At 43.7% G+C, this 267,645-nt stretch overlaps 3 protein-coding genes, 1 long non-coding RNA gene and 1 other non-coding gene across 14 annotated transcripts; 3 read left to right on the plus strand and 2 right to left on the minus strand.

Moving 5' to 3' along the window:
* The first annotated feature begins 969 nt into the window (after positions 1 to 969).
* On the plus strand, positions 970 to 174,139 carry Ptpn13 (protein tyrosine phosphatase, non-receptor type 13). Its single transcript, NM_011204.2, has 48 exons — positions 970 to 1,314; positions 37,912 to 38,031; positions 52,725 to 52,903; positions 62,483 to 62,548; positions 65,386 to 65,571; positions 68,001 to 68,088; positions 77,145 to 77,690; positions 92,106 to 92,201; positions 93,266 to 93,347; positions 99,345 to 99,567; positions 101,532 to 101,606; positions 101,712 to 101,892; positions 102,774 to 102,927; positions 104,542 to 104,680; positions 105,426 to 105,578; positions 108,997 to 109,179; positions 112,492 to 112,654; positions 116,750 to 117,164; positions 117,300 to 117,394; positions 119,186 to 119,242; positions 126,003 to 126,092; positions 126,527 to 126,634; positions 126,825 to 126,956; positions 130,474 to 130,931; positions 131,866 to 131,997; positions 133,657 to 133,750; positions 134,915 to 135,000; positions 135,649 to 135,811; positions 137,710 to 137,924; positions 138,053 to 138,151; positions 139,789 to 140,117; positions 140,893 to 141,067; positions 143,804 to 143,962; positions 145,208 to 145,379; positions 145,476 to 145,686; positions 148,868 to 148,935; positions 150,857 to 150,918; positions 154,651 to 154,744; positions 155,476 to 155,613; positions 156,448 to 156,530; positions 158,517 to 158,554; positions 162,484 to 162,587; positions 163,821 to 163,969; positions 165,636 to 165,726; positions 166,794 to 167,131; positions 169,285 to 169,500; positions 170,395 to 170,457; positions 173,471 to 174,139. Exons 2-48 carry the CDS (start codon positions 37,917 to 37,919, stop codon positions 173,561 to 173,563), a joined length of 7,356 nt encoding a protein of 2,451 aa, NP_035334.2. The 5' UTR covers positions 970 to 1,314; positions 37,912 to 37,916; the 3' UTR covers positions 173,564 to 174,139.
* Positions 174,140 to 181,488: 7,349 nt separating this feature from the next.
* On the minus strand, positions 181,489 to 205,181 carry Slc10a6 (solute carrier family 10 (sodium/bile acid cotransporter family), member 6). Of its 2 annotated transcripts, none has more exons than NM_029415.2 (6): positions 204,634 to 205,181; positions 194,134 to 194,252; positions 193,409 to 193,497; positions 188,148 to 188,320; positions 184,759 to 184,916; positions 181,489 to 182,525 (listed from the first exon to the last, which is right to left on the minus strand). In NM_029415.2, exons 1-6 carry the CDS (start codon positions 205,008 to 205,010, stop codon positions 182,320 to 182,322), a joined length of 1,122 nt encoding a protein of 373 aa, NP_083691.1. In that variant the 5' UTR covers positions 205,011 to 205,181; the 3' UTR covers positions 181,489 to 182,319. The 2 variants fall into 2 exon arrangements, with proteins under 2 accessions (NP_083691.1, XP_006535341.1); XM_006535278.3 differs by having other exon boundaries at positions 181,566 to 182,525; positions 204,888 to 204,946.
* Positions 205,182 to 224,360: 19,179 nt separating this feature from the next.
* On the minus strand, positions 224,361 to 231,810 carry 1700016H13Rik (RIKEN cDNA 1700016H13 gene). 9 transcript variants are annotated; one of them, XM_017321121.1, is made up of 5 exons: positions 231,122 to 231,216; positions 230,970 to 231,020; positions 230,700 to 230,834; positions 225,200 to 225,354; positions 224,361 to 224,732 (listed from the first exon to the last, which is right to left on the minus strand). In XM_017321121.1, the coding sequence occupies exons 3-5, from the start codon at positions 230,762 to 230,764 to the stop codon at positions 224,599 to 224,601; spliced, it is 354 nt and encodes a 117-aa protein (XP_017176610.1). In that variant the 5' UTR covers positions 230,765 to 230,834; positions 230,970 to 231,020; positions 231,122 to 231,216; the 3' UTR covers positions 224,361 to 224,598. The 9 variants fall into 9 exon arrangements, with proteins under 9 accessions (XP_017176610.1, XP_011247883.1, XP_006535324.1 ...); XM_011249581.1 differs by having other exon boundaries at positions 230,953 to 231,020; XM_006535261.4 differs by lacking the exons at positions 230,970 to 231,020; positions 231,122 to 231,216 and adding an exon at positions 231,548 to 231,810.
* Positions 231,475 to 242,350, plus strand: Gm42138. The gene is made up of 3 exons (XR_880498.2): positions 231,475 to 231,900; positions 240,128 to 240,272; positions 241,913 to 242,350. It is a non-coding gene; the product is annotated as a predicted gene, 42138 (long non-coding RNA).
* Positions 234,015 to 234,185, plus strand: Gm25721. Its single transcript, XR_003956121.1, has one exon. It is a non-coding gene; the product is annotated as a U1 spliceosomal RNA (small nuclear RNA).
* Positions 242,351 to 267,645: the final 25,295 nt, after the last annotated feature.

A 267,645-nucleotide genomic window follows, 5' to 3' on the forward strand; every position in this document is an offset into this window, starting at 1 on the left:
AGATCCTTAAAGTAAATAAAGGTCCATATAGGATCTCAGACAAAATTAACCCTGTATGTGTTACTGAATGTATTAGTAACCTTATATAGCACCAAAGAGAACGATAGCAAAAAACCCTTTAAAACCCACATTACAAGATGCTATTCTGCTCGTGAATTCTGCAAGGTTTCCTTGCAAATAATTGAACTTAGAATGTTTTAGTTTGCAGGAAAGAAATCGCTACGAGGATACACCTTCGCCAAGCTGTTGTGTGTTTAAAGAAATGGTTTATCAATTAGGTGGTTTTACCGTAAAACTTTTAACGCTGGGGTTGCCAAGTTCACAAAATATCAGGGCAAAAATCTTGTTTCTCACGAAAACGCGAGTATTTGAGTTTTCCGGGGGGATCTTTGAGGCTGTGCTGTCGCAGCACACCTTTGAAAGTCTCTTCACAGCTGTGGGAACCCGGCGGAGCCGATTCACTGCCCACACCATTTCTCGGTTGCTGTGTAGCTGGGGGAGCTGGCAGGGCGACGTTCCCTCTCTCTCCACCTTCTTTCATTGCCTGGGTCGCCCGGAGAGAATCTGGGAGCAAGGCTGCGAGGAGGGGGAGGGGCCGGCAGCTTCGCGTCTGTCACTCTTCCTCGCGCGTTTCGGAAAGTTCTGGGTCTGAAGTTGGGGGAGCCCAAGAGGCTTCATCCCCAAGTCTGCACAGTGGAGAGTGCACACAGCAGAACCCTGCCCTGGCGCCCTCGACCCCAGCGCGGGGCCAAAAGAAGAGTGAGGAGCCCGACCCAAGGCACCGGTTGTCATGGCAACCGGGGCGCAGGTCTCCCCAGAGACTCGGTCCCAAGGGAGGAGGCGGGGTGGGGCTCCTGGCGGACCAATGGGGAGAAGCGGAGTGCAGGGTCCCGGACCTGCGGTCCTGTCCGCGCGCGGGCGGGGTTGACTGACAGGGCAAGGGGCGGGGCCGATGCGTCGGGCCGAGGAGGAGCTGCGCGCCGTGAGGAGCTGGGCCGGGCGCGCCGCGGCGAGGGTGACACACCATGGTCACAGTTCTCCGAGGTCTCCGCGCCGCTGCCGAGCAGCGCTCCCCGGCTCTCCCGTCCGCCTCAGCCTCCTGGACAGCGCCGCGCGCGGGCGGCCGTCGTTGAGGCGCTGCGAAGTCGCGGCGGGCGGGCGGGAGCTCGGCGGGGGTCGCCGCCCGGCGATGCTGCTTCTGTCGCCGCCGACCCTCTCTGCGCACGCCCGAAGCAGCTCGGGGAAGAAGAGGCGGCGGCTCTCGGTGCCCGCGCGCTGCGCTCCGGTCGCCGCACCGGGGCTCCCCACGCGCCGGTAAGAAGCACGCGTGGCCGGACCCGGGGGGTGGGATGTGCGGGCCTCTGGGACGTCTCTTCGGCTCCCCTCGGTTCGGATGGTGGCATCCCTGGTGCGCCGAGGGCGGGGAGCGCGAGCTGCTTGCAGTTTAATCCTGGCTGAGACCCCCGAGTGGGAGGGAGCGACGGGCTGTGGGCCACAGCGAGTGACGCTGCCCCGTGGAGCTGGTGCGGACAGCCTTGCGCCGAGCGCGCGGTGGGAAGGGCTCCCGGAGTCTGTTTCTAATTTCTGTAAATGATTGTGGACATGGTGTGGTTAGAAGCCGCCCAGAAGAATGTGTCTGTGTAAGGGCTCCGAGAAGGGGGTAGGGACGGGGACAGGCTCTAGTAAAGTTTGCTTCTCTCTGCTGCAGGCCAGCCTTTCTTTTCTCCACTTTGCTCGATAACGTGAGCGCCGAGAGCTGCAAAGTTAAAAGTTAAGCCAAAGTCAAGGAACTTTGGAAATTTAATTTCCTTCTGTTGTGTATTGGAGAAGCGAGGATGGGGAGACATGGGAGCGAGTCACAGAGTGCAGGTTTCTTTCCCTGTGTAAGATCGACACCTCCCCGTATTTGCGACTAATCTTTTAGACAACCTTCTGTCATTTTCGCTTAATTGCATCTTTGAAATAACAAACGCGGTGACTTCATAGGTAGCTGCCTGGAGCTGAGTTTACCTTTCCGAAAATGGGGCAATCGGGTTTGTTTTCTAGGCGGGACATACAGAAAATGTGGGACACCTGATATGTGGGTTGAAGGACGCTGCTAACTAATTAGGAAGATTTAAAAAGGTCTGTCTAGAGAGCTTATTAAAGGACGGGAAGAAAAAAAGTACCTGTATTATGAAACAGGCGTTGGTATTTTCCCAAGTTCTTGAACCGGGTTGGCAGGGTCGGGGTCAAAACCTGCTTCATTTTCATTGGCTGCCAGTAGTGGTGATGAGGTACAAGTTATTTTTCACTTGCATTTTTTTTTTTTACTAAGTTCATAAAGATAGTGGCTCAGTAAATTAATATATTAATAGATAAGTACCGTATCGTATCATCCAGTCCCACATGTGTTTTGCAGTGTTTTTGGAACATCATGTTCTAAATTTGATGGTCTCCAGGTTTCCAGGGAGTACCTGTGGGGAGAAGGGAGGCAGCTATTAGAATTTAAAGGTAGAAACTATTAAGGCTTCATTAAGAAAGGTACATTTTATGGTGTCTTTCACTTTCAACGTTAGAGAACCGTGACCCTTTTCTACCATTGGATTTATCTTTGGATTTACACTGTCCCACCAACACTTTTCTAGTGGCATCCAAGCCCCCTCCCCCGCCTTTTGAGGCTGATTATCAACATCCAAAAATAAACAGTTTTCATGATGCCTGTAAACACACACACACACACACACACACACACACAAACCAGGGTCAGTTTGAAGGGCAGATTTGAATACCACAATAGGGTGTCAAAAGTTGTAAAACTTGTTTTATCTTCTTTTTTGTTTGCTTTTAGAGATGACTCTTAAGTGCAGGATTTCACCAGGAGAATTGGCTAGCCATTTATTTTGGAGTGTTTAATAGGTGTACTTGGGGGAGGGAAAGCATGGGTGGGGCAGGCCCTTATGCAGGCTAGGTGAGTGCTCCCACCTCAGAGCTGCAAGGAGCTGCATACTCTGCCCCTATGTCTTTATCTCATTGAGCTTATCTTTTATTTAAGAGAAATGAGTCTAGCCATGTTTCACCTTTAACAGATAAAGAATGGGGCAGGTGAGCAGTGTTTCGGACTTCAATAGCTGACTGCTTTTACATCTTATCTTCTTGTATCTGGGGGAAACTTCAACATAGTTATCCTTTTTCCTTCCCCCATTTCTTTCTGCCGTTTAAAAAAAAAATTAAGATGTGAACCACTTTCATAGTGTATTCAAATATTTAATCATCTTTAAAATCGAAGTGAAACCCAACCATACAGCAAGCCAGTCCATTTGTCAGCTCTTATTTTGGAGAGTGTTTTGGGAAGTCAGTACCTCTCCTCAGAACAGTGAGCTGTTATCAGGCCTCTGATGGAACCCATGACTGCACTTGGGTTCCTGTCACTTTAAAAGGCCCGGGAAATGAGGAAAACTGCTGCAGCTTAGGGTAGAGAGCTCTTCAGTACTGGGAAAGGTGGAAAGGTGGAATATTTGCAACTCAGCTCCTGGTTCTCCCCACCCCATCCCTCCTCCCCTGCACGTTTTTCTCCATTTAAAACTTAAAGTGGCTTTTGCACACAGGAACTGTATTTCTAAAAGATAGTTTTCGCCGGGCGTGGTGGTGCACGCCTTTAATCCCATCACTCGGGAGGCAGAGGCAGGCGGATTTCTGAGTTCGAGGCCAGCCTGGTCGACAGAGTGAGTTCCAGGACAGCCAGGGCTATACAGAGAAACCCTGTCTCGAAAAACCAAACCAAAACAAAAAAGATAGTTTTCATCAGTAAGTGGATATCTGATTTTTTTTTAAAGATTTATTTATTTTTATGCATATGAGTACACAGTAGCTGTCTTCAGACACACTAGAAGAGTGTATCGGAAACCATTATAGATGGTTGTGAGCCACCATGTGGTTGCTGGGATTTGAACTCAGGACCTTCTGAAGAGCAGTCAGTGCTCTTAACTGCTGAGCCATCTCTCCAGCCCAGATAGCTGATTTTTAATGAGCTAAATTAAAGTTGTAAGTTTTGTGTATTATAACAGAACTGAGGGCAGCCTACTTTGGGAGAGGGGGGGCCTTAAAATAATTATTGACTCTAGGGGAAAGTATATGTTTTTTAAAGTTCGTCCGCTTGTTTTGTTTGAGACAGGCTCTCTGCAGAGCCCCTGCTGTTCTGAGACTCATTGTGTAGATCAGGCCAGCCTGGAATTGACAGCTTTTGGCAGCCTCTGTCTCCTGAGTGCTGGGATTAAAGGTGTGTACCACCACGCCCTGTTTTAGAGCTTTCTATTCTGGTGTCATGAGCAACTGCTCTTTTCTGCCCACCCCCATTCCTGAATACTTGGCCATCACCAATAGCTTGTGAAGCTATGTAGGAAAGCAATCATTTAGTTATTTACAAAATCCAAAACAAAACAAGACAGTAACTCCTAAGCCATTTGCAAAATCCAACAAAACAAAATAGTAACTCCTAAGCCATATTATATAAGCCACATCTTGTAGATGTAGTCTTAGACTTAGCATGTTTCCCTCTTCATTTGCTGTCTGACGAACAGGAACTTTCCCACGAGGAGCTGGTTAGTTACTTGTTTAAATGCTTGACCAAAGAACCTGCTTTTCTATTGTTTGTGTGAAGTGTTTTCAAGCAACTGGAGCAGAGCTTGCTGAGGACTCCACAGCAGCGCCCAACTGTCTGGCAGAGGTATCCAAACGCCAGAGACCTTCTGAAGTTTACATCTGTCAGCTGTCAATAATTTAAGTGTCTACCCTTAGCTTGAAGATGAAATTAAGTTTATGTGCAGACGGGATCAAGTGCAAGTGGACATAGTCTTGTTTAGCCTGTTTGCCTCCATGTTACCCTCTTACAGAATGAAATAGCATGAAGCTGATGACTGTCTCCTCGGGTCACCTCTGAGCGTCTAGAGCAGAGGTTCTCAGCCTTCCTAAGGCCATGACCCTTTAAGACAGTTGTGGTGACTCTAAACCCTAAAATCATTTCATTGTTACCTCGTAACTAATTTTGCTACTGTTATGAATTACAATGTAAATATAAGCAGGATATCATATATGTGACCCCCCCCCCCAAAAGGGGGGCTGAGACCCACAGATTGAGAACTGCTGGTCTAGACTGCAAATCATTAAACATCAGAACATCGTTTGTTTTTGTTTTTTACTTGAATCTGGGTTGTCAAAGGCCACAATGTCTACCTCATGACATAACATGTCTACCTATGTTTCATTTCTAGCTTAGAGGTACCCAGCTGTGCTATACCTTAGAGTCACTTAGATTTTAATACTTCATATGCTCAGACATTAGCCCATATTAAATAAAACAGTCCTTAGGATAAGATCCAGGAAACGGATTACACCTTACCAATACTTGGGAACCAGTGCTCTGGCCTCATCTACACAGTATAGAAAATCTGATTCTCGCAAAGGCCGCAGGATTTTGTTGCCATGGTCTTCTCTGTGTATAAGTATGCTATGCTTGTTCATGAAAGTGCCTGCATGCGCGCGTGCGTGCGTGTATCGCCTCAGAGTCAATTTTCCTCCGATTTATCATTTAAGCTGTATGCAGTCCTATTTACTGTCTTCTCCAGTCTGGGGGTACGCCTGGAGGCCTGCTCATGTCAGGAAGTATACGCTCTCCATTTGGTGTTTGGGGTAGGTATCGGAAGTGTGACCTTGCTGGAGGAAGCATGTGGGGGGTGGGGGCAGCCTTGAGGTTTCAAAGCCTTGTGCCACTCCCAGGGCTTCCCCTCTGCTTCCGCTTATGATTCAAGCCTTGACCCCTCCGAGAGAGCACTGCTCCAGCCCGCTCCTGTAGCTCCTGCCTTTGGCGTGATGGACTGACTCTCCCTCTTTCTGCAGTTGTAAGCCAAAATAAACTCTTTCTTAAGCTGCTGTGGCCTCCACAGTGTCTTGTCATAGCAATAGAAAAGTTACTGATACAGAACCTTTCTCTGATTAAGGCTAAATGGCCTTTGTTTGTAGGTATAAACATTAATGTTTAGAATGTGATTTGAAGGTATTCAACCAAGCAGCAGTCCAAGGTTTCCTCCCAGGCCTTAAGGCCTCCATCATCATTGGTTTTTTGCACTGGGTATATATACATATATACATACACACACACACACACACATATATATGTTATGTATATATATGTATATATGTGTGTGTATGTATATATGTATGTATACATATATATATTTTCCACTGGGTATATATACGTGTGTATATATATGTATGTATGTATACATATATACGTGTGTGTGTGTATATATATGTGTGTGTATATATATATATATATATATATATATATATATATATATATACCCAGTGCAAAAAATATAAATAAATAAGTATATAAATATATAGACTAGGGCATGGATTCCCTCTTGTGGAACAGGCCTCAAGTGCAGTCATTAAGCAGTAGTCTACCCCGTAACAACTGCACCACTATTCTTTCAGTGGGTACATCTTGCCTGATACCTACAGGCCAGTATTGTACTGCCTAAGGTACCTACTGGATAAGACCACCGATGCTCTTACTCCCCAGTAGCCTGTGCACACACAACACCATGCAGCTCTATGAAAACCAGCTGCAGGGAGAAAGCTGCTAGCTCAGTTCCAGCTTGATGTCTCTGTAGCTTACATCCAAGGTGTGTGCTCACCTCATCCATAGGTCATTAGGAACTAGTTCTGGTGAGTACTTTCCTAGTGAGCTCTTTCTTGCTAACCTCCAAACCATGTTGGAGGAAAGGGTTTATTTGACTTAGATTTTCATAGTTCATCATTGAGGGAAGTCGAGGCAGGACTGAAGCAGAGGCTACAAAGGAATGCTGCTTATTTGCTTGTTCAGCAGCTTTTTAATACAGCTCAGGGCCACCTACCCAGGACTGTACCACCCACAGTGGGCCCTCCTACAGGATTATTAATGAAGACATGCCCACAGGTCAGATCCTCGGTAGAGATACACTCTTCCCAGGTGACTCCAACTTGGGTTAAGTTGACAAAAATTAACCAGCGCAGTAACCAAGAGGAATGACAAGAATCTGTATTGCTTCTGGGAGCTTTTGGGACCCACTGAGGTATCTGGGTAGTTTTAGTGACTTTTTACCTAGAACTAGCATTGACTTGGTTCTTTCTGTTGCTTTCAAACTGTTTTTAAATTGGGTTTCCAGACAGCAGGTTACTGAATGCTTTTCCATGCCCCTTTGTTTTGGTTCACCCTCCCAATCCTTTAGTTTCTCTTCTTGACTCTTGCCCCAGCATTTTCTCTCTCCCCTCACCTCACCTAGTACTACAGTGACTCTCACTGAAGGCAACTCTCCACAGCACACATGCTGGACACCAGCGTTACCACTGTGCCTAGTTCTAACATGGTTTCCTGAGTGCTCTAAATCCAACTGAATAGCTTAATTTCTCTCAGATGCTAAGCTTCACATGTGGAAATGCAATGTCCCAAACCCCCAAAATAGAAACAGTCCTCGTTCTGCCTCCAGCGTTGGGAACAGAGAACAGTTTAGAGAGTTTCCTTTTGAAGGAACCTCTCTCTTTTTTTTCTCTCTCTCTCTCTTTTTTTCTAATTATGCCAAGGAAAACTCTAAGTTATCCAATGACATGATCAGATTTTCAAAAAGAAACTCTTAATTGGTATTAACATGAGCACACAGATTCACAGATTTAAGAGTGACTTTGTGCCTCATCCCCAAACCCTTCCCTTTAGAGAAAAAAGATTCCCAAAGGATTTTAGGAAATTGGAAGCTGACACCAAATCTTTGAGTTTAATGGTGACTGCCACGTGTCCCCTGCCGATGCCCAGCTTGAAAGAAGTTGTTTCATTCACCCTCCTGCACATATACTTGGGACTCCTAGAAGGATGGCCTTTGTCAAGGTTTCATTGTTTTAATGTGATCTTAGTATAAATGAAAATATACTAAAACTCTGCTGTCTTGGTAGGCTATTCTTTTTTTCATATACTCTTTTCTGCTCCACAGGTGATACAGTGTTGCACACAGAATATTGGGTCCCACAGATAACTGTAGTTTTGTTTACAGTGCAGCCCACGATGGCTACAGATTCAGTATATATCCTTGATTGACCTTCAACTCGTGATCCACCTGCCTCAGTGATGGGGCTACAGTGTACATACACAGCCACAAGTTCTATGGTCATTGAATAAAAAAGAATCACTCTTACTAAACTAGTTTAGAACAGTTATGCACATGACATTAGAGCAAAGGCACTTGAAGTTGCATTTTGCTTTGTGTTTTGTTGAAAAAATGATATGGGACTTATTTAAAATAAGAGAACTTTTTAAAGAAGGGTAGTTCCCCTGGTTACTATATTGTTTTCCCTTCTAGAGAAGTAGAACTTGGAGATACTTCAGCTGTCCACTGAAGTAAATGGTGTTTAAAACATTTACCTGAACAATCCCATGCAATCCAGCTTTTAAAGGAAGAAAATAATTAGTAACTTGCAAGAAGCATTTCGGCTTGGGGTAACCCATGATCCTGTCTATATCTTCCACATTCCTGACGTGGGAGCTGATTGTAATCAAGGACTCATTTGAACACAGTATTGATTAAACTCAGGTCTCACACAGGCTGTTTTATTTTTATGCTGCTTTTTATGTCTAGCACAAGAAATGAGTTTATGGCAAGGATTCATGTGTAATATATCTGTTTTATCAGATTATAAAAATTTGTCAAAACCTTAAAAATTCCCCCTTTTCTGTAATTCATCTAATAAGTTGGAAATAGCAGCCTTTTTAAATCTTAAAAAAAAAAAATTAAGAAAGCAATTCAGTAACTGTAAAGGAAACCTTAGCTCAGGGATTCAGATCTAAATGGAACAAAGCACACTGTGACCTGGAGTTCAGCCTGGCTAAGTGAGTGTCCTGTGTAAAAATGAGTGACAAGTGTTACCATATAGTTCCCAGTAATACCGGTTATATCTCAGTCTGGTGTATTCTCCTGTGTTTATGTTTATAGTAGAGAATTTCTAGAGTCACAGTAAATAAATGTCCATCCAGGGATTTTGAATAGATCCTCAATATTAAGGTACAAGTGGGAATTTACTTGAACTTTTTTTTTAATTTGAGGCTGTGTCTCTGTAGGCCTGGTTGTCCTGGAACAAAATATGTAAGGTCCAAGTTGGCCTTGAACTCACTGAGCTCATCCTAGCTCTGCCTTCAGAGTGCTTAGATTAAAGGCGTGTGTGTGCTACCACGCCTAGCTACCTAAACTTTTAAACAAAGTATTTTAATGTTGTTTCCTAATGTGTCACACTCAGTATACAACAACTACGAAGTAAATGCAGCAATTTTAAAGATTTATTTATTTTATTTATGAGTACACTGCAGCTGTCTTCAGACACAGCAGAACTGGGCATCAGACCCCATTACAGAGCCAACATGTGGTTGCTGGGAATTGAACTCAGGACTTCTGGAAGAGCAGTCAGTGCTCTTAACCGCTGAGCCATCTCTCTAACCCAGTGCAGCAATTTGAAATAACATTTTCTGTAAATCTTTCTTGAAATTTATAGAGCACACCAAACCCCTTACTTCAAAGGGATGCTAAGCTCTAAGTAAGACACAGTTCAGATGTAATTCATAAAGACTACATTGGGATAAGGGTATTGTCCTTCTGCCCAAGTGGGTGCTTGACAACACTGCTGTGGATGGGTGACTCAGAGTTCTCTAGAGCAGTCGTTGTGCTGTGTAAGGAGGGCTAGCTATATAGTATTCTCATAGTGCTCCGCTGTTCCTGTTAGGTACCCCCCAGTCTGCTGAGGCACAGGGATGCTCTTAATGCTCCAGGTACTCCCTGTGCTCACTCAAGATCCTTTTCAGTGAACTACTTGTGCTATTTCATACGGCAGTGAGAAACTGCAGTACGTAGCTAGCTAATGCAAGAAACCCAGTGTGATAATGAGCTGGGTTGATTGGGAGTTTTCTTTATTAATCACAGAATCTGGGCATAATCCTTTGGAGCTGGTTTGGCAGCTTCTGAAGATGTCTTCGACTCTCTAGACATCTGCTTTCCTTCTCCGTTTCTGTACTGCAAAGGTTTCATCTTCAAAATGGCTTCATGGTTGTTTGCAAAATGGCTGCCAGCATGCTACTAGAAATGTCAACCTTGCAGGCAGATATCGTTAGGATGAAGTGGGAAATCTTACATAGTATGCCTTTCCTCATCCAATGACTTTCATTCTTTTGGAGACTCCAACTTGTTAGGGAAACTGAAAGTTGTAGGTTTTTTTGGGTAAACATTTGGTTGTCCTAAAACAAATTAGAGTAGATATTGGGAATCCAATTGCTGTTCTCTCTGGACTCTGCATTCTGTGTGTCTGTGGTGTTTTGTTTTTGAGAGATCATCTTGTAGCCCAGGCTCGCCTTGAAGTCTTTGATCTTTGTTATCTCACCAGTGCTAGGATTACATTTGTGGGACCACACAGGACTTATGGGGGGACCTTGAACACTGCACATGTTCCTTGGGGAGTCTAGCTTATGACTGTAAGGCCACTTGGTACCTTTGTCTTTTGCATTATTTGTATCTCATTCTTGGAAATGTATCATTCATGCATGTAGCTGATTGATCAGTCAGCACTTGGCTTACTACTGACCCACTAAGATGAGTTAGTGCTAACGTTTTAAGGTCAGTGTCTATTTGTAGCCATTCATAAATGTTTAGTTCTCGTGGAAATGGAATCTGGAGTGTCATGCTTTGCTTATTCACAATTGGAGGGAAGTTAGGAAGCAGAGCAGACAGAGTTTACATTTCTGAGTTTAGGTAGTCCTCAGTTTGAGTTTTAGCTCTTAGCCTAGTGATTTTGGTTAATTGTTTCTGAATTTGTTTTGTAAAGTGGAAAAACATAGTATCTATTTGATAAAGTTCTGTAAGCTTTTCCCCCCCCCCCCCCTTTGGTTTTTTCGAGACAGTGTTTCTCTGTGTAGCCCTGGCTGTCCTGGAACTCACTCTGTAGACCAGGCTGGCCTTGAATTCAGAAATCTGCCTGCCTCTGCCTCCTGAGTGCTGGGATTAAAGGCGTGCCCCACCACCCTCGGCGTAAGCTTTATTTTTGAATGACAAATTTATAAATGGTTAGCCAAGCCTACCAGTTGAGTTTGTAAGAGATCTTTGCTGTCATTTCATTCTTCTGTATGCCTGAGGAAATCGAAGCCGAAGGAACACGGCCACAGAGCTGAGCCAGAGCCTGGGTTATCTCTCCATCACTCAGGGTTTAGATCTGGTTTACCGAGTTCTGAGGAGGCCTGCCTGTGCTTTTGCTATCAGATTGGTTTTTTCCTGTGAGTTTCTTTACTGCTTGTGCCTAAGCTACTTTAGGATTAAAAAGGAGACAAGATGTGTGACCCTTTGAAGATGGGACTTGAGGCCTTCAGGCATGAGAAAACCAGCTCTCGGTATCTGTTGATTGTAGCTAAGACAGCAACAGTTGTAAATGGTTCTGTAAATCATTGTTCCTTATGTAATCAGTTTACAAGACTGAAGACTTTGATTGGCTACTTTGTGTTTAAACTACTTTATTTTGAGAAATACTGGAAAAAGAAAGAGAGTGGATAAAGAGAGAGAGAGTGGAGGGAGGGAGGAGAATGAGAGAGAAGAAAAGGATGGCTTTTACCCCAGAACTCAAAAGTCTAGTTTTTTTGGTTTTTTGGTTTTTTTGCAAAGAAAAAATAGGAAACCATTGTTTATTGTGCAAAAGTAAGCACAATAAAAGTTCTCACAAATAAAGCGTGGGCTGACTAGAAGAGAGGACTCACGTGGGATGTGGAGCTTGTGGCCCTTGAGAACTCCACTTGGGAAAGAGCTTGTTGTGTCCTAGAGCAAAGCGAGAGAATGTGGGAGAAAGGAAGTGTCAGGCCGGAAGTGCTGTGGGGCGTGGCGTGGGGTGGGGTAGGGGCGCTGGAGAAAGTGGAGAGCCGGAAAAGGCCAAACCCTGGTTAAAGACCAGGGAAGTCTAATACCTGTGCCTTGGGGACTCAGTGATTCCCGGTGCGGGCTGCCCGTGAGGTCAGAGTGGAGACAAAGGACTGCAGGGAGAGTCTCATCCCTGAGCCGAGGGGCTGAGGAAGAGGGAGGAAGCTGTGAAAGAGGTTGCCCTGCGGAGAGTTGAATGATTTGGGAGGGTGCAGAAGATAAGAACACTCACTATTCTTCTTCCCAAGGAAGTGCTAGAAGAACTGATTCTGAGAGATTGCCAGGAGCGCCTGTCCTGCCCCCTCTCCCCCGCCCCCCAGGCTCTGTCTGGAAAGAAAGGAGTGAGGTTTAGGTGAAGGTAGTCCTGTAATCAGGACAGCTTTCCCCTGCGAAATGAAGGGAAGGTGCAAAGTGGAAAGCGCTTTATCCAGCACTTTGTAAACTTACACAGTAAGCCAGCAATTGACTGGATTAAATTTATTTAACCCTGTTCTTCTGTCTGCCAGTTGTCAGAACAGATCAAATGTGTGAGGTATTTGGTTCCTTGAAAATGCTTGGTGATAAATTGCCGCTTAATTCACTTAACCTAGGCCCGGAGCTTGTGTTTCACATGAGCCAGACAAGCTGTAAATTCAGAAACAGTTTAAATGAAGACAAATCCCGGCCTGTTGTCCAGCGTTCTGCTATCATAGCTGGGTTTAATTTGCCATTAGAGCAGTTGTGCTGTCAGCCTGTGTGCTTATTTATTGACAATGATAATCACTAGGATTCAAGTCTCAAAAACAATTGGTAATGCTTTCTGAAAATTGTTTTGACTACAAAAGAGTTTTCCGCCCTCTTGGAGATTAACATTGGCCTTGGTGTGTGTTTTCTAAAAGTTTTGAAGTGAATCCTTAACTTTCAGTTTAAATCCAGCTAAATGTTGTATCTGGTACATCATTACATGTGAGCCAATAAACACTTGATGTTTACTTGTTGGTTTTTTTTTTTTTTTTTTTTTTTTTGAGACAGGGTTTCTCTGTGTAGCCCTGGCTGTTCTGTAGACCTGGCTGGCCTCGCACTCAGAAATCCACCTGCCTCTCTCTGCCTTCCAAGTGCTGGGATTAAAGTCATGCGCCATCACTGCCTGGCGCTGTTTACTTAAAAAAAAAAAAACTTTTTAATTTATTGTGTGTGTATGAGTGTGAGTTTTGTATGCTCATGAATGTAACATAGCACATGTGGAAGTCGGAGGACAACTCTGTGGAATTGTTCTGGGGATTGAACCCAGGTCGTGAGGCTTAGCAGCAAGCGCCTTTACATTGAGCCCCCTCGCAGGCCCCTGAGCTACATATTTCATTTCAGAGACACACGGGATCCCTTCACTGTCTACCAATACTCAATTGATTGCTTCTGGCGACCTTGTTGATGCACTTCATCTGGTGACTGCAGATGTGATATAAGGCTCAACAATGCCAGCCCCACTAGGCAAGTCATGAGGGGTCTACGTACTTGCCTCGGTTAGTAAGGTGTATCTAATAGTCTTCTAGTGCACTGCCTTTGCTCTGAGTTTTTAAAAGAAGCTATTTTTTTAAGGTTTTGAAAAATTACATTTAATGTGTGTGTGTGTATACATACATATGAATGACACAAGCTATTAGCTGTCTTTGTACCTGTCTTGTGAGGTGGCTGCTTGGCTTGGTTAGTTAAAGTCATCTCAGAAGAGGAACCTCAATTGAGAAAGTGTCTTCAGCGGATTGCCTGTAAGGAAGCCTGCAGGGTATTTTCTTGACTAATGATTGGCATGGGAGGGCTCAGCCTGTGGGCGGTGCTACCTCTGAGCAGGTCGTCATTGGTGGTGTAAGAAAGCAAGCTGAGCAGTGGTCACTGTTTCAGTTCTTGCCTCCAGGTTTCTTCCTTGAGTTCCTGACTTGGCTTCTCCTGGATGATTGACCCATCTGTAAACCCCCTATCGCTACCCCACCCAAGTTGCTTTTGGTCCTGGCATTTTATCAGAGCAATAGAAACCAAACTAAGATACTGCCATTAATCCTATTTTATAGATGAGAACATGAGCTCAGAAATACTTAATTAGCCCCCACAGGTCACACTGCACATTGATAGGGATCTGAACCCAGGTCTCTCTGATTCCCCAGTCAAGTATCTTTTTCTATAATTTCTCATGTAATTAGTGTCTTGAATTGAGCCGTGTGATGGAATAGGGTCAGAAAGTGATCTCAAAATTTGCAGCGATGGGCAGGATCTGGGCACTCTGACTTAGAACCTACCTTTATGCAACATTCCACCAGAGTGTCTGTTGTGTGCTTTTCAAGGTCTTGACCCACTCACACGTCATGTGTGGTCGCAGCATTGTTTGCCTACAGAGCTAGGAAAGAAAGAAGCTCATAAAGAGGTTGTGAGAATGGTAGATCTCCAGGTGCTCCTTACAGTGCTTGTCAACAGGGATATAAAATTAGGACCAACATAGTGTGCTTACAGGAAAGGAACGGAGGGAGAGTCTTTAAATTCTTATGTGTATTCTTGTGGTCAGCAAGAATTTGTAATAAGGAACTTTGCTTACATGAAAAGTTTCACGCAAAGGTTAGAAACTGGGGAGGTATCCAAAACGGTGATTGTGTAAGAGACCATTAGCTTGTGAAGAATCTGTTGAATTGAGAAATGGATTATTATAATATTTGACTTGAAGATTCCTTTTAATGATGAAGTAGGCTAATTGATTCCCGTGTATTGTGTGATTCAGGCAAAATCTTTTACTATGTAAACAAGAAGTACCTGAGGCTGGCTGACTGCAGTACAAAGAAGTTTAGGTTAGGTTTATCAACAGCTTCTGAAATACTCTGCTTAATATAAAAGTTTCATCCCTGAGGGCAATGTATGGCACATGGTTCTGTTGTTTTCCTTCTTACAGATAACCGAAGTTGAGGTGTCACTATTAATTTATGCAAAGCAGTGCAGAAAGTAAGTGGGAAAGCCCATGCTATGTCTACACAGTGTGGTTCCAAGCCCGGACACATGAATACTGCACACTAAGTATTTCAAGGGAAAACCATGTCTAGCTGGGTTGGGGGCTGGAAACAGTGAACTTAGTGAGGCACACCTATAGCTTTGGCCACCCCACCCTGGGCACCCCATGCGTCTCTGCTCTGTTTGGCAGCTGCTACTGACAAGCTTCCTTTCCTTTTGAGTCAGCTCTTTCAGGAAGCGCGGGTTCTTTGCTCTTCGTTGGATGGAGAGGTGGGGTTTGCACGTAGAGTTCCGCCCCCTTCAGTCTTTTTCTACCTTTCATTTTTGTTCTTAGGAATCATGTACACAGGCAGCAAGTTCACACGATCACACGACTCTCTCCTAAAACAACCTGGTTGCTGTCCGCAGGGAGACAGGGGCCGTGTAGACTTAAGTAAGTGCAGTGGATGTTTACTCTGCAGCACTGACCTGTAGGCATCTCTAGAGTAAGAAACCTGTGCACTGTACGCCCGAGTGACAGAATCTGTCTGTCACCTTCCTCCTTTACACCTAGGTCCCTCCCCAAGGTGACATTGTGCATCCATCCCTCCTTCCATTGGTTGTCCATCACCTGACAGTAAATATGTGGCTGCTGGAAAGAATTTCTGCATGGAAGCAAGCCTTCCATCCTTTTTGTTTTTCATGGAATAGCATATACTTCTTTCTTTCCCCCTCACATTACCTAATTTGTCAATTTCTGACACTTTTGAACTATTACCACTACTCTCCCTACCCCCTACCCCCACACCTACTGCAGCATTTAGGTTGGAAAATTTCCTTATAATGGTGTTGCTAAATACTGTATAAAACTGAAGCTGGATAATTTTATCTGAATTTTCTTATAGAGGATTAGGGAGCAAACCCCAGCAATTCTCATTTATTTATTTATTTATTTACTTACTTACTTACATACATACGTATTCTCACTGTAGTCTCACCTGACTGGCCTGGAACTTGCTATATAGACCAGACCCAGGTTTTACAGAGATCTGCCTGCCTCTGCTGGTGTGCTGGGACTAAAGGCATACATTTCATACCCTGGCTTTATATTTTTGAATTTAAAAACTAAAATTGTATTATTATTGGTGTGTGTATGGTACGTGTGTGCATGCATGTATGTGCGTGTGTGCTTGCCACCATGCGCATGTTGAAATCGGACGGCAACTTCGGGCAGTTGACTCTCTCCTTCCACAGGGGATTCTGGGGACCATACTCACAGGGCCTGCACAGTAGCACCTTTACACACAGAGTCATCTCACCAGCACTGCAATTTCTAAAACCATGTTTGTTTTCCTGTTTTTGTTAGTTTAAGCGCGAGGACCAATACTAGAGACTTAGTATGCACATCTCTTACTGTGTACCTCAGGTTCAGAGTCTTTCCCCTGCCTAAATAGCAGTGCACTGAGAAGGACACATCTCAACGTAATTCTCTGATAACATGATGGCAGTTCCCCATTGCGAACCTCCCAAACAGCCCCGATGTTTCCAACTGTAAGCCGCATCTAACTTGCCTTTTCTGTTTAAACACTTGAGAATACTTCCTGTAGTCAGAAAGCATTTCTGTCACTTATAACTGTGTTCCAGATGTGGCTTCCCAAGGTTGCTCGGCCTGTGGCTCAGCAGGTAGAACCCGCTAGCCATATCCAAGGCCCTGGGTTCCATCCCCAGCTCTGGGTTAAAAAACAAAACCCATTTTAAAGCCAAATGTGGCTTCCTCTTTCCATGTAGAACTGCAGTACATGCAGCACGTCTTTCTGGGGCTTCCCCCTCTCAGGGATTGGCTACTTTGATTATGTCTGTATGCATTTCTCTAAGTTAGCAACATATACTTTAATGTGTTGGGACATTACCATTCAGTTTTTTTTTTTCTCATAAATATCCAGAGGAGAGGAAAAAAAAAAAAAAAAAAAAAAAGGCCTGGCACCTGAGCAGTATGATGGTAACAAGAGATTTGACAGTGAACGTGGGCGCCCTGGCCTATTGCTGCTTATCTTGAGGTCTACCATAACTCTTAACTCTTCTCCAGGATTTTTTGAATGAAATCTCTTTTAACTTGTGGAATCTTCTAACTATTGGCTTTAAAAAAAAAAATATATATATATATATATATATATATATATATATATACATATATATATATGTATGTATGTATGTATCTGTTAACGATTCTGTGGCCATTCGCCCTGCATGCCTACCAAGGCAAGCCTGTAGGCCAAACCAAGGCCCTGGCTTGGCAGCGTGTGTTCTAGCCCGAGTCCTGGCTTCTCTCATGTGAATTCACTATGTATATATACTTGACATTTATTGGAGGATAATAGTGATAGGAATGATTCAAGATGGCTGGTCACTATCCCTCCCTTCTATATCACTGAAGTAAACACTGGGTTTTGTATAAAGATCAGGATAGTCCTCACACACAAGATCTCTCAAGTGTCCATGTATCAGGGACTTGGATTCTAGGATTTCTCTATTGTCGGTCTTCCTCAAGGCCAGCCATTCTTCTCATGCCTGTGCATTCAGTGTCTCTGTGCTGTCTCTGTGAATGTTCTTTTCATTGGCAAGAATTGTAAAAAAAAAAAAAAAGAAAAAGAAAAAAGAAAAAATCCTTCTTAGAGAAACTGTGAGGAAGGAAAATCACGTTGTAATTGACTTTGGCGGCACAAACTTCCAGACATTCTTCTTCATAGCATTAACATTCCTTAGCCTTAATACTATTCCTTTCAAATGTGCCTTTTAAACAGAAGAATGGCCGGCTTTAAGACCGTTAATGAAAAGACTCACAGAAATAATCTAAAGGGCCAACCTCTTAACTGTGTAAGATCTGACCCCAATCCATCAGGGGAAATTGGGCTGAGATGCCATTTACTGTGACTTAGTTTAGAGAAATAAATACAATAATCTTGTGAGAGTTCTGCTTCCAGCAAAGATGGAATAACAGGAATGAATTTTACCCGACTTCCTGCAAAAGCTGGAATACAGATAAACTCTCCCAAAGAATTTTTCGTACAGTGAACATCAGGTAATACAAGGCAGCAATCCCCAAGGCGAGGGCACAGCTTGCGCTGTGTGATTTTGCTGCTTACTACATTGAGAGAGTTTCCAGGATGTGGCAGCAGAGAGGAGAAACCTGGTAGAGAAATGACTGTCTGGGTTCAGAAAGCTGGTGTCAAGGCGCTGAGTAGTGGGGGTGAGGAGGATGCTGGAGCCCCACAGAAGAAGGAGTCTTTGAGTTTCTAGATGAGTAACCAGATTCTCATGTGTGCAGGGAACCTACCCAAGCTTGAAAAAGGAACCAAACAAAAGAACGAGAAGAAAAGCATTTGCCTCATGTTAGGCCAGTGATAACGTGCCCCCCAAAAGCAGCCTGGAGGACCTCAAGACACCCAGGTATTGGGGTGTGCAGGGGGCAAGTTCCCTGGTAGGAAACAGTTGTTTGCCCCCACTGCGCATTGACCTGGATAAGCTTAACTTATCTTTAATACCTAAAAAATATCAAACTTCTAGTTCCTCAGATAATTTCACAGTCAACTGAACATTTTACCGACATAAAATTCATTAAAAAATGCCCTGGGAGTCAAATAAGCAGAAAAAAAAAATGAGAAGATAACTCAGTAATCAAGACTGACTTATAAATAACAAAAATGTTAAAATTGTTGGATAAATTAAAATAAATTTTATGCTGTATACCAACTGTGTTTCTGTATAAACAAACGTTCAGAGATGCAACGGTTAGGGAAATTTGGGGTTTGGTATAAAATGTCCCCAACCAACTGATTTTTACTATTGAGATGACTTACATTTGACCATGTTCAGTGGTGGGCTAATCCACGGAAAAATTCTTAGCAGAGTTATCTATTAGAGGGCGTGGCCTAGTTGGGGCTTCGGCTTCTGGGAGCATAGGTCCCTAAGTTCTCCCTCTCCGCGCTCTCTCCTCTTCCCTCGCCTTTTCCTTCTCCTTCCTGCCCATTGTGAGGTGAGTCCCTTTGCTCCAGCGTGGGCTCCTTATCTGTGCTGTGCCTCACCACAGCTCTCACTCAGTGGAACCAGATGAACATGGGCTGAAACCATGAGCCAAAGTTAACCATTTCCTCCTTTATATTGTTAAGTTGTTTGTTGTTGGTGGTGGTTGTTGTGTTTGTATTTTTGCCATAGCAACAAAAAATTAACAGAACAATAAATTTACTAAGATTGAAAATGAACAGGATATCAATGAATATGAAAGCTGCAAGTGACCTAATAATTCATGTGAAATTTGAATCCTTGAGGAAGAGGGCAAAGAGGCATGAAATAAAAACTTGAGAAAATATGGGCTAAAATTTTCTAAATATTGTTAAAAATTAGGAATCGTCATGTATTAGTCAGAATTCTCTAGAGGAACACAATTTATAGAATGAATGCCTATATATATACATACATGTGTGTATGCATGCACATGGGGCATTTATTAGAATGGCTTACAGGCTGGGGTCCAGCTAGTTCAGCAATGGCTGTATACCATCAAAAAGTCCAAATGTCTAGCAGTTGCTTGTTCTAGGAGGGTGGATGTCACTGATAGTCCTCTGTGTATCCCGGAATCCCAGAGAAGTAGGCTGTAGCACCAGTGAAGGAAGGCACGCTCCTGCAGGGTGAGAGCAAGCAGGCACAGAGTTAAGGCTTCCTTCCTCTGTGGCCTTCACTTGGCTGCCTGCAGAGGTGTGGCGCAGATCAAAAGTGGGTCTTCCCACCTCAAAAGGTGTGGATAAAAAGTGGATCTCTCCACTTCCCATGATTTAATTAAGAAAAAGAATTCCTCACAGGTAAACCAGTCACTTCAGTTTTAGTCCCAAATGTTGTCAGATTGACAGCCAAGAGTAGCTGCCATCCTTCATGATCCTCAAACATATGAAAAAGAAAGGATCACTGAGGGTGGTACATCCATAAATAAATTTTCTAAATCTGTGATTAAAAAAAAAAGTCACCAAAGAGAAGAGACACACTGATTTACAGAGGAGCAATGGTAAGAAAGACAGGATACTTTTTGCTGGGAAAAAAAGTCCAAGAAGACAGTGAGGGGCTGGAGAGATGGCTCAGTGATTACGAGCACTGGCTGCTCTTCCAGAGGTCTTGAGTTCAATTCTCAGCAACCACATGGTGGCTCACAACCATCTGTAATGAGATCTGGTGCCTTCTTCTGACCTGAAGGTATACAAGCAAGCAGAATGCTGTATACATAATACATAAATCTTAAAGGAAAAACAAAACAAAACAGAACAATGCAGCCAAACCTTTGAATACTGAAGATTTTCTATCCATAGCAAATGGCTTCCATAAACAAAGCTACAAGAAACTGTTTTGGAAGCACAATAGCTTAAAAGAATTTACCTTAAGCATGTTGTTCATGCAGAAGGGAGACATTGGTCCCAAATAGATACACGCAACAAAATGAAGCACTGGAAATGATTACATTGACATGAACACACACATGCACGGCCCATAATCAATAAAAAGAGAAGAAAAGGAGAGAAACTTGTGAGAATTGAATTAAAAATTAGAGTCTAATTTGCTTGCCTCTCTTCCCCTGCCCCATTGTTGCTGTGAAATATTACTGAGAATTTGTTATGTTCTGTCCCTGGTAGTTGCAGTGAGTATAACTGCCACTTTTCAGGCATTGCCTATAGATATTATTCTAGCTAGCATTGAAGGTCCCTGAGGCTAACCTTGTGTTCCAGGGTTTACTAAGAGAACTCAGCACAAGAATTTGTTGTTGTTGTTTTGTTTATTTATTTATTTATTATTATTATTATTATTATTTTTTTTTTTGGTTTTTCAAGACAGGGTTTCTCTGTATAGCCCTGGCTGTCCTGGAACTCACTCTGTAGATCAGGCTGGCCTCGAACTCAGAAATCCACCTGCCTCTCCCTCCCAAGTGCTGGGATGAAAGGTGTGTGCCACCACACCTGGCTAGCACAAGATTTTAAATGACAAAGAACACAAAGTGAGCCGGGCTGTGGTGGCGCACGCCTTCATTCCAGCACTTGGGAGGAAGAGGCAGGCGGATTTCTGAGTTCGAGGCCAGCCTGGTCTACAGAGTGAGTTCCAGGACAGCCAGAGCTATACAGAGAAACCCTGTCTCAAAACAAAACAAAACAAAACAAAACAAAACAAAACAAAACAAAAAACAAAACAGAACAGAAAGTGATTGCAAAGATAAAAAGCAGTTGGGCAAAGTCTCTCACTAGAGTCCCACCGAGTATGCTTAATTCCCAGTGGTGAGTTGACAATGTGTGTAAATGTTGTCTTCCTGGGAGTCTCACTGAGAATCAAACCCCAGGTTTTTACCCATAGTTGACTAAGTGGGCGCACGTGGTCTGACACCAGCGTAAACCACCTTGTTTGCACAAACCCTCTCGACACAGCCAACCACTCAAGAGCTCCAGTATTGGGTTCTGGAAGCGCTGAGGACCCTTCTGAACCCTTACGTTCCCAGAAGCCACCATTGTGACCAGGCTTGCTGTTGTAGCTCTTTTTTGTGTGTTGCTGTTTGAATAATAACTACTTTTCCTCTCATGTGTCTTATTAGCAGGAAGGCTTTGCATATCTTTTCCTTTACTAGATTCTGTCTCACTACCATTAGCTAGAGGTAATGACTGTGGAATGGTTATTTGTTTATGTTTTCGTTTTTTTGAGAGACGATTTTTATGTGTACCTTTAGCTGTCCTGGAACTCACTCTGTAGACCAGACTGGCCTCAAACTCAGAGATCTGCCTACGTCTGCCCTGAGGATCATACGTGTGCGCCAGGCTTATTTTTATGTGTATGTGTGAAAAAAACTGTCTCTGTGTGGTTGATGTGTGTGTGTGTGTGTGTGTGTGTGTGTGCAGATACCAGATGAAGCCAGACCTACAGTACCTGGAGTTACAGAGGATTCTGGGAACTAAACTTGGGTACTATGGAAGAGCAGTAAGTGCTTTCATCTGCTGAGACATATGTCCAGCCACTTCCTCTGGAGACTCTCTGAAGATAAATGTGGCCAGCAAGAGAAAGACACAGTGTGTGTGTGTGTGTGCATGTGTGTGTGTGTGTGTGTGTGAATATCTGTTAGGAAGTGTGTGTGTATGTGTTTAGATCTACAAGACATATTTGTAGACAATACTTTTTTCTTTTTCTTTTTTTTAACCTTTCTTGTATCCTGGGCTTTGCTTGAACTTCCTTTGTAGCTTAGAATGACCTTGAACTGCTGATCTGTGAGGCTGCACTATACTGACATGGTAGTGGGATCATGAGCGACCGTACCTGTTTAATGTGGTGCTGGGGATTGAACCCAGGGTCTTGTGCAAGCCCGCTTCCCTGTCGCCCCCTCCCACCACCTTTCATCCTCCCTCCCCTCCTCCTCCTCCTCCTCCTCCTCTCTTGGTATCCCCCCACTCTGGCAAGTCAAGTCTCTGTGAGGCTAGGTGCCTCCTCTCCCACCGAGGCCCGCCAAGACAGCCCAGCTAGAAGAGCATATGCCGCGGGTCTGTGCTACTATTAAATGCTCATCTTTTATAACATAGGGACATTCGTCATTGCTAAGTTACTATTTCTTGATTTCACTTTTAGGAATGATCTGTTCTGGAACAGAGCACTTTTGTTGTAGTCAGTTTAACAAGCAGCCAGATGAAATTAAGCTGAAAGCCAGTGTGCTTGTCAGGTGTGTCTGAAGTGGGCACTGACATGAAACCTAAGGGATCAGAACCCATTCCTCATAGGAAAGCCGAGTGACATCGTGCAGGGTTAGAACCGTTCTGTAAGGAGTGTAGAATTTGCTTATCTAAAAACCTTAGTGCTGAAGGGAGGCTACCAGGTCTAGGAAGGCATAATAATGTTTGCAAGCACTTGCAATGTCAGGCTTTGATAAAGGGGTAGACTTAGGTTTAAGAAAGATGAAATGTTCTTTATTAATAGCACATAGGAATTTTGTGCTCCCCATCAGCCCTGGGATCAGGGGTAGACTTGTGCTCAAGATAAACAGCTAGGTCTTGAAATACCTGTTAGGGATCCCGCAAGCCAGGCTCCCAGGAAGGCAGGAGAACCTCTGAGGGTTCCTGCCCATGGCTTTCTGCCTTCTCTACTTCTCTAGGACAACAGCTCTAGTTTCTCTGTGGTGTAAGAAACTGTACCGAACTGACCACACCTGCGCAGCTCCGTTCTGCGGCCCGTCAGGAGTACATGGGACACACTGCTGTTTCCAAATGGAAGAAGCTTTACCACTAAAAGACACATCTCAGCCAGGCATGGTACCACATGCTCATGACCATAATACTCAGAGGCTGAGGCAAGAAGCCCAGGAGTTTAAGCCAGCCTGGGCTTACACACCAGCATGCCAGTCTCAAGGCTGCTTTTCTGTTTTAACTGAATGAATTCATGGTCTGAGGAACTTTCCGGGCAGTTCAGTGTTGATCGGCTTTATAAGATCTAAGCTGTTTCCAGCCTCATTTCCACGTGTGGTCTAACGTGGGCCCTCCAGAGAGTTAGCACTGCCTGAGTATGTGTTATATGAATGCAAGAGTAAAAATTAAACATTAAAAATCTCTACAAAGAACTGTCCCAGGCACATGGGGTCACCATTTAATGAAGCAAACTGTACACTCGATGCACTTTACATTTTGGTGTGAAAAACATTCAGTGAAGGTCCTTGTAACATACTGTCAGGTATTGAAGATGCTGTGAAGCCCCATGTAATTGGATAATGATGTGAGAGAGATTGGGGTTGGGAGGATCGGATAGTGCGACTGCTTTAGACTGAAAAGCCTCTTTGTGAGGAACAGCGGATCTCACATTACTGAATGGAGAGGAGCCCAGCCGATCTCTACAGCTAGAGTTGAGCATGCCATGACCAAAATGGAGAAAGCCAGTGAGTGCTTGCAGCGGAGAGAAGCCTGACAAGGAATCGAATAGAGACCCGTAAACTAAAGCAGGGATGAGACGTCACGAAGCAGAGAGATGCTGTGATAAGCCAAAACCAATAAAGACTCCCATATCGAGACAGGCGTAAGGTGGATGAGAGGAGCAGAGTCCTGCAGTAGTCTGTTTCCATAATGTCTGCACCTGCACTGTGTGGCGCGGTACTCAGAAGTCAGACATGGTCACTGAAATGTACGTCAGTCAAATTAAATTAAATTCCAACCTACATTTTCTCAGTGGCTGCAGTCACATTTCAAAGATTTGTGAGCCTTATGTATCCTGTGCCTGTTTGAGCCGCACAGATGCTCGTCAGGCAGCCGTTCTAGTTAGGTAAAAGGCGATGACTTGGTAGTGGAGTTATATTTAAGATATAATTTGGATGTAGAGCCAAAAGAAAATTCTAACATATTGCTCCTGGAATACAAGGGAAAATAGCAATTGAATGATGCTAACTAAATCTACTCAGAGCAGAGGGAAGATTGGTTGTTGGCATCAGAGATTTGCTTTTGTCTTGTTTTGTTTTGTATGGTGCCAGAGAATGTCCCTTTTGTGTCTGAGACGGATGCTTTGCCTCAGGGCTAAATCTCCAGCTCTAATGCTGTGTTGGTTTGCTGTCCCTAGGAGGCCTGCTCTTTTCTGAAGAGAGGAGGGATCTGGTGGGGCAGGGCTGGGAGCAGTGGAGGGGGGAAGTGTCATTGAGGTGTAATGTATGAGAGAAGAATAAACTTTAAAAAAACCTCTAATTTTGGGTTTGATAAATGACATTTGTTAGATTGATTATCAGATGAGTGTCATTAGATTTAGCCACATGGAACTTAGTGCTGTAAAACTTTCAGTTAATGGGTTTTACATTAACTATCGTCACTATAACATGCCAGGTCTGTGCATTGTGGACTTCCCCTGTCACTGAGGGTACAACCATATGGTCTGTAAATACATCAGAAAAGTCCCCAGATGTCCAACCACTTAAGAAGGTTGGGCAGATTTATAAGCGATAATATAGAAACTCATAATTAAGAAGTGAAGTAACTATATCTAGATATTTCAAAAGCTTCCTAGTGGCATTGAGGAACAGGGGACATAAAGCAGAGGAAGTCGAGTATAGAAAATGCAGAGTGAGATTCTTGATGCGTACAGAATGAGAGACAAGCAAAACGGAACACAGAACCACACCCACTTCGTTCACAATCTCGGAGTGATTGTGATGGGCATGCTAGGCACGAGGGATATCATGAGTGGCGAGTGTTATTGGAAAGCCTGGCATGGCAGCCAATGCCTGTCATCCCAGTTCTCAGGAGATGCAGGCTGGAGGATAACTGTTAACATTGAGGCCAGCCTGGTGCATGTAAGGCATTCTAGACCAGTCAGAGCTACACAGTGAGACCCAGTCTGCTGGTTAGCTTTTGTCAACCTGAAACCATCTGAAGAGGACATGTAAACTAAAGAATTGCTTTAGTAAGGTTGTTCTATGGTCATTTTGTGGGGTGTTTCTTGATTAACGGTTGATGTGGGGGTGGCGCCACTCTGGGCAGGTGGTTTTGGGAGCTCTAAGAGAGCAGACTGAAAGCCATGAAGAGTGAACCAGTAAGCAGCATTCCTCCGTGGACTCTGCCTGAGTTCCTGCCCTGACTTCTATCAGTGATGGGCTACGATGGGGCTGTGTAAGCCACACAAACCCTCTCCTCCCCAGGCACTTTTGGTCATAGCCTTTATCACGGCAACAGGAACCAAACCGAAACACACCACAACTAAAACATCTCCCATAATTGGGAAAATTATGGTAGAGGGAATTACCATGAAATATTAAAAATCAAAGTTGTTTCCAAGATTTTCCTCTACTACCTCTCAAGGAATTGCCCTTTGTACCACATAGAAAATCCATTATAATCCATCATCTCTTCTTTCCTTTATTCTTTCTTTAATTCCCAGTGGTAGAACTAGGTAGTACAAAATTCAGCTGTTTAGGGCCACCAGAAAGCAGCGAGACTTAGTGAAAAATACATCTTAATATACTAGTTCATTTGTTAAGTAAGAAGTAGAAAATTACATAAATAAAGCAGACTTTGTGAAGAAACTTGAAATTTAACTGGTTGAGGTATGGAGTGTATGTCCATGCTGTCAGCAACATGGCTGTTTGGATGTGAGGTATTGATGTAGTTCTGGGTCATGACCCTTGGAGACAGGATTTCCTGTACTCCTCTACATCAGTGCATGCACTGCACCAATGAGCCATCCTACCATCTTTATCTTGTCTTAAGAATGGGGTTTTCTTAAGCTGTATTTCATGTACAAATAACATGTATTTGGTATTTTTTTTAAAAGATTTATCTATTTATTATATGTAAGTACACTGTAGCTGTCTTCAGACACTCCAGAAGAGGGCGTCAGATCTTGTTACAGATGGTTGTGAGCCACCATGTGGTTGCTGGGATTTGAACTCCAGACCTTCAGAAGAGCAGTCGGGTGCTCTTACCCACTGAGCCATCTCACCAGCCCGTATTTGGTATTTTTTGAAATGACTCATGTATATACTTGAAATTATTTTAATAAATGGATATCATAGATATTAATTATTACTCTGAATGGAAAAGAAGTAAAATGTTCTGTAAGTAGATGGTAAATATAAAGTCACTACCACTGTGATCCATGAAGTACAGTTCTATAGTTAGATGTGAGTTACGGGAAGAAAGCCTGCCTGTGCAACAACACTCTGACCTAAGACATGTCTGTATTTGTTCAAAGAGGAGATTAGCAACAGCAACCACAAACTGGGAGTTCCTCTATTACCCAATCAGAAGAACCAGGAGGGAATTAAGAGAGTAGCTTGCTTATTGTTGGCAAGCTTGTCTAGAATTTAGTAAGAAATGATCTCTTATCATTAGTATCACTCTTAAGAAAAACTGTAGTTTAAGCCAAAGGTGATAATCATACATGTTAGAAAAATGTAGTGTGGTGATAAGAATTCACATTTAGATTTTCCCCTTTCCTCTGCTACTTTTCAGTCTGTTGCATAATAGTCTTCTCCAGGGAAGCTCCTTAAGCAGAAAGGTAAACAACTCAAAATAGCTACAGGAAGTCCCTGAAACTGAGCAGATTCATCATATCCCTCCCCGCCAGAGCAAGCAGTAAATGCTGAAAGTTTCTCTCAGACAAGCCAGGATGCAAAAACTCTGAGACTAGACCACTGCCTGGGAGAAGCAGAAACCAGCTGAGCTGTCTGGAAGAGGTGTAGACCAACTAAGGCACCTGGAAAGGACACTCACTCTCCAACTTGTTGAGCTGCCTGCAGGCTGTACAGTTCTAGGCTCCCAGCTTTGTGAGTTGTCACCCATGCTGTGGTGATTCAGTTGTCTTTGAGTAATTTCTACCAATGTGAGTAACCTTTCACCCATATTCCTGTAAATAATGTCCCCTTCTCAAAGAAATCTCCCATAGTTCATCAAGTTGGACTTTGATGGCGTTTTATCAAGAGATGCCATGACCAAGACAACTATTATAAGATAAAGCATTTGATTGAGACCTTGATTACAATTTGGCATTAGAGAAACAAACCAACCAACATATTAAGTTCTTATAACAGGGCAGAGGAACTATAACTACTTCCTTTCCCTGTTCATAGCAGTAGTAGAAAAAATTCCACATGAGCCTTTTGAGTAGTTGGTTTTCTCTGTCTCCCTGTCTCTGTCTCTCTCCCTCCCTCCCCCTCCTTGTCTCTTCCCACCCCCCACCCCACAAACACACACATATGAGTAAAGATACCTAAAGCTTGGTGATGTTTATCTTACGAGTTTATAATAGTAACACCAGTATATATTTTTAAAAACCAATGTCAGTAATTCTGTACATGATCCTGGATAAGCCAACTAACAAAACTACGACTAACCAAAAAGTCACTTCTTTCTTCTTCTTTTTAATGTGTGTGTATGTGTGTATATGATGTACGAATGCATTCATGTGTGGAGACACATTGTTGGAGAATGGCGTGTGTATGGAACAATTATGGGCGTCAGGCCTCACCTCCTTCAAGCTTGGTCTTCAGTGAAATGTTTGAATCATAATATGGAGAGATCCTTGTATGGACACCCTTTTGCTTTTGCATGGTTCCTCAAACTGCAAGTTAATACTTGACCCAACCTTTCATACATCTAGGTATAAAGTCCTTTGTTGGTGTGAACAGAGGTGTTTCTTGGGCTACTTCCTTCACATAGGCTCTGTCTCTTGTGTTGCATAGACTATGATGTGATTACTGGGAAGTTCACTTTACTGGGCCACATTTCTTCATGCTCATTCATCAAATTCTGATGGTTAAGTTTATTTTCACAATCTAGAACCTTCAAATACCCCAGGTGATCCCAGATAAAATCACGGCAATAGAGGTGATCTTGGAAATAAATGCCAAGTAAGGATAACGGTCACCATTGTAAGCTTCAGCTCTGGTTCTTTCTGAGTACCCAGTGTTTATAGCTAATCGATCCTGGGTAATTACAGCTAGTCGATCCTGGGGAAAGGTTCTTTTCTTGTCTCTTAAAGAATTGGGCGTTTCTTGTGAAACTTTTCTATTTCTCCAGAACACATATAACCAACCTGTTGTGTTGTATTGATACTCTCACTGGATGTGTCCATCTAATTTCTCTCTTACTGAATTCTGGGCACCGAGCAAGAAGGCTGGGTTGCATGGCTGGAAGGTTGTGGGAGAAAAAAGTCCCTCGTGGGAAAGTAATGGTGGTAACAATTCTGGGATCAAAAACTCTTGTGTTCAGTGTAGGGAATCGGGTGCTTAGTTAAAAGTTGTATTTTCTGTCTCAAAAACAACCACTGAGTATCATCTGCTTTGCTATATAAACATTCATTGGTTTCAGTTCTGGCCTCTTCATTGTTTTGTATCTTTAAATACAATAGAATTTCCTGTCATGGCAGCATGCCGCCTTACCAAATATGTGTTCCTGATCATTGTTAGAAGTAAGAGCATCTGGGGGCTGGAGAGATGGCTCAGTGGTTAAGATTGCTGACTGTTCTTCCAGAGGTCCTGAGTTCAATTGCCAGCAACCACATGGTGGCTCCCAACCATCTGAAATGGAATCTTGATGCCCTCTTCAGGTGTGTCTGAAGACAGCTACAGTGTACTCATATAAATAAAATAAATCTTTTTAAAAAAAAGAAGAAGAAGAAGTAAGAGCAGCTAGTGATTCGCTCGAGCCCCGTTTAAAACACTTATTTATTTACTGGTAGTAAGGCCTGACTAAGCTGATTGATAGGGAGGAATTATCTGCCCCGCTGGGTGTGCACAGCGTTTCCTTCAGAATTGTTGCTGGGGTGGATTATGGCATGCTGCCCCGAACTCTGACAGGCTTGTGCTCAGTTTATAATCCGAGAAACTGTTACTACTGAAGCGCAGACAGCCCAGAGAGTGTCTCTAGTCGTGCCGTCTTGTCTGGGAAGAAGGCTGCTTACAGTTCCCTTTCCTTTCTCATTCTTTTATCAAGCAGGCGTTTAATTGTACGGGACGGCGGGTTTTGTGAGGGCATCCTCGTGTGTGTGAATTGCTGCTGACGGGATTCATCTGTTCCCTCCTCATCACCTTCTCTGCCCAAGCTGCCTCTTCTACTTTCATTATTGAGCTTCCACAATAAAACACGAGATCCTTGTTCTTTCTTTGTTTTGTTTTTGTTTTTTGAGAGTCTGGTTTATTTCCTTAACATGATGGCCTCTAGTTCTTTTTTCTTGAAAACAACATACTGTTGTTTTTTAAACAAATTGAAATTATTTTTCTTATATGTGTATGAATGTCTGGCCTGCACAGTATCAGTGCACCATGAGCATGCAGTGCCTGGAGCAGCCTGAAGAGGGTGTCAGACCCTCTGGAACTAGAGACTCAGAGTTGTGAGCCCTTGTGGGCACTAAATATTGAACCCAGGTCCTCTGGAAGAGCAGCCAGTGCTCTTAGCCACTGAGCTATCTGTCCAGCCCCAGTTTTGTTTTTTTATGAGTAGAAAATATTTGTGAAACTTACATTTTCTTTCCCATTCATTCTTGATAGATGAGATGGAACCTCAGTGTAGTTTTGCATTGTATTACTCTCATTTGTAGTATGTTGACATTATTTAGTGTATGTGCACGTGTACATGTATGTAGCCATATACATGGTTCAGCACCTTGCATACGAAGGTCAGAGGACAACCCTCAAGGTTCCTTACTCTGAGGTTCTGGGGATCAAACTCAGATTGTCAGCCTTGACAGCAAGCCCCCATACCCATCTTGCTGGTTTTCCTGTGAGAAATTTTTGTTTCTTTTTTTCCCTTTTGTTGGTAGCCTGATTCCTGATGTGTTTGATGTTTAGGTTTTCATTTGTTTGTTTGTTTTAAATAGGATCTAGATACTAACCTTTTTTTTTTAAACTTTTTTTTTTTTGCTTATTTTACTTTTTGAAATGTGTATGAATATTGTGCCTGCCTGCATGCATGTATGTGTACCACGTGTGTGCCTGTTGAATACACTGATACTGGGATTGCAGGTCATTGTGAGCTACCATGTGGGTCCTTTGCAAGAGCAACATATATTGTCTACTGCTGAGCCACCTCTCCAGCCCCCAGTCTTTTCTCATCAGTGTTGGCAAACCTTTCCTCTCATTTTGCCATGGTGTCTGCACTCACTGTTGTGGTCTCCCTTGCTGTTCAGGAGCTGCTGAAGTTCATGCAATGCCATTTGTTGATCCTTGTGGCTGTTCTCCATGTTCCTGGGTCCTTTTCAGGGAGACTTAGAGCAGGTGCTCCTAACTGTTGAGCTGTCTCTCTAGCTCTAGTTCACAAACATTTTGCTGAGGAATTAAATGCCTATATTCATGAAGAAAATTGACGTATTTTTTTTCCCTTATTGTATTCTCATACAGGTCGGAATGGAAGTAATGTAGACTTGAGAATGATTCAGACATGTTCCCCCCGCCCCACCCCCCCTGCCCTTTTTTCTCAGGGTAGTTTGAGAAGTGTTGAGGGTAGTTCTTTTCAGGTCTGGTAGAATTCAGCAGTGACGAGAACCAGTTGTTGAAGTTGCTGGTTACCAGTGTATTTGGACCTCTCTGTATGGTAGTGTTTATCACATAGAATATAGTGCATCAATATTTGAAGCTTAGATAGTCAATTATTTTATTAGCTTGTTGCCTTCGTCATAATGCAGTAAGCTTTATCAATTTTAATTATGATTTGAGGTTTGGTTTGCCAATATATTTGCTCTTCCTTGCTTTAAGATTTCACTTATTTAGATATAATTTCCTATCCTTTCCGCCTCAGTCTATACATAATAGTTGGCTCTTGCGTTTGAATCTGTTTAAATAATGTGTCTTTTAACTAGAGAGTTAAAGATTACTTACACTTAGTTACCGGAAGGTCTATAATAATTTCTCTCTTCTTCATTTTGGAGGCTTGTTGCTTTACTGAGTTAATAATGTCTAGCTCTTTCTTAGTTCTTATTCATTTATTTCAACAAGTGAGATTTGCTCCTCGACAAACTTTTGACATCATTTGTCTGTCCTCAGCTTCTCTGTAGTCTTCCCTTATGTGTCATTTGCTCTGCTCAGCTAATGACCATGAATTGCTTTGGTTATGTTCATCATCATCAAGTTTTCATTCCTCTTTTAACTTTTTTTCTTTCCTCCCCCCCCCCCTTCCCTTTCTCCCTCTTGCTCCCTGCTTGTTCTGGGCCCTGCTTGCTCCAACCCATAGGTTCTTTATTTGATTCTCATTACAGATGGTTCTAAGTTACCATGTGGTTGCTGGAATTTGAACTCATGACTTCCAGAAGAGCAGTTGGTGCTCTTAACCACTGAGCCGTCTCACCAGCCCCTCTTTTAACTTTTAAGGGATATTTCTGTTGGGTATAATTTCATTGAGGGTGGGATATTTTTGTTGGGTATAATAATTTTAGTTGGCAGTTACTTCATTTCAGGGCATGAAATATGTTGGTGTGGGTTCTTCTGGGCTTCATGCTTCTGTTATTGCTTTACCTTGATAGTTTTTGTGAGTAACTTAACAACTCTCTACTGTCTCATAATTTTTATTTATTCCTTGCTCTTGGTGGCATTTCATCTATAGTATGTCCATACTAAATGCTTACTATACTTAAATGTCCATTTCTTTTCCTAGATTTGGGGAATTTTATGCTAGTTTCTATGACTAGGGTTTTTTTTTTTTTTTTTTAATGCCATTAGTTTATATCGTATTCCCTCTCTTATAACACAAAGTTGTAAATTAAGCTTCTTAATTTTTGGTTTGGGAGCTGAAGAGCATCAGTTAAGAACACTGACTGCTTCTCCAGAGTTCAATTTCCAGCAACCACTTGGTGGTTCACCATCTGTAATGGGATATGATGCCCTCTTCTGGTGTGTCTGAGGACAGCTGTAGTGTACTCACATGCATAAAATAAATATATAACTCTTTTAAAAATATTTTTTGGTTTTCTTTTTTGTTTGTTTGTTTTTTATACAGGGTCTCTGTTATCTCAATTTTTTTTGTTTGTTTTGTTTATTGGTTTTTTGAGACAGGTTCTCTGTGTAGCCCTCACTGTCCTGGAACTCATTTTGTAAACCAGGCTGGCCTTAGAGCTCACAGAGATCTGCCTGCCTCTGGAGGTGTGTGCTATCACCGACCAGCGATTAAGTCAGTTTTTGCCTCAGCTTGTTACCTAACTAAGGATGAGCTTAAGTTCTGATGTTTCAGCCTCTGTCCCACATGCAGAATTGCAGGCATACTAGGTCTGGTTTTTATGTGGATCAAATTCAGGTCTTGACATATACAAACAAGCACCTGAGCCACACTCCCAGTGCCCTCCAGAGGGCTTGGACACCTAGAATGGGTGTGCTTGCTTTGGTGGGTGTTATCTTAATGTTGTTGCTCTACTTCTTCATTTCCTGGGACTCTGCTGCCACCTAGATCTATCTTGTTGGTGACTGCTTTCCACTGTTGATTTGATTCATTGAACTTTTTGTTTACAGATTTTTATAGATGTTTTGTTATTGTTGAACCTTTTTAGTTCATTTTTCTTCACTTAAAAATCTTCAATTGACAAAAATCAATCGAGATTACCTCATTGTTTTGAATTACCTTTTTCTTTTTTTAATGAATGACCTCACATCTGTGGGATCAATGTGAATTATAAAAACTAGATAGTTTTGGATTCTTTGGAATTTTCACCATTTCTTTGTTTTGGACTTGAATTTTAGAGAATTACAAACTTTTGGAGAAGTCCTGTCACCTCGATTACTCATTTATTTTGTGCTTCTGTGTTGGTATTTGTGTTGTTGAGTTAGAGTAGACTTCTGAGGTTTCTTAAGGTTGTTCTTAGTTAGTAGCCTTTCTTGAGAGCTCATTCTCCTGCACTGCCTGGAGAAATTTTAAGCAAACAAATAAAGCAAACACTAACTTTGTAGCTGTTATATAGCATATACCAAGAACATAAATGAAATGAAATTGTTTTGCTTATGGAAAAAGCATACCATAAGCAAATAGCGGCAGTCACCTACATGTTCCCACAGTCTCTCACCTACATACATGTCCCAGCACAGTCACACACCGACATGTCCCTCAGCAGTCACCTACATGTCCCCTGTACAGTGTCTAACACCATCTCTAAAGGCGATACTTGAAACTTTGAACTTTACACTTTTTCTAACCAATTCTTCCCTTCATTTGTTGGCTGCCTTAAAAGTTTCCACCACACTTTATCCTCAGATTGGATAACCAGGTGAGGTAGTTATTAAAAATCTTAAATCTTTTTTTTTTCTAGTAAAGATGTAAACTAAATAAAATCCATTGTGTTATCTTAATGGTACTATTTTGAAAATCAAATATTTTTGTGGTTTTAAACTTTAGCCACAAGAATGCCTAGAAACTTTATACTGAAAACAAACAAACAAACAAACATATTACTTCAAATAAAATTTAACAGATGGTTAATAAAATATAGCTCAGAACCCAGTGGGTCAGCATCAAACCAAGCATGGGAAAAGTTTCATTGCATGAAAAGATATCTTTTGTTTTAAAATTTCTTTTTCTTCTACATAAGGAGTAAGTTAGTAAAGTTTTAAAAACGAGTTTTGTTAAAAGTATAAACAAAAACTTGAAGATTTTAATTTTAGTGAATATATGTGTGTGCATACATACACTCCACAAATACATTGCATTTGTAATGGTGTGCCTAAGGTCTGATCATAGGTAACTTTGTATAACCTTACTTCTCTTTGTGTTTGTTACTCAAAGGGAGTTTCTGTGCCCCTCTATATGAAACCCCAGTCCATCTTCTTCTCGTTACTCTTTGATAGCAGAAATAATTACAGTTACTTAAGTTAGAAGACACAGTGGAGTCCCTAATTAAAAGTACCTCCGCAGCATATCATGGGTCAACATTGTTTCAAGCTCGCACCACAAGCTTGAGCTTCTCCCTCGATAGTTAGGTGCCTGCTGGCAGGCAGTGCTGACGGCAGCTGCTGTCCCCACTGGTCGGCAGCTGCTGTCCCCACTGGTCGGTTGCTGTGACTGTCCACATCACACTGAGAACTGGAAACGAGAGGGAGAGGGAGAAAGGCAGGCAGTCTCCCCGGACTCCTTGGTTCTGAACTGGGTATGTGGTTAGGGATGACCTGTGCTGTTTCAAATGGCTTTTAAGAGTCCTTCACTGGAACTACACTGCTGTGACAGTCCAGAAAGGACAGCTGTCCCTGCAGCTAGCCAGTGTCCTGACCCTGGCGGGCTTCAGCCTGCCTCTCTCTCAGGCCGCTAGCTAGAAGTGACTGTGATCCTTGTTCTTCCTTCCCTTTTCTCCTCTTCTCCCTTTATTCCTCTCCTTGTTCTTTCCCAGTTTGGCCTCTTCTCTGCATGCTTATCCTAGTACTTTGGGTAAGTACTTGACCCTTGACCCAGTGCCAGGGGAGGAACCTGTTTCATAAACAACATTTTGACATGAACTTCACAGACCATGCAAGTCACCATGTAGCATATCCCCTCAGTGGCGTTAGTAGTTCCTTTAGGGGCTGCGCAGTACCACTCGGTGTCCATTGTGTCCACTGTGCAGACTTGCTCCCCGAGTTCTACTGCCCTGCCTTTCACCTTCCCCATAGAACTGGGGCCCTGCTTTGATACCCCATGCCCCCTCCCTCTTGGGGTACCTCAGGGTGATAACCACTATCTTTACCAGATACTGATCTAGCTGTAGAGGATGCACCAAGCACTTCAAGTGGTCCAAATGAAACCTCTTTCATCCCTTTAGGTTGAAAGGAAGGCCTCTTCCCACACCCCTTCCTCTATGGCAGACATGAAAACCAGCACAACTCTCTTCAAAGAATCCCTGCTTGTGCAATGTCTTTCTGCAGGGTGTGTAGGCCCAGGAGTCATCCGACCGGTTCTCAGACACTGGAAACTCGCTGCAGGGCATTCTCTCTCACAAGCCATGCTAGTATCTGATTGCTAATAGGATCTCCATGCCTCTGTTGAAACATCAGTTTATTAAAACATCTCACGAGGATGATAATAACTCACATATCTCTTAGCTGTGCATCTCCTCTTCTAATGATAGGCTGCTGTAATAATGAAGCACATGGAAACCTAGAAACAGTGTCTGAGAAAACAACCTCATTCCTTACACAAGCCACATAGAAACTCTAGCTTTCTCAGCAGACTCTTCTGTCTTCCCTGTTAATGTCCATATTATACATATAGATAGACTGGTGAAAAGATGAGGCTGGCCTCACTTGTAGCTAGAGTTGCTTTTCTTCAGACTAGATTGTAAGTCTAAATTTTTAGGTGTCCACCTTCCATGTTAGCACATCTGTTGGTGTGCTTGTTTGGCTCATTTAAGCATCAATGTTGTTGAGACTTTCTGGGTGTAATTTTTTTTTTTTTTTGACATTTATAAGAGACACAATCTCACACAGACTCCCTGTTCTTCTCTGTCTCTTTGACCCTTCGTCACCTCTTTCACAGTGATCCCGAGCCCTACTCTTGTGCAGGCATTGTGTTGTAGATGTATTAGTTGGTACTGACTCCACAACCTTGCATTTTGCTCAGTTGTGCTTGTATGTAACAATCTCTGTTTGTTGCAAAGACAAGATTCCTTGATGAGGGGTGAAGACTACACTTAGCTGTGGGTACAAGGACAGGTCTTTATCGATTGTTGTTAGGATTATGCTAGTTTAGTAAATTAAGAGGTAAATTCTCTAGCATCCATGAATTCACTAGTGCTTGGTTGGCTAGGATTTCAGTACCAGGTATGTTTCTCCTCTTGTTGATTGTTCAGTAAGAGAGCTGCTGGCTACCTTTAAGGTATGAGCTACTACAGCACCCTCAGGGTATCATGCCACGCTGGCTGCTGCTGTGGATCATGGGCATAGTAGCCTGGTAGGACTGTTGGTGGCTTCCCTCCTTTGGACGCTTGCATGGCACCTTCTGGTATCATGAAAGTTAGTTCTCAGGGAGGAGGCATCCATATCAGACACCTCAGGGTCTCTGGGCCTTGTGTCCAAGTGCACAGTATCTTCAGCAATAGGGACTTGCCTTCCATCTCTGGGAGAAAGCCAATGTCAGTTGCAGTAAGCTGTGTTTCAGGAGCCTCTTGGGCAACTGTGACCAACAACTCAGACTAGGACTTCTCATGCCCAGTGTTAGGTTTTTGCTGGTCGATGTGTGACTCTTGTGGGGAGCATTATCAGACTGGATGGAAAAGTTTTATTTAAACTATGTATGTATATTTGTGTACCAACTTATATGCATGGTAGATAGTATTAGGTAGATTAGTGACAGTATGATTGCTTACGGCTTCTTCAGGCACCCTTACTGTTATTTTACCCTTTCCCTCCCTCCTGTATTTAACTTCCCTTCCCCAGTTAGAGGCACCCCGTTTTTCCCATTGGCTCCTTCAGATTCCTTGAGTGTTTTCTCAGCGGTTGGGTAAGTGCAAGTTGACTGTCTAAACCAGATGTCTTTGTGGGCTAATTTTTAAACCTGTAACGACTGTGGTTAAGATAACGGCAATGCTTATTAACACATGCAGCTTCCTTCAGTCTGTTTCCAGCCCCCTGGCTTCTGTCTACCAACAGAGACTCTCCTACAGTGGTGTCCCCGTTTATCGGATTTGGGGGAAGCACAGTCTTAGCCATCACTGTAAAGGATCCTGGGATATATCAGCTCAGGAATATGCATATGGGAAGATTTTAAGAAGTGGTATTTTCTCCTTCCCAAATTAAAGTAGAATTATTGAGCCCAATAGAAAATCTTAAATTTTATGAATATACCACCTATAGAAACACTAGGAAAATTGTGATAAAAGGATAGCCTCAGAGAAACTTTTCTGGTTTTTTGTTAATATAATTTAATTTCTGTAGAATGTTAAATTACAAAACACAGCCTCAGGCATACACTCTTTTCTTGTCATAGATTCCCAAAGGGGAACCACCACCACCACCACCACCACCACCACCATCATTCCCAGGCCACAGATGGGAAACAGGGGCTGAGGGGCAATGACTTTCCTAGAAGCAGGAGGGGAATTCGCAGCAAGGCTAAGTGTAGGGAGAGCTGACTCTCTTCAGTGTAAAATTGTGGTAAATGAGCATGAGCAATGGGTGTTTTCTTATTCCCATCTTCCTCTTGAGTGGCTGTGGGGGTCTTCTCTCTGCTCCTCTCTGAGTTTGAGATGGAAAGGAGAAAGCTTGCCCTGAGCACTGGAAAGCCTTGGGGGACCTGGTTCATCATCTGCAGGTGGGGACTCCTCCGTGTCCCCCGAGATTTCTTTCTTCCCTCACGAAGTACTCGTCAGTACTTTTCCCAAGAGTCTCTGCGGTTAACACTGTTAGGCAAACCGAGATGTTGTTCTAAGGGGCTTTTGTCCAGTTCCTTCACTTTTTCAAATTTAAAACTGTAGGATTGTGGTTAGATTGAAGGGCACACTAAAGAAATAGGTAGGTGAGAGTACATAGCTCGCCCCATATAGCGCTTTTACTGATAAACGCACAGTTAAGATGCTTGTGAATTAATCTTCTCCTACTTTTATTTCCTAGATAATATGCATGTGTCACTGGCAGAAGCCCTGGAGGTTCGGGGTGGACCTCTGCAGGAGGAGGAAATATGGGCTGTATTAAATCAGAGTGCTGAAAGCCTGCAAGAAGTATTTAGAAGAGGTAAGTCATTTCTTGTATTGCATGCTGAGTAGCTGAAAAACAGGGAACCGTAGTAAAGTAGATTTCTGTTTCAGTGTTCCTGCTTTTGATAGAGTTTAGAAAAAAATGCCTTACCATGTTTCTCAGACCTTCAAAATTCAACTTGCTCGTATTTATCTGAACACACTGCATATGCCTGTTTCTATACCTGCGGTTCTCGAAAGAAAAGCACTTGCTATTCACTGGGAACTTATGTTTCAGTGTACAGAGTACTATTAATAAAGTACTGATAGAAGCAAATATAACTGTGGCAAGGGCTGTGAAGGCAAGGCCTTCAGTGACTCTGAGATCACAGGGCAGGAGGATTTGACTTGGTATAGGGAGGAGAAGAAAGGCTTCCATGCAGTAAGTTTCCCCAGAGCTCATGCTTGACAGAACAGTAGGAGACGACCCTGTGAGAGGGAGTAACGAACAGGTTCCTGCCTGGAGAGGAGCAGGTGCAGTCCTGTTGCTGGTCACTGGGCGACGCTGACGGAACAAGTAGTTCTGTGCTTCCCTCATGAGTGGTCGCTTGGCCCAGAAAGTCACCTTGCGTTTGGGAGCTTGAAGTCAGCCTTCAGTTGTCTAAACTATTTGCTGAGCTGTTGTTCATGCCACGTGGTTGCCACCTGTGTGGACAGGGAGCTTTGTCTAATGGAAGAATGAGTAGATAAACCAGACACAATAAACATGACAGAAATAGGTGACATTGAGGGGAATAATAGTCTTCAAAGTGTGGGATCTGGATAGGCAGTAGAGTCTCAGTGGAGCCTTGTTAGTATGCAAATGCCCAGGCCCACGCAACGCCACAGACTCACTAAAGTAAGAGACTCTCAGGGCAGCCCAGGAGTTTGTGCATCGGTGAGCCCTTGAGGACACCGATGCACGCTGCAGTTTGAGTACTGTCTTAGGGTAAAATTGCTAACTGGGGATTGCTATGTCTCGGGACGACGTAGGGATGAGCACCGGTGGAAGGAGGGTCCAGAGCAGATGAGCAGAGTGTTTGGAGACAAGGGCTGACTTTGCTGATACTGTTGATGACTTTCAGTCCAGGGAAGAACTTGAATGAAAAGTACCTGGGCCCAGCTATCGCTGCTTGTCATTCAGGGGCTTGCAGTACTGTCCTGAGATGCTTGAAGATCTTTGCTTACAACCAGGGTTAGTCTAAATAACAAAACTCTTTTTACCTGAAATCAGTTACAAAACCTGTTTTAGAGAAACACCGTTGTTTGTCTTGTTTACTTTTTAAAAAAATTTAGAATTATAGGCAGTCCAGAGTACAGAACATACAGCCATGCTTCAAAGGTATCTTACTCAATTAGCAGTTAACAATAGTCAATTAACGTTAAGAAACCTCTCCCTGTGAGGTACTGTGGGAGGGGACAAAGAATGGAAGGTGTCATTGTTGCCCCTCGGGCATTGATTCGGATCAGACAGATGCATGTGAGAAACTTATGGCTTCCAAACAGGGTGCCAGAGGGATGACAAGCAGTGCTCACTACAGATGTTCAGGGAGGGACAGATAGCAGCTCTTTCTTACACCAACTGGTCATGACTCACAGTGTATGAAGCATCTTGCCCACTCTAAGTACCCTGGGGGGTTTTTCCTTCTTTCAAATTTCATAATGCATAATGTCAGAGATTGAAAGCTTGTATTCACAGCCTTCGTTGCTGAGTGGTGATTGCTGCATAATATGTTGGCACTTTACAATAAAAGACATGTTAGATGTGTTGTAAAATTCACTGCGAGGCAGCTGTGCCTCACATACCAATGGGAGTCGCTAGTTGGACGACCCTCAGCGTAAGCAGCAGAGTAATAGCGGCAATGGGAACAAATTAAGTTTGGCTTTGTTGACTGTTGGGAAATCACCAGCGATCGTGGTTCCCAGTTGGGAATTTCCACTTGTTAGGAGGAGCCCAGTGTTTGTTTGAGCTATACTGTCTTCATGCTTGATAACGCAGCGCCATTTTCTCACAAGCTTTCCTCCTGACCCCATACAAGAAGCTAAAGGAAAATGATTCCTGTCTGGTTAGCTCAGGATGGACTGTGTTTGACGCTTTAGATATGTGTATGAGTGACCCTGGGAGTGAGCAGGAGGAGCAGATGGAACGAATGAATATCTGCCCCTCTTGGCCATCTTCATCTCTCTGTGTCCTTGTATGAACCTTTCTCTGGTTCTTGGTGGTGGCTTTCCCCCTGTCACCTTGAGCCTGTTGCTCTGTGTCCTTCCAGGACACACGTGCAGTGTGCTGCTGAAGTCCCATGACGGGAGTGGAAGCAGCACTTGCCTGGGGATTGTTGAGCAAAGGGCCAGAATATAACCTAGCTCTCCTTCCTCGTCATCCTTCTGGCAGCTTAAAGCCAAGATACTTGTTGCTGTTACTCAGAGGATAATGATGCTGAAGCAAAACCTTGCTGACAGATAGCATCTTCAAAGGGGTTTCTCCTTGGAGAAGGCAAGATAGGGAATTGTTAGCATTCACTTCTGACGCATGGCCGTGGTGGTGGTAGTCTGTTCTCCCTTTGTCCTGGTTTCCCTCCTCATGTCATGAGTGTATGCTCTCTGCGATTACCGACAAAGTTTAGAGGATTTCTTGCCGTTGCTATACAATCCAGCTTTGTAATTATTCTTTGGCAATTTGAAAAGAGCAAGTTCTTTCAGCCTCCAAGCTATAAGCCAGCGTTGTTAATGATTGATTCACAAGGTCTGTAGCCTTCTTACTTTGGGTGTGTGAACTGTAGTAATACTTGGGGATAGTGAATGACGGCAACAGCTTAGAGCTTCCCTTTAACCACTCTACAGCTCAGGGCTCGTCCCGAGCTGTTCTGACGGTTGCCACCCGTGACCTTCTTCTTTGCCATTTGTGACAGTGCGTCTCTTCTTCCTCCATCTTTATGTGAGCTGTACTGTATTTTTTTTTTTTTGAATACGTAGCAGGGAACATAGTTTGACATTTTTGTCTAGGTGAGTGGTTGTTATTCTTTAATGTGAATGTGATAATTGAGATGGATTTTCTGGAGGAATTTCATTTAGGGTCACAATACATTGTATCTTCCTAATTGGGAAACAGAATTCTATGTGCAGGGGAACATATAAATATATATTTTTAAAAACCCTCAATTTCTTCTGCACACTGACTGTTATTAAAAAAGTATCCATATGTAGCAGCGATGAAAACGTAGAAATTGAAATTTTTAGTTACCATTTTATAGATATGTAACAATTAAAATAAGAAAATTTAAAATATGAAAAACTGAGAAATAAACCGGAGGATAAATAAGTGAAGCCCTTCGTAATGAAGCTAGAGGCCAGAGTGCATGGAGCTGTGCCGGTCCCTTGGCGAGAAGGCACTTTACTAAAGGCCGGTGGATTTCTCTAAATTGACGGTGACTGCACTTCCAACAGGCTATGGTTTTGTACAAAGTGAGAGTGGCCTAAAATCCATACAGAAATTCTCCCTGCTTAAAAGTAGCCAAAGCATCCTTGCAAAGATAGAAACAAGTGTTGAAGATCACAAGTCGATCAATCAACATAATAGTCCAAAAATAAGTCCTCATTGATAGTGAACTTGAACCTGGCTTTTGGGACTTTTTCAAAGCCTTTATAGTAATATATAAGAAGGTTTCATGGACTGAAAAATTTCAAGTAAATTTTTATATAGTAGTTCAGCTTTCAAAAGACCTGGCCCTACCTGATCACTCTTTATTGTATCCCTGTTTATCTGCCATCATAGTTTAGTAGATTGAGAGGACTCATCAGTTGTCTCTGGCATGCTACATCTTGTCTTGTATTTGTAAGACCAGAATTAACAGGTCCTTCAAGTTAAATGTGTTTGAACTAGATGAAATTGCCCGATTTGTTCCTTGGAAACAAACCATAAAACATGAAATTAAATTTAATATTTGACATTCTGAAAATAAGTAGTGTAGGCTGTCTGACAAGTGTGTGAAGCCTTGTAGAGAACAGGCGGCACCCTGCGCGCGCGCACACGCGCGCACGCACACACACACACACACACACACACACACACGCGTGCACACCTTGGCAGGAGGCAGTGGATCCTCACATTATTTTGACTTTATGCCATCTAATCAGTTTAAAAGTGTAGAGAGCTTACAGGGGAAGGATGCTGCCCTCAAGTCCCATCCCTGGTGAGAAATGCAACATCACCTACTGAGCTTGTTTCTGTTTTGACACTTAGGGGAGTTTTTTAAAGGTTGCATAATTTGTATAGTAAACAGTATTATTTTTAATTGTAACAACTGAAAAGGAACAATTTAGATCTCATCTCTCACCTGAATTTATTTCTTATATTATGATTTAATTATAATTTGGGTAAAGTAGTTACTAGTTTACACTTTCTGACTTGTCACAACTCCTCTTTTTGTCTTACTTGTAGTTTTATAAGCTGCAACAAAAGCACATAAGCATCATTAAGGAACATAAAGCCACATATACTCTGTCCTAGGAACATACAGCCACATATACTCTGTCCTAGGAACATACAGCCACATATACTCTGTCCTAGGAACATACAGCCACATATACTCTGTCCTAGGAACAGGAAGCCATATATACTCTGTCCTAGGAACATACAGCCACATATACTCTGTCCTAGGAACATACAGCCACATATACTCTGTCCTAGGAACATAAAGCCATATATACTCTATCCTGTGATGAATTTGTCAATTGGCATACAAATATGGATACAAACAAGAAGCAAGTCAGTTGAGCTGTGGTACCATCTTTCCATAACAATGATATCCTGCATGTAGTTACAGTGATTCTCTCTTGCGTTGGGGGATAGGCTGGTGTGAACAGGTGAAATCCTGTTGGATGACCTGTACCTCTTCTCCTGAATTTGCAAGAAAGGTCTCTATGCTCAGAAACACAGGCCTGTGCTGTTTCTTAATGATGTGAAGCTCTTAGAATCAGACATTTTATAAGTATGTTTGAGTCACAGTTGAAAATCAAGCCTACCAAATGGAAGCATCCGACATGGATACAGTGTTCTCTCTCTACTTGATTCCTTTAGTGTTTTGGTGTTGAAATTCAAAGCAGCCAAAGTATTCTTTACGGTGAAATTAAAAAACATTTCCCCCACCTTGTGACCTGAAAATTCCAAACTGAGGAAGTTACCATCACCACAGAGCAGGGATGCAGGACTCACAGAGCAGAGATGCAGGCCTCACAGAATAGAGATGCAGGACTCACAGAATAGAGATGCAGGACTCACAGAGCAGGGATGCAGGGCATCTCAGAGCAGGGATGCAGGGCATCACAGAGCAGGGATGCAGGGCTTCACAACGCAGGGATGCGGGGCTTCACAGAGCAGGGATGCGGGGCTTCACAGAGCAGGGATGCAGGGCTTCACAGAGCAGGGATGCAGGGCATCTCAGAGCAGGGATGCAGGAAGTCTTTAAAAGCTTGAAGGTCTATGGAATAGAACTGAAACTGAAGACAGATCGGTTTCTGTCAAGTGCTACCTGTTCTCCATATGTGTGAGTTCCACCCCATGAATTCAGACAATCTTGGAGTGAAAGAATGACTTTCACTCCACACTGGTGGCTGTGTCTACACTGAACAGAGGGTTTATCTTGTCATGATTCCTTGAACAATGCAGTACAGCAACTGTTCATAGAGCATTCAGTATTATAGAGATGTGCATAGCTTATATGTAAATAGCATGGATTTTTTTTTTTTTTAGATATTTATTTCATTTACATTTCCAATGCTATCCCAAAAGTCTCCCACACGCTCCCCCACCCACTCCCACTTCTTGGCTCTGGAGTTCCCCTGTACTGAGGCATATATTTGCACGAACAATGGGCCTCTCCACTGATGGCCAACTAGGCCATCTTCTGATACATATGCAGCTAGAGAGACACGAGCTCCGGGGGATACTGGTTAGTTCATACTGTTGTTCTACCTATAGGGTTGCAGATCCCTTTAGCTCCTTGGGTACTTTCTCTAGCTCCTCCATTGGGGGCCCTGTGATCCATCCAATAGCTGACTGTGAGCATCCACTTCTGTGTTTGCTAGGCCCCGGCATAGTCTCACAAGAGACAGCTATGAGACTAAAGGACGGACCATCTAGAAACTGCCATATCCGGGGACCCATCCTATAATCAGCTTCCAAACGCTGACACCATTGCATACACTAGCAAGATTTTGCTGAAAGGACTCAGATATAGCATAGATTTTTTTATGTACAGGATTTGAGTAGTCCCAGATTTTGGTATCCATGGAGGGTTCTCTAACCTCTAGGGACACTGACAGACATTTTTAGTATATAATAATGTTGTACCTGATGGTTAGAGAATTCAGTTTTTATTTTTATTTTATTTTTTATTTTTTATTTTTTATTTTTGGTTTCTGAGACCGGGTTTCTCTGTGTGGTCCTGGCTGTCCTGGAACTCACTCTGTAGACCAGATTGGCCTCAAACTCAGAAATCCGCCTGCCTCTGCCTCCCAAGTGCTAGGATTAAAGTCGTGCACCACCAATGCCCAGCTCAGTTTCTATCCTTAACCACTTAATACTGTAGAAGAAATGTGTGGACTAGAGTTGCAAAGTGTTTTATTTATAACTTGTCATAACTTTTGGCGGTATAATTTTATTGATAATGAAGATTGTTGGTGTCATAGTTTGATTTCTGTGGTCGATAAAACACCATGGCCAGGAGTAACCTGAGGGTGAACGTGACTTATTCCGTCCTGCACTTTCAGTTAACTGCCTGTCACTGAGGGTGTCAGGGCAGGACCCTGAGACAGGAGCCCAAGCAGACAGCAGACGGAGGACCACTGCTTACAGGCTTCTTGCTGAGGTTTTACTCAGTCTGCTTTCTTATATAACCCAGGATTACCTGCCCAGGGGTGGGCCCATATCAGGCAAGAAGTGCTCCACAGGCTTGCCTAGAATATAATCTTTTAGAGACACCTTTTTTTTTAAAGATTTATTTATTATTTTATGTATATGAGTACACTGTAGCTGTCTTCAGACGCACCAGAAGAGGCCATCAGATCCCATTACAGATGGTGGTGAGCCAGCATTAGGTTGCTGGGAATTGAACTCAGGACCTCTGGGAGAGCAGTCAGTGCTCTCAACCACTGAGCCATCTCTCCAGCCCAGAGGCTCCCCCCACCCCCGCCCCGCCCTCCCAGTTGCAGTTCCCTCTTTCCAGATGATCCCAACTAATGTCAAGTTGAAAAACAAAACAAAGCAAAAAAAATCAACCAGGACAACTGGGAAGCCAAGGGAAAATTAGAGAGGAATGTCTTATTATGTCGAAAGCTAGAACGTTCCTGGGAATGTGATGGGGATGGAGAGGGAGAGGGAACTCCCCCCTCCCTAGGCTGTTTTAGTTGGGCAGCCAACGAAGAAAGTAAACCCTGCTTCCCTCTGCCTGTGGCCAGGCATTAGGCCCTATTATTGTAGAACAATAATAACTCAGATGTCACTCCTTCTTCATTACCCAGTTGCATGATTGTGGCTCCCCTGAAGAATCTTGTAAGTACTTGAACACAAACTACCAAATGCCTAGTTGATCAGAAGCCATACCAGGGCCGCAGTGGCTGTGGCTTAGGCTGAAACTGCTTGTTTGATGGAGACAAAGAGACAGGGAGGAGGAAGGGAAAGGAAATGGATGGTTTGACTGCCATAGTTAGGAAATAAAGTATTTTAACTGGCCAGCGATAGCACATGTCATTCATCCCAGCACTCGGGAGACAGAGGCCAGTGGATCTCTCAGTTCAAGACCAGCCTGGTCTACAGAGAGAGTGAGTTCTAGGACAACCAGGGCTACAGGAGAGACCCTGTTTAGAAAAAACAAAGAATAAGATAAACAAACAAACAAAAACAAAATAAAATATTTTATCCTATTTTAGTGGGGGGGGGGAGAGGGGAAGATCTATCATATTGGAGTGACAGTTTTCTGCAATTTTTGTTACCAGACTTCTACAACTTCAGCTATAAGTAAAACAAATTCCAAAGCTGATACCATGGTGATCTATACTCACATAAATATTTTCACCAACTAAATCATGTTATAGTTTAAGCTAATTGCTAGGTACAGTAAAACATCAATTTGGCAAAGCAGTATAATTAGCTGCTCATGTACTAATTGGCTTGATTGTCAAACCTTAAATCAAGTGCTCTAACTTGAGGACTTTGCTAACTAGGAATGCTGTGCCTTAAGTAGACTACCGAGAGAAGAGACACTCTCAAAGGAGTTTAGTTCTAATTAAAGAATAAATTCATGGGGCTGTACTGAGTTCAATTTCCAGCAAGCACATGGTGGCTCACAACCATCTATAATGGGATCTCATGACCTCTTCTGGTGTATCTGAAGACAGCAACAGCTCACTCGTATACATAAAATAAATAATTCTTTTAAAAAATATTTCATATATCACAAAACTTCATTCTTCTAATTGTATTTTTAATATGACTTGTAGGTAAGAGATGCAAAAATAAAAGAGCAAACTCAGAGCTACCAGACACTGAGAGCACAGCAGTGTGATCTGGTGCTGGAACTTCAGGGACTTGTCTGTGGGGTGCTTGCTTGTCTGTGGGGTGCTTGCTTGTCTGTGGGGTGCTTGCTTGTCTGTGGGGTGCTTGCTTGTCTGTGGGGTGCTTGCTTGTCTGTGGGGTGCTTGCTTGTCTGTGGGGTGCTTGCTTGTCTGTGGGGTGCTTGCTTGTCTGTGGGGTGCTTGCTGCTTCTCCTGGGGGAGACCACAAGTCAGCAGCCGACGGGGAGGGAAGCCGAGGTGTGCCGCGCACACTGACTGCCTCTGAGGAGAGGTTCTGTGGTAATGAGGGAACTGTCCCATCCCCAGTAATCCTCACAGCAGCTTCGTGGGCTCAGGACTGCTTTACGGATGTGGAAGGAAGGTCATGGATCTATTTGCTCTTGAGACCACAGCGGTGAGGTCTGAACATCACGCTGAGGACTTGGAGGTGACTTCTGCTTCGGTCTGACTCTTGACTAGGTCATACTGTGAGGGAAATATGCACTACACTAATGAAGGTGGCATTTTAGAAGAATGAGAAGAAGCAGGCGGTTTCTCTGGTGTTTTGTACCCTCATGGCTAAGCTTGTGGATTTGGGTGATGTCTTTGATCTGCAACCAAGCACAGGACGGTGTAAGTGCTGGAGACTCACAGGTTTATGGGAGCTTATATGAAATGCTTTTCAGTGACTGGCTATCTCAGCTAACGTCAGATGTCGTGTACAAGGTCATCATAATGAGTTTGCCTTGTCACAGGTACACTGAGAGCATTTGTGAAGCATTTGTGTTATTGTAGGTACACTGAGAGCATGAGTGTCACAGGTACACTGAAAGCATGAGTGTCACAGGTATGCTGAGAGCATGAGTGTCACAGGTACACTGAGAGCATGAGTGTCACAGGTACGCTGAGAGCATGAGTGTCACAGGTACACTGAGAGCATGAGTGTCACAGGTACGCTGAGAGCATGAGTGTCACAGGTATGCTGAGAGCATGAGTGTCACAGGTACACTGAGAGTATGAGTGTCACAGGTACACTGAGAGCATGAGTGTCACAGGTATGCTGAGAGCATGAGTGTCACAGGTACACTGAGAGCATGAGTGTCACAGGTACACTGAAAGCATGAGTGTCACAGGTATGCTGAGAGCATGAGTGTCACAGGTACACTGAGAGCATGAGTGTCACAGGTATGCTGAGAGCATGAGTGTCACAGGTACACTGAGAGCATGAGTGTCACAGGTACACTGAGAGCATGAGTGTCACAGGTATGCTGAGAGCATGAGTGTCACAGGTATGCTGAGAGCATGAGTGTCACAGGTACACTGAGAGCATGAGTGTCACAGGTATGCTGAGAGCATGAGTGTCACAGGTACACTGAGAGCATGAGTGTCACAGGTACACTGAGAGCATGAGTGTCACAGGTATGCTGAGAGCATGAGTGTCACAGGTATGCTGAGAGCATGAGTTTCACAGGTACACTGAGAGCATGAGTGTCACAGGTATGCTGAGAGCATGAGTGTCACAGGTACACTGAGAGCATGAGTGTCACAGGTACTCTGATAGTGTTAGTGTCACAGGTACACTGAGAGCATGAGTGTCACAGGTATGCTGAGAGCATGAGTGTCACAGGTATGCTGAGAGCATGAGTGTCACAGGTACACTGAGAGCATGAGTGTCACAGGTATGCTGAGAGCATGAGTGTCACAGGTATGCTGAGAGCATGAGTGTCACAGGTACACTGAGAGCATGAGTGTCACAGGTATGCTGAGAGCATGAGTGTCACAGGTACACTGAGAGCATGAGTGTCACAGGTACTCTGATAGTGTTAGTGTCACAGGTACACTGAGAGCATTTGTCCAGTTTCATTTTCAGAATGGGAATGTTTATTCCATCCTGTTTCACGTTAGAGAAAGTGACATTTAGAAAGTAGGAACAAAATTTAGGAACAAATAAGTTCTAGATTTATAATTAATCACCCTGTAGTATATACTATAATTTCAGAAGATCATAATTTATCACAAAATGCTACTATGAGGAAAGAGGAAGGGAGATAAGGCGACGGAGGGAGAAAGGAAGAGGCCTAGATGGTGGCGGAGGATGACAGGAAATGGAGAATAGCTGTCCCAAGCAGTTTTTGTTTCAGTATGAAGCTGAATCAGGAGATTGATTTATACGTATATGGGTTCTAATGCACATATGAAAAGGACTGAGTATTTAGAGAATTCTGTATTATAAGTAGCTTTATCAAATTCTTCAGTTTTGGACAGTAAGTTCTACATAGATTTTTGTCAGCTACCCTAATAGAACATAGAACCAAGAGGTCTGTAAATTCTCTCCATGAACTGCTTGAACTAGAGCAGGAATGTGCACATGAGATGATTTTATTCTGAATTTCTTAATTAGTCCCTGTTGCCTTTGCTGACTGTTCCCTTATACCATGTTTTTAGCCCGATTACAATCATTTACCTTTTTATTTTATTTATTTTTGGAGACAAGAGTCTTGCTATGTAACCCAAGATGTCCTTAAACTACTAAATAGCCCAGGTTGTCCTCAGGCTCATAACGTGCCTGCCCTCCAGCCTCAGCATCCTGAGTGCGGGATTACAGTCGCACAGTCCAAGGTGGAATTCTAAAGGAAATGGCAGGGCCCAGGAAGAAAGAAGGGCTGTTAAATTGTGATAGGTTTTTAGTTTGAGAGAACACTGAAATGTGCTTGAAGTTGTTTCTTTCCATACCAAGTTTCTAACTGCACCCCTGGCTGGTTGAGCTTGAACAGCAACTCCTCCCGCGGAATGTTAGTAGTCTCCAGAAAGAACCACGTTGACTGCTGGAGTTGGTTCATATCAGGTTTACTTTTTCATAATAATAGTGTTCTTGGAGTGTGGTCAGCGCACAGCCGAGGCACAGGCCTTAGCGCTCACTCTAAGCTTCTGGAACCTACTTTTTGAATATTCTTTGGCCAACATTCTTTGAAGGATTTTGAAAACATTTGCTTTGAGTTCCTTCCGTTTGGTTGTCAGGAAGTGGGAATTAAAGACTGATTCCAGCCGCAACTCTAAAATCCCCTCACTTGTAGGTTTGCATAAGCCTTTATAATTATTTAAAAATATATTCTGTGGTTTGACTACATTACCTCAAGAATCCAGTACTTAAATGTCATGTATATGTTTTGGAAATTGAAAGCAATGCGTTTTGTGGTCAAAATTGCTCCAGATTTATTACATGGCACTTTAAAACCACTTCGAAAACATTTGTGGCATTTCTGTGTATTTTTAAAAGAGAAAAGTCATGCTGCGCCCCCTGCCCCCCACACTTTATAATTCGATTTTTCCGTATTCGGTACCATTTCTCTGCCAAAATTCTTGCTATTCCCTCTCCAGACTTAATTTCCTGATTGCCTTTGAGTTGGCTCTTTCTCTCTGGAAGCCAACCATCCGCCATATTCAAGTGGTCATGTTCCTTTTTAAAGGCTACATGTAGTTAAACGTTTTTGTCTGAACTATGGTTGAATTTTCTTTTCTTTATCTACAGAGCTATCTTTTGTATTATCTGTTTCTCAGATGCTTTATGCGTTCTGTCTTCTGTCTGTTTATGTATCTATTCTGTCTCCCTGGTAGTGCTTTGGAGTCAAGTGGTTAATACGCATTAGTTATTTTATAAACGCATGGAAACAGCAATTGTGTAAGGCAGAAGTTAAAATACTTCCCTTTTTCCCATGGTAATAGTTGTAGTGACCTTGGCTGTACTGACATTTCATTTCAGAGTGATAAACCTTAAACAATGTTTTAAAATTATTATATTATGTATTTATTTAGTGCTTATTTAATATGTATGGACAGGTGCATGCAGAGACACAGGTGTGGATCAGAGGGCAACATTCAAGAGTCTGATCTCTCTCTCTCTCCACCATGAAACTGAGATGGAGCCCAACTCCTCAGGCTTGGTAACAAGTGCCTTTACCTGCTGAGCTATCTCACCTGCTCAGTGATGGATTTTTAAAATGTAGTTTTCCTGCCTCGGCCCCCTCCCACCTCCCCCTGGCCCTACGATAGCAGTGGCCTGCTTTATCTTCAGTCCTTTTGAGTTTAGTCTAGTACTGAAGACAGAGTAGAGCTGGTCTCTGGTCGTGGCCTGTGGTCAGAGATGCAGAGAATGAGGAGAGCAAGCCCTCTTCTGCTGTGTGTGGAACCCAGCATCAGGATAGCAAGACAGCATGTAGAATTTTGGGTAGCATTCATGTGTCTGTGTTAGTTAAGCTAGTTAGTTAAGCTAATTAGTTAGTTAGTTGAAGAGGCTTAGGCAAGATCACAACGCATTGTTTTCAAGTATGAAGATTTCAGAGAATAAATAACAATATTATTTTAAAATAGAATTGGCCCTGAGGATTAGACTCCCAGGCTCCCGGTTCATGTTCAAGTCCAGGTACTGTGGAGCTGGACAGAAAGGCCGCTGTGAAGGACGTTTTAATGAACTGTGTTAGGAGTGTGACAACACCTGTCCAGAACTGCTGGAGAAAGGCGGAGAAGGAATAGAGTCTGTGGTAGGAAGACCCCAAGACTCAGACCTAGATCTTCAATTTCTGTCTTAATGTATAGGATCACCTATCAAATCTCAGGACTTTCAGTTCCACCCTTTATCCCAAGAAACGTCTATCCAGCCCTGACTCTGCCTCCCGCTTCAAATCCAACTGCCTACTGAATGTATGTAGCCTTGAAGTTAGTAAGTCCACAGGAAAGGTGGGCCATTTTCCCAGGCCCCACTGCACAGCCTCTCACCTGTCTCTCCTCTATTAAGGTTGAGCAACGCCATTTCTCAGTCACTCGAATCCAAACCGAAGCATCACCCATACTCTGCTCCTTCTCTTTAATCTTGCAGGAATGTCTGTTATCACAACCTCTGAAATACATGCCATGCTTGTGCCCTGCTGCTGCCAGCCTGGCTTCAGGGCTCCTTGCACACATTGGTGCATTGACTCCAGCCACTGGCGGTCTGTTCCCCAAGTGGGTAATCTGAAGAGAATTACTTACACTGCTTTAATCGTGTCTCCAACACCTCAAGGTTCTGAGTAACATCCTAGCCTTGTTTAAATCATCTTCTAACTGGACTACATACTGATTGTTCACACCAGAGAGAAAGCTTTTAACAACAACAACAATAAAATGTGTACAGTGGCTTGTATTTATTTTTTATTTTTAAACTACATTTTACTTATTTTTGTGTTTATATGTATATGTAGAGCTTGCCTGTGCCACAGCCCGTGTTAGGAGGTCAGAGGATAACTTGTAGAAGTTAATTCTCCCCCTGTCCCAGGTGGAACCCAGGGAGTCAGCTCACTTTGTCAGGCTTGGCAGTGAGCGTCTTTACTCAGTGAGCCTTCTCACTGGCCTTAATTTTTGTTTATTTAGATGTAAATATTTGTGAAAGGCAACAATATATGCAGATTGACCTGTTGTTTGGGTCCTGAGACCCCGAGTTTAGATTCCCAGCAGCCATGTGAGAGAACAAGCATGCAGCATGCACCTGTAATGCCAGCACGTCAGGAGAGCCCTGAGTGGACTAGCCAGCCCTCCCAGCCAGTCTGTGAGCTCAAAGCTCACAGAGAAACACCGTTCACAAGTTAAGGTGGAGAGAGGCACAAAGGAAGACATCCGTTTCTGCTCCAGTCCCCATGTAACCTAACCACATCCCCAAAACAAATGCTCTTAGTCCTCTGGTGTGTCATCCACAAATAAGCGATGGGAATGTCAGGGAACTAGGACTTTATACTTAAGAGCTGTACATGTACAGACAGTGTCTGGAAACGGTAGTTTCCGCTGAGTGCTCAAAAGAATCCTTGATGAGAAAGTCCTGGGCCTTCTCCATTTCCATGTATCAGTATAAAATCAGGGTTAGCGTGTGTGAGCAGTTTCTAAGATCTGCCTTCCAGATGTGTAGTGATGATGCCAAATAAGGCCATGACTGTGAACAGTGACCGTGGCTGTGTGTGGGTGACATCTATGCACAGGTGACTTCCATTCGCATGCCATATTGGCTCTGTGTATGAAACTGTATACTGATGCCTGCACAGTTAGGCTGGGATATCTTTTGAGGTGATTATAGATTCTTTGACTCCTAATCTTAAGAGATTATCATTTCTTCTTTTGGCTTGGTGCACATACAACCAGTGAGCATTGCTGACCCTGCTGCGCTGGGCTTCATCATCTCTCCATGGTCGCTGCTGTTGCTGCCATCGGGCAGTGTGTCCTTTACGGATGAAAATGTCTCCAATCAGGACCTTAGAGCATTCACCGCACCGGAGGTTCTTCAGAGCCATTCTCTGACTTCTCTCGCAGATGTAGAGAAGGTAAGGCTCAAGGCTTCTGTTTATTTTCATTCTGTTTCTGATGTTTTATAGAAGTCAGGCAGGTCAAAACAATGGGCTGCCCTTACACAGTTCATGGAAAAATTTCTTTGAATAACCATGTTTTAAGATTTTATATATATATATATATTATATAATTCAGAATTTTTAAGATGTTTTTAAGATTTTAAACCATGTTTGAAGATTTTATCGGAATTCAGCATTTGTATATGTATAAAATTCAGAGTAATTCCAGGAAAACATATTGACCTAGGAAAAAGTACTTTAAAAGGTGGATCATTATTAATTTGTATTTACAAGTAGTTATTAATTGCCTGCTATCTATAAAACAGCGCTTGGGGGAAAACTACATAAATAACTTCAAAGTGGACGTTGAGTAATAGGCATGGAACAATCTGAGTTATATACCAGGAAAAACAAATGCAGTGCAAGAGAGTGAAGTATGTGTGAGTTATATACCAGGAAAAACAAATGCTATGCAAGAGAGTGAAGTATATGTGAATTATATACCAGGATAAACAAATACTGTGCAAGAGAGTGAAGTATGTGTGAGTTACATACCAGGAAAAACAAATGTTGTGCAAGAGAGTGAAGTATATGTGAGTCTGTAACAGGACCGTTAAGTTTTACTCTCAAAAACTATTGCATTTGCTATGAAGAGTAAACTTAATTTATATAAATCAGAATGTCTTAAAAGAGTGTGTCATTCAAGGTTAGGGGGTGTGGATTGTGGCAAGAGCAAAGAAGTTGTCCATTGCACTTGGAAATGGCAAATCAGAACAGGCAGGCATGTGCGTTGGAAGGGTTCTGTAGGTCAACAGGAGTAAACCAGTGGACACCAGGGCCAAGGAATTCTTAGGCAGCAGGAGCCTGTGGGATTTATGGGGGTCTACACCAATGCGATGTGAAACTTTACAGTTAAACCTGACAGATGTTGATACTCCTGTGAACTACAGCATTTTATGTGAATGTTTTGGGGAACTTCATAATCTGAAGGAAGAAGAGGGAAAAGAAATTGGCTCTATGAAGAAGGGGAGAGGGACACAGTGGAGCAAACTCATGGACTGATACCTCACTTAATGGAACACTGAAAACGGAGTTTATGATAGACACAAATGGTGATGTCGTTGAGCAGATCAAATCTAATTTCATTGACATACACATTGTATTATATGGCAAACTTGTTAATTCAGATCTGAGATGCCGGGGAGTCTAAATTAGCTATGAACATATCTTCTTATACATCATTCATATAAGTGTAAAAATAACCTAATAATTCTCTCATGATCTCACATCTTGATACACATTTGTAATGGAAAATAACTGTGCAATAACTGTTCTGCTGATTCCCGAGAGAGGAAAGGGGAGTTTTCAGTAGGAGAAAGCAAGAACTGAGCCCTCTTGATAAGGCTGGTGGGTGAAGTGTGTGTGACTTTAATGTCCTAGGAGTTATTTAAGAAATCGGTGGGAGTCAAGCGTCCAGAGACAAGAGACTGCAGCGCTGAAGTAGAGCTTGTGCTCGAGGTGTAGCTCTTGAGAGACAGCCCGAACTGCGTGAGGTCAGGCCACACTCAGTGTCCACAACAGCAGACATATACGCAAGCATACTGTAATGTTTCTTTTTTTTTTTTTTTTTTTTTTTCCATTTTTTATTAGGTATTTAACTCATTTACATTTCCAATGCTATACCAAAAGTCCCCCATATCCACCCACCCCCACTCCCCTGCCCACCCACTCCCCCTTTTTGGCCCTGGTATTCCCCTGTACTGGGGCATATAAAGTTTGCAAGTCCAATGGGCCTCTCTTTCCAGTGATGGCCGACTAGGCCATCTTTTGATATATATGCAGCTAGAGTCAAGAGCTCCGGGGTACTGGTTAGCTCATAATGTTGTTCCACCTATAGGGTTGCAGATCCCTTTAGCTCCTTGGCTACTTTCTCTAGCTCCTCCATTGGGAGCCCTATGATCCATCCATTAGCTGACTGTGAGCATCCACTTCTGTGTTTGCTGGGCCCCGGCATAGTCTCACAAGAGACAGCTACATCTGCGTCCTTTCAATAAAATCTTGCTAGTGTATGCAATGGTGTCAGCGTTTGGATGCTGATTATGGGGTGGATCCCTGGCTATGGCAGTCTCTACATGGTCCATCCTTTCATCTCAGCTCCAAACTCCGTCTCTGTAACTCCTTCCATGGGTGTTTTGTTCCCAAATCTAAGGAGGGGCATAGTGTCCACACTTCAGTCTTCATTCTCCTTGAGTTTCATGTGTTTAGCAAATTATATCTTATATCTTGGGTATCCTAGGTTTGGGGCTTGTAATGTTTCTTAAGATGACTAATATATACATCTTTACCTTATTTTCACAGTGTGCATCCATTAAGTACCTTATACAGTTCACTCGTGCATGTAGTTTTAAAAGATGTGGTACAGTAAATGCAAGCTACTTAACTCTGAGGTTTCTGGTTTAAATTGATCCTGAGAGCCTACAGACCAATGAAGTGGCATGCTGAGGTGTGAGTGAGCACTTGAGGGGGAGGGTGTGCCTAAGCATTCGCCCTCTTAAATGGGTGCAGCGACTTCAGGGAGAGATAAGAACCACATTACCGTGAATATCTCTTCAAAACTGTAAGAGAATCTCGCCCTTTAGTTTTCAATAATTTTTGTAGCTATCTATAAATTTGCTCAATAAAAGTTTCAGGTACATGTTGGGGATACAGTTCCATCAATGGGGGCCTGCTTAGCACTTCTGAGGTTTTGGTTTAATTCTCAGCTTGACATAAAGCAGGTATAATTGCACACCTGTAACCCCAGTACACGGAGGTAGAGGCAGGAGGCTCAGAAACTCAGTGTCATCTTCAGGTACATTATAAGTCTAGCCTAAAGCTAGCCTGAGCTACACGAGACCCTTCCTTCTAAACAACAGCAACAAACCCCCAAATTAGTTAGTTAATAAAAAAGAGGCCAAGAAATTGAATGAGAACAAATAAGATATATTAGACCATAAGAAGGGGGACATGATGTTATATTATAATCTCAAAAATAAAAAAGTATTAGTAATAACAACAATAAAAACAAAACCAAATAAAAATTTCCAAGTAGGTAAAAAAACTGCCGTGTATTAGGGATCACACCCCAAACCCTGGCTGCTGTGTGCTCTGTGCTGAGTGGCTAGTGCTGGGGATAAGGGGTGTGGGAAGGAGAAGCTTGTGAGACTAACTCAAACATCTCCCTTGGTTTTTACTTCAGTTTTAATACAAAACAGAGGCAGATGTCGTAGGGTTTTATTGCTGTGAAGAGATACCATGACCAAGGCAACTCTCTTAACAAACGAAAACATTTCATTGGGGCTGCCATACACTTTCAGAGGTTCAGTCCATTATCATCATGGTGGGAAGCATGGCAGCATGCAGTTAGACATGGTGTTGGAGAAGGAGTTGAGAGTTTTATATCTTGATCCGCAGGCAGCAGAAGGAGACTTTATGTTATAATGGGCATAGCTTGAGCAAAGTCCCCACCCCCACAGTGACTCATTTCCTCCAATAAGGCCACACATCCTAATAGTACCCTCCCTGTGGGCCAAGACTCAAACACCTGAGTGTATAGGGGCCATCCCTACTCAAACCACCTCATTCTACTCCCTAGCCCCCATAGGCTTGTGGCTATAACATAATTAAAAATACATTTAATCCAACTTCAGAAGTTCCCATGGTCTAGTCTCAAACTTGTTTTAAAATCCAAAGTTCAAAGTCTCAAATTTTGAGATTGATGCATACTCTTAATTGTAATCCTCTGTAAAGTCAAATAAAAAAGCAGACCATATATTTACAACATAAAATGGCACAGGATATATATATATATATATATATATTCTCATTCCAAATGGATTAAAGGAAGATTTTGTAGAAATACTAGACAAAAAAAAAAAGACCCAAACCAGCTGGGATTCTCCAGACTCTGCATCTCCATGTTTCATGTCAAATGCTCTTCAGATCTCCAACTCCTTTCATCTTTGTTGACTACAACACACTTCTCTTGGGCTGTTCCCACTTTCTGTTAGCAGCTTTCCTGAGCAGGCATCCCATGACTGTGGCATTCCAACATCCTGGGGTCTCCAGGACAATCCCGGCTTCACCTTCAGAGCCTCACACAGTGCTCTCTCTGGGCCTCCATGCAGGAACACATCTACAACATGCCTGGTCTCAGCAGCTCTCCTTAGTCATGGAGAACCCCCTTAGTCTAGAAAACCCCTTTCTTCTTTCCTTATCTCTAAGGCCAGAATCCTGTGGCTGAAGCTGCTAGGTTCTGTGGCTTGCTGGGGCTGGAGTATTGCCCCTCGTTCAGTTATGTCTTCACCAGCTTTCTATTTTTAGTGGTTCCCTTCACTGCCTGAGCTTGGATGTCCTGAAACTTGCTCTGCATGCCTGTCTCCTGAGTGCTAGGATTAAAGGTGTATAGCACCACACCTGGACCTAAATTGTTCTTTAATTCCTTTTCACAAGATGGAAGCTTAGCTGGGTGGGGTCTTGCCTGAGGTCACCACTCCCCATCTTTAGTCTGTTTATCTCTTTGAATGCTGGATTCAGTTTCATTCCACTTCCTGATGCCCCTTTTCTCCTTGAATCATAAATTTTGTATTCTTTCTTGTTTCCCTTGCTCTGTTTCACAAAAACATGCTTCATAAGAGTGAACCACAGGACAGAGTCTATGCTAGGTTGTTTTGAGATTTTTGCCAATGTAATTAATCTAAATCTCTCCACTTTAGTCTTAGGTGGACTCTTTGGACAAGGGCATAAAGCAGCCACATTCTTCACCAAAATCTCACAAGAATGATCTCTAGGCAACATATTAAAATTCTCCTCTGAAACCTCTTGAGCCAGGCCCCCACAGTTCAAATCACCCTCAGGACCACTGTTTTTGATGTTTCTACTAGTACAGTCTATTAAGCAGTGCTTAAAGCAATCTACTGCTTTCCTAACCCCAAATCCACATACCTCCAAATAAAAGCATGGGTAGGCCTATCATGGCAATACCCTAGTCCCAGTACCAACTCTGTTGTCGTAGAGTTTTATTGCTGTGAAGAGACACCTTAACCAAGGGAACTCTTACAAAGTAAAAGACTTGAGACTGGCTTACAGTTTCAGAGGTTTAGTCTGTTACCATCATGGCACGGAGGGAAGCATGGCAGCACACAGGCAGATATGGTGCTGGAGAAGGAGCATCTTGATCAGCAGGCAGCAGAAGGACACTGTGTGCCATAGTAGGCATAGCTTCAGCATGTAAGACCTCAAAGTCCCTGTCCCCACAGTGACATAACTTCCTCCAACAAGGCCACACCTCCCAATAGTGCCGGTCCTTATGGGCCAAACATTCAAACACATCAGTCTGTGGTGGTCATACCTGTTCAAACTACCGCAACAGGGCCTGTTGCTTGGTTTGATTGTTTGTTTGCTTGTTTGTTTAAGCCTCATCTGCTTCAGTATACATGCTGATCAAGGGAATACTGTTTTTGCTTTTTTTTTTTTTTTTTTTTTTACCATCACTTTCCTGAACTCTTTATAAAAATCTCTCTATGCTTTGTGATGTGTGAATCTCCATAGCTACAGATTCAGAGATCTTGGATTGAAAATATTCAGGTGAACGGCACATGTAGGTTCTTCCTTCTTGTTTTTTAAACAGTACAGTGTATCATCCACCTATTTCACCTTTATGACTTTTTCCCTTTTACTGGGTAACCTTCTACTCCTTAATATAGTTACTACGAAAAAACCAGAAGGAAGGAAGGATGTAGAAGGCCTAATTACCATGTGATCTTTCAGAATTTCAAAGATATATGCATACACCCATACCTACTGTACATGGTGTGTACTCTATCAATCATGTGAACATTATGTACCCAGTAGAAGCAATATGAAAATTGGCTCATGCTACAGCATGAACCTTGATAACTTTTTTTTAAAAGGATTTGTTTACGAGTATATGATCTCGTGAAGTGTAAACTTAAGGGTTCTTTGGAAAGTCAGTTGTATGAAGGAACATTTTGCTGAAGCAGACACAGGTAAAAGGATGTTTTGCTAAAGCAAGCACATTGTCTTAGTCAGGGTTTCTATTTCTGTACAAACATCATGGCCAAGAAGCAGTTGGGGAAGAAAGGGTTTATTCAGCTTACACTTTCCACGTTGCTGTTCATCACCAAGGAAGTCAGGACTGAAATTCAAGCAGGTCAGAAAGCAGGAGCTGATGCAGAAGCCATGGAAGGATGTTCTTTACTGGCTTGCTTCCCCTGGCTTGCTCAGCCTGCTGTCTTACAGGACCCAAGACTACCAGTCCAGAGATGGTACCACCCACAAGGGGCCTCTCCCCCTTGATCACTAATTGAGAAAATGCCCCACAGCTGGATCTCATGGAGGCATTTCCCCAACTGAAGCTCCTTATTCTGTAATAATTCCAGCTTGTATCAAGTTGACACAAAACTAGCCAGTACACACGTGAAATGCATGACGAAGGATTCTTTGCTAATGACACACATGTATTGGTTCACCTTCCATTTGTTATTGTGCTCCATTTGTCATGACTCCACAGAGAGAAATGCACTCAAAAGACTTCTGGTGGTGTTCTGGCCCAGTTGACAGAGTGATGTCAGCTGGTATAGACTCACATGCTGAGGCAAGACACGTGGTGAGGCAAGACCCATGTAGGACACACGATGTTTGGAAGGAGCAGAAATAGAACTCAACAGATTGTGACAGACGTGTGCTTATAGAGATAGCTTTGCAACACTGCTTGGTCTCTTGTCTTTGCTAATCTTTGCTTTGTTCAGAGAGGCACAGCCAAGAACTTCTCATGGCATCCCTGGTGGTCCTAATTCCTCCCACTGACTCATACCTATTTGGCTGAGGCCTGACTATTCCTCCTAGGTCATGCTATTGCTGCTGCTGTCATGACACTACTAAACTGGACTGCTGGTATACTCGTGACGTGTTTGCACGTGGATTGAGCTGCCCCTGCTGACTTGTGAACTAAACTGCTAAATTTCTGACAGCACAAATGGGATTTGCTCCAAAGAACCATTTCTAAACAGGTCACTTCCCCTATATCCTAATAACCTTTCTTTTCCACTACCTATGGAGGGTAGTAGACTCAGGGAACTTTGCTGAGGAGAAGTTGTAGAGATCGTAAGAGCTAGAGAAGATCAGAGGTTTGTTGAGAAATCATGTCTTCTAGTAATGTTAGAATCTACACCCGTAAAATCCCACCAGCACAACTCCCTAAACATGAGCTGAACAAGGAGGGCACCAATGGTCATGTTAATGTGGGCGAGAAAAAGTCCTGGAGGCCTCAGCCCTACACACAGAGCTACAGCTGACAGGAAGGTCAGAAGCGGGAGAGTTGGTCTTCGTGAATGGACCATACAGTGCTGCCCTGAATCTCCCACTCATTTCATTGAGCTCAGCAGAGTTATAATGTAATTGACTGCATACTTGATGTCCTCTGCTGGTAGCTGAGCTTGTGCTCCTCCAGTAGCTGTGTAGGACAGGCTGATTGTGGACGAGCATCAGCTAACCACCTTACTTAAGATGCAGGTGAAATTCATTGTTGTCCAAGGGAGAGCGTGTCATCCTGTATAAAATGATTTACACGCTGAAAACATCATCTCTGGCCTATCACCAGTGGGCAGAACTTTAATTGACAAACACACACCATTTTTGGTAAGATGAACAGTGCTTAAGAAAAGTTTGGTCAACAAGCACAAGATAGAACGGAAAAGGAAAAGAGAAAAGCAGAGGCTAGACCAGGCGCTGCAGTGTTAGGTTCCAGTGCACACAGGCACGGCAGGAGGGAAGGGAGCCTAGACTTGCCTGTAGAGTCGAGGTGGGGTCAGTCAGAGTGAGCTGAACAGGTATTAGAAATAATTTAGAGTTAAGAAAAGTGGAAGTATTGGAAAATTGAAAAAAATTGAAATATTAAAAATTGAAACTTTTTTCTTATAAGCTGAGAACAACTTTAGGTGGCAATGTAAAAAGTCAGATGGAAGTGCTGTGACCTAGTAAAGTAAAAACATTGTATTTGTACATAGATTTTTCCCCCCACCTATTTCTAAAAACTAAAGACATCTTACAGAATTTAAAAACAAAGATTAAAAACAGGAACTAAATAAAATACAGGCAATAAAATAAGAAAAAGCTGAAGTACTCGTCCCCCTCCCCCAAGAAAAAAACAACCCATCAGAAAACCCTCACATGATGTTAGGTAAGACTCTCTGAACAACAGAAATAATAAAAATAAATGTGTATTTCTAATAAATGTGTATTTATTAGAAAGCAGACTTACTAGATCTCTAAGAAGGGGCATCTGTGCACTGGGATGCAGAGATACTTTGTAACTGCTCAGGACACAGATCTGTTGGCTTCAGCAGCCACTGTTTAGGTTAAAGCCCAGAAATTCTCAGGACAGTCATTGGTATGTACTGTGTATTGGAAGCTCCCTAGGCAGTTGGTGATTTGTACTGTATTGGAAAGCTAAGGGCAGCAACAGCAGCAGCAGAACACACAGGCGGGCGGGCAGGCAGGTAGGCGGGTGGGCAGGCCGGCCTTTCTTAAGGTTCCTTCACCATTGCATCTATGTAAGCTCCTATAGTCTCTGCCTCCTGCAGACACTCCACAGGCCACCTCCTGCCCGCAGGATCAGGAGGATCCCAGTGCCCCCTCTTCTCCAGCCTTTCTAGTGTTCCCCATGGGGCACCTGCCAACATCACACTAGATTTTTTTTTAAACCAGTGACCTCCTCCTCTCTTCTCTCCCAAACCCACAAATAAGCTAATCAATCCTCCAATTAGATTTTCCCTTAGTTTTCACACTGGCAAAAATCTAAATCCTATGTGGAGACTTCTGTGTCACTAGTTGAAGTAAAAATGATAATTTATAGGAAAATGCCATTCACTCATTTGGTCAGGGTGTGCACATTGTGTGTGTGTGTGTGTGTGTGTGTGTGTGTGTGTGGTGTGTATGTGTGTGTGTGTGTGTGTGTGTGTGTGGTGTGTATTGAAAGTTGTCTACAGGTGTAGCTTCTACATAATTTTGGAATCAACTCAAGAGAAATGTCTGCATATAAAAAATGTTTGCTGAAACACATATCAAAAGTTTGGAAAAACCTTATATTAAAACTGCAGTAGACAATAAAGGATAAGCTCTCCAACAGTTAGCATAGACATAATCTCTGCTGGTAAATTAAGGAAGCAAGGCCTGACTGCATTGTAAATGTCATGGAGAAGAAGGATTAGGAACATACGTTCACATTTTTTTAAGTTTGCATAAAAACCTAAGGAAAAGCAAGCAGCATGATTACTCATTGCAAAGGAGACTGGACTGCTGATGCAGATGGTGCATCTAGTCTAATCAGGGCCACTCTGATTTCTTATTTTAATCTCTCCAGTGCTTTCATGTAAGATATGTAAGATGATTTTTCTCAAATTACATGTTATACTTTCTTTGGAGCAAAAAAAAGTATACTTGTTAATTTTTTTTTATTTTGCTATAAAGTGACTTTTATAAAAATTCTCTTCCCAGATCCATATTTATTCTCTTGGAATGACATTGTATTGGGGGGCTGACCATGAAGTACCTCAAAGCCAGGTAGGTCATTTCACATGTGTGATGTTTTTATACTGATACATATCTATACCCTTAAAAAAGCTCTTCAGTGTGATTATGTGTATTCTACTGCATGCTGCCAGGCGAACGGGCGTTTCATAATGATTGCTTATTTATGCACTGGCAGGGTCAGAGTGAACTAACAGTGAGTGCTCGTGAACTCACTTTAAAGCTGTCCTAAGGACTGGGGCAGTCACTGCCCAGGACACTGTCCATCCCTGAGCCTGTGAGATGGAGACAGGCTCTGCCAGAAGGATGACATGCTAATGTTAGAATACTTAATTTCTCACCACCTAGTGATGTAGGATCTAAATGTCCGATGAGTCAGTCTTGCACTGACAGTAGTGAAGTAGCAATTCTGTACCAGTGTGTTCGGGGAGATGCCACCTCTATCCCAGTCAGCCTGCCACAGCGGAGATATCACCCCCATCGGCTCGACCTATTATGGCAGAGATGGCACCTCTGTGCCACTTAGCCTGTGGTAGGGAAAGCAGGGGCTCTATTCCTGTTTCAGCCCGTTAAGGCTGTGGGAACTTGGATAATTTTGTGCGCTTGGAATGTCAGAATCCTACTTCAGTGCCCCCACAATAGCAGGCACACACCTGAGGTTAGCTCTCAGACCCTACACTCTGGGGACGTCATTAGGCCAGTTTTAGCATTTCTGTTCTAAAATAATTCTGCTTCCTGGAGTCTCAATATAAGCATAATAGAAATCAGGAATGAAAGCATTCAAAACAACTCTTTTTAACATTTAGCATGTCATTTAGGCCTGAGAGGCAGCTCAGATGTAACTTGCCTGCCCCATGAACATGCATGGCAGCCTATCTTGGGATCTCTGTCACACACAAAAGCGGAGCATGACCAAGCATATTTGTAACACTGGTGCCTGGGGGATGCAGAGGCATAGTCCTAGGGTTCACTGGTCCGCCAGATGACTAGTGGGTGTGCTGCAGTTTTGGTGAGAGACCCTGACTCAAACGGCCGTGTGGAAAAGGATAGTGGAAGAACTCAGTGTCAGCCTCTGGCCTCCACATGTGCACTTATATGTATGCATATCTGTACATATACCTATGTGCCTCTGAGCACGCGAGTGCGCCCATGCATGCACACACACACACACACACACACACACACACACACACACAGATGAAGAAGAGGAGGAATGAAAAGATGGGTTTATTTTAGTGATTTAGAAATAAAAAACAGGGGCTGGGGATATAGCTCAGTTAATAGAGTACTTGCCTCCTGTGTGTAAGGTCCCGGGTTCTAGCCTCAGTACTAGAAATAAAAAACAAAAGCAGCTGCATTTATTGAATATCAGATGAGTTAAATACTTTTAATTAATTTAAATACTTTTAGTATTTGAATAGCTTTTGATCCATAATTTATACATCTTAAAATTCATGAGATGAATGATATTATTCAGCATAGCTCAATCTAATTTACCTCTTGGAAATTTTTGTATATTTTCTTTCTTTCCTTAGTTTTAATTCTGTAAATATAAATGAGAAAATCACTTGTTACTGGAGAAAATGATGTTATTTGTCATGCAACATAACTATCATGTAAAATGGAGCAGTCTACAAGTACATTTTATATTCTTTTTTAATAACTAGAAATAAATTCAATATAAAAAATTAGAGGAGTAATATAAAGTTATACTTTATGATCATAAAGCCTTACCATTTTAGAAATACTTTGACATTAATGTAAAAGTATTTAATAAGTATATTTTATATCAGACAAAACACTAGACTTTAGACCTACTGATAGGCCATACCTGTGAAATCTACTGGAAGATACAGATAGCTAAATAGATAATGACAATATAATGTAATGAATGCTCTGTTAGAGGAAATGGAAAATCCAAGGTTGGATGTCTGATTAGAGCCCAAGAGTAGGTTTTTAAAGGAAATTGAATTCACTGCGACACAAGCGGAAAGTGATACCTCAGTGAATGTGGTGTCACGTGAAGCCATTGGTTAGACCAAATGCATCCACAGTGGCTGGCCAATATGTAATGTTATTATATTTTAATTTGTTAAATACATTCTCGGGGTATTGGAGAATTGAGCCTAGGACTTCACACATACTGAGCAAGCAGACAGCCAGTGCGCTGCACCCCAGCCCAGAAGTCCCTTCCTGTGTCTGTTTTGTGTTTCTTCATGAACGGTGGTGCTGACTGTCCTTCTTTATGCTTATGGGCCACTTAGCTGTCGTAACTTAAAAATCATTTTAACTAACAAATGATGTCACAGTCTGACTTGTTTCATTAGATTACTGAGCATCGCAATTAACTGCTCTCGAGTTACCTCAGCATCTGGAATCTTCCATTATTCAAATCCCAAATTATAGACAGAAGATTTATTGGACAGTGAATATTGAAATGCTGTCCTTATTTCTTAACAAGGATTCCACTTTTGCCAGACATGGCGGCACACACTTTTTAACCCTAGCATGTGGGAGGTGAGGCAGTAATCTCTGTGAGTTCAAGACCAGCCTGGTCTATATAGAGAGATCCAGGTCAGCCAGGGCTATTCAGTGAGACACTGTCAGACAAACAAATGAACTAACAAAATAGAAAAAACTCACACTTCTTCATTATAAAATCAACAGCATTTTTTTGTTGTTGCTGTTACATTTTATGTCTAGGAAAACATGTTGACTTCCTTCTCTTATAGCTTTTGAATTAAATACATCAGCGAGACATAACTGCCAATAGAAAGGAATTCATCTCCTGTGAACATTCGCTGTGTTCCTGAGATCCCATTAAGGCCTTTTATCTACGTTTATTAACACGGCCGTTGCTTTCCTTTCAGCCCATCAAGCTGGGAGACCATCTTAATAGCATCCTGCTGGGCATGTGTGAGGATGTCATCTATGCTCGGGTGTCGGTTCGGACCGTCCTGGATGCTTGCAGTGCCCACATCAGGAACAGCAACTGCGCGCCTTCGTTTTCCTATGTGAAACAGTTGGTAAAGCTGGTTCTGGGCAATATTTCTGGGGTAAGTAAGCTACAGTGCTAACGTGTAAGCATAGTCATACTTGAAAATCAGTCATATCACAACTTCTCTTGACATGTACAGTACAGTTTTTCAAGATAGAGAATGAAAAATTGGGACTTACTGTTTTAATGTTGATTGTTTACTACAAACAATACTTTAAAATTTAGAATTCTATGCAGTTAATGAGACCTCCGTGTTTTACGAAAACCTCTTTTTAAAGATCTTTATTCTAGAAAAGATTGTAGAAGGGTAACAGCTCTGTCCACCCCTACTTTCCTCCTCTGAGCCTCCCCAGAGATCTCTGAGCAGAGCACTGTAAGCACCCTCAGGGGGATGCATTCACCCAGAGTGATTTCAGAAACACTTACCGGACCTACTGTTCCCAGACTTCTTTCTCGCCCTCATGTGTCAGGGTCCCCCGTGAACTTCTCAACCTTCTTCTCCTCTGGTGTGAAAAAGAATCCATGGTCTGCTGCTTCCTGACACTTGAACGTCGCCACTCTCTCTCATCCAGAATGAAAAGAACTTGAGAATAAAACCTGTATCTAATAACCCGACCTCTGCTCTTCTTCCCTCCAGGTGTGCTGCCCCGTTCTCTCTGGCTGGGCCTGCCACTTTCTGTGGCTTTCTGATTGGTACACACACACACACACACACACACACACACACACTCTCTCACACTTACCCACTCTTGCTGCATGATGGCCTTCATCCAATGCTTGTCCCTTCTCCATGTGAGATACAATCTTGTTCTGTCACGTGGTGTTCTTCCTGGTTTCCTCTTAATTCTAAGTATATACGTATTCCACATGCTTTGCCATATGGTAAGAAATAGGCTCAGAGGTCTCCTAGTAACATTGTGAACTAAACTTTAGTGATGCTCTGTTGGGGCTGGGGGATTGTAATGGGGCTGATGGATGGAGTTTTCTTGCTCCGGCTGCTCCCATTTTATGCCCCGATGTCCCTTTTGGAAGGAAAACTACTAAAACTGTGCTGTGATATGTAGTAAAGACACAGTCAGAAGCTGCACATCTCTGACCACAGGGCCTTGCTGTTCCTGCCTCCAGTGGCCACTGTGATGGTCAACGCACTTACTTAAGATTAGTCAGCCGTGAGCCAGTCAGCAAGCCAGCTCAAGTGCCTTGGATCCTCTAGTCTTCAGGGCTTTGACCCTAATTTTGACTAACTGTAAGAGCTATGGTTATTACTAAACAGCATCCATCCATGTCACCAGGCCTTGTGAAGGTGACAGAGCTGCTTTCAGGCACTCACACGGTGCTGCCACTTCAACGAGTCTATAACAGCTATGGCAGTAAGAGTGGTGTGTACTACACCGGGTACGCCGTTGATAACACACCGGGTTGCTTTGAGAATTAGGTATGGTGTTGATAATGCACTGTTCAGGGCCTGGCATAACTGTTCGCTAAATGGCAGTTGTTACTGATAGTGGCCTCAAAGCAGGGATTCACATTATCTATAATATTCACTGTATTCCTGTTTCCATCGGTGCAGTATGACTGACTAGTTATGTCATTCAAGGACAGCATCATTTCAGAAATACTTCCTTTTAAATCTTCTTTCAAATATGAAATAAATTTCTTTGAGCTGTGAATATGCTAATAGAATTTTGATCTATACGCAAACTTCAGTAATAAATGTTAAAATGTGTGTGCACAGATGCAGGCGAGGGCACATGCCTTTGAACTACACTTTTAGCATCATTGTTCTCATCAACTTTAATCTGTATTTATCCTGTTTTTCTCATCTAAGTAAGCCAGTGTTCTAACTTTCATCCTATGTAATATGGAGTTTGACCTAATTTGACATGGCTTACTTTTTATAAGTATGGTTTCAGGCATTGAAATTTCAGACCACTGACACATGTTGTTACAGAGAGGATTTCGTAATGCATCAGTTTAAATTGTCACTTGCCAACATACCCGGTTTAAAGATTTTAGCAGACTATCTCATTCTGCAAGCAGTATCTACGAAATTACTTCTGAAATAATTTAAATTAGTATTCTCAACGTATAGCTGCAACCAGAGAAAGTTTTATTATACAAATTATTGTAGCCTTAAAATTATGTAAGTCTCATTTGAGAGATGAAAGTAGTTATCAGAATGAGGAAAACAGAAGGCCGCAGTTACTGCCTTCAAATGGAGCCACTTTTAATCTCGAGTCCCCAGGTACAGCTCGCTCTGTGTTTTGTTGCCTTGTAACTTTCTAAAGATAGACTGGCCAGTCCTGGTGCATATAAGCCTTACCCAAGCCATAGAGATTACAGTCAGATGTGGGGGTCTCCTTACTTGCTACTAAACCCTGAAGGTTGGGTAATGTGCTATTCTGTGGACAGTCACTGACCCCCCCATCCCCGCTCCCCCCCAAAGGATTAATTTATCAAACTTGATTTTTGATTACCTGTGTACAGACGGATCCACTTTCCCGTAGCAGTGAACAAAAACCTGACCGGAGCCAGGCCATTCGAGACCGACTGAGAGGAAAAGGATTGCCCACAGGTAAGAGAGTGTGGTAGAGCAGTGCTAGGCCTTAATGCTCTTCTCTTGTCCTTGGACGTGTGCTTGCCTGCCTTAGAAACCTGATCAATTAATTGTGACTGGTTCATGAGGATCCGAGGATGCAGAGAGGAAGCCCGGGATGGAGAAACACATCAGGCACAGCCATAAAGAAACACTGCAGTTACGTAAAACGTTCACTGCCTCAACTCCCACTTGTGCTTCTGCCCTTCCCAAGGCCCTTTGATCAGGACCACTGTCTACTTCATCAGGGCCGTTTATATTAAGGTTAGATTTTACAGAATGACCAGATGAGCACATACACGTATTTATAAGCATAAAGACCCACGCAGGGAAAGCTCCAAAAAGCAGCATCATTCTTCCTGTCCTCTGTGTCCTCTGTTTTAGCTCCCTTCTAATAGGCAGGGGCCACTGAATTGATTCCATGAGGAAGTATTCCAGACCTTGCGCTTGTCAAATACTGCCATAGTTTATTTTGTAAATTACATCATCAGGAGTTATTGAAAGTAATGATAACATAAACGTTAGCAAGAATATTTTGTACAAAGAAAAAAATAAAAACAAATATATCCAAATATGTTCTAATGTATGTAATTGTATAAAATAGATTGGAAAATTAGCATTTCTAATTTTTAACAGACAACCAACATATATCTATCTTATTTAAACAAAACAAAACAAAAAACAACAGCAAAAAAAGAAACCTGTGAGAAACCTTTCTTGTAAAATTGATAGATAGACCCTAGTTTATCTGTACTGTTTGCAGAGTTCTGAAACTTCTTCAGCAAAAAGTATGTACTCCAAACCAGGGTCCTGTTTCTCCTGAAGTCAATAAGAGCAGTACATATGCTTTATGGGAATTCTGTGCTGTGCTCTGGTTGGTTACATGTCCATGTGTTTTGTGGGGACTCTGTGCTGTGCTCTGGTTGGTCAGATGTCTGTTTTGTGGGGATTGTCTGCCATGCTCTAGTTGGTTAAATGGACATTTTGGTATTTTGCTTTCCTTGCTATAAATAAAGATGGTTATTGTTTCTGAAAAAGTATCTTAGCTTTCATTTCAAGATACTAGAGGATTCTTTCTCAATATATATTATTTATATGTGAATAAAAATACAAAGTGAGGTTTGTCTAAGTTAGATATTAGAATGTTTTGATAGCGGTTATTTTTAATCCCTTCTTTCAAGTCCTCATGTCCCGTGGATATGTGACACACTGTGGCTAAAAGTCTGCTTGCTTCTCTTTGTACTGTATCAGGATTTAAACTATGATAATGTATGTTCATTGGTGCAAAGGATCCATCAGTTTCAGCCACTCTCCTTTTTTGGACAGAACAGTTACGGGAAATTATTTATGACTGTCAGTAGCAGTCTATGGTCACTCGTTTTCCCGGGGCTCACTCTGACTGAGCATTGAAATAACGAGACGTGAGATTGGCAACCTTGGTTTTTGTCTTCCCACTCTGCTTCCCTCTCTCCCCCACTCTCCCCCTTGCATGTTCTCCCCCTCTGGTCCCCTCCCTCATGCCTTCTACACCTCTTCCCTTCTGTCCCCAGCCCTCCTGGAGTGTCCCACTATTCACCACTCCTGCTGGTTACATGGTCATGCTGTATAGTTAATGTCTCTGTGTTACTAATAAATATAATTTTATATATTAATGATTAATTCTTTTAGATGTTCTGGGTTCTTGCAAGAATGATGTGATATTTTTGTTCTAGTTCATACCAATCAAGGATCTACTGGGGGTAAAAAAAAAAAAATCACCCTGCTATTGCCACGTTTAGTGTGTGAAGTCTTTTTTTTTGTTTGTTTGTTTTTGTTTTTCGAGACAGGGTTTCTCTGTGTAGCCCTGGCTGTTCTGGAACTCACTTTGTAGACCAGGCTGGCCTCGAACTCAGAAATCCGTCTTCCTCTGCCTCCCAAGTGTTGGGATTAAAGGCGTGTACTGCCACGCCTGGCTTGTGTGTGAAGTCTTAACGACCGTGTCTTGTGTGCACAAATGTGTGTATGGTGGCATCAGATGCCCTGGAACTAGAGTTACAGATGGTTGTGAGCTGCCGTGTGGATGCTGGGAATTGAACCAGGCTCCTCTGGAAGAGCAGTCAGTGCTCTTAACCATTGAGCCATCTCTCCATACTCTGACCCTTTTCTTACTGTAACAGTAAAAGCATTGTAAATTGTTTGAGAATAAGTTTTAATCCCTTTTAATTTATGGCTTTAATTTTATTCTAAAACGAGGCAATGGCAATTCTAATATTCTTTAGGATTGGAGTCATGGACTGTTACAATACAGGTGATGAAGGAGTGCTCATGATTTACAAACTAATAGAAGTCATTTATAGTTGGTTCACAATCTCTCCTCTCTCTAAACTGAAGAGATTTTGTAAAGAATTAACAATGTGTCTCTCAGGTGATACTGAATTTTTTCTTTTTGTTTTTTTGTTTTTTTTGGAGTAGTAAAAGAATCAAGTATTTCCTCCAATTACACCCTTTTTGGTTAAGTATAATGGAGGAGGAATCCTGTGTTCCTAGCCAGTGCTTGCATGATAGTAATAATATTGTAAGGAGTCCTTTTGATTTTTTTTTTTCCATTAAGGCCTCTATGAAGAGAAGCAATTAGCAGCCAGTTGTCAGTAGCATGTACTAATTCAGAAGCTTAAGACTAGAAAAAAAGTTAGCTGTTAAAGAATAGAATTCTGGGGCTGGATAGATGGCTCAGTGATTAAGAACATACCAGATGTTCTTTCAGAGGTCCTGAGTTCAATTCCCAGCACCTACATGGTGGCTTATGACCATCTGTAACATGATCTCCTCTTCTGACATGCAGGTGTACATGCAGATAGAGCATTCATATACATTAAATAAGTAATCACCATAGATATTCTTCTAGGATGCTGATGTTCCATTGCGGCAGGCTAGCTCACACCCCGGTTACTAGGAGCCAAGTAGCCTGAGCCCCGCATTGCCAGTGAAGCATTCTCCTCATTGTTCACCCATTGGCAGTGTCCATGGGTAGGTAGTGTCAGAGTACTAGGATCCAGATCACAGTGTTCAATAAGGAATGCAGTGAGACATACGGGCAGAGAGAAACAGAGGCAGGTTGAAAGAAGCCAGCTAGTTCAGGGATAATGCCAGGATCTGTTGTGTGATTGCTAAATTACTACCATTTGCTGTGTCAAGTATGAGTGGATGACTTGGAGGGTGGCTTATGCATCTTCTGAGATAAGCCACAAAAGTAAAGGTCTAAATTGGTGGGCTGTCATCCCCTATGGTTCTTAATGCTGTCATTCCTGATTGCATGGTTTCCCTCTACACCCATACACACACACACACACACACACACACACACACACACACACACACACACACGATTCTTGCCAAGCTTTATTTTAGGGGACACCTATCCCACCATCAGGTAGGTAGGTCAGCATCATGGCTTCAGAAACCCGGGAGTGTGGATAACCCTGCTTCTTCTTTCTGTGGACTTGAGCACATTTTTAAGAAGCGCCAAAGAACTGAGGAGCCTCGTTAGTGCTGAGATGCCATTTCAAACTTTCCTTCCCAGAGATGCTGGGTGTGAATGGGAAAAGAGAATGGTGCTACCCATCACATATTAATTCACATGTAGTAAAAATAGCTAGAACATATGCTTTACAAGGAATTTTTTTCCAGTTTAATTGAAATAAATGTGGTACACTCCGTGAAGGCTTTTTAAATTCAAATTCATAAAATCTTTTTTTGTTTGTTTGTTTCTTTCTTTTTCAAGACAAGGTTTCTCTGTGTAGCCCTGTCTGTCATGGATCTTGCTCTGTGGAAGGCTGGCTTCTAATTCAAGCCATCCACCTGCCTCTGCCTCTTGTGTTCTGGATTAAAGGGCCAGCCACTTCTGCCCTGATGTTCTTAAGTCTTTTATTTGTAGCTCTTCACTCGATGCTCATTCCTCCCTGTTTATTTGTAGCTCTTCACTCGATGCTCATTCCTCCCTGTTTATTTGTAGCTCTTCACTCGATGTTCCTTCCTCCCTGTTTGGATTTGAGCAAACTGTGCCGTCTCCAGAAGGAAAGCATTTGTGTCTTCATGGTAAAACTGGATGCTTGTGACTGGTGATGATCCATGTCCATGAACGGAGATCAGAGCCTCCTGAGAGACCGGGAAATCTAACAGTCGCCTTTTATCCTACTGGGAATAGTGTGGTACTCTATTAAAGAAAAGGTCTAAGACTTTTATGGGAACCTTCTGATCTCTGGTTTCATTATTTCTCTCAAAAGAAGTTATAAATCCCCTCTTGGTAGGTAATCATGCACCCAGGGAAACAAGGCAGAAACAGAAAGGAGAAAGAAAATCTAATTAATTCTGCAGTTGTTGAGAAGAGCTCAGAAAAGTTCAGGTGGGTTAGCTCACTGATCCTGTCATCTGTAAAACAGAATGTTAAATCATACCCACGTGTGGTAGAGGGAAGAAAGGAGCAACATGGAAATTGACTGGCTGGCACAAGCTTTAAAATCAAAGCCTCTCAATAGTAGTCTGTCTTTCTGCTAAACGATGCCGCCGAAGCTGGATTTTAAGTTTTAAAATCAATTCACTTGACCACCACTCTCTCCAGAGCTATTTTATAAGGAATTGTAAACATGAAACCAATAAGGCAGTCGAGTATTGTTCTACCCGGGAGTACACATATGTACAGATATATAGTATAAGGGGTCATCTTTATAGTGAGACAGTGTGCTCATTAATACAGGCAGGTCTGCTGTGTTCTGCTGCAACAGTCAGGCCGAGGAACTGCCCCAGTGGCAGGGCTGTCATGCTTCCTTGGAGACTGCAATGGTATTTATTGCTAACTGTGTAAAATAAGTAGCATGCGCGCATGTTAGCAATATTGGGAAAGCAGTCACCTGGTGTACATTTTGTTTTGTCTCAAGTACAGATGAGCAGGTGCTTCTGCTGTTACCCGCACATGCGCTTTGGCCAGCAGACTTGAGCATCTAAGAAGCCTGGCATGCCATGTTTCTTCTCACCCATAAGGTGAGAACTCACATTTTAAGTTACTAGATTAGTCAATTTCTCCCTAGTGCCTCCTTAACAAGGTAAAGCAGTTATGCTGCTATACTATATCCTTACTTTATTTAGTGAGATTTGCAGGTTTTCAGAATTATTATTTTATACCATATCTTGTTTTTACATAAAGAACCATCTTTTATGAAAAATAACTTTTCATCCTGTAATGGGTAAATTAGGCACTTCTGTGTCCGATTGTGCAGTTGAAGACAGCAAGAACATCATTAGCATGACAGAGTGTGACTCAGAGTGACAGACTATGACAGAGTGTGATGATAATCTGGCCAGATAGGAGCAGTTGGTTTAAAAATATTGGTTTAAATTTTTAGTTTGAAAGATAATGTGTTTGGGCCAACCGCCATCTGCTTTTACCATGTGTTGTTTCCATCCCTATCCAAGGACATGTCTCCTCTTTATTCCAAAATGTAAATAAAACCAGTCACAGGCCAAGCATTGCAGCAACAACAACCACTTAGCTTTGTTGTTGTTGTTGTTGTTGTTCTTCTTCTTCTTCTTCTTCTTCTTCTTCTTCTTCTCCTCCTCCTCCTCCTCCTCCTTCTCCTTCTTCTCCTTCTTCTCCTTCTCCTTCTTTTCCCCCTTCTCCTCTTCCTCCTCCTTCTTCTTCTTTCCACAATGGTTTCTTCCTGCTTTAACATTTCTGTAACATAACTTTATAACTCTTAGACTTTTGCATTAGATGATTTATTACAAAGATCTCCCCACTTTAACATTTTTGTAACTTTATAACTCAGTCTTTTGAATTTAGTCATTTGTGACATGGATCTCATGCTGGCTTCCCACCTTGTTAGCCCAGCTTCCTCAGGTCTGTCTCCTCTCCTCATCTTTCTTCCTTCTTAGACTGTCTTTTTCTGTGGTCCCATTGGTCTCCAGCTAGACTTCAATTATGAATTGAGATCATCTTTTATAAGTAATTGCTGTGCGAAACTTTAAGTCCGTGATTATCAGCAGATAGGACTTGCAAACTTGAAGAATGAATTGCATTATCTGTAGAAACAGAACAAAATTGTGATAATCTTTTAAGTAGGTTGTTTTATTTTTCCTCTGTATTTTCTTGTTTTTTTAAAATATATGTTTATTTGTATTTTATTTGTATGAATGTGTGTCTAGTTTTATTTGAGAAATTCACACGTGACCGTTTGGCCTGTGTCACTCCTGCCTTTCCACCCCAAATTCCTGGCCTCTTCTACTGTAGTGACAGTGGCGTGTATCCAGCTACGTGTGTATGCGCTCGCACATCTTTATGTGTGTCCAGGACTGACCACAGTTTATTGGGATCCTGTCACTGGAGGAAGCTGATCCTTCCCTCCTTCATCAGCCATTGACAACCTAGAGTTCTTTATCTTGGGACAGGATTTGTGAAATTTCCTTCTGTCCATGTTGGCATGTCAACCAGTATTGTCAGGAGGCCAATATTGGTCAGGCAGCTGCATAAGTTGGGAGTTCATGGGAGTATTTTTATAATGTCTGGGGATACTGCCTAGCCCAGCACGAGCACCCTAGTTCTACAGTGCCTCTGCCCCCATTTCTATGATGTTCCCTGATCCTCACATTTAAGGGTTGCTCTGTGGATGTGTCAGTTGGGGCTGGGCACAGGCACACCCTCACCTTACACCTTAAGAAATTAAGTTTGGGAGTTTTAAAATCCCACTTATCAAAAAGATGTTATTTAAAGGATCATTAATAAAAATCTCTAAGGAAAACCCACAACTAAGTGGGGTGTGGGTGTAGTTCTGAAGCTGATACTCGAGGAAACCCAACCTTTGGAAACCCATTAAAGGATTAGAAAAAATCAAGAGCAGGTTAAGCAGCCTAAGCAGGTAGGGAAGCCACTAGTGATGTACAAGTAGGGCTGCCGAGGCACAGGGTGGCTGGATGCTGACCCAAGCAGTGGGAAATAGTGAACAGAAAATAAGGCATTGGAAGAGAGTGGTCAGGGGAAGTGTGGTGATGGGAGGAGTCTGTCTTGGTTTGGTTTGCCATCTGAGAAAAATTAGATGGTATTTCTGTCTTAATGGGAGCAGCTCAATAAAAGGGGAGAGATCCTGGCACCGTGTGTGCACAGCAGACAAGTTAAGCAAGAACAAACACATTTGGTAAAGTAAACAATGAGGGAAACTCAGATTACGTGCTGGGGCCTGGCCTCCACTGCTTGGAAGCACCATGCTTTGAGGCAAGGAAAATATCTGTACGTGGGTGGGTGGGTAGCCAGAGCCACGGGAAGGGGAGGAGGCTCGGAGTCACAGGAAGGGGCCACGGGAAGGTGCTGTTGCCTTGGTGGGAAGTGAGGGGGGTCATCAGCTCAGTGACAGTGAAAGTGGGAATTTGAAGAAGAGGAAAAGTGGACTCACTGTAGAAAGTGAGTTTACTGTTAGCACATGTTATCAAGGGAACACAGTGGCTGAGCATGAATTTGTGGTGTCTGTATCCTGCTCGAATTTTCCAAAGTTTGTTTGCTTGCCTAGAGTCAGGGTGACCAGAAAGAACGAGGACTGCTGCATTCATGTGTGGCTTGGGATCCCCGATCCTCTCAGTTCTTTTTTTTTTTTTTTAAATAGATACATATTTTGTCAGCTTCCAAGAGTATGTCTATTTTTCAGTCCATACAATTATTTTAAATTCATTAGTTTCAGGATGTGGTGTGTGTAAGAATTTCACTTACCCCTAAAGGACTGTGACATGGCCACACTTAGAGCGTTCCAGCTTAGATTAGAAGCTAGATGACCTGTCTGGGTGAGTTGTAGTGTGTTTCCTAATGTCCTGTAGTTCCAGTACCTCAGATATGGAAGCTGACCACAGCTGCAATTTACCAGCTCCATTCACAGAGATAAGAACAAACAGCTGGGGGTTTGTGTTAATTATTGATCGCATCAGCTGATAGGAATGCACTTGTCACTGTATTGTTAGGGTAAATTTGTTTTCAAATAATTAAAGCATACAGTCATTACTGAGAAGAGACAACTGATTGCTTCAAATGAATTTGTAAGTAACTTCTTGTTACTCAGAAAGATCTAGTCATATTACATAGCATATTTGCTTTCAAAGAGAAACCACAGAATATACCAGAGACAATTGTCAGAGTTTTAGGATTATTGAGGTTGTAGCTTCAAAATATTTTCTACATTTTTTTTTCTGGTACTGACTGGACAAATACCACTTTGGGTACTGAATATGTGGGTTTATATAATTGATATAGCTGGATGGACATTTTTGTTATGTCTCAAACAGAATAAATACCTAGTTTTAACTATCAAACTATAAAGATGAACCTAAATTTAGTATTGCAGCTAAGCTAGTTTTTAGTCTAAATAACAATGTAATGAAAAATTGAATTTCTTTGACAGTTTCAATGGAAATGATCTGGGTTTTAGATATACTAAAGATTTCTAAAAATATATCTGTATATAATCTTGAACTTAATAATTACATGCATTACAATTTTCTTTCTATACAGAATAGAAACAGTTTTGTTTTTCAGCTAAACATATCTATTTATAAGATCAGAATATACCAGGGCTTTTTACTTAGAAACACACATATTTAGAGGTTAAGAGCATATTTTAGGCATTATATTATCCTAAATCATTCCGTAGGTAATTGTTGTTCTACAAACGTTGCTACCATTAGCGACTTGACTTCATTTTAAAACCACATCATTTCCCTTTGACGACAGAAATACTACTCCGTAAATGTAATATATGTAAGCATCACTTGTGTCTTAGGTATTGTGATGCAGTATAGCTCAGCGGCTGAGTTATTGCATGGAGTGTCTCTGGCTTGGGTTCCACCTCAGTATGTGTTCAGCGGCCATGTTTCCACCCTTGGCATCCCTGAGGTCACCTGTCTCCCATCCTCCACTGCGTCCGTCACTTGGGGAGCTGGCAGCACTTCCGTTCTCAGCAGTGGGTTACATGCTAGCTGATTCTCTAAAGATTCTGCGCCTACATGATAGATTCTTATCATTCCAGGAAGAAGCTCCACTTCAGACGCACTAGACACACACGAGGCTCCACTCTCTCAGCAGACCTTTCTTAACAAAGGGCTTAGTAAGTCTATGGGATTTCTGTCCATCAGAGACACACGAGATGAGGAAGACTATCTCAAGGATACTCCATCTGATAATAATTCCAGGCATGAAGATTCTGAGACTTTCTCTTCCCCTTACCAGTTCAAAACTAGTACTCCACAGATGGATGCACTCTCCAAGAAGAAGACATGGGCTTCCTCCATGGACTTGCTCTGTGCAGCTAACAGAGACATTTCTGGAGAGACGGGCAGGTACCAACGCTGTGACCCTGAGACAGTGACAGGACGGACGTCCATCACTCCTAGAAAAAAAGAAGGAAGGTACTCTGATGGAAGCATTGCCTTGGATATCTTTGGCCCTCAGAAGGTGGAGCCGGTGATCCACACCCGAGAACTGCCGACCTCCACCGCGGTATCAAGCGCTTTGGACCGAATTCGAGAGAGACAAAAGAAACTTCAGGTTCTGAGAGAAGCCATGAATGTAGAAGGTTAGTGATTCTCTGTTTGTCTGAGAGATAAATGAATTAAAATATTAAACCATTTCAGCAGTCTAATTTCCATGGCCATCTGGGTCGCATTGACTCCTGCCCACTTCTGTTCACTCTCTGATTAAAACTCTTATCAGAGTGCTACAGAACCCTGCGGCAGGATGCTCCCAGGCACCTCTCTGCACTTTTAAATCTGAGCTCTTCAAGGATCTGGCAGCTTTGAGTATGTTCTGCCTCTTTGGAGACTCCTGGTGCTGAGAAGCTGTGGGTGAGATCTAACCCATGGATTGAGCAAGCTATGCACCAGCTGGCCTCTAGACCGCTAGCTAGAAGGACCAGGCGCACGGGTGTGAGGATAGGCATAGCTGGTGTGAAATAACCTTTGGGATATACATTTCCAAAAGCGTGGTATCTATGTGTGTAGATTTAAATAAAGTCAGTTTAGACTTTTCACAACTATGAGTTGAGTGCTCATCCCTAGTCTGAGTTATGCCACCTTTAAAATGGACCTTTAAAATAGATTAATTAAATAATGAATGTAACGAGATTAAATAAGTCATTCGTGACATTTTTAATTTGAAGAGTGTAAGCTCAACTTTATAAGTTAGATAGCAATGTCTCACTGTGTTCCTTTGGCTAGCCTGGAACTCGGAGATAACTCATGGTGTGCACCAGTGCTGGTACTCAAGGTGTGCACCACCACGCCCAGCACATGTTAAGTTCTTATCATTCCATGTTAAAGCTGTTTCCAAAATATCCAAGTCACATACAAAAAGAAAATCAGTACATTGAATTGAATAAAGTTATGTGTGAAACATATGGATAGTGGCTATTTTGCCATAAATGTATGTAAGAGAAAAGTGGATTTTCAATTAAACTTATATACAGACACACACACAGACACACACACACACACACACAGACACACCTGCCCTGGAACCCATATATAGATCAAGCTGGCCAGATCTTGAATGTATTTGATGATGAAAGCTTTGTAACTTCCTTGTTTCTTAGTCATAACTATATTGTCCTGTGTCATAGCCATTGGGAAACCACTTTATAATAACATTTTCTACTTAGAGTAAGGAGTACCGTACTTAAGGACATAACTGTCTTCTCTATGTGCAGAGGGATGCTTCTTCATGTGTGTGTAGATGCACGTGTATTTGTGTGTTTCTGGAGGCCAGAGATCAACCTTGGGTGGTGTTCTTCAGGAGCTAGCCACAGTTTCTCAAAAACAGAGCTTAATTTTTACCATTGTGCATATTTGGGGAGTGTGGCTGTTGTAAATTTGAGTGCAGTACTCTGGAGGCCAAAGACATCAGATCCCCTAGAGCTGGAAGACAAGACATAGGGGATTGGAGCCCAGCTTGGTTCCTTGGAAGAAAGCATGTGCCCATAGCTGCTGAGCCATCTCTCCAGCCACCACCTTGTTTTCTGAGTCAGGGCTTCTCTCTGGATTCAAGGCTTTCTATCTAAATAGCAAGACCTAGAGGTCTGCTTGTCCTCCATCATTCCCCATGCCAAGGCCCTCCTGCCCACACACAGTGTTAGGATTATTATAAGCCTTGTCCCCAAGCCTGGCTTTTACGTGGTGCTGGAGACCAGACTCAGGTCCTCATGTGTGCATAGCAGACCCTTGACGAAAGAGTTGCCCATGTCCCCCACACCCATAGCCATCTCAGGCAGTTGGTTCAGTACAGTCATTCCATAGACTGCCTTCATTCTGCTGAAGGCTTGCTCTTCTGCTGCTTAAGTTGAAGGTATGTGCTCTTTCAGTAAAAGACATATTGCAGAATTTTCTTTAACTCAGAAAGTACTAATTAATAAATCTAGAATTATGGAGGAAATAGTGGATATTTAATTGATATTGTGAGCTTGTGTGTAATATGCATTGTATAAAGTATCAGCCCACCTTATGAGGAAATAAAACATATTCTTTACATGTTTGTTTGAGTGCTTCATGTGTGTCTGCACACTGTGAGTGTGCTTGGTGTCTGTGAAGACCAGGAGAGAGCATCAAATCCCCTAGAACCAGAGGTACAGATAGTTGTGAGCTTCCATGTGGGTGCTGAAAACCAAACCCAGGTCTTCTACAGGAGCAGCAAGTACTCCTACCTGGCAAACCATCTCTCCAGCCCTGGTGCTATGTGTTCTTGATCTAAAATGGTTTCAAATCTTTCAGAGATGGGAAATAAAATGATATGTTTGTTCACTCTATCAGTTTTAGCTTTTAGAATTGTGACAGCACAGAGCAGGCACCTTCTGTAGAAAGAAAGAAAAGTCCTTTCTGTTAAAAGAAAGGACTGTGCCTTGGAAACCATGTTAGCCCCTTCAGAGTGCCTGAGATGCGGCTTGCACGCTGATAGAACTGGCTGTGCACTCACGAAGACACGACAAAGAAATAAGACAGCTGTCAGTCAAACAGATGAAACTTACATGTAACCTACAGATAGTGAAAGATGCACACAGTCAAAATGAACAACCTACAGATGATACTGAAGATGCACACGGTCGAGATGAATATTTCTGACATTTAGAATGAGCAATCACTTCTTAATGTGAACATTCAAATAAAACCACGCAGCTGGACATATCTCAGGCTTTTAATCTCAGCATTTAGGAGGGAGAGGATGGCAGATCTGTGAGTTTGAGGCCAGCCCTGTCTATATAGTAAGTTCCAGGCCAGCTAGGGCTACCTAGTGAGCCTCAATATCAATAATAATAGATAATAAATAATAATGATAGAACCATGGATCTGAGATGGCTAAGGGGTAAGAACATTTGCTCTGTACAAAGTAACAGAATCCACAGAAACAAACATTGTGTAAGGAGCTAGGTGTGAACATGCACACTTGTGACCTCATAGTTTGGGGGCAAAATCCTACAGATCCCGAAACATGCAGCCAGCTTAGCCAAAACAGCAAGCTTCCAGTGTTCAGAGACTCTGCCTTAAGAAAATCCAGTGAAAAGCAGCAGTGCGGGTACCTGTTGTCTTCTTCTGACCTGCACATGTGCAGATAAACACACTTGGTACCTGCCTATATGCACTGCACACCACACACACACACACACACACACACACACACACACACACACACATGGAAAAGAAATAAAGTAGTCTCTATATATTGGCTTTCAAGGATTATTTGCCTTAATATTTTGAAAGTTAATATTAGTATGGATTAGTAAAATTATTTATATTTGAACCTTGGTTTGAGAGCTAAAAGAGATCAAATGTGAATGGAATGGGAAATTATAAATTGAACTATGGTTGTCAGCATAATATATTTTGTTTGCATAAGTAACTTTTAATTTGACAACCTATAACAAAATACATAGAGCATGTGATCTATTTGTCTCATGAAGTAGCATCATGCTTTAGTAGAACTCAGATATGCAACTTGAGTTCAATCAGGTATTTCTTGAAGATAATATGTAGTATTTTTAAACCTCATTTATTCATATAACTATCTATACAAACATAAAACTAGCTTATACATCCTACCCAGATCTTGAAATTTTATGTTTGTTAGAGGATATAAACAAAAAGTAAAAGCTTTCTTTTTTAAAATTACAACATCTTTGAATTGTTTAATAACTAGACATTTTCCATTCTTTCTACTGTAAATATTCCGAAACCATTTGCTGTCACTAAAAACCTGCCTGTGTTTTTCCAGAAGATATTTAAAAACCCAGTAAACAAAGCCTGAGACTATGGGTTTGTTGTGCAAATACTTAGATCATCCTGAATCATCCTCTATCATTATTATATTTAGAAGTAGCAGTAATTCACGCTTGCATTACCAGCACATTATTTGTGGGAACATTTGAGGTATAGAATTCAAAAGCAAGAATTCTTACTAGTCTTTAGTTTGGGGCTGACGGGTTTTCAACTGTGCTGTTTCTCTACAGATGAGGTAATGGACATTAGCTAAGCAAACAGCAGAAGAATCCTATGTTTTAACTAGTGCACAAAGAAAGAGGAGAACAGAAATGAATCCTGTTTGTCTCACTGAATCCTCACGAAAATAAGGGCTTTATGTGTGATAAGCCAGGCAGAACAGTCTGTGTCACTAATGTACACACTATGTATATTTGTGTATTTCTTCTGTAAATATTCATATTTTAGGTAATTTTAAAATACTCTATTCAGTCTTTTGTGATCTTGAAACTGACAGCTGCTAATGTATTTCAGTAATTTTAGGATTAGATGACATCTTTAAGTGCATCTTTATTCAAACACTGTTTTGGGCTTTAATAGCATACTCAGTATCCCAGATCTGACTGATGACTGAGTTTCTGTCAATTGGAGGGCGGTTATTTCCTCTCATGGATTTTCACAGTTCCGGAATTGGCGTATGGTTATTTCCATGGATTTCCACAGTTCTGGCTAGAGATTTTCTACTGTTTGTTCACTTAAAAGAGAAAAAAAAATTCTTGGGGCTGAGGATAGTGGTCAACCTTAAGTTTGATCCCTGGCACCCCCAAAGAAAAGTGATTTAAATGACTGAAACATAAAAATGATTTTAAACAACCTAACAGAAATGAAGTTGCCACATTTAGTTTGTTCTGTTGCTGTTGCAAGGAAGATTGCTGAACTGACAATCCACACAGGAATCTTCAACTGCAGCGCTTCTCTGGTGCAGAGCTGTCTTCCTGAAAGGGGTCTTTACCTCAGTCAGCTCCTGAAAAGCACCTTAGCTGATGTTGGCCATTCAGCTCGCCTGTGGAGTTTGCAACTACAAAGAGTCTGGGCATATTCGACTCTCAGCTCATTGCCCAAGGCTTACACAAATAAATAAATAAAAGTGATTTGCCAAAAGAGATACCTGATGCACTTTTTACAGCCAAGCTGTTTTGAATCTGGGCTTCTTGAACCTAAACATAGGATTCTTCCATTGCTCACCCAGATTTCAGGAAGAGAGACCAGATACATTGTTAAGAGTTGTTACTGGGGCTGGTGAGATGGCTCAGTGGGTAAGAGCACCTGACTGCTCTTCCGAAGGTCCGAAGTTCAAATCCCAGCAACCACATGGTGGCTCACAACCATCCGTAACGAGATCTGACTCCCTCTTCTGGAGTGTCTGAAGACAGCTACAGTGTACTTACATATAATAAAAATAAATAAATAGGTATATAATGTCATTTTCAAAAAAAAAAAAAAAAAGAGTTGTTACTGCCTGGGACACAGGACTGTCTCTCCAAAGGTATATACATTTTAATATAATGGCCCAGGATAGCATTGGAAAAGGAATGGTGGGAAGGAGATTGGGTTTTGTCTGCAAGTTGCCCTCCTGTGCCAGAGTTGAGACCCTTACTCTCCTGTCATGGGTATTTGGTGAGGTGCTACCATGGAGGAGTATCAGGGCTAGACCTGCACTGAAGCAACAAGGAAAGGACCTGTCAGATGCTGTGGCTGACACTGTGTACTCCGGCTTCTCTGGGAAGAGTGAGAACGTTAGACTCAACGAAGATCCGATGAAATTATAGTCAAAGCTTAAGGACTATAAGTTATCGCTGTTAGGACAACACTTAAGCTTTCAGATAGCTCTACAGGAAGCCAGACAGGAGGGAAAGGGATCTGTGATTAAAAAACAGTTTTAAATTTGATGGTACATTCTTCACTGCTAATTCATTTTTTAAAAGAGTGAGCGGGAGAGATGGCTCAGTGCTTGCTGCTCCTCCAGAGGACCCACGTTCATTTCCAAAGGCCCACATGATGACATACAAATGTAGCTCCAGGTACAGGGGACCTAACACCATCTTTTACTTGGTGGACATGCATGCGCATGATGCACAGATTCACACACACATAAAACACAAATCACCGGGTTTTAAGCTTTATTCACCTTTATGTCTGAGTGTTTTGTCAGCATGTGTGTATATGTAGCACATGTGTGCAGTGCCTGCTGAGGCGAGAAGAGTCCATCGGATCTCCTGAAACAGGTTCCAGGTAGTTGTGAGCTGCCACATGGGCGCTGGGAGCCCAGCTTCAGTCCTCTGCTGGGGCGTCTGCTGGAGCTCCAGCCCCAGGCTTATGTCTTCACTTCAGCAGAAGGCTGCTTCTTTGGTCTTTCTTCCTTAGTGCCAGAATGTTTTCATTTCTACTTTCTGAACTTGGTCTTCATAGCTGTGAAGTTCTCTGGTTGTCACTAGGACTCTCTGACAAATGTCTCGTGTGTTGTAATTACCATTCATAATGGATTTTTCACAATGAGACTGATAAAGAAACTGGAGTGTGAGGTTCCGCCAATGGTCAGGGTTCCACTGCAGTTGTCATAAAACATAACAAGGGTAGACAAGACAATTTTCTTCTAAAATGGCACTTAGATATTATTTAGTTAGTGAGCTGTGCCACCAGTCTACCTCAAAATTAGATATTGTGTCTTTTCAGCATTAAGACCTTTGGTCTTTTGAAAGAAGGAAGGAAGGAGGGAGAGAGAGAGAGAGAGAGAGAGAGAGAGAGAGAGAGAAAGAAAGAAAGAAAGAAGGGGGAGGGAAAGGAGAGACAGAGAGATTGTTATCTCAAACCATTTGTAAGCCTCTATTGCACTGGTAACTGTTCCACGGAAGTAATCGCCAGTAAGCAGGAAAGTTACACTATTAGTAACTAGCTCTTGGATTCTAGTTACCAGTGACATTATTAGCAAGTGGCCCATGGATTCTAGATACCAATGACCTTATTAGTAAGTGGCCCATGGATCTTAGATACCAGTGGCATTATTATTAGAGCCCTCCAGGTACAAATGGATGCTGCACATTTGAAGCACACTATTGAGGATGAATCAACATGTTGGTTGGAAAGAACAAAGGGGTGTGAAGTGCTTCACGGGACTGGCATCATGGAGGACCATTAAGTGCAGGAGATACTGTGTCTGCACTCTTTCTGCCTTTATAGCTGAGAGCCACATGAGGCTAGTCTGCATCAGCTGTGTGCCTGATGCAGCTGAGAAGCTGGTTTATATTTTTGATACAGACACATGGGCCAGGGGCCGCCATAGTCCAGTGTACCTATATAATTTTGTGGGAGACTGCTATTAGAAGCATTTGTTGGGGAGGGAGGAGAGCAACAATTACTCTTCGGTATAAGTCACAGTAAATTGACCATAGATATTTCTATGAATTTATAAAATGGAAAAAATATTTTCAAACAATAAGGATCAGTATAAATGCAAACTTTCTTGACTCTATATGGCTAGTAACAAAATGTTAGATTTGGATCTACCAAAACAGTGACAAAACAAAACAAACTCTTTTTGTTAGAAGGCAAATCTAGCCATAGAGCCCTTCACATAGAGACTCCATTTGGCTTGGGCACACACGCAGAGGCTGACAGACAGGTAGATCTTAAATATATATGTTACAGATGAGTCTTGCCAGCAACAGTTCATCACAATATATAAGATCCAGCAGTGTATTTGTTTCTTTGTTTGCTTTGTTCTGTTTGGGGTTTTTCTTTGTTTTGTTTTGTTTTGTTTTGTTTTGTTTGAGCCAGAGCCAGCCACTAACTTGCTGTACAGTTGAGGTGATCTCAGTACTAAACCAGCTGAGATCCAGCAGTTTTAATCTGTAAGCAGTTGTGTTTCTTCCAAGTACCTCTGTCCCTTTATAGTGTTCTGTCATAGGCAGAGGCTAAGGTCGCCCCTGCCTCTCTCCCCACCTTATCCTTTAGGCTTTGTCTCCAGTCTCAAACTGTCTGCCTCCTCTTCTTTTCTTTCCCATCCCCTCTCTATAACTGCCTTCCCTTCTGTGTGTGCAGAGAAGGACATAAAGGAATGTGTTCTTACACACTTATATATAAGATGCATAAGGAACCTCCCATGCATTCTGCATATGTATAATACGAGAAAGTCCCATCCATCTACCTAACAACTAAGCCTTATGGGGCTGTTTTGCATTTTTCATGCCTCCATCCGTGTAGCCACCCATCCTTCAGACTGTCAAATGTTTTAGGCATTGCCTAGTTCTGGGATATTTCTCTTATACCTCAGTTCAGGACAGTGACCTGTATTCATTTAATTGAACTTACTTATTTTTAAGGGTTTGTTTCTCATCTTGTAAGCCTCAAAAAATTCCAGTTCCCAGCTGTATGCCTGGCATATATCATTGCTCTGGACAGACACTGGGTACTACACACGTGTTTGTTAATGTAACCCATATATTGCAGTGACTGTTAAAAAAAGTTTAGTGTACTCAATGATGCTACTTTGGAAATGGGATTCAGTGGTTTTCTCTGGTCAATTATGGAGGGAATGAGAATCTTCTCCTTGTTCACTCTGAGACTGAAGTAAAACACTCTGGCCAGTGAGAATCCTGGATGGCCCTGGATCAGGACCTGGAGTCACCACATAAGGCATGGCCCAGATATGGCCCCTGGGGGAGCCAGACACAGGCTCATCCAGTTCAGAGTACCCAGCAGGGCAACTTGTGTATCTCTGCTGTTTGCTAATTGAAATATATAATTTATTAGGGCCATTTTCTTTTAAAAAAGAGAGGGGGGCTAGAAAAGCAGCCACTGTTGTCATTGTCTCTAAAACTGACATTGTGATGTGAGTTCTATATTAATCCCAGCACTCGGGAGGCAGAGGCAGGCGGATTTCTGAGATCGAGGCCAGCCTGGTCTACAAAGTGAGTTCCAGGATAGCCAGAGCTATACAGAGAAACCCTGTCTCAAAAAAAAAAAAAAAAAAAAAAAAAAGGCAAGCTGAACGTGGGTTCCCGTTGCTGGAGTTGGCTGAACGGCAGGCACCTTCTGTGTATCAGTAGTTGGAGGTTGACTATGTACCACATATAATGCTGCCTTTAGGTTATAGTTTGTGCTGCCTTGGATTAGTTTAACGTGAAAATGATCGACCAAAAGAGCTTCCTGTAAGCCCAGAATCGTATGCAAGTCTTCATACTTGGAGTCTGATGCCTAAACTTTGAAGCCACAGTGTTGATGAGTTCATGCCATGATTTAAGCCTCTAAGTGTGCTGTTGCACTAGCAGAGATTGTGAATCTTGGTTGTAAGGAGTGAGGTGCTGCTTGTTAATTGCTGTCAGTGAAGTCAGTATGACCATAGAGTTGGTGCCAGTTGTGTTCACAGGATGAAGCTGTAAGTCAAGGGTAAAAGATGTTCTTATCGTGCTGAAGTAGTATGAGGAATTCAGGACGCTCTTCTTTTTGAAAAAGTACCGTATGTAGTGTAACAAAATGTAACCAAAATTCTCAAAGTCATTCTTCTTTAATGCCTATTGGTTCCAGTGTTTCCTACTGCACAGATGATTTTGGAGCGTGTGTGTGTGTGTGTGTGTGTGTGTGTGTGTGTGTGTGGGAGGGCTAGGGGAGCACGCTGGGTGACTTTGATCTTGCCATGTGCCTTTCAGTGTCCTTGACACTGTGATGACTTGTAGAACTTCATCTACTGTGTCTGAAAACCACACACCCATAGCCATAGATACAGTTCTCTGAAGAATGAGATAATCCGGAGTAAATAGACCCTTCTATACCAGTTTCTTCACTGAAGGTTTTTTGTGCACATTTATTAGGAGATTAAAAATATATATAAACCAACAAATGAGGTATAGAGAGTAGTTTAACCCACCGAAGGTGAATACATTCTTCAGTCATAATGGCAAGAGCACAGAGTTCCCTACTACACCAGGAAAACTGTGATAAACGTGTTGGCCACGTGGGAATCTTATAGAATGTATTTTTAGATGTGTATATTGTGGGTCCATCGCATATGATCACTGTTTTTATTATTCAGAAGACCTTGTAATATTCTGTAAATATGTTTTTAAAGGGATCTTTTGGGGCTTTAGAAGTGGGTTAAGGTTTAGGAATGTAGCTCAGTTGCTAAATTAAATGTTTGGGGGGCACACATGACAATTTCAGTTCAGTCTTTAGAACCCAAACAGAAGCAGGACATGGTATTGCACACCAACAATCCTAGTACCAGGGAAGTGAGGACAGGCAGATCTATAGGCGTACTGACACCAGCCTGCCCAAATCCCTAAGCTCTGGCCTCTGTAGGCATATGTGCAGGTGAGCACATATATGTGTCTATGAGCAAATACATGCATATGTACACATACATAGGCATGTGCACATAGTACACAAGCACAAAATGGTCTGATACCAGTTAAATTCTGGTTGGTATTGAGAAATGTGTATATGACATTTATCTTGTTTATTTTTCTATATATTTGGGAAATGTCATCATAATTGGGCTTTTTTTTTCTTAATTACCCAATTAATGCTACAGTCCTAGGACCTGAACCAAATCCCGAGTGCAAGAATTACACACTGAGCTATGGACAGAAAACACCTCCATTTGCAGTGGTGCATGCCTTTAATCCCACCACTTCTGAGACAGGCATACTTCTGTATGTCTGAGGACATCCAGGGCTATAGAGAGAGACCCTGTCTCAAATATCCCAAAAAGAAACAAAGATAAATATTAGTAGCATTGTGTCTTTTGAAAACAAAATGTCCACTGATGCTAAGAAGCTTTACCAAACAATATGTCCTACCTGCCCGTTACTGACCAGAGCAGAGAATGAGACCTGCATCTTTCTGGTCAGCACCAACCGAAACTTCTATGCATGTAGATCATCACAGAGCCAAGAAGTGGTGTGGCCCAAGTGGACTGCAAGGTGGAGCATGGGCTTCACCATTTCATGTCAGATGGCCTCAAGGAAGGACGTGTAATTTTACATTTCTGAAGTGGTAATAGTAGTATTTAATTTAGAGAGGGAAAGTGTGTGCTTACAAAGGTCAAAGCTTTTTACTTCCGCTGTAAGCATGGCTATCTGGTAAATTGTGGTTTAGAGCTTTAATCTGATTAGAGACCTTTTCTTCGAAGCATGGTTGAATAGAAAATATTGTGTGGAAATTTTTAGTTATATCCAGCACGTTATTAGATAAAAAGGATGTGCCTGCGAGCACTTTGACGACACTCAGAATACAAGAAGCTTATAGAATTAATTCCTTCCATTTCAGCTAACACAGCTCTTGCTATCATACCCCCTAGTTGCCCTACCAGATAAAGGTAGTCATCTAGAATGTTTCTAGAGAGCCAGGCCTCCAGCCATGTTCATTACATGGTAGACCCCCCACCCCTACCTAGATGTGGTCCTGAGAAAGCATCTATGGACAAATTGGTATCAGGGGAGAGTGCATTCATGAGACGTTTTTCAGGAGGGTTAAGCAGAGTTGTTCTTATCTTCTTGAAGGAATTGGCTGAAAGGAAAAGACAAAGCAGAGACCGTAAACTAAAGGAAACACAGACGCAAAACAAGACCTTGCAAATGGAACTCAGTTCAGAGTTTTCTTGCGATCACACGCACGCTGCAGAAATACCCCAGAAGCAGTGCATCCATGTGCTGCTTTATACAGCTCGAGAAGCTGCTGTGCTCTGAGGCACAGTGTTCACGTGTGAGCGCCCTCTCCAGTCAGTTTATTGGACAGGTTCAGGGCTCTTCCTCCTCTGCTGTGAGATAACAGAACTACACTGTCTCTCAGTCTGGGTCCTCTCCTTGGCCTTGCTGGTTTCTCTGTCCTGAAACTTGCATCTCTGGGTTTATGATTTGGTTACGGTTCCCTGGAAAATTCCACAAGATTTTAGTGTGAGTGGTTGATAATGATAAAACAAAAGGACTTTAATGCCTTTGAATGAAATAGTTCTCCTTTCATAACTGTTTAACTTACACATAGTTTATTATGTTATTGAATGGTATTATGTGAAACTTGTTTTCATTGAAACTTACTGTTTTGTTTTGTTTGTTTTGTTCCTCCATGGCCCTTTCAAATCACAGTCACATTCAACCAGATAATTTAAAATCTTATTTTACCATGAGATTTCCCTGTAGTAGAACACCATCATTTACAGAGGACTAGGAAATACTTCTCAATTGTGAAACTTTTTCTATTGATTATTGTTTAATACACATGTTGACTATACACAAGGCTGGACGGTGCACTCATCGGCTATAGTATGCCCTGCTCTTCAGATGACTGTTATCCTAGGAGTATAATATCCTTTCTAGTTAGTTTATGCTAGTCCTCTGTTTTTCTTTCTTTTCTTTAAAGTTGTTGTTTTTCTCTCTGTCTATCTCTGTCTGTCTGTCTGTCTCCCTGTCTCCCTGTCTCCCTGCCTACCTGCCCATCCCTCTCCCCTCTCATTTCCAGCATTTCACTCCTGGTTCCTCAAGCTTGGCTCTTGTGGTACCCGGTAACCACTCCATTATTCATTCACTTCAATTTCCTTTTAATGTCTCTTGAACACCTTCTAGCACAAACAAGACAATTAAGCCCTACTAAAATTCATGCATCCTAGCGCTAGGGCCACATGAAGATTCCCCGTGGGGTTTGCTGCCCCTCACCACAGTCACAAGATAACGTGTCCCTCGGATCAGGATTCTAGCCACCGTGCTCCCAGGGACATGACTAGCTCTTATTACCAGGTGATGCTCTCGCATCAGCAGCTTGAGGTCTCCTCCTCCTCCTTTGTTTATTTTTACCTTTTCCTCTGCCCTCCATGTCTATGAAGAAGAACGTGCTTCCTTTCTGTGGAGCCTCCCCCTTGTGATTTTCCATCTCTTCTATCCCTGGCACATTTCCCATCAGTCTTTCTGACAAACACCTGCAATTTCACAAATGGGCTTTTTGAAAACCATCTGAGAACATGAAGAGTCCGTGCACGCCAAAGGCTTGCTCTCCTCCAAGCGCACGGAGACACGTGCATGGCCTTGTCATTCCTTACCATCTCTCCTCCTCTGACCTTTCCATTCTGTTGTGCAACAAAAATTGACTCTTTTAAAGGTCCCCTTTCCGCAACCCTTGTTTTCATTCATTGACTCAGAAAGTGTACTGTGCTTGCTGTAAACTGGGGCTATGCAGATGTAAGAGGAAGCTCACCTGTTTCTTGTGTAAGACCTTGTCTAGTGGCTTAGTAAGAGAGCCGGCAGGGATGGAGGCACAACAGGTAATTAAGCAAAAGGAAATGTCCGTTTTGTGCTTAGTTTACAGAGGGATAAGGAAAAGCTGAAACATCAAAGGAAACGGGGGGTGGGGGGCATTTCAGATAAGAGGAACAAGGGTGGTACCCACCATGCACTTCCAGGAAGTTTCTAAGGGCTACCCAGCATGCACTTCCAGGAAGTGCCTAAGGACTACTCAGCAACTGGTTTGGTGATACAGGCGAAGGATTTGTTTGAGGAAGAATGTGGTGATGAGTTTGCTATATGAGTTTAGTTTTTAAATTTCAATGCAAATTTTTGTGAAATGAGTTTGTGACTGTGAACAAAGCTTTGTACTTTCACGTAGAGTCTCACCAGTGAGTCCAGTCTCAAAATACAAAGAGCCACTGTTACTGTTTAGTGTGGAATGGAGGATACAGTCTTTGAGTAGCAACCTGAAGAGATTAGAAACTGTCTTATGATGGATAGCATCCGCACAGGACAAAGGGATGGGTGATGCCCACTGCAGGGACAGTGAGGACGAAGAACCAGAGATGTGGCAGATCATAGCGGGATAGTACAGAGACAGTGGGGATGCGGAGGGCATGGACAGAAGTATGTAGCAAGCAGGATGTGGAGTCTGGAGAGATGGCTCAACAGTTTAGAGCGCTAGCTCTCTCAGAGGACCCTCCTTCAATTCTAAGCACTCAAGTGGCAGTTTACAGATTGTCTATATAACTCCAGTCCCCGGAAGATTTAATGCCCTCTTCTAGACTCTCATGCATGCAGGCAAAGCATTCATACACATAAAATAAACATTCAAAAAGGATTTTTTTTAAAGCAGGATTTCAGTGTTAGTCCGTGCTTGCCTCTTAGGCCTTAGCCCCTTGCAAGGCGCACTCTCTGAGCACATCTGTGTAGGAGCCTGTCTTGACTCCTCTCTTCTCACTCTAGCATAAGTGAACATCCTGTCTTGCACTGTGTAGTTTTGTACTTACCTCTCCTATATGGTAAAGTCTCTTAGACTGTGCTCTTGCGTGTTTGATCCCTTATAGTAAGCACCTAACAGAAAACTACATGTGGCATCCTAAAAACTGCCATGAATGTTGCTCCTGTAACATCCAGACTGTCCTAAGAGCTGAGTGTTTATTAATTTAATTCTCAGAGTAACCCTATGCACTGTTGCTATAACACCCCCCTCCCTTTTTTTGGCTGAGTCACCGAGACCTTGGACTACTTACTGGCATTCAAATCTATGCAGTCTGTTTTGGAACAGATGCTCCGAACCCATATGCAGAGCACCTTAACAGTAGAGCCTCGTTTCTCATTTTTCAGATATAGTCAGTCTAGTGAGTGGTAAATTTAAAGTAATATATAAAAGTTCTAATCATCCAAGATTGAATATGATGTTTTTTTAAAAAAATGTGTGGCATTGCTAATAAACTTTCTCATTTTTAAAAATTCTTTTAGAGCCAGTTCGAAGATACAAAACTTACCACAGCGATATCTTTAGTATTTCCAGTGAAAGCCCATCTGTTATTTCCTCGGAATCAGACTTCAGACAAGGTAAGCGTCGTCTGATGCGGGCAAAGTATCCTTTTGAAGAAACTTGTTTGTTAATGTTATTTAATGCTGTAGCCTATTTGATTACACTGTGAAACCAAGATTGTATTACTTACTAGATGAAACTGGTTTTTAGTTGTGGTGTAGCTCAGCCTTAGTACACACCTTTAACCCAAGAGTTTAATGCTTAAATATTGTAAACAGGGTTAAATAACCTGTCAAGCATAGGTCAAGAGATAGCAAGCAACCAGTTGACAGGAAGTGAATGTAGGATGTTTAAGAAAAAACCATAGAGAGTAAGAGGGAGTCAGGAGGATGGATAGAGAGACACACAGGAAGTAGAAGGGAGGGACATTCAGTTTGGAGGAAGTTGTTTTTTGCTTTTGTGTTTTGGTTGTTTTGTTTTTGTTTTACATGGCATGTCTCTGGGGATGTCAGTTGAGGAGGAAGGTCATCTGGGTGCTTTCTCTGAGCTAGCAGGCTTTCACCCCAACATCTGGCTGCTCAGTCTGCCTTGGTAAAATAAATGATTGAGATTTTGTAAAAAAAAGAAAAATAAAAGCAAGACACAATAACAAAAACACCACAGTTTAAACAAAAGTTGTCAAAATGTTAAGATTGCAAAATGTTTCCTTTTAAAGGTGTTCTATCAAATAATAAAAGTTTCATAAAACAATGATAGCATTCCATCTTATAGGAAGGAAGTCACTGTGTTTAAAACTTACCATGACTAGCCTGGCATGGGGCACACAGCTTTAATCCTAGTTCTGAGGAGGCAGAGGCAAACAGATCTCTGTGAGTTCAAGGCCAGCCTGGTCTACAAAGCAAGTTCCTGGCCAACCAGGACTACACAGAGAAACCCTGTCTCAAAAAGAAACAAGAAATCAACAGCAACAACAAAAAATAACATGACCCAACCTCAAAAGACTTGTATACCCTGTCCTTCATCTGTGTACATGATTGTGAGTTGTATAAGTTACCTTTGTCACTAAGTGCCTGAGTTTTAGATGAGGTTGCTTTCATATTTTTAACACTTCTGCCATTATTATATTTTTATTCACAATTAGTAAGAAAAAGTGAAGCTTCCAAGAGGTTTGAATCCAGCAGTGGTCTTCCCGGAGTAGATGAAACTGGCCAGACACGACCAAGGTATGGCTTGGAGAGCACTGGTTTCTCGTCTCAGGTGGTTGGTTTTGTATTTGTTTGCTTCTTCCTTGTTTGGTGTGGCTCTCATTAATTACAGTTGGCACGTGACTTCTTAAATTGTCAGTGCGAATGGATATAACAATCAAGGTTAAAGGCATGGCACTAAAAATCTGTGAAAACAGTAAACCTTTGTTTCTAAAATGTAAATAATTGATCTGTACCTTGAAAGGCTGGGGCAGGCTCAGGTATTCAGGGTGAAGTGGTTGAATGAATAATTAGATTACCACGACGTGAGCTATCAAGTAAGAAGTTAATTATTGGCTCACTGGTTGGCTTACAGAGCCGCTCTGGCATATTCTAATGCCCATTTGGGGTTATGTAGCATCCGTGTCCATACTGGAATACTTAACAAGTTTCTTATGAAATGTAAGTGCCTGTGTGTGCTAGATCTGGGGCAGTTGTGCCACAGTTATGTAAACTTTGCTTTGTTTAAACTGAAAGAGCAGTGTATTGATGTATATCACTGCCACATGCACACACACAGCTGCCTGGCCGGAACGCAGAGCGCTGACTTCAGATCTTTAAGATGACACTTGACATCCAAAGTTGGCTTGAAAGTCTATTTCCTAAGCGTGCAGACTCTAAACTCACTGTTGACTGCAGGTGCTTCTGAGGATAGGAGAACCATCTGGAAAATTTCAAATATCTGACCCTTAGCTAATGAATATGCCAGACAGTGTTCATACCTGTAAACTGTTAATAGACCATGTAATCCTAGTGGCGTGGTTACAGCAGTTATTCATGGCTATGGTTCAGACAGTCAAGCTCATATACTAAAAAATTACTACTTAGTGGCCCACATTCTTTTCTTTCACTTCTTTTAAATATCTGTAATATTTTTTTTGTAGAAAATAATTTTCTGTTTACATAATGCCATTTTAATTACTACTTTGTTATGATGGACTCTTTATTATTTCTGTAGTTCTGTACTCAGTATTACTTGCTTTCTTGATGAAGCCACAGCATTGGGATGAGCAGTAAGAAGCCAGTACTAAATTACCTTACACTCAGTACTGGCCTGAGGGAGAAGTTTTTAGAATTTCCACCTCTATATGTCTGATTTAGGAAAATTAAATCAGCCCTTTGTAGTTTCAGTAAGAGAAGGAAGAGAGAGAACAACTAGAGAGAACATGGGGATTGTGCATTGACTCAAGATTGCAGCCTCTTAATTCAGGAGACAGGTCTTCAAAATAAGTCATCTTGGAAACTGCGTCAGTTTTCTCAATAAAGAATCTGAAACCCATGAGTCACAGGAGACGTAGTTTTGAAGCTCTGAGTTTTTTGTATGGAAATGTGAACATGGGGGCCACCTTAATTTGCTAACTCACGTTGTTGGGGAAGAGGCTTTATCTGATGTTCACAGCAACTAACGTAGATATAAATGTGGAGGAGCGAAGTCTGGGGCAGGGTGGTCCTACAGTGTGCACTTGTCGTCACACAGAAACTGTCGAACTCCCCTCTCTTGCCCATGCAAGTCCATGTCGACTACCGTACTGCCCAAGTTCCTACAGAGGCAGTGCAGGCTCTCCTGGCTGTGGGCCAGGGTTTCTGGTGACACATGGCCAGGAGCTCCTGATCGGTTCTCCGCGTAGCACTGTAGTTTTGCATGTTGCATGCATGCTTCCTTATGAGAAATTTTCCATTCCCATCAGCTAGAGTGAAATGGCAAAACAAAGCCAGTGAGTGCTCTGATTTCTGCTGTGAGGTGGGGAAGACATGAACCGGAAATGATGTGTCAGGCGAGGCAAGATGACTAATTTCTAAGCTATCAAAAGTGTCTTTTAGTGACTAAAAAAGATACTGAGAGCTGTTTACAAAGGGTATCTCTTAGCCTTTTCTCCTGCTTTTAGCTCGTGGAGCAGCATTGCCCATTACCCATTGCCTTTTCCCACTGCCTCATGCCTCTGTCTGGGTGACTCGCCTTCTTTCCCAGCATATTAACAAACACCCACCCCCCCCACCCCCCACCCCCCCCACCCCCCCACCCCCCCCACCCCCCCACCCCCAGTGCATCAGCAGATAAGACACTCATTCTCCAGCAATGAGATAGTTGTCTAGGTCTGGAGCTTGTTTTTGTCTTTTTGTTGTTTTTGGTTTTGTTTTGTTTTGTTTTTTATATCTCAAATGCTTCCGTTCTTAATGAAATGTTTTACATCTATATTAGAAGAGATAAAGTGATAAGTCTTTTTTACTGTTAAGTTATTTCTAGTTAATGAAATTCGCTTAATGAAATGTATTATTTGACTTACAATGCAAAGACTCAAGTTCTTCCTGCTTTCGACTCCAGGTGAGGTAAATTACAGAAACACATTTACTCATTCACTCAGCGGCTGCTGGGCATCCACCATATAGCAGATACTTTGAGGTACTAGAAGCAGAGCTGCGAAATACACACAAGCAAGGCTCACACAAGGACGCCTCACCCTAGGGATTACTAGATTTGAGAGCTGGCCCTCAGACAGTCGGAAGAGGGCAACAACACTCCCACAGGGCAGCGGGCATGTCAGACAGTGGGTTCTGGATCCTGCCTTATGTGCTAGTGTTTTCAGAGAAGGTGTCCCTCAAGGGGTGACACTGAGTATAAAATTCAAGTGAAGGAGTGGGAGGGGTGTTCAGATACAGAGGCGCTGAAGTAGGGGAGGGTGCTGGGTAGTTTTATGTTAGCTTGGCACAAGCCAAAGTAATCTGAGAAGAGGGAACCTCAATTTAAAAAATGTTTCCTAAGACTAGGCTGGAGGAAAGCCTATAAGGCATTTTCTCATTAGTGATTGATGACGAAAGACCCAGCCCATTGTGGGTGATGCCGTTCTTGGGCTGTGGTCCTTGGTTCTATAAGAAAGTAGAGTAAGCAAGCCATGGTAGCAAGCCAGGAAGCAGCACCCTGCATGGCCTCTGCACCACCTCCTGTCTGCAGCTTCCTACCCTGTGTGAGTTCCTGTCCTGACTTCCTTCAGTGATAGACTATTCCCACCTGGCTTTTGGTCATGGCGTTCCATCACAGCAATAACATTCTTCATTAATGAGAGGGAGACATGTCACCTTTCCTGTAATAGTGAAAAAGCAGTGTGCCCACAACAAAATGAATAAAGGACGTTGTATACTAGGGACAGTGGCCAAGAAATCAGGGCCCCAGTGTGTGAGCATGTCACAGATGCTAAGGACTCTACATGTTAGGGAAGCCATGGATCACTGAAGGCACAAAAAGGCAAGATGTAACTTAGCATTGCAGTGTCTGTTGCATGATGGGAAGAACAGAATGGCAGTTGGAAAGTAGGTAATGTAGCCGGCACAGTCACTGCTGGAGGCAATCCAGATGTGGCTCTTATGGGCTGTCCCTTCGGGATTCAATGCAAATGAGATTGGTAGTTTATAAGGAAGGAGAAATAAGGATGACTCTTAAGATTGTGTCCTTAGCAAATGGTAAATAATTGCAAGAAGGACAGACATAGGAAGAAAGTAAAATGGCTTTGGTTTAGAAATGTTGAACCTGCTTCAGTCCTTCTTAGAAGGAAAACAAAATACTCACAGGAGCACATATGGAGATAATGTGTAGAGCAGAGACTGAAGGAAAGGCCATCCAGAGACTACCCTACCTGGGGATCCATCCTATATACAGTTACCAAATTGAGACACTATTGTGAATGCCAAGTGCATGCTGACAGGAGCCTGATATAGCTGTCTCCTGAGAGGCCCTGCCAGAGCCTTACAAATAGAGGTGGATGCTCACATCCAACCATTGGACTGAGTGCAGGGTCCCCAATAGAGGAGTTAGAGAAAGGACTGAAGAAGTTGAAGGGGTTTGCAACCCCATAGGAAGAACAACAATAGCAAACAAACCAGACACCCTACCCCAGAGCTCCCAGGGACTAAGCCACCAACCAAGGAGTACACATGGCTCCAGCTGCATATGATGCAGAGGGCAGCCTTGTCATGCATCAATGGGAGGAGAGGTCCTTGGTCCTATGAAGGCTCGATAGATGCCCCAGTGGAGGGGAAACGAGGGCAGGGAGGCAGGAGTGGGTGGGTGGGTAGAGGAACACCCACATAGAAACAGGGGGAGGGAGGGAGGGAGGGAGGATGGAATAGGAGTTTCGGGGGGGGGGGGACCAGGAAAGGTGATAATAAAAAAAGAAAGAAAATGTTAAACCAAAAGTGTATGTTAATATCCAAGTAGGGCACTTGCATTACTCTTTGTTTTAGTGAGAAGAATAAGGAAAAGTCGTCTAGTGAGAGGAGGAGAGAGTATTGAAGCTTTAAAAGACAAGACAGCCAGTGCCCTGGGAGGTCAGGGAGCCTGGCTCTGTAATTAGCCGATGAGGTTGTACTCGAAGAATGATTGCAAAGACGGACCTTAGGCTCCACACAAGGTAGGGCAAGAGGAGAGTAATGGAAGAATGACCATGCCTTGAGCCAGTACAAGTCAGTGACTTACCTGACCAGGAAGGCTGGAGCACAGTGAACAAAGTAAGACGATAGAGAATATGGAAGAACATCTATATGGAAGTCGTGGCCTCTGGAGGCTACATGGTCGCCTGCTGAAGAAGAGAGGGGGTCAGAAGGTTAGAAGACTCCCCAGATCCACACACCATAACCATGAGTGGTGATGGGAGAAACCGTGAGTCAGACTCGCATTGTTAGTGAAGGGAGGGAGGGAGGGAGCAGCAAGCAGATCAGAAAACACCCAGGACACGAGCAGGTGTTGTCCTGTCTCACACTTAACAGGATGGATGGGCAAAGTGCAGTTCAGGCTCAGGACCTGAGTTCTGTCCCTAGGATCCCTGACAAAAGCCAGGGTGGCACATGCTTGGATCTCTGGGGAGCAGACACAGGTAGATCCAAGCTCACTGATCAGCCGGCCTTGATAAATCAGCCAAGCCCAGTTTCTGTCCTCTGTCTGAAACATCGAGATAGACATCTCCTAAGGAACGCTGCCTGAGGCTGACCTTTGACCTTCACCCACTTGACCACATCTGCTCACACAGATGAAAATACAACACAAGCAGAATGTCAGTGACCTTCAAGGCCTAGATCTATGGAAAGAAAACAGCCCCAGGCTGAGGGAGCTACAGGAAGGGTAGTTCTTCTGAGGACCCTGGGGCACTCCTCAGGAGGAACTAGGGGTGTTGATGGAAGTCTCATTCCAATGGGAATCAGTCTGGTTTTCTCCCCTCCCCTCCCCTCCCCCCTCTCCTCTCCCACCCTCTTCCCTCTCCCCCTCTCCCCTACTCTCCTCATCTAGGAAAAGTGATAGGAACCAAATTCAAAGACCAAATATCAAAACAAAGATTCTCTGATCACTTTTTTTTTCCGGGAAATTACAAAACATTACTATTATTTTATCGGGGACTGGACAAACATATATAATGAATATTATATATAAATAGATACATAATTTATAAAAGATTTTATATATTATTTCTCTTATCATGCCACACTGTATAATACTGGCTCAGGTTCAGTTCTAGGACCCACATTAGACTGTTCACAACTACCTGTAACTCCAGTGCAGATCTAGTGCTCCTGGCCCCCACAGAGACGTGCACACATGTGGTCTACATAAACTCACATAAGGACACAAATATATACAGTAATTAAAAATAAACAGTCTTTAGAAAAAATAAGTAGATATTTACATTCCTTTTTTTTCTTTTCTTTTCTTTTTTTTTTTTTTTTTTTGAGACTGGGTTTCTCTGTATAGCTCTGGCTGTCCTAGAATTAACTCTGTAGACCAGGCTGGCCTTGAACTCAGAAATCCATCTGCCTCTGCCACCCCCTCCCCTCATTAAAGTCATGCGCCCCCACCCCCGGCCAATATTTACATTCCTAATGCCTTACTTGCCATGGAATTTGCTACAGCTGGGGTTTTTGTTTATTGGTTTTTGGTTTTTTTTCTTTTCTTTTTGGCCAGACTTTCTTTTTCCTTTTCTCTTTTCTCTGCAGTAGACAATATGAAACATCCCTCGAAGGCAACTTGATCAATCAGGACATAATGCTAAGGCGTCAAGAGGAAGAAATGATGCAGCTGCAAGCCAGGATGGCTCTCCGACAGTCGCGGCTCAGCCTGTATCCAGGGGACACCGTCAAAGCTTCCATGCTCGACATCTCTAGAGACCCCCTAAGGGAAATGGCCCTGGAGACAGCCATGACCCAGAGGAAGCTCAGGGTGAGGCTGCTCTTGCCCACTGTGTCCAGACTGGCTCTTTGATGGTCAGTAGTAGGTTTTCTTCAGTAAAACAGCCACAGATGAGCTACCTGTCCTGTGGTAAATAGCCTCTTACACATGTTCGTGTCCGAGACCCTTGCTAAACTCAGTGGGCCACAAAGAACAGGTTTTTAAAAAGACCTGAAAGTAGAAGGAATACTGATTGGGAAGAGGATGGCGGCTGGGGAGGGACGGAAGAAAGGAGTGGACGGAAGTGTCGTGAGGAAACCCACTGTTTATAATTAATATATGCTAAACAAGAAGCTGCTATAGATATCCTTAAGATGCCTGTAAGTGAGATTGAGATTCCAAATTAGTTTTCCCCGGGATTAGATGTCTTGTGTGATATTAAAATCAGTATTTAGCTGCTTACATGGTTTCAGTTTCAGAATGTCACTAGGTGGGTTTAGAGTGGCTTAACTGAGTTATGATTTACATGTGTACCTGGGCACACCTGTCCATGCCTATACTCTGCGCTCAGGAGACTGAGTCAGAGCGATCATGATGCTGAGAGTAGCCTGGGTGGCATAGATATCCCATGGCCAGCCTAGGCTGCGCAGCAAGATCACATCTTTCAGAGAGAAATACACATGTATTTCCCGGCATCGGATATCTGTCCTTTTAGTCTCAGGAAGTTGAAGCAAGCTCATTGTCTAGCAGTGTGAAGAATATCTGAGCAGCAGAGCACACCCATCTCAGGAGAAATGCTTAGGAAGAAAACAAAGACAAAAATATGAGTAACACATATATGATCCTTGAGGGCACCTGGCTTTTTTCAGTATAACAGGAAGCCACTTCCTTATAGTAAGGAATCCATTAGCCCATAGTTAACAGATGAGCTGTGGAGGTCAAGGCTGGTTCAGGAGCAGGAATACTTTTGTAAGTCCATCCACCTCTGCTCAGGCATTCAGGGCCCTCACTTACTGAGTCTCTTTTTCTATAAAATTCTCTCACCACCACCATCAGGAACATCATCTTATGTGTATGAGTGTTTTCCCTGCATATGTGTCTGTGCACACATGCATGCGTGCCTAGGGCCTGTAGAGGATAAAACACCACACTCCGAGAGTCCCCGAGAGCTGGAGTTTCTAAGGGTTATGAGCTGCCGTGTGGGTACAGGAAAACTGGGCTGCAGTCCCCTCCTTTTAGGAGCAGCCTGTGCTGACTGCCGGACCCTCTCCCCAGCCCTGCCGAGCCTCTCAGAGACAATTGGACTAACGCCAAGCCTCAGGTTCTCACCCCAATATTCAAGGCAGGAAGGAAAATGCTGGATCTCACATTCTGATCAGGGAAGGCCTTTCTGTTTGCCATATTCTTCTTTAAGTACTAGACCCTGAACATAACTGTGAACTGGGACTGTTTTCTCAAGGAGTATTGTGAACATTTCATCACCCTAATCTTTTATATGTGGAATTAATTCCTTAGACAATGTACCACTCCAAAGTTTTAGACTGACAATAAAACACGACTAAATGTATTCTGAGGTAAATGGAAGGAATTTGATGAAAGTTTACCATTTAAATATTATAACCATACCTGTATCAAAACGAGGTGATAAATAGGATGGCATACAAATGATATGGGCTTCAAGTGTGATAATTCTCTACAAGCATGGGAGCACTCACATGCACAGACCCTCTCCCCATACCTTAGTTTTAGCCACCCACATAAATATATATATACACATACACACACACACACACACACACACACACACACAAAGAGGGGTGCACACACCATAAAAATCTCTGCATAAAGCATGCTCCACTTCTAAGCAAAAGCCAGTGTCCTTCACTCAAAGTTTCTACACTTGCTTTGCAGCCTCTTCTTCTGATGTGTGCTTTGTTATTACTGCATTGCTGCCTTTTAAATAAGGACCTAGGATAAATAGTAAAAATAATTTATTCCGCTTGTATGACTTGCAGAATTTCTTTGGACCTGAGTTTGTGAAGATGACGGTTGAGCCATTTGTATCTTTGGATTTGCCACGGTCTATCCTCGTAAGTAGTAACTCCAGCTTCTGTCCCTCTGAGGGCATGTGTCCCGTGATCCTCTAAAGCAAGTCTAAGTGGTCGAGGGCTGCTTTAATAAAGACTTCTTTTCAGTCGCAGACCAAGAAGGGGAAGAGTGAGGACCAGCGGCGGAAAGTGAACATAAGGCTCCTGAGCGGGCAGCGGCTGGAGCTCACCTGCGACACCAAGACCATCTGCAAGGATGTGTTCGACATGGTGGTGGCGCACATCGGCTTGGTGGAGCACCATTTGTTTGCTCTCGCCACCCGCAAAGGTATCTCCATGTTTTGATTCAGAGTTCGCAGTGGAAAACCTGGCATCAAGATGGCACCCTGGACCTCTTATTGAGCCAGGCTTCATTCGGGGGCGGGGGAAAGAGTAATTAAATAGGCAGGACGGTGGACGCTGAGAAGGAACAGAAGGCACTTAGAGACTTTTTCCCAGTTTCATTTATTGTGTTTGTGAGGCTCTTTCCATATCTATGTAGATTTTTTTAAATGCTTGTGCCTTAAAAATGAATAATTCATCCTGTAGAGTCACCCATTAAGTGTGCAATCAGTACTTTTTTTTTTTAAATCTCGATTTAAAATAAAGAAATGTAGCCCCAGAGGGGTGGAAAGAGCTAGGACCTACCTCTAGGACTTACTCACCCCACCCCCATCCTGGACTGACCAGATAGTGTTGTCTACCCGCAGATACCTTTGAGACAGATCTCTTAATTTCTTAAACATTCTGTGCACGTCAGGCTTTATAGACCAGCTGTTTAATTAGTGACTACTAGCTAATACTCACTGCAGACCTGTGCTCTAAGGGTTGGCTTCCAGCGCACTTTATTTTGTCATTGGATTATTATAATATCCTACAGTGCAGAATCTAGCATCATCCTGGTCTTACCGACAGGGAGATCGATGCCCGGGGTGGAAGAGGAATTTATCTCACGGGCAGTAAGACATGGCTGGGATCTCAGTCCAGGTCTGCCTGTCTCTGTCTGCTTTTGAAGACTGATCCACACTGAAGCCAGCCTTATGCAGTGCTCAGCCCCTGCTGTACTTCTGAAGGGCCTTGTTCTTTTTTTTTTTAATACATTCAACAGAGATGAAGACATCAAAGGAAAACTCTCCATGCTTGCTGAATGCCTTTCTCATTCTGTTTCAGAGAATGAATATTTCTTTGTTGATCCTGACTTAAAATTAACCAAAGTGGCCCCGGAGGGGTGGAAGGAAGAACCGAAGAGAAAGGGCAAGGCCGCCGTTGACTTTACGTTGTTTTTCCGAATTAAATTTTTCATGGATGATGTTAGTCTGATACAGTGAGTGCACAAGGCTTTCTCTCTTGCTCTTTCCGGGCCCGCTCTGCTGACCTCTTTATCCGACTGGCACAAACCCCTTGATTTGGATCCAGGACGATCTCTTCTTTTTCATTTAAAAGAAACGTAACGATCCTCCTTCATCCGTGTTCTTGTGGCCATGGTTTCAGTCACTAGTGCTCATTCATGATCAGACACCGCTCTGGAAAATTCCGTCCACAAACAGTTTTCATTCCTCTCTGTTATGTGGCGCTCTGAGTGTTTTGATGAAATCTGTCACCCTTTACACTCTGCCTAGGGCACAAGCTGTCCCTTCACCCCGGGTACCCGTGCAGCGTTCACCTCCTGCCTGTTAATTGCTTAACTGCCTCATGTCATCAGTTCAGTGACACCACTGTGCTCCTGTTGGCGAAGCCACTACTTACTGGTGACTCCAAAGCACAGGAGTTGTGACTGGCAGCTCTGGCAGGCCAGGGAGCTGTACAGTGCTTCCTTAAAGAGAGCAGGTAAAAGCTCTTGACCTAGCAAGGAAGCGAGACACTCTGTGAGACTGAGTTCCCTGTCATCGGTTACTGCCCCTAAACTGTACATTAGCCTTGACCCAGCAAGTGTGCGCTTAGGGAAATGCTTTGTACAAGGTCTGGTACTTTTCATAACTTCAGGCATTTGTACAGCTCATGGAGTGTTCATATGGCCTGCAAACTAACGTGCTGTCAGTATTGCCCTTAAACAATTTCTTTTTAAAAAAATTGTTTTATTGGAAAAAAAATAATTCTGGTCACATTTTCTCCTTCCTTATCTCCCCCAGATTCTCCCCACTTACTCAACTCCTCTCTCATTCTCTCTCTCTCTCTCTCTCTCATAACAAAGTAAATAAACAAGAAAAAGAAATACACACAGAAACCCTCAAAACCAGAAAGCAAAATACACAAACAAATGACCAAGAAGACAAAATAAACAAGCGCAAACAAAGCAAATTGAAACAGAAGGTCTACAAACTACCACTGAGTTGGGTTTGTGTTGCCTGCCTACAACTGGGCTTGAACCTGCTCTTAAGTATGGGCGCCATGCCCCAAGAGACTCCACTGGAGAAAATAATTTTTCCTTTGCAAGCAGTTATCAATTGCAGGTAGCTTTTTGGTTATTGGTAGGAGCCTGTGTCCACTCCCCACTCTCAGGACTGAGACCCTGTCGGGCTTGAACCTGTGCAGGTCTGTATGTGCTACCAGTCTCTGTACACCAGTCCTGGGTCCTGTATGCCCAACACAGAGCCATGCAACTTACAGTGTGTCACCTCCTCTGCCACATAGCTCCCTGAACCCCGAGGGCAGGGTTTGATGGAGACATCCCCTTTAGGACCAAGCGCTCCAAAGCCTCTCACTTTCTGCTCATTATCCTGCCGTGGCTCTCCCTGTTAGTTCCCATTTACTGCAACAAGAAGCTTCCTGATGGTGGCCAAGCAAGGCAGTGGTCGAACTTGCACTTTGAGTGCCCTAAAACAGCTTAATAACAACCGTAGTTGGAAACATATATGTTAGAAACTATGCATATGATCAGAATCCTCCCAGGATTTGACCTCAAAAGTCAAGGTATGCGTGTGCACCCATATTTCAACAGACATGACCTCACGTGCCATCAGTATTACCTTCAGCTGAGGAAAGACCTTCTGGATGAGAGGGTGCACTGTGACGACGAGGCCGCCCTGCTTCTTGCATCCTTGGCTCTCCAGGCAGAGTATGGAGATTATCAGCCAGAGGTAGGCTTGTTTTCCTCGTGCCTGATGAAGTAGGTATCGGTAAATGTGTTCATTTTCTATCTGTGTTTTGCTTTGCTTTGCTTCGATGCTGGCTGTCAAAACCAGGGCATGCCAGATAAGCGTTTCCCACCGAGTTACATCATCAGCCTTCGCACTATTCTTAGCGGAAATCATGGCTGACCTTACAATGATCTTAAACTCCTTTGGTTCCTCATAGTGCCCTGGCTCACCACACACGGACCTATCCCATAGATGGATTCTGATTATTCTGTTTAAAACTGTCTTGTTTTGGAGGTTAGGGTTATCGAGCTCCAAACCCTCTATCCCCCATATTCTAAGCAATAAAGAGACTCAGTAGAGGACGTATTGGTCAAGAATGGACTTGAGGATGCCTTTCACACAGTGTCAGGCCGTGCCAGGCAGAGGCCATGGTACAAAGAACCATGCTCAAAGCTCCATGTTCTTGAATGAAAGAGACCTAGTAGGAAGCAGATGATAGATCCTGCCCACTGCATTACCACATTACGCTTCAGCTGTAATGGCACAAGGCCCTCTGTGTCCTCCCTTGAGACTTGCCAATAAGTCCAGCTATTCTAACTCACCAAAGAAGAGAGAGATGCATTCTCTAGAGAGAGGTTAAAGCATTTCTTCTCTCAGCAGAGACAAGAACTTTAAGACAGGAGGAAGAGGCCTGACATCAGCGATAGGCAAGCAGGACTGTTGACAACAGCATTCTTCCCCCTAGGTTCATGGCGTGTCCTACTTTCGCCTGGAACATTACCTGCCCGCCAGGGTGATGGAGAAGCTGGACGTGTCCTACATTAAAGAAGAGTTACCCAAACTGCATAACACCTATGCAGGCGCTTCCGAGAAGGAGACAGAGCTAGAGTTCTTAAAGGTAAGCATGCAGAGTGACCAGTAATAAGCAGTATTGCAGGTTCGTAGAAGCTGGGGGTTGGTATCTGACCCTCTGCAGTCTCCGGCTGCTTGCTTCTGCTTTCTGCCTGAAACTATAGCAGTTTAGTTCTCGTCTGTGAAAGAGAAAACGCAGCTCAAAGAAATCATGATGCTTTATGGTCGGGAGCACCATGGGGACAGAACCCTTACTTAAACCCACACCTGCTGCCTTCCTGTGAATCCTGTGTCTTCACCCTGTTCTGTGTCTGAAAAATCAAGCTGTTTCACAAAAAGAAACAGTTGAACTGACTGAGTAGGTGTGAGGGGCAAGTTCACACTCATTCTAGAACTGCTTACCCTTGTTCTGCAGATGAGAATTGGTCTTTGTATGAATGATAATTACCTCATAGATACAAAACGTCTGAAAAAAGTGGCTCATGGGTTGAGCTTTGCCATCAGCTTCGTGTTAGCTTACGGATAAATAAAGTGTATTTATGATAGGAAAGGGTGAACTAAGTAAGCTTTCAATATAAGAAGCTTAGAGAACATTCAGTTCCAGCAGCCACGGGGAGAGTATACCTTCTGTTTGCTGATCCATAGTGTAGAGAGCCAAGTTTCTCATTCCATACATATCTCAGAAGAGGCGTCATAACATCTCTAAAGTTTTTTATCTTTAAGGGATTCGTGATAAGAAAGCCAAAGAGGGTTGCTTTCAGTGCACACTTGAGGTCAGGCTGTGAACTCAGTTCTCCATAGCCGTTGTGTTCAGTACCTGGACGCGCTCAACAGCAATGTGTGTTTATAAGGATGCTGAAGCTCTGCAGCTCTCTAGCCACCTCCTCAAATGCAGCGCAGGTCCCGCTCTCCGCAGAGACAGCTGTGTTCTCCTCTGCCCTTTCCATCTTAGCCCTGAGGGTGGGTAAGAAGTGATGGTGTTTAGGGTATTTAAAGATAGCTTTTAGATTTATTGATTTCTAATATTGCTTGTACATACACACACACGTGTGCAAATTATGTACATGTTTGTGTCTGTGTGTGTGTGTACGTGCACACGTAAGTGTAGGTATCCATGGAAGCCACATTGTCCCAGCTCTAGAGCTGGACTTATACACTATTGTGAGTCACTCTACATGGGTGCTGGGAATCTGTATAGAGCAGTGTGTGATCCTAAGCACTGAGTCATTTCTTCAGCCCCAGAATTACAAGTTTAGTTTAGTTTGTCTTTCTTACTATTTTCATTGACTATTTTCTTGTGTTTCATTTTCCACTTACCTAGCTGCTTTTTTCATATGTACACTTAAACATTTTTCAATTTCACTCCCATCCGATTGACTCAGCAAAGCATGCTTCCATTATATATTATGGATATAGTTCCTTTGCCAGATGCATGCCTGACATATACTTATTTCTCAGTCTGAGTCTGCCCTTAAATTCTGTCACTGACTGTCAGAAGCCATTTAAGAAAAGCTAAAGACATGCAAGTGGAGATGGCCCACCATTTTTTATGGCCTGCTATGGATGAGCACTAAGAATGCAGGGTTCTTAGAGACTTCATCCCAGGATTGCTTTTTGTAGTTGATATATCTTTCCTGTCACTATTAGACAGCCTAATGATTCCTGGGCATCTGCCCACCCTATTACGCAGACTTTCTACAAATCAGCATGAAGATGTACTCTCATATAGTAATGCTGTGGAGACAAGTTGATGATTTCATAATTCCTAATAATAATTTTATAGAGTTCCTAAATTTATGCAAGTACAAGTCCTCTATAGTATAGAAGCTGCAGGTAGAGCTCTGTAGAGCTTCATGTGTCACAGGCTAATTGCACGAAAAAAAGAAATCAGGCTTGGAACAAGTTTACAATGAAGGAAAACATTCCTTTAGGTCAGGTATGAGATCGTTCCCTGGTCACTCGAGGTCATGAACTGGGAATGGAACATGTGTTGTAGGTACAAGGACAAAAAATAAAGCATTGACTAGTTTATCTATACAAAACTAGTAACACACAAGGCAAATGATTTGTCTCTTGACAAAACCATGGTAACTTATGGCATAAAAATTTTAGCTTTAAACTTATAATGAACTTATGGGGTGGGGCTAATAACAGATAATGAATCTTTAGTGAGATACCAGTCTTAATGGAAGGACATGTAAACAATGTTGCGGTAACTCTTTAAACCTTATCGATCTATGACATGAATCCATGCCTTAAACTTACTATGAAATTATTGGAATGTAAAAGTATTTAGAAGACCATATAATTTATTACCCCACTTTGATGTTTGCCTGACAGTCGTGTGAGATAATCTTAGAGACAGTATATATATTGAGAACAGAAAATTGTGGTTGTTGGAGCTTGCTGTATGGAGCTTTGCACCTCCCACTAAGTAAGTGTATATGTATGTGTGTGTGAGAGAGAGTGTGTATGAGTGTGTGTGTGTGTGTGTGTGTGTGTGTGTGTGTGTGTATGTAAAGTGGTTGGAACCTTTCTTTCTCTACTTTATCCAGAATGAGTGTTTTTTTCTTAGTGCCTGAATATTCTCTCATTTCTTTCTTTTATTCTTTCTTTTCTTTTCTCTCTGGTTCACGAAGAGTTAAAGAACTGGCACCTGCCACATTTTCAGTGAGGGACCCTAGAGCCAGAGAGAAAAGAGACTATTAACTAAAACTGACTGACTTCTTTCTTTCTTTCTTTCCTTCTTTTTCTTTCTTTTTTTTTAAAGATTTATTTTATGAATGTGAGTACACTGTGGCTGTCTTCAGACACATTAGAAGAAGACATCAGATCCCACTACAGATGGGTTGTGAGCCACCGTGTGGTTGCTGGGAATTGAACTCAGGGCTCAGGGCCTCTGGAAATGGTTCCAGTTTTCATAACTGCTGAACCATCTCTCAAGCCCAAATCCCCCCCCACCCCCCGCCCCTGCCCTTAGTCCCCTGCTGCTAACAGCAGGAGCTAATTATCAGAAGCCGGTGGCTTTTGGTCTTAGAATAGCATAGAGTTAAAGGAAGAGAAAAATTCATAAATAGTAAGCATCTTTAGCCCCACAATCAATGACAGACAGCCATTGCTCACCTCCCTGGGGGACCTTGTGACAGCAGGCTGGTTACCAGCGACAGACTTCTTTTGTTACTGCTAGGACTTCTTGTTGCTTCTTTTAGTGTTTTTCATGTCCTGACTTAGCGCTCTCGGCCTCATCCACCCTTACAAGTTCTCTAAGTGTCAGACACTTGGCTCCTTCCTCTGTTTAGCCCTCTGATGTGGTTTGGGTTTGTTTTCATTTGTCACTTAAAGTGAGTACTGGGAATACATTTTCGGAATATGGATGTCACATGTTACTGAGTGCGCTGACCCAAGTCTAACTCCTCCCCTGTACACCACTGTTAACGCACGTGCATCACCCTGTGTTCCAACAGGTCTGCCAAAGGCTGACAGAGTATGGAGTTCACTTTCACCGGGTACACCCTGAGAAGAAGTCACAGACAGGGATACTGCTGGGGGTCTGTTCCAAAGGTGTGCTGGTCTTTGAGGTTCACAATGGAGTCCGTGCCTTGGTCCTTCGCTTCCCGTGGAGGGAAACAAAAAAGATTTCCTTTTCAGTATGTCTATTTTAAACTCTTTGTTAACTGGTGTAACCGATTTTAATTGTAACCATTTACTGACTTTCCATGGTAAACCTTAGTACTACATAAAGCTCTTTCCACTTTTTAGTTGTAGGCGATCTTACTGAGATTTCGCTTCTGGTTTCTGGTTTTGTTTTGATTTTCTGAACACCTAGGGATGCATTCCTAACTGGTTATATGCTCAATTAATTTGAGTTAAATTACAACTGAGTTGGACTCTACTAGATGAAAACTTATTCTATAGCCATGATCTCTCAAGTAGAGGAACACCCTGATATTTCTAAGATAGGTGATTATCTCCCTTCTAATGAGCCTGTGATGCTCACGGGTGGGGCTCTCAGAGGCCAGAGGTCCGCTGACCACTGAGCTTCATAAACTAATGCCATGAATTGCTGAAATTTTAGAGTCTAGCCTCTACCGTGATATTATTAGAAAAGTGACTTTTAGCAGGGGGGTGGGAAATGCATTTAAAAAGGTAGTTATCACCGGGCGTGGTGGCTCACGCCTTTAATCCCAGCAGGGAGGCAAAGGCAGGTAGATTTCTGAGTTCAAGGACAGCCTGGTCTACAAAGTGAGTTCTAGGACAGCCAGGGCTATACAGAGAAACCCTGTCTCGAAAAACAAACAAACAAACAAACAAAAAAGGTAGTTATTTCCAAAACATATTCTGTTCTTGAATGTGGAGTATCTGAACATTGAAGTGTCATCTGGCACACCTCAGAGCCTCAGAGAAGAACAAAAATACATGTATTATGGTCTAATGCTATTTGAGGACTACTGACATTTGGGCTGAAATTGGTTCTCACAAAAATAATATTCATAAGAATATAAAGATTATGCTGTATTCTGGATAAGGCGCCTTTAAAATCAGATCTAGACCTAGGGGTTGGTTGCTTCCTATGACGTGTAGAGTTTCCCTCTGAGATTGACAGATAATAGTTTATTCATCCAGGAAAGCCCACACTACCTTTCATCTTTTCAAAACTGTTGAAACAAAGAAATTACCTGGACTTAATTTAATTTTTTCAAGTAGGCATTTAGTAGAACAAGTTTGTGAAGGAAACTTAGATAAAGTTATCCTCCACCCCTTTCAGTTCTCACAAGCCCTCCCTCGGATGCACTTCCTGTCCATCCAATCAGCCATTGGAACCAAGCATTCTGCTAATTTGTCTCAAACAGCACATTGTGTGTAATGCAGCCTCTGTAATTACTCTGGACCTCTAGGTCCCTCTGGCGGGGGCTCTGCCTACCGTTGGCTGTTTATTCTAGATACCTGTCCTGCAGCTCTTCTGAAGTTTGAGTAGATTCTACCTTCCATGCTGATCACTAGATTTACAGCAGTGGATCTTAGTGTCTTTGAGAACTCTGTGGCAGTAGTTAAGGGGTACATTTGTTAGGGATAAAAATATAGCTAGCCATCTGAACAGTTACTAGGTGTGCCCATAATCAAGACTCTAGTTTGATGTCACTGTATTTTAACATATTCTAACACTTGCTGGGTTTTATTTTTAACAAAGTGAAGTCAGGTTCCATCCCAGAGATTCAGGAGCAACAATATCTACCTAGAACTTAAGAATGTTGCTCTAACTTACTGCATTCATTATTATGTTTATGGTATTAGTATTAGTTTCTAATTAAAAGTATAAAAAAATTTTTTAAATTTTATTTTATTTATATGAGTACACTGAAGCTATCTTCAGAGACACCAGAAGAAGGCATCAGATCCCATTACAGATGGTCGTGAGCCACCATGTGGTAGCTAGAAATGGAACTCAGGACCTCTGGAAGAGCAGTCAGTGTTCTTAACTGATGAACCATCTCTCCAGCCCAAATATAAAGATCTTTAATATAAATTTATATAAGAAGTCTATTTAAAATTTTATACATCAGTAAGGCTGCAGTGTTTTAGGTAATATTCTCGTCTTATAATTTTGGGCTCTTACTAAATCTGACTTTTCTGTGCCTATTTCTATGTTTGAAGTAAAGATAATAGAGACTAATTTGCATAGTAGGTAATAGCTGGAATAGAATCTAACCTCACTTAAGTAAATGCAGATTATTTGCTGTGTTCCCTGGCTTGTTAGATGCATCTTTTTTTAAGGTGTAGGGACCACGTGCAAATTTCAGCACAGACCACAGGTTCTAGGAGGCTCTCTTCGTAAGTTATATCGTCTTTCAAGAAATATCAGCCAAAAGAAAGTGGTTTATTATTTTTCTACTTTTCTTGAACTTGGTAAAAAAAATAGCCATCTCTAAATACTAAAGTATTTAAGTCTCAAGTTATATCACTTGGTATCACTTCTGTCCTGTGTTTCTTTTCTTTATCCCCACCCCCTTGTTGTCTGGGAGGCCATATGCTCATGCTGCCAACGCTGGTCCTGTGTTCCCAGGCTCCAGTGCTCCTCTTGCCGCCGCCTCCTCCTCCTCCTCCTCCTCCTCCTCCTCCTCCTCCTCCTCCTCCTCCCTTGTACCCCTCCCCTTCTTCCTCCTCCTCCTCCCCCGTACCTGGGAATGCAGGGATGGGATGTACGTCCCCTACCCAGCTATATACATTCTCCTTGACTTTCCAGATGTGCCACCACAGCTTTGTACCCCCCAGACCCTCCTTAGCTGAATCATAACTCTAGCATTACTGTCAATTTTAAAATGTCATTAACTGTTACGTACTCGGGTTGCTGAATACATAGTTCTTATCATTCTTAGTAATATTCACGAACATTTCCATCACCTCAAAAGTATAAATGTGATTTCTAAAACTTACTTCAATTTCTGGAAGAAGATGTTCAAAATACATACATCCATGAACACAGCCTACATGTATGTCTGTGCCACCTGCATTCAGTGCCTCTGGAGGCAGAGAGGGTGTTGGGTTCCCTAAGCTGGGATTACTCCTATGTATTAGGTGCTCACAGCCAGGTCCTCTGTCAAAGCAGCCATTACTGTAACCCCTGACTCATCTCTCCAGCTTCCCTGCCAACCCCCTCCCCCCACCTCCCGGCTGTATTTCAAAATTTTTCTTGATGATGAATCAGGTACAGTGCGATTGAAGCTACAATTGCTGAAAGTGGCAGTTAATACTAATTTATGTGTCAACTTTGCTTAGTTATAGAACTATAGTTCCTATATTTATATTTATATTTGGTATTAGTTAAAGGATGTTAAAGGATACTCATCCTAATAAATGGAAATTTATATCTCTACATATTAATTATAAGTTAAAATATTTGGTCATATAGAAAGTCATGGGGAAAACTTCCTAATTAGAAATACCTCCGGTTACTATTACAGAAGAAGAAAATCACATTACAGAACACGTCAGATGGAATCAAGCATGCGTTCCAGACGGACAGCAGCAAGGCATGCCAGTACCTGCTGCACCTGTGCTCCTCCCAGCACAAGTTCCAATTGCAGATGAGGGCGCGGCAGAGCAACCAGGATGCCCAAGACATAGGTAAGGGGGCATGGCCCGCTTCATGTGACTCCGGGGGAGGGGGAAGCCGCCTGTCTCCTGTGACTCCGGGAGAGTGGCCTGTTTCACACAGCTGGCACCAGGACGTATTCATGATTTCTACCACACATTTTTACAAGAAACTGTGAAAGTGTTTAGGATGAAACTTCACAGGGTATCCCTTTGTCTAACTTAAGTCTGTAAAGTTGCCAAGCCAGCATCCTGTTCACTTGGAAACAGCACTGCAGAGAAACATGGACTCTCGAAAAGGGTTAAAAGCTTTTACTGCTGTGGAGGTCTCAGCTATGAAATGATAATCTGCAGGGAGGTTTTAAATTATCCCATTTCACACATGTGAGTGTTTTGTCTGACTGTATACCACATGTGTACAGGGCTCACAGAAGCCAGGAGAAAGAATTGGCTCTTCTGGAACTGTAGTTACAGAGGGTTGTGAACCATCCTGTGTGCTGGGAATCAAATGTGGGTCCTATGGAAGTGCGGCTAGTGCTCCTAACTTCAGAGCCATCTTAACGAATGATAGCGTGTGGGCTCTGGGATCCACATGACTCAAAGGAGGAAGGACTGAGCTCTGAGAGGTGACAGTTGACTTATGGACTTACGGACTTAAGGACAAATGTTAAAGAGTTTGGAGATCATCGTTGGAAGAAATATGGCAGACAGGGTCCAGGCAGGGCAAGTGGCTCCCCAGCAGTGAATCATCCCTGCCTGGAGGCTGTGATAAGTAACCATAGCAACCAGGACAGTGGGTTTTCAGCTGCAAAAATAACCCAGCTCTAGCAGGACTCTCTCAGACGGGGCTGAGATTTAAAGCTGATTATGCACAATCACATGTTGAGATTAAAGATTTGAAATTGTTTCTTTCTAGTAAATCCTTACAGACTTAAGTGGATCACTCTGAAGTACGTGAGTTAGCATTTAATAACATATATGGGTGACCCATGTTTCTGAATGCTTTTCTGAAACTTTCTCATTCTGAAGTCTTTCAGAAAAGGTTTTTCTATCCCATGGCCTAGGGGAAGACAACTGTGAGTACATGTTTCTCACCTCTCAGGATCAAAGTGGAGACCATGTGTTCCCCTAAGGGAAAGATTCTAGGGGCTTATAGAAACCTGCAAAATCACAATCTTTGGAAGTTGGGTCCCCAGGATCTGCATTTTAACCTAATTGCCTCATATATACATTTTAAAAATATGATAGCCATGCTTTTTAGCAAATTACCTTTTATTGTGTTACTTTGCTCTGCTAAAAATTGTATGTGCTTTTATATATTCTTAAAGTACAACAAGATACCAATCCTATTATAGCTGTCAGCATTCCTGCTTGGATCAATGCTCAGTACAAACCAGAACTGGACCGTGAGAGATTGTACCTTTTCAGTGTGCTAGCGAAGGGGAATCAGAAGAGAAAAGTCTCAAGTTGAAGCTTGCACAGCATTATACAGAAAGTACAGTTTGTTCTCCCCGATCCAAATTTTGGGTGTGGGGGGACCAAAAATGTTTCATATTTTTCAGTTTTTGAGAGGTTAGAATATCTGCAGACACATATCTGCGTGTGAAGGATGGGCCTTAACACTAAAGAGAATCTGTCTCTGCCTCATCTTCACGTTACATGCATGAGCCTACAGGTAATTTTAGATTTTGTGTTCTGACTTTTGTGTTCTGACTAAAACCTGTCAAAGGAAGTCAAGCGCTGAGCTTCCATTTGAAATGTCTGTTCAGCTCTTAGAGGATTTTAGAATTTAGATTTTCACATTAGGGGAATGCTTGACTATAGTCATGCATGATTATCATCTGAAGGAAAATTTCTTATGTTTGAACAGAATTCCTTATCATCTTAGACTGTTAGAGACTCAGAAATCCCAGTCATGCTTCAAAAGTTCTGTTTCTTAGTTCTTCAGTCTGTAAATTATTATTACAGTGATGGTCTGTGTATCAAAGGGTTGTTACAAAGTAACATTCATACCTATAGAGCACTTCAAGTGTATCCAGCAGATGGTCTGTTTATCAAAGGGTTGTTACAAAGTAACATTCATACCTATAGAAAACTTCAAGCAGAGCAGTCTTGGCCATACATTGAGTGGAAATGAGCTTGTGGCATATGTAAGGTTCAGTCCCCATCAGTCCCTCTACTACTAATCGGTAACATGGCGCCATGAGTGCCAGTAGTAATTGTGGTGGTAGCAGCAGTAGTAGACGCTTCACTGGCACTGTGCTGTGTGCTTCTGTGCTACAATACACACTGCATGCCACACAGCAGGAGCATGGTCATGTACGAACAGTCTTAGGAAAGAAGCTGAATTTTCAGAGTCTCATTTTCTTTCTCCACGGAAGGGAGCACTCTGCACATGTCACAGACTCAATCTGAAGCACAGCCCTGCTGTTAGACTCCAGCTCCTGTTGTCTTAACTGTTGGTCCACGCTGACGTATGTTCCAGTAGAAGGCCGTGGGATGGATGAGATCAGCTGTGGTTACACTCACATCCTCTGTCTGAGACGGTAGCTGTGAGCATTTTGCCATGTTTAGGAGACAAAACCTAAGTGAACTGGTCACCATTATTGCTGCCATCAATGGTGTTTGCCATCTTTGCGTTGATTGTTTTCTTCTTAGATTACAGAGTCTTCTCATAGTAAAAGAGTAAAATGTTAACCGCTCTAATAGAAACCCCACATACCAAGTTTAAGATGATTAGGAATTCTGTGGTATGAATGAAGATCTTGAATTCTGCTTTAGTCACAGACAAGGACCACTGCCCCTGGTGATAATGGGGCATGTTAACTCAGGGCTGATTTTGATGCATAAACATTAAAATCACAATGCCTTTCTACCCATTGTAAATACTATTAATCTTGTGTGCAGTAGAAGACAAGAGAAATGGTATGTAAGTCATCTGTCTGACATGATGTCATACCCCACTCCCGACAGAGTGCACCTCATCCTATAGTTACAGTGGGACCCAGAGAGCCCAGTGTGGTCCGGTTAGCCTAACTCACAAACAGCAAAATCACCCAAGGCTCTGTTGCTTAGTCATCTTCTTGTGCTACAGTGGTTTTGCTAAGAGCTTCAAATGTCAAATACTGCTGTGATGATGGAGAAGAACCAAGGGCATGATCTAAAAGTTTTCTAAATTTAACTTCTAAAAGCAGGCTTTTTGGTCTTCATTGAGTAGTAAACAAAATTTAAATATGGACAATTCATGTTTATAGATAGGAAAAGCAGGGAAGTCTGGGGTCTTTGATGGTTCATTTGGAAGTTGATGGAGATGGAAGGTGGGATTGGTGTAGTGGTGACATCACGTGAGAAACCATCCCAAAGGCTCACCCCAGCATTGCTGAGCTTCAGCCGGCATGGCGTACAGTTGTGCTGTACTCTTTCACGGTTCCTTTGTGTATCCACCGAGGGCTACACCGTCTTCTCAGTCCGTACTAAGCTTTTAAAAACATAACAGTGGGGCTGGTGAGATGGCTCAGTGGGTAAGAGCACCCGACTGCTCTTCCAAAGGTCCAGAGTTCAAATCCCAGCAACCACATGGTGGCTCACAACCATCCGTAATGAGATCTGATGCCCTCTCCTGGTGTGTCTGAAGACAGCTACAGTGTACTTACATATAATAAATAATAAATAAATCTTTAAAAAAAAAAAAACATAACAGTGATGAAGGACTTCTCTGGGCAAAGCTCTCCTCCGCAGAGCTGCTTTTCCAGACATGGAAACCCATCTGCTCTCCTCCCCTCTCCCCCCGTTCTTAGTTTGCAGGTATTTTAGCAGAAACATTAGGAGTGTTAAATGTCCCCTGTAAGTGTGTAAAGCCATAAGGGATTTGGGTGTGCCAGCCTAAGTCATCACGCACGGGATGAAAGAGAGTTCATAGGCCAAGTAGGAAATGCTTAGGCTTAGGCTGGCAAAAGCTCAAAGGATGGAGAGATGTATAAAAGCAGGACCTTGTAACTCTTTCTGAAACCCTGCCAACTTTGCAGCTACCGGCTAATGCTTAAAACCTGCATGCTGTATTCCACCTATTAAAATAACTCTTCTCATAAAGGTGTTTCCGTCATGTAAAGCAATCCTATTTCCTTGTAGAGAGAGCTTCGTTTAGGAGCCTGAACCTGCAAGCAGAGTCTGTTAGAGGATTTAATATGGGCCGCGCAATCAGCACGGGCAGTCTGGCCAGCAGCACCATCAACAAACTTGCCGTCCGACCCCTGTCAGTTCAAGCTGAGATTCTGAAGAGGCTGTCCAGCTCAGAGTGGTCGCTTTACCAGCCCCTGCAGAACAGTTCAAAAGAGAAGACTGACAAAGCTTCCTGGGAGGAAAAGCCTAGAGGGATGAGCAAATCGTATCACGATCTCAGTCAGGCCTCTCTCTGTCCTCACCGGAAACAGGTCATTAACATGGAGGCCCTCCCACAAGCCTTTGCGGAGCTGGTGGGAAAACCCTTGTACCCGATGGCAAGATCTGACACAGAGTCACTGGCAGGACTCCCAAAGCTTGATAAGTAAGAGCACGATTGACTAACCCGGAGTAAAGCCTTTGCAGCCCCTCCTGTCATGCGTTTGTTTTCCTTTTATTATTTCCACCGTGTTCTTTTTGCATTGACACTCCCCCTCCTGCCTTCCTCTTCCCTCTGTAGTTCAAAGTCTGTTGCCAGTTTAAATAGAAGCCCCGAAAGGAGGAACCATGAATCAGACTCATCCACTGAAGACCCTGGCCAAGCATATGTTGTAGGTCAGCACTGCCAAGCTTTCTTCCCTCTTTCTTTCCTCCCGTAGTGAAGCGAGCAGAGTTGTGCTAACTGCCAGTCTGTTGCTGTGGATTCCGTCTTCTTCTCCTCGCTCAGACTGTGAATGCCTAAAATGCCTCAAGTAAAAATCTGAGTGAATTTGGAACTGCCTCGTGCCAGCACTCCTTAGCTTGCTCTTGGTCGGGGAGGCCACGAGCATCCTGGAAAGCGCCCAGGGCTCGCACACAGCGCTGACATCCCCTGGCTGCTTCCCAGAAGCCTCTGGGAGTGGGCTCTGATAGTGCTGTGCTTGCTTCTTGAAGGATACATTAGGTTTCTACTATTTTAAAAGCAGGTTGATGCCCTCCAAAACCTTAGATAACTTGATGCAAACCTCTGTGGTTGATAGTCGGCAGTTTTTAATTGGCTTAACTTTTCTTCAGATTTTACCTGCTTGTTACTTGGGGCCAGTTAATTACCTTAGGTTTTGAAATTGTGTGACTCTCAGTGCAGTGAGGTGTTGTATGTATGTAATAACTACAGCAGAGGAGACTGAATCCGAAGATTGTGAGTTCAAGACCAAGGTAGTAAGACCCTGTCCCCATTAAAGGGATGGAAGCTGTTTCTATGAAAGTGGATGTACATCCATGGTTGTATGTGTATATCTGAACATCACCATAAGTTGAACGTTCTTTGCCTTGTGCATCTTAAAAAGGAAATCCCGGTGAAGCCCCACCAAAAATCGTAGATATTCGAGCACAGGAAGCTAAATTGCTGCCCAGAAGGGACAGGGAGAAGCAGGACTCCTCCTGACGAGCCATCAAATTCTACTCATTTTTCTCCTTTGATACAAAGTTGAGCCCTAATTATCTGAAGAGTGACTTACTTTGCATTTTGTAGTTGCATTGGACACCACAGGGGAAGTCTGCACGGTAGCTGATAGGTGTTTGCAGCATGCTGCATGGCTTTGTGAATGGAGGCATTGGCATCTTTCAGAAATTATGCTATCGTCAGTTGAGACAGAGCCAGTGGAAAAGACTGGAGCAGTTACAGGGCACAATTTCATCCCATAGGGTAACCTTATGTCGAAAATTAGAGTAAGAGAGACCTTCATTATTTCAGGAAATGATTTTCACATTATGCTTCCATATAATGAGGTCTCACGAGCTGTAAGCCTCCCGCATCAGGAAGGCTTCGGTCTGCATGAAAGATCTGTGATACATCAAGGGAGTTACGGCTATTCAGTAAGAAATCCTGGGTACCCTGCCCTGGGAGTGCATGACATGTAGTCCCAGCACCTGTGGGGCAGAGGCAGAGGGTCAAGAGTTCAAGGCTATGTAGTGGGCTTGAGGCTAGCCTAAGCTATATGAGACCCTGTCTCAAAAAAGAAAAGACAGAGTGGAGATTCAGAGATAAAGTCAATCTATAAGATCCACTTAATTTTCTGAATTAACTTTTTATTTTATCCATCCTCATTGAATATTTCATTTGCTTTTAACATTTGGTCAAGTGTTTTTGAAACTCATAAATGTTTCACATTCGATGTATCTGTCATTGTCAGAAACAGCACATTTGAGTTTAAATTTATGGGCCCAAACAAGTAAATATGCTTAATTACTATTTTTTAAATAGTAAGTGTGCCCCTGGTGATAAGACATTTCTCTCAGTGCAAGTCAAGGAAAACAGTACTGCCTTAATGTTTCGTTGATCTTTGTGAATTTTTTCAGGAAAAAAAAATTACTTCTATAGTTTCTGGCCATTTTATAAAATGTCTAATAATTTAATTTATACCACAGGAATGAGTTTGCCTAGCTCTGGAAAATCTTCATCCCAAGTCCCCTTTAAAGACAATGGTAGGTGTACAAGCTGTTCTCCTGATATCCGTCATACCCTCTCTCTGTTGTTCCGTACGTACTGATCTGGAAGTAAGTGGGGGGATGGTCCCATGCCAAGGATTTAGGCCTGTGGGACAGTGAAAGGGGCGTGGTGTTCTTCCATGTCACTGCAGGGTACTGGTACCTGTGGTTTTGCTATTGCTGACAAAGGAAATGAATGAGAAGTTAGGAAAGGACATTGCTTGAAAGGCTAAGATGGTAATAAGGGGAGAGAAAGTCTTGAGGTAATTCTAAAGGGATGCTTGAGCTAATTTTGTTGTTGTTGTTGCTGTTTTTATTGCTGTTGCTGTTTCAAATACCAAGGGAGTATACGCAACAGCCTCACAGAGGAGGGTTTTTCTCGAACTAGCAGAGATGAGCATTTTAGATCAAGGGCACAGTTTGATTAGAGACATGGAAATATAAGCCGAACTAATAGCAAGAGTGTTGGTGGAAGCTCATGGTGCAGCGTGAGGTCGGGGGACACGGGTGCTGGTGCAGAAGCTTATGGGACAGCGGGAGGTTGGGGACACAGGGTGTTGGTGCAGAAGCTCACAGGGCAGTGGGACGTCGGAGGACACTTTGGGAGCAGTTTTGAGTCTTATCCTGAGTGTTAGAACTAAAGACTTTAAACATGAGTCTTTTCAACTTAGACCCCCAAGAAACAAAGCTGGAGTGGGAGACCAGGTGTGGGCAGTGACTTCAGTCTGTACTCAAATTTTTTGTAGTTTAAATGTAAAGAATTGTTACATTTTACTTGGTCTTTCTAACAGCTTTATGGGTAGGAAAAAAATATTTCATTAGCATCTACCTATACATTACTTTGTTCCAAGTCTTACCCTTAAATCCGGAAAGCTGGGTTAATGAAAAGCCTAGTGAGAATGAAGGAGGTTTGCAAGGAAAGTTGGTGATGTCATCGGCTGGCTAGAGCCCTTGTTCTTGCAGAGGACCTGGAGTTGGTCTCCAGCACCCCACAGTGGCTCACAAAGGCCTGTAGCTCCAACTCCAGGGGATCTGATGCCCTTTTCTGGGCTTTTTGGGCACCTGTACTCAGACAAATACCCACAGAGAAATAGACACACATGCACATAATATAAATAATAACATAGCTGAATTTGATGACTCTAAATTTAGTTCTAATTTTCCTGATAGTAAAGGCAAAAAAGGAAATTGTGAAGTTGAACCATGCTGTGGAGTAAGGTTGGACCATGTAGAATTGTGCTGTGGAGTAAGGTTGGACCATGTAGAATTGTGCTGTGGAGTAAGGTTGGACCATGTAGAATTGTGCTGTGGAGTAAGGTTGGACCATATGGAATTGTGCTGTGGAGTAAGGTTGGACCATGTGGAATTGTGCTGTGGAGTAAGGTTGGACCATGTAGAATTGTGCTGTGGAGTAAGGTTGGACCATGTAGAATTGTGCTGTGGAGTAAGGTTGGACCATATGGAATTGTGCTGTGGAGTAAGGTTGGACCATGTAGAATTGTGCTGTGGAGTAAGGTTGGACCATGTAGAATTGTGCTGTGGAGTAAGGTTGGACCATGTAGAATTGTGCTGTGGAGTAAGGTTGGACCATATGGAATTATGCTGTGGAGTAAGGTTGGACCATGTAGAATTGTGCTGTGGAGTAAGGTTGGACCATGTAGAATTGTTCTGTGGAGTAAGGTTAGACCATATGGAATTGTGCTTCTGTGGCCAAAACTTCCAGCCCCGAAATGCATACATGTTTCATTCCCTCCAGTAGAAATCAACATGCCAGTTACTCAGGGAAAAAAAGTGTGTAATGGAGATGGTTGATTCAGAGACTATAGATGCTGTCTTCAGTACACATGGGGAATGAAGAAGGGGTGAGGGTTGCTTGTATATTCCTTCCCCATTACCAGTCCTCAGAAAAGCTATCGTAAGCTAAATAGCTATCGTAAGCTAAATGAGCATGTGCATGGGCCGGGGTCAGGGCGCACGGTGCTGACAATTAGGCTTCTTGCCTGGACTGAGGTCTGGCGTCTGTGCAGCTTGTATAATTTCGCTGTAGCACATCCACAGCGGTAATAATCTGCATTGACAGTCCCTGCGGGCTTGCTGTGCCCTTCACCATCCTAAGACTTCAGCCAACTTGTCACGTAGACTCCCGTCTGCTGGGCGCTGATGTTATGGCCTTTCCACAAATGAGAAACCAGAAATGAGCTCTGCAGAAGGCTGCAGAGCCGAAGAGCAGCGGAGCCGTGATCTGAATGCAGAGATAGACCAAGTTCCGGTCCCCTCCTGGCATGATACTGTTAACTGTTAGTACATGGGCCAAGCTTTGGAAAGGGTTGCTAGTAAGTGCTCTGTGATGATAGCACACACGTGTTTTGAGTTAAGTTCTCATAGACGAGAATGTGAATTTGTACCAACTCTCCATGAACTGTAAGAACTTTCTCCCTTTGAATTTCTAGAAGCCTCGCCTCACCAGCCAGTCTCCTGGCTTACGGAGGGACTCAGTTAATCTTTCTCTTCACAATTCCTTCTGAACCTGCTCAACCAAAGGGGGTTCAAACTTTAGTGAGAGCTGCTGCTGGTGGTGCACACCCTTAGTCCCAGCATTTGGGAGCCAAGGGCAGGCAGCTCTCTATGAGTTTGAGGCCAGCCTGATTTACAGAGCAAGTTCCAAGACAACCAAACCACACAGAGAAACCCAGTCTCAGAAAAAAAGAAGAAAGAAGATGATGAAGAGGGAGGAGGAGGAGGAGGAAAAATAAAAAACCCAGGAACAATAAAGAAAAGAAATAACTCTGGTCCAGAGTAACATAGTACAGGACCTGAAATTAACTTTATCTAATTTCATGGTAATTATCATGGCCAATGCTAAGTAATACAGTGTTCAAGAATAAATAAAATCCTACAATATACCGTGTTCAGCCTGACATCAAGGACAATTATAATATTTAAAGCTAGTCTTCCTGTAAGGTTCAGTTAGAATATCTACAAAGCTGAAGGTTAAAATTAAAATAAAAGTCCAGAGTGAGCATAAAAACAGAGCAGACAGAAAAACTCACTGGATGCATAAGAAGTAAACTGAGGAGAGACAGGGCCATTTCACTCAGTGTAGATAAACATTTCCAGGGTGCGGACTGTGTACATCCAATGGACAGGATATGGTCCCAACTGCCTTAAAAAATATGTAATATGCGACATAGAAATTTAAAAATAGGGGGCTGGAGAGATGGCTCAGTGATTGAGTACTGACTGCTCTCCCAAAGGTCCTGAGTTCAAATCCCAGCAACCACATGGTAGCTCACAACCACCCGTAATGAAATCTGACACCCTCCAATAGAAGACCACACAGCATCCACAGGAACTCCTGGGAGACAAGCATGTCCTAGTCAGGAGGCCTCACACACAGTCCTGTCACCCTCTCCTACGTAGACATGACTGGGTATAACACAGGCTTGCTTTGTGTAAAGAACTGGGCATTTCAAGTTAAGGTTTCTTTTTCACTAACAAGTAGTTGCAATTGCTGTAGTATGGTACATATTAATAGGAAAATATAATTATTTTAAGGATCTTGGAATAAGCCCTCCTGGTATTTATACTCGCCTTAATGTAGTTAAAAGGCCTCCGAAATGTCTTCATAATTAAGTATCTACCTCACAGATTCTCCAGCTCTACCTTGAATAGAACCTATAGGCAGATAACTTGAAGTTTGCATGGATGCTCCCTCAGGAACAACAAGTACAAAAGTATGTTGAGCATCAGCTATGTGCACAGACCTGAGGAAAGACACTGAGCTGGTGCATATGCTGAGGTACTGGCACCTGCATGCGGTCCCACCGGCTGTCCTGACCTGTCACTGCAGACACCACAAGGCTGAGGGAGCGAGGAGGCTGAAACGGGAGGGTGGCAGAGCCTCCTTGTGTGATCAGTACTCCTTCATCTCCTGCTGGCCAGCTTACCCTTTTCCCCATCTTTTCACCTCCAGGCGTTGCCCCGCCTCACCTTCTGTGACCCTCTGTTTTAGGACAGAGCAGTTGTTTGGGGCGTCCTATTCTGTCACCCCATTGATACCCAGGGAGAAGCTGTCACCTCTGTCAAGGCTGCAGCACTTCCTAGCATCACTCTGTAGGCCTGACACGTGCTTTGGGAACGCAGCTATTTGACTGATATTATTTTTTTTCCCTTTTATTATCAACACGGGTGTTTTTCTGACAGCAGCAGTCTGGCGCCATCCCACTTGCTGTCCTGCTGGCTCTCATAGCCACAGCCAGTGCCTTGTTTTATTTCCTCCAAAGCCTAATGATAAACGGCGACAGGAACACTCCCCAATAGACAGACAGTAGACAGTAGAGTAACTGAATAGAAGAATAAGTACTGAAGTCACAGTCAGGCACCTTTGGATCAGCAGGCTCTGTGGCTTCTAAATAGGGAGAATGTGCACGGGCACACACACAAACACACATGCACTCACAAACACCAAACCGACGCACGCATGCACGCACATACACACTATTAACCAGACAAGTGTTATAAAGACCTAATCCTGTTAACCCATTAGAAGTAGAAACAAAGAGGCTTGTCCTCTTGCTCTTTGAAAGAAGCCTCTGGGACCTCTCACAGACACTTCACAAGACCATTCGTAAAACCGAAGAGAGCAGAAAGACCGAACAAGGTGGACCTTTTCCTGACAACTGTGAACTGAGTTTCCATTCACAACCTACCCAGGTTTAATGCCTTTCTAGTCTTCAGCTCCAACCAGCAGGAGAATAACCACATTTCCACCTTGCCTAATTTTATTTTATTTTATCCTGTTCTTACTGCCAGGGAATCTGATTTTGTACTAACGGCATGCATTTGGACTTCCAAGTACCATGGAATAATGACTTTCATTAGTCTCTAAATCTCCAAATCCCTATGCACTGAGAGTTTAAATCTGAAACTTGTAGCAGGCTTGAAAAGTTCAAAGCCACTGTTACCATTTGTTTTACAGTACACTTTGATTATATCTGGGTTGGTTTTTTTTTCCTAGCCACCTTAATTAAATACTTTTTAAATTTCAGTTATGAATGTGGCCTTACTTTTGTTTGCTTTATTTTTTATGGGTCCTCTTCTGTATTGGTTTATGTTTATTCCAGATGAAAGCTAAAGCTCATTACCTATTTCAGGAAGACCGAGTTGAGAATGTATAGATGATGATGTCAAAGCTGCTCGTGAAACAGCTGGTGCACGTTTCTTAGTACCGCCCGTTATAGATGGAGCCTCACAACATTATCCTGTGATGTTGTGTGTAATTTCACCAAAACATTGTTAGTGATACCACATAGCTACTACTATTGGTACCGAGTACCAATGAGTTCTAGTTCCAGAAGAGCGTATGAGCTACAGAGAGCATCCAATTTGTATTAAGATGGCCCTTACAACTCAAGGCTAAAATTCACTGTGATAGGAAATAAGGGCTATTGTTTCCTCGGGGTAAAATATCTTATTTCTAGGCGTTGGGGTGTGCTTTTTATTACTAAGGCATCGGTACGTACTATGTGTCAGTTACTATGTGTCAGTTACTAGCATATTCATGCTATTTATGTCCATGCATGGCCTTACATGTTGAAACATCTGTATGGTCTGTAAGTCTGCATTGACAGTGGTCCTGGTTATTAGAAGAATGTATGTGGAGGTTTAACTCCGAACAAACTCTGGTTTGTGCTTTAGTGAACCCAGAATGTCTGGGTTTTGTGTTTTGGATGTTTTGTTTTGTTTTGTTTTGTTCAAAAAGCATCAGTGTGGTTAAAAACAATATAGACTTGAATTTGAAATTTTAATTTATAAAAATAGCTGAGTGTTAAAACTCACCTCCATGACCACCTTCATATACAGACCAGTCAGCGTTAACAACACATTTGTGTATGCAAATGCCTATGTGTGTCTGCATGTGTGTGTGTGTCTGTCTGTATGCTCAAATTGTTGAATGTAGCAGTTTCTTGAGTACTGTTGCAATAAAGTGTTTTACTAAGATCTTTGGAAATGATAAAAAAAAATCAAGGAGAAATTAGAAAAAAGCAAATTGTAGCACAGATGTTGAAATTCATTTAACTAATTGACTTAATGTCCCAAATATTTTTTAGTCATTATTCTAGATGGTGAATACCAGCACTGAGATCAGAAAGGTTGAACTGTTTGTGTTCACCTGCAAACAGTGCTTGGAAGTCTTTGGAGTGTGGCTGTGCTAGACAAGTCGTTATCTTATAGAAAATCCACACGAGCAGTAGGATTTTAAAAGCTACATCCTGTTTATTTTATTAGCATTTTATTCAGGAACTTACTAATAATAGTTTACTAATTTATAAATAATATGTCAAACATACCGGAGGGAAATTTTTCTTTTTCTTTTATGAGTCTTGAGTGTTTTACCTGCATGTATGTCAGAACAGCACATGCATGCAGTGCCCCCAACAGTTGCCACATAGGTGCTAGGATCTGAACCCAGGTCCTCTGCAAGAGCAACACCTGCTTTTTGCTATTACTCCATCACCCCAGGCCCTGAGAGAAAATTTTAATGTGATAATTGTCAAATTGAAACAATCTACTATGATGCAACAGAAAGATGGAATCAGAAAACCTGTGTCTGAAGGTTCAGTGCCCTGCAGTGGTGGCCAGCTGTTAGCATGGCTCACAGCATCAGTGCCCTGAGGTCTATTAATATTCATGCTTAATCTAAATGCCTAAATCTAGTATGTTTTTTGCTTTTGTTTTTACTGCAAACTCTTAATAGATACACTGCACAAAAGATGGAGCATTGTTTCGTCACCAGAAAGGGAGATCACACTGGTGAACCTGAAGAAAGATCCAAAACACGGCTTAGGTGAGTCACTATGAGGGTCACAGGAGAGAGGGAGGTGGCGCTCAGACATCAGGGCTGATGGCCATCCTCAGCTGCTGGCCGTCACCTTCCCCTCCTGTTGTGTATTAACTTCATGGTTAGTGTACAAACCCGTGGGTTTCATGGCGCCATTTGCAGACACATGCACCTCCATATGGGCTGCTTCTTACCCTCCCCTGCTCTCACCTATGTCTGTCTCCTGGGATCCGCTCTCACCAAGATGCTGACTGTCCACTCCAGTCCATCATTCTCCACCCCTGGTCATCTAATGCTAAGGATATAGACTAAACAGGTGTTCTCATCCCCCATATTAATCATTTTATCTCAGAATCTATATTTGTTTCAAGCAGACAAATCACGGAGACATTAAAAGATTCAGTACCATTAAAGTCTCTTTTTAATGTGGTATTTTACAGGATTTCAAATTATCGGTGGGGAAAAAATGGGAAGACTGGATCTAGGAGTGTTTATCAGTGCAGTTACCCCTGGAGGACCTGCTGACCTGGATGGATGCTTAAAGCCTGGTACTTGACATTTTGATAATTTCCCATGTGCTTTCTAATGAATAAATTTGCACAGAGGACAAAATGTAGACAAAACAACAACAACAATAATAATAATAATAATAAATGATAGTGAGAAAGGGTTAAATTTCTAAGGCTTGATATGAGCATTGCTTTGTTGCTGATGGACATTGGATGGTGTATTTTCCAGGAGACCGTTTGATATCTGTGAACAGTGTGAGTCTGGAAGGGGTCAGTCACCACGCTGCAGTGGACATTCTGCAGAATGCACCTGAAGATGTGACACTTGTCATCTCCCAGCCAAAAGAAAAACCGTCCAAAGGTAATGCATGCTGTGCAAGCCCCATCATAAGTGCCTCGATGCGTCCGTCGGCCCAGCAGACTGGATTGAAGCTGTTTATCTCTCCCCAGCAGCCTGCCGCACGCCCCTCTGGTTGCTGTAATTCATGTATCAGTGCGACATTTGTGCCTTCAGTAACATGAACAGAACTGAATTTAGTCGTGTAAAATTGAGGTCACTTATATTCTGAAATCTTGGTATGTTCCTTCTCTTCTTACTCCTGTGAGAATTAGAAGAATTAGACCTTTTTGTCATTACTGGTGTGGTTACATAACACTTACCTGTGATGTCCTGTCCAAATATCAACTGTTCTGAGAAGGAAAATAATAGACCAGAAATTTAATGAAAGCAAAAAGATCATGTTCTTGCTGCTAAAAAAAAACAGACAGTAGCCTGCACCCATCCTGCCTGCCTCCTTCCCGCCTCCCCTGCCTGCCTTTGTCACACAGAATCACTGAGGACTCTAGCAAGGACACATACCCTGGAGCCCACAGCCTGTGTGTGGGTAAACAGCGCCAGTAGCCAGGCACCAGTCCACAGCAATCTCTGCCACTCAGACTTGACCGAACGCCCTGAGCACATGAAGCCTAACTGTGCTCAGAGAGCAAATGGTGAAATTATATGATCAGTACATTTCAAGTACATATTAAGAACTTAAAAGTGTCCATTTTGACTGTCGTTATTAATTACAGTTTTCAAAGATAGCACTATGCTAAAGATTGTATAAGTAACTTGAGTCCTTGAGATACTAGAACTACATTAAAGAATTTAACATTAGAACTGGTGTTGGATACAATACCTGTCATCCCACCATCGGAGAGGATGAAGCAGAGGCATCCACACAGGAGTGAGGCCATCTTAGGCCACATAACAGTTACCAAGCCATCCAGGGCTACATTGCAAGACCCTAACTCAGTGAACTGGGGAAAAAAAATAACTAAAAATTTCATTGAAAAATAGTTGAGATAGTAAATTCCAGGTACAATATAGATGCTGGGATAAAAGTTGCAAAACCGTCCTGTGCTGTGCTATGGCATAAAGTCTCTTAAATTTCACACCGTTTGTCTAAGGCTCTTGGATTCGGCAACTGTTAAACAGGAGCATATACATATGAATGAGTATACATCGTGCATGTTTATAAATGGTTCATAAGCACATGCGCACTATAAACACTGCACCCTCCAGCACCAGTTAGTTCAAACTGCCGAGATCACTTTCTTCTTAAAGTCTCATTATTCTCTATGGCTGAAAAAGGAAAGAAAAAAGGTGAATTCGGAGTAAATTCATATTTCCCTTTACAGGATTCTAATTTTCTTCTAACAGATGTTCTATGGAAAACGGTTCCATTGTGCAGATATTTATTACATGTGTAGAACGTACAAAATACAGAGCCCGTGGCTTCGTGGAAAGTAAGCTTTTACCAGAGGAGACAAGTATTAAACACCCAGTGAGAAAATGCCTGGTTATAGCTGTGCTATGAGAGGTTAGGGTGATAAAACAGCTCACGATGCGGAATGTCACCTTAAGTGCTCACCTACCAAAGAAGGATGTCTTGGTCTGGTTTGTTTTCCAAAACTGAAATGGGGTTACGTAATATTGTTCTTCAGGAAGCTAGATTCATTTTATCATGATGTATATCTATTCTATCCTGCTACTTTAACAAAAGACAAAACACAAACAAGCCAGAAGTTTTACCAGCGTGTACTCCAGGCTCCCCTCTCAATTACATTACTAAAGAAGGAGGGGTTTGTCTTGGTCCGCTTGGTGCTGCTGTACCCCCACCCAGTTATATCTGTGGTACAGTAATACAACCACCCAATTATTTATGTGGGGGATATTTTCTAAAGACAGTCTCCTTTGTAGCCCGTGTTTGCCTAGAATTCACTATGTAACGTTGTAGGCATAAATTTTTTTGCAACCTACTTTTAATAAGGCTTCAACCTCTCCTCGAGCCCACCACCAGCAGAGGCAGTGGGAGAGAGAAGCTATTAGGATCTGGGGGAAGTGGACCTGTTCTTTCGGGGTGAGCTTGATCTTCTTGGGCAGCAGCTGAGTTCTGTAGCAAACACCAAATAATACTCAGCAGCTGCAGACCAGTCCTCGAGGCAGCAGACCCCAAGCAGCTGTAGTTCAGTCCTGAAGAAAGCGCCAGGCTCGCCAACCAGCCGGAGGTAAGGCCACAGAAGCAGCAAGCTGCCGCAGGAACCTCAGGCAAAGTTCTTGGGAGAGTTTCTCTCAATGCTGGAGTTATCACACGTTGATTTCAGAGCATGTGTGTTATTAGCAAAGAATAACGAGGCGGAGCAAACAAAACCAAGGTTCCATGCTCTCCCCAGTCTGAGGAGTCATAGTTATACCTCTTCATCACGGGTCCTTTTAAGTGTTTCCTATATCCAAACATCCTTTCACCTGCGTCTGCTTCAGAAAAACATTTTTTCAACCATTTGTTTTAAGAAGACATCCTTTTACCTGTGTGCCCCAGCAAAACATCAATTGACATAACTGACTCTGCAAACAACTAGACATTTCCACTTCACAACATAGGCGGGCCTGAAATAGCCATCCTCCTGCTTAGGTTCCCGATTCTGCCATTACAGACATGCACGGCCATGCTAGGCATAACGATGTGTAGTATAGAGAACAGGTGTTTCCTACAGCTGGGGAGACCAGGAACTGAAGGTCATGACTGCATCATGTTGTCTTATTTTTGTTCATTATTCTTTGACTCTTTTACCCTCCGTGTCAGTACATAGAAACTGTAATACTTTTATGAATCACATCTGTAGTTCTCACACATGACTTTGGCACAGGCTATGCATGAGGATTTAGAGATGGCTCTTCTGAGACATTACCTGGAGTCCAAAACACACAGGCTGGCTGGGCTGAGGCTCTGTGGGAGACACATGGTTTGCGTTCACAAGGCCCTAGGTTCGAGTCCTGATACCCTTAAAAATACATAAAATAAAATGAAACAAAAAGACAAGGGCCAGAAACCCAGTCTGCCAAGATAATAGAAAGCAAGCATAGATGTAAATAGGACCAAATACCTAGGGATGCAGCTCAGGGTAGCATGACTACATAGCATGTGTGAGACCCTGGGTGCAGTCCAGTTCTGCAAACAGTCAATCTAATGAACAGATTAATAGTTTTAGAGACTCAACGAAACTGTAAGTTATCTTCAGAAAGGAAAATGGAGATAGGACCAAAGGCATCTTACATAATGCAGGGCATTGTGAGGAGACAGAAACAAAAGAGTCTCACAGCCTGCTCTGTGTGTTGTGAATGTGATTTCTTCATAGTCTTCCTACCTAGCTTTATAAAATCTCATGTGTGCACACACATGCACACACACCATGTGCTTATGTATATATGCATGTGTGTGTGTGTGTGTGTGTGTGTGTGAATTTATGTGCTTGTGTGTGTATAGCAGTGTATGTGTATTTACAGGCACGAGTCATTGACTTACTATTCTCACTTTTTTTTTTTTTTTAACTTTTAGTGCCTTCTACTCCTGTTCATTTTGCCAATGGGATGAAAAGCTACACAAAGAAACCGGCATACATGCAGGACAGTGCTATGGACCCATCAGAGGACCAGCCCTGGCCACGGGGTACTCTGAGGCACATCCCAGAGAGTCCCTTCGGGCTGTCTGGGGGCCTGCGGGAGGGAAGCCTCAGTTCCCAAGATTCCAGGACTGAAAGTGCCAGCCTATCCCAGAGCCAAGTCAACGGCTTCTTTGCCAGCCACTTAGGCGACAGAGGCTGGCAGGAACCACAGCATAGCAGCCCATCGCCATCTGTGACAACCAAGGTCAACGAGAAGACCTTCTCCGACAGTAACCGAAGCAAGGCCAAGCGGCGAGGCATCTCCGATTTGATTGAACACCTCGACTGTGCTGATTCCGACAAAGACGATTCCACTTACACCAGCAGTCAAGACCATCAAACGTCAAAACAGGCATGGTTTAATTTTAATCCTTTGAGGAGAGACACTGTGTTTTCATTTAACAGAGCAGAGAGATGGTACATCCGTTAGAGAGGGGCATGGCCTGCTAGGATGCTCACGTGGTTCTGGGAAGGAAGAAGCAGCTCGTATCTTCCTCTTCTAACTGCTGCTGCATTTGATGCTGACTGGCAATCCAAGGCTTTGAATGCTAACCCTGAAGTGGCTATGCTCCGATTAAGTTTCATCTCCTACATATTTAAACACATGTCAGTAGAGAACTTTGATATTTGCAGAGCTGCTCGTGGATGGTTCATAGTATGAGCAGTCAGATTTGCCCCAGACCACCTAGGATCTTCTGAACTTTTGTGTGGGAGAAAGCAGCGGCAGGGGGATAGCCTCATTCTCAACATGATGGGAACGTAAGCTCACATTCAGAAGCAGTTTCAGAGGGAAGCTCACAGCTCTGCTTCTGGGGGTGGGGGGGTGGGTGTGGATACAGGGGCATTCCACACGGAAGCCCTCCACCCTCAGGAAGAGAGCGCTGAGCTAACATTTAGACTTTGTTTGCACGCAGGAGCAGAGTAAGCCTGAGGCTGGCTAGCTTAGACACCAATTAGTCTGCTTCCTTGGTACATACAGACTCCTAAAGAAAGTGGGCATACATCAAGCCCAGGACCCGGAGGCATGGGCAGAGGCTCTTCCGAAGCTTAAGTTCTGTTTCCTTCCCCCTGGTCCAGCTTCACTTTCTGAGTGTCAGGTGTCTAAACAAAATGAGTGATTCCTGACCTGACAGTGTCTGGAAAGCCCCCAGCCTTCATGGTCTTGATATACTCTATTCCTTCACGCCTTGATTTAGAAAAAAAAATTTTTTTTCAAAAGTGTTTGTTTGCAGTAAGAGTTCGTTTGGGCTCTAATGAGAGATCCTCCTTTGTTTTTCTTCGTCAAGGAACCTTCCTCCTCACTGAGTACATCGAACAAAACGAGCTTTCCAACCTCGTCTGCGTCACCTCCTAAGCCCGGAGACACGTTTGAGGTTGAGCTGGCTAAAACTGATGGCAGCCTGGGGATAAGTGTCACGGTACTGTTTGACAAGGTTCACGCCTTCTCTTCTTCACCCCCAGCAGACCGTTGTAGCCCAACCTGTTAGCTGAGTTACAGTGGCTCAGATGGGACACTTATCAAATGCTTCCAAAAGCTAAAAATTGACTATCCGAAAACTCCTTTAAAATGTGTACGCTACTCTTCCCCTCCACCCACTGTGGTTTAAAAAAATTGGGAATTGCTTGTTCTCCATACATTTTTTTACTTGCTTAATTTAAGCATATCATGTGCAGAATATGAAATGTATGGTTATTTTTCGTATATTTCTAACAGTGAAATCATGAGATGACATCTCTTTAATCTATCCCGTGAATAACTAAAGAATGTGGATATTTATCTGCTAACTCTCTCCAAAATACATATTACCTTGTAACACATTTAAAACCTTAAAAGTAGAGGTTCCAAACTGTCCATATATCTTTAAGACCACAGAGATATCTACAAAGACTATTTGATAACATTATATTACAGTTCTATAATATGTTATCCAGGAACTGCAGCTTTATATTTGTCACAGTCTAAGATCACTGGTCATTACATAAAGCCATTAAAGATGTGGTTGAGCCAGCATGGGAGGTGACTCAGGGGGATCAGTTACCAACACCCACATTAAAAACAACCAAAACAGGATACACAGTGCACAGTGCAACCCTGCACTGGGGAGACAGAAGGGTTCCAGGGCTTGCTGATCATCCAGTCCAGCCCAGACAGCAGGCTTAGTGTTCAGAGAGAGACCCTAACTCACAAATCAGAGAAGCGATTCAAGAAGACTCCCCGCATCAACCTCTAGACTAGCATGCACGCTCATGAATGTACACATGCACACATGCATGCACATGCATTAATGTCACCTGCACGGATTTGTACATGCACACCCGTGAATGTGCACCTCCATGCATGCATGCACGCACAGGCATACACATGAATGTACACCTGCATGGATGTGTGCATGCATACAAATGAGTGCACACCTTCACAAATGCGTGAATTCATGTACACACACACCTTTTCTGCATACACATGAATGTACAGCTGCATGGATGTGTGCATGCATACAAATGATTGCACACCTTCACAAATGCGTGAATTCATGTACACACACACCTTTTCTGCCAAAGACTTCATTTTTTAGTTTAGTTCAGGTTTTTGGGTTTTTTGTTTTTAGTTTGTTTTGTTTTCTTCTGTTGTGTTTGTTTTGAGACTGAATCTATCCATGTAGCCCTGCCTGGCCTGAGATCACTTGCCTCTGTCTCCCAAGTGCTTGGATTAAAGGTGTATCCCACCATCCTCAGGCTTTTTTACATCGCTTTCTGCTTGCTCATGATGCGGGACCCAGAAAGGGGCACCAGTTCCTTACGAGTCAAGACGCAGCATAGTGACACTTTCTGGACTCAGTAAAGAGGAGAGACAGACAGACCGACTCGGAGAGTCAGACTGAAAGAGAGAACAACAAAAGAGCAGGCTGCCTTCAACATTTGGGCTGTAGCTAGCAGTGCTACTGGGCATTCAGATACTTTGAACGTGCTGATGTCGAGTTAGCTTTGTCTGGTGATTTGAACCCTTTTTAGCACTTAACCTTTGAAAGCATGCAAATTATTTTCATGTCAATACGTGCCACTTTGTTTTGTCTATTTAGGGAGGTGTGAATACCAGCGTCCGACATGGTGGTATTTATGTGAAAGCCATTATTCCCAAAGGAGCGGCAGAGTCAGATGGCAGAATTCACAAAGGTATGGTGTCTATATGGATGCAGAAATCACGTGCACAAATATGACAATAAAGAAGAAATTAAGACCAAATGCAGAACATGCTTCTAACCCTAGTACTTGGGAGACTGAAGCAGGCAGATCTCTTGAGTTCTCAGGCCTCTGTAAGGTAAGTTAGAGGTTATCCAGGGCTGCACAGAGAGACCTTGTCTCAGGGAAAAAAATGAAGACATTACAGAGATTTAAGTCATGAAGGAATATGTTTTGCTGTCAAGCAACATTTAAAAATCTGTTACCTGGAGAGTTGACCCAGTGGTTTGGAGCAATTGTTCTTGCAAAGGACCTGAGTTTGATTCCCAGCACCCCACCTGGAGGCTCAGTGCTTCCTCAGGGAGCTGATATGTATGTGGTGCACAGACATACTTGCGAGCAAAGTAATCTTGAATAAAGCAAACCAAAAAATAATTATTAAAAATAGTACTACTTGGGCTAGAGAGATGGCTCAGTGGGTAAGAGCACTGATTACTCTTCCAGAGGTCCTGAGTTCAATTCCCAGCAACCATGTGGTGGCTCACAGCCATCTGTAATGGGGATCCATCGAATGCCCTCTTCTGGTGTGTGTCTGAAGACAGCAACAGTGTACTCACATACATGATATAAAGTACTACTTGATGCCACAGCAAAACTTCGTCTTGCAGCTCATCCTTTAGCAGAGAATGGCTAAGGTTTCCTGTGGCTTCTTACTGCGCTCAGCAATATGGTGCTGAGCAGAGGAGACACAGGAAAAGCGGGCAGCCCCTAACATAGATAGAATCACATAGATCTTGCTAGAAATGGGCTGCCGGTGTGTGCTCAGCATCTCTGTCTTCATGGTTTAAGTCTTGCTATACGTTCTAGCCAGGTGGGTGGTGCATACCTACTGGCCTGACCTTGGGAAGGTGAGGCAGGGGGTCACACATTGTGACCAGCCTGGAGAGGGCAGGGTCTCACTGTCACATCCACTGAGGTTAACAGTGTTTCCTTTCCTCGTTCTTTTCGATTAATGGGAACACTTGAGCAACATTCAGTTCTCTCCAAAATCCAGCCAAGTCTCTCCCCAAGTCAGCATAAAATAAGCCCCTAGGTATTAAAAACCCTAAATGTTTGTTTTATAATTCACATCTTCGAAAGCAACCCCCTCCCTTGCAGGTGATCGTGTGCTGGCTGTTAATGGAGTCAGTCTGGAAGGAGCTACCCACAAGCAAGCTGTGGAAACGTTAAGAAACACAGGGCAGGTAAGAGGCCATGATATCAAACTGCCACGATCATTTAGAAGACGGTAGCATGGAGATAATATCAAACTCACTGAACCTGTCAGCAAAGCCAGTTCTGCAGACACTCAGCATTCAAGTCAGGTATTCTGAGGAAATTCTCCACTGAGGAGGCCGACCCTCCGTGTCGTGTTTAGCCCTGCTTTAGCAGACGGCCTGATAGGAAGTGGTGGAGACTGCATCTGTAATGTATTGTAAATGTGTATGAATTTCTAATGATTTTCACTCCTCTCATCCCTCAACCCAAAAGCTAGATTCATTGTGATCAAATACCTTTTCACCAGGGGTCAACCAAACTGTTGATTAATCACTGCCTGGTGACTTTCCCCGAAAACCCAAATTATCTATAACGTACACACACACAACATACCTATGTCTTTGACATGTTTGATAATAGCTTTTTTCCTCTTAATATTTTCATGCAGAAAATAATAAAAAGTTTCATTTTGAGATGTTCAGTTCCGTTTTTCTGCTCCCATGTTGTTTCTCTCTCTGCCTATATTCTGCTGGAGCCAGCCGCTCCTGTATTATACCTCCCGCTCTTCAAAGTCCTGAGGCGTCATCTAGCCCACCGTCCTTCTCCGTTCACAATGCACTGTTCTGTTTTCTCAGGTGGTCCATCTGTTGTTAGAAAAGGGGCAGGTGCCAACATCTAGGGAACGGGATCCTGCAGGCCCACAGAGCCCCCCTCCAGACCAAGACGCCCAAAGACAAGCCCCGGAAAAGGTGGCGAAGCAAACACCCCATGTCAAAGACTACAGCTTTGTTACTGAAGGTCAGGCCTTGAGGTTCAGGTCTTGTTATTAAAACTCTGAGCCTATTCAAATTTTATACGTTGAGTTAGAATTTATGCTTCAGTAGCTCTGTTCCTGTCAGTTACAGAACACAGGTAGCACCAGCCTGACCAACACACCCTTGAAAATCCAGGGCAATGATGTCATGTCTGAATGTGGTCACTTAACATTTTAAATACCTGTCAATTATTTCTCCACACAGCAATAGTTTATTCAGAAGCATGTGTTTAGTTTGTTGAGACACGATTCATTTATCACTAATGAAAGAGCAGCCCTTGCACCTGAAATAGAATAGTAAACAGTTACAGTATAGAGTTGTTAAATTTTAAATGAAATTTGGTAAGGATAAATTAAGTATATATAATTGAATGGCTTCAAACCCACGTGCACCTTAGATTTTGGTTCATCTGATTTTGATCCAGATCTAACTCCTTAACTCAGGGTGGCCTTGTTACTTATTATGTAACCAAAGTTGCCCTCTGTCTTCCAAGTACTGGTGTGCTACAAGCATATACAACCACACGTAGCTGTCGACTTTTTATATTTCTATTTAGGGTTACCCTAAACAGGAATCTATTGTGCTGGTCTTCTGAGAAATGTGCCTGTCTATGTAGACACAATAGTAATTGGCAATAAGCAAACAGATGAAGGCGGATGTCCTGTGAGTTCTCACGAGGTTGCTGCGCTCCTGATCCTAGTGTGCCCTTTGCTCTCGGGTCCCTTAATCAATTCACACACTCTTATTTAGAACTGCTGATACAGTGAATGTTTTCTCTCTACTACAGTTTTATTTTACAAATCTTACTAAACCTGAGTCGGTCCAGAGCACAGACCAGCCCGTGTTTCTGTTCTGACATTGACTTGAAATAGGATGTCCCTACTTGATCACGTTCCTCTTTTCTTTCTTGAAGTGGGTACTTTTTTTTTTGTTTTTTGTTTTTTGTTTTTTTCTGGTTTTAATTCTATTACTGTATTTCCCTTATGAGAATTTTGTCAGAATGTCATTATAGCTTAGTTGGATGAAATTAGGCCTTGAGAAAGCATTGCAATATCTACTTGTCTTCCCTCACCCCATGCTGGCATTAGTTTTAGTCTTCTTGATTGCATACCTGAAATTTCCTGTAATTCTCCCCTACCCCTTTTTAACTTGTTCTTCTAAAGCACATGACTCCCCTTGAGAGCCTTGTGTATCCAGGCCTCCCACTCGAGCAGCCTGCTCAGTTACCTTGAGTTTTATTAGTGAGGTTGGAGGGATGGCTCAGTTAGTCAGGTGTCTGCAAAGCATGAAGTAAGTTCTGAGTTTGGATCCCCAGCACCCATGTAAAAAGCTGAGCATGGTGGAGCCATCTGTGTCCTTAGAGGTGACAAGGAAGAAATCAGTGGGCTCCAGGGTCCACAAAAGACCCTGTCTCAGAAAATACAATAGAATAGAATAGACGACAGGAGGAGAGGGATGCACTGGGCATCAGCATCTGGTTTTTTATACACACTCATACAGAAACACACACACACACACACACACACACAATCACACATAGACTGAGGATAAGAGCGAGTGAGAGTGTGGAACATGCTGAAGAAAGTATGCCTAAATAACCTTCCTTAAAAGCAAGTCTAGGGCTGGAGAGATGCCCCAGCCGTTAAAGGTACTGACAACTTGTCCAGAGGTCCTGAGTTCAATTCCCAGCAACCACATGGTTACTCACAACCATCTGTAATGGGATCCGATGCCCTCTTCTGGTCTGTCTGAAGAAAGTGACTATACTCACATACACTAAATAAAGAAATCTCTTTTAAAAGCATGTCTAAGAGTATGTGTGTTTTTGTGTTCATCTGTACATAGCTTAATAATATGTAACTTTTTCATCTTTTTCTCTAGATAATACATTTGAGGTCAAGCTGTTTAAAAATAGCTCAGGCCTTGGATTCAGTTTTTCTCGGGAAGATAATCTTATACCAGAACAAATAAATGGCAGCATAGTAAGGGTTAAAAAGCTCTTCCCTGGACAGCCGGCAGCAGAAAGTGGGAAAATCGATGTTGGAGATGTTATATTGAAAGTTAACGGAGCCCCCTTGAAGGGACTGTCTCAGCAGGTAAGCCAGGAGCCTCAGGCAGGGCAAGGGTTCAGTTATCTGAGGATGGGCCAGTGGGCGGCGGGCTCTTCGCCTCCTTCTGGCTTCCCTCCATCATCCTCTGCGACCTTTCCCTTGTGTGCCTCCAGGACGTCATCTCTGCTCTCAGGGGAACAGCTCCAGAAGTGTCCTTGCTTCTCTGCAGACCGGCACCTGGTGTGCTACCAGAAATCGATACTACATTTTTGGTAAGGTCATTTGATACTAATGTCTGTTTTCATAGACTACCAGCTTGCTAATTCAGCTGCATATACTAGGATTCACACCTCCATATTTAACTAGGAAGTATTATCTTATATTCTGATGGTATTTTTAAGAAATTCTGCCTTTGGCCTCTCAGCTCATTATGAGTTCACTCATAATGCTGTTCTAAGATATGGATGGAAGAGCTAAGGGAGGGGATGTGTGAGAGGGATGTAACAGCAGAGGGAAGTTTCTGATTTAATAGAAGTAGCATTTGAAGGGGCCAAAAAGAGCACAGACCACACAGAGTCCCCTAAAACTTTCTGAAACTCCAGCTCCAGGGAGCCACCTTCTGTCCTCCTCAGACACTTACATGCACGCACGCACATATATACACACATACACAAATGCACACACACTCATACATGCACCCGCACACATACTCACATGTATATACACATGCACATCTGCATGCACACATCACACATGTACATGCACACATATACTTAAACAAATGCATACATACTCATACATGCACCTACACATGTACACACACATACAAATGCATGCACACATCACACATGTACACACACACATGCACAGATGTATACATACATACACATGTACATATGCATGTACACATCACACTCACACACACGTGTACACACCTGCACTGCATACACATATGCACCCACGCACTTACACGCACACACACACAGAGATCACATTGATTTGAAACATCAAAAACTAAGGACTGAAAACAATCCTCCTGGTGAGTACACCATTTGGTCAAGTATTTCTAGAAAGCAATTTGGAAGTATTTTAAACGGGCCTCAAAAACATTCTGTGTGTGATAATGTAGAGAATTACAGGAGAACAGGCAAGCCATGATGAAGTTTTCTCTGTGGGACCTGCATACATGTGGTGCACCATACATGTACTCAGGCATACATACATTTGTAAAATAATCAACAAATCTTAAAAGCATATATTAACTGTTTTTAAAAAGTTAAAAGCATTCATTATAAAATCCTAAATTTTGGAAATAGGATACAGAGTACATTATATAATCCAACTCTTCTTCTGATGTAAGAGTATAAGTCAGGGTTGGCAGGCGGCTTGCTGTAAAAAGTCTGCCATCAGTTCGACCCCAGGGAACCATGTACATGTGACAGGAGAGAACTGACTCAACAGAACTGTCCTCTCGTCTACACACATTGCCACACATGGCATGCACAAACACATGGAAATATATAAGATACAGTTTGGAGATAAAATTTAAGTCAGTCTGTCCAGGAGGCTCACCAGGTAAGGGTGCTTACTGCCAAGCCCAGGGACCCCCCTGGGTGGAAAGAGAGCCAACAATAAGTTGTTCTCTGACCTTTATACATGCACTGTGGGATTTGTACACTGACACAATGATACTCCAAAATTAATCACTGTAATAAATAAAATGTAACTCCTACAGTATTAGAAGTTGTCATTTTATATTTCCCTTTAAAGAGCATAAATTATGTTTGTTATCAGAAACTTTATATTTTTATATAAAGTACTACTTCTTAGCATGTTCGCAATGAGCTGGCCGTTTCAAAAGTTGATACAAGTTGTCCCCCTCTGATGTCCTTCAATGTGTCCCTTTCAGAACCCACTCTACTCTCCAGCAAACTCATTTCTAAACAGCAGTAAAGAGACTTCGCAGCCATCATCCTCAGTAGAGCAGGGTGCCAGCTCGGACGACAATGGGGTGTCTGGCAAAACCAAGAACCATTGCAGGGCTCCATCCAGGAGAGAGAGTTACAGCGACCACAGCGAGAGTGGAGAGGATGACTCCGTGAGAGCACCAGCCAAGATGCCAAATGTGACCCGAGTGGCAGCCTTTCCACACGAAGCACCGAGAAGCCAGGAAGAGTCCATATGTGCCATGTTTTACCTCCCTCGGAAAATACCCGGAAAGCTGGAGTCCGAGAGCAGGTATTGCCAGTGTTACAGTGTCCAGAGCAGCTGATGGGGTAGCAGGGCACCAGCAACATAAATTGCTCTAAAAAAGCAACATCCGGTGGGCTGGAGACATTCTTGCCTACATTTTCTCTACCTCCCTCCCTCCCTCCATCTACTCCTTCCCACTCCCACTAGCTATCATCTGTCCGTCATCCATCCATCCATCCATCCATCCATCCTTCCTTCCTCCCCCCTTCTGTGCTTCCTATTCTTTCAGCCAGAGTGGCCGTGGGAACCACCTTATTATCCCAGGCCAGCCTAGACAAGCTTGACAGACTCTCTCAAAGAGCAGTGGGTCACATAGGCTACTCATGAAGAAGACCCTGACTGAGTTCAATCCCCAATTTTGGAAAGTAAGTATATAAGTAAAAATAAATGACAAGAGTAAGACTTTTTTTTCTTATTTCTCCTTTTCCTAATAGGTCAAAATACAAATTAGATCCCTGGTCACATTAGTTTCCATCTTGAGTAACGACAAGGTATAAAAAGCATACCTAATTCTAGCCTGCCTTACCATCCTTACATAGCCTACAGAGCTTATTCAAAGTTGGACCTGCACAGAGAATAATTAAGAAATGTTAACATATAGTAGATGTTGAATAAATCGGTAGTCTAAACACAGATGAAAGCCAGTGAAGGTCTCATTTAAAACCAGACAGAAACATCTGTTGGCCACGAGCACATCTGCTGTGTTCTAAATATTGGCCCTGAAATGTATCCACAAGTAGTGTCACTTCTTGCCTTGTAGCCATCCTCCTCCACTGGACGTGAGCCCTGGACAGACGTGCCAGCCCCCGGCAGAGTGTGCTCCGTCTGACGCCACTGGCAAACACTTTACACATCTTGCCTCTCAGCTGAGCAAAGAGGAAAACATAACAACCTTGAAAAATGACTTGGGAAACCACCTTGAGGATTCTGAGCTGGTGAGCTTCTCTCTCTCTATTAAACCATAAAACAACTTTCGTTTTTCTCGGTGATGTTATAGCCATGTGCTGTTTCTGTTAGTTAGAGAGAAAGCTATGCTGTGTTACATTTGCTAAATGAGTAACACCCCTCTCTGATGTTTCCCTGGTGAGAAATTAGGGGACGATAAAAGCATTGTGTGTCACTCTGACTTTCTCACTTGACATAATTTTGGCAGCCGTCCACAGAGAAATCACCTACCTTTTGTGATTCCTAGTAGCTTTGGGAACAAAATGTGTGTGCATGTTCACACATTTGCATGAGGAAGAGTTGTCATGCAGGCACATGCGTGTGCATATGCATGTGGAGACCAGAGGTCAGCCTCAGACAGTGTCTTTCTAGAGCCATTCATTTTGACTTTTTATTAATCTTGATTGATTCTTGGGGTATTTATTTAAATTAATGAATTACATCCTGGCTGCAGTTTCCTCCCTCCTTTCCTCCTGGTCCCTCCCCCCAACCTCTCCTCTCCCCCAGTCCTCCCATCCTCTCTTCCCTTTCTCTTCAAAAAAGAGCAGTGCTCCCATGGGTGTCAACCACCCTTGGCATGCCATGCTGCCTTAAGACTAGGTCCCTCCTCCTCTCCTATTAAGGCTAGATCAGGCAACTCAGTAGGAGAAAAGGGTCCCAGAGGCAATCTCCAGAATCAGAGACAGCCCCCACTCACTGTTAAGAATCCCACTAGAAGACCAAGCTACACAACTGTAACCTATGTGCGGAGCGCCTATGCAGTCCCATGCAGGCTCCCTGGTTGGCAGTTTGGCTGGAGAGATGGCTTAGCCATTAAAGGCTCACAACTAGAAATAGAAGAGGACTTCATGCACGTATGAAATGTATCTTGACCACATTCACACTCCCTTATTCTTCACCCCACAATCCTCCCATCCCCACCTCATCCCTACCCAAGCTCAAGTACCCCTCTTTTTCTCTAGATAGCCCAAGTTCCGTTTATGCTGTGCATATATTCATGGAAGTGGGGCCAGCCACTGGAGCAGTTGACTATCAATTGCCACACCCATAGAACTAACTCACTACCCCAACAGCTGTCAGTGGCTTGGATGGGGCTCTTATGAGTCCCTCCCTCCATGCTGCAGTGCTGACTGGCTTGTCTTGTCAAGGCTGCCACAGCTGCATGAGCTCATGAGTATAGTAGCCCTGTAGTGCCCAGAAAACACAGCTTCATGCTGACCCTTCCTGACCTCTGGCTCTTACACTCTTTCACACACACACCCTTCCATTATGTCCACTGAATGGGGAAAGGGCAGTATAATATAGGTGTCCCATTTACTTCTGAACAGTCCACACACATGGTCTCAGTAATTGGCCAGTGGTGGATATCTGTATTAACTATTTTTCACAGTACAAAGAAACTTTCCTGTATGTATAGAGTTGGCAGATTTAGAGCGCAGGTTGTCTATTTACCAAAAATAACAGTAGTAGCTTGATGCCTGGAGCCTGTGAACACTCCAGCAATGTGTTCCTGGCCTGAGTTACAGTACTGGGCCTGCATCTCCTATTGCATGGACCCTAAATCCAATCAGAAAGCAAATGGCTGCTCCCATAATATTTGTCCCACTATCGTACCATAGTGTTTCTTGCCTTGCCAGTCACTGTTAGAACTTACAGAGTTCACAGTTGGGTTAGACTGCTGATGTCTTTTAACCTAGCACCCTGCCCAGCACCTTCCAGCTCTGTGAAAGCTAGCCAGCAGGGAGGAAACTCCTGGGCAATAACAACCTGGTTTTTCCATGCCCTGTGTCTAAGGTATGTGGTGTCTTCAGCAGTTGATCTTACCATTAAGTCCTGGAGGACAACCAAGAGCCATGGCAATAGCTTGTTGTTTGGGGGGTCTCTGGGACATGCATGACCAGCAGCCAACTCATTGGGGAAGTACCCCACCCTTGGCACTGATATCCTCTATAATTCCAATTAAAACTCTTCCTCATGAGAGAAAAAAAAACATACACATAAGAACTTCATAAAACAGTAGATTTCCATATGACTTTATTAACATCCTTGATGTTAGTGAGCGCTCTCAACCCTTTCAACCCTACCCTGCCATCCCTGTTCCCAGTTTAACCCACATGTATTCATTTTATTACAGCCTGCAAATCAAGCTTAGGAAACAATTTCAAGAATAAAATCTTTTGAGTTTGTTGCACGTCTTAGTTAGTGAAGCTGTGATCTTCAAGCATCCAGGCACTTCATTCATATTTTTACAAAAGCAGCAACAAACAAAAACTTCCTTTTGTATCTCCTGGTTTCTGTCTTGGTTGTTTAAAAACGTGAAGGATTTTTCTAAACCGTCCCCCCACCGCCCAAGTCTTTGTCCACGTGTCACCACTTGGCTGCCTTGTTTCTCCTGGCTATGCCCTGCTCGCTCTGGAGAGCCCTGCCCGGCGTGTGTGAGGCTCTTGATACAGTCCTGGCTCTTCCAGATAGGAAAAAAGTCTTATAAGATGAAGGAGAATGAAGAGGGGGAGTAAGCATAGAGGGAAAGACTGGAGACAACCATTAACTTTATACTTCATATGTTATATGCTTGGAAATAAAGGAGCTTCCTGTCTAGAGCTGAGACGACTTGGCCAAGTTAAGATTTGTGTTTCTTGTCTCTTAGCCAAGGGCAGCAATAATCATGTGTGTTTGTCTATAGGAGAAAGAGGACAACCTTATGTCAATTTGTGTTTTTTCTCTAGGAAGTAGAGCTTCTCATTACCCTGGTTAAATCAGAAAAAGGAAGTCTGGGCTTTACAGTAACCAAAGGCAGTCAGAGTATTGGTTGTTATGTCCATGATGTCATACAGGATCCAGCCAAAGGTGACGGAAGGCTAAAGGCTGGAGACCGGCTTATAAAGGTGAGACCCCCAAGGGGCTGGAGAGGCGGCTCAGCGCTTTAAGAGCACAGGCTGTTCTTCCAGAGGACCTGGGTTCAAAGTCCATCACCAACATGTTGGTTTACAACTGCCTGTAACTCCAGTTCCAGGGATTTCCAGTCCTGGCCTCTGCAGCTATCAGGCACACAGATGATACACAGACATAGATAATAGGCAAAACACTCAAATGCTCTATATAAAATAATAATTTTTTTAAAGTGAGACAATTAAGGGGAATGGAGACATTTTTACAAATGTGACTGGCTGTCTCAATCTATCTTTTATCAGTATCATGAAATACCTTACACAGGCTAACTAAAAACAAAAGAAGCTTAGTTATCTCACTGCATGGGAGCTTTGAAGACATAGCTCCAGCAGCTAGCCTGAGTGAAGGCATCACCTGGATGAGAGGAAGAGATCCCACCTCAGGAGGATGCCAGAGAGTCCGGGGTCCTGCTGCTCCTCCTGCAGGTGCACCTCCGGTCTAGTCACGCGGAGGACCTAGCCTCTTAACACGAGAGCCACATCCAGACTGTAGCCATGAGCAAAACCAAGTCAGCACTGGGGAAGGTGCTAAGTTATGACAGTTTCTCTGGTTTATGTTTTCTCCCCCACCACTTAAAAATTAAAGGCAGAGTGCACACACCTGAAGTCTCAGCGCTTGGCGGGTAGAGGCAGTCAGGTCAGGAATACAAGATCACTCTCGACTAAGTTGCAAGCTCAGCATGAGACCCTGTCTCTTAAGTGGGTGGTGGGGACTAGGTGTGTCGCTCAGTTGATAGTGCATGTGTAGCTTGCACAGAGCCCTGGACTCAAGCCGCAGCACTACAGAGAACTAACACAGTGCCACCCACCTATAATCCCAGCACGAGGGATGTGAAGGCAGGGAGGGGGTCAGACCATTCTGCGCTACAGCCTTTATATACATATATACATAGGTTCTTGGGAATTGCTGCAGGCTGCTGCTTAAACTGAAAGTCCTTTTGATCTCAGGTCCATGAGACAGCCAGTTTCTTACATTCTGGAGGACAATGAAGTATGCACTTACTTGTAAGCGACTTTATATTCATAATGGCTTGACCATTGTCTCTCTAATCTCTGCAGGCAAAGAGATTCTAATAAATTAGAGACTGCATCACCATAAATCTCTTACTGGCTGATAAAGACTATAATTATGTTTCCTGTTCCAAAAACCAAACCTTAGCTTACCTCTCTCTCCTTCTGTAGGTTAATGATACAGACGTTACAAACATGACCCACACAGATGCAGTGAATCTGCTGCGAGCCGCACCCAAAACAGTCAGATTAGTTCTTGGGCGGATTCTGGAGTTACCCAGGATGCCAGTATTTCCCCATCTGCTGCCCGACATTACAGTCACATGCCACGGAGAGGAGTTAGGTAAGGAAAGCACAAGCTTTGCTCAGGACGGCCTCCATGCGTCATTAAAAGCAAGACTCCTGTGACTGAGAAATAATTGTTTTCTGTTCTTTGAAGGATTTTCCCTGTCTGGAGGTCAAGGCAGTCCACATGGAGTGGTGTATATTAGTGATATCAACCCAAGGTCAGCTGCAGCTGTTGACGGTAGTCTCCAGCTATTAGACATCATCCATTATGTGAACGGAGTCAGCACACAAGGAATGACCTTGGAAGATGCAAACAGGGCATTGGACCTGTCACTTCCTTCAGTGGTGCTGAAAGTAACAAGGTAGGAACTAGGCAGTAAGTCTACAGCCTTGGGTATATGTATGCATGCATAAAGCACTGGGCAGTAGTCTACAGCCTGGGTGTGTGTATGCACAAGGTACTGGGCAGTAGTCTACAGCCTGGGTGTGTGTGTGCACAAGGTGCTGGGCAGTACTCTACAGCCTTGGGTGTGTGTGTGCATAAGGTACTGGGCAGTACTCTACAGCCTTGGGTGTGTGTGCACAAGGTACTGGCAGTAGTCTACAGCCTTGGGTGTGTGTGCACAAGGTACTGGGCAGTAGTCTACAGCCTGGGTGTGTGTATGCATAAAGCACTGGGCAGTAGTCTACAGCCTGGATGTGTGTATGCACAAGGTACTGGGCAGTAATCTACAGCCTTGGGTGTGTGTATGCATAAGGCACTAGGCAGTAGTCTACAGCCTTGTGTGTGTGTATGCACAAGGTACTGGGCAGTAGTCTACAGCCTTGGGTGTGTGTGCACAAGGTACTGGGCAGTAGTCTACAGCCTTGGGTGTGTGTGCACAAGGTACTGGGCAGTAGTCTACAGCCTGGGTGTGTGTATGCATAAAGCACTGGGCAGTAGTCTACAGCCTGGATGTGTGTATGCACAAGGTACTGGGCAGTAATCTACAGCCTTGGGTGTGTGTATGCATAAGGCACTAGGCAGTAGTCTACAGCCTTGGGTGTGTGTATGCATAAGGTACTGGGCAGTAGTCTACAGCCTTGGGTGTGTGTGCACAAGGTACTGGGCAGTAGTCTACAGCCTTGGGTGTGTGTATGCACAAGGTACTGGGCAGTAGTCTACAGCCTTGGGTGTGTGTATGCACAAGGTACTGGGCAGTAGTCTACAGCCTTGGGTGTGTGTATGGATAAGGTACTGGGCAGTAGTCTATAGCCTTGGGTATATGCATGCACAAGGTACTGGGCGTTAGTCTACAGCCTTATAGTTGTGTATGTCTGCATGCACAAGATACTGGACAGTCATTTACAGCCTTTTGGGTCTGTAAGCATACAGTTCAGTCATTGGTTGTGCTTGTACCCTCATACAGGCATTACAGAATTACTAATTCACAGCCAATAAAAGAGTAACAGTAGAAGAGAGTTCCATATAGAGTCTAAGAAGGGAAACAGCTAAGCAGGGAAATGCTTCAGTGTGACTCCAATTAATAGGCAGTTAGTACATATCAAGTACATTGCAAGGACCAGAAACATACCTCAGTTCTGTTTGGCCAAGAAAGGGAGTTTATTGGTTTGTGTAAGTCATCTGGTTCCTCTTGCTCTTTGCCATTATTTCTGGTGTATCGGTTTTCTCTATGGCGACCAGATGATTGCTCCAGCTGTTCTTCTCACATGCCTCCATCTAGAGCCATTTTCAAGCGGGGATCCCACAGTCACCACTGTTGTGCCCAGGCCTACAATATGGCCAATCTGTGAACTGCAGCAGAAGATAGAAATAAACCAGGTGGCTTTGGGTGGCCACGCCTCATTCCCAGAACCTGGGTGGAATCAGCCCTCTTAGCACTATTGCATACGCCAGCAAGATTTTGCTGACATGACCCTGATATAGCTGTCTCCTGTGAGGCTACGCCAGTGCCTGACAAACACAGAAGTGGATGCTCACAGTCAGCTATTGGATGGAACACAGGGCCCCCAATGGAGGAGCTACAGAAAATACCCAAGGAGCTACAGGGGTCTGCAACCCTATAGGAGGAACAACAATATGAACTAACCAGTGCTCCCCAGAGCTATGTCTCTAGCTGCATATGTAGCATAAGATGACCTAGTCGGCCATCATTGGGAGGAGAGGCCCTTGGACTTGCGAAGATCATATGCCCCAGTACAGGGGAATGCCAGGGCCAGGAAGCAGGAGTGGGTGGGTTCGGGAGCAGGGCACGGGGAGTGTATAGGGAACTTTCAGGATAGCATTTGAAATGTAAATGAAGAAAATACCTAATTAAAAATAATTTTAAAAAAAGGAAGAACTTGCATCAACTGGTGAAGCACAGCCGAGCCACACCCACAGCATCAAATGCTGACAGCAGCTTCCTTCACTTGTACAGGGCAACTGTTAGAACACATGGGTATTGATTTCCCATGGCTCCTCTGTCAAATTACAGTAAACAACACAAGATTATCATCTCTGCAGTTTTGGAGGTCAGAAATATGAATGGCTCTCACTGGGATGGTCAGGGTTTCAGTGGGATCATGTTCCTTCTGTAGGTTACGAGAAGAATCCAGTGTCTTGTATTCACCACTTTCCCTGGCTTCTTGCCCACCCATGTTTAAAGCAGCACCTGCCATACTTTACTTTTGTTGCTCGGCCTCTGTCTCTAACTTTGGCTTTCCTGCCTCATCCTTGATCTGCTAAGGTTCCAGCAGTGACAACAGGGTCCTAATAGTCCAAGTTACGTTCCTGTTTCTCATGCTCTGTAAAGCGACGTCTTCATGGTTCTCAGAACTCCAGGCATCTTTGGAAAGCACATTAATGTTCCTAAGTGGGCAGAGCACTAGGCAGATGTGCTGGACTGAAACCTGAAGAAAGATGACGCAGAGAGGTTCATTCTCAGAGTGGAGAGAAGTTCAGGGGTTGGGGCCTTCAGACCAGCCTCCGGCTCTGTCACTAACAGTAGTAGTACTAAGGACTCGGCGCTTGCCGAGTGTGGTTTACACGCCCATAATTCCTGTACTTGCAACCAAAAGCAAGAAGATCGGTGGTTCACACAACCTCGCTACAGAACAGGGCTAAGGCCAGCCCGGACCGAGTAGAGGAAAATGGAGAAGGGAAAAGAAGAGAAAAAAAAATCCTTAATTTTCTTCTCTCTTTTTTTTTCAACCTTTGTGAGGAGAGGTTGGGAGCTGTGTGTCTGACCCTCACGTGGCTGTAGGTCACCCTCACTGCATTGTGTTTGAGAGGCGGCTTCTTGTCAGGCCAGCCTGTGAGGTTCCAAGATTGTTGGATCGTCCTGCGTCCGCCCTCCATCTCACTGTGGGGGCTGGGGACACAGACACACACATGAAGAGGTTCATTAAATCCTGTCCACACTTTTGTGAGGTGCCAGGACTCAGCCCATGTAAAGTGAAGCTTCAGGAATGACTAGAACATGGTCCAGAGGGTGTTTAAGCTATTTGAAACCTTTGTAATTGTTTTGTTTCTCCTTTGTAATTCCTTTGTCTGTTGTGCAGAGACGGTTGTCCAGTGGTGCCTACAACAAGAGCTGCCATTTCTGCGCCCAGGTTCACCAAAGCCAACGGTATGAACATTTACTTTCACACACTTTACAGAGAGGTGAAGCTTTTTAGCTTTCTAGGATGTCTTACTGGATCTAAGTGGAAATACTCTATTTAAGTGTTAGCATCAGTGAAACTCAATATATATTAGAAAAATGAGTAGACCTCGGGAGGCCCCCAATGCTTCTAGGAGCCTCCATCTCTTACAGTGTGACCCTACCTAGTCTCCACCTCAAGAGACTCTAATGAGGCCTGGATAGCGCTTAGGAATTTATATAGTTATTCACAGAGTGTCCCCTGTCCTAGGGACCCAACTGGGCATTGTGGATATACAAATCTAGACACGACTATCCACCTCCTGTGGCGGTGGCGTGACAGAAACAGTAGCAAAGCTGTAGCGGCCATTGTCTTTAATATTCATTCTGGACAAAGCATTCCTGTCCGTGATTTAACCCTCATAAAAACGGGATAATTCTAAAGTTGCTGTTTTGTCACTTTATAGAAAGAGGAACCGAGGCACCGAGAAGTTTGATAACTTTGCCAAAGCCCACAAAGTTAATAAACAGCAAGCTCAAAACTTAAACCCAGAAATTATAATTCCCACCTGTTGATATAACTGGGACCTACAAACGTAGCTTTCATTGCTCGCGGTAGGAGAGATGTCAGGAACAGAGTGTGTGAAGTAGGGTGTGAAGTAGGGCTTGGTACTCTGCACAGAGCGAGTCTTACATGTTTGCAGAGAGCAGCGTCTTGAGTACTAACAGCACGCTGGAAAGCGCCCAGTGTGTCTGCTAAGCTAAAGCTCCTGAAAGCCGGGGGTCCTTCCCCTGCTCTTGATCAGTTCACTTTAGAGCAGACAAAAACCGTGACAAACATTTGCCGTCCGCCTGAATTTCTAGGGCTCCACACCTGGGGAAAGCTCCTTGGGCTCTGTCTGATCTCTGGCTTGACTCCCATGGGACAAACGTGTTTAAGACCAATAGGGGAAAGAGAATTATAGAGTAGGATGGGAAATTTTAAATAACCTACCTGTAATTTCTTACGGTGTGTGGGGAGGACTGTTAGATCTAATAGCTTATTTACAATAGGGTTTTAAACGTATTTTTCCAAGAGTTCTAAAATGCTTTCTATATTGCTTTCAAAGAAAGTGAAACAATTCTTAGGATCTTTATAACAGCAACCATAAAGTCGTAGAAATACATTCATAAAATTCCACAACCTCCATCTTCTGCCAGAATTACCTACAGGTCATTCTCAGCTAGAAACCCTAGAACTCGTGTGCTGCCAAGAGAGAAAAGTGTTGATCTAGAAATCCACTAAAGAGCTTTTCCATGTATCCACCCCATGGTGCCCCGTGCTAAAGCACTCTGTGAAATGAACAGTCTGCTCATGAGTCGCTCCCCCACAGTGAGAGTGGCTACAGTTCTGCCCTTGTGACATTGTAACGCTGATCCCGTGCAGGTGGAATAGTTTCCATGCAGTGTCTCCTACCTGAATCATTCAGTTCTGAACAATTTTGTTTTGTTTTGTGAGACTTGGTACAGGGTCTCCTTCTGTAACCCAGGCTAGCTTCAAGTTCATAGCAATCCTCCTGCCTCTGCCTCCCAAGTGCTGGAATTGCAGGTGAAAACAGTATATACAGGTTCAATTTTTTTTTTTTTTTTTTAGTTTTGTTTGTTTCAAGACAGGGTTTCTTTGTGTAACACTGTCTATCCTGGAACTGACTTTGTAGTCCAGGCTGGCCTTGAACTCATAGAAAGAACCACCTGCCTCCCCTTCCCAAACTGATTAAAAGTGTGCACTTCGGAGATGTCGGCAAGAGGGTGAGGTGCTCAGGCATTCTCATATGTACAAGCTGAGGCCAGCCTGGGCCATGTGAGACCCGTCTTCATGTGTCTCTGGTAATGTTGGTCGCCTCACACCACCCTGTGCTTTCTCTTTCAGGCCTAACCAGCATGGAGCCTTCTGGACAGCCTGCACTCATGCCCAAGAACTCCTTCTCCAAGGCAAGAACAAAACCTTTCTTTCAAGTCATAGCCATTTTTAATAACCAATGTGCTTATGTGTCATACCAAATAGATTTCATAATTAAATGCTCTTCAGACACATGCTAACAGTAGGACTGCTCTGTGATGAACTAACAGGTTTTGCTAGGTAAGCTCACACTGCAGAGCCTTCAAGCCTGCACCCTCTGCACATGGGCTCTTTCGGGCTAATGACTGGACTGACGAGCGGTTTAGCTGGTGTGCACGGTTCCTTCACTTGTCTCTCGGAGTGTGGAACTGACAACAGACTTGTCCTTGTGCATTAGTGTTAGCACAAGTGGCCTGAGAAGGCCAAACTCATGACCCTGGTAAGCAGCGACAGCACTGGCCAAAGAAATAGATGCTCTTGTTTCGACGCACTCAGGATGAGCTGAGACACTGGAGTAATGTGGCAAAGCTATAAATGCTCTGTGAGTTCCACTCTGCATGCTCCCTTTACAGCCCTTGTATACCCCTAACTTATTTTTAGTAAGTTTCTATATTTTTATTATTTTCTTCCTTCCATGTTCTGTGAGTTGTCATAGGGGATTCTGGCTGGGTTTTTATTGTGTTGATCCATCTTATCCTACACTTGCACCATGCAGTCCAGGCTTCCCTGTCTATTCAGGTGTGTCTGCTCATGTAATTTAAAAGGCACATCTTCCCATGCGAAATGATAAGAAAAACCACACCATCTCAACACGTTCTGGACATGAGCTGGGTTTTGAAGAAGAGGATTCGTATAGTAAACAGAGGCCCCATTCTGTGCCTTTCTCATAACACAGGGTGCCGTGGTGCACATTCTAGGTAGAGGTCCTGAGACACATTGCAAGTGCGGCAGGAGTGCTGTGAGGGCAGAAATGACTGACACCAAGTGGTGCCTGTGCACACGCCCTGTGTGCCCTGCACTGTAGCAGTGGCCTGTGTGTACACACCATGTGTGCCCTGCACTGTAGCAGTGGCCTGTGTGCACACACCCTGTGTGCCCTGCACTGTAGCAGTGACCTGTGTGCCCTGCACTGTAGCAGTGGCCTGTGTGCACACACCCTGTGTGCCCTGCACTGTAGCAGTGGCCTGTGTGCACACACCCTGTGTGCCCTGCACTGTAGCAGTGGCCTGTGTGCCCTGCACTGTAGCAGTGGCCTGTGTGCACACACCCTGTGTGCCCTGCACTGTAGCAGTGGCCTGTGTGCACACACCCTGTGTGCCCTGCACTGTAGCAGTGGCCTGTGTGCACACACCCTGTGTGCCCTGCACTGTAGCAGTGGCCTGTGTGCACACACCCTGTGTGCCCTGCGCTGTAGCAGTGGCCTGTGTGCACACACCCTGTGTGCCCTGCACTGTAGCAGTGGCCTGTGTGCACACACCCTGTGTGCCCTGCGCTGTAGCAGTGGCCTGTGTGCCCTGCACTGTAGCAGTGGCCTGTGTGCACACACCCTGTGTGCCCTGCACTGTAGCAGTGGCCTGTGTGCACACACCCTGTGTGCCCTGCGCTGTAGCAGTGGCCTGTGTGCACACACCCTGTGTGCCCTGCGCTGTAGCAGAGCTTGCCTCCCTGCTGATCCAGGTCTTCAGCTTCACGGAGCTGCAGCAACTGAATTTTCATGTTATTCGTGCTGGATAGTGTTTGTTTTCTTTTTAAATATCAGCGTGTTGAAAGAAGGAAGTGTAGAGTTTCTGTTGAACCAACATCAAGCCCTAGAATCTATGAGTTTTATTATTGTGGGTGCCAACATTTCTGTTGGAATTAAAATGTTCCAAGAAATCTCCTGGACAACTTTCTGTCCTTGATCAGTAATGCCCAGAGCATGAGTTTCTCATGGAAAATGGGATTTCACAACTGGTAATGCTGTGGGTGCCACATCCCAGCTTATGAAATGTAACTCTGTTGTATCTAATGTCTTAGTAGAAAGAGTTAGGCCTTCAGAGCAAACCACAGCACATACTTGCTGTGATTTAGTTTAGTCATTCAATTTTACAGTTTATCCAAATCTACCTTTTTCTTCTCTTTTAATTTTAAAAATGTATTATTTTCTTTTATTGACCACAGATTTTTTTCTCATACATTTATATTCTGACCATGGTTTCCCTCCCCAGCTCTGGCCCCAGCTTTTCTGAGAGCACCCCCACCTCTTCTCCTGTCAGAGTCCAATCCTATCTGTCTCTCACTCGAAACCAAATAGACATCTAAAGAATAATAATAAAATAAGATAAAACAAAAACAAATATAAACAAAAACAAGCCAGAATATGACAAAACAAACAGAAGAAAAAGAACAAAAAAAAAAAAAGGCATGAGATACATATGTAGACACAGATACATGTGTTTGCATATGCTGGTATCATTTAAAAATCACAAAACTGGAAGCTATAATGTATATTTAAAAACCTGTAAGATAAGGTAAAAATAAAATGATAGAAGTTAAAAGAGCCCTGTCAAACCCTTATGAGACAAAGACCTTCCAAAGACGCTGCTGAGTTCACCTGAGTTGGCATCTACTGCGCATGGGGCTGGGCCTTAAGAGGGCTTACATCCCCAATGAGACTCTGCTGGAATGGACCAGTTTTTCCACTTGTGAGTGGTTTATCACTTGGATATAGAACTGAAGACAAGATAGGTAGGCCAGAGACTTAGGGGAAAACCAAATAATGTTCTGCTAAAGGAACGTAGCTATAAAATGACTCTGAACAACATTCTACAATGCTCATAGACCAGTTCTTCCTCAGTATCCTCAGAAAAGCTTCCTCCTACAGTCTGAGAACAAACATGGAGACCCACAGCTGGGCAAGACAGTGAGAAACCTTAAAACATTTAGTCCTAAGTGGGATGTTTCCATGAGATTCCCCCCCCCCCCCCCGGCCAGGGCTCAGGGAATCTTGGGAAGAGGCGGGGGGAGCAGGGGGAGGCAGTAAGATTCTAAGAGCCAGCAGGAAGGAAGGCACTGCTCCTTGAATGAAGCAGACGGACAGATGCATAAACTCACAGAGCCCGGCAGCATGTGCAGAGCCTGCAGGGTCTGCACCTGTGAGGGTCCTAGCACAAGAGGTGAAGTGGACACGTGCCACAATCCCAGAGATTAGGTCTCTCTCTAAATTGTGCTGGGGAATGGACCCAGCTGTGCAGGTGCTCCAGCACTGAGCTCCATGGCCCACACTGACCTCAGAGGCTGGAAGTGCGTCACCATCTGCTGCTGCACTGGAATGTTGCAGTCAGTCCAGTGGATATTTAAAAATCACATTGTCAATTCATTGTTATGACCATGAACTCACAAGAGTTAAACTGCACTGGAAAATCTAGGAATGTTGGCCCACATACAATCCCAGCATTGAAGCAACAGGAATGTGTGTCTGAGGCCTCTCTGCTGCATAGCAAGACCCCATCTCAAAAGAAAAGAAAAAGACCCAAAATAGTTTCAGTCCTTTCTCTCAACTTCTAGGGTTAAACTTTCCTAAAATGTTCTTTGAAAGACAGATCTCAAAATATATCTCAAGTTAAGAGCTTTGTGTAGTCCAATTATTTTAAGAATTAGTACAATGTGTTTGATGGTAGGAACTCGTACCCACTTTGCACACTTCACGGGTGTTCCCTAGTCACACGGATTCAGGGTGCAAAGGTGGACCGTGAGCCTTGTACTAAACAGGTAGACAGAGGAGCCGCACTCAGTCTCTAATCCCAGAAGTTAACAAAACCGTAACCTGCTGGTTTGCACTTCAGGTTAACGGGGAAGGAGTACATGAAGCTGTGTGCCCTGCAGGAGAAGGCTCGTCTTCTCAGATGAAGGAGTCAGCAGGCCTGACTGAAACCAAAGGTAGTTTTCAAATAAGCCATCCTGTTACCATAAATGATCTAAAAGTATAAAAAACAAACAGGTCGCTAATCCCCTCCTGTCACCCCATGTGCTTTAAAGGGGAAGATTACTTGAGGGAATGAAGAGGATATAAAATTGTGTCATTGATTGCCCCGTGCTCAATCATGCAGCACCTCTTCTCACCCTCAAGGCTTCATAGACTACCACATGGTTCAGAAAATGTGCGTTGAGGATATTTTATATGACCTGTTATACCCACGTGATAGAAGGAAAGAACAAATTCCCACAGTTATGCTGACCGCCCTCATGTGTGCCACAGCTTGCCCCATACACACAATAAATAAATGGATGTTTGAAGGTTTAAATAAAAAAAAAAAAAAAGAAATTTTACATTGAGGATATTTTATATGACCTGTTATATATCCTCTTTATTTCTCTCATGAATAAAAATTTGACATTAATTTTATGAAATAGGCATCAACTTGTTTAATATTTCATGGAAAGGTGTATATCCAATGCTGGCTTTCATTTATTGCTTCTAAGCTGCAGTTTAAGCTGTGGTTGGTCATCACAGTTATGTAGCAGCCAGCATACATCTAGACTAAAAGCACTAGGAGACCATGTCTACCCTTTAGAGGAAACATCATGAACTTCAAAGAAGCTGGCATGTCCAGGCTGAGACTTGTCCCCTTCTCACCTCAGTACTTTTAAAATAAATTCCTGTTTTTAAGAATCTAACTCCCGGGATGATGACATCTATGATGATCCTCAAGAAGCTGAAGTTATCCAGTCCTTGCTGGATGTTGTGGACGAGGAAGCACAGAACCTCTTAAACCAGAGGCATGCCACCAGAAGAGCCTGTTCTCCAGGTGGGGGAGCCAGATGGGTGAGCCAGCTTACCCGGGCGGGGCTCAAGCTCAGGGGTGGGGAGGAGCCAGGTGAGTGAGCCAGCAAATCCCAGAGCTCAAGCTCAGGGGTGGGGGGAGGAGCCAGATGAGTGAGCCAGCTTACCCGGAGCTCAAGGGTGGGGAAAGTTGTTGAGTAAAACTGAAATATATTAGCAACATCTTCATCCATCAATTTCTGGGCAGTGCTTTCAGAAACGAAACAAGATAACATTTATTGTCTGTTCCGTGTGTTTGTGGGTGAATTGCCTGTTAATGAGATTTAACAATGTATCATTAGAGGCTGTGGGTGTAGCTGTGGGTAGAGTGCTATCCTAGCATGCATAAAGCCCTGGGCTCAGCGCCCAGCACAGTATAAACCAGGCTTCGTGATACATGCCTGTAATCCCAGCACTTGGGATGTGGTGCCAGGAATACTAGAAGCTCACTATCATCTTCAGCTACATAGCAAGTTCAAAGCCAGCCAAGATTATGTGAGTGAGACTCTCTAAAAAGCAAACTAACAAGTATCATACATAAGGTGTCATAGCTTTTATAAATACATCGTCGTAAACACCTTCCATTCCGCTGACAAGAAGCCACTGTTAAAGCATGGCCGCTTCACAGACAAGCTTTACACGTACTTCACGCTGTGTATCCCGTTGTCGCTCACTCTTGGCTTGGTTAAAGGGCTCGCACTGCTGCTGTGCAGTGGTCTGCTTACTGCCGCCTTCTGTGAGTAAACACGGTTATATGGAAAGGCGGCTGCTGCCTCAGTACGTGTCTTAGCGTCTCTTGGCCTCTACATTTTCCCCCCAGATCCACTGAGGACGAATGGGGAGGCACCAGAAGAAGGAGATACCGACTATGATGGGTCTCCGCTACCTGAGGACGTCCCTGAGGTGAGGACCGTACCTGCGTGAACAGCCTGGTGCTGCACTTCGCTAGAATTCTGCTTCTACTCCAAAGAGGAAATAAATGGTGGTGTGGCTTGTTCTACCGTCAGATTATATTTGGGGTGTTGGGGGGTAGAGGAAGGTAGTTTTATTTTATTACATTGCAGTGACATCCACACCTAACAAAACTTTGAGTCAATTGAAAGAAAGAACAGGGCTGGAGAGATGGCTCAGTGATTAAGAGCACTGATCCAGAGGTCCTGAGTTCAAATCCCAGCAACCACATGGTAGCTCACAACCATCTGTAATGAGAGTTGACACCCTCTTCTGGTGTGTCTGAAGACAACTACTGTGTACTTCTATATATAATAAATAATTTTTTTTTTAAAAAAGAGAAAGGAAGGAAGGAAGGAAGGAAGGGGGGAAAGGAGAGGATGTCAGAGTTGCTGATGTAGACAGTTTCCAGTGTCAACTGCCCGAATGTGTACTTAGACACCGCCTCAAACACATTCATTGTGTGCTTAAGAGGTTAGTAGTATGGACGGACGCCAATAAGCTTGTGTGTGTGTGTTATGAGCATTTCTTTCTTTTTTGGTTTTTTCAAAACAGGGTTTCTCTGTGTAACCCTGACTGTCCTGGAACTCACTCTGTAGACCAGGCTGGCCTCGACCTCAGAAATCCACCTGCCTCTGCCTCCCAAGTGCTGGGATTAAAGGCATACGCCACCACACCCAGCTCTGATCATTTCTTAATGCATAAGAATTATATGAACATTGACTATCTCAAAACACACCATTTTCTTGAGGGTTTAAGATGTTCCTTTATACGATCTTGTAATAGTAGTTATGCCACAGCTCTTTGAGAGGTGCATGACTCTGTCAGTCTTAACAATGTAATTGTATGTTCACTACAGTATTTTGAAACTGACGTTTAATAAGGATATTCTGAGTGTCCCTTTTAGCTACAAGTAAATTAAAGCTTTGCTTGCTATCTTAAAAATTGCCCTCTAAAATGTATTTTCTCTTAAAAAGGAGAAAAAGCATATAATGTAGATTCTTCATTATAATGACCCATAGTAACAGTCATTTATGTCAGAAAACTTTAATTATATTGGTTTTTAGGATATATTTTCATTATAAAAATAACTTTAAATGTAACTATTAATATAAAATTCCTTTTTAATAATTCTGTCCACACTTTTCTTCTCCTGTTTTTGACCTTCCCTCTGTATTAGCTCCTGCCTGGCATCTGTGCCTCTTCTTTAAGACACCAGTTGTATTGATCAGGAGGCCCACACCTCTACTCTTACCACACCTGAGATCTATCTACCTTACCACACCTCTGATCTCTCTTACCTATAATTAACACATTTTTTTAAAAGGTCGAGACCTGTATTACATAAACTGAAACTATATAAAGGATGTGAAAAAGTATAAAGAAAAAGTAGCTGACTGTGGTTGGCCTCATGTTCTAGCAGAGGTGTGGTTTTGCCAACTGCAGGCAGCTTCTGTGATTGTGTGATATTTGGAATTCTGGGAATTTTTCAGAGGTTATATAAATGCAAGGGCCCCAGTACAAGAGGTGGGCTTGCTGTTTGAGGTTTGTTAGTAGTTGGTGCTCAAAGAATTAACGAGAGGAAAGAAGTTAGGGTCAGGGATCTCTCCCCTCCTACCCATCTTTCTCTCTTTCTAGTGAGCAGGGCCAAAACGGGGGTTGGCCTGGGGAAGGGTGGGGAAAATAAGAGCTCACAAGGTGGCAGAAATCATACATCTAACTAAAGGTAAGCAGAGAAAGTAATTACTATTAACCGACAAAATTCCCAGGCCACTGCAGAGGTCTCAGGCACTCTGTGTAGTATGGTAATTGAATGGCATGTGTAATATGAGAATAATAACAGTAACAACATAAAAGTAACTCGCAGAAAAACTTAAGCTTCATGAGATTGGCTTTGTTATAGTGAACTAATCTGATTTTTATTTCTCTTCATCATAGTCAGTGAGCAGCGGAGAAGGAAAAGTAGACCTTGCAAGGTAAAGCACGTGCGAGACGCTCTGTCCTTTTATCTTACGCAATGATTATTTCTGTTTCCAATAAAACGTTAATTAAATTATGGAGTGAAAATATAGATAAGTCCTGTTGTTGTTGTTATTTGAGACAAGACATAGTTCTGATTGGCCTAGAACTTGCTATGTAGACCAGATTGGCCTCAAACTAGCAAAGATCTACCTCTGTCTCCTGGAATTCTGGGATTCAAGGTGTGTGCCTTGAATATTATTTTCCAAGATGTGTTCCTGGTACATTCTCTTGACATCTTTATACTATACCTGTTGCTCAAAAACACAAAACAAAAATAAACAAGAAAGAAAGAAACGAGTCTAAAAGAAAGTGTACCAGAAATGGTGATTTTTCTGCTAAGACTATGGGTGGATTTTTGGGTTGGTTTGGTTTAACTTTTGCCTGTTTTTCTGTACTTTCAAATTTTTATGTTTTCATTTCTAAGAAAATGAAGCCAGGGTCAGCAAGATGGCTCAGTGACTAAAGGGGCTTGCCCCAAAGCCTGAAGACCCACGTTCACTCCCTAGGACCCACATGTTTGTGAACTGTGGCATGTGTGCAGATACACATCAAATAGTTAAATGTAATAAAAATATTTCAAATAATAGGAAACCAAGGATGTTAGGAAGTTGTTTTTTAGTTTTTATCATGCTTTTAAGAAAAGGTCTCACTGTGTAAGCCCCAGCTAACCTGGAACTTGTTATGTAGACCGGGCTCGACTTAAACTCATAGAGATCTGCCATTCTCTGCCTCCCTTGTATTAGATTAAAGGCATTCACCACCACACTTGATCTAAATTCCTTTAAACACCACAAAACAATTCTCTCTTTGAAAATAGTTTCCAGAGGCTGGAGAGATGGCTCTGATATTAAGGGCACTGGCTCCTCCTCCAGAAGATCCTGGTTCAGTTTCCAGCAACCACACAGCAGCTCGCACATGGCTGTAACTCCAGCTCTAAGAGGATCGGACACCCTCATCACAGGCATGCACACAAGCAAAACACCAAGGCACATAAAAAATTATTATTATTATTATTATTATTTAAAAAGAAGAAGAAAGAAAAGAGTTTGTGGAACCTGGTGAGCCAGTGGTAGCATACACCTTTATTCCCTGCACTCCAGAGGCTGGTGGATCTCTGTGAGTTCAAGGCCAACCTGATCTACAGAACAAGTTCCAGCACATAGTTTCTAGCTTAAATAAGAATTTTTTAATATGTCAAAAAACATTTTACATGTGTATATATACACATATTTATAGTTTAGTAAATGATTAAACATAAATTTCATATCTGATGAGGTTATTTGTATTTTTCTAGAAAGACAGTATTAGAATTTTTACTAAACTAGAAAAGAAAAAAAACATATTAATAAAGTCATGAGGACCTAGAGAGATGGCTCAGCAGTTAAGAGCACTGGGGGCTTTTCCAGAGAACCTGGGCTTGGTTCTCAGCAAACCCATCCAGCATTTCACAGCTGCCATAACTTAGGGGAGTAACCTCCTCTTCCTGCCTCCATAGACACACATAGTCTTTTTGTCAAATGAAGTAATGAAAACAACTTTATACCTACTCATCAGCAGACATCCGAAAAATAGAGTATACCTTGTTGGACAGACTAGGAAGAAAAGGATAATAAACAAGTGCAGTCTCCCAGGAAGACAGTGAAAATCACTGGGGCCCCTTTTGCACATTACTGATTCTTGAATATGCTTAACTTTGTTTTAATGCCGTTAAAACCATGAAAAAACGTGGTACCCTTCAACCTACCAATATGATTTTAAAGACTTTACTCCAGGGCCTATAAGAGAATATTCTTCTAGAATCATGGTGGCAAAATAATTGCAACATGTTTGCAGCAGAAGACACCATAAAAGAAATGGTAAAGTCAGAGGCCAAGGTGTACTGTGAAATACCACAGAAAACATGTCTCTGTAAGACAGTGTATGTCCTGGAAGGCAAAATCAATTCTCATAGACAGTAAAGAGATGGCTCAGCAGTTAAGACTATATACACTGCTCTTCCAGAAGACCCAAGTTCAATTCCAAGCACCAGTGTGGTGTAGATTATAACTGCTTATAATTCTCCCTCCAGGATGGACACACAGGTGCATACACACACACACACACACACACACACACACACACACACACACACACACAAAACCTTGCAGAAGCAGAACTCAGCAAGTGTGAAATACAGTAGTCCACAGTGAGTTGAAGCAGGAAAATATTCCCACAATAAAACCAACACAGGAGTCTGGATGGTTCAGCTCAAAGCCTGAATCGGTTCCTAGTTAGTTGGTTCCTTGGGTATAAGGAAGTCACAACCATATGTATCTACGCTTCCAAATTACCTGCTGCTGTCTTCTGACCTCTATAAGCAGCAGGCTGGTGCCCACTCAGTCACATAAATAGAAAAACAACCTATGCCCGTTTTTGACATTTGGAGAGCATCCGTGTGTGCTTTAATGGTGTGCACTGGTGACCTCAGACAGACAACTCTGCCTGTTCCCCTGACTGTCAGAAAGTGAGAATCAAGATTAACCTAGTCCTGTTTACCTCACCTACACCTGAACACTAATGTGCTGCCTAGGCTTCCCTTCCAACCACTTACCTCACCAAGGATGATCTGTGGATTAGCTTTCCATAGCTACAACGAAGTATCTGGAATAAATTACGCTCACGGAGGAAAGGTTCCGGGGACCATGATGTCATTGGTTTCTGTTGATCTTGCTTGGCCCCTTTGCTCCTCTGTGACCTGAGTTTGAGCCTTAGAACCCACATTAAAATAAAGCTGAGAGTGATGCTCAGTGCTTGCAACCGAGCACCGAGGAAGTAGAACCAGGCAGACCCCTGAGGTTAGTAACTGGCCAGCCTTGAATGTTTGGCAGGTTCCAAGATTTTGAGATACCCCGTCTCGGAAAAGAATAAAAAGAAGGCAGGTGCCACCTGAGAAGTAGTTCCCGTTGTAGGTCCTTGCTCGTGCACACACAAGTTCATGCATCCCCATCCCCTCCCACGTGTGCACATAGACCCCTGCTCCTGCACATACAAGTGCTTGCAGCCCTCATACACCTACGCACACAAGTGAAAGAATGAGTTAGATGCTGGTAAGCCTATGACATCCATGTTGACACAAAACCATCCCCAAGAGACTCCTTCAGTCTAAGATTCAGAGACCTGGAGTCTGTCTCCAACTAAAACTGCTACTGTGCACTTCACTTTATTTAACATCTACCATGATTTTAAGAGTTATGGAGGGGCTGGAGAGATGGCTTGGCGGTTAAGAGCACTGGCTGCTCTTCCGAAGGTCCTGAGTTCAATTCCCAGCAACCACATGGTGGCTCTTGGCCATCCATAATGGAATACCCTCTTCTGGTGTGTCTGAAGACAGCTACAGTGTACTCATAAATAAAATAAATCTTTATTTAAAAAAAAAGAGTTATGGATTGTATCCACACAAGGTCTTGCTATTTTCCCAGGCTGGTGTCCAACTCCAAGGTTCAGCTGATCCTCCTGCCTCAGCCACCAGAGGAGCTAATAGCATAGTCATGTGCTACCATACCCAATCTGAACTTGATTTTTTTTTCAATCAAGAGAGTTTAATTTTTCCATGTATCTATGTACTGTGTGTGAGACAGAGAGAGACAGAGAAGTGCATGTTGACACACATGCTGCTTTGCAAGTACATTGGTCAGAGAGCAACTATAACAGTTCTTTATCTTCCCCGTGAGTCCCAGGGATGAAACTGGGACATCAGACCTGATGGCACTCAGACTGAGCCACCTCACCAGCTCAGACAGCGTAACAGTATCATAGTTAACTATAGAGAAAACAAATAACTTGAATCATGATATTTAAAATTATGCTGGAGACAAAAATATTTCAAGTCTGTTTGTTGGCATAGCTTAACTGCAGCATCACAAGAAGAGAAGCCCATCGAAGAGGACGCCACGCAGGAAAGCAGAAACTCGACAACGGAGACAACAGACGGTGAAGATTCCAGCAAAGGCAAGGATTTTAGGACCAGCTTCTTGCATTTAAAACAGCAAGCAGGGAGGTGAAAGCTCTAAGTGATGATTTCACAATTCATGGATGGTATTGCCGAATGTATATGCTCTTTGGTGTTACACATACACGGCATATACACATATACGATGTCTAAGTCACGTAGACATCGGCTTTGGTGGCCATAACTAAATTATTTGCATAGCTAGAGCCTAAAGCTCTCGGTGGCTTAGGGGAAAGCACAAAGTATCGTGACTTAAAAATGGAAACTGCAAGTCTTGGTTCTGCTGTGGACTAGTGAGAGATAAGGAGCTCAGCTCGCCGGGGACAGAGCTGCTGCGACATCTGAAATGCGAGAGAGAAGTTGCCCTTGACTGCTGGCCTGGCTTTTTCCGGCCCGCTCTGTCCTTCTGCAGGCTCCTGTGGACACCTGCGGCATACTCTTCCAATTAGCTTTCCTGCTCCAATTGCAGTCCTGTTCTTCAGAAAGAGTTAACATATTTCAGATGAGCAGAATGGATCCCCACTGACCATGCCCCACCAGGCGCTGAGCTCCTTGGGGCATCTTGTCCAGCCCTGGATCCCTCATGGCGCTCAGCCTTACTGCCCCCTGCAGGAAGTTAGCTGCAGCACCACCATGCCCTAACTGCTTGAGGATTCTCCCGCCTTGTCTGGGAAAGCAATTGCCTTGTGTTGTAAATAATCCGTATAGCGGGTACTCACTCAGACCCCAGGCTCTTCTAGGGTACCTGTGTAATACAGCTCCTAAATAGTCCACGAAAAGTGCTCTGTGCAGGAAGAACACTGCCCAATCCAGGAGTCGGCAGTGAGGGGGAAGAGGAGGCACGGAAAAGGGAAGGCTGTAGTCTAATGACAATCTCCTCACGTGTGGGATTTCTGACCTCTTGTCTCTGTCTTCCCCAGTGCTGAGAATCCAAGTAACAGGGGAAACTGGGTAGGTTTTCCTCACATAAACAGTGTCAGTAAAGTCAAACAAAAATGAGCATATGTTCCTTTCAAGAGCTAAACAACTGGGAGTCGCCCGCCTTCCAGACCTGTGAGCAGTGATGAGGTAGCTGCTTCAAGGCTGGGTGAGGTAGCGGTGTAGTAGCAAAACCTGTGTGGCCTGCAGTCATCAGCCAGGCTGCTGCCCCCTTTCCTAGGACAGTGGGAAGTGAGAAGAGGCTCAAGTGAGCTCGGGTGAGAACTGAAGAACCTTCTGGTCCTTCCTGATAGATCCCCCCTTTCTGACGAATGAGGAGCTGGCAGCCCTGCCGGTGGTCAGAGTCCCTCCCTCTGGCAAGTACACGGGCACACAGCTGCAGGCCACCATCCGCACGCTGCAGGGCTTGCTCGACCAAGGGATCCCTTCTAAGGAGCTGGAGGTAAGTGCTCCCTGTGTTTATTTGAATGGGAAATGTGATCATGGTTAGGAAATGTCCTTCAAGGTGGAACACATTCCATCTCTTTGAAAATACCAATTCCTTTCTGTCTTAGTGTTCTATTGCTGCGAAGAAACAGCATGGCAGCGGCAACTCTTAAAGAGACATTTAACCGGGGCTGGCTTACAGTTCAGAGGTTCAGTCCATTGTCATCATGGAGGGAAGCATGGCTGTGTGAGGCAGACATGGCACTGGAGATGTAGCAGGGAATTCTACATCTGGATTGGCAGGCAACAGGAAGCACTGAAACACTGGGTGTGGTTTGAATATTTGAGACCTCAAAGCCCACTCCCCAGTGACACATTTATTCCAACAAGGCCACACCCACTCCAACAGGGCCATATTTCCTGATAGTACCACTTCCTATGGGCCTATGGGGGCCATTTTCATTCAAACCACCAGACTCTGCAACACTACCCTGTAGGGCTAACTTCCAACTCTAAAGAGCACCATTTTGTCATACCTAATGATAAATTAATTTTCTCAGTGAGGATCTTAATGATTCTAGTTTAACAAGATTATCTTAACTGCTCAGAACTTGACAGATTTTTCTAATGATATTCTGTATTTCTTATATGTAAAAATAAAAATGTTTTAATTTAAAAAGTCTGGTCCTAATGGCACATGTCTATGTTCCCACCCCTTGGGAGTAAATGCAGGAGGGTCAGGAGTTCAGTCTTCCTGGCTTCTGCAGTGAGGTGTGTTGGTACAAACAGCTGCTGTGGGTAGACACAGCCCTCTTGGGTATGCATGCCAGGTCGCTGCCCTTGCTCCTGTGTTGCAGGAGAAACACAGCCCCACTGGGCTCAGGGGTCACCTTGTCCCTTTCTCTCAAACCCCCAGCTTCACTGCTCACTCGCCACTGAAAGGAGGTGCTCCTCTGAGAGCTGCTGCTATGTGCTTACACTCTGAAGGTGCCATGGAACCACTCAGTACCGGAGGTGTATGCCTCCTCTCCTTGAGTCTGGCTTTGTAGAAGCGGTTGTGTCTTCTTTAAGGTTTGGGGCTAAGCATCGTTATCCCCACCCCAGCACCTCTGAAGCACAGCTGTTTCCCTCCCCCAGCATCTAAATCTCCAAAAGGCATATCACCATGTTTGTTTATTTCCACATTGTCTCTTGGGAGCTGAAAGTTCCCTGAGATAGACTGTGCCTTCACTTACATCACGTTCTCTCCACTCATTGCACCAGCACTTACCACAGTGCCTTGCATATATATAGGAGCAGTCATGAAAAGGAGAAGGAATTGACTATCTGCACAGTGGACTGTCCACAACAGCAATACTACACACCGTGGTCTGTGACTCTATTCATGATATTGTCAAGAAAGTACTCCAGATGTTGCCTTCTTTGTAGGGTTTTTTGTTTGTTTCTTTTAGGATTATAGACAGTTTTAAACTGAATTTAGAACATAGGTTAAGAAATGCTATTAGTCGGCTGATCATGACCTGTCCAGTCAAAGGTTCTTGCAGTAAATTCATTCAGCAACAGCTTACAAACCTGTGTTCGTTAGCACTCTCAGCCCAATCGGTGCAGTAGAAGCATTGCTCTTGACTAAGTTATTGCTTTAGTTGACAAATTTAACCTTATGTCCATGTTGTTACTTGTAGAACCTTCAAGAATTAAAACCTTTGGATCAGTGTCTGATTGGACAGACAAAGGAAAACCGCAGGAAGAACAGATACAAAAATATCCTTCCCTGTGAGTTCCAGTGTGGGTCTGTGTGTGTGTGTGTGTGTGTGTGTGTGTGTGTGTGTGTGTGTGTTCCAGTGTGGGTCTAACTGTGTGTATCTGTGAGTTCTAGTGTGGCTCTAATCGAGTGTGTACGTGCAGTGAGTTCCAGACCAGCCTAGACCACATAGAGAAGCCACGTCTCTAGAAAGGAAAGGAGTCTAAGAAAGGTTTTAAATGGAGTAGATGAGGATTCAGCATTAAGGAGATGGGAGTTGTTATATGAGGCCAAAACCATGCAGATTTTATCTTAAAACCAGAACTGGGAAAACTATAAATACAAAGTAATTTATTGTTAGGAAGCAAACTGAACTAAGATGAAAGCCAAGCAATAAATCTTGAAACCCAATTTTAAAGGTTCATCCTTGGTTGCCACCACAACTAACTTATTAAATTTATAAATATTTAAACTATGAGGCCAGGTAAAGAAAGGTACTTGCCACCAAGGGGAGACAGACAGTCCTGTTAAGGTGTCTTCTGTCCTCCACATGTGTGGGTGGCAGCCACACACACACAAAAGCCACTCAAATAAATAATACAAAGTGACAAAATAAAAGATTCTCCTCACGTATCCACAAGATCTAGAGATGTCAGTCATGTCCCTAGCAGCCACTTTGACAGTGTCACTTCAGAGCGAGCTTTTGTTCTATGAAAGAGTTTGTTCCATCATTCAGAACCCTTGTCACTGGTATCTAAATACTGACAGAGAAGTAACAATGTTTATGTTTGTTTCCCTCCTTACTTACTGTGATGGTCTACTGTTTGTTAAGTTACTTTGTTACATGTTACCACACTTGTAATACAAACTCTATGTCAGTAAACCCCAAGTTTCATAGAAAGCCACCAAGCTGACATTTAGATAGAGTGTAACAAACACCATAAATATGATCTGGACTGCTGCTGGTTGAAATGCACATCATCAACACACACACAAGGAGGGCCCTAGGAACCATTGTAGTCATTGACTCCAGCTTCTTGTGAAACTTGTGGTGACAATACATGGTGGTGACATGCCCTTTTGCTGTGGACATTCACAGATGACACCACAAGAGTGCCTCTTGGAGATGAAGGTGGATACATCAATGCCAGTTTCATCAGGATCCCGGTGGGGACCCAGGAATTCGTGTACATTGCCTGCCAGGGGCCGTTGCCCACCACTGTGGGGGATTTTTGGCAGATGGTTTGGGAGCAGAACTCCACGGTGATAGCAATGATGACGCAGGAGGTGGAAGGAGAAAAGATCAAATGCCAGCGGTACTGGCCAAGCATCCTGGGCACAACCACCATGGCCAACGAGAGGCTGCGCCTGGCCCTCCTGAGGATGCAGCAGCTGAAGGGCTTCATCGTGCGGGTGATGGCCCTGGAGGATATTCAGGTCAGTCACTCGTCAGAAAGCAGACCTGCACGCTCTCCGGGAGGCCACAACAAAAGCAGGGCATCTACTATCTTTTATTTTTGAGACCAGGTCTCACGTAGCCCAGACTGGCCTCAAAGTCATTATACAGCTACAACAACCTGGAAGTCCTGATCCCCCTGCTTCTGTCTCCTGGGTACTGGGATTACAGGAATGTGTGATCCTGTCAAACCACACGCAGCTTCCAGTAGAGTTTTAAGAGTGGCCCTCATTCAGTTTCATCTGGTAGATGCTGTATTAGAACAAACATGGGGTTTTAACATGATCATCAGTCTGTGCTTAGGAATAAACAGCACAAAACAGTTCATAAACTGCAGTGTACATAGAACCATTACTGTTGTTGTTATTATTATTGTTGTTGTTTTTTTTCGGGATAAGGTTTCCCTGTGTAGCCCTGGCTGTCCTGGAACTCGATCTGTAGACCAGGCTAAGCTGGCCTTGAACTCTAGATTGGCCTACTTCTGGTTGCCAAGTGCTGGGATTAAAGGCATGTGCCAGCACACCTGATGAAACTTGCTTTGTTTAACACCTACAGGGTCCAATATCTAAGTAGACTAATTGAAGCTGTTTTAAGAAATCTGTGGCTATGAGAACACGTCCGGTGAAGGCAGCCTACATGTTTAGCGGGTGTGCACAGCTGTGCCATATCAGCTGTCATTGACACACTTGCCAGACACACTGGATAAAACTAGTGCATGCTAGCTTGTGATCGGCCTTTAGACAGAGCCAGCCGTCTGTCTCTTCAGTGTGGCATTCCCTCACCTGGTGCACCCTTCCCGGAAATATGAGCTATGCAAAGCCATGTTTGCTCATGAGTCTTTAACTTTCTTCAACGTTTCTTTGTTTTTCCTTCTCTGTGTGTATATGTGTTTGTGTGTGTACATAGATGTGTAGGTATGTCTGTGCGCACGTGTACGCTAGAGGCTGATGTAGGAATCTTCCTTCCTCTGTGGCTCTCTGCCTCCCTTGAGAAAGACTCGGCCACTGAACACGGAGCTCCCAGATTGAACTGCTCCGGCTGCCTTCCAGCCCCAGGAATCCTCCTGACTCCATCTCCCCAGCACAGGATTAAAGGGCAGTCCCCATGCCCAACTTTTTCTGTGGATGCTGGGGATGCAAGCTCAGACTCCATGCTTATGTGACAAGCACTTTACCCCTGAGCTTTCTTCAGCTTTTCTAGAAGGAAAACAAAACAAAACAAAAACAAAACAGTATGCTGATTCACTTCCATTGGCGACATATAAACGTGTTATGAGACTTTCCTTATTATTTACAAAGTGTCAGAGCTTTTATTCCTTTATGAAACCTAAACATTTTAGTTAACACATTTTAATTAATGCTCCTAGGTCCTGCCAGGTGATGTTTTGGCTCACACGAGCTTACCCATTGCTCAGATGAGCTTAGCACTTCGTGTTCCTCAGGTGACCTGATCATGAATCACAGTAGAGTAGTCCAACTCAAACCCTGGCATGGACCCCAGGTCCAGCATTTTAACAACAGGCAGACAGCCGTTCAGTACCCACATGGAGCTTGCTGCCTGCGTGGGCGTGGGCTGGCTGTGTTAGTCGTGCTGCTGGGAAAACAAAACCGAAAGGAAGGGTTGCTGGACTCTGAGATACAGGCTGTGTGTTCAACAACACAGGATGGCCTGAGAGGCTGCATTTGAGGAAAACGAAGCAGATAATAAAACCAGAGGATGCTGGGGGAGGAGGAGTTCTAATGGGAAAGAAAGAATAAAGTTCTGAGACTGACATTGCCAAACATATCACTTAAATGAGCCCACAGAGGCCTGGGTACCATCCCTAGCCACTAGGACTGGGCGGTGGTGATGCAGTCCGTGTATTTTTCAATCTGTTGTTGTCGGTTTTAGCCACAGTCTTGCTCTGTACCCTAAGCTGGCCTTGAATACTCCGTCCTCCTCTCTTGGTCTGAATACTGGAAATTAGGCATATGCCACCATACCCAGCTTTGTATGTTTATACCTTTTTATCTCTTCCATTTTTTCTTTTGATCTGATTCAATATACCACTCAAATTTGAAAGATGGAAATGATACTGTAAGGACCTGACTTAGGGACAGGTGACATTGTAACTCACTACATTTTACACTTTCAGACAGGGGAGGTGCGACATATTTCTCATCTGAATTTCACTGCCTGGCCAGACCACGATACACCGTCGCAGCCAGACGACCTGCTCACATTCATCTCCTACATGAGACACATCCGTAGGTCGGGCCCAGTCATCACACACTGCAGCGCTGGCATTGGACGCTCAGGAACCCTCATTTGCATAGACGTGGTCCTAGGCTTAATCAGCCAGGATCTGGAAGTAAGTACAAGATACGGCCGAGTGCTGGGCGATGTGACTGTCTAAATGTGTTGTTTCACCTTGTACAGACAGTAAGCTTCTCTGTGAGAGCAAGTCAGTACTGTTGCCATGACTACAGGAAATACCAAAGTCCAAAAGACAGTCCACTTTTAAAAAGAAAAATATTGAGCTTTGTCCTTGTTACCTATAGATAAGAAATTGGTAATTTTGTTTGAAAATTAATACTAATCTATTACTCTAAGTAGTTACTCTTAATTTTTAAATATTAATAAAGCAAGTAACAGTGTGATCTTACTTTGACTCTAATCTAAATTCGTATGAAACTTCCTTAATTGCCAAAATATCTTGTATTTAAATATATATATAGTTTTTGGATATAATTGTATATTGTATATAATCAATATATAGTATGTATATATATATGTATGTGTGTAGATAGGTAGATGATAGAGATATAGAGATTAAAGGGTCTGTCTCTTAAAGGGTTTTAGATGATGCAGTTCTATCCAGTTCTTGATACTCCTATAACCTATGATAACTGAAGTGGGGCACACCCAGCAGTCCAGTCTGCCCTCGTCTCAGACTGTCAAGCATCAGCTAAATTAAAAGGAAATGGAATTTTATTCTGGACATTAGTGTGAGGAATATTGCTTACATTATTTTTTTATAGTTTAAGAAATTAGCTAAATGTCAGAGGAAGAGAATGTGTATCAAAGACGTTCAAACATAGTAGACTCTAGTTCTTAGAAATACTGTATCATAGAAGGTCACTTCAGGAAGTCATTATACTGGAGAGTTTGACGAGTCGTGAGGAGGGGCAGGGGTGAGGACCCCACAGGGGACGCCTTCGCATCACCCAGCTTGTGTCTAACGCACCACTCTGTGTCCCGGCAGTTCGACATCTCTGACCTAGTGCGCTGCATGAGGCTTCAGAGGCACGGCATGGTGCAGACCGAGGTGAGGAGGACTTCTTCTGAGACTAATAGTTTAAAAGTTGCTCTTGAATTTGTATTCTCTTTCTGTCTGTCTTTCTGAGATGATCTTGCTATGGCCCAGGCTAACCTGGGCTCAAGCGCTCTTCTCATCTCAGCCTTCAGGTAACAGGATGACAGAGGAAGGCTCTACCCTTTGCCCAGTGATCTCTTTGAAGGTTTCCTTCCATGTTATAACATAAAACCAACATCTCTTGTCATAAAGGACCCTTCTATAGCATTAAGACTAATTCAGAAAAAAAAAAAGGGGGAATTTCAGACTATCATTTTAGATACTACCTTAAAATTTTTATTTTTTTAATGGAGAACAGGAGCTGGGGAGATAGCTCCTCAGTGAAGTACTGTCATGAGGTCCTAGGTTTGAGCCTCAAAACCTACACGAAAATCCAGGCATAGACTGGGAGGACAGACTCAGGCAAGTTCCTAAATTTATGAGCTCCAGCCATTGAGAGACCCTGTCTCAAAAAAGCAGGGGGTTAGGGGAGGGGCGGGGAGGCACCTACCCAGGGCTGTCATCTGGCTCCTCATGCATGCACACACAGGCACATACATACACAGACACACACACAGGCACATACATACACAGACACACACACAGGGAGGGAGGGGAAAGGTGGGGAGAGGGAAGAAGGGATGCAGTGTCCCCACTAAGTTGCTCATAAAGGGTGGACTTGTTGGAGGCTCCGAGTGAGAATGGCTCTGCCTGCTGCCTGATGGGGTTCCTCCCCATCTCAGTCACCAGCCTTTCAGACAGCAGCAGCTCAGAGAGGCCGAGAAGGACCGCAGGCCCTGCCAGACAGCCCCCACAGCTGTTTCTGTTGTGTTCACTCCTCTTTCCTAAAACTGAATGTACACGGCATCACCCCATCCCCAGCTGAAGCTACCGTCACAGGAAGTGAATGCACTGTGCTAGAGCCCAGCATGGCTAAGTCCTTCCTTCCTTCTAGATTGGAACTGTGAGGTAGACTTAAAGCAATCATTCTCGCTTCTCCACAGAGTCACATTTATCTGCCTCTTAAAAACATAGCCATTTCCGACTTTAACTTGGCCACTTTCCAGTCATGCTGAGTTTTGATTCAGATGAAGGCTCGGTAAGCCTTAAGCTGCTTTCTAGCTAAGGAAGCCATGCTGATCTGTATGTAAGAGCTCTTTTTGCCTGAGTGTTCATTCACAACATTTGAGATCTGAGCACCAGGAGTTTCTCCCAGTGCCTGGGACACACCACTGAATCAGACACACCCTGCCACAGAGCCCGAGACACTCCAGTGGGGCCCTGAGGATGACAGGCCATCCGGTGGCTCTGAAAGTGATAAGCACTTTAGCGTAGAGGTGTGAAGGAAGCCAGCCATTGCCGTCTGAGAACTGAATTCAGAACAGTGACACCATAAGAAAATAACTCCAGCCAGGCCCAGTGCCCCACCCCTCGGTGTCTGAAGCCAGCTTGGTCTGTATAGTGAGTTCCAGGCCAATCAGAGCTGCCTGGTGAGACCCTGTCCAAAATTAAAAACAATAGTGTAACTCCTTTGTTCAGTCGTTTGCCCACAGACGAGCCCTCTGGATTCCAGTGAATAGTCCCTAGCACAGGATCACATACAGGGCCCTGCTTAAAGTCTGTGTGAATCACAAAACAAGAAAGATAGGAGTGAGGGAGAGGGACTTATAGGGAGGAAGAGGTAGCCAGGGTGTGGGGAGTAAGAGTGATGGGGGAGGGGCAACAGCAGAATCAGTGTGTGTGATGTACGTGGATGAAATTGTAGAAGAATAAATGTAAGACAGGTTACTTCTTTGAAGAAGATGTAACATTAAGCTGCGATCTGGGGAGTCCTCGGGCAGAGTCTGCTGTCTTGGTGAATGGGCCTGTCATGTGTGGTGTGACAGGACTAGAGAGAGCCGGGAGGAGCTGAGGCAGATGGGAGGTAACAGGACAAGGCTTGTAATTTCCTCTGAGTGAGAGGCAAGCTGGCACAGGCCTATAGCCTGGAGTGACATGACTGCGCTCATTTCAAATGATCGCTTAGCACTGCACAAGAAACAAGAGTTCCTCTGGGGAGGGACACGGGGTTAGAGGCCGGGAAGGAGTTACCAGGTAAGCAAAATGACTGCCTACAGAGCTGTGACAGTGGAGAGACTCGTGAGTGGACTTCCCACGGTGGGTAGTGTGAGAGCAGTCTGCCGTGAGCATGGCATTGCACAGGAACTCAGATGAGCAGCAGGAAGCCTGGAGGCAGCTAACATCCCAGTCTCTCAGTAGCTGCTGATGTCGTAGGCGTGCACAGAATTCCTATTCATGTATGTATGCTTGACAGTGAGAACTGAGCTCCTGCTGTGCTTGTTGTTTGATTACTTCCCATTTAATATGCTGTGGGTGTTTTTTTTAAAGATTTGACTTTAAGATCTGGAGCTGCACCTACAGGCAGCTGTGAGCCGCCACGTGCACTCTAGGAGCTAGACCTCTATATTAAAAATGTTGAAAGGGAAATTATTTCATATTTAAATAATACTTAAAGATTACATTTAATTTTTATTTCTATATTTTTGCTCTGAAATCCTTAAGAAGCTTGTTTTAGTAGATTTGTGGCTTATTAACTTTTTCACATTTTAAAACAAGATGAATTCAGTCAGTCTAGAGAAATCTAGGTTGTAGAGATTGAGGGTATAGCTCAGTAACGGAGCACTTGTCTAGCAAGCCTGCAGCCCTGGGTTTGGCCCCAGCACCAAAAAATAAAATCAGAGAGAAAGGGGTTTCTTAGGAAATGTATACAATCCCAGATCATTACCGACATAACCCCTTGGCTCTCCCCTCTTTTTATCAATTTTCTTGTTTATAGTTTTTATGGCACTTCACAGTTCTGTACACTGACTCTTACATTCAGCACTTAAACAAAAAGTTCTTATTTCCAAATTTCTCAAGCACCTACTGTGTATAAATTTAAGTTATTCAAATAATTCTCCCTGTCTCTCCTGCCACCTCCCCACAGGGTCAGTATGTCTTCTGCTATCAAGTCATCCTCTATGTCCTGACTCATCTTCAGGCTGAAGAGCAGAAGGCACAGCCAGGGCTCCCACAGTGATGCAGAGCAGCCTCCAAAGGCTCCCTCCCTTCCTGCATCCAGCCGACTCCTGCTCTCCACTCTTGAGAGCAGCAAGGCCAAGCAAGCAGCACCGTGAAGCTTAGTCCCTCCTGCTTGAAGGACAGGCGTTCCCGTCAGATACGGACGTCAAGATGCTGTGTTTTTACAGCCACTTCAACCACTGATGGTCATTAAAACTCCTTTTTCACTAACTGAACCAGCAGGTCTTAGGGCTGGAGACAGCATTTGATCATAGTGGACGTTGTTACAAAGACACACTGAGTCTATTTTTAATGTACCAAATCCTGTTTATAGCAAAAATTTTCCAGTATTTTAATAAAGTAGATTTATTTTATAGGGGATACTTGAAGCCAGTATTTAAGCTTTTAATGACAGTAATATTGGCATAGAAGACGAACTAGCAATGTTTACTGTATCCATTTCTAATGTTTACTATATATAATTTCCTGTAATATATTTATATACTTTTCATGAACATGGAGTTACCAGATACCGTTTGTACCTGTGTCATCTCACTTTGTAAATAAAACTACACCTTAAAACATAGACAACCAATTCAGACATCCTCAGCGTCCCCTGCCTCTGGCTGTTAGCCAGAGACTACCGGCCGTTCCCCATGTGGGTCACGGCACACACGAAGCCCTGGTGGATATTAATAGAGCTGGTGTGGGGTCATGGTCTGACTTGCTTTTCCCTACCTTTGAGTGGCACCTCAGTCCCAGCTTCCCGGTCAGATGCCCACAACACGCAGCCAGCCACGGCACAGTCAGAGAGAGCTATCTGCTCCCTGGGGTTTATTTTTGATTTTTCAGAGCAGGAAGGACAAGGCTTATGCTCCAAGAAAGTGCACAGTGATTCTCTGAGCACCTTGTTGGCAGATTTCACCAAATCCTGACTCAGGTACCCCTAGCCCTAGCCCCCTTTCTAACACCCAGGTCTCCTGCACCCCCTCCCAGCCCTCTCCACTCCAGAGCCATTTCTGATCTTACAAGTACAGCTGTTGCTGGGATTTGTACCTGAGGAGATGAGGCTCTGAAAGCAACAAATATCCCATGTGGTGCCTTTGAGTACCTCACTACCAGGAAACAGGTCTGAGGAGTGACCCTGCCGTAGAATTGGCTCCACAGGACGCAAAACCATCCTCACCTGACTCCCAATCCAAAGCACGGTCATAGGTTAAATTGTAACCAACACCATCATTGTGGGGGTGTGGGGGGGGGGCATTGATGTCAGAGGGTGCCTGGGCCTCAGAGGGCTGGGAGCCAGCACAGCTGGGGGCCATTAGCATCTTGAAGTCTGCACAACCCCAGAGCAGCTCTGGAGGAGAGTTTCTAGAAAGAATGTAGCAAGAATGTAGCCAGGAAATAAATGGAAACTGGGAAGAAGATGTGAGTTGAGATCTCTGGCTGAGTCCCACTGGAAGGTTTTTGTGATTGTTCGCCAAACTAATCCGGGCCCCAGCTCCACCCCATGGAATGGCAGGGCCACGATGGTTAAAGTGCCAGGTTAAGAAGTCCACAGGGCCAGGGATGGATGTGTTGGGGAACTCAGATGCCAAGTCCTGACCTAAGGCAGCCCTGTACTTGGTGTGTACTGGAAACATCAGCCAAAGCTTACAGTGGGTCAGTGATTGATTCTAGATTATATGCCAGTTCTGGGAAGCGAACAGCCCAGCAGTGTCTCTCCGTCCCCCTGCCTCTCTCTGTATTCCCTCCTTTAAGAACCTAGGCTGGTGGCTGCTCTGAATGACAAGTAGCTTTCCAGGTCATCCTTAAAAGAGTGGCCACATGTGGGGTAGATGTAAGCAAACACAGTCAGGCCTGGCCACACATCACATCACTGCTCTTACCATTTTGTCTAGGCTGCTTGCCCCTCCTCCCTTCCCTCTCTTGGGCTCTTCCCTTCCCCCTCTCTCCACAAGGCCATGGAGGCAGCGGTGGCTTCAGTAGCTGTTGCTGCTGCTGCTGCTTCTTCTTCTTCTTCTTCTTCTTCTTCTTCTTCTTCTTCTTCTTCTTCTTCTTCCTCTTCCTCTTCCTCTTCCTCTTCCTCTTCCCTTTCTCTCCCCCACTCCCCTTCTCTGGCTCTACTACCCTGTCAACTCCCCCTCCCATGCCCTGAATAAACTCCAATTCTATACTATAGAATAGAGCTGGTCCCTCAGGGGAAGGGATGCCTCAGCATGGGCCCACAGAGGCACCCCCTTCCCCCACACCTTACCACACCTCTACCAAACATTCCTTCTCCTTATTTTTATAAAACAAAACAAGTGCCACAAGGTCTATCTGGGAGAACAGGCCAGGTGACAGCTGGCTAGTGACGTAGCTGCTCCCTGAGACAACTCTGCCATAGAAAGGAGGCCCCATGATAAAGGAAGATCTTAGAAGACTGAAGTAGATTATGTCCCCAAATAAATGCTGGAGAGGACAAAACGTGGAGAAAATGGAAGTCATGTCCAATGTTGGTAGGGAGAGAAATTAGTGCAGCCATTGAGATGAAGTAGGGTACTTCCTCAGACATCTCCACTTGGGCTACCTTGTGGTCCAGCTATACCACTCTGCATACCACCAAAAGAAATGCCTGCACACTGGTGTTTACTGTAGCTCTTGAGAGTCAGAATGGCTGTGCTGCAGAACTAGCCCTCGTGCCCCTCAGCAGATCCATGGATTTTGTTAAGTACTTATACAGAGGATTATCATTCAGCTATCAAGACTGAAATCTGCCACTGTCAGAAGGGTGGATGTACCTGGAGACGCCCCTTTCAAACAGAGACAGACAAGTTCTCTCCTACGTGTGGAAATACAAGGAAAAGTCTTGAGACTATTCATTACTGGGGGATAGGGAGGAGTTTCCGGTGCAGGGTGAGGATGGGAGGGGATTGCCAGGATATGACCAATGCTTGCCACTCACTGTATGGAAATAATGTCGTGAATTCCACTCACAGGTACAGGTAATGTGTTCATTTTAACAGTGTGGCATTGTATACAGTCACGAGTGCTGCAGAATGAGAACCAGGCATTGAGGCTCACACCTGTAATCCCCTCACCAAGTCAGGACTGCCATGGGTTCAAGGCCAACCCAGGCTACAGAGTTCCAAAGCAGCATAGTGAGAGACCTGCATCTATCTTTGGTAGATGTGCCTGGTAGAGATGCTTATAAATAGTTGCCACAGACCTTCTGGGTCCCTGTATCTGCGTGGAACGGGGTCTCTCGACGCGGGTGGGCAAAGCGTGGATGAATGACAGACAGACGCACACAGGAGAGTTTGTGTGGAATCTGAGTGTAATTTGTCAAATCGAACATCAGACTTTTTATGCAGAAGACAATAAGGAAGTTGGGTGACATACCCGCAAGGTACAAATGAGGTAACCGGATGCTTAATGACTCTTACACAGAACAGAGGAATGAAAACGCAAAGACTGGCAGGAGCTGGGCAATAAAATAACTGAGACAGAGTCAGCCCTATCTAAGGTCAGCTATAGTCTTAGAAGCCAGGTGTGAGAGCTTTTCACTCCTAGGGCAAGGGCTTTCACACCCAAGTCATGGTTCTAACTAGGGAGTTCCGGTCTAGCTAACCATCTCATGAATAATGCAATACTCTAAAACCACAGCCCGATCTACTTCCTAAACCATTGTAAATTCTTGTATATAGGTGTAACTCAGCTATAATCCTAAGCATCTATTCTGGTTTCTCCTATGGTCAGAAACTTCTTTCTTCCTTAGTGATGGTAAATTTCTGTGAAGGGCAGTGACCTAATTTTTACTCAAAGAGATAGTGTAATACCAGGGGCAGTACTGAATTCCAAGCCCAAGGTCTTGCTAAGGACGAACTAGGACTGTTGGAACACTGGCGGACGGCTTTAGCTATGTCAGAATTCAATCTTAAAAGGCACTTATGATAGGAAAATATTGAAAGAGAGCACGTGGATCCATACACTAGACTAACGCGGGAATGGAACACGGGAATGAAAAATTACTGTATGGGTAGGGAACGCTAGACTCCAGGAGGAAAGCTTCCTTGAAACTCTTTTGCCTCATGAGTGACTTTTAAGCCTCTCGGCTTGTCCAGTTGACTCAACCAGAGAACATAGCAAATAGTCATGATAAGCAAGGGAGAAGTGGACACCGAGGAAAGGTGGGTTTCGGCTTTGTTCACAGAGAGCCTCCCCGAGCTTTTGGTTTGGAGATAACCAGGTATTAAGATGTGGTAAGACAAAGCCAAGAAACTCAGCAGCTTACAGCAGCAGCTTCAGTCGCAGGCACTTGGCAGCGGGAGACATGTTTGTAATATTTAATTCAGAAACATTTGAGGTACTTTTCTTTTGAGAGGGGTGGGGGTCAGTTCTGGCTGTCTTGAAAATCACTCTGTAGACCAGGCTGGCCTGACAGAGACCTGCCTGCCTCTGCCTCCCAAGTGCTAGCACTAAAGATGTGTGCCACCACTGCACAGCTTCAAGATACCTTTTATTTTCCTCCGGAGACAGGGTTTTTCTGTATAGCTCTGGCTGTCCTGGAACTCACTTTGTAGACCAGGCTGGCCTCGAACTCATAAATCCATCTGCCTCTACCTCCTGAGTGCTGGGATTAAAGGTACCCGGCTCAAGGTACCTTTTTAGGATGGAGATGTGTTTGACAAATTACAGGTTAACCTGCAGAAAATTCAAAGACAATAAAATGTAATGTGCCAATTTCAGTTTGCATTTTAGTACAGATAACCAAAAAGCACCCAAGCATGCTGACCCAAGCAGGACATCTGTTTTCTTACTATAAGGAAGCAAGCTCAGAATGTGAAGGTGACTTGTGACGCGTCACCCATGGGTCACCAGTGGGGATTTGGCTGATGGAGCTGACAAAACCAGAGTTTCCTTCCTCCCTCAAGTCTCCATCTCTGTCCCTCTAGAAGTTTGGTGGGTCAAAGAAAATGACCTCTGCCATTAGAGGTCAAGGGTGAGTGAGCAGGTGAGCTTCCCTTCTCCAAACAAGCTCAGACAGGCCTTGGGATCAGGGCAGTATAGATCAGGAACGTCAGCTGCTTTATGCAACACCCCGGCCTTTCTTCATGGTTTGGGAATGGTTGCATCAGCCTGAGCTCACAGTATCCTAGACATTTGCCTGAGAAACAACCAGCGCTCAGAAGACAGTGCCCTTCTTCCCATCTGCTGCCATGACCTTGCTGAGCTCCAGCCATGCTATGTCGCACTGGCCCTTTGGCCCTGCCTCTGAGTGTCATATGAGGCCCAGCTTTTAGTAGCCTGCTAGTGGTTGCATCAACTACAATCCACTTAGATCTTTGGAATCTTAGTTTGCTTTCTATCACTGTGATAAAGGCCACGACCTTTATCATCTTGAGGAGGGAGGGTTTCTTTGACTTACCCACCCAGGTCACACTCTGTCACTGAGGGATGTCAGGGCAGGGATGGTGGAGAAGCACTGTTACTTCCCATGGCCTACTCCGTTTGCTTAAATCCAGCCCAAGACTGCTGCCCAGGGGTGGCACAGCCCGCAGAGTTGGGTAGGCCCTCCCACATCAATCACAAATCAAGAAAACCTCTCCCACAGACTTGCTTACAGGCCAATCTAATGGAAGCATCTTCTCAGACGATGTTCCCTCTTTCCAGATGACTCCAATTTGTATCAAGTTGAAAAACAAAACCTATTCAGCCTGCCAAATCTTGCCCTTTGTTCTAAGAACCTTGAATGGCCGTCTCTGCAAGCAGCCTGGTGCTGCAGAGAGCCAGTGGCAGACCTCCGATGTCTGTGATGACTGGTGGCTCTGCCTTTAACAAGACAGCCTTTCACATGCTCCCCTTCCTGGGGATGTTCCAAGGGGCGAGCATTGACCACATTGTTGCTCCTAAGCAGCATTCTTCCCATAGAAAGAGAAACATTGAGAAACCTCTTTACGGATCCCTCAACCCTCTCAGTGAGGCTCCTTTTGGACCACAGCCCTCCTGCCGGTGTCCTTCTGTGCAGTCTGTCTGCCTCCTCCCAGGGGAAAGAACCTGCTCCGCTCTGCTTGTCCTGTGAGGTCAAACTTGGCAGACCGTCTCCCCTCTGAACATTTACCAAGTGGAAAAGCCAAGATCCCCATGCAGTAAAGCAACAGCTAGGAACTAGCAATCCTGTCGCAAACGTGAGGATTTGGTATTCTTAAATCCTGCCCATACTGCCACACACTCTGAGCTGGAAAACCATCTTAAGAATCACTGAAGCCGCAAACTTTATATGCCCCAGTACAGGGGAATACCAGGGCCAAAAAGGGGGAGTGGGTGGGCAGGGGAGTGGGGGTGGGTGGATATGGGGGACTTTTGGTATAGCATTGGAAATGTAAATGAGTTAAATACCTAATAAAAAATGGAAAAAAAAAAAGAGTTTATCTATGCAAAAAAAAAAAAAAAAAAAAGAATCACTGAAGCCATTACCCAAAGAATACGAAGAAAACCTATGAGACAAATGGGTAAAACATTTAACCCCAGGTTACACACTCTCTCACATTACATTACAAAAATCTACAAACACAGGGCTGTCGAGATGGCTCAGCAGGTAAGAGCACTGACTGCTCTTCAAAAGGTCATGAGTTCAAATCCCAGAAACCACATAGTGCCTCACAATTACCTGTAATGAAATCTGACTCCCTCTTCTGGTGCATCTAAAGTTAACTACAGTGTGCTTATGTATAATAATAAATAAATCTTTGAGCCGGAGAGAGCAGGGACTGAGCAAGCAGGGCAGCCTGGAGTGAGCAGAGGTCCTAAAAATTCAATCCCCAACAGTGTACTCGCATACGTAAAATAAATAAATAAATCATTTTTAAAAATCTACAAATGCAAATATGTCTGAAATTAAGTCAGGGTCCCAACAACATACACATTACATAGAGGACTGTATGTGTGGTTCCGTGGTGGAGTGCTTACTTGGTACGCATAAGGCCTTGGGTTCAGACCCTACCACCACCAAGTAAATAAAATAAATAAGTAAAATGTATGCGAGGTTTTGGGATAAAGGAAACATTTCAATGTGCACAGAAAAGATAAATGATTGAATACTTGATGTTGTGATAATAAACCTATATCCCAGAAGTTCACTGGACAGCCACCCCAGCACACACAGTGACCAACACAAGATCTCATCTTAAACCAGGCAGAGGGCAAGGACTAACACATGAGGCTGCTGTCTGACCTCCACATGCATGCCTTGACATGTGTAGCTCCCCTAACACATGCGTACACACAGAAGTAAATAAGAACAGATTTTTTAAAATAAAATTTTAACACACTGTACCAAGAATGAGTTAAAAAAACAAAAAAAAACCAAAAAACAAAAAACCACAATGGGGATAGCCACCCACGCATTGCATTCATAGAGGAAGCAAAGGAACATATGGGAAATTGTATTTAATGGTGTCAGGATAGAGAGCAGCAGATTCACTCCCTGCCAGGCAAATACCCTCCGATAAGAGCAAACCTTAAAGTCCCCAAAATAACTGAAAAGGGGCCACATATATTGTCTACAGGGGGCATATGACAACCTATAACCTACACAAAAATTAACATCCCAGCCTCTGGCCTTTACAACATCTTCTAAAAAGCGGATCAAGCTAAAACGTATGAGAAATAAGAATCTCAACAGCCAAAGATACAAAAGTCAAAAGCTGAGAGAGCAGTGTCAGGACCCAGGACCTGGGCATGGTCAACTCCAAAGGGAAAGCAAAGCCACTGGCGACAGTGCCTCACACTGCACTTGGAAAGACCAGAGATGCTGAGGCAGGAGGATTTTTGAAAGTGTAAAGCCACCCTGGGACTATGTTGTGAAATTCTGTCTTCAAAAAAGGCAACAGAAGAATATCACAGAAAAACAAACTAGACAGGACAAACACACAGAGAAGTAAATGAACACGAAAGGGTTCTGGTTGGTAATTTTGAGATCATAATTTTAATGAGATGTTTTCGCAAGTCAAAACGATGAGCAATCATTTCTTAGGACTGGCGGGAGTGAACAGCAAAGCCCTTCTGAGACTGAACAATCTGTCCGGGATTCTGAGGAGCTGTGGGCCTGCCCACTGCAGCTGCAGGAAAGAACCTACGGGGACATGGGGTCAGGGCCAGGGGTTCGCAGCAGCCCTGCGCTGGAAGATGTCTAAATACTTATAAAGATGCCTTCAATAAATTACAGTCCTACATTACACAACATTTGGAAGCAGCCACTGTTCTAAGGAATGAGGTAGGTAACACAGGTGTGTGAAGATGTTCTGAGATAATCACTGATCAGCTATGAAAACAAACAGGAAACAAGCCACAGGCTTTTCTGGTGATTTGGTGCTCAGAATACTTGAATGGATGAACGTATGTCTCTGGTGTTTTGGAGATTGGGGCGATCCTGTATATCTACAGTTAGGAGATTCAAGGCACCTGTCCCTCTCAAGAGAAAGAGCTAGCCCGCTTGCATTACACACATAATCAAATTTAAACAATGCTTGATTCCTTAAGAATAAGCATCATACCACCGAAGCTAATTCTCTTAGTGTCTCTTCTCTAGTTCTCCAGAGCACCTGCCTGAAGTCAAGAAGCTCTGTCCTGCAGTGTGAGTGATGTCTCCTCTGCATGGCATTCTCCCTCTTGGATTACATTCCACAATGGGAGGACAGCTTTGTGGGGAGACACCTCTGCTTTCTGCCAACCATACATGGTCTTCACTGGCCACGGAGGAGGATGGAGGGCCAAGCTGGTCCGTGCCTCCCACTATTCACATGAAGGAATGTGGCTAGTCAGCTCAGCAGCCCTGTGGTGCTGCTCTGGCTGCACTGGCCCCAGAGTTACGGCAGCCTCATCCCCTTTATCCAAGAAAGCACTGGTCTCTCTGGGCTGCTTCTCGTAGCAGACGTCTGGGCAATCCGGGTGCTGTCTCCTGCATTTACTCTTCTGCCTCCTCTTGTATGCCTGATATGCTGGACGTAAAAACAAACAGCATTAAAATCACCTTAGCAGAGGCAAGCAGAGGCACAGTTGAGGGATCCCACACGTTCATCCACACTCCAGGGACAGGCGAAGGAAAGGAGAAGATAAATCTGCAGAATGAACGCATGTGGGGTACAGACTAAGGCTGGCCCTAACTATCAACAAAAACAACGGAAAGCACACATACACACGGAAGCTGAACAATGCTCTACTCAATGATAACTTGGTCAAGGGACTGGAGAGATGGCTCAGCAGTTAAGAACACTGAGTGCTCTTCCACTGGTCCTGAGTTCAATTCCCAGCAACCATGTGTTGGCTCACAACCATCTGTAATGAGATCTGATGCCCTCTTCTGGTGTGTCTGAAAACAGCTACAGTGCACTCATATAAATTAAATAAATAAAAAAATCTTTTTTAAAAAGAAATTAAAGGCCTTTTAGAATTAATGAAAATGAAGACACATCATACCAAAACTTATGAGACACAATGGAAGCAGTGCTAAAAGGAAAACTCATAGCTCTAAGCACCTCCAAAAAGAAACTAAAGAGAGCTTACACTGCAGCTTAACAGCACACCTGAAACCTCTAAAACAAAAAGAAGCAAATGCACCCAAGAGGAGTAGACAGCAAGACATAATCAAACTCGGGGCTTAGATCAATCAAATAGAAACAAAAAGAACTATATAAAGAATCAACAAAACCAGGAGCTGGTTCTTTGAGAAATTCAACAAGATAGATAAACCCTTAGCCAGACAAAACCAGAGGGCACAGAGACAGTATCCAAATTAATAAAATAAGAACTAAAAAGGGATACATAACAAAATAAATCTTAAAATAATTATTCTGTTTGTTGAATATTAACAGTTGAAAATATTGAAATCATGTTCTACAAATGAAAGAAAAGAAAGAAAGAAAGAAAGAAAGAAAGAAAGAAAAGGAAGAAAAGAAAGAAAGGTGATGCAGAATGGATCTTTCTATCCAGAGTTGGGATTCATTTCTCAGCTTTCTCGGAGCGTATTCATTCAGTCAGTCAACAAACCCTTGTGAGGTGCTTAATGTGCATCTAGTACTTACCTGAGTGCTAGGATGTAGCTCTAAGAAGCTCAGCAGGATGTTTCTCTAAACCTTTGGGTCTCAGAACCTGCAGCTTGTTCTAATAGAACAGTTTCCCATATCCCCTGGGAAACCCCTGGTCCCAAGTGTACCTCACATCATTGTTGCTATGCCAATAACATATAATAATCAGTATGTGTGGTAGTTTGTATGAGAATCAGTCCCATAGGCTCATGTGTTTGAACACTTAGTACCCAGTGTGGAGTGTTGTTTACAGGTGGTGTAGAATGTTTAGGAGACAGAGCCTTGCCTGAGATAGTACTTCACTGGGGACAGAGTTAGGGTTTTATAGCTAGGCCCCACTTCCTATGCTCTCTCTGCTTCCTCCTCAAAGGTGACATCTGAGCAGCCTACCTAAGCAAGTATAGACTGCATGTGTGAGTGCACGCATAAAAGTGTCTGTTCCTGCCTCCTGCTGCCATGCCTCCCTCACCATTATGAACTCTTCTCTCTCTCTCTCTGTCCAAAACTGTAAAACAATATAAGATCTTTCTTCTATAATTTGCTTTTGAGCACTGCATTTTATCACAGCAACTGAAAAATACACAGTGTACAATCAATTTTGGATGTAATCACTAACCTTACTCAGAGTGTATTCCAAGGCCAAAGTAAATAAACGTACGTGTACATGTGTGTAGTCACACCTTCTTGCAATGTACCTTCCATACATAAGGATTTACCCTCAAATAATGCAGATAGGTGAGTAACATGTTTTGGACATATACGTGCATAAAATCTCACTGTGTCTACACTTCTGTATATGCGTTATGTTTTGGATTTGAAAAATACGTCGCAGCCACTCAGCTCAAGTTTTAGTGTCGGTGGCACAGAAGCAACTGAGCATTTGGGAAAGCAAAGTTCAAGGCTCTGGGAAAGACACGACGTAAAAGCACTCATGACGGTTTTGTGCAGTGACTTGTTTCTGCTTATAAAATCTCATCCAAATGGCTTTTAAAGTATTTTCTGTGAAACACCCACTGAATCCAAGAACCCTGGCTTTATATATTATAGTCCCCAAAAGTATCAGGCTAAAAATATATCACAAGAGCAGTACCAAAAAGCTGGCTTGATAATTAATCAATTAACTGGTGTGCAGAGGGAATTCATGCACCTGCGACAATGAGCAGCCCGTGCAGCACTTGGAAGAGTCCATAGGCCAATGCAAAGTTTAGCAGCTGGACCAGGTACTCAGCAGAGAAGGACAGCTGCAGCATGGCGATGCACAGCTGGATGTTCTGAGCGCCAGTCTCTATGGAAATGGTCCTGCACCTGGGTGGTGAAAGGATTCAAGAGTTACAAAGTAGCAAAGGGAACCATGCTTGAGCTTTTCCTTTGAATAAGGACAAGAACAGGCTCAGGCAACTAAAAGGATGTGTTCCTTGACAGTAGCCGGGTCCTCCTGTGTATGCCCTGAGGAACAGGACCCCAAGAACCCTGACCAAGAACTCGGGGTAGGAGAATAACACGCTCACCAGAAAACAATGCCCACCAATGGTCAGGCCCAGAAGATGCTACAAAAAACTCAGCTGAGCGACAAAAGTGACTCCAGAAAGCTGTGCAGAGGCTGCAGCTACAGAACAGGAAGAGGCAGAAGGAAAAGTTGCAGATACAGTGTAAGCTTGGCCCCCTGAGGAGACACTTCTTGTACTGCAAGCCAATCCTCTGCATTGGACTGGAGGAGACGAGAATGGGAAACTAAGTCAGGGGCCAGAAACTGAACAAACTAGAAAGCACCAAAAACTCTCAATGGAAAACAAATGTCAGAAAAGGTTGCTTTTGGTGAAGAGTTCAATAATGCATTTCTCTCATTTCTACTTTGTTTACATCTGTTTTTTTTTTTTGATTGCAGAAAATGGAACGAATCTTACTTGAAGATGGAAAAAATGAGAGATAAGGGAAGTAAAAGCAGGAGCATGGAGGGTGGGTCAAGCAAGTCCATTTGTCTCCAATTTATAATTTATAAGGTGCTTGCAGCCAACATAGTGAAGTGAAAAGTTAAAGACGCTTTGTTTGGCTGGAGCTGGAATTCCATGTGGAGGCCACAGGGTGTCCAATGTGAGGGTAGGAAATTTTTGAGTGGCAAGGTCTGCACCACACTGTATATCTCTTACCTTCATGCAAAGTACACTTCCCTCAGAGTTCCTAGCTCAACGTCATAATGCTACAAAGTTGCAGCTCATCTGGACCATTCGCAAAGCAAATGCAATTACCTCCAGACTCATCCTTGTCTGGCTATAGGATGGATGTGAGAAAGGCCAGACCATTGAGAACACTTTGTCATAAGAGTTCTTCCTTCCTCTGCAGACCTGGTCATCAGCTTCCATCATTCAGCAGTCTATGCCCTTGACCTGGAAACCAGCCCAGGTTCAAATCCAAGCTCTATCACTTTCTAGCTCTAGGAAGTTGATTGCGTTCCTAATCATCCCTGAAGGGCTTACTCATCCGTGGAGTAATCACAGCTACCTGTCAGGTTGCAACAAGAAGAAAGCAGGATAGACGAGTTCAGGCCTCACCTAGTGCTTGTGAAACGCTCTGAGTTCCCGGATGGAATGGGAACAGCTTAAGAGTGACCTAACCCTTTCCAGCCCAGCCACTTTCCTGTAATCCCTCTCCTGATTTAAAAGTAAATCCACTTACTGAGAAATGAAAAACATTCTCAGGAAATATGAAAGAATTGAAATCATCTTTAACTTCCCTGTTCAAAATTGCAATTTCTTCCAATATCTTTCCATATTCTTTTTGCTTCCCCTTCATCCCCAAGGTAGAAATAAAAATTTTAAAACAAGTTTAGCTCTGGAGTGTCGTCCCTGGCGTCATTGAGATTTGATGCTTCGTACCATCACAGGCATGCTTCATAAATAAACATGTCCCTATTGTTAGATATTTAAATCATTTCCATTTTTGCCTTTATAATGGGTACTGCAATTAGCATCTTATCACATCAGCAATCACATGTATGCCTGGCAAAGCTAAATCTAGAACAGATTACTGCAGAGTGTGGTGACACATCTATAGGTGGACAGAGTTCAAGGCCACCAGAGCTACATAGCAAGACCCTGTTCTCAACTAGAGTTAAAGTACTGAGTTAATAACCACAAACACGTACAACACACATCGCCTTTCGGAAAGCTTCTGCCGGCTGTCAGCACTCCTCATTAGTGTATGGTTGCATCATGTCATAGCATGCATGCCAACATGGGCTCTTAAGAGCTTTAATATTTCACAATGTTTATAAGTGTATGCCCCAATCCAAATGATAAGACTAATTCCTAAGAGTATTATTCATAAACATTAATTCCTTAAAAATCCGGCATAATCAACAAGGATTTAATCTCTTTAAAACTTACCCTAGGCCTACGATGTTCTCTATATTGAGCAAAACAAGTTCACTCCTCCCACACCACCCTTCTCGGTTTCATAGTTGAGACAAGGTCTGTCAGGGTAGCCCCGACTGGCCTTTACTCTTCAGAGACCAGCAAGACATACTAAAGCCCTAATCCTAACTTCATAAATTACAACTCTGTGGTGACTAGTTTTATATCAACCGGACACAAGCTAGAGTTCTTTGAAGGAACGTAATTGAGGAAACTTCAACTAAGAAACTGCATCCAATGGGCTGGAGAGATGGCTCAGAGGTTAAGAGCACTGACTGCTCTTCCAGAGATCCTGAGTTCAATTCCCAGCAACCACATGGTGGCTCACAGCCATCTGTAATGGGATCTGATGCCCTCTTCTGGTGTGTCTGAAGACACCTCAGTGTACTCACATATATAAAATAAATAATAATCATTTAAAAAAAAAAAAACTGCCTCCAAAAGATCTGGCTATAGGCAAGCCTGTGTGGCATTTTTTAAGTTGGTGATTGACAGGGGAGGGTCCAGCTGATTGTCAGTGCCACCCCTGTGCAGGTGGCCCTGGTTCTAAAAGAAAGCAGACTGAGCAAGCCATGATGAGCAAGCCAGTAAGCAGCACCCCTCCATGGCCTCTGCATCAGCTCCAGCCTCAGGTTCCAGCCCTGAGTTTCTTCCATCCTACCTCCCTCGGATGATGAACAGCAGTGTGGGATGTAAGCTGAGCAAACCCTTCCCTCCCCAAGCTGCTTTTGGTTCAAGGTGTTTCATCACAGCCATGGTGGCTCTCACTAGGACAAACCCCATCTATGTGGCTTTTGTTTGTGTGAGAAATTACCACACTGCCAGCGAAGCCTGCCACGGCAATGTGGCCAGTACGCCTGCCTCAGAAACGCTTATGGAGCTGGGTGTGAATCAAAGAGATAGACTTTATGTCTCACATACACAGGTCTGAAAATTTGAGCCCCAGACATGCACATGTACATATATACACACACTCACACACACATATATAGGCACATGCACACGCGCACACACACACACACATGCATGCACATGTGTAGGTGGGCACACACGTGCATGCACTCATATACACAGGCACCCATATGTACACACTCACACACACACCTTATAGGGTATGTGACTGTACCTTTGCCAAGATTGGTGGGTGAGGAATGCCAGCAGGAAGCCTGTGACATGGCCGACCAAGGGGAAAATGCAGCTGATGACCAGAAGAGTGACGTCTGTGTTCCAGCCTTTTGCCAGGACCATGCCAGTAACTGCCACCACCAGGAGGAGCATGCCACCCAGAATGGCTCCGACCTAAGCAGCAAAGCAACACGGTAAGTGCCTGTGAGCAACGTCAGGACTCTTCCCTCCACGATGCTGAGCTCAGCACAGGTGTAAAAGGTTTGACCATGAGAAGTCGTAGAACTGAGACTATCAGATCCAATTTCCTGTTAAAGTTGCCTTCCTTCTCTTGTGCACAGTGAGTGTGTTCCACAATGCCAAGCGAGTTCCTGAACTCAGATATAGTGAATGTCATATCTTGTATAATGCACGGGCTATGTTCTTGCTATGCAGGCATAACTATGATGAAGTAGACTAACAACCAGGAGCAAATTAACAGATGGGTTGTCCCTGATCAAGGCCAGTGGATAGTGGTATGTAAATAATAAATGGGAAATAATAGAAATAATGAAAGGTTCCCGGTTAGCTAACGCTGTTATAGTCTAGTTTCCTCTCTCTTGCTGTGATGGAACACCCTAGCTAAAAGCAATGTAGAGGAGAAAAGAGTTTATTTGGCTTACATTTCCAGATCTCCGTCCATTACTGAAAGAAGTCAGGGCAAACCCTGGAGGCAGGAATCACAGAGAAATGCTGCTTGCTGGCTTGGCCTCAGCCTCATGCTTAGCTAGCTTTCTTTTCTTTTTAAAAATATATTTTTAAAAATAAATATTATGATGCCAGGTGTGGTGGTACATGCCTTTAATCCCAGCACTCGGGAGGCAGAGGCAGGCGGATCTCTGAGTTCGAGGCCAGCCTGGTCTACAAAGTGAGTTCCAGGACAGCCAGGGCTATACAGAGAAACCCTGTCTCAAAAAACCAAAAATGAAATAAAATAAAATATTATGCATACACATTACTTACATATATTATATAATATGTAATCTTTCATGGGAAAATGTTGAATACTTTCAGGTATTTTTTTTAGCTAATCCTATTTTTATTTATTGGGAATTTGTACATCTCTACAATGGGCCTTAATCAAATCCCTCCCCATGTTCTCCTCTTCAGTACTTTCTATCTCACTACCACTATTCCTGCTCCATTTCATGTGTTCTCTTTTCTTAAACTCATGAGGTCCAATTACAGTTGCCAGTGTATGCATAGGGACAGGGCCGACTATTGGAATATAAGTAGACTCTTAGGAACTGGATCCCTAAAGCTCCTTCTCCCAGCTTAGCTAACTTTCCTATAAAGCCCAGGACTATCTGCCTAGGAATGGTGCCACCCACGGTGGTCTGGGCCCTCCTTCATCAATCAATAAGACCAACCATTCCACTGCTGTGCCCAAAGGTCAGTCTGATCCAGAAAGGTCCTCATTTGAGGCTTTCTTAACAAATAGCACTAGACTGTGTCAAGTTGATGATTAAAGCTAATTAGATGCTAAGGACACTGACTTCAGAAATCTTCTGATCTAGGAAGGACTCTTCTGACCTAAGGCTGTGATAAAACCTTCTTGGACCTGGTGTCAAATCATCACCGCATTTACAGACTGATGTGACAGACAAGGTGAAGGGACACCTCTCGTTGTAAACAGGACAGTGCAAGATTTCATCATACTAAATACAGTGCTTCCTGATTTAAAAGAAATAAGTTGTTTATCTCTGAAATTCTTCTATCTAATATATTTTTCTATAGTGTACCTCAGAGAGCAGAACCTAGAGAATGGAAGACTGGATGGGGAACTAGTGTATCTAGGAAAATCCCAGCTCCACAACGGTCAGGAAGCTGAACTGTAAGAAATTAGTAGGCTGGGACAGAAACGAGAAGTCTTCTTATTTTTAGGATCAGCATATTTCCCTTTCGAGTAGAGAAGTAAACTGGAGGACTTGGCTTTCATAAATAAAATTATATTATAAAATAACCAGGCCCTGACAATGCCTCCTTAGTCCACTTCTAATGCTGTCACAAAATACTCAACTCGGGTCGCTTTCTATACAGTTCCTTCAGCTTGCAATGCAGAAGCCAGGAGCAATGGCATCGCTCAGCACTGCTGAGGTCTCATGACAGATGTCATCACAGCGGTGTGACCACAGAAGAGAATGATGAACAGTGTATGAGGAAGAACTTGGAAACAGGGCCAGGCTCTGCACAGCGAGCCATCCTCACAGTGGTTAACCCAGCCCCTCAGGCCTCCACTTAGGGCTTCCACGAGGAATACCGCCATGACCTGATTCCCCAGTAGCAGGTCCCACCTCTTACAGGTGCCAGGAGCTCCAGCTAACACACTGGACCAAACCTGACATCTCAGAAGGGCAAATGACAGCAGCAGCTGACACTCCTGTTCATGGCCTGACAATCTCCTCACGGTCACCCTGTGAGCCAATCACATCCTATTCCTTAGACCCCTGTCTCTCTCTACCAAGATAAAAACATGCCCATTTCCAACAGACAGTCTGAGCTAACATTAAGAGAAGTGTTCTATCCTCTCTCACATGGATACTGCCTCTTATACTTGTGATTTAAAATCACAAGGCTGCAAGCTGTGACATATACCTAGAACCCAGCACTCAGGACATAAAGTCAGAAGGACAGACTCCCACAAGCTCTACACTAATCTGGCTCCCCTACAACCTATGCTACATACAATAATCTATCTCTCTCTCTCTCTTTCTCTTTCTCTCTCTCTCTCTCTCTCTCTTTCTCTCTCTCTCTCTCTCTCCCTCCCTCCCTCCCTCCCTGACTCACTCAAAAGAAGGGGGGGGGTCAATAAATCCAATGTCTGAGTTTAGATCACAGGATGCTTAGAGCAATTTGGATCTTTGCAAGCTCTCATTGGTCTCTTGGGGACAGCAGACTGGACCATGACCTAGTTACAATATCAGTCTTTACTTGAAATGATTCAGACCCAAAGGAGCCCCTGCAGTAGTACTAAAGAAAATGGAAACAAGTTATTATCGTTTGAATAGGAAAGACTCCCTGCGTGTCCCTGTGTTAAAGCCTAGACAGACAGACATTGCATTATTTTGAAAGGCGCTAAAGCATTAAGGACATGAGGACTGGGCAAATGGGTTACTAGGGTGCAGGTTGCTGAGGGTGTTTTGTTTCTGGCCTTTGCCTGTTTTGACCAGCTCTTTTGTGTCACGTCACACATCCTTGCCTCAATGATGTTCTTCTTCCTTAAACAGGCCCAGAACACATTGCTCAGGGAACACAGACTGAATGACCATACTGTAAGCCAACTTTCCCCCTTTCAAGCTGCTTTCACGGTCATGCATGTTGCCACAAGTATGCAAAAGTAACCAATGTACAAACAAGAAATGTATCCTTGCTTGGAGGGCGGATCTAAATACAGGGACATGTGGGCTCTGGCCTGGTGGGGAAAGGCAGAGCCCACAAAGCTCTCACTGTCAGAATCTTCCTCTATCAAAAGCAATGCCAACGTTTAAAATCCTTCAGAAGCAGGTTACTGGGAAAGTGAGTCAAATCCAAGGATAAGAGCTGACACATTGTGTCAGGCCAATGCACTGTATTGGCACATGGCCCTGATCTTAGCTGCTTGTGAAACTGATGTAGCAGGACCATGAGTTTGAGGCCAGCCTGTGCTACACACTGAGACTCTACCTCAAAATAAATAAAAATACTAAAATAATGATTAAACTATAGGGTCTAGTTTATGTATATTATTTAATATATTTTAATAGAAATCCCAGAGAGCCGGGCGGTGGTGGCGCATGCCTTTAATCCCAGCACTCGGGAAGCACAGGCAGGCGGATTTCTGAGTTCGAGGCCAGCCTGGTCTACAGAGTGAGTTCCAGGACAGCCAGGGCTACAAAGAGAAACCCTGTCTCAAAAAGCCAAAAAAAAAAAAAAAAAAAAAAAAAAAAACCCAGAGAATTGCTGAAAGAATTTGTTTGCTTAGGGGAGGACAATAGGGTCTCATATGGTCCAGGCTGGGCTTGAAATACGCAGCAGAGGCTTTTCCTGCCTCAGTGTCCCAAGTGCTGGGATTCCGAGCCTGTGCCACCATGCTTGCTTCAAGAAAGGAGTTTTTAAACCTGTTCTCTACAGATAACAAAACAGACATACAGAAAATGTATCTGGTTTCTCCACTAACACTAACAGTCACAAGTACACAAAAAAACACTAAAATAGAATATATTCTTAATCGTTGTCTCATTGAATGATCTTTTAAGAAAATAATCAATGGCAAAGTACTTGAAAATTTCCATGATCATACTATCCTCTTGCTCTGTGAACATTTCCCACTGGGAGTGTTCTCCTTTTAAAGTGACAATGACAAGCCTGGGAAAGGAGGGGCTTTGTCCCATGAGTACAGCCCAGAAAGAGTAAAATTTGGTCTTCCAGTGTGCAAGGCACTGTGTTCCCTACACACTGCCTCCCTCCCCTGTCCTGTCTGGCTCTCACTGGGCATTGCTCAACTAGGAAAGGGGCCAGTAGAGACAGTGAGCATAGATTGGACCAAACTATCAACCACAGCTGAAATGTACAGACGTTTCTACCGAACCTCCAAGGAACCCCGAAACAATCATTTCTTTATACATGTAAAATAGGCTGAGATTCCCTTTTCAGCATTGAAGAAACACAAACTTATGTCTTCTGGGGTGACTTTAACAGTCATCTGGCAAGGACAGGTACTTGCTTCTCAAGCAGATAAAAGACAGCACTGTGAATGAGCCAAGGGAAGGTGGGATACCCGGGTTCCCACCATTCCATGGCCACCCCTCAACGCTTTCAGGCTGATTTCATCCACGCAGTGCCGTGAGGTCAGCAGTCCTTGCTGTGTACACCAATTACAAGTCTAGTGATGTGTTCCCAGGAGTGCTTAGGCAAGCTCGCCCTTCATCCAGTTCTAAGAAACCTCCCATGCTCCCACACACTGGGGCTCCATTGTGCTCATGGCAGGGAGGAGCCTCACCTTACAGATGCTGGTGGGAAGCCTAGGGGCGGGGCGGGGCCAGACATTCTCAGCCCATGCCAGGCCCTAGTGTTTCGGTCTCTTTCAGCATCACGTTTTTCCAAGGTGCCACAACCCGTGTGGGCTGGTGGGAGTGACAGAGCTCCCAGCAAAGGACAGGAAGGGGCTGTACTATGACAGCTCATTGGTTCTGTCTTTTAGTCTCTGTATTTGATGATGTGCTGTGCATGGGAGGGGCTCCTGACCTTGAGAATGACCGTTGCTTGCTTTGGCCACCTATAATTCACATAGACGCCAGAAGCCACAGGAACCACCAGGGACACAAGGGTAATTCCTAAAAAGAATGAAAATCCATCAGACAGAGTCCCCTCTTCCCCTAATGCCTCCTCCATTCCCAGCAACCTCTATTTCCATTAGTTAACAGATTTGAAAGACAGTATTTTGAAGACTATGTGCTATGAATACACGCCATCACACCCGGGACACTGTTTCTCTCAGAATCCTCCAACAGGGAATCACAGGAATTTTAGAGACAAGAGAAATGTAATGGTTAGAAATGAGAATGGTCCCTCTAAGTATGTGAAAATTCCAGCCAGGAAGAAGGCTCATAAGGACCTGTGCCACGGAGTGTGGACGCCTAGCCATTGTGAGATACAATTTGAGCTCAATAAACCTTCTTCTTCATAAATATCACGCCTTGGGCATGTCACTCCACCTACAAAACCTAGCACACAGGGGCTAAGAGTTGGGATGTTAAAGTGGGACTCCTGAGTTCCAATTTCGGTCTGCATTGCATGATCTTCACACAGTTACTTGACCTCTCGAAGCATGAAAGTATAAGAACTAGAAATGGAGACCAAGAGGACTGATTTAGGTAATGCTAAAACCCACATAAAGAGCTTTGTCATTGTCTGCTATCTGTACCATCGCCGTTGCTGTTTCTGCTCAGTTACACAAGCCCCATACAGACCTATGCTCTGATACGGAATGACGAGGTTCTGTGTCAGAGTCCAGGACCGGGTGTAGATGTAGAGGCAGAGAGGCATCATTCCCAGGGCGGCCACTGTGGAACAGGTTGTCATACTGATGCTGGAAATAAAAGGAAAGAGCTTAGGAGGGGAAGCCGGAGACTGAGAGCCTGGTCCTTATGTTAAGGATGTGTTCTCGGGCCGGATACAGTGGCCCAAGCCTTTAATCCCAGCACTGGATAGAAAGAGACAGGTGGATGTCTGTGAATTTAAGGCCAGCCAGGTCTACATAGTGAAAACCTGTCTCCAAAAATTAATTAATTAATTAACTAATTAATTAATTAAGAATGTAGTTTTGGTGGCTGGAGAGATGGGTCAGTGGCTAAGAGCACTGACTGTTCTTCCACAGGTCCTTAGTTCAATTCCCAGCAACCACACTGTGGCTCACAGCCATCTGTAATGGGATCTGATGCCCTCTTCTGGTGTATCTGAAGACAGCTACAGTGTACTCATATACATGAAATAAATAAATAATCTTTAAAAAAAAATTAAAATGTAGTCTCTACCAAAAGCAACTCCTGTACCCTCCTCAGAGATTACTTTGGGGCTTGCATAAGAGAAGTTAAAATACCAGAAAGCTGACTTACTAACAACTGCCTGATGCAAAGTATTATTAAATATCAAGAAGCCATCCAAACACTTATGATAAAATTCCCAATGGATGCAAAAGAGCCTGTGGTTGCCGATTCCTGACAGGGGACATTGGAAAGAGTGAGCCAGGAGTCAGAGAATAATGAGAGATGGTTGACTGGAGTAAAAATTCTGCTTCAAATGGATACTGTGTAACCTTCTCACTGGGAACAGGAGTTGACTTGAAACAACTCTGCTTCTGTAGCAGGGCTCCTCCAACATGGAATCTCAGCACCAAAAGCCTAGAATTTTCTATTTGCTAGATATTTGCTCAAAGCTTGGATTTTCAGTGCGGACTCTGCCCCTCTGACATCTCCCAAGAGTACTGAGAAACAGGTCTCATTGTACCCTATTACAAATTACTTCTCCAAAGCCACTCTCTTTTATGCTTCCAGCCTCTTCTATGCCTTTCTCCCTGGACAGTCTGACCTATCTAACCTCTTCTTCCTACCCAGAGGGAACTTTGAAAATGTATGACTCAAGACTTCTCGATAAATTTACCGTTTATCTTAGACTTTGCTCATGATGTTTATCATAATTAAAATTTATGTGGTTAAAGCTGTTGAGTTTTTTGTTTGTTTTTGTTTTGTTTTGTTTTCCAGGTGTGGTTGCTCGGCCCTTTAATCCCAGCACTCAAGAGGCAGAGGCTGGTAGATCTCTATGAGTGAGGCCAGCTTGGTCTATAGAGGGAATTCTAGGCCAGTCAATGCTACATAGTAAGACTGGCTCAGAACCTATAAAGGGCTGTTGTTCTTTGGTGTCCTCTAAGCTGCTCATCTTGTGAAGGTATCCTCCATTCCCCCTGCATTCAGACATCACCTCTACATCGTACTTCTTTAAGGCTTGATACTCTATGTGTCTATTTTCAGCCCGTTTTAAGTTTATATTTTACATGATATAAGATATGAAACTATCCTGTTTCGAGAGGCAAGGGCCTGAATAAGTTTTTCTCACTAAATTGAAGTGCCTCCTTTACATATGAATTAAAATGACCAAGTTTATTAAAATACTTTTAGAAAACTCTAATCTAAATCATTGCTAAGTAATTTTGGTTTTTCCTAAACAAATACCAGACTGTTTTAAACTGTCTTCATAAAAAAAAAAAAAAAAAAAAAAAATAGGGTCAATGTTTCCACATAAATTTTTCTTTGCACACTTTTTTTTAATTAAAAAAAAATCTTGCATAACTTTCACTCCATATAAGGCCTAGAAGTATTTTGTTATTCTGAGTAAGCTCTAGGGCTCATTCCCAACACCAAAACCAAAACACAGATATCTTCCTGCTAAGCTAGAAGGAGATTTTGCTGCCACTCTAAGCCAGTTTCCATAGAGACGGTACCTAAGAAAGTTTTCCAAATACTTGACCTATGCTATATGCCTTGGCTCTCTGTTTACCGAGTCCTAGAAGGACTTCTCCATTGCGTCAGTTTAATCTTGAACTATGAAGTGTGGAATGTTCCACGCCACCCCCATATGGTTTTGGCTCCAGCAGCAAAAGGCTGAAATTCCTCGCTGTAAAAAGCCAAGTGTTGGTGGTTGTGAAACCTCGAGTCCCCAGGCTGTTGTCCCCGGCCTCCACAGGATCATCTGATCCCATGATACATTTAACGATGGTGGTGAGGACAAGAGAAGATCTAATGATCTGACAGCAACCAAGCTGGAGATGCACAGAAACTGTGTGATGTGTAAGGGGAAGCCACGCCTTCCAGTGCAGGCCAGGGAATTCCAATGTGGCATCAGCAGAGGATGTGGCTAGCTGGATCGCTCCACTGTTCACGTGGTGGAATTCACTGGCATTATCTGGCTTTGGCAGAACAAGATTCCACTCACACAAAGAAGAATAGCAACATCTATAGCTATGGGAGAGAGGGAGACAGGTTCAACGAGACTGGGCAAACAGGTAAATCCTGGGCTCCCTCACAGCAAGGCAGAGGCACACATTCCACTAGAAGGCAGCCAATCGCATTCTGTGATTTGGGCTTAAGTTATTCAATGATATTTTGATTTTTAAGCCCATGAAATCAAGAACTCCAATTCTCCAAACTAAACTGTTTCTCCATAAAAGAAGAAATGATCTGGTTAGCTGAATGGACACCAGTTTGCTGTAAGACCGCATCCACAGAAGCCATCCTAGGACAGGTCACAGCTTGATTCTCCTTTCCTAAACAGAGATGGCTGCTTCCCTGTGCTGCCTCCAGGAAGGACAGAGAGCATTTACTGTGTGCTGGGTACTGTTGGCCTCATTTTGTGCCTCAAATTCTTATGAATTCATTTTTTTTCTTCTCATTTTTACAATAACTGTGCAGATGGTATCTCTATCTCGATAACAATGACATTAAGGTATTACTTGAGTCTGGAATGTCCCCCTACAGGTTCATGTTTTGAACACGCAGTCCACAGCTTGTGCCACTAAGTTAAATTCCTTGGAGCCTTTGGGAGATGGGGTCTGAGCTGGGGTGTAGCTCAGTCAGTGCAGTGTCCACTCACCTAGCATGCAAGAAGCCCTGGGTTTGATCCCCAGCTCTGAATGAAAATAGGTGTGGTTTCACATGCCAATAATCTCGGCCCTTGGGAATTGGAGAAGGAAGGTCAGAAGTTTAAGGTCATCTTCCACTACATAGCAAGTTCCAGGCCAGCAGAACTTAGAAAAGAGGACCTGGGGGTGGGGCAGAGGTAGGTCACTAGGGAAAGGCACTGAAAATGCTATACCCGTCTGTGGTTGCCACCCTTGTCATGGTTTTCTGGTCTACACCATGTGATCAGTCATTGCATTGTGTTCCTGCTGTCTTCCCTGCAAGGAAGGATGGCACTTTCTGACACTATGGGCTGAAATAAAGCTTTTCTCCCTTCTATTACTTCTCTTGGTATTTGGTCATAGTTTCAAAAAAAAAAAAAAAAAGAAAAGAAAAGAAAAGTAACTAACACAGGTTCAATCTCAATGCTCTCTCCAAAACCGGAAGGCCAGGTCAGACCTAAATAATCACGTACGATTCCTCAAATCTACCAAGGACCAAGGAGTTCAGTTCAGAGGAGAAAACCAGGCATGCAGTGCACTCCTGCAATCATGGAACTCAGGAGGGCGAGACAGGGGGATCAGAAGGTCAAGGTCATCTTTTGCTGCTTCAAGGTTGACTCCATCCTGGGCTGCATGAGGCCTGTCTCAAAATAAATAAATATAAAAATGGAAGGAAGCTCAAGAGAGCTTCCCTGATCAGCATTGGCCACTGAACTACACAGACACCCAGGCTCGTGTCCAGAATCCTGTAACTGAGATTACACATGCATCCTCAATAGATCCCCTCACCAGAGATAGCAATAGGCCGTGTGAGCAGTCCTGAGTTGCATTAATAAACAGTTTTCATTTGGGGGATAGTGACTGTAGTAACACTGACAAAAGACACCGTCTCTGTGTCAATCGCTCACCTAGAAAGGCCGTGACACCAGCAAGCTGGCACTGAGTGTGTGTACACAAACAAAGCCTCAAGCAATTGGCACACTTGATAAATGAGGCTGGCAGTCTTACAGAGAGGGGCAAGGCCTTCCAACAGGAGACCAAATGTTTTATCATTCACATGAAATATTAAAATTAGGATAGGACACTCTGGAAGTAGGAGCAAGCAGAACTCTCAGAGCTCGAGGCCAGCCTGGTCCACACAGTGAGCTTAGGGCAGCCTGGTCTATACACTCAGATCATCTCACAACGTAGGGTAGGGGATGGAGAGGCTTGGCTTTCCAATTCATTTCTCGTCCAGTTCCTTGTGGTGCTCAGATCTACTCTGGAGTATACATCCAAGCTGGAAAGCAAGCACACAACGGTATCCCCATTTCATGCTGCACTATTTACAGGAGTCGAGAGGTGGTACAAGCTAGTGATCCCAGTACTCTGGAAGCCAGAGGCAGGAGGAGCCACACCAGCCAGGACGACATAGGGAGGCCTCGTCACAAAGCAAGAAACCAAAGGAAGAAACAGCTTGATGGCTACTGAGGAGTGGACATGCAAAGCAGGACATGGACGGACACACACACACATACACACACACACACACACACACACACACACACACACACACACACGATGGGATGGCATTCAACATCAAACAAAAAAGGAATTGTAGCAGAATGGCCTGAGGATGATGATCCCACAAGGTGTTAGGGAGCCAGACTCCAGAAGACAGGTATCATGTGAGTCACATATATAAGACATCCGAGGAGCCAAACATGAGACATGGAGCAGAGAGGCTGTGTAAGTTTGTGAATGTTTTGTTTTGTTTAGTGTAGAATAGAGTTTATTTAGGGCATGGGAAGGAGAGGTGAGAAGGGGGGTGGGGGGAAGGGCGGAGGAAAGACTGGCCAGGAACATGTGGAGAGGGGGGAGGGTGAAGGAGGAAGAGAGAGGAAAGGGAACAGGAAGACAAGAGTCAGAGAAGGGGCAGAGAGTATCTGAATGTGTTTAATGGTGCATTTTATTGTGTGTATTTTATAATGAGCTTAAGACAAAAGAGAACGTCAGAGAGTCCTTGGTCAATATGGGAACTTGAGAGCCAGGCTTGGTGGCCCATGCTGTGAGTTTAGTACTTGGGAGTCAGAGGCAGGAGGATTAGGAATTTAAAGACGTCTTTAGCTATGAATCACCTCTGAGGCCAGCCTGAGCTCCATTAGACCCTGTCCCACAATGCAACAAAACACATATGGAAACGGGTGCAGTGAGATCCATGGCTCCAAGGTGCTCAGCTGCCGGAGCAGATACAGTGCCCTATGGCCTGCCTCGGAGATCACAGGTCAGTTGGTGGATTGTGTCAAGAAAGACACACACACAAGTATATATGTATGCAAGCAAGAACACACAATAAATAATTTGCATAACATGCCCAGATGGCTGTGCCAGTCAGCATCCAGTTAGTAAGCCCTGAATGACAGCCTTAGCTGGGCACTGTACTGCCAGTTAGTAATTCTTGAGTTCTCCCCTCAAAAGGAAGAATCTTTGTATCTCAAATAGAGCATACTGACTGCAGAAAATGTTGCAATTCCTTATCTATGTTCGCTACAATGTAACAACTTTCTAGTCTAGCTGTGAAGGGGTCAATCAGCTTGCTGCGCCCCTGAACCGGAACTGGCTTTACTGTTTGTATTGGTCATGGGACGTGGCTGAACAGATGGTGATTGAGGTTCAAGTTCAGGCCTCACAAAGCTTTGCATGTTTCTTCTTCCTCAGAATCCTGTGAGCTGATCTATTGGGTCTCAACACAGAAAGAGAAGGAGGGAGAGGGAGAGGGAGACAGAGACAGACAGACACAGAGCACATGTGAACAATAACTAAGTTGTCTCCCAGATGAAGCCATCTGAGCTTAGTCCACACATCTAACTAACCTCTGACCACCAAAGAACAGCTTGGTTGCTCAGCTGGGCCCTGGTACCGGATGTCTACACATGACAGTCAGAGGGAACTGATTTGGCCGTATTGGGCTCCTGGTCACCAGGGCTGTCTTCAACCCTGGCAAAGTGGATATTGGTGCCATCAGTGATCCTTTCCTTGACCTCAGCTACAGGGTCTACATGTTTCGGTAGGATTCCACACACAGCAAGGACCACGGCACAGTAAAGGCTGATAACAGGAACGCTGTTGTCAATGGGAAGGCCACCTCTGTACTTCCAGGACTCTCCAACAGCAAATGGAGCAAGGCTGATGCCTACTATGTTGTGGAATCTACTGTTGTTTTCATGGCCATGGAGAAGGCTGACCCCCTTAGCAGATAGAGCGGAAAAGGTCCTCATCTATGCACCTTTGGCTGATGGGGTCCCCATGTTTGTGATGACACTCAAGGTTATCAGCAGAGAATCCTGTGCCACCAACTGGACAGGCCTCGAGCCAAAATGTCATCCGTGACAACTTTGGCATCGCCCTTAACAACCACTTTGCCAACTCATTTCCTGGTATAACAAGGAAATTTGGCAACAGCAACTCAGTGATACTCCTCACGGTCCTCATGACCTCCAAGCAGTAAGAATCCCTGGGCAGCCCAACCCCAGTGAGAACAGGAGAGGAAGAGAAAGTCCCTGCTCCAATTCAGCCTGGAGCGCCTCTCCCCACACCCCTTCCTGGTTTTCATCCCAGATTCCAGAAGAAGGGAATGGAGGTACTTTCCCAAATCCAAACATCATCAATAAAGTTCACTGTACAAAAAAAAAAAAAAAAAAAAAAAAAAAGAAAGAAAGAAAGAAAGGAAGGAAGGAAGGGAAAAAGGAGGCCCACAGTCAGAGTCTGCTTTATCTATTTACAATAAAATGATAACAGAAAGACTGAATTTGGAGAGAACACTGGAGGATACAATGATTAGCCATGAAAGAACTCACAAGAGTATGACCCAAGGAAGCAACAGATGGATGGATGACAGGACACTAGAGCGATGAACACAGCAAGAGTGCTGGCCTGAGAGCAAGCTGAAAAAACTAAGGCAGGAGCGGGGAGGAAAGGGTGTGTGTGAGGAGGGGAACAAGTCCTTGAAGCAGGAGAAGACGACAGTGAGGCGTGCAGGATGCTGGGAAGGCACCGGGCACTGTCATGCACAGTACATAGATACTGCTCTAGTTTGAAACACCTGCTTAAGATGGGTGCATGAAAAAAACACCCCCAGAATAAATAAAGCAATGGAACTACACCCGGGGTCATCTCTAAGAGCTTCGCCTTGGTTTCCCCATTTGTGAAATAAAGATGTAGGGTGAAGCACACTTCAATCTCATCCAGCACTGTGGAGAGAGTGCCGATCCAAGACCAGCCACCGAGCTCTACTGTGACTTTCATAGGTGTGTGAATCAACACACTGTAATACGGGCATGGTTTTACCCATGAAGATGGAATAGTCTAGTTGATACTTTTCCTGAGATTTAAGCATTAATTAGTGTTCTATCCATAAGCTTTCAAAATCTAATTTTTAGTATATACTCTAAAATTAGTATACACTGGAGCTGGGCAGTGGTGGCACATACCTTTAATCCAAGCACGCAGAGGCAGAGGCAGAGGCAGAGGCAGAGGCAGAGGCAGAGGCAGAGGCAGAGGCAGAGGCAGAGGCAGAGGCAGAGGCAGAGGCAGAGGCAGAGGCAGAGGCAGAGGCAGAGGCAGAGGCAGAGGCAGAGGCAGAGGCAGAGGCAGAGGCAGAGGCAGAGGCAGAGGCAGAGGCAGAGGCAGAGGCAGAGGCAGGAGGATCTCTGAGGTCAAGGCCAGAATGGTCTACAAAGTGAGTTCTAGGACAGCCAGGGCTACACAGGGAAACCCTGTCAAGAGAAAGGGAGAGAGAGGGAGAGAGGGAGAGAGAGAGAGAGAGAGAGAGAGAGAGAGAGAGAGATTGTTATCATCTCAATGCCAGTCTAGGCTATTGAATTTGAGACCTACCTGGGCAACACTGAAAGACCCTATCTCAAAATACACCAACAAATTGTGTTTAGGAAACTCAAAATCAAAATTTAGGAAAAAAAAAAAAAAAGCACAGGATATAGGCACGAAATGGTGGAGTACTTGCCAAAGAAAACACCTAACGTTTACTGAATGCCTACTGTGTACTGGCTCTGTGTCATATGTGCGTGTGTTACTTTAATCACATCTAAATGGTAGGGCTGGAGAGATGGCTCAGTGGTAAGAGCACTGACTGTTCTTCCAGAGGACCTAGGTTCCATCCCTAAAACCCATATGGTGGCAAACAGCCATCTATAACTCCAGTTCCAGAGAATTCAATACCCTTTTCTGGCTTCATTTGGAACCTGATATGCATGTGGTGCACAAACATACATGCAAGAAAAACATCCACATACATTAAAATAAGTGAATACTTTTTTTTTTAAGTTTAAAACTGATTAAGCCAGACAGGATGGCACACACCTTTAATCCTGGCACTCTAGAGGCAGAAGTATCTCTGAGTTCGAGCAAAGTGAGCTTGGGAACAGCCAGGACTACACAGAGAAACCCTGCCTCAAAAACAAAAACAAACAAACAAAACCCCAAAATCCCAAAACAAGCACAACAAAGCCTACTGAGGACAGAGTTGGTGCCAGACATGGTAGTACACACCTGTAATCCCAGCACTAGGGAATTGGAGACAACAAGAGCAGGAGTTCAAAGCCGGGCTGGGCTATATGAGACCTTGTCTCAATAAAACAAAAGCAAAATAAACAGTTGGTAACAAGAAACAAAAGGTTTCTTCCACACACTTTCTGTTCATTAGTGTGTTTGTGACAACGAAGATGAAGCAGGGGTACTGGTGATAAATATTCTCTTACGCAGAAGTGTTTCAAAACACTGCTAAAGACTTCAGATCTTACTCCAGATGATGCAGTTGTGCTGCCAAACGTCATGGGGAAAACTAAGTTACAAACAGATATAAAACCGATGCAAATTCCAGCGTGAGCTCTGCTCTATTCTTTGCAGCTATTGCTGAGCTACTAAACTGACTTGAATCTTTTTTTTTTCTTTCAGAATAATAAAAGGTCACTTACAAGGTGACTATGAGAATCCGGGAGAAGGTGAAGCCCACACCTCCCCAGGACCTCTGAATACCAGTTTCCTTTCTTTCCAGAAGTCCTCAGGGCCTGGACTTCATCACTGTCAGGTGAGTGTTGATGGACAACTTCATTGAACTTCAAGTAAGGGGCATTAGGAGTGGAGATACAAGGTAATCAAGAATTTCCTTTTGAGTCTCTTGTAAGTGAGTGACTAAGAGTCATTACCATACAAGACAGGTTAATTACCTGTCTATGTGGTATGCACCTATTAAAATGTATAAGTGAAATCTGTTCCATATACGAAATATTCAGTATGTGCAAGAGAACTAGAAACCAAAACTGAAGCTGACTCACTGATGTCAACTCCCATTTCAGTCACAACTGCTGACTCCATTCATTCATTCATTCATTCATTCATTCATCCTGGGGTAAATCTCCAATGGTGTGTACATGCAAAGATTTAAATTTATATGGTGCATTTTCTCCAGGCAGGATTTAAGCGCACTTACAAGCAAAGAATCTAGAAAGACCATTGTTTTTAACTCTCCATCCCCCTCCCCCAATACTGACTCATCTAGTCTTTCTTCAAAGGCTCTTCTCTTTCCCTCTTTCCCATCAAAATATTTGACTTCAAAATTGTGATTCATTCACCCTTGTTAACATTTGAGTAAATGGTAAAGTTCAATTTCTCCTGGACTATTGATCTACCCCATAGCAGGAATCAGCTCTGGCTTAAACCTAGGAAGCAAAGGCAACAAGGTGTTTTTCATCCTGGGGTTCCAAGTGCTCCCTAAATCACACCAGTCACATCTATCAGGTACTCCAGAGTCCTTGTGCATGGACCTAAAACGTTACCTCGAAACAAGGATATTTTGGAAACACTGCTGAGAGCGAAGTAGATAAAGAGAGACCAAAAAAAGAAAACGAAAAAGAGCCAGGTGGGTTTCATTTGGTTGATATCTCTTGCTGCCACCACCACCATTAGCATCAGCTGTGTGGGATAATTGGTGACGTCCTGGGAAATTATTGTTAGAGATGCCAAAAGGCATGGGACGAGTCTATGCTTAGGAGAGGTCCTTACTGCATACGAACCAAGTGCTTGCTCAGGATAGAAAAGGCTGCCATGAAAGCAGAAGCTAGCTAATCACAGCAGAGCGAGCTCGGGCTCAGAGAGTCTGTCCAAGGCTCAGTGATGTTTGAAGTACTTCCCACTCAGAGCTACCCAGAGATTGCTTAAATCTTTTCTTTAAGCACAACTGTGTGCCCCAGACTCCCAGACAGAGATGGGGCAACCCTGCAGAGCTTCCCTTCTGTCGACTTACCTGAGATCCATATCTCCATCAACCCAGAAGGTGAGAACATTAGAGATGGTGCCCCCAGGGCAGCTCCCCATCATGAGGACAGCAATAGCTTGGAATGGTTTCAGACCGAAGCCAATGGCTAACAGATAAGCTGTCAGAGGCATAAGTCCAAACTGGGAAAGCAGGCCCACTGCGATGCCCCAGGGTCTTCTGAGGTGCAACCAGAGCTTCTGACTCTCCACAGAACATCCAAAAGAGAACATGACCAAACCCACCATCACAGCCGAGAGCACTGTAAAAAGCAGCTTTAGATTCGCATGGCCCTCCATTCCCACGGGCGGGTCTTCCTCCGTACTGTTGACAGGGCAGGTGGAGTTGCCCGCACAGTCTGTGCTCATCTCCTCTCATGAATTAGAACACAGGAACACAAAGGAACATGAGTAGCAAGCACTGGGCAGGTCTTCCCAGACACAGTTCCTAATAACGCAACAAAGTAACACGTGGAGAGTCCTTCCAGTTGCTATTGGCTAACCACATGCTAATCTGATCAAGTTATTCCCAAGGGACTTGGTAAAAGTAATGTGCTTGGGCAGGAAACACAGCAAATGATGGGAAGCTGGGCTTTCCACTCTAATTTCGCTAGCCACTGAGCGTTCAATGCTGGGAATGAGACAGATGAGCATATTGTCAGCTGGAATGCCTGGCCCATGTCGACAGTGGCACATCGTGTTCTAGGGAAGTAGGCCAGATGCCAAGACATCACTTCTCCAAATGCAGCAGGGATTTCAAACAGCAGGGCTGTGATGTTATGCTGACTGAACGACTAAGTCAGGAAAAAACAAGGAGAGCTGTGCCAAAGCCGCGCCTCCCTGGCCGGCCTGACAGCCGGCATTCACAAAACACTTCAGATAGTAAAGAGAAGCAGGCCAGCCTGGAAAACATCAGAGGCTGAGGATCAGTTCAGGAGACTTTAAATTGGCCCTTTCTTTTTCTTCTGTCATTTCTCTGAGGATTTGTGTCTAAAGCCAATAATTAGACACCTGTGAGAATAGAATAAAATGGAATTAAACACTTGGTTGTGTCTCATAAAACGTGTGGAAACTCGTTTCCCTCCCAACACAATTCAAGGGAGCTGTCTTCTTCTTTTGGAGACTTAAGTCAACTTTGAGACACGCACCCTTGGGCCACCTAGTGAAGTCTGGGAGTCTTGCAAATGTTCCCTTGGAGAGTGTAGTCTGAGGACCACTTCTGATGCTGTGCACCATGGCCCATTCTAAGCTGAGGGAAAAGCAGACCACAACAGTATGGTTCTGGGAGATCAAAGTTCAAAACTATCAGCTGCCACCCTCTTCCCGCTGACAGCAGAGGTGTTTTTGTTTGTCTCTTTGTTTGTTTGCAGTGTGCTGAGTGAGAACAAGGCTCATTTTGTCAACCCCTCCCCTTCCTTAAGAGAGATACTTGCTGGGCTTCTTCTTGGTTTGGCAAACCGGTTCCATGACAAAATGACCATGGCGGCATGCTGACTCCACTTGTTCACAGGTTGAGTGCAGGTGAAATGTAAAGACAAGCTACAGAAGACACATCCCAACAGCAGCTCAGTCAGGCTCTGTCTCAGCCCACGACACACACAAGAGAAAAAAAAATTCTACCAGTGAGGAGGCAGACACAGGAAAATCCCTGGAGCTCAGTGGCCAGCTGCTCTTGCCAAATCGGTGCGCTCCAGGATTGGTGAGAGACCTTGTCTCAAAAAATAAGGACAGTGTATTAGTCAGGGTTCTCTAGAGTCACAGAACTTATGGATAGTCTCTAGATAATAAAGGAATTTATTGATGACTTACAGTCGGCAGCTCAATTCCCAACAATCGTTCAGTCACAGCTGTGAATGGAAGTCCAAGGATCTAGCAGTTACTCAGTCTCACGCAGCAAGCAGGCGAAGGAGCAGGAGCAAGAGCTAGACTCCCCTCTTCCAATGTCCTTATATTGTCTCCAGCAAAAGGTGTAGCCCAGATTAAAGGTGTGTTCCACCACACCTTTAATCCCAGATGAAAGGCATAGCCCAGATTAAAGGTGTGTTCCTTAACTCGGAGATTCAATCTTCTGGAATCCATAGCCACTATGGCTCAAGATCTTCAAACCAAGATCCAGATAAGGATCTCCAAGCCTCCAGATAAGGGTCACTGGTGAGCCTTCCAATTCCGGATTGTAGTTCATTCCAAATATTGTCAAGTTGACAACCAGGAATAGCCACTACAATCCACCCCTTGTCAACTTGACACAAATAATATCTCATGTTCACATGAAACAATAACAAGGTTGTAAATACGCCTAACTTGATATAACTATCCCTCGTACAATCGCAAACGCATTAGTAAATTTACAATGGGCATTCATATTACTTTATAATCCTCGTTTCTGCAACTGGTTACGTGGCCTTAATTGGTATTTATAACTACCTTCCTCTACTACCCATTCTGTATTTCCTTCACCTTCAGCCAGCACCTCAGCAGGTCTTGGCTCTTTTCCTGGAGGATTGACCCATACCTTCATTCCTGATGGGTCTGCGTCCTTTGTCATCCTGCTTGGATTAGGCTGTTGTAGTTTCCCATTGACTTTAATCACAGGACATGGTAGTACTAAGAGACGCCCTAAGGGATCTCCTGCACTCCAGACATAATCTTGCTTACCACCATTGTGAAGAGGTAATCCAATTTCCCCATGGTAATCTGGATCTATCACCCCTCCTAACACTGTTATTCCTTTTTTAGCCTGTTGGTTTAAGGGCATTAGAAGCCCAAAATGACCAGGGGGAAGTCTGAGCTTCCAGTTCAATGAAATGTTTGTTGTAGCTCCTGGTAGGAGCACTCCCCTCTCTGGAGCCAAAACTTCTAAGCCAGCAGAACCTAGAGTTATGGGGACAGGAAGCAAAAATTTTCCTAGAGGGTCACTAGGAGTGATAGTAAGTGGAACTATTCCGTTTTCCACCCCTTGATTCCTGGACCCATGAATCCTGGCTATGGGTGAAACTGTACCATATATCGAGCGCTGATTCAAAGCATATACTGCCTTCTGAAGAACTCTGCCCCAGCCTTCCAAGCTGTTACCACCTAATTGGCGCTGTAACTGCGTCTTCAAAAGGCCATTCCATCTTTCTATCAGCCCAGCTGCTTCAGGATGATGGGGAATGTGGTAAGACCAGTGAATTCCATGATCGTGAGCCCACTGTCGTACTTCTCTGGCTGTGAAATGAGTTCCTTGGTCAGAAGCAATACTGTGTGGAATACCATGACGATAGATGAGGCATTCTGTCAGTCCGTGAATGGTGGTTTTAGCAGAGGCATTACGTGCAGGAAAGGCAAATCCATAACCAGAATAAGTATCTACTCCAGTAAGAACAAAACGCTGTCCTTTCCACGAAGGAAGTGGTCCAATGTAGTCAACCTGCCACCAGGTTGCTGGCTGGTCACCTCGAGGAATGGTGCCATATCTGGGGCTCAGTGTTGGTTTCTGCTGTTGGCAGATCTGGCAATCAGCAGCAGCTGTAGCCAGGTCAGCCTTGGTGAGTGGAAGCCCATGTTGCTGAGCCCAAGCATAACCTCCATCTCGACCACCATGGCCACTTTGTTCATGTGCCCATTGAGCAATGACAGGGATGGCTGGGGAGAGAGGCTGATTGTCCACAGAACGGGTCATCTTATCCACTTGATTATTGAACTCCTCCTCAGCTGAAGTCACCTTTTGGTGAGCATTTACATGGGACACAAATATCTTCACATCCTTTGCCCATTTGGAGAGATCTATCCACATACTTCTTCCCCAGATGTCTTTCTCACCAATTTTCCAATTGTGATCTTTCCAAGTCCCTGACCATCCAGCCAATCCATTGGCTACAGCCCATGAGTCAGTGTATAATCGTACATCTGGCCATTTCTTCTTGCAAACAAACTGTAATACCATGTGTACTGCCCGAAGTTCTGCCCACTGTGAAGATTTCCCTTCACCTGTGTCTTTCAAGGTTGTCCCAGAAAGGGGTTGTAATGCTGCAGCTGTCCACTTCTGGGTGGTGCCTGCATAACGTGCAGAGCCATCAGTAAACCAGGCTCTAGTCTTCTCCTCTTCGGTCAGTTGATCATAGGGAACACCCCATGAGGCTATAGGCGCATGCTTGGCAGCAGATGGCATTGTAACAGGAATAGAAACCATAGGCATTTGAGCAACTTCTTCATGTAACTTGCTTGTGCCTTCAGGACCTGCTCTGGCCCGATCACGTATATACCACTTCCATTTGATAATAGACTGCTGCTGTGCACGTCCCACTTTATGACTTGCAGGGTCTGATAGTACCCAGCTCATGATGGGTAGTTCAGGTCGCATAGTGACTTGGTGTCCTATTGTCAGACGTTCAGTTTCCACTAAGGCCCAATAGCAGGCCAAGAGCTGTTTTTCAAAGGGAGAATAGTTGTCTGCAGATGATGGTAGAGCTTTGCTCCAAAATCCCAAAGGCCTTTTCTGTGATTCACCTACAGGGGCCTGCCAGAGGCTCCAAACAGCATCTCTATCAGCCACAGACACCTCAAGTACCATCGGATCTGCTGGGTCATATGGTCCAAGTGGTAGAGCAGCCTGCACAGCAGCCTGGACCTGTTGAAGGGCCTTCTCCTGTTCCAGGCCCCACACAAAGCTAGCAGCTTTCCGAGTCACTTGGTAAATAGGCCTAAGTAACACACCCAAGTGAGGGATGTGTTGTCTCCAGAATCCAAATAGACCCACTAAACGTTGTGCTTCTTTCTTGGTTGTAGGAGGGGCCAGGTGCAATAACTTATCTTTCACCTTAGAAGGAATATCTCTGCATGCCCCACACCACTGGACTCCTAAGAATTTCACTGAGGTAGATGGTCCTTGAATTTTGGTTGGATTTATTTCCCATCCTCTGATACGCATATGTGTTACCAATGAGTCCAAAGTGGTTGCTACTTCCTGCTCACTTGGTCCAATCAGCATAATGTCATCAATATAGTGCACCAATGTGATATTTTGTGGAAGATCCAAACGATCAAGATCCCTTCTAACTAAATTATGACACAGGGCAGGAGAGTTAATATATCCTTGAGGCAAAACTGTGAAGGTATACTGTTGGCCTTGCCAACTGAAAGCAAATTGCTTCTGGTGGTCCTTATGGACAGGTACTGAGAAGAAGGCATTTGCCAGATCAATAGCTGCATACCAGGTGCCAGGAGATGTGTTAATTTGCTCAAGTAACGAAACTACATCTGGTACAGCAGCTGCAATTGGAGTTACCACCTGATTTAGTTTTCGATAATCAACTGTCATTCTCCATGATCCATCTGTTTTCTGCACTGGCCAGATAGGAGAGTTAAACGGAGATGTGGTGGGAACCACCACCCCTGCATCTTTCAAGTCCTTGATAGTGGCAGTAATTTCTGCAATGCCTCCAGGAATACGATACTGTTTTTGATTCACTATTTTCTTTGGCAGAGGCAACTCTAAAGGCTTCCATTTGGCCTTTCCAACCATAATAGCCCTCACTCTACAGTTCAGGGAACCAATATGAGAATTCTGCCAATTTCTGAGTATATCTATCCCAATTATACATTCTGGAACTGGGGAAATCACCACAGGATGTGTCCGGGGACCTACTGGACCTACTGTGAGTCGGACATCAGTCAAAACTCCATTAATCACCTGCCCTCCATAAGCCCCTACTTTAACTGGAGGGCCACAATGTTTCTTGGGATCCCCTGGGATCAGTGTCAACTCAGAACCAGTATCCAGCAGACCGCGAAAAGTCTGATTATTTCCTTTTCCCCAGTGTACAGTTACCCTTGTAAAAGGCCGTAGGTCCCTCTGGGGAAGAACTGGAGAAAGGGTAACAGCAAAACCTTTGAGTGTCTTATCAAGATCCTTCCTCAGAGGAACCTGGCCACCCCTTCATTCAAGGGGTTCCGGATCTGCAAACTGTCTCAAGTCTGGAAATTGATTCACTGGCCGAGATTGCTGTTTACCACGATCTAATGTAGCCTTTCTTTCATTTGTTTGAGAATTTTTCTGCTTATACAGATCAAACAAATATGCAGTAGGCTTCCTATGTATTTCATTCCTGGAAACACCATGATTGATTAGCCAGTACCAAAGGTCCAAGCGAGTCATGCCCATTATAAATTTCACCTCTCCTGTGCTGACCATTACTGGGTATGTTATTATAAACATTCTTTTGTCTATGCTGTCCATTATAATAACTAGGATCACCTTGTCTCCGGCGATTCAATGCTGCCACCTGGCCCTTGTTACCTCGGGATCCAACTAAACCCAGTGAATTTAATTCATCTAATTGAGCAGAAGCATCTCCAATGCTAAGATCTGGCACAAGGAAAAGGGAAAGAACAAAACCCTTCAAATGTGCTGGTGCCCCTCTCACCAATTTGCGTCTTATAGAGCTGGTGAAAGGCATATCTTCTGGACCTTCCCATTGTGGACAATTATGCTTTACACAATATATCCACTCTAGCATTGCAATTTCCCTAAGTCTTAAAATCCCTTCATCAACACTAAGCCATGGAATATCAGGCATCTCCAAGTCATTTCCAGTAGGCCATCTTTTGATAAACACCTCAGCCAACCATTCAAACAAACTTTTGACACCTTTTTTAACTATGCGAGCTTCCGTATTAAACCTAGAATCTCTACTCAGAGGACCCATGTCAATAAACTCAGCCTGCTCTAGTTTTATGTTCCTTCCACCCTTATCCCACACCCTTAAAATCCATTCCCACACATATTCACCAGGTTTCTGCTTGAATGAATTAGCAAACTCATTAAGCTCCTTAGTAGTGTAGCGAATTTCCTCATGGACTACACTTTCTACCTCCCCTCTAGGAGCCTGTTTTGCTTTGAGTCTGGTTACAGGTCTAGAAGAAACTATTGGTGGGCCGTGAGCAGACTCTGCAAAATTAATTTCCTCATGTGGGGAAGGCATTATTTCAAGAGGTGGGGCTGAGGGTACTACTTCCTCAGGTGGGGCAAACCCTTGAGAATCTGAGGATTCAAAATTCTCAGCTTCAACATGGTCTTCCCACACATCCCCATCCCATGTTGTAGGATCCCATTCTTTGCCAATTAGAGCCCTTACTTTAACTGTCGACACACTCTGAGGCTGAGACTTGAATTTTCGCTGTAGTTCAGCCAACCTTACAATGAGAGTTTCTGTTTGATTTTCTGCAACTTGAGCTCTATTGCTACAAGAGAGAAGATTCTCCTCAAGGACACACTTAGCAACTTTTAGATCGTTTACTTGTGTCTGGAGCCTTTCGATTTTATCACACAACTCCTTCCTTTCATTCATCATTTTTTCCACAGATACTAAGAGCAGCCAGCCAGTAAAATCATTTTTCGATTTTTTCCCCATCTTGTAGAAAGCTTTGTGCACTGAATCACCTAATTCATTAAGAAAATCAAGGGCATTAGCTTCTTTAAGTTCGGAATATAGTTTCAACCATGGGTCTTCAAAATTCTCTGAGCTCCCAGGAGGGAGAGAATCTGGAGAGGTTTCAATAGTTGAAAGTGCTGGTGGATCAACAAGCCAATTCCAGAATTTTAAAAGATTCATCCTTGTACTTCTGTTACTCTAGAACCACTCCTGGTACCAACTTCTGTATTAGTCAGGGTTCTCTAGAGTCACAGAACTTATGGATAGTCTCTAGATAATAAAGGAATTTATTGATGACTTACAGTCGGCAGCTCAATTCCCAACAATCGTTCAGTCACAGCTGTGAATGGAAGTCCAAGGATCTAGCAGTTACTCAGTCTCACGCAGCAAGCAGGCGAAGGAGCAGGAGCAAGAGCTAGACTCCCCTCTTCCAATGTCCTTATATTGTCTCCAGCAAAAGGTGTAGCCCAGATTAAAGGTGTGTTCCACCACACCTTTAATCCCAGATGAAAGGCATAGCCCAGATTAAAGGTGTGTTCCTTAACTCGGAGATTCAATCTTCTGGAATCCATAGCCACTATGGCTCAAGATCTTCAAACCAAGATCCAGATAAGGATCTCCAAGCCTCCAGATAAGGGTCACTGGTGAGCCTTCCAATTCCGGATTGTAGTTCATTCCAAATATTGTCAAGTTGACAACCAGGAATAGCCACTACAGACAGTAACTGAGTGAGACACCAAATGTTGAACACACACGCACACACATTAAAAAGACATAAAATCCCATAAGCCCAGTGTGGTGGCACATGCCTTTAATCTTAGCACTAGGGAGAGGGAAGGGGCAAAGGCAACCCTGTGGGAGGAAAATTTCAAAACTGGCAATCACAAAAAATTCGGGATGTTTAGATGTGTAGACATGACACAAGGCTTTTTAAAAGCTAGACTTCAGAAATAAAAAATGAATATCCCACAGGAAAAAAAAGACAAAATACTAGAAAAGAAAATTTACCTACACCAGGCCTAGGAGTGTAGTTCAGTGACACAGGGCCTCCCCAGTCTGCCAGGCCTGAGGTCTAGCTCAGTGACACAGGCTTCCCTAATGCGACAAACCCTAGTATGTTTTCACAGCACTGAAAAGTAAGGTGAGGTGACTATCCCTTACATGTAGGTATTGAGGGAAGCAAGATATCCTTCTAATTTCAATTTCAATCAGGCTGAAACTCCATACAGAATTTCTGGGAGGGAAACATATGTAGCAATAGACTTGGAGTAACTATGAGTCTAAGAAGATGTCTAGTAAATGTAGTAAATAAGCTTAAATACTGGCAAAGGCATACTTGTTCTTCTTTGGGGACAGACGTTCTTATTCACAGCAGTACTGTTTCTTAGAAATGTGGTCTTAATTATAATAACATTGTATTTATAAAGCAGAAACCTAGAAACAAATGTCCAAACAGAGACTAATAAAATTATAGCACAAGTAATAGTGAGGTCTTATGGGCTATTAAGAGGTAAGCATTTCACAAAGAAACAATGCTATGCTAGTTAAACAAGGGGAAGAAATCAAGACCAAGTGGTATGAAGAGACCGCTCCCAGCTATCTTAAAACAATAAACAGAAGCTGTGCGGGAGGCATAGCTCAGAGGCTGAGGACAATGTTAACCTGTTCAAGGCCCTGAGTTTGATTCCTCACAACTCACACATACAAACACACACACACTCACACACAGAATACATACAATATACTTGTACACACATACCCACACACAACACAACACACATACCATATACACACATACCCACATACAATATACACACATACATATATAACACATACAACATACATACACACACAATGTACCTGCATACAATACATACAACATACACATGTACCCACACATGCACATATACCATGCACACACACAGTATACATACCCATATACAACATACAAACATATACATACACACACATACATATACAACACACACAACATACTACCACAACACACAGCATACACACACACAATTATCATTGTTGTTAAATAAACAGAAAGAAAAGTCACAGTGATGACTTCTAGCTGAAGGACACTTGCTTCTTAGTCCTTTTGCTTTGTTTGCACCATCTGTCATCTTTGAGGGGTCTGGTGATCATTGTTTTTATAACTGAGAAGAAAGGAATACTGGGGAAAAGGGGTGGGGGTGAAGTGAGGAAGCTGTGGCTAGCTCCAGCCGCTCTCCAAAGGAGGACCACCTGATGCCCTAGGGACAAGAGGAATCAGACTGTCACAAGGTCACAACGTCCATGTATTCTTAACTTTATACAGAGGAGGACAGTAAATAACAAAAGCTTCCAGGTGGTGACACCTGAAGATATAGCAGGTCAGCCAAGTCTGGAGGGAGGCCGGCCTGCCAGGTGACAGTCAGCAGAGGTGGAAAATGGAGTTGCTAGGTGCTTCACCTGAACAGCACTGGGCATCCTGACTTATCCTCTAGTTTGAAGTAATGACTTGGTTCAAAAACTCATGAGCCTAAACACGAAGAGTATTTCCTAGCATCATGACGGGTTCTGAATTGCTTAGTAAAATAATCAAAATATGTAAGTAATGCGGTGTGCTCAATGACACCTATCATCCCTGCACTTGGGAGACTGAGACAGGAGGATTGCCGGGAATTCCAGGCTACCCTAGGCTACAGAATAGGACTCTTGTCTCTTCAGCGTGAAATAGCAGAGGAAAAGTAGCAGGGTAAGGAACCCTGCACTGCCATCCCTGTAGACTAGAGCTTCTGTCCTTCTGCCTAGCTGTCTTTTCTGGCCTCAGTTTACCAGGTTGTATGTTACATTGTAACTATGAATTCTCTTTTTTTTTTTAATTAGGTATTTTCCTCATTTACATTTCCAATGCTATCCCCAAAGTCCCCCATACCCCGCCTTCCCCGTAACTATGAATTCTCAAAAGATATTTAAATGCTGGAACTAGGGCTGAAGAGACAGCTCAGCGGTTCAGAGCACTGCCTGTTCTTCCAGAGGTCCTGAGTTCAATTCCCAGCAACCACATGGTGACTCATAACTCTCTGTAATGGATCTGATACCCTCTTCTGCTGTGTCTGAAGAGAGCAACAGTGTATTCATATACATAAAATAAATAAGTGTTTTAAAAATAAATAAATGCTGGAATTATGGGGAGAAAATTTATCATAGGTTATAATAAAAGAAATGTATCAGGTTTGACAGCACAAGAGCGAATTCTAATGCAGGTGTTCCATGAGAACAGCCACATTCACTGAGTGTTCCTGTGCCTGGGGCCTCGGGGTGAGCACTACCGTCTCTCACTCAGGCCTCCCTGCAACCCTGTGAGGTAGACATCACTAGGACTCTGAACTACCCTGGTTGTAATGGCCACGTCAGAGATGAAGCAGCCTGCCAGGCTGGTGAGGGAGTAAGGCAAGATGTGGAAGCCACATCCAAGTCTAGACTATGAAAATCAGTAAAAACATGGGGCATGCTGGCCCACCTGTAACCTAGCACTCCCAAGGCAGGTGGCTCTCTCTCTTAGTTTGAGGCCATCCTGGGTTACCTAATGAGTTCCAGGACAGCCTGATGACTTCAGTTTTATTACACGTAAGCAAATTAAAATAATTAAAGCTCTCCCGTGAGTTATTTTAAAAGAAGACAGAAGCATGAAGTTTTATTGTCTATTATCTTGCCACTGATACTCAAATGAAATGCCATGTCAGTATTTATTTACCTTAACCTTTGCTCTAACACACAAGTACTAAATGCATATATGCAATAAGTACGCTAATAGACATCCTGACAGACGTGTTGGAAACAAGAGCATCCTGACTTATCCTCTAGTTTGAAGTAATGACTTGGTTCAAAAGCTCATGAGCCTAAGCACGAAGAGTATTTCCTAGCATCATGACGGGTTCTGAATTGCTTAGTAAAACAATCAAAATATGTAAGTAATGTGGTGTGCTCAATGACACCTATCATCCCTGCACTTGGGAGACTGCGACAGGAGGATTGCAGGGAGTTCCAGGCTACCCTAGGCTACAGAATAGGACTCTTCTCTCAAAGCATACAAGTAAACAAAACAGGAACGGGGAGGGAGATCCAGCACCGATGTGGACAGGAAAAAAAAAAATTCGTCCTTCTTTCTTCAATCTCTTCTCTTAATGGGCTCAATTTTCCAATCAAGAGGTTGGCTTGTTTCATAGGTCATTTTTGTTATTGTTTGACTGTTTCAAATGTTTAAATAATGAGTGAACGTTAGCTACTTTCTTCCCTAGTGTCATCATTTTCCTTCCTCAGCCGAAGCCCTCTCATGTCTTCATTTCTTCTGTGACCCCCTGAGGTGAATAAGTGACTCACCCGACCGGACGAGGCCCAGGTGCAAGATCCTCTTCCTTCACTGCAGGGAAGGCCAAAGCCGAGACCTGCAGTGTTGTGGACATCAAGGGCAAGCATCGTAGGAACAAGAATGATGCCACCGTAAAGGCCAAGCAGTGTGTCACTGGGCAGCAGGTAGCCACGGACAAATGCCGCAGGCTGTCTAATACGATGTCCCATCATGCCTTGCTTCCCAGGAGTTTTGTGGTCCTCCCCGCCCCTGCCAGGAAAAAAAGGCAGGGGGAGGGGGAAGAACTATCAAGCAATGGGCCTAAGACTTTAAAACAAGGCAGACATTCTGAGGAACCACATTTTTTTCTCCTAGACCTCAGACCCTACTGCTCCCATTAGCCCAGAGAGGAAACTAAGGTTAGAACAGGACAATGGAGTTGAGAGGCGAACCCAGACTTACTGGGTACACCTGGCTCCTCTGGGTTTTGAACCTCCTAGCTTTTCCTACACCAGCTTGATTAATTGTCCTGGGTCTGCCCTGGCCCTATGAGTGCCCAGAGGTGGCTGAATCTGAGATACCTGTACCGAACAAAGGCAATTAAAAACCTCTGGGCTTTTGTTGTTGTTATTGTTTTTTGTTTGTTTTGTTTTGTTTTGCTTGCTTGCTTCATTTTTGTTTGTTTTCGTTTGTTTTAGACAGGGTTTCTTTGTTTAACAGACCCCTGGCTGTCCTGGACTTTATTTATACACCAAGCTGCCTCAAACGCACAGGGATCCGCCTGCCACTGCACCCTCCCCGCCCCGCCCCCAACCCCTACCCGAGTGCTGGGACTAAAGGTGTGCACCACCATGCCCAGCCCCCAAACCTCTGTTTTTTTTTTTTTTTTAAGATTTATTTATTATTATATGTAAGTACACTATAGCTGTCTTCAGACACACCAGAAGAGGGAGTCAGATCTTGTTAGGGATGGTTGTGAGCCACCATGTGGTTGCTGGGATTTGAACTCTGGACCTTCAGAAGAGCAGTCGGGTGCTCTTACCCACTGAGCCATCTCACCAGCCCCCCCAAACCTCTGTTTTTAAGGAGAGAGAAAAAAATAACTAGCTTGAGCATAAGTGGGTGGTTACTTAGTGGAACAAACACCAAGAAAGAGAATGGCACTGCCCTGTAAGTCATTCGGTGCTAATGCCCCTCTAGAAACAGCCGGACCTTGTGAAATGTCAGTCAACCGCCATGGCAGTGAGCTCGGGCATGCACTGCCTGTCACTCCTGGAAGCTGTCTTTTTTACTGCACAACTCTTACAATATGTCTGCCCTTCCCAGCTTCTGTGTTGTTCCGAGGCTTGAAGGAGATGACATGGCTAACCGTTGAGGACTGAGTTGTCACCAACACTTATTCATACTCTGGCTACTTATGGGTTTCAGCTTTGTCTGCACCTGCTTCAGTGAAAAGCTTCCCCCAAAAAAGACGGGGCACAGCAATAATCTACTTGTAGAGGCATGAGTACTCAGAGGCAGTTTGACAAGGAAACCAGTTAGCAGAGCAATGATAGCAGGTTCTCCCCTCCCGGGGCCTATAACCTCCACAGCCAGGCTCTTATGCAGGATTGCAGAACCGGGCATAACTTCCCTGCTGTAAAGCAAACCACAAATTCAATCAGAAAACAGTTGGTTACTGTGTCTGATTTTATGTCAACGTGACAGAGGCTAGGGTTATCTGAGAGGAGGGAACCTCAATTGAGAAAATGCCTCCATAACACTGAACTATAGGCAAACCTAGAGAGCATTTTCTTAGTGATTGCTGTGGGCCCCAACGTGGGTGGCGCCATCCCTGGGCTGGTGGTCCTGGGGTGCTGTTAGGTATCAGGATAAGTGAGCCGTGAGGAGCAAGCCAGTAAGCAGGACAGTTCCACCACCTCTGCATCAGCTCCTGCCTCCGGGTTCCCGCCCTCCTTGAGTTCCTGTCCAGACTTTGCAATAATGAACAATGATATGAAAGTGTAAGATGGGGCTGGCGAGATAGTTCAGTGGGTAAGAGCACTGACTGCTCTTCCAAAGGTCCTGAGTTCAAATCCCAGCAACCACATGGTGGATCACAGCCACCCGTAATGAGATCTGGCTCCCTCTTCTGGAGCATCTGAAGTCAGCTGCAGTGTACTTATATATAATAATAAATACATCTAAATAAATAAATAAAAGAAAGTGTAAGATGAATAAACCATTTCCCTCCTGCTTTGGTTCATTATAGCAATAGCGAACCTAAGACAAGTTGATACTAGGATGGGGGAGGGGGCGAGTATTGCTGTAACATCCCTGACCATGTTTTAGGGAGGATTATGGAAGGAGTTTGGAACTTTGGCCTAGAAAATGCTTTGAGAGTTGAGAGCTTGGAAATCTGGCTTACAACATCTCAGAGGGAAGCAGAGACTCTTCTGGGCCTTCTGTGTGAAGAATCGGGGGTTCTGATCAGCTGTGATTAAGAAGAGACCAGTATCACTGAGGTAAAGTCTTCTAGGAAGAGTTTCCTCAGAGTCAGCCCACAGAAGCTGTGGTCCAAAGTTGTATCTCCTGCTGGCAGCTAAACTTGGCAGTGTAAGAGTCACCCAGGTGGTACTGGTTTTGAAGGCATGGAAGGGTCATAGGGAACAGCTGAGGCTTGGCACTGAGGGGCCAGGAGAGGCCATTGGTGAAGGTGCAGCCAGAAGAGCTGTTGAAGCCCCAGGACTGAAGGGTCATACAGAGAAGTTGAGTTTGGAACCATGAAGAGAGCCCAGAAGAAGCTATTGGTGGAAGTTCAACCCAGTTACAAATGAAGACACCAGCATTTTCGAGATTCTAATACAGGGAATGACCTAGCTGCCATGATGGTATGGAGCTAGCCTGAGCTTAGAAGACAGGCTGTGTGCACTGCAGAGGGCAGACATGAATGACCCAGGTCCCCTGGAGGAACCCAGAAGATCGAGAGTGAATTCCAGCTATTGAACACTAAATTATTTACACTGTTGGAGTTTGGTTTTGCTTGGTTCAGGTTGTAACTGTGCCCTGGTTCTTCCATCTTAAAGTAAGAAAGTGTTTAGCTTATTTCTTTTATATTATAGGAGCCCACAGTTGAGAGACTTTGAATTTTGAAAAGAGAATTTGGATTTTAAAAGATTTTGGATTTTCACAGAGACTAAACTTTTAAGGTGTTTGAATTGATAAAGACTGTGGGACTTTTGTTTGTAATATGTTTAATATTTGTAGTATTAATCTGAGCTCTTGGGAAAGAACAGGAAAAAAAAAAGAAGAGATGTGTCTTTAAAAGTATTGTTTGCCAAGTTGACAAGGGGTCAACTGTGCTGGCTAATTCTTTGTCATCCTGACACAGGCGAGAGTCATCATCTGAAAGGAGGGAGCCCTAATTGAGAAACTGTCTCCATAAAATTAAGCTAAAGTCGAGAAGAGCTTTTCATAATTAGTGATTGATGTGGAAGGGCCCAGCCCATTGTGGGTAGAGACACCCAGAAAGCAGGCTGAAGTGGTTGGTAGCTGCACATGTCTTTAATCCCAGCACCTGGGAGACAGAGGCAGGCCTGGTCTACAGAGTTAGTTTCAGGACAGCCAGGGCTACACAAACAAACCTTGCCAGAAAAAAAAAAAAAAAAAAAAAAACCAGAAGCAGGCTGAGCAAACCTAGGAAGCAAGCTAGTAAGCTGCACCCCTCCATGGCCTCTGCATCAGCTCCTGCCTCCAGACTCCTCCCTCTTTTGAGTTCCTGTCCTGACTTCCTGGGCTGTGGAAGTGTGAGCCAAATATACCCTTTCCTCCCCAAGTTGCTTTGGTCATTGTGTCTCATTACAGCAACAGTAACCCTGACTAAGACAGTTGCTTGTAAGTAGTAGTCACACTATTGCACTGGAGAGCACACTGTAGCTTGAGCGTACCCACAGTAGGGCTGGTGACAGCTCTCCTGCCCCAGCAGCCTCTGTAGCATCTTCTAGGTGGTTAGTGGTGTAGCACCTACCAGGCTGGATGTTGAATTTATTAAAGATGTTTTCTGTATTTGCTGAGATGCTCATGTGATCCCCACCATGTGATCTGTCACTCAGACCACTTATATGACAAATTACATTTGCTGACTCCAGGCATCCCTGCACGCCAGCAGTAAAGTCAGCTTGATCACCGAGGAGGAACTTTTTGATGTGTTAAATGTAGTTTGTGAGTATCTTAGTGAGAATTTTATGCTCCCAGGGGAGACTGGTCGGCAATGTTTGTTTTGGTCTTGTCTGGCATCAGAATTAGAATGGCAGTTGAATGAGGAGCTTGGGAGCTGCATCTCTCCTGCTCTGTTTTACGGAGTCATTAGAGAACTCCTGTTACTTCTTTTTGCACGGCTGGTAGAATGCTGTAACCATCCCTTTGGACCTGAGCATTTTCAGCTGAGAGATCTTAAGTAACTGCTTCAATCTCACTATCACAGATCTTTTAAATTATTTATTTCACCTTTGTTAACTGTGGTAAGGTCGTAAGCTTTCAGATTTTCAAATTTAGTGCAATGCAAACTGTTAAGGTATGGTCCCATCATTTTCTGGATTCCATTGGTACCTGCTGTGATCGCTCCCTTTTCATCTCCGTTACTATCAATCGGGGCTTCTTTATTTCAGTTAATCTGGACGATGGCTTGTCAGTAATACGCCAAATGTCCTCAGGCTTCATGCTTTACAGCATGTGACTCTCCCAACACACACACTCATCATAGTAAGTCAAGCTGAGGACACACAGAACTCAAAGAGAAGCCATGTTCATGGTGGGCTGATGATCACCACAGTAAATAAAGGGGTTTGCTGCCAACTCTTGCAGTCTGAGTTCACTATCTAGGACCCACACGGCAGAGAGAACTATAAGTTGTCCTCTGACCTCAGTATGTGTGCCATAGCCCACACTTGAAAACAGATGTACATCAGAAACACGTACAAGCACGCAAGCAGTAATGATGAGAGAATCTTCATTGTTTAAAGAGAAATCCGAGAGCTAGCTGGCACCCCGAGTATGGCAGCATAGCAAGAGGAAGTAACTAGGAACCTAAAAGCAGGCCTCACCAGATGCCGGGTTTTCTTTATCTGAGGAAAAAAATTGTTTATGAGCCAGTTCTTGAGATTTTTATTATAGCAGCTCAAATATAGCAATATTATTGACTGAGAAAAATCATAATACAGTCTAACTATATTTAGAAGGAGATAGAAATGCTATTTTTTGAGTTGAGGCTGGAGCAAAGAGAAACTGCATAATCTTTTTTTTCCTCCTAGTAAATCAATATATTGTCCTCCAAAAGAAAAAAAATTCTCAATATCACAATATCGTTGTGTTGTTTGGACACACGAGAAGTCACAGGAGAAGAGAAAGCAGGCACAGCCATCTGTCTTCAGAGTGGGAACTAGGAGGAGAGGGTGCTACTGTCTCCAGAAGTAGATTTCTGTTGGACCCTTTAAATTCACATTGGTTTGATTTTTAACATTTTAGGCTAGCAATGAACATCTGCATGACATCATCATGTGTCAATACAGCTTGGACCTGTTTGTTCCTCAACTACAAGATACATTTATAACTGGGTGGATTTTTGTTTTGTTTTGTTTCGAGACAGGGTTTCTCTGTGTAGCCCTGGCTGTCCTGGAACTCACTTTGTAGACCAGGCTGGTCTCGAACTCAAAAATCCACCTGCCTCTGCCTCCCGAGTGCTGGGATGAAAGGCGTGCGCCACCACGCCCGGCGCATAACTGGGTATTTCACAAGAGAAAAATATACTGCTTTCTGAGGGAACCCAGACTTTTTTTTTCCTCAAGAGAACACAATAAGAAAGAATGACTAAAAGCCAGATATATAAACCAAAAACCTAGACAGTTGTATCTTTCTTAAATCTGTAGTTTAAGGTATTAAAACTAACAGTCCTATCAGGCATTTTGTTCAGTAGACTTGTAAACTTTTGGAAACATTTGCAGTCTCAAAGGAAAGGATTAGAGGTGTTATCTGTGGAACACAACAAATCAGTGAAGTAACCTAAAATGAACACACACACTCAGCAACCAGGCTGTGAGCTAAAAATAACCACATGACATTCATGTCATGACGGCACAAAACACAAAATACTAAAAAAAAAAATTAAGATTATTTTTGTTTTTATTTCTCTCTCTCCCTCTCTCTCTCTCTCTCTCTCCCTCTCTCTCTCTCTCTCTCTCTCTCTCTCTGTGTGTGTGTGTCTTGGTAGATTTGCTTATAGAAATATTGGTGATAGTTTATTCAGGAAAGTATAGACATCTTGCTAGCAGTTACAATATTGAAGAAAATGTTTCCCATTTGCAATTTCTCTTGAAAACTTGGAACATTTTCCACTTGAAGAAAACAGAATTAGAAAGTCTCCCCTGCTGTCGAGGCAGCGTGGTGTCAACAGGCTGAGCACAGAGGCCACCTGCCCCACAGCAAGAATCATGTCTGCAAACTCTCAAGTCTGTGCTTCATCTTTAAATCTTCACTGACTTGTTTTGATTGTTGATGCTTCTTACTTGATGCCTAGATGACTATGCTTGGACTCACAGTGCCCATCCTTCTCCATACTGGGGTGGAGGGGGTGGTCATAAATACCTGTCTTACTTAATACCAGGAGGAGTGAGCCCATAAAGCCTTCCTTGCTTGATACTGAGAGGTGTGGATCTATAATGCCTGCCTTATGCATGGTCTTTAAATCCTAGAGTGGGTGTCAACAAGAATTGTTCAAGACAAAAAACAAAATGGCAGGCCTGCTGGCATGATACACTCACCTTTAATCCTAGCACCGGGGAGACAGAAGCAGGTGGATCTTTGTGAATTCCAGGCCAGTCCACAGTGAATCACAACAGCCAGAGCCACTGTGTGTGTCCTGGAAATCACGCCAGGGTCATATGCAAGAACAACAAGTGTTCTTAACCTCTAAGAGGTCTCTCCAGCCCTTGAGATTGGCTCTCAAAAGAGTGGTAGTTTGGATGGATACAAGGTAAGAGGTTACTAAAAAAAAAGAAGTAAACAGAACAACTCATTCCGGCATCAGGGACTTGCTCTTTTTTTTTTTTCAAAATGCCTACCTAAGTTTCAACAGAAGTTATAAGACATGCGAAGCCCAAGGCTGTTGTTCATCGAAATACTGCTATACCGTGGTGCCTTTTATGAATCCAGGGGAGGAGAAGATCCTGAGATGCCTGTCGAATGTATTTTAAGAAACAGTGCTTAAAAGCCGGGCGTGGTGGCTTTAATCCCAGCACTCGGGAGGCAGAGGCAGGTGGATTTCTGAGTTCGAGGCCAGCCTGGTCTACAGAGTGAGTTCCAGGACAGCCAGGGCTACACAGAGAAACCCTGTCTCGAAAAACCAAAAAAAAAAAAAAAAAAAAAAAAGAAATAGTGCTTAAATAAAACACTAATATCCAAATATGCTTTATTGGATTCAAATTCTAGAAAACTTTGTTCATACAAACTCAGTTCTTCCTCTTTATTTGCTCATTCCCCAGCCACTCTGCAAGTATAAGTTTTCCTCACAGTTAGGCCGTCTTTGTCCCTCCGTGTCCCCTTCACGCATGTGTGCCACACCTGCTCCAGGTCCATTGTAGAAAAAATGTTAGCCAGAAGGAAAGCAGCTTCACGATTTTTTCCAGGAGAACAAAGACAAAGTAAGTCTTATTTTAAAGTACTACGTGAATTAAAAAAAAAAAAAAATTAAAAGTAAAGTGCCACGTGAGAATGATAAACGACACTTTACCGAAAATTGGTAACTGTAGCGTTAACAGAAATGAAATCTTAAGCAGAAAAAAAAAATGCAGTTTCTCATTGTAAAAGAACTTCTTTCTGACCTTCATTTTGAGAAATCTCCTTGGGATCTTAAATGTCTCTTCAGAACGCTGCCTCTCACAAGAACTGTCCTCTTCCGCACGCAATCTTATAAGCATTGAAACACGTAACACAAAATGACTCAACTCCAGATGTGTTTTCATCTACTTACAGGGAGGGCTGCTGTATGGGACACAAAGAACAAGAGTGTAGCAGGAACCTGGGGGCTCTGTCATAGCATCCACCGAGCCGTGTCTGGAAACACTGGCCTCATCGCCATAGGCACACTGCTGTGTCGACTTGACACTATGAAAGAGTCCAAGAGCTTCATCTCCATGGATGCCGGAAACAGGTTCAGCTTCAACAATATGTTGGGTCACTTGGGCTGAAGTGGTCTTCTCAGGCCGACTTTCTTTTCTCTCAGTGAAGCCTGGATTTCCTTACACACATTCTCCTGACACTTCAGTTTTGTTAGGCGCTTTGCTTCATACTCCTTTTCAAGTGCCATGGCTAATAATAATAATAATAATAATAATAATAATAATAATAACAATAACAATAATAATAATAATAATAATAATAATAATAAGATAAAGCACCGGGCGTGGTGGTGCACGCCTTTAATCCCAGCACTCAGGAGGCAGAGGCAGGTAGATTTCTGAGTTCGAGGCCAGCCTGGTCTACAGAGTGAGTTCCAGGACAGCCAGAGCTACACAGAGAAACTCTGTCTTGAAAAACCAAAATAATAATAATAATAACAACAACAATAATAATATAAAGCAAATGAAGCCATCTGAGCAGCATTTGCCTCTGGTGCCATCTCAAAGCCAAGTAGCACACAGTGGGTGAACACTGTGGAGGAATTAACTTTACTGAGAACTGACAGGAGGCATGGGTGTGGATAACAAACTTAAAAGTTCCTGTGGTAACTAGTCAAGGGTATAATCACTAACTTATTAAAGCGGAACTTAACTCACATTGCATTGAAGGAAACTGGCATTCCTGTTTGGTTTGGCTTGCCAAGAGATTCATAGGACTACCAAATACGATTTCTCCCAAGAATGGCAGCCTGATGTTCGTCAAGTTTGTGTACCAGGTCTTTGTGAGTTCCGCAAGGTCCCATGGCTCCTGTCTGAGGCAAAATTTCACGAGCTTATTCAACCAATTTTCACTGGGCGCACTGCGTGATGTACAGATGATGTCTCGCTGCCTTTCCCTCCACTTTTGCTAACGGAAGATTTTTCCGTGTTCTCATCCCAACAAGGAAGAAAATCCTATTAACATTGGTAAAAGTCCAGAAACTGTCTGGTGCAGCAACCTACAATTCTAGCCAATCTACAAATGAGATTGTGAACAAGAACTATAAACTACAATGTCTGTCTGTCTGTCTGTCTGTCTTTATTTACTTATTTGTGTGTTTATGTACTTATTTATTTATATATTTTGACACAGGGTCTCATTAGGACAGCCTAGCTGGCCTTGAACTTCTACGTAGACCAGGTTTGCCTCAAACTCACAGAGATCTGCCTGCTTCTGCCTCCCAAATGCTGGGTTAAAAGGTGTGCACCAACACACCCAACTACAACGTCTATTGTGGCTGACCAAATAATGTCGCAAGCTGGATTACAGTAGTGTACACTTATAATCCCAAGGGCAGAGGGCACAACTGTAATCCTAGTACTTGGGAGGCAGAGGCAGGAAGACAGAGTTTGAAGACAGCCTAGACTGTACAGTACGATCCAGAGCAGCCCAGTGCACGTTGTAGAACCCTGTCTCAAGGCACAACAAAAGGATGGGGCTGGAGAAATAGATCAATGGTTAAGAGCTCTTGTTGCTCTTTTAGACAATCCAGGTTGAATTCCTAGCACCCACAAGGCAACTCACAACCATCTGTAGCTCCAGTTTCAGGGGCTCCAACAGGCACACAAGCAAAACATTCGTATACATAATGTAAAATAAATAAACATAAAATGAAATAACAACAAACAGTTGTTTGGAAATGGTGAAAGTGTTCAGTGGGTAAAGGTACTTGCTGCTAAGCCTGACCACCTGCAATTCACCCCCCACCCAGGACCTAAGAAGTCATCACTTCCTAAAAACTGGTCTCTGACCTCCACTTATACACACAGGCATACACATACAAATATATGTAAGTAGATAAATATCTGATTTTTTAAGCAAAAAATAGATGTGTTCAAGGATGTAAGAGATAGATGATAGGTAGATAAATGGAGATAGATGATAGATAGATACATAGATAGATAAATACATAGATATATAGATAGATACATACATAGATACATGCATAGATACACACATAGATACATAGATACATAAATATATAGATACATAGATGACAAATAGATAGATGATAGGTAGATAGATGCTTGCTAGATAGATAGATACATAGATATACATAGATACATAGATAGATTAGATAGAGGATAGATAGATAGATAGATAGATAGATAGATAGATAGATAGATAGATGGAGAGGTGGATATATATATATATACATACATACATGGATGGAGAGATAGAGATGGAGAGATGGAGAGATAGATACATACATACATACATGGATGGAGAGAGAGATGGAGAGATGGAGAGATAGATACATACATACATACATGGATGGAGAGATAGAGATGGAGAGATAGATACATAGATATATACATACATACATACATACATACATACATGGATGGATGGAGAGATGAAGAGAGAGAGAGATACATAGATACATAGATAGATGATAGAGTATATTCACAAAAGTAAGAAAGGGGCCAGAGAGATGTTTACTGGTAAACAGCAATGGCTCTTGCTGAGGACCAGGATTCAGTTCTCAACGCCCACACAATGGTTCACAACCATCTGTAACATCAGTTCCAGGGAATCCACTGCCCCCTCTGACCTCTGAAGGCACTGCATGCACATGGCACACAGACATGCAGGCAAAATACTTACACACAAAAAAATAAACCTTGGGGCTGGAGAGATGGCTCAGTGGTTAAGAGCCCCGACTGCTCTTCCAGCGGTCCTGAGTTCAATTCCCAGCAACCACATGGTGGCTCACAACCATCTGCAATGGAATCTGATGCCCTCTTCTGGTGTGTCTGAAGACAGTGACATTGCACTCACACATAAAATAATAAAATCTTTAAAAAAACAAAAACCTAAAGATGGTAAAACAGAGCATCATCACACGGAGCAGGTGTGTGGCTCATACAAAGGCTGTGGTGTATAATCTTGAGAAATAAATAAGTCCACATTGAAAGTGATTTCTATATACTTAAACTTTGCTTAATTCCGAAGGATAATTTTCAGCTACATGTTTGTCATCTGTAGTCCTTAACACTTCAGCCTCATTTGCTTTAGACTGAATAGGGGGGATGATCTGATATAAATATTATCCCAATGGGCTGGTCCGATGGCTCAGGGGATAAGAGCACTGACTGCTCTTCCGAAGGTCCTGAATTCAAATCCCAGCAACCACATGGTGGCTCATAACCACCCATAATAAGATCTGATACCCTCTGCTGGTACATCTGAAGTCAGCTACAGTGCACTTATGTATAATAATAAATAAATCTTTAGGCCAGAGCAAACAGACTGAGTGAGCAGAGTTGACCAGAGAGAGTGGGGTTGACTAGAGCAAGCAGAGGTCCTAAAAATTTAATTCCCAACAACCAGATGAAGGCTCACAACCATCTGTACAGCTACACTGTACTCACACACATAAAATAAATAAATAAATACATACATACATACATCTTAGAAAAGAACATTCTCATTTAAAAAAAAAAAGTTATCCCAAGTTTCCTCTTCCAGTTTCACTGATACTTCATACAACTTTAGGACATGGCTTACTGGTATAAAATTATTATAAAAGCAGTTTTTAAGGTCACAAAGATGTATTTATAAAAATAGTCTGTTTCAAAAAAACAGACTTTGAGATGGCTCAGCCCATAATAGTGCCTGCCAGCAAGATTGATAACCAAGGCTTAGTCCAGAGGATCCCTGGTGGATGGAAGGAACCAGCTCCAAAAGCTGTCTTCTGACCTCCAACATATATGTGCTTAGTATGTGAACACACACACAGAAAGAGAGAAAGAGAGAGAGAGAGAGAGAGAGAGAGAGAGAGAGAGAGAGAGAGGAATATTTTTAAATGAAAGTTATTAAAAGCACAGAAATCATCTCAAAGTCTATTAAGAAAGACACACCTAAGGGTCTGGAGTTATAGCTCAGCTACTAGACTGTTTACCAAGCAAGCATGGGGGCCCAGATTTGATTCCCAGCACCGCACAAAAACAGTATTTCCTATTTTTTTCTTTTATACAATGTCTATACTGTGTTGGTGGGTTTTCTGCGGGTTCGGGGTGTTTTATGACTAATGTATTTATTTTTACTTAACTGCATAGGCAAGTCTTCGATTTATAATCTTCCTGCCTCAGTCTCCCAAGTGGCTGGGTTTACAGACCTGTGCCACCTGATCTATAATTGAAGTGATATTTATTAGAATGGTACTGCCTGTAGTCCGAGGTCTAAACCACACCTAACTAGCAAACCTGAACCGAGTGTAATGAATCATAATCTTGTGCAGCCCGTTAAGGATCCACACTGACATCTTAGAACACTGAAAAGAAAACTTTGCTCGCCTCATGATGGTAAATGCCATAAACCAAACAGAGGGATTAAAAGGTAAAAGCCAAGCATGGTTGTGCATGCCTTTTAGTCCCCACATCTGGGAGACAGAAGTTAAAAAACAGCCTGGCCTGCATGGCCAGTTCATGAAGGCCAGCTAAGGTTACACAGATAAGATCCTGTATCAAAAGAAGAGGAGGAGGAGGAAAGAGAGGAAGAAGCAGGAGAAGGAGGAGGAGGAAAGAGAGGAAGAAGCAGGAGAAGGAAGAGGAGGAGGAGGAAACAATTTTTAGGTACCACAGAGTGCAACTTCTGCACAGCAGTGCTTCCATTATGTGCTCTCTGTATTCCACGAAACCAGCAGGTCTTAGACGCGCATTGTTTCAGTGGCTCACCCCACCCAACAGACAGACGTGCATTGTGTCACAGATGTAGGCATTAAAGCTAAGACACAGTGTGCAGAGATGCCAGGCTTGGAGCTCAGGGTTTCAGACTGGAATGCCCACGTTGTTATACACAGCCTGCCCAAGAGGACAGGAAGCTAAACTGGCCCTTTGTACCAGCCAAAAACGTGCATCTTAAAAACACAGGCACTGTTAGTACATTTGTACACTATAACTGGGTTTTAAGATGGCAGTAGTAAAGGTGTTTTTGAATGACTGAAACTAAAGAAAAATGATACACAGATAATAAATATGTATGTGTATATATAGACACATATCCACACACATATATACAAATGAACCCATTATTTTAGATGCTAACCTAAAACAATACTTTTAGAATGTCTTTAAACAAGGTGACACAGTGCCTCCCAGAACGTAAGCATATGCCTTTGGTTTGATCAACTTAGAAACCTCTCTTTTCTCATTTCAAAGGCTTGCTTCGGTGTGAAGTCTTGCTAGAATTGTCTATTGGCTTTAACTGTCCACTTGACACAGCCAGGAGTGGCCTAAGAAGGGATACTCAACTGAGGGATTTCTCAGATCACAAGGCCTCTGGCCATATCATCTGTGGGGAATGGGGCCCAGCCCGCTGCAGGCTGTGCCACTACCTGGAAGGTGATCTGGGATAAGGCTAGCTGAGCGTAAGCCTGTGAGCTTGCCAGCTAGCAGCGTTTCTCCGTGGTTTCTGCTTCAAGCTTCTGCCCTGCTTTCCTTCAGTGATGACGTGTAATCTAAAAGCATCCTGGAAATGAAGCTGACTAAATCCTTCCCTCCCCTGAGTGCACATTTTAACTTTTCAGATTATTTTATGTAGGTGTTTTGCTTGCATATATGTCTATTTCACGCATGCTTTGTGCCCATTTGGTCCAGAAGGGGGCGACAGATCTAATAAAACCGGAGTTAGGGACGGTTGTGAGCCACCTTGTGGGAGGTTGCAGGAAACCAATCTCAGGTCCTTTGCAAGAGCTCTTAATCCATGAGCTTCGTCTCTAACCCCTGTTCATATATTCTTACAAAAGTACCATTCAGGAAGCTGGAAAGATGGATCACCCATTAAGAGCACAAACAGCTTTTGCAAATAGGACCTAGGTTTGGTTGCCAGCATCTACAGAGAGACGCTGTAACACCTGTAACTTCAATACCAGCGGATCCGACACAGTCTTTTGGTCTTCATGGGCACCTGCTCAAATGCAGTGTGAATACAGAGGCAGGTACAAACAAAATAAAAATAATTTTCAACTAGTCTTTTTAAGACAAAATCTAGATCCATTCAAGTGCTTCCATATACTCCAGTAACAATGCGAACAGAAGTGCCCAGCCCCTGTTGCAAGCTCCAGCCATGGTAATGTGTGTGTGTGTGTGTATGTGTGTGTATGTGTGTACTTACACTTTATAACAGCTGCCCTTCAAAATGGTTTGTACTGTGTTCCTTCTTGGCAAGCCATACGCCATGACAAATGATCACAGTGGTTTCCTTACATAGGAGCCTGATGTAACATCTGCACCGCTGTTTGCACTTTGCCTGAAAGAACAGCGACAGGCCTAATTAACAGCTCTCATTTGAATAGTTTTATGGCCAAATAATCAAAGGCTAGGAGAAAGCATTTAGGGCTGTCAAGAATCATAAACATTCACTGGACCTGAACCATGAACATACGAGCTAGTTCTGTTCATTTCCAGGAAGTCGCTCAATCAGTTCAGTAAGAGTCTAAGGTGAGGGAAAGCCAGGCGAGGGTCATCCGGAGCAAGACTGCAGTTGGTAACCCCCACCCCACCCCCCCCCACCCCCCACCCCCCCCACCCCCGCACCCAGGCACGGTAGGCGGTCATTGAGTACTCCTGAGTCCCGTCGCCTGGTCTCGTAGCTGCGCGCCCTAGTGGTTGTGGTGGGGACAACGACCCAGCCTCACCGGCATGGAACCCCAGGGGTGCGCTGGCTACCTAAGGGCACGGCCCTTTCCTGCTCTCAGTTCCAGACAGAACCGGCTAGGGCGCGGTAGCGAGTGCCGGCCTCGCCCTTCCAGCCCGTGCTGCTCCCGGAACCCCTGTACCCCACAGGTCAGCCGCACCCTGGCCGCGCCCCCGACCCAGGGCAGCTCGCGCTAGGTGCACATGGCCGCGCACTCGCAGCGGCCCAGCCGCCGACTTGCGCCGGCTTGCTTGCTCGTGCTCCTGCTTGCTGGTGCGCCTGATTGCTCAGGTGCGGGGCTCATCAGGCGCTCACCCGGCGCCTACCCTGCGTCACCCGGTGCCTCAATAAAGGGCTTTGTGTGCGCGCGGGGCGCAGATCCAGCCTGCCTAATGGGAGTCACTTCGCCCCAGTGGGTGACAGTCATTGTCCCACGCCCACTCTCGAGGATCCAGCGACAGCTCCGTGTTCCTGTTCATGTAGGCACCTCTTAGGGTCCCAAGCAAACCGTGGCACTATGCGGGAGGGTTTTGCTAGAGTTGTCCCTTGCTAACACCAGGACATTCCCTGTGTCCCTCCGTCGAGCCTAAATGACGTCATAAAGCAAAGAGGCTATCATATGTGTATGTTTCACGGGTTATGAGAACTAAAGACTAGGCCTGAGAGCTTCTAGCCCGAGGTAAGGGTTATATCATTGTGAGTTTAGTATCAACGCTATGAAACAGAGGGTTCTGTTGAGAGGGAAGGAATGAAACTCCTCCATTTATAGTGAATTCAGGGCGAGCTTTTAAGGTTAAATACTCTGATCCCTCTACCTGTCGCTGTTCTTTTCTGTTTTTGTTGAAACAGTCCAGACTGGCCTAGAACCACTATGTAGCCCAGGCTTGCTTCAGACTTGCAGCAAATCTATTTCAGCTTCCCAAGTGCTAGGCTGGAGCTACAGGAAAGTACCATCCGCCCTGCCTAGCAAATTCTCCTAGCGCAAAGAATGAACACACACACGCACACACACACACACACACACACACACACACACACACACACACACACACACACACACGCAGAGCAGGATAGTGATCTATCACTGAGCCTAGAATGTCCCGGAAAACATGTCCGGGCTTCCTCCATTTTCCAAAAGAAAAAGAAAAAATAAAAGTTGTGGGAAGTTACGGGACGAGCTGCATGATGGGATGTCCGCCAGCAACTGCGGAGCTGGCTTATCTGTAGAAGGTACTTCTGTGCCTACAAGAAACTAGAATGTATAGAAGCCCGATTCATTGTGTCTGTAGTCCAAATGGGGAATGTCTGTGCCACAGGGGTGAAGCCCCCCACCATGGATTATGTGACCAGTGTAGGAGAGTTCAGCCCGATTTGATTTCAGTTAGCATAGATGGAGACTGCAATGTGCCCACCAGCCTTAGTTTGGTTCCAAGCACCCGTGTGGTGGCTCACAGCCATCAACAACTCAGACTCCTGGGTGTGCAGCACCCTCTTCTGAACTCCGAAGGCACCAGGCATGCATGGAGTGCACATACATACACAGTCTTGACTGAAACTCCATAGAGACCCAAAGCTAGAACCATCAACTCAACAGCTCCAGGATTTCTGGTTGTTAGAAAATAAAACAGATTTAGAATCTAGTTCAACTGAACCCAGGGGCCATCTGGTTACAATACTCAGCACCAAAGTGGCTCTTGTGGTGGCATATGTGTGCATGCCCAGCATTTGGGAGGTAGAGGCAGGAGGATCAGAATGTTGAGCCTATTCTTAGCCACAGAGCCAATAGTAGACTAAACGACATGAGACCCTGTCTCAACAACAAATATAATGTTCATTGGTTTAATCCATTAACTGTTGGAGTAAAGTTTATACAGCAGATTATATTGCATATACCATGTCTTATTGTGAGAAGAGTACTCTTTATAGAAAAAAAAACTTTTTATTTTATTTTTTAAAAGAAATTCTTTTTTAAAAAAAGATTAATTTATTTATTCATTATATATAAGTAGACTGTAACTGCCTTCAGACACTCCTGAAGAGGAAGTCAGATCTCATTATGGATGATTGTGAGCCACCATGTGGTTGCTGGGATTTGAACTCAGGACCTTTGGAAGAGCAGTCAGTGCTCTTACCTGATGAGCCATCTCTCCAGCCCTCACCCCCACCCCCACCCCCTTTTTGGGGGAGAGGGGGTTTCGAGACAGGGTTTCTCTGTGTAGACCAGGCTGGATTTGAGAACTCAGAAATCCACCTGCCTCTACCTCCCTAGTGCTGGGATTAAAGGCGTGCACCACCACTGCCTTCTTTTTTTATTTTTAAACTTGCATTTCTGTGTGTGTGATATATGTGTATGTGTGTGTATATGTGTGTGTATGTGTGTGTGTTTGTATATGTGTGTATGTGTGTATATGTGTGTATGTGTGTTTGTATATGTGTGTATATGTGTATATGTGTGTATGTGTGATACATGTGTATGTGTGTGTATATGTGTGTGTGTGTTTGTATATGTGTGTATGTATGTGTATGTGTGTGTTTGTGTATGTATGCTTGTGTGTGTGTGTGTGTGTGTGTGTGTGTGTGTGTGTGTGCGTGCGTGCGTGCGTTTGCCTGTGTTTGGGAATACACATGCTGTGACCTGAGTGTGCAAGTCACAAGCTTGTAAGAACCAGTTCTCTCCTTGCACATCACTCAGGTCCTAAGGACTAAACTCAGGTCATCAGGCTTGGCTGCAAGCCTTTAATCCCTGAGCCATCTCACAACCCCGCCTCATTTCATAATTAAGATTAATACTAAGTGCTTACCGGGCAGAGGAGATACCATGATTTCAGGGTGGTTTTCCCAGGGTGAGGCTTATCCAGTGTCCTCTGGACGTGCTGACCCCAGGGAGTTCCCCACTGTGAGAAAGTAACCGCATGGTGTAACCACATGGTTTATGGTAGAGGACTGAATTCATATTTTCACCCAAATTAGAAGAGGAAGAGGAGGAGGAGGAAGTAAGATAAAAATGAATAGAACCCACACTTTTATAGACATTCGCCCTAAGAGGATCCTGCGAACTCTTACCCAGAGCCACTTAGAACCCGTAAACACAGTCGGCAAACAGCATGACACCTCTGTACCCACACTGTTCCAGGAGAAAGCAAGCTAAACATTCAAAGGACGTAGAGGGAGGCTATCTGCTAAAGATTTACAAACAAAAAACATTTTCTGAAATTCCTTTTGAAAATACCAAACCGGGGCTGGAGAAATATCTCAGTGGTGAAGAACAGGTGTTGCTCTTCAGAAGATCTGGTCCGTTCCCAGAGCCTATGTGGCAGCTACTATTGGCTCTGTGGCTAAGAATAGGCTCAACATTCTGATCCTCCTGCCTCTACCTCCCAAATGCTGGGCATGCACACATATGCCACCACAAGAGCCACTTTGGTGCTGAGCATTGTAACCAGATGGCCCCTGGGTTCAGTTGAACTAGATTCTAAATCTGTCTTATTTTCTGACAACCAGAAATCCTGGAGCTGTTGAGTTGATGGTTCTAGCTTTGGGTCTCTATGGAGTTTCAGTCAAGACTGTGTATGTATGTGCACCCCCTGCATGCCTGGTGCCTTCGGAGTTCAGAAGAGGGTGCTGCACACCCCGGAGTTTGAGTCCTTGATGTCTCCAGTTCCAGAGGATTCCACACCCTCTTCTGGCCTCTGAGGGCATTGCACATATATAATGCACAGACATGCATGCAGAGAAAATACCCGAATATATAAAATAAAGTCATAAGGGCTGGAGAGATGGCTCAGCAGGTAAGAGCACTGGCTGCTCTATGAAAGGACCCAGGTTCGAATCCCAGCACCTATGTAGTCACTCATGGCCCTCTGTAACTGCTGTCCGAAGAGATCTGATGCCCTCATCTAAACATACACATGGTGGACATACATACATATATGCAAGGAAAACACCCATACACATCAAAATAAAGTGAAATGTTGTTTTAAAGAAAGGAAAGGAAATACCAAATTCTAGCGGGGAGGGGACATAAGCAAAGGCAGTAAGAAAAGATAGTGAACTAGAAGAAAATGTAACGGCATGTGTATGAAGAACCTGGGGGTAATCCTATTATTTGAAAGCTAACTTAAAAATAATAACCAAATTCTACCTCTCTCTCTCTCACTCCCTTCTTCCTCTCTCCTCTACAGGTTTAAGCTCATCTTCACCCCTATCTCTGTATCAGTTTCCCTGTTTTATTGGTACCTCATCCTCTTCTTCCACTTAGATTGTGTCTAGTCCAGAAAGCTCTCGTTGGCCTTTTTAATTGTTTAAGTGAACACTGCTGCCACCTAGTGTTAAGATGAAGTTACAAGGGGGAATGCAAAAGAGATGAGACTGTCCAATCATACATAACAAAACTGTGGCATGCTCTAAATGCCGTTCGATAGACTGTACTCACTGGTTCATTTAATTATCACATATTGATGGCATTATTAGTTTTGTGATTTTGTGGTGTTTTAATATTTATTTGTATTCTCTCTCTTTCTCTCTCTCTCTCTCTCTCTCTCTCATGAGTGTGTGTGTGTGTGTGTGTGTGTGTGTGTTTCTTTGTGTAAGTGCTGGTACCTGAATGGTCAGGTCCCCTTGTGTTACCAGTGAACTCCATCCCAGGAAGAGCATCCATTATGTGTTCTTAACCAGCAAGCCCCTTGTGATGGTATTTTAGAGATGGCATTTTGAGCACCAGTAACATTGAATATCACAGGGCTTGAACTCAAGACCACCTGATTCTGATCTTTGTTCTTTCTGCACCATACCTCCCACACTACACAGTCTCCCCAGATGACACTCTATGCAAGGCTATGATCCGCTGTAAGTTCTGCTCCAACTGCCCTTTGCCATCATGAGACTCTCACATGTGTACACCCATCCTGATTCCAAAGACGTTTTACTTCTCTTAAGATGTAAACCACAGATTCAGTTTCCAAGTTTTTATGGCTGTTTCTAAAACTTCCCATGTGTTAATTGCATAACTTTCGAAGATAATGATGAAAAGGTACATCCCATAATTTTAAGGCCCCCGACTGACAGCCGTCAATGCCATACACTCCGTACTCCTCCGTACTGATGCTTTGCAGTGCTCTCTGCTCCCAGGTCATTCTTCCCCTGGTTTGTTTTTAATGTATGAGTGCTCTGTCTGCATGTATACTAGCCTGACAGGGGAGGGCATCAGATCCCATTACAGATGGTTGTGAGCCACCATGTAGTTGCTGGGAATTGAACTCAGGACCTCTGGGAGAGCAGACAGTGCTCTTAACCATTGAGCCATTGCTCCAGCCCCTTCATTCTTTAACTTTGTGCATGCTGAGGCTGTGTCAACCCTTCTGTTACCTCGCCAAGCCTCCTGGCCCTCCTCTTACCAGGGTAGCCATCATTTTCTGTGGGTCAGACCCAGAAAGGATTCACTAGCCAGCCTGGGCTTCTAGCTTGGATTTCTAGCCCATGCTTCCACCAGGTGGAGGAACTCTTGCATTTGACTGATAAAGGTTTCAACACAATCCAAATATCCTCCCAGCCCTCAACCTCTCTCTCTTTGCTATTCTTAAAATGACCCAGTGGTGCCTGAGCCAGTCTTGGCGCAGAGGCGTCAGTCATTTTTACCACATTTTGCTGACATCTGCTTCATGGAAGCCATCATTCTGAACTTCTTCTCATGACATCCTGATCTTCACCGATAGGTAGGGAAGAAGGTGATATTTTACCTGGTGTTGGTAAGGGAAGAGAATGTAGAGAACCATACCATGGCACGACGAGTATTGGTTGGTTCTCAGAGTGGCACCGTCCTCTGCCATCGAAGCTGTTTCTGCTCTGGAATGGCACATCACGAGGGCTCAGTCCTTGAGTCTCTCTCTGAGAGTTAGGGCTGAGAACAGGGGAAGCAGCCTGACCTCACACATGGGCCTCTGGGGATTCACAGTAATATTTCTCCAAGACGTATGGATTCAAAGGACTTGTCTGCCTCAGTATAGGTGGAAACCTCATTCATGCTAGTTTATGAATTACAACAAGCTGGAGGAGAAATTCAGTCGCTGAGTACTGATTGTTCTTACAGAGGACATGGGTTTAGTTCCCATACCTGCATCAGGTAGTTCATAGCTATCTGTAACTCCAGCTCCTGGGACTCTGACATCTACTCTGGCTTCCATCAATATCTGTATGTATGTGGTACACACAAAACCATACACATGGTGCTGGAGGCAGGCAGATTTCTGTGAATTCAAGGCCAGCCTGGTCTACAAAGTGAGTTCCAGGACAGCTAGGGGCTGTTATACAGAGAAATCCTGTCTCACAAAAACAAACAAACTAAAAAATACATTCTAGTAAAAAAAAAAAATCAGTAGCTAGATCATTAATGAGCTTACTCAGAAAGTAATTAGAAAATATATCCCACTGACAATGGGGGAGACAGGACCTGGGACAAACTAAAGTAACCAAAGAAGTTAAAGATGTCACATGAAAAACTTTTGTTTGTTTGTTTTGTTTTGTTTTTTGAGACAGGGTTTCTCTGTGTATCCCTGGCTGTCCTGGAACTCATTCTATAGACCAGGCTAGCCTCAAACTCACACAGATCTGCCTGCCCCTGCCTCCTGAGTGCTGGACTTAAAGATGTGCGCCATCACCACCTGGTACAATGAAAATTTTAAGACAATGAAAAAAAAATTGGGGGAGAATTCAAGTTCTCTTAATTTGGCAGAATTAATACTGTGAAAATGACTAATCTATAGGTTCTATGAAAGCCCATCAAAATTCTAATGCTATTTGTCCTAGAACTAGAAAAAACAAAACATAAAAGTCGCATGGGGCCGGGCATGGTGGTGCACGCCTTTAATCCCAGCACTCGGGAGGCAGAGGCAGGTGGATTTCTGAGTTCGAGGCAAGCCTGGTCTACAAAATGAGTTCCAGGACAGCCAGGGCTATACAGAGAAACCCTGTCTCGAAAAAAAAACAAAAACAAAAAACAAAAAAAAACAAGTTGCATGGGGACAGTAAGGGCCAGATTGGCAAAGCATTCCTGAGCAGGAGGAAACTGCCTGAGATGTCACAGTACCTAACCTCATACTGCAGTCATTCACAGTGACAGAGACAGAAACGAAACGTAGGCCACCAGAACTTAACAGTGAACCCTGAAATCAACACACAGTTACTGTCTAGCTTTTGATGAGGGGTCAAAAATATATACTGGATATACTGGGATATTCTCTCAGATAGTGCTGTGAGAACCTGGGCATCTGCCTGCAGAATAATTAAACTACAGTTTTCTCTTTCTGCATAAAAATCAATTCAACACAGATTAAAGGCCTTAATTTACTGCTAAAGCGCTGAGCGTGCTAGAGGAAGACGGAGGGCATTTCAAGACACAGACACAGACGAGGGGTTCCAAGGAGGAGCGAAGAAGCAGAGAACCCAAGAGTCAGAATGAGATTGCACTGAAGGAAACCAAGCGAGCTGAACAGCTGGTCTGTGGGGCACGAGAAAGTTCTTGCCAGCATACATAGACAGGAAGTGATTATCTAGAATACACATAAAGGTCTGTAAAAATCAAACCCCAACAAACTCCGGGGCATCATGATACACACCTTTAATCCCAGCATTTAGGAGGCAGGTGAAGGTGAGTTTGAAGCAAGCCTGGTCTACATAGTGAATATCCATATAGCCAGGACTAGAGGGAGAGAGAGAGAGAGAGAGAAGGGAGGAAGAGAAAGTCAAAACAACAACAGCAACAAAATAAGTAAATAAATAAATAAATAAAATCCAGGCAGGAGTGGCCACACTTGCCTTTAATCCCTAACACAGAGGTAAGCAGATCTCTGAGTTTAAGGCTAGTCTGGTCTATACAGTAAGTTCCAGGACAGCTAGGGTTATACAGAGAAACCCTGTCTCAAAGAAGGAAGGAAGGAAGGAAGGAAGGAAGGAAGGAAGGAAGGAAGGTTGTTTTTTTTAAATGGACAACTCTAGAGATATCTATTTTTAATTTTTGTAATAAAAAAGAAAAGGTGACACAATTAAGCAGTGAATGGGATCGTTTTTCTTCACATCCTTGCCAGCATTTAGTGACCTTTGCTTTGCCTGCCTGGCTTGACTTTCTCTTCCTCCCTTCTCTCTCTCTCTCTCTCTCTCTCTCTCTCTCTCTCTCTCTCTCTCTCTCTCTCTTTCCTTCCTTCCTTTCTTTGAGAAAGGGATTGACTATGTAGCTATATAGCTCTGGTGTCCTGGAACTTTAAAGATCTGCCTGCCTCTGCCTCCTGAGTGCTGGGATAACAGACATGAGCCACCACTGCCTGGCCTTAAAACGTTTTTTTGTCACGTAAGATTTCAGACTGAGGTCCTAATAGCTGGGGGTGAAGCCACCCAGGATGCACGAAAATTGCTTTCAGGAAGAACCAGTTTCTTCAATACAAGAGAAGTGCTCACCCGCAGTCTTGGTCCACAGTGTGCGGTCACTGTGAGGATAAAGAGGGCAGCGTTGGCAGGTGATAACTGTGCTTCTCCAAGCAAGGCAGACAGTACCCTAAACACTTCTGCAACAGCCTTTGCACCCCCTCTGTGCCAGGCAAGGGTCCAGCTCAGTCTAGAAGCCGGTTTTACAAGTGGCAGAGGGCTTGGTCCTTATTGGTCCTCAGGGAGACGACGAAGTGCTCTAAAGGTACTCGTGGGAAAATGGAATACTGAAGAAGGCCTTGCTAATGTTAACTGGAGCCAGAGTATCTGGTCAGAGCCGAGTGAGGTTTACAAAGTGTGGAGTTGCGAGCGAAGCACTCTGCGTTGAGAGACAGTCCTCAGTGCTCCGCGCCCCCACCCCCACCCCCCATCCCCCCCACCCACGCTGCTCCCTGCTGTGTTGTCACCACACTAGACTTTACTTCTGCGAGCAGGTGTTTGGTTCAGCATGGCAAGCAAGGCTCTGGCATTGGAGGAGAAGCAGTCTAGTAACCTGAGATAGGCTCCGGAAAAACCGGCGTCCCTGTGCCCAGCAAGGCAGTTCCCAACACGACTCAATCTTCTGAAGTTCGGATTGTGGTTTGTATTTTTTTATTTGTTTGTTTATTTTTTTGTTTGTTTGTTTTATGTAAGTACACTGTAGCTGTCTTCAGACACTCCAGAAGAGGGCCCCAGATCTTGTTACGGGTGGTTGTGAGCCACCATGTGGTTGCTGGGAATTGAACTCACGATCTTCAGAAGAGCAGTCAGTGCTCTTAACCGCTGAGCCATCTCTCCAGCCCCTTGTGTTTTGTCTTGTTCTTGTTTTGTTTTGTTTTGAACTCTTCCTAGGGCTTTAGGTTTTTTGTTTGTTTGTTTGTTTGTTTGTTTTGTTTTGTTTTGTTTTGTTTTTAATGTGCATTTGCCTGGTTGTTTGTATGTACACTTTTAGTGTACAGGTGATACAGATCCAGAAATGGGCGTCAGATCTCCCAGAACTGGAGTTATGACTGTTGAGAGCCACACGGTGTGGGTTTTGGAAACGGAACCTGGGTCCACAGCAAGTGTTCTTGGTCCCTGCCCCAGCTCCTGCGCCAGCGTTTCGTGGGCTTCACCATAGCGTTCAGGGGCAGACATGACTATCTCACATAGACCCTCACCAGCTCCAACCATCTCAGAGGCCGTGCCCGCTGGCTGACCTTGAGACACTTCCCAGGAAATGCTCAGCTCAGCAAGCAGATCAGCGTGGACCCTGAGGGCCAGGAAGGGACAACTTTCAGATCAATATTTATTAGTGGGGAGGACCCGCACTTTCCTCTCCTCCTCTCTCCAGGGGGCCTTTGTGGCTGTAATGCAGAGATCAACAATGCATGTCAAAGGACAATTTCTGAATGTCCTGACAGTCAGGCAGGGAATGAATTTGAAATACAGAACTCCAGGCCCTGCTCTGTACAGCCAGTCTGGAACAGTTCAAGAACAGAATTGTTGTTGTTGTTGTTTTATTTGCTTGCTTGTTTGTTTTATTTAGTTTATAAATACCTAACCCCATCCTCTTTCAGATAATGTTGAATGATCATTTAACCAAAATTGACAGGGACTGGCCACCCACCTGGAGTATTACAGAAATATATATTCTCTCTAACCCTGAGTTTTCACTTTTTGGTGGTTGCGAGTGGACTGAGACAGGCCCTCTTGATGCAGCCCTGGCTGGCCTGGGGCTTACTAAGCAGCTCAAGAAGGCTGCAAGCCTTTCACTCACACACACACACACACACACACACACACACACACACACATGCATTCCCACGGTGCACACGTTAGTTAGTGATGGAGTCTAAACACAGATGAAACAGTGGTGGAGCCAGAGTAGGTAGGAGCAGGAAGAGGGTTGCTAAGGGAAACTGAGGCAGAGGAGCTGAGGGACTCCGTTGTAGTCAGAGAAAACTCAAATTCCTAATTTTGGTTTAATTCTCTTTCCTCTCTTGCCCCAGGAAATTAAGCAAACTACTTTTATTTCTCTGTTTCAAGTACCCTCTTTTTAATATGTATTTGTGTGTTTTATGTTTGTGAGTACTCTGTCTTGGTGCACACCAGAACATATTAGATCCCATTACAAATGGTTGTGAGTCACCATGTGGTTGCTGGGAATTGAACTCAGGACCTCTGGAAGAGAGTCAAGTGCTCATAACCGGTGAGCCATCTCTCTGACTCCCTTCCCCCGCCTCTTTTTGTTTCCACAGAGCCATATACAGCTCAGGCCAGGCTCAAGCTTGCTGTGTGGCTGAGGATGTTCTTGAAGTGCCAATCCTCCTGCCTCCACCTCCCAAGCTATAAGATTAAAGGCATGGGCCACCATGTCTGACTGCTTTTTTCAAAATGTGGTCTCACTCTGGCCCTGGCCAAACTGGAATTCTCTGTGTAGCCCAGGTTTGCCTCAATTTCAGTGCAATCCTCCTTTCGCAGACTTCCGAGTACTAGGGTTACACACGAGTGAGAGTCACGACCCCCTGCTCTGCTCTCGTGTTTCTTACCCAACAGCTATACAGAACAGAGAGTAGATACCCAACAGCGACCACGGAGGCAGTGATGAAAGAGAGCCAGCAGGTTTTCATACCTTAATGTAACACAGCCATAACTGATTGCTTCGGTTTCTTTTTCTCTTGAGGCAGGGTCTTACCATGTAACTGATTAGCCTAGAACTCTATGTGGACCAGGCTGGACTCAAACTTACAGAGATCCATCTGCCTCTACCTCCTGAGTGCAGGGCTTATGGTGTGCTCCACCATCTCTGGATAATCACTTCATCCTTTGATCTGACTTTTTTTATCAGATACAAAATTATGAGTATGGGACTGCCTATCTATCCATGAAAACAATTACCAGTGTGAAGAAAACAAAAACCTTCCCACCCGATCTTATATCACCTCAAATCCACCTCCCAAAATATTCTTCAGGTTTCTCATAGTATTTGAAATAAATAAGACCTCAAAATAAAGGAGAGAAAGATGAAATTAAAGCTATGTAATAAAGTCAAACTCTGAAGTTTTATAATTTTTTTTTTTTCCGAGACAGGGTTTCTCTGTGTAGCCCTGGCTGTCCTGGAACTCACTCTGTAGCCCAGGCTGGCCTCGAACTCAGAAATCCGCCTGCCTCTGCCTCCCAAGTGCTGGGATTAAAGGCGTGCGCCACCACGCCCGGCTTCAAGTTTTATAATCTTAATCTAGAAGCATTAAATCACAACTCTTTAAATTAAGTCAACTTTATTTTTAAAAATACTATAACTTCCAGAGAACTAGGGTAAACCAAAGCGTTTACTGGTTCATCCTGTGGTCACAGGGCAGAAACGCAGCCAGCCCTCAGGAAAAACTGAAACCAAGAGAAGGCAGCTCTCACTGCTCTCTACCTGTCTCCCCGGCTGCCCTCTGCCTTCACTATTGGGCACTGCTTCCTTCTGCCACAGCGGACTTTGCGTTCTCCAGAGCACAAGATGGAAGGGGTGCAGTTGCTCTTCTGGAATTTGAAGCTAGTTTGAAGGGCATAGGAACTGACTTTCTCTGTGCCAGTACCACAGAGGGAGAATCTCACTGCTAAACTTGGGGTCAGCATTTCTCCCCTGAACCAATCAGCCTGGATTTGAGGATGGAGGCCTAGGGGACAAGCTTCTGTATAAACCAAAGCTGGGATCCCACCCAGTGATGGCCAGAGACCCCTCCTAGATACGGGGGCGGGGAGCAGGGACTCCAGACTGTGTGCTTTGCCTGATACACCAACACACGGTTTTCTTTACAGACAGGGGATAGATAACATGGTACTCACCTAAAACCAATCCAGAGATACATAGTTTCCCAAGAGGACTCAAAAAAAAAAAAAAAAAGCAAGCCTTTCTACAGCTTCCTATGGAGACTAACAGGATGAGAGACAGTCAATAAGAAGTCCGGGGCCTCAAGGTCTGGGCACTGGGGAAGCTGTAATTAAGTCAGAATCAATAGTTAAGCAAAGCACTTCCTGGAACGTAGTAAACATTGTTGATTGCCTTCCTATCTCCCTCTTCCTTGAGCCACATCTATATTTGGGTATCTGCTCCTCTCTACCATATAATAAAGTCAAACTCTGAAGTTTTGTGTAGACTCTTCTTGTGAAGGAAATGTGACTAGTCCAACACTCCCTTTGTCCCAAATTGTGTTAGGCATGACACAATGGCAATAGTCTGTCCAGTGAGACAGGCTGTAAAATCACCTGCAACTTCCTGAGGAAGATGCCCTAAGGCCTAAAGACTATAGAGAGATAGACATCATCTCCCCTTCCTCTCCATCGTCTCTGCCTGGATGGTGGATATACCTGGAGCTGCTGCAGCCGTCTCGTAAGCGTAAGAAGTAGCCCAAGAAAAAGAAGAGGTGGCTCACACTCCCAACACACAGGAGGCAGAGGCGGTGGGGGGGCGGGGGGTTAGGAGTTCAAGCCCAACCTCCAGTGCTTGAGGACTGGAAAAAAAAGTCAAACAGGTGTGGTAGCCACCTGAAATCTCAATATTAGAGATATTAGAGAAGCAGAGACAGGATTCCCTTGGGCAAGCTGGCTAGGACTGGATTGGAGAGTTCTGGGTTCATAGAGACCCACCTCATAAAGAAATGGGAAGGACTGGGGAAAACTTGCACATAACAACATCCACAGGTGTTACGCACATAACCTACCCATATATACACATGCATCACACAGACACTGCTATTTATCGGTGAGTCAAGCTGTTTGGAAATTATCCTGCCTTTAAAGCTTTTATGCCAGGTAGATGTTTACATTTAAGCTGCTTTGAGCTTTTTCTCAAAGGCTGAAGATCTTGCTAGAGCAGGAGGTCTGGAGGGGGAAAAACAAACAAAAATCTAACAAGGCAAGCAAGCCAGAGGCCATACGCCAACCTAGCAACAACCTGGAAGCCAGACAACAATGTCACGTAGGGAAATAATTATTATTCAAGCACTCACAGAAAATAAGAATATTTTGGTAAATACAAAACTTCAAAATGTACTTGCTCACATGGAATCCTTCCGAGGAATCTGCTTATGGTTTTAAAGAGAAATGCACTCCCATAGGCTCATGAGCCTGAATAGCTAGTTTCCAGCTAGTGTGCTGTTTGGGAAGGCTATGGAACCTTTAGGAAGTGGAGCCTGGCTGGAGAAAGTGGGCTACTGGGGGCAGGCTGTGAAGTTTCATGTCCTGTTCCTACTTGCTGTTCTCTTTCTGCTTCCTGACTTCAGATGCCATGGGTCCAGTCACCTATCCATCCCTACCACAGCTCCTTCCTACCATGAGGGACCAGATCTAAGCTGTGGGCCCAAATAAGCCTTCCCTCCCCTAAACTGCTTCTTGTAGAGTATTGGTCACAGCAGTGAGAAAAGTTGACACACTATGTGCTTCTCCAAAATGAGGGAAAACACCAAATCAGGAAGAGGGGGGTCCAGTAAAGAAGAGTTCCCTTTGAGCAGCCAGCTTGTTCCAGCTGGGGCTTGTGAACAAGACGTGAGAGAGCAGCGTGTCAGGAGCGAGCACACGGGTCCTGAGGTGATGGCTTTAAGATGAAATTGGGGAATCTGATGTATTGAAGATTACAAGAGGAGCTTTCCAAATGGACCCACACATGGGAGGGAACAGAAGAACAGTGCGGCACAGCAGCCTGGTGCCACCCTGCATGACCCAACCTGAAGTACCATTGAGAGGAACACTGATTTGTGTAAAATTGAGATTTTTAAATTTTTATTTATTTATTTTATGTATATGAATACACTATAGCTATCTTCAGACACACCAGAAGAGGGCATCTGATCCCATTACAGATGGTTGTGAGCCACCACGTGGTTGCTGGGAACTGAACTCAGGACCACTGGAAGAGCAGTGCTCTTAACCACTGAGCCATCTCTCTAGCCCTAAAATTGTAATTTTATTGTCAATAGCATAGTGCTTAAACAAGAAGGCTGGGTTTCATCCTAGCACTGTTAATTAACAAATTTGCTGCATAAGCGTTTACATTTAGAGATGTGGAGGGAATCCCATAACCACCAAATAGGAACACAAATTGTGGGGCTGGACAGAAGCTCTGTGAGGAAGGAGGGGCATGGGTTGTTAATCCTGAGAACCTGGGCTTAGATCCCCCATCAGGCAATGCGGAACTGACTGTAATTGAAAACCAGGGTGATAGACATCTCTCAGTACTCACGTGCACATGCCCACATACGGCCACATGCATAATTAAAAATAATAAAGTCTTTTTCATTTTGTTTTGTTTTGGGATAGGATGTGATCTCTCTATTTAGTCTTGGCTGTCCTGGAATTCACTATATAGACCAGGCTGGCCTCGAACTGAAACAGATCCACTTGCCTCTGCCTCCCAAGTGCTGGGGTTAAAGGTCTATGCCACAATACTCAGCAAAATTAAAAAATCTTGAAGAAATAAAATTATGGTCTCTAAGGAAAGGAAAATTGCTCTGGACAGGGACTGTCTTTTATATCATAGTCCTTAGGGGCTCTTTGTTTTACTGAGGGTAAAAAGGTTTCAGCTTAGTATGAAAAACAATTCATGACAAGACTTTAAAAAAAAACAACCATCGTCAAAGAGAAAGGAAGTGAGGCATGGTGTGTCTCGGGTAGAAACTTGCTAAGACCCATCCCAACTCATGGGGCCTAAAGCCAAGGCCACAGCAACACAGTCAAACGGTCATCCAGGGTACCAAAAGCCCTGGGTCTGAGCCATACTGCTGGAAGAAACACAGCCTAAACATCACTGTGTTCTTAGGGTCCAGAGGATGGGACATGGAGCCTCTGTTGGATAAGCAGACAGCATGCCATGGCAGGACACTGCCTGTAATCCAATCCCAGCAGGGGGGCGGGGGGGGGGGGTGCGGGCAGGAGAATCGGAAGTTCAGGATGATGTAAAGAGACTGTGTGGTGAGGGAGTGGCAAAATTAATTAATTAATTAATTAATTTTTTAAAAAGGCAGAAGGACCAGATAGGAAGTTTGAGGGATGGGGGAGTGGTGGAAGTTCATCAAGGTGGCACAGGCCTGGAGGTAGAAGCAAAGAGCCAGGAATTCAGTGACATCTGTGGCCACATACTAAGGTTGAGGACAGCCTGAGATCCACATGACTCTGTTTCAAAAAGCAATAAAAAGCTTCGCATAAAACAACCAAGTTATAATGAAAAGGAATCAGGGCAGAGATTGTGAAGCAGTGCAGCTTGGGAAATGAAGGTGACTGGATAGAGGTTTGGCTGGGTGAGGGGGCATCTTAGGAGTCCAGGTCCTGAGCAGTAGTGACCTCTCAGGAGCAACACCTTTGCACGGGAGCCTGGGAGTATCCAACATCCAGGTCACTCAGCTCAGGCTAAGCCTTATCAACAGCCAATTAATACAGAGGCTGCTCTCCCAGCTGGTGTAAGGGACAGAAAGCACTCACCCCACAGCACTGCACCAAGTCCTTGTCTCTCTGAGCTCAGACAAAGATTTTGTAGAGATTTTGGCTTTGTTTCTTTCTTTGACTGATCCTCCTGCCACAGCTTGCATCCCAGGAGTTCCAGCAACAATACCCAATGTTCCTAAATTGTCAGGCGCTTCACTCACTGTTGTTTTTTTTGTCCTAATATCCTTGTTCAGGGAGAAGCTAGGTCTCAGGAATGTTAAGGAAGCTGTCGGCTGCACTTAGCTAGAAACTCTGGGGAGCAGGAAATCCTCGTCGTCGCTGGGCCACTGCTATCCTTGGTGAACTCATGTGAAGCCTCCATCCCTTCTTCTGACAACAGGCCTCTCAGGGGCCAGTTCCTGCCTTCGACTATTTGTCCTATCACTCGCTCTTAGCAAGAATTTACAAGTTAAGATCTAGCACCAGGCCCAATGGCACACACTTGTATTCGCAGTGCAGGTGGAGGATCAGAAATTCAAGGTAAGAAGCTGGGAGAGTGTAAAGACCTAAGCTTGGATCCCCCACTCACCTATACATCCAGAAGTGACAGCACAAATCTGTAACCCAGGGCTGGAGCTTCAGAGGGAGGGACAGAGACATGACTGTCTCAGGACATTTGATCCCACTGTGAACCCCGAGATTGTGTCATTTATTGAAAAAAACTTGTTTCTAGTTGTGGTGTGGCTCTGCCCTTAGCACACACTTCTAATCCCTCTGACTGGAATACAGACACGCCCTTAGTACACACCTTTAACTCCAAACAATGAAGGTAAAGTTAGTTTGTAGAAGGGAACGACATGTTTGGAAGTGATGTCTAGTTGAGTGGCAAAGTGACAAATCAGAGAAAGATCTGGCAGAATAGGATCTGCCCAACTCTCAAAGAACAGAAGAAAGGGGAGCTACTGAAGAGATCAGTGCAGGCAGAGAAGAGAAAAAGAGAAAAGGGAAACGAGGCAGGGCAGTTTTTACCAGGAGAGTTATACAGAGACAGGTTGAAGAGAGAACAAGCTAGACACAGGTGAAGGCAGAGTGAGCCAGAGAATCAGAAGGGGCCAGAAGAACAGTTTGCCAAAGTTAGAATAAGATGAAGCATAGCAATTCAGAAGAGGCCTAGAGAAAGAAGCCAGATTGAATCAGTCAGCTTAGAGGAGTTTGAGCCAGAAGAGCTAAGTTGACCAGCCAGCCAGAGCTCAGAAAAAAAAAAAAAAAAAAAAAAAAAACTAGGAAGGGGTGAGGTTATTCAGCAGTAAGTCTCAGAGGCTGAAAACACTCTATGCCTAGTTAAGATTGATTGGAGGCTGGAAGCTTCCAGGACCAGCCCTAGATTAGCAGAGAGAGGCAGTAAGCCGAGGAGATAACAAATAAAACAGAAAAATAAAAGTTACTTTTACAACCATCCCTGGAGCTTCCTGGTCAACCAGTCTAGGCACTCAGGGAGCTCTGTATGCGACTTTAACCAAATAAATAAATAAATAAATAGATAAATAAATAAATAAATAAGGAAGGGAGTAAGTTATTCAGCTAGGGTGATGGTGGTACACACCTTTAGTCCCAGCACTTGGGAAGCAGAGGCAGGCAAGACACTGAGGTTGAGGCCAGCCTGGTCTACAGAGTGAGTTCCAGGACAGCCAGGGCTACAAATTGAAACCCTGTAGCCAATCTTTGCTACTTTGTAGGTTCTTCTTTTGTCCCACCCTTTAACCCCTCCCTTTCCCTCTCCTCCACGTCTTCCCTCTATTACTAGGTAGAAGAGGTAGAAGGATAGAGAAGAGAGAAACCCCTGAGTCTAATTTTTTTCCTTTAGTTTCTTGTTTGAGCAATGACTACTACCAAACCATGACCAACAACCACCGACCCTGCCTCTCAGGGCCCTTGCATTTATATACCTTCTGAAAAGTTCCCAGAACTCCAAATGTCATATGATCACAGAAACTATCTGCAGCTGGCAAAACCATGCCTCTGGTAGAGCATAAGGAAAATGATGGTCAGCTGCTGCAAAGCAGCCCCATATCCCCACACCTGGGATTAGAACAAAAACATGTTCTTATACTATGGGCTGGAAAGATGGTTCAGTGGTTAAGAGCACTGACTGCCCTTCCAGAGGTCCTGAGTTCAAATCGCAGTAACCACATGGTGGCTCACAACCATCTGTAATGGGATCTGATGCCCTCTTCTGGTGTGTCTGAAGACAGCTACAGTGTACTTACATATAATAAATAAATAAATCTTTACAGAAACCCAAATTCCAGAATTTTCACCTCAAAACAAACAATAAAATATTCAACTTCAGTCTTTGTCTCCTTATCTACAAATTTGTATATGCACGTGAATGCACACAAAAAAAAACCTCCATAATCTTGCACCACTATCCTAACCTCTCACCACATTGTCAGAGAGTGATTCAGCCTTCTTTTTGGGGGTCAAGGTCTCATGTAGGCCAGGCTGGCCTTGAGCTTGCTGTATAGCTGGTTGGTATTTCATCTGTGTCTGCTTTGTAAAAGAGCTGTTTGCTGCAGCTCTGGGTATGTTTGCAAACATGAACCAGGCAGCGGGAACGGGAGAGGCACCAGCACAAGGTGGGCAGCATGACCCACAACACAAACCCAAGGCTCCTTCCAGCTCAGTGGCCAGGCAGAGTCCATGCTGGCTTCTGAGGGAGTCCGAGGTCCTGGGAGGGAGTGGAGGAGGGAGGTTCCCTCTGCTTTCACCTGGACAATTTATTCCTTCTCTGGTCTGCCTTGTTTAACTTGCCTGGTACGATCTGAGACAGCAAGAAGTCTTTAATCTGTAATTTTCCTCAGTGTTTTGCTTTTCAGTTGGACTTTTCTGGGTTTAAGACATTCTTACCTGGCCCTGGTTTGAAAAATAGAACTTGAGCAAGGCACGGCGGCTCAGGTGTGACCTCAACACATGGGAGGTAGAAGCCTGGGACCAGCAGTTCAACACCACCGTGAGTTTGAAGGCAGCCTGGTCAACATACTGAAGTCCAGGCTAGCAAGGGCTAGTGGGACCCAGTATCAAAAATAAATGAATAGCCAGGCAGTGGTGGTGCATGCCTTTAATCCCAGCACTTAGGAGGCAGAGGCAGGTGGATTTCTGAGTTTGAGGCCAGCCTGGTCAACAGAGTGAGTTCCAGGATAGCGAGGGCTATATAGAGAAACCCTGTCTCAAAATAAAATAAAATAAAATAAAATAATGAATAAATAAACGGATGTCTGGGGTATATATTCCAGATGTAGATTCCAGATGTAGATCAACAGTAGGATTCACTTACCAGAATGCCCAGCCCCCAAACAGAACGGAGCTAAAGCTCCCTGTGGTGAGGGTGATTAACATCCATACTGAACTGAACGTTCAGACGCTTTCCCGTGCCTGTTGCTGATTGAAACCAGCCCTCAAATCATTTCCAAACCCCTGCAGTATATATTAGTCTTATAGTAACCTACAGACAACCTAAAGTATACAAGAGGATGTGTGTAAGGTGAATGCAAACACTAGACCATTTTATATATGATCTGAGTATCCATGGAGTCCCTTCTGGGGTGGGGCTCCTGAAACCAATCCTCAGGGTAGGGAGGTATGACTGTTTTGTGTTTTGTTGTTCACATTTATACATTTAAGTCATTCCGTGTGTCTAACGTTATACATGATGTTAGGGATGATGTTACTCATGATGTTTTACTATTTCCATATGGCTGCCAGCTCCCCATTTATCTAATATTCTTGTGCCAACGACATTCAATACTTATTTATTTGCAATGTAAGCCACTTTTTATTCCAGTTTCCAACATTGACTTAGCTATTTAGGGGCTTTCCCCTCCCGTGAAAATTTATCAACTTCCTTAAAATCTTATTTTATTTATTTATTTACTTATTTATTTTTGAGACAGGCTTTCTCTACATCAGCCTGACTGTCTTAGAACTCACAAGGTTGGCCTTGAACTCACAGAGGTCTTTACTATAGTTTTAAATATTTGTCCAAGGACCAAGGGGTGGTTCCATGGTTAAGAGAACTTGTTGCCTTTTCAGACGACCCCGGTTTGGTTCCCAGTACCACACATGGTGGCACACACCCTCTGGAACTCCAATTCCCAGGGATCTAATGACGTCTGACTTCTGCAGATACCAAGCTTACACATGGTGCATATACAGACATGCAGGCAAAACAGCATATGAAACATAACATTAAAAATGATTTTTAGGGGCTGGTGAGATGGCTCAGTGGGTAAGAGCACCCGACTGCTCTTCCGAAGGTCCGAAGTTCAAATCCCAGCAACCACATGGTGGCTCACAACCATCCGTAACGAGATCTGACGCCCTCTTCTGGAGTGTCTGAAGACAGCTACAGTGTACTTACATATAATAAATAAATAAATCTTTTTTTAAAAAAATGATTTTTAGGGCTGGGCTCAATGGTTAAGAACACCGACTACTCTTCCGAAGGTCCTGAGTTCAAATCCTAGCAACCACATGGTGGCTCACAACCATCCGTAATGAGATCTGACGCCCTCTTCTGGTTCATCTGAAGACAGCTACAGTGTACTTAGATATAATAATAAATAAATTTAAAAAATAATAATAATTTTTAAAGTGCTTGCTCAAAAATCTTGAGCAGGCAGGTTCAGATCCAGCACCCCGTAAGAAGCTGGGTGTCCAGCTCATGCCTGTCGCTTGGGCTCCAAGGAGGATAGAAACAGGAGGCTGCTGGCTGCCAGCCTAGCCAAGCAACAGGAGCCCCAATGAAGAAAGAGACTGCCTCAGATGGAGTAACAGGGAGGGAGTGATAGGGTCTAACCTCTGCTAGTGGATGGATCAAGTGTGTTCACACACTCACACACACATACATTTTTTAAGTGTATCTAACACTTTGGAGGCAGAGATAGGAAAATGAATTTTGAGAACAGACTGGTTTACAAAAGAAGATTGCAGATCTCTGGAAGTTCCAGGACCCTGGGACCTACATAGAGAGACACTGCCTCAAAAGAAAAACAAAACAAAACAAACAAATAAAACCTAAACAAACACACACACACACCCCAGGGCTCAGCAAGCTGTCTCAACTTGTAGAGATGCAAGTTTCCAAGGTCAGTTTCCAGGTCCCACACACGTGATAGAAGGAGAGAATCCAGTCTTGCAGGTTGTCCTCTGACCTCTACCTGCGTACTCTGATACACACCGGCACATACACAAATGCATGATAAATAAGAAACGTAATAAAAAGTATATAGCAGATTTTATAATGTGAAACTACTTCTATTTCTAGTTAAACTTCAACAGCTTTGTAAGGTGCTTAAACAAAGCCCCACCCAGTAATAACCTTGACATTGCTGAAGGAAAACCTGCCCAGTGGGATAGCCTTCTACACACGCTAAGTCATTTTCCCCCAACCCCCAAGGCATGTCTATCTGTGACTGTGACCTCATTTGAGAATGATATTGCTACAGATGCCCTTGAGTTAAAATGGGGTCATACCAGACAGGATAGTTCCTAAATTCAGTGACACGTAAATGCAGTGACAGATGCCCTTATAATAGAGGGAAATCTGGACACAGACACATACGGAAAATTCCATGTGTTAATGATGGAGACAAATACTTGAGGGATATGTCTTGAGCCAGCATTCGCCAAGGGTTGCTAGAAGGCAACAGACACTACACATAAGTAAAGAAGAGGCCTCTCTAAGAGCCTGCAGAAGGAGCATAGTCATACTAACCTTACTTCAGATGTTACACCTCGAGAGCTGAGAAGCAAGGCACTTCTGATGCTGTGTGTATGTGTGTGTGTGTGTGTGTGTGTGTGTGTGTGTGTGTGTGTGTGTTTATGACACTGTAATTAGTCTTTGCAGCCCTAGGAGCATAATACATCTCTTTTGTTTGCAATGAGAAGGCGTGTATCCTTCCATCGGCTTGTGTATAGATGGAAACAATCCAGCCAGCCAGATGGTCAAAAGAGAGAAAAACCTGAAGTTGTGGCGCCAAAGAAGTATGGGAGTAAGGAGTGTCACGGGCCTTTCTTAGCAAAGACAGCATCGGAGAGATATTTATGTCTTTGTGAGTGTTAACCAAAGGAGACTCACTGTAAGCATGATCTTACAGAACAATATAACATACTCCGTAGAAGCCAAACAATCTTGTTCTTCTTACTCCCTGGGCTCATACACAATGTGTCCATGATGGGAAAGGTGGATTCTGGGCATGCGCTCTACGATGCAGACCAAGGCTGACCTGGCTAACACAGTTGCTGAGAGCGTTATTTGCCATCTGCAGACACCAGCCTCAAACCAACTCTTCTCTCCACTCTGTCCTTGACTGCTGCAGGAGGGAAGGCTATCTCTACACTCTCTTACATTAACGGAATCTCACCTCATTTGTGCGGGCTCTCATGATACAACCTAACCAATTCTCAAAGACCTTGCCTCCAAATACTGTTTAGTTTGGGGGTGGGATTTTCAAACTAGGAATTTGAAGGGAGACCACAGCAGTGATAAGACACCTTTAAGGACAGGGTTCCTACAAGCTTTGGCGTTTGCGTTAAGTCAGAGACTATTTTTCAACCATTTCCTCCACAGTGAGTGTATCCAGGTCTGGAAGTCAAGATGCGTGATCAGGAGAGACAGTTATTCATGAGCAGTCTACTCAGAAAAAGTCTCTTCTTGTCTTGGTAGCTCTGAGGTTTGCTGATCCAGCCATGTGGCCATGAGTGTGGAATATGATACTACTGCTTGCCTGTCTTAAGCTCCTCCGCAGCCTGGTGACCCGGACAGAAGGTCTCTGTACGGAGAGAGTGACTGCTCACAACCATCAAGAATCCCAACCACACTGAGGGGCTACTGTACCGTCAGAGCAGGAGTGTGTGTTACATCAATGCCCGGTAGGACATACTAATAGAAAAGTGTAGCAAACACATCACAAAGGAATGGAAAACCCATTGTCTGAGAGGTTAGGACACTTCATAGGCCAGCAGACCAGCTGAAATAGGAACGAAGGAAATAGGAAGTAGGCAGTAGAAAGAGAACACATCAGCTCCTTAGCTCTGGCCTCAGGACCAGCAGCAAAGACAAGGGTAGTTTCACATTCGTATTCATTACATGTGCGCTGATTCATAAGGATCCATTGTTATTTTCTTTTATGTCCATTAGCATTTTATGTTCAGGCTGCTGGGAGTTAGTTTTACGTCTCAGACTCTGGGAAACAGAATATCTAGTAGAAACAGGACTGAAATGAAAAGCAGTCAGTCTTTAGCCATCTGTGGTGGGGTGTGTCTTCCCTCATAGCACTTTCTGGGTGCAGGCAGGAGGATCAGGAGTTCAAGGCTAGCTGGGCTATAGAAACCCTGTCCTGCCCATAAACCCACCCCCAAAACCCCACAGGACCAAGGGGCCAAGGGTATGGCTCAGTAGGTTAAGACACTTGCTGCCAGCTGGGCATGGTGGTGCACACCTTTAATCCCAGCACTTGGGAGGCAGAGGCAGGCGTATTTCTGAGTTCGAGGCCAGGCTGATCTACAAAGTGAGTTCCAGGACAGCCAGGGCTACACAGAGAAACCCTGTCTCGAAAACAAAGCAAAACAAAACAAAACAAAACAAAACAAAACAAAACAAAACAAAAACAAAACACACACACACACACACACACACAAACAAAACACTTGCTGCCGAGCCTGAGTTTGGTCCCTAGGACCCACATAATTGACTCCTATAAATTGTCCTCTAATCTCCATGTATGGTGGTTTGAAAGAGATGTCCCCCACAGTCCAGACACTTGATATTTGGTTCCCAGTGGCTGTTTGGGGATGCCTAGGAGGTGTGGTCTTGCTGAAGGAAGTGTGTCACTGGGGGCGGGCTCCGAGAGTTGAAAGATTCACCCTCCTTCCAGTTGACTCTGCTTCCTACCTGCTGTTGGAGATGTGAGCCCTCATTTCTGTTCCGGTGTGTCCACTGCTCACTGCCACAGTTGCCCGTCCTGACTCTCATCCCTCTGGAACTGTAAGCCAAGTAAGACCTTCCTGCTCCTGGTCATGGTATTTTACCTCAGCCGCCGGACACACAAAATCAATTGATCAAGTTTAAGGTAGCCAGTGCTTGAGTCATTTCTTATTTTGAATGAAGTTGATCACTTCGGCCTTCGTGGAGCTGTTTGGTACTGGGTGTTGGAGCACAGAGATTGGGACATGCTCTACCGTGGAAGGACAACCCTCCCCACAGTTATTACCGCTTTTACTTATCGTGAAATATATTCGTATTTTGTGTAACAATCACTGTGCAACTTCTCGACTCCACCAATTTCTCTGTCATCCCAACTGAAGTTCTCTGTGTGTTAAGCAACCACCTTCCATTTTTCCTCCCGACCTGGGCTGTGGCAGCACCAGTCAGTCACCTTTGTGTTTAGATGAGTTTGACCGTCTGGTTCCATTGTATTTGTGGAATCATATAACAACACGAGCCTTCTTGTGAATGGATTGTGGGGGAGGGGATTGTTGGGGATTGAAGCCAGGGCTCTGTGCACACTAGCCCAAGTGGACTGCCACGGAACCAAATTCTTAGATCCTAGGTATGTGAATTTTTAAAAAAAGATTTATTTATTTATTTAATGTATGTGAGTACACTGTACTTGTGCAGACAGCTGTGAGCCTTCATGTGGTTGCTGGGGGTTGAATTTTTTAGGGCCTCTGCTCACTCCAGTCAACTCCACTCACTCAGTCCCTGCTGCTCACTCCGGCCCAAATATTTATTTTATTATACTTAAGTACACTGTAGCCTTCTTCAGAAAAGTGCATCAGATCTCATTACCGATGATTATGAGCCACCATGTGGTTGCTGGGAATTGAACTCAAGACCTCTGGAAGAACAGTCAATGCTCTTAACCACTGAGCCATCTCTCCAGCCTCCCAGAACTGAATTTTTAAAAACCATTTATTTTTCAAGGAATAATGGTGTATGTCTTTAATTCCTGGACTCAGGAGGCAGAGGCCAGTGGATTTCTGAGACCACGGTTAGCCTGTTCTACATAGTGAGATCCAGGACAGTCAGGCTATATAGAAAGACCCCATCTCAAAAATAAACAAGGAATGAAAAAAGTTTGTTTAATTTTTTATTATGTGTAGAGATGCATGCATGTGTGTTTTGAGCCTTTCAGCTCCATTTCCTTTTCCTGGTCAGAGAAAATTTCTTTGCCAGGTCATGCAATGTTGAGCCTTACCAATAGAGGGCACTAGAGAGACGCTGAGGGGCACTGGTTCCTCCCTGTCATGCTGGTTCTAGTAACTGTTCCTGTGGTGAGGAGCACTGCATCTTATTAAGTGCCCCAGGCTAGCCCAGAACTGACAATCCGTATTATTTCTTAAATTTTAGAAATATTTTAGTGGAAGACGGGTTGCCTAATATACGCAAGGTCAATTCCCAGCACTACAAAAATAAGTAAATAATGATAGTAAGCAAATTAGCTCGGTCTGCGTCCATTTCGATCCTTCCTCCTGAAGTGTCCACCGTATTAATATTTCACAATTTTTTAGGTTTCAATTCTGAGTTGTAACTGATCTAATTTTATTTTCATTCCTCTCTGCTTTAGACCTAGGGGCCTTTTCCTTTTTTAAGACTACATTAACTACATCTGGACTTTTTGTTTTCCTTCATTTCAGTACTTCCTAAAATAAACTTTATATATATATATATGAAGTAAGCAGTGGAAAGAGGAGACATCAGCACCTTAGCTCTGGCCTCAGGACCAGCAGCAAAGACAAGGGTAGTTTCGCATTTGTATTCGTTGTGTGTGCATTGATTCATAGGTATTAATCGTTATTTTCTTTTATGTCCATTAGCATTTCATGTTCAGGCTGCTGGGAGTTAGTTTTACGTCTCAGACTCTGGGGAACAGAATATCTTGTAGAAACAGGGCTGAAACAGCAATCAGTAGCCAGCTGTGGTGGGGTGTGTCTTCCCCCATAGCACTTTCTGGGTGCAGGCAGGAGGATCAGGAGTTCAAGGCTAGCTGGGCTATAGGAACCCTGCCCTGCTCCCATCCCCAACCTCCCAAAAAACTACAGAGCCAAGGGGCCAAGGATATGTCTCAGTAGGTTAAGGCATTTGCTGCCAAGCCTGAGTTTGATCCTCTAGCCTATACACACACGCACACATGCACACACACACACACACACACACACACACACACACACACACACAGTTGTTTTAGATAGGGTTTCACCATGCAGCTCTGTCCTGGAACTCACTATGTATGCCAGGCTAGCCTAAAAGTAGTCAGTTGTTCAGTATTGTTTTTGTTTCAAGACAGGGTCGCTCTGCATAGCCCCGTCTGTCCTGGTACTCATCCTGTAGATCAGGCTGGCCTCGAGCTCAGAGCTCATCTGCCTCAGCCTCTTATTCGGGGTGCTTGGATCAAAGATGTGCCATACCACACTCAGCATAAAAAAAATTTATTTTTAAAGTTAGTCCTTGTGTAATAACTCTTCCTTGAATTTGTCAGTTTTATTGTGGCCCCCCACATGGGTGAGTGTGTGTGTGTGTGTGTGTGTATGTGTGTGTTGTTGTTGTTTTCTGGAGACAGAGTTTCACAGAGCCCAGCCTCCAAGTCATTGTGTAACTGAGGACAACCTTGAACTTGTCCAGTTTATGCTCCCCCTCCAAGTTCTGGGATTAACAGCTTGTGCCACCACATCCGGCTCCTTTCTTCTGCCTTTGAGACTTGATCTTACTCTGTAGCCCAGGTTGACCTCTCCCACACAATCCTGCCTTTGTGTTTCTGGAGGTGAGCCATCGTGCCCCGATCAGACTTGAGGTGGCTCACTTCAGATGGTTTATTTTGAAAATTCTAGGCTCAACACTTTTCTGTTTTGTCTTGTAGCATTTAATAAATGTTACTGCCCTGCAGCCGGTGTGCCTGTAAGAAATCAAATATCACGTGTCCTGTTTCTAGAAGGTCTCAGAATGTCTTCTTCATTGTTGATACTCTTAAATTCCTCCATAATGTGACTAGTGTGGACTTTTCTTATCTCCTCCCTTTCAACCTGAAACTCGACTCTATTATTTACCAATATGCCTTCTTCCGGCTCTGTCTTAGAACACAGACTCCTGAGCACAGGGCACAGCCTCGATTCCTTCTAACTTCTTTTCCCGACTCATCTTCCATAAACTCTTCCCCTTGCTTCTCTATTCTTCTCTATTCTCCATATTTTCTTGCTGTATCTTATTCATTAGCATTCACTACAGGTTTCCCCATTTGGTTAGTTGTTGATGTTTAGAGCAGGTGTCAGCAAACGACAACCTAGCACCTGCTTTTGCAAACAACATTATCTCAGAGGAGTGGTCCTTTCAAGGATGTCAGCACTCTGGTGTTATTAATGGCTAAATTCAGTGCTTGTGAGAGAACACGGGTGACCAATGAAACTTACATTTTTACTAACTGGCTGTTCACAGAAAGCTCGATGGGCCTGGGATATATAGCTCAGTTGATATGTAGCTTGCCTAACATATGCAAAGGCCTGGGTTTGATCCCCGGTACCCCATAAAACCAGACAAAGCAGTGCATGCCTGCTATCTAAGAGCACAGGAGATCAGAAGGAACTCAAGGCCATTCTCTTCAGCTACAAAAAGGGTTCAAAGCCAGCCTAGGATACATTACAAACAAACAAACAAACAAACAAACATGACTTGGGTGATGCACACCTTTAATCTGAAAATTCAAGAAGCAGAGGCAGGTGTGAGCTCTGAGTTTGGGGCCAGCCTGATCTGTATAGTGAGTGTCAGGACTGTAAAAGCTACTCAATATCAAATAAAATAAACCTGCCCCCCCCCTTTCTTGAATGCTGCAATTAAAGACACGTAGCACCATACCCAGTCTTAAAACATTTTGCTTTAGAGAAAAATGTTTGAAAACCCCTATTCCAGAGTAAGATTTTTTTTCCTACTTGTCTTTCTAGCACAAAGACCTACAAGGTGCCTTGCCAAGGATAGTCCAGGATTATGGAATGACTAAATGAACAAGTAAATAAATAAATATGCTCTGAAGGACAAATACAATATTACGTGTATGTGTGCATGCATGCACACGTGTGCACATGAACACACTAGCCACACTAGCTAGAGACCAAATCCAGAGCTATGGATTCATCAGATAAGCCTTCTGTCACTGAACTAAGCCCACAACCTAACTGATTCTACTTCAAAAGGAAGGACTGAGAATATAGAATATTAGTGTGAAGGGCCAAAGTGTTCTGGCTTAAGGGACTAGAAACAGTACAAGACATCAAGATGAGGATGGGACGAGCTTTTCCAGCAGAGCAGAATGCGTCACAGAAAGGAAGCTGATGTTTTACCTATGTGGGGTCAGAGATTTTTGCTGAACACCCGACCAAACAGAGTGACAAGCTAGATACCAGCATCCCTTAGTCTTCCATTAAGGCAGGCACTGAAGATACGCACAAACATAAAGGAATTCAGCCACTTCATCAACTTTACTTAGAGTTGGGGGAAAATGGTTTTCCATAAAAATGTACTGTTTATCTTAACTTATAACTGGATATTTAAATTTTAGTCATAAATATTTCTTTTTCTTAAAGCAAAGACAAAAAGAACTACTTAAGAAACAGTCTTACCCCCTCCCGCCCCAAATAGGGGAATGGTGGCACACACCTCTGATCCCAGCCCTCAGGAGGCAAAGGCAGGTGGATCTCTGTGAAGTCCACATAGCAAATTCCAGGGCTACCTAGAGAGAGCCTATCTCAAACAACCAAAACCAAACCAAACCAGCCAGACAAACAAAAGAGTTGTCTTAGTTTAACCACAGCACTGGACATGCTGTGCATGTCTGGATTTTATTAAAATAAAAAGTTAAACCACACAGTTTAAAAGAAACCATGGAGCATCACTGTGGAAGACAGATTCGAGGGAGATGGGAGAAGCTAGGGCAGGGAGCAGACTGAGGAAGCAAGCAGGAGCCCACACTCAGTGCAAAGCTCACACTTACTAGTAAAATCGATGCCAGGTCACTAGGAACAGGGTGTCCTGCAATGTACTCAGGACCAAATCAGGATGGTTCTTTTAATGGCAACCATGTGTTCCCGGTCATGTTTGCATATCTTCCTTCCAAGTAGTCCAGATCTTCACTATCTGCCCGGAACCTATACCTGGCTTTCTATACATTTCATTCCTGGCCTTAAGGCTTTATGACTGCCTGCCTCTCTGGCTCCAATTTCACACAGCAGTTAGAATTCTCTTTCACAGTGCAGTACAGTCAAACCATCCCTGGGCTGCAGGGTGGCTCTGTGGTGAATAGTGTGTACAGCTCCTCCAGAGGAGCTGCATTCCGCTCCCAACACCCACTTCAGCTCCACGAAATTAGACTCCATCTTCTGACCTCCATGGGCATCAGGCACACACACAGTGCACATACAACATAGGTGTGAGCAAAACACTCGCACATATAAAACAAAATAAATATTTTTTAATAAATTAGTCTTCTGTCCGGCATATTGAGGATGCAAAGAAAATGTCTTTAGTCAGCATGTAGGGTCCTTCACATCAGTCCAGTTGGCTTGTTTGTTTGTTTTGTTGTTGTTGTTGTTGTTGTTTTTCGAGACAAGGTTTCTCTGTGTAGTCCTGGCTGTCCTGGAACTCACTCTATAGACCAGGCTGGCCTTGAACTCAGAAATCCGCCTGCCTCTGCCTCCCAAGTGCTGGGATTAAAGGTGTCCGCCACCACGCCCGGCTTGTTTTTGTTTTTTGATTTATTTTATATATTGGAGTATACTGTAGCTGTCTTCAGACACACACCAGAAGGGGGCATCGGATCCCATTACAGATGGTTGTGAGCCACCATGTGGTTGCTGGGAATTGAACTCATGACCTCTGGAAGAACAGTCAGTGCTCCTAACTGCTGAGCCATCTCTCCAGTCTATATCTTTTGGTTTTTAATTAGTGGTGGCTAAGGATGGTGTTTTAGTTAGGGTTTTACTGCTGCAAACAGACACCATGACCAAGGCAACTCTTGTAAGGACAACATTTAATTGGGGCTGGCTTACAGGTTCAGAGATTCATCCAAGTATCATCAAGGTGGGAGCATGGCAGCATCCAGGCAGGCATTGTGCAGGAGGAGCTGAGAGTTCTACAGCTGCATCTGAAGGCTGCTAGCAGAATACTGACTTCCAGGATGCTAGGATGAGGGTCTTAAAGTCCACACCTACAGTGACACACCTACTCCAACAAGGCCACTCCCGCTCCAACTGGGCTACACCTTCTAGTAGCATCTCTCCCTAGGCGGAGCAAAAACAAACCATCACAGTGGCTAAGGCTGGTACCCAAAACCTTGCACATACTAAGCAGGGCTCTGCCACTGAGCTCCATCCATCCCTAACCCCTGTCATACTTCTTTCTTACCAATGTCTCCCATAATCCTTGCTTTACAGTCTTCTTCCTCTTTTTCGTTTTGTTGGTTATTAAATTATTGTTAAAATGAAATAACAAGAATTAAAGGCGAGGGTGGGGGTGGGGGCAGCTGGTTCTTCCTACAGTTCCCTCGGGGAGGCTCAGACTAACCCATCCCTCCCTTTGCGACACTGGCATCTTCCTTGTCTGTAACTTCCCCCAAGTCTAGATTGGCTTCTTTCCTTCTGAGTCCCCTGCAAGAGTGGCTTACCCTGAAGCACTGAGCCATCTCTCCAACCCCTTGGGGTTTTTTTTGTTTTGTTTTTTTGTTTTGTTTTGTTTTGTTTTGAGGCAGGTTCTCATTTGTATTCTTGTCTGGCCTGAATTCTATATTGTAACCAGGCTTAGAGATCTCCCTTCCTTAAGCTCCTGACAGCCGAGATTACAAGCATTGCACATCACGAGCATATGATCTGTCAGGCTCAGCCTTTCAAGGTTATTTTTTGGATCCCAAGCCTATACTCCACTCTTTGGACGATCATGTCTTTTGAGTTGTATGTACAGTGATCTGGCACAACATAGTCTACAGGGTGTAAGCCACTTGGGTATTTCTCATCACACAGTTCACAAGACTTCAGTTGACCAAGCAAATGACTGTTCATGTTGTGATGTCAGGGACCATGCACAGCTCTGTCTCAGCATCATTTCTCATCCCCGTGGACTATACACGTGTTTGGGGGACACACACTTGTGAGCATCTATTAGTCCCTGGGGATTCTCTTGCTTGTTTTGAAGTAAAATTATAGGAGAAGGAAGCCGGGCACTGTGGCGCATGCCTTTGATCCCAGCACTTGGGAAGCAGAGGCAGGTGGATTTCTGAGTTCGAGGCCAGCCTGGTCTACAGAGTGAGTTCCAGGACAGCCAGGGTTACACAGAGAAACCCTGTCTCAAAAAAACAAACAAACAAACAAACAAACAAACAAACAACAACAACAACAAAATCATAGGAAAAGATGATAAGAAAACACCTCTTGAGATTCATGAGGAATGAGCTGAAAGGAGCCATCTTGTAGTCTCCTCTGGTTAGTTTGTGGTGGTTTTTGCCTCTTTGCTTCTTAAATCACCAATACCAGGGACTTGATTCACCTTAGAAGAAATATAGTCAGAAATATGTGTGATTCTGTTGCTATCATTAAGGAAGTCAGGCCTGGCGTGAATATACATGCCTCAAATTTCAGCTCCTAGGGAGGCTAAGGTAGAAAGAAGGATTACATGAGCCCAGCTGTTGGAAACCAGCCTGGGCATTACTGTGAGACCCTGTATCAAAGCAAAACAAACAAACAAACAAACAAGTACTAGATCTTCCACTGAGTGTACTAAAAACTGTAATGAAGAATCTGTGCAACAAAGAGAATGGAAGACCTGGGTGTAGTAGCATCCGCCTGTAATCCCAGTACCTGGGAGGCAGAGGCAAGTGGATTGCTCTTTAAGGCCAGCCTGGGCTACTTAGTGAGTTCCAGAATAGCAATGGCTATATAGCAAGAGTAAGACCTTATCTCAAAAACAGAACAAACAAACACAAGAACATGGCAGAAATATTCTTAGCAAAGTGAAGTATCTGCAGCTTTCTTACTGGATTTTCGTTTGGCTTTGTTTTCCTATTTCCCCATACCACTCCCAAAGCCCCAAGACGGGGTTTCCCTGTGTAGCCCTTGCTGTCCTAGGACTCACTGTTGAGCAGGCTGGCTTGGAACTCAGAGATCAACCAGCCTTGGCCACCTGAGAGTAGGGATTAAATATATGCCACAAAGCACAGCTTCAGTTTTTGTTGTTTTTTATTTTTGTTTTAATTTGCTTGTTTTCTGTTTTGTTTTTTTTTTTTTTTGGGGGGGGGTGCGGAGTGGAGGTGGTTTTGTTTTTTGTCCCAGACAGGATTTCAGTATGTACCCTAGGCTAGCCTCAAACTCCTAATCCTTCTCTTACACTTTTTATTACTTCCTGGAAGGAGAGATGGTACAGGTGCCAAGCCATGCTTGTGGTTAGAGGACAAGTCTTGGTTTGCCCTTCCCACCATTTGGGTCCCAGGAACTGAACTCTCACATCATCACATCAAACTCCTGACACATCCAACCATGAACTCTCCTGCCTCAGACCGTCAAGTGCTAGGACTGCAAGCATTTGACACTGTGCCTGGCCTTACTTGATTTCTTTAGATGATGCCATAAATTGAAAAGAAAACTGAACTGAGGCTGGGTGTGGTGGCGCACGCTTTTAAACTCAGCGCTTGGGAGGCAGAGGCATCCGGATTTCTGAGTTCGAGGCCAGCCTGGTCTAGAAAGTGAGTTCCAGAACAGCCAGGGCTAAACAGAGAAACCCTATCTTGAACCCTCCCCACTCCAAAAAAAAAAAAAAAAAAGAAAGAAAGAAAACTGAACTGAGGGGCTGGTGAGATGGCTCAGTGGGTAAGAGCACCCGACTGCTCTTCTGAAGGTCCAGAGTTCAAATCCCAGCAACCACATGGTGGCTCACAACCATCCGTAACGAAATCTGACTCCCTCTTCTGGAGTGTCTGAAGACAGCGACAGTGTGCTTACATATAATAAATAAATAAATAAATAAATAAATAAATAAATAAATAAAATCTTTAAAAAAAAAAAAAAAAAAAAACTGAACTGAGAATGTAGCTCAGTGGTAGAAGGCTGGCCTAACATACACTCTGCCCTAGATCTCATCCCCAGCATCTAAAAAAAAAGTTTTTAATAAGCAAATAAAGTACTCAAATCTTGGTAATGTAGAACATTGCCTGTCAAAAAGGAGGCAAGCAATAACTTACTTGTTTTTATTTGTGTGTGTTTGTGTATGTATAGCTGTGAGCTTGTAAAAGTGACGGTCACAGGACAACGTTCAGGTTTGCTTTTCTTCCTGCCATTGCCCTGTGTGCCAGAGGTTTACTGGACTGAGAGCTTCTGGGCGATTCTTCTGTTTCTACTTACTGACTAGATGAGCATATTGTGCTCTCTCTCTCTCTCTCTCTCTCTCTCTCTCTCTCTCTCTCTCTCTGATTTTATTTATTTTCTGTACATGAGTGTTTTGCCTGCCTATAGGTCTGTGTAATACACGTGTGCCGTGTCCATGGAAGAGGGGCGGGGGCAGAAGACAGCACCAGATCCATCTAGAACTAGAGTTACAAACTAACCCAGGTCCTCTGGAAGAGCAGCCAGTGCCGTTAATGCTGAGACATCTCTTATAAGCCGCTGGGTCTGCATTGTTTGTTTGTTACAGGGTTTCTCTGTATAGCTTTGGCTGTCTTGGAACAGACTCTGTAGACCAGGTTGGCCTTGAACTCAGAGATCTGCTTGCCTCTGCCTCCGAGCGCTGAGATTAGAGGTGTATACCACCACCGCCCAGCTGCATCTGGCTTTTTAATGTGGGTTCTGAGGCTGAAATGCAAACTCAATCAGGCTTGGGTGGAATTAGTGATTTTTTTCCAGCTGAGCCAGGAAATGGTGTTATATACCTTAAATCCCTGCATTGTCTCTGCCTCCTGAGTGCAGACAGGCAGGTAGATTTCTCAGTTTGAGGCCAGCCTGGTCAAATAGTGAGTTGTTGAGACAGGGTCTGACTATGTAGCTCTGGCTGGCTTCAAATTTACTATGTAGACCAGATTGGCCTCGATCTCACAGAGGTTCACCTGGCTCTGCCTCTCGAGTGCTGAGATTTAAAGCATGTGCCACCATACCTGGCTATTTATTTTTAGACCCCTTTTCACTATGTAGCTCTGTTAGGTCTGGCAATCCTACCACCCACCATATTCTACTACTATTATTATACAAGTGTGTGTGTGTGTGGCACACTCTCGGTCACACACATGCACAATTGCACAGGCACATAAGCAAATATGTTTGGGTGCCTGCGGAGTCCAGATCTCCCTGGAACTGGAGTCAAAGGTGGTTGTGAGCCACCCGATGTGGGTGCTGGGAATTGAACTCTGGTCCTCTCACCCTCCACAGGAGAAAAGTGCACTTGCAGCGGCTGAGGCATCTCTCCAGCCCTGACTTAAGTGCCTCTAAGTACCCATTATCAGTCAGGAAACAAATCAGTAGCAGCGCTCGCTGACAATGTTCAGTAACTCACTTGTTTCTGCCAACTCCCTGGACTCTGTTGTGAGCTGGAGTTTTGTCTTTGCTGTCATGTGTCCCCTCCTGGCACGTTGCCTTCAGAAGATCACAGATGTGGAATGGCATGTTCTCTGAACCAAAGCACTATCTCTTTCAAATTAAACACTAAACTTCCAATATCAACATATGTTCCTCCTGTCTTTTACCATGAGATACATATTAGAAAAAAAAAACCATAAATATAATAGGTATAGAACCAAAAGGATTTTTAAAATCACATATTGATGCTGAGAACAGATAGCAGTTTCTATTAGAAAATTGTACGAACATCCAAACCCCAGAGACCATTGCTATCCGACCCTGTTCAGACAACTCTAGCATTTAATCTAAAGTCACGGGGGAAACAGGTGTAGCTCTAGGATAGAGCAGGCCCCAGGTTCACTCCCAGATATTACAACCAGCAAACAGGGTGTTCACCTAGCATGTAAACAGCTTAGCTGGAAGGCCCGGCTTCCACTCTCCGTGCTCAGCGCTACACCCCTGTAATCCTAGCTCTGGAAGCGGAGGCAGCAGGATCCGAACCCTTTCAAGGTCATCCTTGGCTACCAAGTGAGTCAGAGGCCAGCTTGAGCTACACGGGAAAGTGTTTCAAATAAATAAGCAACCGCTTGGGATCAACAACAAAACCCCTGCCCAGTTTCACCAGGGACATCAAAATTATTTTCATGGTGAAGCAAATTAACACAGTCTTGCCATGGGGGGCACAGTGGAAGGGCAAGCTTGGTCCCCCTGAGCTATGTCCCCTACATTCTGGAAAACAATCCATGGAAAATAAGGCACAGTAGTCAATAAAGTGTTTAATTTGGAAAATGCAAATATTGATCGATCTGATTTTCAATTTGTAGACAGTGAAGGTCTCATGAGGGGCAAAGCAATACTTAATTGAAAAAAAAAAGGAGACGAACACAGAGCATATGAGGGCTCATTTTTCATACTATATATATATATATATATATATATATATATATATATATATATATATATTTAAGATGTATTGGGATGGGGGATAGGAAACAAAATAACAACAAAAAGAGCAGAGGATTTGGCTTAGTTGGTATCATGCTTACCAAGCCTATTCAGAGTTCAGGGCTCCATTTCGCCTCTAGGCCAGAGAGTCGAGCTTATAATCCCAGAATTTAAGAGGTATAGGCAGGAGGATTGGGAAGGAGCTTAACATTGCTCTCAGCTATATAACAACTTTAGGGATACATGAGACCGTATCTCAAAAATTAAATACAAATAAGAAGAGAAAGAAAAGAAGAAAAGGAAAATAAATTGGGGGTGTGGCTTAGTGGTAAATTCAGTGCCCTGCACACTTTCTGGATCTTATCTTCAATACAACCAAAAGAAACAAGAAAAGTTTAAAAAATTAAAAGATTTATTTATTTAGTATTCATGTGAGTACACTGTAGCTGTTTTCAGACACACCACAAGAGGGCATCTGATCCCACTATAGATGGTTGTGAGCCACCATATGGTTGCTGGGAATTGACCTCAGGACCTCTGGAAGAGTAGTCAGTGCTCTTAACCTCTGAGCCATCTCTCCAGCTCCATACATTATACTCTTTTCCCTAGACACTGGATAGTTTATCTAAGTAAGTGACTTTTGTAATTTAAGACAGGTAGCCAGGTATAATGGTGCTACCTAGTGAGACTGGCAAAAAAAAAAAATAATAATAATAATAATAATAAAAAGAAAGGAAAAAATTTTAAAAAGACACGCATGGGCGTGGCCTATGGCCTAGGACGGTTCATAGTATTTCTGTCTCTTTCCGGGAAGAAAGTGAGGTTCCTGATTGGGAACAGCTGACTAGCGTGTTCAGTGGAGAACTCTAAGGAACTTCACCCTTCTTCCTGTGGGGCTGTGCTACAAGGTCCCCTAAGCACCCAATAGAATTCCCTGCGGTTGAGAGAGGAGAGCCCAACTTACTTAAGTCACTTGGTTGCCCGTGATATTGAGCACCGTACTTATTTT

The sequence above is a fragment of the Mus musculus genome, chromosome 5 (genome assembly GCF_000001635.26).
Source record: "Mus musculus strain C57BL/6J chromosome 5, GRCm38.p6 C57BL/6J".
Classification (NCBI taxonomy): Eukaryota; Metazoa; Chordata; class Mammalia; order Rodentia; family Muridae; genus Mus; species Mus musculus.

Coding starts and splice junctions, on each gene's coding strand:
- Ptpn13 (NM_011204.2), top strand. CDS start 37,917: ATGCATGTGTCACTGGCAGAAGCCCTGGAGGTTCGGGGTGGACCTCTG. Junction 141,068..143,803: donor ACCTTGAGGATTCTGAGCTG/GTGAGCTTCTCT, acceptor TTTTTTCTCTAG/GAAGTAGAGCTTCTCATTAC. Junction 148,936..150,856: donor CAGGTTCACCAAAGCCAACG/GTATGAACATTT, acceptor TTTCTCTTTCAG/GCCTAACCAGCATGGAGCCT.
- Slc10a6 (NM_029415.2), bottom strand. CDS start 205,010: ATGAGCACAGACTGTGCGGGCAACTCCACCTGCCCTGTCAACAGTACG. Junction 194,253..204,633: donor GATGGAGATATGGATCTCAG/GTAAGTCGACAG, acceptor TTTTATTTCCAG/CATCAGTATGACAACCTGTT. Junction 184,917..188,147: donor ACCCACCAATCTTGGCAAAG/GTACAGTCACAT, acceptor TTCACCACCCAG/GTGCAGGACCATTTCCATAG.
- 1700016H13Rik (XM_006535261.4), bottom strand. CDS start 230,764: ATGGCGTATGGCTTGCCAAGAAGGAACACAGTACAAACCATTTTGAAG. Junction 225,355..230,699: donor AAGGGCAGCTGTTATAAAGT/GTAAGTACACAC, acceptor ATTTTGCCTCAG/ACAGGAGCCATGGGACCTTG. Junction 224,733..225,199: donor CCAGTTTCCTTCAATGCAAT/GTGAGTTAAGTT, acceptor TATTATTATTAG/CCATGGCACTTGAAAAGGAG.